A 217,210-nucleotide genomic window follows, 5' to 3' on the forward strand; every position below is an offset into this window, starting at 1 on the left:
TCCTATTTTTATTTTTTATCGTGATTTGAATGCCCATCTCCCACACTGCTACTCTTGGCACCCTTGGTTTCTGTAATATGCTGCCTAATATACAGAACAGTGGAGTTGACGTTAAATGATGTCAACTTGAACTTGGGAAAAGTTAATATCATCAAAATAAATTTATGCTCAGACACATAAAATCACCAGTAGTATTAAGTACTGTGATCATAAGAAGACACAAGTTTGTTTCTAAAGGCTTACATACTCTTTAAATAATTTTTTTTAGATACTGTTATGAGAATTGTTACTAGTTCCATTAGTAACCTGCTAAATGAGGAATATTATCTGGATGCTTTTTTTCCAAATAAGGATGCAAAAACACATGTGGTATTTGACATGTACCAGGCATTATTCTAAAGCACTTTAGAGTATGAACTCATTCTTCATGTAAAAGACTTTTCCTCTAAAGGAACTACTACTCCATTTCATACTTGGCGCACTCCTTGCCAATAAAGACAGTAATTTTTAAATGTGGTTTCTCAGCTTACTTGCCACCAACCTATTTTTGTCATGTATTGGAAATACAGATTTTCTGTTAGTTGATTCAAAGAGAATTGTAGTCATTTAAAAGTCTAGGAGTTCCTGTCCTGCTGCAGTAGAAACAAATCCAACTAGGAACCATGAGGTTTCAGGTTCGATCCCTGGCCTAGCTCAGTGGGTTAAGGATCCGGCATTGCTGTGAACTGTGGTATAAGTCGCAGACGCAGGTCAGATCTGGCATTGCTGTGGCTCTGGCAATGTAGACCAACAGCTCCGATTAGACCCCTAGCCTGGGAACCTCCATATGCTGTGGGTGCGGCCCTCAAAAGACAAAAAAAAATAAAAAAATAAAAAATTAAAATCTAAGCAAGCTGGTTTGCTGCTGAGTGATACACAATAAAGATATATGGATATATATAGTTTGGGTTTTTTTTAAGAACACATGAGAACAATATATGAGAGAAGCTCCTAAAAATAGTTTAGTCTGGTAGAAAGGGCAGACAAACCAATCTAACTGTCGACAGGTGTGCATTCTTTTGTTTTTTGTTTTGTTTTGTTTTCTGTCAGCACTGGCATCACATGGAAGTTCCCAGGCCAGAGATGGAATCCAGGTCTCACTTCAACCTACAGCTCTGGCAACACTGGATCCCTAACCCACTGCGCTGGATAGGGATCAAACCCGAGCCTCAGCAGCTGCTGCAGAGACAATGCTGGATCCAAAACCCACTGTACCACAGTGGGAACTCCCATGTGGTGATATCTTAAATGGCTAAATATTAATTCGTGGTCATTCAGACTCAGAGGAAACAAGATGTGACAGGGCTTTAAGAACACGAGGTTGAGTTCTATCATACTGTGAGAGCCATTCTTTTTTTTTTTTTTTTTTTTGTATTTTGACGGCCGCACCTTCGGCATATGGAGGTTCCCAGGTTAGGGCTCTATTCCGAGCTGTAGCTGCTGGCCTATGCCACAGCCACAGCCACAGCAACACCAGATCCAAGCCATATCTGCAACCTACACCACAGCTCATGGCAACCCTGGATCCTCAACCCACTGAGAGAGGCCAGGGATCGAACCCCCAACCCCATGGTTCCTAGTCGGATTTGTTTCCGCTGCGCCACAACAGGAACTCCATGTGAGAGCCATTCTTAATGGAGAATTTCCTTCCCAAAATATCAATGTTAAAATTTAGTTTTAGGATTTCCCGGTGTGGTGCAGCGGAAATGAATCTGACTAGTACCCATGAGGATGTAGGTTCGACCCCTGGCCCCATTTATTGGGTTAAGGATCCAGCATTGCCCGGAGCTGTGGTGTAGGCCTGCAGCTATAGCTCTGATTTGACCCCTAGCCTGGGAACTTCCATATGCCACAAGTGTAGCCCTAAAAAAAAAAAATTTAGTTTGAAGAGTTCCATTGCCACTGTGGCTCAGCTCACAATTTAGCTTTAAACAATAAACTCAAAGAACTACCATTTGATCCAGCAATCCCACTCCTGGGCATCTATCCAGAGAAAACCACAACTCGCAAAGACACATGTACTCCAATGTTCATTGCAGCACTATTTACAATAGCCAAGACATGGAGACAACCTAAATGTCCATCGACAGAGGAGTGGATCCAGAAGATGTGGTACATATACACAATGGAATATTACTCAGCCATCAAAAAGAATGAAATACCAGCATTTTTAGCAACATGGATGGACCTAGAAACTATCATGCTAAGTGAAGTCAGCCATACAATGAGACACCAACATCAAATGCTTTCACTGACATGTGGAATCTGAAAAAAGGACAGACGGAACTTCTTTGCAGAACAGATGCTGACTCACAGACATTGAAAAACTTAGGGTCTCCGGAGGAGACAGTTTGGGGGGTGGGGGGATATGCTTGGGTTGTGGGATGGAAATCCTGTGAAATCAGATTGTTATGATCATTATACAACTACAGATGTGATAAATTCATTTGAGTAATAAAAAAATGAAAATAAAGTATAGTTGATTTACCAAAAAAAAACAAAAAAAACAATAAACTCAAATGTCTATTAACAGGAGACTGATGAATAGATTATATTTTCATGCAATGTAGAGCAATGCAGATATAAAAAAGGATTAAGAAATATCACTATACACTGCAGGATACATTATTGAGTGGAAAAAGCACAGTAGAAAAAAATGTACAATATGCTCTCTTTTATTGAAGAAAGGGTATATTTATTTATATATATAAATTATTATTTACAAATAGAACAACAATAAAATGATTACCTATGGGGGGAAGGAGAGAATGTAAGGTAGGGGACAAAGAAGATAACTTCTAGAATATGCATTATATAGAGATGACTTTAATATCATAAATATTTTACAATATAAAACAAAATTAATTTTTAAAGAAGTAATCCCTGAAAATTGACAGCAAAATGAAACTAAATGAATCCAGATGCCATCCCAAGTGACTATTTTTGCTTTTTAGGGTGCACCACAGCACATGGAGGTTCCCAGGCTAGGGGTCAAATCGGAGCTGTAACTGCCAGCCTACACCACAGCCACAGCAACGCCAGGTCCAAGCTGAGTCTTCGACCTACACCACAGCTCAGGGCAATGCCAGATTCTTAACCTACTGAGCAAGGCCAGGGATCAAATCTGCATCCTCATGGATGTTAGATTCATTGCTGCTGAGCCACTACGGAAATTCCCCAAGAGACTTTGAAACAGAATTTGTACCTTCAGGACCAAGGGAATTACAATAAATTGTTTTCAGAAGGCAAACTGCTGGTGGCAATGTTGATTGGGATAAACCAAATAAAAGTAATTAAGATGGTATCTTTTAAGCTGAATTTTTTTTTTTTTTTGGTCTTTTTAGGGCCACACTTCCGGCATATGGAAGATCCCATGCTAGGGGTTGAATCAGAGCTGCAGCTGTTGGCCTAGGCCACAGCCACAGCACCACACAATCTGAGCTTCGTTCTGTGGCCTACACACACCACAGTTCACGGCAAAGCCTGATCCTGAACAAGGCCAGGGATTGAACCTGCATCCTCATGGGTATTAGTAAAAATTAATTTTACTCTGAGCCACAATGGGAACTTCTGAAGCTGAAATTTTTGAAATGCAACATAGTCATAAGCCTGATAGTTACCTAAAAATCCACAGTTTCAAACTGGAAATGGAAGTAACAGTGTGAATTAATATATTTTATCTTTAAACACAAATCTGTCCTCCGTTATCCATTGAAGAGGCCTAGAGACAACCAACATTACAGTAGAGGCACCCCTTGTGCCCAGACTGTGATCTCTGCAAGCTTTCCCATTTAAGGAACATGGGCTCCATAGAAAAATAGATAATTTGGGGTGCCCGAAGAAAAATGATCTTAGATAGGGGGCAGGAAATGTACTAGAACCTGAAAGATCTTACATGAGTAAGAAGCAACCAAAGGCTTAGAGGGTCATATCAAAAGGACTCAGGCACCAGTTCGAGATGGTTCCCTCTTGCCAAAGTTAGAATAATTTAAAGCATCAGTAGGATAACTGTAATGAAGGACAAATACATTTAAATATTATATTCGAAAAATCCAACTGATCAACCAAATATACAAGCCAAAACCTCAATGTTCATCTTTGATGACAGAAAGGAGACAACTTTGTGAAAACTGGTAAATAAAGCATGTTTATCCTGTCTTTGCTATATGATTTATGATGCAAATAACCAAATAGCTGATGAGGTAAAATTAATTTTTACAGAAACATTTCAGACTTAAATAATCAAGTCCACATATCTGAAATTGGCTTCAAAACAGTATGAGTTGAGAGGAAGCATAAATTAAGTATAAGCGAAACAAAATGGGCCATAAATTGTTGAACAGTTAGAGAGTAAATGTTAAGAAGTATATGGGGATTCATTATCTATTTTATGTAACTTTGACATTTTGTATAATCATCATTTTTATAATTGCATTACTAGTTTGCTAAGTGTGTGGGAAGTTTGCTGCTCATATACCGGCATTTTATTTTTTTTGTTTGTTTGTTTGTTTGTTTTATACCGGCATTTTAGATAGCTCACAAAGAATGTTAGAAAAATGATGAACTATTAGCAGATTATTGCTTATTGGTTCTCTGATATATTCAACTGCTTAAACCATAATTCAAAGGTATTAAAATTTTAAGCAAACAGATTTTGACTAAATTTGATCTTATGCTACAGTTGTTCTATATATACTAGAAAAACAGTAAGAGAAGCAGCTTTATATAGTTAATAGTTCACAGCATGGGTTCTGGAGCCAAACTGCACAAATTAAATCCCAATTTTGCCACTTATTTGCCCTATGACCTTGAGCAATCATTTAACCTTTCTTCATTTTAAAAACAAAGATAATGGTATTGACTTTAAAAGTATACAATTTGAAGTTCCCATCATGGTGCAACGGAAATGAATCCGAGTAGGAACCATGAGGTTGTGGGTTTGATCCCTGGCCTCACTCAGTGGGTTAAGGATGTGGTGTAGGTCACAGATGCAGCTCAGATCTGGCGTTGCTGTGGCATAGGCCAGTGGCTACAGCTCCGATTTGACACCTAGCCTGGGAACCTCCACATACCGCATGCCTAAAAAGACTAAATAAATAAATAAATAAATAAAAGTATACAATTCATTTTCTGAAAATCCTTGGGACCGTATGTGTTCCTGATTTTTTTTTTTTAAATAGAATAGGGTATGCATACCATTTTACTACCTAACACCCTGATTGTGCTTTGGGTCAGCACCCCGTAATCTCACATAAAGTACAGCAAAATGTATGAATACTCTGAGGTTAAGCCTATTACAATAGCCAAGTACTAAGTTTCCTATTATGAGCTATGATCATAGATTTTAATATGTATCTGTAAAAATTAAAATTATAAATTTCAAGAGACAAATGGGCATGGCATTACATAAAACTGAAAGGAACACCTCCATCTACCATGCCCACTACCTGTAAAAGAAGAAGAGAGTTTTAATGTTAAGCAAACAGAAAAACCTCCCATTAGCCCTTGCCTAGCATTATTTGAGGAATGAAAACAAAATTTAGCTTACTTGAGAGTAAGTCAGGATGAGGAATTCTGGCAGCACTAAGAGTAAATTCTCTTGAGTCACAAGAGAGAGCACTATTGAAGCATGAGTTTTAAGAAAAAGCATTGAAGTATTAAGAAGAAAGATACATTTAATTCTTATTCTATCTTATAAAAGGAACTTGATTTGCTAAAAGTTAAGTGGGTATGTGTAAAGGCAATAACTTAAAAGTACTTTAAAGGTCATTTCTATTGTGGCTCATCTCTGCGAGGCTGTGGATTCGATCCCTGGCCTCCCTCAGTGAGTTAAGGATCCAGCATTCCTGCAAGCTGTGGCATAGGTTGCAGATGCGCTACTGATCTAGTGCTGTCATGGCTGTGATAGAGGCCAGCAGCTGCAGCTCTAACTCAGCCCCTAGCCTGGGAACTTCCATGTGCCGCAGGTGCAGTAGTAAAGAGAAAAAAAAAAAAAGTACTTTAAAGGATAAAGATGCAGAGTTCAATAGTACAAGCAATGTGAACTCAGGATAACTTATTTTATCTGTTATAATTTGAATATAGAAATGCTTTAAGACTTTCATTTTTTATTTATTATTATTTTTTGTCTTTTGAGGGCCGTACTCTCAGCATATATTGGTTCCCAGGCTAGGGGTCTAATCAGAGCTGTAGTCACCAACCTAGGCCACAGCCACAGCAATGCCAGATCCGAGTCACGTCTGTGACCTACACCACAGCTCACGGCAACACCGGATCTTTAACCCACTGAATGAGGCCAGGGATCGAACCAGCAACTCATGGTTCCTAGTCGGATTTATTTCCACTGAGCCACGACGGGAATTCCTGTTTTAAGACTTGTAGAAGAATAGCTTGATTCTGTTTAAGACTTTTTAAAGACACAAACCACCCTTACAGTAATTATACCAGTTAATTATAAGAAGTAAAGTCTTAGAATTATATTTTCCAAAAACCTATCTTCATTAGGAAAACTTTTTTAAGACTAATAAAATTCTTAGTAATATAACTCATAGAAAATCCAGGCCTATCCTCATATTCTTAAGAATTCCAAAGTTATACAAGTCAATATCTTCATAAAACAAAACTATTTTCACTCATTGGTACTGACCACTCTAAATCATGTTAAAATGAAATACATTATTACTATTTTTAAATCTTTATTCAAATTAGATCCATGCTTATTATTTACATTACCTTTTATTTAGAATTAAAATATAATAGCCATTTGTAGTTTAAATATTTTTAGCCCTTTACAAAATATGAAATTAAAGTTGTTATAGTTTAAAACTGAATAGAATTGTGACAATTTGATTTTTAAATGAAAATGAATGATTATGATACATTAGAACATACAGGTATACATTCTAGACAGATAGTGGCAAAACAAGGTAAAATATCTAGTCATTTTCTACTTTTGTGTGGCTAATTTCTAAATATTATAAATCACATGTTTTCTCCCTTTTCTTTTTCAGCTGCACCCACGGCATATGGAAGTTCCCAACAAAGGATCAAATCTGAGCCACAGCTGTGACTTATGCCACAGTTGCAGTAACGCTGGATCCTTAACCTGATGCACCAGAGTGGGAACTCCATAAATCACATACTTTTAATAAGCATTTAAATAAAATGTATAATTAATAAATCTAATGTCAATCAAAGGATTACAAGAAAAGAATTTTCCTAAACTTTTCTTTTCACTTAATCTACATGTTTTCCCAGGTCAGAAATCATCCAAGTTTACAGTCTCTTAAATCACAGTATAGATACATTTGATACATCCCCATACGCTAAACACTGTACAACTGGAAGTTCTTAAAAAAGAGGTAAACAGAAAGAAAGAAATGGTAATCTCAATTTAGCTTCCCAAGAGTTGGAAGGATACCCATAGTCTGTGCTTACTTGGTTTCATATAAAACAACAATGTGCATAACTCTTTTACACCTTTTTAATATTCTTGACATTGCTATGATTTGTATTATCTATTTTCTTTCAAGAACGGAACCATCTCATTGCAAACTATTTCCTTATCTATTAAAATATAAATATTTAATTAGAACATGGATAGATAATCAGTTTTAATGATAAACACCAAAATGCAGCAACCAATATTCGATAGGTATTCTGCCATTTAGTGGAGTTTGTCAAGAAAGCAATTCAGTACACTTTTTCAACTTACAAATGTATTGAGAGATCTGAGCATATACTGAAATAAAATCAGTACAAACATCAGCTATTAATTTGTGGGTAAAGAACAGTATAGAGTAATATACAGCCAAAGACTTAAATATTAAATAACTGCTTCTTGTTGTTAAATAAACTGAAAACACTTTAAAATTTTGAGTTGATTTATTAATGTTAATAAGGATTAAGAAAAGAGAATATTTAATATTATAAAATTGAATGGTAAAGGAGTTTTATTTCAATCTTTTCTCATCAACTGAAGGTTCCCCCCCTTCTAATGGATATATTAAAAGAACAATTTCATAATTCCTAAACTTCTAATTTCAAACACTTGACAGAATATTGTAACTTAAGTTTCCTACATCTTCTAATTCTGTACATTTCTTATTGCTATCAGTCTTGTCATTCTCTGTCAGCCCCTGAATATTAAAAAAAAAAAAATCCAACTGACAAAAAACTATTATACTGCTTTTTTACCATTAAAATATAGAAAATTAGTTATAATGAATTTGGTTCACACCAAAAGACTGTTAATGCTACAAATCAGAATCCAATGACAGAAATACTGTCTTAAATACAAAAAGAACTAAAATGAGGTCACTTGAATTGCCCTGAAAAGCAGTCCAGAATCTTCAACATGGCTTACTTGTAGCCATACTCTAAAGATCTAGTATTTAAAATTTAACTAAATATCAAGTGAGAGTTTTTATTTGCCAGTAAAGGGCAGCTAAATGACTTTCAGTAATAAAATGTATCAAAATATTTCACAAGTCTAAAACACAGCTGGGAAGAAGGCAAAGATATTTTTTGAGCTATTCCACACTATTTTTAAGTTTAAAGGTTCAAGAAAAAAATTAAATGATAAACTATAGAGAATTAAAAAATGCCAAATTTAACTCCTACAATTTCTCTATTTTGTTATGAATATACTGTAATATCAAACATTCATTTTTAATGTGCCAAAAATAAGGCTTTACAAAATGTGAACAATTAAATTATTTTTCTTTTTACAGCTACATCTATGGCCTATGAAAGTTCCCAGGCTAGGGGCTGAATTGGAGCTGCAGCTGCAGCCTACACCACAGCCACAGTAACACTTCCAGCAATGCTGGCTCCTTAACCCACTGAGCAAGGCCAGGGATCAAACACTCACTCTAACAGAGACAACTCAGGTCCTTAACCCACTGAGCCACAACAGGAACTCCCATAAATTTTAAAAATAAAATTGTTGGTAATTTTATTACTTTCACTTCATTTTATAGAGTAGTAAGACAATACTTCAAAACCACTTTAATGTTAATGATACCATCACAAAATCATTCTAAATAGATTTTTCCACTATCCAATCATGTCTAGATAACTTTAAATAGCTACAGTTTTCTCCAAATAGGTACCAAAATTTGTACAGACTTAATCATGAAATCTGGGTGAAATAAAATTTGAGACCACAAAAACTTTTAAGCTTAAATTATTTACCCTTTAAATTTCAAAGTGTCAGTGTGACTTCTACTTTAAAAGAAAAATTACTTCAAAATTTAATAATCACAGGTTTAACAATTTTTTACTTGAACACCTGATGTCCACTTTCATGAGTAGGAATTAGAGACACTGAAGATTTAAATGTGAAAGATTTCAAAGTGTCAATATGTTAATTATCATTCTTTAAATGTTCTCAATATATACAAACACATATAAATTATAGATACAATTAGTTATATATCTACAATATGATATATGAACACCATTCTCCTTCCCTAACCATATTGATATGAAGATAAAGTAATAAATCTCTGCGCTATTCAAGGCCCCCCCCCAAAAAAAAGGCGCTTTAAAAAATAAATCTTTGAAGAAGTTTCAAAAATAAAGTTCAAATATTGCACAAAATAATTTAACTGCAAATATTACTACATACTATAAAACAATTCTTTTTCAATTTTTGAACTCTACAGTAATTTCCACTTTCTAATTCTATAAAAGAATTTATTGGAAGTCTGACTTAAATATTAAATGTTTACATTCAGTTTGATGGGAATGTAATTTTCAGAAGTTAACTGAGCCTTTGTCTTAAAAGTTCATCTATTTGAGTCTTATACATATTTTTTACATCTTCAAGATCTAATCGAAGTTCTTCTGCCTCTTCTGCTTTTTCTCCATACATCTGCAGAATAGTGTTGTATCTTTGATCCAAATCCTATAAAATATATTTGTTTATAATTTTATAAATAACTCTACAGAAAATCTCTAATATTTTATTATCATAGGTTAGCCATCAAAAAACACATTACAATCTAAACAAAAGTGTATAGTCTTCTCTCATAAAAATTAAAACTCATGCTTCAGTCTGTTGGAATAAATAACAAATAAAAGAATTAAAAAAAACCCTTAAGCCAGATGGGAATTAACCTTAACATATCTCTCCACTAAATCTACAATTCTCCCCAAATATAGCTTAATCTGTCTTTTTCTCCCATTAATTTCAGCACATTTGATGAAATTTCAGTCTCTCTTGTTCACTGTGGTTTACATACTACTTGGCATTTACACCATAAGAAAAGTCAAAAGAAAATATATTCTCACATATGGCTTAACAGCAATTCCCAATACCAAATACACTAATTGTGATGATACATATAATATCAATCAACAAAATACTATTAAGATCATGCAAAATTTCAGGATTATTAATGAGCCTTGGCCAAGTGACAAGCAAGATAAGATTCATCTTTAAAGTTTAAATTCCCACTGTGGCACAATGGGATCAGCAGCATCTCTGCAGTCCCAGGATGCAGATCCAATCCCTAAGCCCAGCACAGTGGGTGAAAGGATCTGGTGTTGCCACAGTTGTGGTATAGGTTGCAAGTGCAGCTCAAATCTAATCCCTGGCCCAGGAACTCCATGTGTCAAGGAGCAGCCAAAAAAGGGGAAAAAAAAAACAAAAAACCACCAAACAGTTCTTTACTCAAATATTAATACTCTAATTATCAAACAAAATCACTAACATGCACATAGGCATTTTATGTAAACTAAAAATAAGAGATTTAATGTAACTAAATTGAAGTATCTTAGACTCATCCTTAGGTGAAGAATACTTACTCTCAGCTGAGTTCGAAGTCTGGGTATCTCCTTCACTTTCTCTTCAAGTTCATCATTTTGATTTGTTAATTTAACTAGCTCTTCAGCCATTATTGAGCGTGTTTTTTCTAGATTGCCAATTTCTAGCTGAAAGATTAGCAGAAAGTAATTTAAATCAAACTATACCTTGTTAATATAACCCCACTTTAATAACCCCACTAATATAAACATATTTAATGTGTTATTTTCTAAGAAATAGATATGTTGACATAGAACCATGAGCTAGCTCTCTTTCTTTTTTTTTTTTTTTGTCTTTTTTAGGGCCACACCCACAGCATACGGAGGTTCCCAGATAAGGGCTCAAATCAGAGTTGTAGCCCCTGGCCTACACCACAGCCACAGCAACACCAGATCCGAGCTGCGTCTGCGACCTACACCACAGCTCATGGCAACGTCAGATCCTTAACCTACTGAGCAAGGCCAGGGATCAAACCTGCGTCCTCATGGATATAGTCAGATTAATTTCCACTGAGCCACAATGGGAACTCTGAGCTAGTCTTTTCTTAGAAGAAAACAGTGGCACAAAAAGGGTTTCAAAATTTCTCAGGGGTATATCATTGTTAGGGTTTACTATGAAAGAGAGAAAAAGATTTGAAGAAAATCTAATCATCTATTTGAAACATGCAACTCTGTATTTTTCTCTGAGCTAAGGAAATGGTATACATTTCAGTTATTCTAAATTACGACAAGAACCCACAGAAATAAAAACAAACTTTAATGTAGCACCGACTATGTAGGTCATACTGGTAGAATCTATCATCAACTACCAAAGAAATTCATTTGTGCCTTCAAGTATAACACTAGGCTACACACACTTAACAGGTGTTAAGAATTTTCTGATCTATTTTCTTCCATTTCAAGGACATCTTCTTTAATAGAGAAATGTTTTCAACTAAATAAAATCATAAATAAGAATAAAAAAGGAAAATTCTACTTTTGAGTGTTTCAAGTTTAGCAATGAAAATAGGTAAAATGCTTTGCCATTTCTCACAGCATTAAGTTTTTAAAAAGCAAGAAAAGATGGGAGGATGCTCCCTCCTGCCCACTCATGATGTCTCGTTCACGTGTATGATGTTGGAATTCTAATATCTCTTGTCACCTTTATTCCTTCCTCACAGGAGGAGTTGGAGCAACTTACTTATGTGGTGAATCTGGGAAGAATAAAATACTCAGCTCAGCAACCTCCTTTTTTTCATGTTTGGAAAAAGCTGTCTACAAGGAGCTGTCTGCTCCAAGATGCCTCTAAATCCTAACTGAGCAGGCTATATATAGCATATGGGGAGGCCTATTCCAGCCCAGCACTTCCTGTGACAATCTCCCTAATTCTGGCACTTGTCAGCAGGCCCATTTGGCTTCCATCCTTCCAAATTTCTCCACCTATCCTTTATTGTGAATATACATGATTTATTTGGGGCTTCACATGCCACTATTTCATTTTATTTCTCAACTTGCTCAGAATTAAGGTGAAAATGAAGGGTGCTACCTATAGGGTCTCAAAATTCAATTTAATTTTTATAATACCTGTAAATGAGTAATTTCTCCTTCCCTTAGCTTTAGCTGAGACTGTAGATTTTCAATAATGCTTGATCCTGCTCCCATCCTTACAGCATCATAAAGATTGCTTCCATTTGCTGATACAGACATTGGTCCAAATGAGTGATCATGAGGCTCATCCTATGTTAATTAAAGAAAACACATATAGTTCTTCAGTTACTATAGTTTCATTATAAGGTTCAAACAAAATGGCTTGGTCAATTCTTACTTTAAAATGTCTGTGACTTTCTCAAAGGCAGAAAATCATCTATATTTCCTCAGAGCAATTAGTACTGCCTTAAAAATATGCAGATGAACTGTCTATAGAATGGTAAGGTCACGGTGAGAACTGCTATCTGTATACTCCCTTTAATGTTATTCAGTTTAAGAACTAAATGCATATAAGAAATAAACATCACCTGAGAGAGAAAAGACGTCTGTAGCCCTGCCATATCAACTCCACTTATTGAACTTGAGCGTGACATTGTGGGAGTGCTAGAAACAGAAAATGGCTTCCGTTCCTTAAAGTATTAAAAAAAATTTTTTTCAGGTTAAAAAGTGAAATGATAGAAAAACAAGAAAATTATCTAGGATTAGTCACAACAAAGATTCATTCCAGTTTCCTCCTAAATGTTACAGCTGCAATTTCTGAAGTCTTATCAAAGGCATAATATTTAGTAATTTAAAGGTATAGACAAACTTGTTGGTCAAATCATCACAGGACCCATTATATTACAACAACATAATTTGTTTATTCTTAATGGAATGAGAGTGTTTTCACTGAAATAATTATATGAACTACTTATTTCATATTACATAACATGCCACCAATTAAATCTATTTCTTTAGAATAAGATTATCAATGAAATTTATGAACCATAAAGTTTATGGCTTATTCATTTTATTTTTACTACATATTTCTTAAAGATTTTTATTTCTCACATTATCATCCATCATGTTTCATCACAAGTGACTTGATATAGTTCCCTGTGCTCTACAGCAGGATCTTGCTGCTTACTATATTTTTTAAACTAAATAAATTCAAAAGGTAATTTTAATGTGTACACATAAGGTTTTTTTTTTTTTTGTCTTTTTTGTTGTTGTTGTTGCTATTTCTTGGGCCGCTCCCGCGGCATATGGAGGTTCCCAGGCTAGGGGTTGAATCGGAGCTGTAGCCACCGGCCTACGCCAGAGCCACAGCAACGCGGGATCCGAGCCGCGTCTGCAACCTACACCACAGCTCACGGCAACGCCAGGTCGTTAACCCACTGAGCAAGGGCAACCTCATGGTTCCGCAACCTCATGGTTCCTAGTCGGATTCGTTAACCACTGCGCCACGACGGGAACTCCCCATAAGGTATTTTTTTATATATTATCCTAACTACTGAGTCCACTCCAATCCTTTAAATACAGGAAACACAACTTCAGAAAAATTACCTTCATTAATCAAAAAGAAAGTGAACAAACAGTTCGCTTGTGAGTTTTACTCGCAAGGTGCCTATGGGGCCAAATGAGGTGGATTAGTGTCAATAGGAGACCACAGAATTCATTTAAAAAGGGGCAAGTACTTCCCTAATTCAAATCCTAGAAATCACAGATCTTTTTGGATACACTTATATTGTTCTGCAGCCATTCTGATTTAACAACTAGACTTCATCACTATTGACTTTGGGCATAAGAAAAGTTATTTATAAAGTAGAGCTAAAATTATAATAATGATTAATCACAACAGCTACTAAATGGATACATCAAAAAGAGGGCAAAATGAAATTTAATACCTTTTCTTTTATTGCTTCTTGGGTGAAAATTGCTTTCTTCCTTTCTTGTTCAACTTTCATTTTCTCAATTTCTAACTGGCTATTCAACAGTGTCTAATGGAGAGAGATACAGTTAGATAATTTCTGTGGTACTAAATCATCACCAAAAGTCAATCTCAAAGTTAGGAAGGAACATAAGGTATATACTCCTTTTTGTTTTATTACTAAAGACCAGGTTCCAAAAGCAGAAACGTCACCCATGTCATCTTGTCATCTCATTAGTTTGCTACTAATCCCAGCCTTTCTCTAATGGAAGCCCTAAGAGGCGAGCGAACATTAATAGAAATACCTTTTCTTTCCTTGTCTCTTCAAGTGTTCTTACATATTCATCTTTTAGGTTTTCTAATTCAACCTGGTACCTATTAAGCAGAGGGAATTAAAACAAAAAAGATGATAGTACATACTATTAAAAACTCACTACTTATTAACTCCAGTTATATATTTAGTAGTCATTTTTATTACCAGCTTAATTTTCCAACTGAATTTTCCAGATGACTCGGTTTTTATGTAGAAGCTGCACTACTGCTTTTGTGTATTTCATTTATTGGTGCTCTATGTTGAGATTTCAGTTAAAAAGAGACTTTTTGAAAAGAATTTTGAATACCACCATTCTATAATATGTTCAGATTCTACAAAAGCTTATTAGGGAGTTCTATGAAAATGTCTGCAAAAGTTCATATATTATTTTATAAATCATTTTTGCTGGACTACTTTTTTAAAAGTAAAATTTTCAAGGAAGAACTCAGAGGGTAAAAACACTAATCATAGCCTTAATATAACTTAAGATAGATGGATTCTACAGCTTGTGGTTTCCACAGAGCCCAGACATTTATTTAAAAAGACTGAAACAGGAGTTCCTGTTGTGACGCAGCAGAAACGAATCTGACTAGGAACCATGAGGTTGCGGGTTCGATCCCTGGCCTCACTCAGTGGGTTAAGGATCCGGCGTTGCCATGAGCTGTGGTGTAGGTTGCAGATGTGGCTCGGATCCTGCATTGCTGTGGCTGTGGCGTAGGCCAGCAGCTACAGCTCCAATTGGACCCCTAGCCTGGGAACCTCCATATGCCTCAGATATGGCCCTAAAAAAGACAAAAGACATAAAATAAAATAAAAAGACTGAAACAATGTTTAAATCCTTATAATATTAAAATAACTACAGTGAGAAGTCTTCAACTATTTTGTGGTAATAGACTTCTTTAAAAAAATCTGATTAAAGCAATGAATCCTTTCCCTGGAAAATGCAAATACATTCAGAACATGCCACACAATTTCAAAAGCTTATGCAAGGTTCAATGAATCCCAGTCCTATCTTGCTATAATATCCTATTAGAAATGACTCTGGCTTCAAACACTAAAAGTATGCATTTTTAGTTCTCAGTGCTATGAAGCTAAAAATAAACAATATATTTTTTAAACTGCTTTTAAAATTCCATGAACTATCAAGAATAATATTCAAGAAACACACCCACCTATTATTTTCATCCTCTAGTTTCCTTAGCCTATTTTTCTCTGATTCAAGCTGGGCCTGAAATCTACTGTTTTCTTGTCTTAAGAGAGAATTCTGTGACTCCACAGAAGACATTTGAACTTTGTTGGCAAGAAGTTCTTCTGTAGCTGCACGTTCTCTCTCAACTGCTGCTGCCAACAAGGTCTGGGATTCACCTGATGATAGATAAAAAAGAAAAATCATATATATATATATATTCCAGAGGCCAAGATACCAAGTAGATTCTGACTTCAAACTTTTAATGAGGCAAGTAGCCACATTTAAAACTTTTTAGGTACTCACTGACTAAGGCAGGACTACCTACAGAGACAAAAAATAATAATAATAATTTATACATGCTTTATCATTTTTTTGACCAAAATATTTTAATTTGGAAGTGGAGTCATGTGTCAACAGAGCAGTGAATCAACCAACAGTACTGGATGAAATGGTTATTGAAAGGCAAAAAAAAAGAACCTTAAGCTAAAATTGACACTGCAAAAGAAAATCTACTCAAAATGGACCATACACTTAAATGTAAAACAAAATATACCAAGGGGAGGAGTAAATGGTTGAGGGGGATTAAGAGGTAAAAACTACCAGGTATAAAATAGATAAGTTACAAGAATGTATTTTCTTGGCACAGGAAACACAGCCAATGTTTTATCATAACTGTATATGAAGTATAATCTATAAAATATCAAATTACTATGTTGTATACCTGAAACTAACATAATATTGTAAATCAACTATAGTTCAATTAAAAAAGAAGCCATGAAACTTTCAGGGAAAAAAAAAGAAGAAATCTTCAGGATCTAGGGTTATGCAAAGAGTGCTTAGGCTTAACACAAGAAGCATGAGCCATAAAAAGGAAAATTGATAAACTGGACTTCAAGAAAATTTTAAACTTAAAAGAAAAAAAGAGGAGTTCCTGTCGTGGCGCAGTGGTTAACGAATCTGACTAGGAACCATGAGGTTGCGGGTTCGGTCCCTGCCCTTGCTCAGTGGGTTAACGATCCGGCGTTGCCGTGAGCTGTGGTGAAGGTTGCAGACGCAGCTCGGATCCCGCGTTGCTGTGGCTCTGGCGTAGGCCGGTGGCTACAGCTCTGATTCGACCCCTGGCCTGGGAACCTCCATGTGCTACGGGAGCGGCCCAAGAAATGGCGACAACAACAGCAACAACAATAACAACAACAACAACAAAAAAAGACAAAAAAAAAGAAAAAAAGAAAATTTTAAACTTTTGAGTTATGTGAAAAAGATGAAAAGACAAGCTATAGACTTGGAGAAATAAATGTAAGCCATATTATATACGACTAGTATCCAGGTTATACAAAGAAGTCTCAAAACTCAACTGTGAAAATACAAACAATTCAATTAGAAAATGAGCAAAAGATATCAACAGACATTTCACCAAAAAGGACTTACAAATGGAAAGTAAACACACAAAATGATGTTCACCATCATTCATGAGGAAAATGAAAATCATAATAAGCTATCACTGCACACCTATCTAAATGACTAAAAGAAAAAAAAGGACAACACTAAAAGAAAATGTAGGCAAGGATGTAGAGAAACTGGATTACTCTCATATGTACAGCCACAATGGGAAACAGTTTGGTATCTTCTTCAAAAACTAAACATGCAACTATCCATACAACCCAGTCATTGCACACTTGGGCATTGATCTCAAGAAATGAAAACTTAAATGCACACTAAAACATGTACATGAATGTTCATAGCGGCTTTATCTGTACAGACAAAAATCTAGATCCAGCCCAGACATCCTCTGTCAAGTAGACAGTTAAACAAGAGGTACTACAAACACAGAAAAACACAGCAATAAATATTAAATCGTAGACACACAAGAATGTAAATGAGGAGTTCCCTTTGTGGCTCAGTGGTTAACGAACCCGACTAGGAACCATGAGGATGAGGGTTCAATCCTTGGCTCACTCAGTGGGTCGGGGATCCAGCATTGCTGTGGCTGTGGCGTAGGCTGGCAGCTGTTGCTCTGATTCGACCCCTGGCCTGGGAACTTCCACATGCTGAGGGTGCGCCCCTTAAAAAAAAAAAAAAAAAAAGGGCAACAGAAGCCAATTCCAAAAATGTCATATATTATACAATTCTATTATGTAACGTTTTGAAATTCCAAAATTTTAGAGATGGAGGATAGTGGTTGCCAGGGATTTGGGACAGGAAGGGAGGGCCGTGAGGGTAGTTAAGTGTAGTTATGAAAGGGCAAAATGAGGGATATTTGTGGTGTTGAAACTATTCAATATCTTGACTGTAGTAATGGATAAATGAACCTACATCAGGGGCAAAATTGTACAAAACTCAATACACACATAGACACACACATACATAAAAAAGAGGACCAGTAGAGCTAGGAAAATCAGAATAAAATCAGAATAATATCCATATGATATTCAACTATAATTTTGCAAAATGTTAATATTTGGATATTGCGGAAAGTGTGCAAGGGATCGTTCTGTATTATTTCTTATAACTGCATATGAATCTCAACTGAAAATTTCAATTAAAAAAAAGACAAGTGGATAAGGTTCTGAGATTTAACCAATGCAAGAATTCTATTTTTCCCTCACCAAAGTAGACCTAATAACATCTCTATTTTACATTTTATATTCTGTTCTGTACTGCATCTATGCTCTTATTTACAGCATTCATCACATAGTATGTTTGTCCTGGGGCTTTGCTTATATTCCAGTACAATACCATGTATCCCTGAGGGTATGGTGGCTCCAACTTTATTATTATAAAAATAATAGCATCTAGTTTTCATTTATTGCTTAAATAAATATTCATTTCAGGAGGTGTCACTTTCAGATATCTCCTAACAAATGAGCCTCAAAAAGTTATTTCAGATAAACAATAGACCTTTTTTTTTTTTTCTTTTTCCTGGCCACATTCATGGCATGCAGAGGTTTCTATGGCAGGGATCAAACCTATGCCACAGCAGTGACCTGAGCTACAGCAGGGACAATGTTGGACCCTTAATCTGCTGAGCCACCAAGGAACTCCAGACCTAAAATTTATACTTAGAAATTAAACAATATTTGAAGGTTCCTCTGTTCAGTGATTTTTTTTTTAAGCAGATGAATCTATTTCTAGACGAAGTGTTACACAGACCTACAAAAAAAAAAAAAGTAGACAGGAATTCCCTCATGGCCCATTGGGTTAAAGATCTGGTGTTGTCAAGGATCTGGTGTTATCACTGCTATAGCTCTAGTTACAGCTGTGGCAGAGGTTCAATCCCTGGCCCAGGATGTGGGTGTGGACAAAAAAAAAAAAAAAGATAGACAAAGGAGGCATTACTTTCATTTCTTCAAAGCAGCCTGGAGAGAGCCCAGCACCTTACTTATTGAGCTTTCCTCTCCCCATGAAGCTAGCCCTAAGACATCCAAAGGATCTTCTGAATACTGTTTGAAAGCCACTAATCTAGTTCACCCTTCATGACTGCCAAGGAATAGTCCAGAGAAGATAAGTGGCTTGCTCCATACTGTCTGGCTGGATGATTCAAAACTAAACATTAAAACCCTAGGTCCAAGTCTCCTGACACTAGTTCAGGTCTGCTTTTTATCACCACACCATAATGTCTCTCAAATTAGAGCTAATTTTAAGGAAGAGAATGAACATAGGAATTTTTTCACGATTTGCTAGCTTCTGGGATATCTAATATATACTTATACTACCTGTCTGTGCTTGAATAAGCATATTGAAAGAATAATTTTCTGTTTATTAATAGCACAAAAGGGCAACCTAGGGTGTTCCTGTAAAGGAGAATATGGAATCTTATGGTTCCATAGTACTGTTTGCTAGAATTTGATCTTGATCCAATTTAGAATCTCTGTTCTTGGAATTCCACCACTGTCTAGAATCATATCTGACTCTACTTCCTATGCTACTGCAGACAAGCTAGAAAGAGGTCAGATTTAGGAATGGACGAGAAAACAACTGAATGTAACAATCTGTGAAAATAAACAAAAGAATGACATGGAAGTATTTTGGACAGTTCCTGACACATCATGTAAGGAACGGTTTGAAAGAGTCAATTAAGATATTAGAAAATAACTGTAAAAGAGGAAAAGAGATAAAAATCTACAAGTTAGACACAAGATAAACCATGAGATCAAGTGAATTTCAATTTTTTACCATTACCCTAATTCTACAAAGAAGATGGAAGGGCTTCTGCATTAAGCTTAAGAACTAAAGCAATTACCAAGTCTATCAGAAAGATTCTTCTCTAACTTCTCCCATGACGACGTCTGGGACCCTAGTGTTGCTTGCAAATTTTCTATCTGTCGAAGCAATGGTCTTGTTGTTGATGAAACACTTTGACTCAGTTCTTGGTTTCGATTCTCTGCTTCCTGGAGTCTCTGAATCATGACATTCTTAAGTTATTACTACTGACAACGATAAAAACACTAATAATGCTAGCAAACTTTATAGAGATGTCTACAAAAAAAATATTTCTCCAAGACAGAACTATTTGTTTTTTATTAAATTATTTTCTAACTATCCAATCCTTAAGTTACAGTTAAGCTACATAACAAAGTAACTAAATAAGTGCTTCTTTACAAAGCATTTCTACAATAAAGACAGCCTTCGATTACATTAAAGTAATAAAGAGTATCATTCAAACCTCCCAGTAGTTGCCTCCTCGTCCAAATATTTCAAAGTATTTATAAAAACAGAAAGATCATTCAGAGTTGCACTTTCTCTCCCATCTCCTATATATGTTCATGGAATGAAACTAACAGAGTAGTGGCATGGAAACTGGATATTGCTTATCTGCCCCACTGTAATCAAAGACTGATAATAATAAATTAGCCATTACAAATAAAAGAACGTTACTGAATACATAATATATCTATCATGATAAAATTATTTCCTAGAAAGCCAAATTTGGGCTTTTCTTATACATTTTTAAGCTGCCCATTCTGATTTTATTCACAAAAGCCACAAAAATACAGAAAATAAGTACGGTAGTAATCTTCTCAACTCTAAGAACATTACCCCCACTGAGTCATTTTTTTATTCCTAGAAAAATACATCTCAGACTTGCGTTTAAGAAAACTCTGACAATACCTGCTGGAGTTCACTGATCTCATGGCGCAAATAATCCTCTTTTCTGGCAGCTGCTTGTTCCGCACGTTGCAATGCCAGCCTAAGGTCACCCACCTGTATGAGGAGAACCAACACACTATCAAAAACAAATATCAGGATATTGTCTATAACTTCCTGCTAACTGCCCATTTTGTGTTGACTTAGCATTCATGTATAACACTCTATACCACACAATTAGCTTCTACGTATGATTATCACGCATCTCACTCAGTCAATCCCAAAACCATATGTATTCAATTATGTACTTAGGAAAGTACTATTAGGTACACACACTTACACACAAAAAGCATATAAATTTATCCAAGGCCCAACTTCTGGAACACAATACAGGAGGAAAGACAATGCATCTGTTTGCAGTGTAAGGCAGAATGTGATAGGAGATACATTAGCTATAAAAACTTGCTGCTATATTTACATGCAGCTGCACATGTTGTAAATTGCTATTGCCCTTTGGAAAGCATTATGGCAACATGTTGAAAGAATAATCATCAAACTTTTTACATTCTTTCACCTGATAATCCTAGTCCTGAGAATTTACTCTATGGAAGCAGATCTATAAACATACAAAGATGTTCTCTACACTGTTAGCTAGACTAGCAAAAACAAACAAAACAAGAAATATTGTAAACATCCATGAGCAGTAATAATCTATTTTTGCAAATGTTAATACAACATGGATATACCCAATAAAAATTAAAATACACATACAAATATGTAGAAACGTACAAATGAATCTTAAACGAAAAACTATAAAATTATCTATATGATATCAACTATAAAAAATACGTACATGAAGGAGTTCCCTTGTGGCACAGCTGGTTAAGGATCTAGCATCATCACTGCAGTAGCTCGGGTTGCTGCTGTGGCTAGGGTTCCTGGCCCAGGAACTTTCACATGCCACAGGCACAGCCAAAAAAAAAAAAAAAAATTGTACATGGAGATAAGGACAAGAAGGTGATACATAAAACTGAGAGTATTTGTAAAAGGTGATGCCTTTTTGAATGGTAGTCCCATACACTCCCATTCCCTCAGTTTTTCTTTATTATTATTCTACTGTATTTTTTATTTAAAATATTAATGTTTTATCTATTTATCTAGTATGGGAATGGAAGATACAAGGGGCAAATGGACCATGGTGTGATTTGCAAGAGCAAAGTATTGGAAACAACCAAATATCCATCAATAAGAACCATAAATCCATAAAAAGGATTTTTTTTTTAAAAGAACTTTTTAAAATGCTCTGTTCTACCATACAACGATCACCATATTTTATTAAGCATATAAAACAAGCTGTAAAACAGTATAAATAGTAAACTATATTTTATGTAGGAAGGATGAGAGAGCTACAAATAAATAAGTGTATAAGTGCATGTGTGTATATATACCTGGGAGTATATAAATAAAAGTAGATATGTATATTTTCTTGCATTTCCAAATAGAAACACTGTCAAAATGAACCAAACACTAATAAAGTGGTTGTATATAGGCAAATAAAGGGAATGGAGAGGGCCTAAGTTAGAAGCAAATATTGGCTTAGTATATTTTGTAATATAGCTCTCACTTTGGAATCATGTAAATTTTTATATATTCATGTGAAATTAATACAAAAGTGTATTGAGGTCAATAAAGAATGAATAGTCTTTTCAACAAACAGTGCTGGTACAACTTAATGTTTACATGCAAAAGACCTAAATATGAGAACTAAGACTATAAAACTCTTAGAAAGAAAGAAGACCTGCATGATAGTGAATTAGGTAACCGTTTCTTCTCTTCTCTTTTCTTTTTTTTTTTGCCTTTTGTCTTTTTAGGGCCACACTAGCGGCATATGGAGGTTCCCAGGCTGGGGTGGAATCGGAACTGTAGCCGTTAGCCTACACCACAGCCACAGCAATGCCAGATCCTTAACCCATTGAGCAAGGGCAGGATCCAACCCGCAACCTCATGATTCCTAGTTGGATTCATTTTCAGCTGTGCCACGATGGGAACTCCAGCTAACAGTTTCTTAAATACAATGCCCAAAGGAATAGCAACAAAAGAAAAAAACAGCTAAGTTAGACTTCATTAAAATTAAAAAACTTTAATTTTGTATCAAACAGCACTATGAAGAAAGTGAAAGAGAACCTATAGAGTGGGAGACAATATTTGCAATTCCTACATTTGACAAGGGTCTAATACGCAAAATATATAAAGAACTCCTCCAAATAAACAACAAAAAGATAATCTAAAAATGGGCAAAGGATTTAAATATTTCAATAAATTTCTCCAAAGATACATAAATAGCCAATAAGCAGATAAAAAGATTTCAACATCATTAAACACTAAGGAAATATAAATCAACATCACAATCAGATACCATTTTACATCTCTTAAAGGGCTAAAATGAAAAAAAATATATATTGGCAAGAATGTAGAGAAACTGAAACCCTTATATATTGCTGGTGGGAATGTGAGATGGTGCAGCCACTATGGAAAATTTGGTACTTCCTGAAAAGGTTAAACATAGGATTACCATATGACCCAAAGGTGTATATATAAAAGAATTTACACAGAAACTTGTAAATCAATGTTTAGAGCAGCATTATTCATAATGATCAAAAAGTATAAACACTCTTAGGTATACATCCAAAGGAAATTTGAAAAAAAACACATGCACCCAAATGTTCATAGCTGCATTATTTACAATAACCAAGATATGGAAGAACTTATGTGTCCATCAACAGAGGAATGGATAAAGAAGATGTGATATACATATACACTAGAATGTTACTCAGCCACAGAAAAGAGCTGAATTTTGCCACGTGCAACAACACGGATAAAGGGTACTATGATTAATGAAATAAGTCAGAGAAAGACAAATATTGTATAATATCTGTTATATGGGGAATCTAGAAAAATAAAACACACTAGTGAATATAACAAAAAAGAATAAGACTGACAGATTTAGAGAACAAACTAGTGATTATCACTGGAGAGAGAGAAGGTGGAAGGGGCAAGATGGGGGAGAGGATTAAGAGATACAAACTACCATTTATAAAATAAATAAATAAGCTACAAGTATATGTTGTAGGAGTTCTCACTGTGGCTCAGCAGAAACAAATCTGACTAGTATCCATGAGGACACAGGTTTGATCCCTGGCCTTGTTCAGTGGGGTTAAGGATCTGGCATTGCCATGGGCTGTGGTATAGGTAGCAGATGAGGCTGGATCTGACATTGCTGTGGCTGTGACGTAGGCCAGCAGCTATAGCTCCGATTTGACCCCTAGCCTGGGAACCTCCATATGATGCAAGTATGACCCTAAAAAAGGCAAAAAAAAAAAAAAAGGATATGTTGTACAACACAGGGACTATAGCCAGGCTTTTGTTTGTTTGTTTGTTTGTTTTTTGGCTGAGCCCACAACATGGAGAAGTTCCAGGGATAGGGATCAAACCTGCACCACAGCAGTGACCAGAACCACATAGTGACAATGCCAGGTCCTTAACTCACCAAGCCACCAGAGAACTCCTTGCCAATATTTTCTAATAACTAGAAATGGAGTAGAACCTTTAAAAATTGTGAATCACTGTTGTACACCTAAAGCCTATACAATACTATACATAACTATAACTCAATAAAAATACACAAATAAAATTTAAGTGTAAATAAACTAAATATCTATCAATTGATGATTTTATAAGACAAAGCCTGACAAATGTTGGTTTTCTTCCTTCATTTGAAGGCCATAGATTCCCACAGATGTTATGAATGAGGTCAGGAGTTATAAAGATTCTCCTGAAATCATATATAATGTTTAGCATTTATCTGCATGTGCATTTCTCTGCTAAGAAGGTCTTTAGTTTTCATAATACTCTCAAAAAACCCTGAAATTCACACAAAAAAAACAAGCAATACTGGTATAACGTAAGCATCACTTTAACAACAGTTTTTAAAAAACACAATTGATTAAGTTTGGCACGATCCAGTACTTTTAGAAAAGAACTCAATAGGATCATAAAGGAAATGCAACACATGTGCCAAGTCATAAGTTTAATTCAAACTAACTAATGGATTCTTTACTTTGCAGAAGCACAAACAAAGATTTTAAAGACTAATTTATCATCCATGGCTTACTTGAATTGCTAATGTTTCTTGCTGCTGACGGGCTTCTTCTTGGGCCTTCTCCAGTGCTGCAGAAAGTTCTTCTTTAGCTCTCATTTCACGACTCAGAGCAGCTTCCTGGGCTTCACTATCCTTTGCAGCATTGGCTTTGTGGAGATCAGTAAGTTCCCTTAAAAAAATTAAACAGATAATTTTCTATTTAAAATAATATACAGTTAACTACATGACCAACAACAAAGTTTCCTTCAGATTTACGGAATAAGGAGGAGTTTACCACACAATAAACACTGACTACAGTAAGGACTTTCTGTTGAACTTGCTTTAACTAGTTTTAAGTTCATATATAGGTAAGTTTATAAATGATCAGATAATAGAAACAGTGTTTCTTCAACAACCTGCTCTAATAACTGATGAGTTGCATATTTGTTCATTTTCTTACTTATATGCACTGTCAAGAGCAGCCTGAATACTTCGGTTCTTTTCTTCAAGTTCATTCATGTCTAATTGAAGTCGGCCAAGATCCTTCTCTTGGCGTTCTACCACAGAATTAAGTTTCTTAATATTGTCTCTGTGTTGCTTCTCAACCTCTTCTTTGCCATCAAGGACCTATATTATAAAAACGGAAAAAAAAATCACGGTAGATCATTGTATTCCAGGAATTTCAAGTGCTACAATAATGAAGAAAGATCTTAGCATTCCCTATTAAATTGCTTGAAAAATTCTCCCCAAATGATATACCTTTATAAACAATTTCAAATGTTTTATAAATCATGGTCAATTGTTCAGAGTGAAGGTAATAACAATACATACATGTAGGAAATGGTTAATATTCACCTGTTTTAAATGTTGTAACTCTTCTTCTAGCTCTTTAACTTTTTTGTTCAGCTTTGCAATAATATTTTCATTTTCTTTGTCTTTAGCTCTTAATTTCTTAATGATGTTAGAATTATGCAGCTGCTGTTTTGAAAGCTTTTCTCCTGGCAATGGCAAAAATGGCATAAATTCAAATAATAATGATTCTCTAAGAATGTGAATAGAATGTTTTATCAAACCAATGACATAAAATAATAGAACATTTTTTAAATCACAATGCTGCAGTACTCAATGTTAAACTGATTTGGACAGAAATCATCCATGAATGCTAAAATTACTAGATAGAAGGATGGTGTGGGACAGGATAATTACAGTCTTAAAAAAATCATTCTCACTTATAATGAATTACAAAGAGAAATAAAGTGCTTTCACAACAAAGAAATATGGAAATCATCATTTTAACCAAACGTTTGGTTTTGGCATCTCCGCTTCTTCTAGAGCCTGACATTATATGTCCAGTGATATGATACAGTGGAAGATGCACAATATCATGTATTATAATTCTTACTAGAAATCTCATCTGAATTTAATCTTGAAGAAAGCAACAAATTCCAGAACATGGGGCATTCAATAAGACAAGTGGACTTTACAAAATCTGTTATGTCATGAAAAAGATATTCTAGATTGGTGGAAGACTAAACAAATGAAATGACCAAATGCAATGAACAAACTTTGATTGGATCCTGGGGCATAACAAATAACCAGATAAAAGAATCATTTTTAGGCATTCGTGGCACAGTGGAAACGAATCCAACTAGGAACCATGAGGTTGCAGGTTCCATTCCTGGCCTCACTCAGTGGGTTAAGGATCTGGCATTGCCATGAGCTGTGGTGTAGGCCGCATATGTGGCTCAGATCTGGCGTTCCTGTGGCTCTGGGGTAGGCTGGCAGCTAGCTGTAGCTCTGATTCAATGCCTAGCCTGGGAACCTCCATATTGTGTGGGTGCAGCCCTAAAAAGCAAAAAAAAAAGAGTCATTTTTAGAGACAATTGAGGTAAATGATGAAATATACGCTGGAATACACTTCTGAATTACTGCTGATTTTCTTAGGTGTAATTATGATGTGCTTGTCAAGAAAAATGTAGTTGCCCTTGGGAGATGAAGACTGAAGAACTAAGGAGTGGACTACAGATTCAATGCAATTCCCAACAAAATTCCAGTGGCATTTTTCACAAACATAGAAAAAATTACCCTAAGATTCATATGGAACCACAAAGACCTCAAATAGAAAAAGTAATTCTGAGCAAGAAAAAAGGCACAGGTATTATATTTTCTAATTTCAAAACATATTACAAAGCTATAGTAATCAAAAAAGTATGGTACTAGCATATAGACCAGACACATAGAGTAATGGAACAAAGTAGAGAGCCTAGAAAAAATCCACACTTTTACAAGGATTTTGTGTGCCAAAAATACACACTGGGAAAAGGATAGTCTCATCAATAAATAGTACCCTCTCACAATCCAAATACCATAAACAACTCAAAATAGATTAAAGAATTAAACATAAGACAAGAAACTGTAAAACTACTAGAAGAAAACATAGGGGAAAAGCTTTGGGCATTAGTCTTGGGAATAAGTTTTTGGACATGATCCCAAAACAAGGGCTACAAAAGCAAAAAAAGACATGTGAAATTGCATCAAACTAAAAAACTACCACACAAGCAAAGGAAACAAGACCCTGAAGAGATAATCTGCAGAATGGAAGAAAATATCTGCAAACCATACATCTAATAAGGGATTAATATCTAAAACATATATAACTCACAGAAGTCAACAGAAAAAAACCTAATCAGCCAATTCTGAAAACAGGCTAAAGGCATGAATAGACATTTCTCAAAGAAAGACATACAAATGGTTGCAGGTTTATGAAAAGGTGCTAAACATCACCAGTCATCAGGGAAATGCAAATCAAAACTACAATGAGAGGTCACTTCACACCTGTTGGGACAGCCATTATCAAAATGACAAAAGATAAATACTGGAAAGGATATAAAGAAAAGACAACCCTGTGTACAAGTGGTGGCCATGTAAATCAGTCCAGCCACTACAGAAAACAGTATGAAGATTCCTCAGAAAATTAAAAATATAGCTACCACATGATCCAGAAATCTCACTCCTGAGTATATATCCAAAAGAAATGAAATCAGTATCACTAAGAGATATCTGTACCACCTTTAATTATGATAGCCCAGATATGGAAACAACCCAAGTTTATGTCAACAGATAAATGGATAAAGAAATGTGATACTGATAGATCATTAGAGATATACAAAGAGATATAAATAAAATATTTATTTAGCTTAAAAAAAAAAGTTTTGCCCACTTGTGAAAACATGGATGAACCTAGAGGAAGAAGTAAACCAGACACAGATATAGCATGATCTCACTTATATGTGGAATATTAAACAGTTGCATTTGTAGGAGTTCCTGTTGAAGCTCAGTGGGCTAAGGATCCAGCATTGTCTCTGGCAGTGCAGGTTCGATCCCTGGACTGGCACTGTGGATTAAGGACCCAGCATTGCCGCAGCTGTGGTGTTGCAGCTATGCTTCGACTTGATACCCAGCCTGGGAAATTCTATATGCCATGGGTGTGGCCAAAAAAAAAAAAGTTGCATTTGTAGAAAAAGAAAACAGAAAGGCAGTTCTCAAGGGCTAGAGGGTGAAATGGGGAGATGGTCAACGGGTAGGAAGTTTCAACTATGCAAGATGATTAAGTTCAAGAGATCTAATAGATGGCATGGTGACTAAAATTACTAATACTGAATTATACACTTGTAATTTGCTAAGAAGAGTAGATCTTCAGTGTTTTCATCACACACAAAAAAACAGTAACCACATGAAGTGAGGAATGCATTAATCAACTTGATTATGGTAATCACTTCACAACATATAGTATATAAAAAATCACACTGTACACCTTAAACATACACACCTTTATTCATCAATTATACCTCAATAAAGCTGGGTTAAAAAAAAGAAATTAGGAGTAGAAGTATACAATATGTATTACCTATTTTCAAATGATTTGGCAAATGGGTAATATATGCATGTGCAAAAAGATATGGAGGGGGTATAGCTAGACGTTAACAGTTGATGAATCTAGGTAATGAGGTAATCAGTTACCCATTTTAGTGTACTTTCAGCTTTGAGACTTTCAGCTCTGAGTTTAAAAATAAATTCTGGGGTAAATAGAAACAGTATGTGAATATACCCATATGCAATCATTCTATTTCTTCTATAAAAAAAATTCATTAAGCAAAAGAAATCAGCACACCCTGATTAAATTACTAAATTCCAATATAGAGAAATTTGATATTAATATTCTTAATAATTTTTGAAAATTATGAAACCATGCACATACCCTTCCCCTCGGTCTCTAATGTTGTACACAAGACAGCAACTGACTGTAGGATGTCTTCAATATAATTATGCATTTTATCAATTCTTCCTTCATTCTATGTTGGGGCTTACTTTGTTTTTTCATTATCTATGTACCTATATTTCCCTCTTATCAAACTATAAGATCCTAAAGGACAGGGAGTGTGTCATATTAATTGCTGTATCAGGAGTTCCCGTCGTGGTTCAGTGGTTAACAGATCTGACTAGGAACCATGAGGTTGTGGGTTCGATCCCTGGCCTCAATCAGTAGGTTAAGGATCTGGCATTGCAGTGAGCTGTGGTGTAGGTCGCAGATGCATCTCAGATCTGGCATTGCTGTGGCTGTGGCACAGGCCTACGGCTACAGCTCCAATTAGACCCCTAGCCTGGGAACCTCCATATGCCACAGGGCGGCCCTCAAAAGACAAAAGACAAAAGAAAAAATTGCTGTATCAAACATAATATTTTATACATTAACTGGTAAATGCTAGCTGTATAAATCTTCTTTTTTTTTACTTTTTAGGGTCACTCTTGTGGCACATGGAAGTTCCCAGGCTAGGAGTCAAACCAAAGCTACACCTGCCAGCCTACATCACAGCTACAGCAATGTGGGATCTGAGCCATGTCTACGACCTACACCACAGCTCACAGCAACACCGGATCCTTAACCCACTGAGCAAGGCCAGGGATCCAACCTGCATCCTCATCATTCCTAGTCAGGTTCATTAACCACTGAGCCATGGAGGGAACTCCAAAACTAACTTTTTCAAAAGGGATTTTGTTTCCAATTGTTCTCAAAAATTCTAGAACTTCAATTACATCTTAGAAATAAATGTGTAACATTAGAATAAAACAAATTATAGTTAATCCACATATACTTTAGTACAGCCATTAATAATGGTATCAAAGCATTTAATGGCATAGAGAAATGTAAAGAAGACTACAAATTATATATATAATCTTAATTATGTTTAAAAATGTATTAAGGGACTAGAAAAAATTAACAGTTCCTTATAAAATTGGATTATGATCTATTCTTCCTTTCTTCATATACTTTCTATAAGTTCAACATTTTCCACCAGTAGCAAGCATTATTTACTTTTACTTTTATTTTTATTTTTACAGCGATACCTGCAGCATATGGTTAGAGGCTAGAATTGGAGATGCAGCTGAGACCTACACCACAACACCGGATCTAAGCTGCATCTGCAACCTATGCTGCACCTTGCAGCAACACCTGATCCTTAACTCACAGAGTGAGGCCAGGGATTGAACTTGCATGCTCACAGAGACAACATTGGTTCCTTAACCTTCCAAGCCACAACATGAACTCTGGAAGCATTATTCTTTTAACTAAATAAACTTTAAAATAGAAAAAGAAAAATTCACTTAACTATCTTTTCCAAAATTTCTTTCTTTCCTATGATATTATGGAGAGAAATTAATTCGATGTTCAATTAGAATGTTTTCTCTCATGAAAAACCTTTAATTTCCATAAATCTGCTAATTAAAACCTTTTCATATACAAAGTACCTAACAACTGAAAAATTAAAACATGAATATAAGAAAAAATTCACTAACAAACACCAGAACAATACAATAATATTATACAGTGCCTGAGCTAGAGATTCAGATACTACATAAACTCTGGAATTATAACCTTTAAATACCTTGGTTTAAATGTGGGCTCTAAAACCTGTTACATGCTTTCTTAGGGAAGCACAAAATTCCATTTCTCAGGGAGTTATTTTCTACCCTCTAGAAACAAAAAGCTACACACACACATCTCTACCCCTCTACAACCTTGCTGGGCCCCATTCTTCCATATATTGTCGCCTACGATTTCTGAGGTTTAAGTCCAAGACTTTCTTGTTTTCAAAACTTTTTTTTTATTATGAAGCAGCAGCTAGTCACATGGCAAGTATCTTTCCTATACTCAAAACATTTTTCATAACTAACTAAATACTTTACGCACCTTCTTCCATTAACCCTCGGATCTGCTCATCTTTCTCTTTCAAAAGGTCTGATGTTTCACTACTATTTAATCTAGTAGCAAGTTCTTCTTTCATACTTTTGATTTCCTGATTAAAAAAGAAAGAATTGATTATCATAAAGAATTACTCTCATTCTGGGCATATTTTTCAATTTTTTTTCCATATCCAAATAATCCCATTTTCTACAAGCATCTGTAACTTTTGTTCTATTAACATGACTTTCTATTACATTGGTTAATTAAGAGTAAGTGAACAGCTTTGAAAATGACACAGAAAACTTGAATTCAGATAGAAACAGCTTTTAACATGGAAAATGTAAATGAGAGTAATTTAATTTTCAATGACTTTTCTGAGTATCTCTACACACATTTTCTATAGGTTAAGCATTATTTTTGGAACATTCAAATAGTATGTCTCCATTTTTAACTGTATTTCTTTTTCTCATTGGAAACTCACCACACATAGTAGTATGTTATGAAATAAGAGGAAAAACATAATTTCAAAAGCTTCAATCTACTTTAATAAAGCAGAGATTCAGCAGAAACATGTTAAGACATTTAATCTTTCAAAACTACAATGGTAAGTACAGTGATATGAAAAGTGTTCTATGATTTAAAATTTAGTTTTTACGATGCTCTGAAACTAAACAGTAGCTAAAATCAACTAAAATTTATTAGGTATTTAAACCATGCTTTGTATCCATTATCATTTAATCCTTACAACAATCCTATGAGGGAGGCACCTGTATTATTCAACTACACAAATAACAAAGTTAAGACTAAGAAAGCCTGAGTGAACTTAGAAGGTCAGAGCTATAAAGTGTAGAATAATAATGTGAACTCAGTTCTGTGAATCCCTAAAGCCCATGCTCTAAACCAGCCACAACATTTCTTTCCATTTCCAACTGTCAAAATTCCATCCACCAAGGTCCAGGGAGAATGTCATATCTCCCATGAAACCTTCAATTCCTCTTATCAGAACTCATCCTCTATGATACTATTTCAAAGAGCTTATTCATCTCCATGTATAACTTACTTCATTCTGCCTACTACCATATATTTGTTGGCATTTATCTGTCTTCCAACATCCTAGGCAAACTCTTCACTTAAGGTAATTAAATGCTTTAAATTTCCTATGGACCTAAGCAGGGGTTCATATGTCAGTACACAAAAAAATGTGTTAAAACCTAGGATCCAAGTTTTTTTCCACCTGTAATTAATGGTTTAGATCTACTTTAGATCCACAATTCAAAGTGCATAATAGGAGTTCCCATTGTGGCTCAGCAGAAATGAACCTGATTAGGACCCATGAGAATGCGGGTTTGATCCCTGTCCCTCTTTAGTGGGTTAAGGATCCAAGATTGCCATGAGCTGTGGTGTAGGTCGCAGATGCAGCTCAGATCCCAAGTGGCTGTGGCTATGGCTTTGGCTGTGGTGTAGGCCAGTAGCTGCAGCTCCAATTCAACCCTTAGCCTGTGAATATCCATATGCCTCAGTTGAGGACTTAAAAAGCAAAGTGCATCACAGAAGACAAAATTACTTAATATCTATTTTCTTTATTGTATTCAGATGGAATAGAGCAAGAACAAGAAGTTGGTTAGATAATCTCAGGTTATTTTTAGCATCTGAAATGATACTAATTAAAGCAAGCAGAAAGAAGTATATTATATCTTTTTGATAAGAGTATACACAGAAAAATTATAAATATTAACATTAACATTTGTCAAGAAGGGGGAAAACAACCTCAGAAGGGCAAATACTGAGAAATGATATTATTAATAGTTGGGATATTAGCAATAATTACTAACTATAATTGCTTACCAATTTCTGAAATAGCTAACTCTTCCAAATTATAAGAATTAGAATAATGGTTCCCAATCAGAAGCAATTTTGCTCCCAAGGGGACATTTAGCAATGTCTGACAACATTTTCAATTACCATATCTGAGGAGGGGATTGGGACAGGCAGGAGAGGGTGACACTGGCATTCTTGTACGTAGGGAGCCAAGGATGCTAGTAAATAACCACAATGTCCATGATAGTTCCAAACAACATAAAATTATTCAGCCCAAAATGTCAATAGTGCTGAGATTGAGATTTCCTATATTAGAATAAATCAATATAATTAATATAAGTGATTATATTCAGTATCACTAATCATTAGAAATTTTTATTTTAAAATTACTTTGACTTGAAGGATTGGGACAGGCAGGAAAGGGTGTGTACATACATGTGTATGTGTATGTGTGTATAGATGTGATGGAAGGGAAAATAACAAGTGAGAGTAATGATTAAAAATTATATAGTACAATTAGATTTGTTATTTTGACAGAATTATCATTTACAAAAATTGTTCTAAAGATCCTTGCTATATATCTTGAAAGGATTTAAACACAAATTATACAAATATTTGCTTAGTTTTTTTTTAAGAATCAAAAATCTGTAATTCTAAAGGTACTGAAAAACCTAAAATCTAAGTATTAATATACTATATGGTATCCTTTTAATCTTAATTTTTTCCCCAATACCAAAATATTATTTAATGCATTCCTTAAAAATCTATGTTTCTGTAAAGTTTAATTAACATTATTTTAAACTTCCATTACCTTTTTAGCAGCATCTCTCTCTTTGCAGGCTAGCTGAACTTTCTTTTCTGCTTCTGCAATTCTTTGAGTAAACTCATCTTTCAAGGAAGAAATGCTGCTGCTTTCTTCTTTCACTCTGAACATTTCACTAAATTTAAAATGATACTGAGACTGAAAATACTTATTTATATATTCCAACATTAATGAGTTCAGTTTTCAAAAGGAAAATAACATTCTCTGCAACATACACCTTACTAAAATAAACTAATTTTAAGTCTATTAACTTTTAAGAGAAATATTATCCTGCTTAATTTATTTTAAAATACCTCAAAGAAAATCCATTAGAAATTGAAAATGTCACCAATATTTGATATGTAAAAATAAGAAAAAGGTAAATAAAATTTTTCATTTTTTAATCTATTGTATCACGTTTTACTAATCACTTCCTTAAAGCAAACCAATATTCAGTATTTTTTAAACTGTAATCTCATAGCTTTTTTTAAAAAAAACATACTTTAAATCTCTAATATTAAAAGATTATTAATAGTAAAGGGGGAGAAGATTTTTGGTCTTGCAAAACACCTTTCTTCAGTGCCAAAAGTAACGGAGTAAGATAATTTGAAGAGAAAAGTAATGTCTAAGGGTAGAACTGAAATGTTATTCAATTTTCAATAAACAAATTAAATTATAAAATACTTTAATTATAAAATATCTTAAATGACAACCAAGTGTATGGGCCACCACAAAATGTGTAAAATTACTCACATGTGTACAGTACTTACTCTTTCAGATTATCATAAGCTTCTTCTAGAAGTGCTTTTTCTTTACTAAGAGATAATAACTGAGCTTCCCTTTTATCCAGTTTCTCATTCAGAAATTCAACTGTCTGGATAAGGAGATATACAAAGTCCACATTTAACTTTAAAAGACCATTTTTACATGAAAAGTTATAAAAAGATAACCTAATCACTATAATAAAATAAAACAGCATTATCTCACAAAAAGAATTAAACACAAAACTAAGAACACAGTAGACACAGATCAACAAGAACTCACACAGTGAGTAGGAGAGTATAAATTAGAATTATGGGAGTTCCTATTGTGGTGCAGCAATAATGAACCTAACCAGTACTCATGAGGACACAGGTTTGATCCCTGGCCTCACTCAGTGGGTTAAGGATCTGGCATTGCCATGAGCTGTGGTATACGTTGAAGAAGGGACTTCGATGCCACGTTGTTGCAGCGGTGGTGTAGGCTGGCAGCAGTAGCTGTGATTTGACCCCTAGCTGAGAACTTCCATGTGTCCCGGGCATGGCCCTAAAAAAAAAGACAATTAAGGAGTTCCTGCCATGGCCCAGTGGAAACAAAACTGACTAGGAACCATGAGGCTGCAGGTTTGATCCCTGGCCTCATTCAGTGGGTTAAGGAGCCAGCATTGCCGTGAGCCGTGGTGTAGGTCACAGATGCAGCTCAGATCTGATGTCGCTGCAGCTGTGGTGTAGGCCAGTAGCTGTAGCTCCAATTCAACCCCTAGCCTGGGAACCTCCATATGCGGTGGGCACGGCCCTAAAAAGCAAAAACAAACAAATAAACAAACAAAAAGACAATTTAAAAAGTAAATAAAAGTAAAAATAATTTTTAGGAGTTCCCATCGTGTCACAGTGGAAACGAATCCAATTAGGAACCATGAAGTTGCGGGTTTGATCACTGGCCTTGCTCAGTGGGTTAAGGATCTGGTGTTGCTGTGGCTGTAGTGTAGGTCAAAGACACAGCTCGGATCCCACATTGTTGTGGCTGTGGCATAGGCCAGCAGCTGTAGTTCTGATTCCACCCCTAGCTTGGGAACCTCCATGTACCAGGAATGCGGCCCTAAAAAAAAGAAAAAAGAAGGAAAGAAAAAAAAAAGAGTCCTTTCCAAATAAAAAATTAATAGAATTAATAAATATAACAAAAGAGAATTTTAAGGTGATATGGACTCAACAGAAAGGCCTAAGATGAAAAGTTTTTTATGCTTAGTTAAATAAATGAAGTGAAATATCAACTCGTGCTACCACTGTTGCCCTGGAGAATTTTCAAAATAATTTAGTATCAATAATTCTTCAACTTTAAGGTTCTTAACACCACACTTAAATGGCAAAATGCCCATCTTTATTAACTGGTTCAAATAAATCATTAGGCATCACAGAATATTAAAAATAAACCAGTTATAATAAAAAAAATAAACACTATATTTAAAAATTAAACTAGTGATTTAATGTCTGAAAAAAATATTTAAAAATCTCCTTTCACTTCCTGGAGTTACCTTGCATACATCTTCCTTTTCAGAAAGTGCTTCTGGCTGACTTTCAGGAGCTTCACACAACTCAGCCACCTTGTCTGAGACAGTATGTCCTTCATTTATTGGTGTAGAAGAAACCAAGCTATCTGGCTGTTCACAATTAACAGGAGTTGCACTTCGTCCACTTTCTTCCATTTCTGTTTCCTCAGTGGGCATAATTAATGCTTCCTTTACTTCTTCTTCAGATTTTCCTTCAACAGATTCAACTATTTTAGTCTTTGGAGTTGAAGGATTAAGTATAATAGGTGCTAAAGCATATCCCTTGCCTGACAGTTCATCATCTGAATTGATTTCGCTTACACTACGGCTATCTAATGACTGTACACTAAATGAGTCTATTCTTTCAAAAGCATCAGAAGAGCAGCCACTCTCAGTGAGTTTTTGGAAATCATCTAAACGATTATATTCAGGACAAGCAGATGCTGAGAGAAGCTGAAAGGATGTCTGCATCAAGTGCAGACTTGATTTTGCATCTGTAGTCTCTTGTCTCGAACTTGCTGAGCTCTCACTTATTACACTTTCATGATCTAAAACTTCAATATCACTAGTGGTAGAAGTACCCGATGAGAAGGTACTAACAGGAGGAGAAGGTGTATTGCTCTGTCTGTCTTCATGTTTTTGTTCCTTAGGTTCCAGGGCCAAATCCTTTGTTTCTGCTGTGAGAGGCTGTGTAGATACATTTGAAACATTTTCCCTAGTTGTCTTTACATTAATTACACTTTCAGATACTTTCAAACTCACAGTTGACACCTTTGTATCAGATTCCTTATTAACAGTTTCTTCATGCTTGCCTTCAGCTGTAGGTGGCAGAGTACCTACTGCCAGAGTTTCCTCTTGTACACATGGAGCAGAATCTTTTACTTTTGACTCAGTTGTTTCAGCTGTTCTTGACTGTTCAGTGTCCAAGGACTCCTGTAAGGTGCTTTTCACTTCTTCTTCTGGTCGCTGTGATTTAGCTGGTGGTTTTGATACCACAGGACTCTTCTGAATGGTCTGGACATCGTTGGGAGAAAGAAAGGCACTGAAGAAATTTTCAGACTCATCTACCACAGTTCTCCGAACTGGCTTTGTAATTGCTTTAGGAGAGGCTACAGGTTGACTCTGAGGTTCAGTGTTTGATTTTAACCCCCAGGTTGAAGTATCCCATCCTCCACTGACAGGAGGACTTATTCCTTTGACAAAAAAAAAAAGAAAGAAAAATTATATACATATATATTACATTTATATTACAATCATTATTATAAGTCAACATAAATATGTTTTCAAAAAACCTACAGAAAGAACCTGTAATTTGTACATGTTTAAATTCCTTGCCTACTACATAAGTAATTAGTTCATAGGTTAACTTCAGGCCTTAAAGAGGAAAACTGGTGTGGATCTGCCCAAGAGGAACTAGGAGCAAAAATGAAAAACTAGACAGGAGAGGCCTACCTGAACCAAGTATGCTATTTCTGACTATGACAAATCCATAAAGTAATGGTATATGTTAATAATCCATGTAAGTTCAAAACACATATGATGTACCTCAGAATAATAAGCAATGTCTTCACTTACAGGTCATGTGTTATCATGGCAAACAGAACCTACCTTCTATTCAGTTCGTTCCTTTTTTATTTTATTCTTGTAATATCAATGCTAAAACATAGTGAACGCTAGACAGATGGCAACACTCGAAAAATGAACCCAAAATACTAGTGACAAATGTCCTTTTCCAAAGATCAAAATAAATTGATGGGAACAGTAACTTCTAAGGAGAAATTCATTTTCAGCCACTTAATGACAAGCTCATTCTCCTAGTCCCACTCTCCAAATCCACTCTCTAAGAAAGTTTTGTTCTCTTGCTAAATTCCAAATTATGTTAGCAATCAGTAAAAGGTCATATGAATTTCAGAAATATGTATTTTTTTAGAATTATTGCTTTTTGATAAAGATGATAGTTTACACTAGGATTTAAAAAAAAAACGGGAGAAAAAAATCTTCTGGACAAAAAAAGGTAATTGCATTAATCATACAAATAATATGTTACTGAAAAACTCGATGATAAACAAAAACGGCATATTTGCTAAAATATTTAAAGTATTTCTTTAAAAAATATCTTTCATTTCTGGAGTTCCCGTCATGGCTCAGTGGTTAACGAATCCGACTAAGAACCATGAGGTTGTGGGTTCCATCCCTGGCCTTGCTCAGTGGGTTAAGGATCCGGCATTGCTGTGAGCTGTGGTGTAGGTCACAGACGCGGCTAGGATCCCGCGTTGTTGTGGCTCTGGCGTAGGCAGGTGGCTACAGCTTCCATTGGACCCCTAGCCTGGGAACTTCCATATGCCCCGGGAGCGGCCCAAGAAATGGCAAAAAGACACACACACACACACAAAATTTCTTTCATTTCTAAATTCAAAAGTAGCTGAGCAGAATTATCACAAACCCTGAACAATTAGAAGCTGGTGGGCAGAGCACAAGCACCTAAAACCTCTAAAAACTATCGAGCCCTATATAAAAGTCTATCCTTTACGATGACCTCGGAAGTATGTGCAACACTTTAATTTGAGGACATAGATTTATATATCCATCTGTTCAGTATATTAGAACAGTGAAAAAAGAAAAGCAAAATTAAAGACACAAAAGAAAGGAATCAACAAGATTAAATCTGATTAGTTTATTAGTTTCATCTCAACGAATGACATGAGTGTCAAATTTGCCGCTTAGAGAAAAGTCATCTATAAACTGCAGGGTTATGTGATATCCACTTGAATTACTCCATCCTGAAGACTGGTCAACTTTGAGTAATGGCGATGTAAGTCGTGATCGATAAATACAGCATTTTACTAAAATTTGAATCTATTCTAGATAACCTATTTTTAAAAAATGAACTACAGATCAGGATTCAAAGCACAGGTTTCATAAAAGGTTGTAACCTTATATTTACAACTTATACTCTGTCTCCTTTAAAGTTTAGTAATTCAAAATGTGAAGTAGCCTGGGGAAGGGGGGGAGGGAGGAAGAAGTTGAGCTACTCCAACAAGGTCCAATCCATCTCATAAAAAGTCATAGGATTTACACACATGAGCCAAAATGTCTTAAAATAAGATACCCTAAATTTAGGTACTGAGTTTTCAACGATATGAAATGAAAAACGAACCAGAAAGGAGTAGAAAAACATTCTTCTTCCCAGAGGTCCACACCCCCAAAGTTAGGCCAATCTTTACCCCACACAGCAAAATGCTAAAACACAGCAAAACACAGCAAAGTGTTTCTTAGGCTTGGAGTCCAGAAAGATGAAGCCAAAGGGCTCTTACAAAGAGAGACAGGGCTATAGGAACTACAATGCGGTACAACCCAAAATCGCGGGCCGCGTCCCAACGATCCTCCCTCCAGCGGAGCGGCCTGGAGGAAGGGGCCGCGCCATCTCAGCCTGCTGTCCCTTACTGTCCCACACGGAGGGCAGTCAGCCATAGCAGAACACAGTACGCGCTTTCAAGCGCGCAGTGCTCACGAAGTGTTCGTGACTGTCTTTCCCAGCCCTGTGGACAGATTCCCACGTCGGCTCCAACCGCGTCCCGAGAACGTAGCGGATTTAGTTTCCCGGGGGCCGCGAGGCCAAGACCACCGATGCCGGCCCCTGTCAGTGCCCACAACCGGAATCACAGACAAGGAGGGCCCCGGGGGTTGGGTCTTCCCTGAGGAAAACGGCGAAGATCCACCTGAGAGGCAAAAGCGGTGTTGGGCTGGGGGCAGTGATGTGGTCGGAGGTCCGTCGCTCAACGAGTCAGGAGCCCCCACCCCCGGTTCACCTGTTGGCCTCAGAAAAGACGCCCGCGGGAAGGCAGGAACGCCCTGCTCCCGCTCTTACCCGGCTCTCCGTACGGAATGGTCTCGGCCCAGGCGCTCGGTTCCTCTTCCTGGATGTCCAAGACCCTGTCGATGGACTTCTGGGCCTGAGACAGGGCCTGCTTGGCGAAGCTGGACAGCTGGGAGGCATTGAACCAGCTCATCTCCCCTCTTCAGCCAGCGGCGGCAGCGGCGCCAGCACCGAGCGGGAAGGCAGACGAACGCAGGCTCCGGGCAGAGCGCACGGAGAGCCTCGCCCCCTTCTCCGCTCCGCAAGCCTTGTCACCAGGATGCCATAACCCGGATCGGCCCCCGGGAGCCGGGGATGTTTCCCTTAGTGCTTCCAGCACAGCTGAGACGAAAGGCTCGGACTGCGCAGGCGTCGGCTGCTTCCACGTACACAACTAGTAGGTCCGGGAGCCCAGTGTTCCGTCGATACACGGAAGAACCCGAAAGGGACGTGACGTCACTTCCGGGAGCCTAGGCTTGCCACTAGTTACCGAGGAACAAGGAACGAGGAACGTGGAACGCTTTCTGTTGAAACTAATTACAGGAGTAGAGCAGAAATTCTCAGTCACCGAAGAAATTTGTGGCTACCATCAGGGATAGGTTTCTCCAGGAGAAACATGTGAGTTTTTTGTGGGTTCCTTCCTGGAAAAGAGCTCTAGTATTACGAGATACCGCCTTGCTAAAGTAATTGCAAAGGTTAAGTTTGGGTCCCGCATTTCTCTCAGCGCTTAGTCTCAAATATTTAATAAATTGTCTCAACTTGGCCTTAAGGAGGAACGCTGGGTTTGAGTCTGTGTCAAAATTGTTGGACCTAAGGAGGAACCTTGGGTATGAGTTTGTAGAAAAGACCTGAACCACCGCACCTGATGGAAGCGAGTAAAAAGCCGTCTTCCACAGCGAGTAACAAGTTAGACCAAGCGTACAGAAGGCACAATTTTCCCCTAACGAAACAGGTTCAGTTTTCGCCCCAGTGAAAATAAACCTGGGAAGCATTAAAACTGTTACTCTTAATGTGTATGTACCTATTATTTAAAATACTTGTTATTTGCATGCACTCTTCAAACAAATCAAATTGGTGGCCTTCCTAATCTAGTCAGCAGCTGTTTTGTTTGCGCAGACCACCCCCCAGTGTTAAAGATAAAATTCTACCAACATTTAAAAGCCAGATTCCATTCAAAAATCCAGATTCCCAACTGATTGTACAAATGTGGGTACCGACATGCAACCGCCAGATGGAGCAGTTGATATTTTCACTCCAATATGCCACAGACCCCAATGATTACATCCTTTTATTGCAGCCTCCGTGCAGTGGTTTGTCTATATTATTTTATGCCACAGCAAGGAACTATGCCATAAAGGAATTGTTATTTTTAACCAGATTTAAAGTCTACCCTTGAGAAGTTATGATCTGATAATTTTATCTAACACCTGTAAAAATATGCATATTGACTCTAACAATTTAGTAATGTACACAAGTAGTACTAAATAACTTAGGTCATTTCAGACAGCTTAGCTAATTAGCCTGAGAAGATCAAGTTAGGGTTGGAATCCCTCCCTGTTCTAAGACTTCTAATTGTACAGTCTGAGGTAAATGACCTAAACTTTATAAAACTATTCAACTCTCAGATGGAGACAGTATCACCTTCTCACAAGGCTACTTTGAGAATTATTGTAGCATCATATAAATATATCTCATGATTCTATAATTAAACACAATTTGTCAATATAGAGCTAGAAAGAATAAAAATAAATAAAAATTTAACCCAGTGACATGTAACTTCAAAGCTTTTAAATAGAAAACTGCCATCTAAGTCAAAAACAGAATGAGAACATGTACTATGTGTTCCCACACTAAAATACTAAAACTCATTTTCAGAACTTAGCTTAATTTTAAGCCTTACTCTTTGAGGAGGGGGGGAAAACATTTAAGAGGACTTAATATAAAAATAAGAGCCATTCCATTTCATTATGTTAGAGCAAATTAAATTAAATCAGTAGATATTAATTGTGGCTAAAGTATTAACTCCAGCACCATAAATTTTTTTCCCCCATTTTTTGGCTGCCTCAAAGCATATGGAGCTCCCAGGCCAGGGATCAAATCCAAGCCACTGAAACTGCGGCAAGGACGGATCCTTAACCCACTGTGCTGGATTGGGGATGGAACTCATGTCCCAGCGCTCCCAAGAGGCTGCCAGTCCTGTTGCAGGAGCTCCAGGTACCATAAAATTTTTACATTAGTAAATCTGCCTCACATTTAAAAATTATTTCTACATTACAATGGAACTTACTATCCTTAATATATACTTCAAAAATTACAGTGAGAAAAGTAGACAATATATGATTTTATTAATAAATAGTGTGAAAGCATCAGTGATAACTGTTTAAACATTAAATTCTTTTAAACATCCATGTCTTGGCTTTAATGTTATGCATATTGGCCTTTATGGCACTGCAAGTAAACACACGAAAATATTTCCCATTTCCATGCACAGGTATTTAGCTATAACACCATTTATAAATTATTATGGACAAGGTAACTTTTGCAGTAATTTTCATTTGGACAGCCACAATTAAATGAATATTAAATCAGGCAAAAAGGAGGCTATGTTCAATATGATCTAGATGTCAGGTTGTCATATTTAATGTTATTTAAATTTAATTTTCTTATTTTCTTTAAAGAGACATCTTTTGTATATGTGGGTGCTCAAATGAAAACTGAAGAATCCGTTCTTTGACCAAAACAAAATTCACACATACAACGGTATTTGCTTCCTCCTCTAAAAGAAGCAATAGATTTGCTCAGAGTCTCTCTCTCCAGGCACAATTTTCCATGTTACTAATGAAAACACTGACAAGCACCAACCCCAAAAGTCTGTCTTCAAGGGAAAGTTATAAAGATAAAAAAGAGTGGCTCATTATATATAAAAAAATTCAAATCCCAGCAACACTAATGCTAAAAATGACATCAATTAAATTTCTTAGCATCCATGAAGTACAGTATTTCCATGAGTTTTCTATTATGTACAGATTTATTTCCTTAAGAAGTAAAATGAAGTTTGAATAGTACAGTCTGTGGTGTGGTAACATCAGCAACTGCCAATTCTTGCCCATCAACGAGTCCCAATTCTAAAATGAAAAAAAGTACAATTAACCCAAGCAAAAAATCTCAACAAAATGGATAACAACACACATATACACAAACTAAGGGGTATTATGGTCTAGATAAACAACAAATTCCAATTCTATTTAATCAAGGTAATATTATATTTCCTAGAGATTTGTGTTTCTTAAGGTATAAGTAATTATGATATTACCATTTAAAGGCATTCAGAGTGAATCTAGAGAAAGCATTTTTACCAAAAGAAGAGTAAGAAATTGATTAGTATTAGTAAATATACTCATTTAAAATACTTTCAGGAATTCCCGTCGTGGCGCTGCATAAATGAATCCAACCAGGAACCACAAGGTTGTGGGTTCGATCCCTGGTCTCACTCATCAGGTTAAGGATCCAGCATTGCTGTGAGCTGTGGTACAAGTCACAGACGTGTCTCGGATCTGGTGTTGCTGTGGCTGTGGTGAAGGCCGGCAGCTACAGCTCCAATTAGACCCCTAGCCTAGGAACCTCCATATGCTGCGGGTGAGGCCCTATAAAGACAAAAGACAAAAAAATAGATAAAGAAAATACCTTTCAATGTCTTGGAGAGATTTGGCCTTGTGCGTTCTTCAATAGAGGTTACTGACTAGAAGACAATAATGTAAAGCACGTTAAATGAAATTAAACTTGTAATAGAAATGTGGAAAAAAATAAAAACCGAACACTTGATCACCTGTAAGTAAAGTGTTCTATTTTTTCCCTCTAATGTGGCTGTGATGGCTGGAGATTTCATTTGCCTAAATTATGAGGGGAAAAAAATTCAGGTTCACTTTTTAAAATGCAATTTTAGTTTTTAAAGTTTTAAACTCACAAAATATTTTCTACAACGTAAGTCCAGAACACTTACAGAGAAGCACTATTGGTTAGATAATCCAAAACTTCCTGCAGTTTAGCTGATGGAGAGAATTGAATGTTTTGCGGAAGCTGGCTACAAGCTGGGCAGTTTTCCTAGATACAATATAAAATAGAAATCACATGAACCAATAACAGTCTCTTTATAATGATGAAATTAAAATCAAGTTGTTTTATAATCACACATATTTCTATGAACAAATTTTTATGCCTTATAGACCATTTCTCCTAAATTATTTTATAATGTAGTATTTATTCCAGGCTATACTATAAAGGATATATTGTAAGTAGTATTCTGCAAGTTAGAAAATACTTAGAAAAGGTGTGGGAAACTTCATATACATTTCCAACCAATAATTAATATTTAAAAATCAAAGTATGCATGGTCAAAAAAGTTTTCATTAGTATACTACTACTAACCTTTCTCTCTGCTTCAAATGTGTATGTGTACAGTCCATCTACATCATTGAATACCAAGTAATTATTAAGGGGAATATATGCACTGTAATGAAAAAATATGCATATTTATATAACTGAACCAGATCAAAACAAAGATTTACGAATAAAAAAATGAAACCCATTACCTTGTGGCTATTTTGAAAACCTCAGTGGCACATACAGCTGAAGAGGAGAGAAAATAAAAGCATGTTAACTCAATGAAAATTAAACATTTAAAATTAGAAGTTTTTGGAGTTCCCGTCGTGGCACAGTGGTTAACGAATCCGACTAGGAACCATGAGGTTGCGGGTTCGGTCCCTGGCCTTGCTCAGTGGGTTAATGATCCGGCGTTGCCGTGAGCTGTGGTGTAGGTTGCAGATGTGGCTCGGATCCCATGTTGCTGTGGCTCTGGCGTAGGCCGGTGGCTGCAGCTCCGATTAGACCCCTAGCCTGAGAACCTCCATATGCCGCGGGAGCGGCCCAAGAAATAGCAACAACAACAACAACAACAACAAAAAAAAGATAAAAAAAAAATTAGAAGTTTTTTTAAAGTCAGTTATAAATCAGAACAGATAATTTTACAGGGCTCTTGATTACAAAATAAACATAAATATACATATATACACACTTTTGTTAAAAAACAGAAAATAACAAATTTTATATTTGTTTTGTATAATCCAAGTAATACAGTAAAATTACAAAAGTTTATCTTCCTTTTCTTCAGATTAATGAGCACCCTGTTAAATTGATTAAAAGGAAATGATACTGGAGTTCCCGTCATGGCGTAGCAGAAATGAATCCGACTAGGAACCATGAGGTTGCCGGATCCCTGTCCTTGCTCAGTGGGTTAAGGATCCTGCTTGTGTTGCTGTGGCTGTGGTTTAGGCCGGCAGCTGTAGCTCCAATTCGACCCCTAGCCTGGGAACTTCCATATGCTGCAGATGCGGCCCTAGAAAAGTAAAAAAAAAAAAAAAAAAAAAGAAAGAAAGAAAAGAAATGATATTAAAATGTCCCCTTACCTCAGAGCATTTTATCTATAATATAATGTAAGACAAAATATATACAATGTCCAATAGCTTTTTTGTGGCTTTTTTAAAAGTAGCTTAATTATATCACCCACCCAAGAAGATTATCAAATTCCTAGAATACCAGTTTTCTGAGATTAAGTAGCTGTAGAAATGTCAGTTTAGGTATCAAATCAAATCTAAAAAGAAATCAAAATTAAGTAGTGGCCATTTTTCCTCACCTGCAATGACTGCATTTGTGGAAGCTACTGCAGGAATGATTCGTTTTACCACCCCTGAAAAAATATATTAAAGTATGGTCATTTCTTTTAAAAAGTAGGTATCTTAAATTAGACAATATAATCATTACACATTTTCCATAACTTGATTTTTCAGGTTTTCAGGTCGGAAATTAGACTTAAGTTTTTAACCGTGAAACAATCTTCTTTCACATTCACATCATTCTGCAGCATGTTCAGAATCTTAAGTTATGGGAGGAAAGAAAAGTAAATTCTTCCAAGTTTCACATAAAAATGAGACAATAATATATTGATAACTGCTAATAATCAAGAGTGCTTATTTTGTTTCAGGAATAGTATGAAGTTTAAATATTACTGAATTTTCATTAATGCCATATGTTAGTCTTATTACTCTCATTTTAAAGACAAGGAAAATGAGGTTGAGAGAAACTAACAACATCCACAGCTATACACTTCATAACTAATGGGTGGTTTATGAAGTCAGCTCTGCTCTAAGGTACATAATCTTAACTGATACATTATATCATGCTTTACTCAGCAAGGGTTAAGTATGGAAAATAAGACATTCTATTCACAAAAATGTAAAATGAACAGAAAATCTACCCCTCATCATCTTTGTTCACTCTTCAACTTGGACTACACAAAATGTTACACACAGTTCTCTGTTTCTACCCCAATTTTTTGCTATCAGTATCCACAGATTAGGAATGAAAAAAGCCCCACCTTAAACCATTTCTTGAAGTACAAAATAAATATTCCATAACTATTTGTATTGGTCTCTTTAGAAAACAAAAATTCAGAGAAAAGTAGCCATATTATCTTGAGTATGAGAGAGCACTGAAAAGATGTGTTCCCAGACTTAAGGTATAGACAAGTTTCTAAAACTTCAGAACAAAGGGAAGTATCTGAGACAACACGAAAGGAAGACAAAGAAGTTAGAGAAGCAGTTTTACAAAGTCAATTCTGACCCTTTGATTAGGTACAATTTCAAAGAAGAGAAAATACGGGGGAGCTAACCACATAATGACCACTAGAAGCTCTCTAGTGAACCAAAGAGAACAGGATGGACTGAAAGAAAGAATAGACAGTCACAAACAGTGAGGAGTTAAAGAGATATTGACCAATAAAAACAATGCCAAAAAGAGAAAGACTCGCCCCTGTCCCCATCCCTCAAAAAAACCTGAACTGCACTTCCAATTTGGCTTCTGTACTCCGTGTGAAGGCCTGCAGTCATCAGGCTGAGAAGTAGACACCAAGCCTTGCTAAAAGGCATGGAAGGATAAATGAGACTACACACTGAAATGAGTTTACAATTCCTGATCAGAACAAACTGAATTGATTTGTTAATTCAATCAATTAGCAAATAAATGTGCACTATATGCCAAATACTGTTCTAGGTATTGTACAGAGGAGCAGTAAAACAAAACAAAACAAAACTAAACAAGTCTATTCTTACAGTGATGGAGGAGGCCATTAGACTGGATGGTCAGGAGCTGAAATCTAAACCATGAGAAAGACCCAGCTATGCAATGACCTGGGGAAAGAGCAAGTCTATAAACAGCAAGGGCAAAGGCCTCAGAACAGCGATGAATCAGAGTGTAAATATGAAACATTCTTCATGTAGAAAAACAAGGCTACCATGAGGACAGAGCAATTATAAAAAGGTAAAATAGTGAATGGCTTAGGAATCATTTTTGGCTGAAGGATAAGGAAAACTGGTTGAAACCAGAGGGGCAAGCAGCCACTTTGAAGGGGTCCAAGGAAGAGCATTCCAGGCATAAGGATCAGAAGTATTAAAGCTCTGAGGTGGGACTATGCTTGGTATATCCCAGTGACACAGAGCAGGTCAAAATATGGGAAGTAAAGGGAACAAAAAGGAGTATATAAGAATGAAATTTTCAAAAAACATTACATCAGTTGAAAAAAAAAAAAAATCACAGGAGAGAAATGGCAGATTTTCAAAAAGACAAAGCTCCTTCTGGTGAACTTGATGATCCTGGACAAAATTCTAAGAACAAACTGTGAGTGTCTATATCAGGAAACACTGACCACTAAAATTGAGCATTATGATTGTTCAGAGACAAGTCACAAGACTACTTCATATTTAGTTACTGGGACTAGCTTGGTAACCAGGGAAATGTGGAAAATAGTATATCCAGGCTTCAGCAGAGACTCTAAAAAGGTCTTTCATGACATCCTTGTGAAGAGAGCAAAGAAATATGAAGTACTCAAGAGGTATATATAGATCACTAGAATGAGACAAATCTAAAAGTGCCTGACCAGAGGTATGATTCAGATGTCTATTCTCAGCTAGTTTAGTCTTGTCAAAATGTTTAACTAATTATTTGGAAAAGAGATACAGAATATGATTATTAAAATAATATGTGATATGTAGCTGAAAAGTATATACTAACTTTATGTGGCTTGGGCATAAAAAAATACACATATATAAAGAGAGAACAGTAGGTTGAATTGAAGAATAAAATCATAAGGACCTACACTTGAGATAAAACAAAACTACCACCCCTTAAAACTGCCAAATCTATAATAGAAAGATGTGACTTAGCAATTGCATATATGGAGAAAACCTCCAGATTTTAGAAGACAGTAACCTGAAAGAATTAAAAGCATAGCATCAACGTAAGCTACAAACAATTAGAAAAAAAAAAAAAAAACCCTGCTCCTCCTCTAAGACTGCACTGATGATCAGAAGTGTCTTATCAGACACATCCCAGAACAACACATTCTCACCTAGACAGTTAAGAGAAGTATGGATAACTAAAATATGGTTAGAAAAAACCAACATTATGGAGTATTGAGTCATGAAACACGCCAAAGGGTTAAAGGAACTAGTAAGGTTGGTGGGAATGCTAATGATTTGGAGGGTTCAATACTTTAACAGCTATTACTTTTTTTTTTTTTTAAGGGCTGCACCTGTGGCATATGGATGTTCCCAGATAGGGGTCAGATAAGAGCTGCAGCTACTAGCCTATGCCACAGCCATAGCAATGCTGGATCCTTAACCCACTGAGCAAGGCCAGGGATCAAATACGCAACCTCATAGATATTAGTCAGGTTCTTTACTGCTGAACCACAACAGGAACTCCTAAGGGCTATTATTTAAAAAAGAATTAAATTTATATACGGCATATCTTGGGAAAATATTCAGACCTTATACAATACAGAGATTTCTGTTCAATATATAGAAATGTCTTAATAATGACCAAATGTGAAATAGACTGCCCCAGGAAGGGATGAATTGCTCTTCAGCGGAAGATAAAGTAAATGATTTGACCTAGATGAGTTAGGGCCTCTTCCAATCCTAAGTAAGTAAGATTCAATGATTTTACTAAATTCCTCCTGGTTAAGAAGTAGTATGGATTCTGGTGAACTCAGTTCCCTCCTACCAAATTTGGGACACCTGGAAACTATTATTTCCATGGTAGCTTAACTAAACCTCAAATGGACAGTACTATCCAAAATCACTTATCAGTTATTTCCTCGAAAGCATTCCAATCCCTGAAAAGGGGATCATTCTAAGAACATAATTCACGACTATTCACTAACTTACCTTGAGTGAGTCTATACGTAACACCTCTAATATTATATTGTGATGCTCTCTCTAGTGATTTTTGGAAAATCCACTGAATATGGTCAGGATCATCTCCATCTAATGGAACCCCTTCTGTTAGGGGAAGGAACAAAAGGAAAGGAAGACAGAAACATGTAAACAAAGACCAACTTATTTTTAATGTAATTTTCCAAATAAATAACATAGACAAATATCTTACATAAATCTGGATTGTGAAATTAGGTTTATTACCTCCAAAAGGCTGCTCCTTAGGCCACTGCAATATCCTTACATACTCAATACAGTGCTCTGGTAGCCTGGGCATAGATGCAATGGTGCACATGGGAAAATTAACCTAAAACCACAGTTTTCCTTTTTTAGTGGATTTAAACAATAAATTATTTTAAAATGTAACTTCCGGTTGTGATCTAGTTTGTAACCATTTTCAATAACTCATCTTAGCCCTCTATTTACAGAAACAAAACATTTTATACCATGAAAATGCCATTTAGGAGTTCTTGCTGTGACACAGTGGGTTAAGAATCCGATTGCAATGGCATGGGTTGCTACTGAGTTTGATCCTCAGCCAGGCACTGTGGGTTAAAGCATCCGGAGTTGCCACAGCTGCATCCAGGGATTCAATCCCTGGCCCTGAGAACTTCCACATGCTGCGGGTGTAGCCAATAAATAAATAAATAAATAAATAAAATGAATCTGAAAATAACAGATCTTCTGAGTCACTCCCCTTAGCTTGATCTGCCTAAAAAATAGGTCTGCCCTCCATTTACAAAATACATATAAATTTAAGCTTTGTTAGAGGAAAGGGCTGAATAAATTCTCGAATTGCTATGTTTACCTAATATTTATATCTGAAGGTATAAAATCAACCAAAACAAAAGAAAATTCACAGTGTTAAAATCTGGAGTTCCCGTCGTGGCTCAGCAGAAACAAATCTATTATCCATGAGGACATAGGTTCAATCCCCAGCCTTGCTCAGTGGGTTAAGGATCTAGTGTCACTGTGAGCTGTGGTATAGGTCACAGATGCGGCTTGGATCTGGCATTGCTGTGCCTGTGGCGTAGGCCAACAGCTATAGCTCCGACTGGACCCCTAGCCTGGGAAGCTCCATATGCGGTGGGGGCAGCTCTAAAATAAATAATAAATAAAATCACTTTCAAGTAAATACTAATAACTATAAATCAAAATTTCAAATGTCCTTAAGTGAGTATGTAAAGAGCCCCATCTTTGGAAATCATTCTCATTCCTGGTATCTTTACCTCCTTGAAAAGACAAAAACCAAAGAAAATAGATTACAGCTATACAATATATAACTTTGTAATTGATCCTTTGATCCCTACTCTCCAAATAAAAAAAAAATGAATTATGAAAACAAAACAGTATCAAAATGATGTTATTCTGTCTGTATCTTTCCTCAAACAGAGCAAAATTTCATGCTTTATCATCTTTCTTCTTGGGATGATTTTTTAAATATGGGTACCCCATATCTAGAAATCGTAAATATTGACTAGTCTTTCTTAATAATTCAACCCTCATTCCACCCCGAGATACTATAAAATAGATACAAGTGTTTTTATGATTACCTGCGGTGGGTACAGTTCCAGTGTGCATTCAATACAAGCAGTCATTCCTGGGAGAATTACTCGGGCATTTCCTTTAAAACCTTCTGTCCCCCCATCTATCAAAGGGACAATGGAGCTTGGATCTAATACACCATCTTCATAATTTAGAAGAGATATCTAGAAAAATTATTTGAAGGATTTTAAGGAGAAGGGGATAAGAATTCAAAAATAAAGAAAATGTTATCAAGTAATTCTATGAGTCAATCACACTGTTGAGTACTAATATATCAAATCAAGGGACTATTTTCTTAGCAATTTATGTCCTCACCTGAAAATTAATGACTGGCAATATAATCACTGGACTATGTCTATCATTAAAAATTAAACTGTGATTTCTCAAAAATATGTCATGAAAGTCTCACTTTCAGTCTGTTAAGAGCAGCACCAAGAACCTTAGAGAATCGTAACAACACTAAGTCTTTACCAGCATGCCATTTATCCATCTTCTGGCTATGATAGAGTCCAGTCCACATACAATTATATGAAATTCTACAAGAAAAAAACACAAATTTAGTTTTTTAAAGTATCACAGCACAAAATAATTCACAATTTCTAAGAAACAAACAAACCCATTTTTCACTGTAATACACACACAGCTTCTAATCCTTGAGTAATCTTTACTCAAGACAGAATACAAATATGTGGCTAACAATGCCAACTAGAAATTCAAACAGTGGCATTCCCTTTCCGATCAATTGACAATCTCCTGAAAAGTCAACACCAAGAAATGAAGGCAAAGAAAGAAACAGCCTTCAAAAAGCTACCAATCTTCAGGAGTTCCCATTGTGGCTCAGCAGTAACGAACCCAACTAGTACCCATGAGGATATGGGCTTGATCCCTGGCCTCGCTCAGTGGGTTAAGGATCCAACATTGCCATGAGCTGCCGTGTAGGCTGCAGAAGTGGCTTGGATTTGGCATGGCTGTGGTTTAGGCAGGCAGCTGAAGCTCCAATCTGACCTCTAGCCTGGGAACTTCCATATGCCACGGGTGTGGCCCTAAAAAAGACAAGAAAAGAAAAAAAAAAGCTACCAATCTTCAAATAAACAGCAACTAAAAACAGTAAGAATTTAGGGAGAATTTAACTTCAAGTGGAAAACTTACGTCGATAGAAAGTGTCGTTAAAATCCTGAATCTTGTTGAAATGTCTGAATACAAGTAAAGGAACTTAGGCTGAGTTTTTATCTTATAAAGTGAATCTGACAATGCCATAAGGATCACATTATAAATGTATATTTAAAACAAGACATAAGTCATCAATGTTCAAAGCAATGGAATTCAAGGAATCTGACAAAAAGAACACAACCCTAGCTCTCAGAAAAGCTTTTTCCTAAACACTCTTCCCCTAACTAGTTAGTTTCTCTCATCTCCAAATCCCCATCATTATAATTGTGTCTCTGCTATACTTTCTAATTCTGCTTCAGTTTTTATATAAAACTGTAAGCCCCAGGAAAGCAGAATGCACATCTTCAACCGCCAGGACCAAACTAAGCAGCAATTAACATTTGTTTAGTAAAGGAAACAGACATTGTATTTCCCATTTTAGAAAGGTGATTTTAGGAGTCAATATACTACACAAAATAACAAATTGCACACCTTAAAATTATACAATGTTATATGTCAGATAAGATCAAGTGGAAAAAAAAAAGTTACAAAAAGCTAATTTTAAAAGAACAGAGGAGTTCCTGTTGTGGTGGTAATGAGTGGTAACGAACCTGACTAGAATTCATGAGGACATGTGTGTATTCGATCCCTGGCCCTGCTCAGTGGGTTAAGGATCCAGCATTGCCATGAGCTTCAGTGTAATTTGCAGATGTGGCTCGGATCTGGCATTGCCACGCTGTGGTGTAGGCCAGCAGCTGCAACTCTGATTAGACCCCTAGTCTGAGAACATTCATATGCCACAGGTACAGCCCTTAAAATGAAAATATAAAAATTTTTAAAATAAACATAATTTTTACAAATAGATGTTTTAAAAGCTTTTTCAAGTACTTACTGGTCATTGGGTTTTGTTTTGTTTTGTTTGGGGGTGGTCAATGAATTCTTTCTCCCTCTCTTGTTTAACTCAGTATTCCAAGTCTCTCTCTCCTTACCCAGCCCACACCTTATCAGCAGTCTTCCCCAGCCTGGAGGGTGCCAAGGGAACCCCATCCAAATCGGTGGGGAATGTGAATCACAGTACGTAGCATTTGAACAGCATATCTACAACAAAAATTTTTTTTTTTATTTTTCTGTTAGAAGCAACAAGTACAATATACGTTTGCCCTAGATTTTTTTATTCTGGCCTAAAAATAAAGTTATGAAAATTCTAGCTCTCACCCACTCAGACCTCTATTCCTCTGGAATGCCAGACAAACAAGAGACAAAAACTACAGCTAGAAAAGGGAGGTCAACTATGGAGAACAGTATAGAGGTACCTTAGAAATCTATACATAGAACTACCATATAACCCACTATTATTGCTATCCCACTCTTGGGCATATATCTGGACAAACCTTGCCTTAAAAAAGACACATGCACCCACATGTTCATTGCAGCACTATTCACAATAGCCAAGACATGGAAACAACCCAAATGTCCATCGACAGATGATTGGATTAGGAAATGTGGTATATATACACAATGGAATACTACTCAGCCATAAAAAAGAATGCCATAATGCCATTTGCAGCATCATGGATGGAACTAGAGACTCTCATACTGAGTGAAGTAAGTTCGAAAGATAAAGACAAATACCATATATCACTTATATCTGGAATCTAATACATGGCAAAAATGAACCTTTCTTTCCACAGAAAAGAAAATCATGGACTTGGAAAACGTACTTGTGGTTGCCAAGGGGGAGTGGGAGGGAGTGGGGTGGATGGGGAGCTTGGGGTTAGTAGATGCAAACTATTGCCTTTGGAATGGATTAGCAATGAGATCCTGCTGTGTAGTGCTGAGAACTATGTATAGTCACTTAAGATGGAGCAAGATAATCTGAGAAAATAGAATGTGCACATGTATGTGTAACTGGTTCACCATGCTGTTCAATAGAAAAAAAAAATGTATTGGGGAAATATCAATTAAAACATAAAATAAAATAAAATAAAATGTTAGGTAGGCTAGGAAAAAAAAAAAAGAAAGAAAGAAAAGGCAGGTCAAAAGAGAACCAGAGCAAACAATGAAGGAACAATAGGAGATAGAGGAGCAAGGCCAAGAAATCCCACCTCCTAGAGTTCTACAAAACACCCAAATTTTCACAGATCTAAATAATGGGGATGGACAAAGAATGTGAACACTTGAAAAAAACAAACAAACAAACAAAAAAACCCTGTTTCTCCCTATAGAGATCTGTATTCACATTATTGAACTTTATTTTTATTAAGATAGTACAGAGGGGTCCCACATTTCCTTCACTCAAGTTTCCCCCCAATGGTTACATCATATACCTACAGCACAATATCAAACCCACAAACACGACATGGGTACAATGTGTGTAAAGTTGTCATTCAACCACATGTAAAACTGTGTAACCACAATAAAGATACACAACTATTCATCACCACAAAGATCTCCCTCCAGCTACCCCTTTTACAGTCACACCTATCCCCTCAACCATCCCTGATCCCTGGCAATCACTAATTTGTTCTCTATCTAGATAACTGTCATTTGAAGGTTATATAAATGTAATCATACAATATATGACTTTTAGACACTGGCATTTTCCATTCAGTATCATGTTCTTGATATCCATCCAAGTCGTATTTCATTAATTGTATTTCATTCTTTTTTATTGCTCAGTATTATTACAAGGTGTGGCTGTTATCACAGTTTAACAATTCACCTAGTGATGGATATTTGGGTTGTTTCCAGTTAGAGGGTACTGCAAATAAAGCTGCTGTGAACATTTGAGAATAAGTTTGTACGTGGACATAGTATTCATTTCTCTGGGGTAAATACCCAGGAATGAAATTTAGTCATATGGATGGTACCTGTTCAGATTTTTAAGAAACAGCCAAATTATTTTCCTGATGGCTATATCATTTTACATTTCCCAGCAGCAATGTACGAGTAATCCAGTTTTTCTATACTTTTGCCAAAACTTACTATTTTTTATTTCAGCTATCCTAATAGGTGAGTAGTAATACCTCATTGTGATCATAATTTCAATTTATTATACCTCATGATTCTGAAAATCTTTTCAAGTGATTTTTGCTATCTTCAGTGAAATATCCCTTAATATTTGTTGTCTATTTTCTAACTGCATCGTAATTTTTTACTGTTGAGTTTTCAGAGTTCTTTATATGTTCTTTATTGAGTCCTTTGTCAGAAACCTACTTCGTAAGTATTTTGCAGTCTGCAGCTTAGCTTTTCACCCTCTTTACAAGATCCTTTACAGGGCAGAAGTTTTTACTTTTGATCAAAATCAATTTAACATACTTTTTTCTTTAATGGCATGTTTCTAATGTGGTCTGAAGACTCTTCATCAAGCCCTATGTCTCAAAGATTTTTCTTATATGTTACCTTCCAAAGTGTTATATTTTATGCTTAAACCTATGATGCAATTTGAGTTGTTTTGTTATGTTGAGGTTTGAGATTCACTTTTTTGCCTAGCAACATCTGATGGCTTGACCACAATTTATCAAGAGATAGTCTTCCTCCCTTGAACTGGCTTTGTACCTTTTGTGAATATAAACTGGCCATACCTGCAGGAGCCTACTTCTGGTTTCTCTAGTCTGTTCTGCTAATCTCTCTCTGGCAATACCACACAGTCTTGATTATTGTGGCTATAGAGTAAATCTTAAAATTGGATAGTGACTCCTTCCACTTCAATCTTTCTCAGAATTGTTTTAGGTGTTCTTACCCTTTCAATTTTAGAATAATCTTGTCTGTAGCAACAAAAAAAACTGCAGGCACTTTGATAGAAGTTGTGTTAAACTTATACACAAATTTGGGGAAAAGTAACATCTTTAGTATGTTGAATTATCCAATTTTTGAAAATAGAATATTTTCCCATTATTTAAATCTTCTTTGATTTCTTTCTTCAGCATTGTGCAGTATTCAACATACAAGTCCCATACTTATTTTGTTACATTTTCACCTAAGTGTTGTTCCTCCTTTTCTTTTGAGTGGTTGTGAGTGGCACAGTGTTTTAAGTTTCAGTTTCCATGTGTTCACTGCTAGTATATAGAAATACAAATGATCTTTGTATGTTGATTTTTGAATCCTTCATAGTAAGTCCCATTTCCTGAATTTCCATGATATACTAAAAGTTCCCCAAAGGTATAGGAATTAATAAAGTGTGTATACTCCTTTTTTAAAACATATTTCTTGTAAAAATAAATTTACTCCAACATGTCTTCCACATTTGGCTAATAATAACGCTGACTCTTTGCTGTAGTAAGACACAAAGATTAACAGGATCCAGCCTGTGAATTTAGAGTCTAGTGGAGAAGACATACCATTGAAACTAAAATTAAGGGCAATAACGCAAAACAGTAGATGGCACTGGCTACATAAGCTAGATTTTAAAATTACAGCCAGGAGTTCTCGTCGTGGCTCAGTGGTTAACGAATCCGACTAGGAACCATGAGGTTGTGGGTTTGATCCCTGGCCTCGCTCAGTGGGTTAAGGATCCGGCGTTACCATGAGCTGTGGTGTAGGTCACAGACTGGGCTCAGATCCTGCATTGCTGTGGTTGTGGCGTAGGACGGCAGCTATAGCTTTGACTAGCCCCCTAGCCTGGGAACCTCCATATGCCGTGGGTTTGGCCATAGAAACAGACCAAAAAAAAAAAGTATATAACTTTAAAAAGAAAAGATTGGAAGGACATAAAGCAAAGTGTTACCAGCAGATATCTCAGTAATAATAAGCTCACTGCTGCTGATTTTCCTCTTCTTTTTGCTGATCTATATTCTCTACGCTACAACTCTTTTACAATAATTTTTTTTAAAGCTTCAAAAAATTAAGTATTAAGTAACTTATTTTTCAAAAGGATACGGAACTACATTGCAATTAGGAACTCTGTCATTTAGAAATTCTGCAGCAACTTCAGCCTTAGGTCTTCCAACATCTTTAGGCCTACAGGAAAAATTATATTTCAATTATCATTCATGATACAAATCTACATGATCTACATAACCTACTTTCAAACATAAAAATATCCATGGTGAGTTTATCTGGAGGATATTGAGAAGGAATATTTTTACCTAAGTATTTCTGATGAATAATTAGCCATTCAACACTAAATGTCAACCCCTGGTGCTGTTTTAAACTAAGTATTTACAAGTATTGACAAATCTAAGTATTTAAGTGAAAATATGAACAACAGTGGTTTTTGTTTTTTGTTTTTTTTAAGGTAAAGCATAACAGCATGTTTCCTGGCTACTTCTCACCATTGCATTTCCCAATGCAAGAAATTATCCCAGGAGTTCCCGTCGTGGCTCAGCAGAAACGAATCTGAGTAGTATCCATGGGGATACAAGTTCAATCCCTGGCCTCGATCAGTGGGTTAAGGATCCAGCGTTGCCATGAGCTGTGGTGTAAGTCGCTGATACAGTTTGGATCTGGTGTTGATGTGGCTGTGGTGTAGGCCAGCGGCTACAGCTCTGATTGGACTCCTAGCCTGGGAACCTCCATGTGCCATGGGTGTGGCCCTAAAAAGACAAAAAAAAAAATTATCCCAGATCCAGAGATTTCCAAGTATCTGCCCTGAATCCCAGATCTTTAAGGTGTTACTATGCAAGTCTTGGTTGAAATAAACTTAGGGATATTAGGGATGCAAGAATGTTCACTTATCCCCTTCTTCCTGTGTGTGCTGATTAAGAAGTACATTTTGTGTCCCAGAAGAAGCCATAACCATGTTTTTGAAGGAATAATTCCAGATGCATTATCTGAAATTGCAAATGTTACCAATATTTTCAACAAGGCAAAAATTAAAGACCTCAAAAAGTCACTCCTAGATAAAAACCATAGCTACAGACAGGAAAAGGCATAAATTCTCGCTCTTCTACATCTCAATACAAATGATATTTTCTTTCCTGGTATTTCACTCTCCTCACAGAAATAAACTATCCCCTCATGTATATATAGTTCAGTGCTTCATTAGCACTTTTTCACAACATATTTTTGGTTCATATAGAGGTCTATCAAACTACTAGACTATGAACGACTGGAAGAAAGTTACCATATTCTTATCTCTTTGTATTCCTTCCCATTTAAGTACATTTAATAATAAGTGAAAATAAAAAATCATTTTGCTCAACAGAATTCATATTTTATTTAAAATTGGAATTTAAAAGAAAAATGCTCTACCAAGTCAATTTTCTTCCCTCCACTAGAGCAGTATGCTTTTTTGCCTGAAAACTTCGGACAAGAGTTTTATTCTGCCTTTGTCCTGAGTTGCAATAGAAATGACTCTGGTAAGTCAAGGAACTTGATTTCAGCCCTGCATTCAACTACCCTGGAGAGAGCTCTTTATATATGTAAAGGAGATCAAACAGGATTTCAAGAATCTTTTAGGTTGTGTATTTTATGTGCTTTTACAGTAGAACTCAAATGAAAGAACTCCTAGATAGTTTCTGTGGGGACCGTACTTTATCATTCCCCAATTTGGGAATAAGACTGCTCCATTTAAAACTACACTTGGAACAAAATGGCCTCTCACACACATCATCATTGCAGGACACCTTGGCCTAATTACCTAACCTGAAAAACAAGTACCTACCCTGGGGTTTGCTCTGAGATTAAATGAGGTAATACAGATAAAGAGCTTAGAAAGTACTCACACTTGCTAAGCACTCTACAAACGATCTTTCATGTTAGCTTCAAATTAAAGGACGTGGCCTGGTATCAGTAACCGATTAATTCAATGGATGTCCTTTTTTTAAAGTGGTTATACAGGAGTTCCTGGCCATGACTTAGAAGTAACGAACCCAACTAGTATCCACGAGGATGCAGGTTCAATCCCTGGCCTCCCTCAGTGGGTTAAGAATAGTGTTGCTGTTAGATGGGGTATAGATTGAAGATATGGCTCGGATCTGACGTTGCCTGTGGCTGTGGCTCAGGCTGGCAGCTGTAGCTTCAATTCAACCCCTGGCCTGGAAACCTCCATACGTGCAGCCCTAAAAAGACAAAAAAAATTTAAAAATAAAGTGGTTATACACTAAAACTGTGTCTGACTGGAAAGGGCCCACAAGCTTTTTCTTTTTTTGCTTTTTAGGGCTGCACCCATGGCATATAGAGGTTCCCAGGCTAGGGGTCTAATTGGAGCTACAGCTGCTGGCCTGAGCCACAGCCACAGGCAACGTCAGATCCGAGCCACATCTTCGATCTATACCCCAGCTCACCACAACGTCGGATCCTTAACCCACTGAGCAAGGCCAGGGATTGAACCTGCAACCTCATGGCCTCAAATCAGATTATTTCTGCTGTGCCACAATGCAAACTCCAGCTTTTTCTAAGAGAAGAATAAACAAAAAAATAAACCTTAAAAGAAGGATTCACACTGCAATTACAATACTTCATTAACTTGACTTAGTTAACCCATCCTTTAATCTCTTTTAGATCTTTCAAAGATAAAATAGAGGTTTTATGCCTACCCAATAATTTCATCCTTTCTGCTAACCTTACCTCATCCTGCAAACCTAACACTATCTGAGCACTTTGTCAGTACTCTAATCACCAGAGAGAGGAGAGCAAGAGCCAGAGCAGAGCGCACACGCCCTGATATCTCCATATCTATAATTTTTTGATTTACAAACAGACACTTTCATCTAAGCCATTCAAGACCATAAATACCACATACTAATATCCATTAACAAACTTTTCCTCAGGTCTGCATATATGGCCTACTTTCAGTTTTTAAAGTCATTTCTAACAAGCCACTTTTAGATGATTTCTGTGTTCCCTGTACGTCTAAGGTAATTATCCCTCTTTGTGCCATTTATATTGCTTCTCGCTTTTCTCTCCTTAACTCACCATTTTCTTTCCTTTCTAGAAAAAGCTCTTCACAACTTCACTGCCCCAGAGTTGCCATTCAAATCTTGGCTCACAAGTCTCCACTAATGTATCTCAGCAGGTCCTAACATACAGTTACTATTCTCATGAAATCATCAGGAAGAAAAGAGCTGCACTGAGTGTTTTCAGGGCATAATCACCCCAAAATCACAAACACCTTTTGGAAATTTATTTAAAAACAACAAAAACATGTATTTGCTTGCAAAACTTTTACCAGAGTACTCAAAATTTTCCTGCAAAATTTTACCTGAGCTGGGAGTGGTAGTTATTTTCTTAATCAAATTAGTGTTAGCCTCTCATTAGTTTTTTAAATTAGCAAACAGCAATATACTCAACTTCAAATGATAACCACAATTTTTAAGTAAGATGTTAAAACTTACCTAAATAAAAACTGCCTATTTAGATTGGAAACATCTATAGTGTCCATGTCTATAACATGAATCTGTCTAAAACCAGACAATGCCTGTGGGAATAAAAAGAGTCCAATTAAGCAGAGGTTTTCGCACACTTGAATTTTAAAATTTCTTTCCAATTGCCTTAAATCTACAAATTCTAAATAATAAATTCTACACAATAGTATTCATTAGTTAAAGAGTCCTACAAAGGTACATAAAATTCAAGGTTCTTGTAAAGTTCAAAAAAGTATGACTCAGTTTTAAATCGTCTATAACCAAAAAACAGTAACTCAGAATTTCTATAGTTGCTTTATAAGCCTATCAACACATTTGTGAAGTTTACTGCTTTGCTGCTACAAAATATTTTAATTTTATTAGTTTTACCACTTAACTATATTTGCTATTCTTTCTTGGAATACTGTTCAAAGTAATTTCTATAAGCATTATCTTAGTTTATGTAACATTAAGCATTCCGCCATTCAGAAATAACTCTAAGATTATATTATAAACACATATACACTGTACATGTAAAAGAAATACCTTAAAAGTACTGAGTCAAGAGCAATCAAAAAGCTGTGGCAAAGGAACAAACTCTTTTGTTTCAATGATAATGCCATATATTTTAACAGTAAAACCACTGTTCAAATTTACTAGCAAAAGCAAAAGATTAAAAAAAAAATAGGTCTCAATAATCAATTATGCTTTTCTGGTCTTGGTCAGCTTACTTAAGTAATCAAATTGAATCACAAGGCAATAGTTTCCCCATTTTTCTGCCCTTCTTTACAGTAAGAGATTCTCAAAAAAGTTGTCCATACTTGCTTTCTCAAATTCCTCTCTTGACAAACAAGATTTGCTCACACCAGGCCATCAAAAACTGCACTTGTCAAGGTCACCAGTGACTCCACATTGCTACCTCTGATGACCAACTCTCCAGCCCCATCTGCCTACAAAGTGAGGGGTTTGGACACAGGACTGGGGCCTCAGCTCCTTTCGCAACCATCTCTCCCCACCAGCCCCAGCTCAACTTTACGCAGAGTCTGGCAGGCTTTTATAGTGACAGCTTTCCTGTCACTATAGCGATGGGTGGGGCAAGAAAGCAAAGCCTCGCTATCTCAAGTATTTGACAGAGTGTGGATCAATTCCCCTCCTTAAAACGCATTATTCCCCTGGTCACTCCACTCATGAGAATCTGGATATTTTTAAAAACTGGTTTCCCATTCACCACACTCACAAGTTTTCCTGGCCAGGTTTTAGAATTTCTTTATGTTTACTAGTTCTGGTTAGTTCTAGTGACTTCCGACAATCTCCTACAATAAAGCATCATCTAACATTTATCTCAACAATTTTCAAAACCAAAGCCACTCTTGCTCACCAACACCACTAAATATGTTCTTTTTCCATCCCCTTTCGTTTCAGTCTGAGTGCCAACTCCACCCTTCCAGCGGCTCAGGACAAAAATCTTACTGTCATCTTTGACTCCTCTCCTACTCTCATGGCCCACACCAATCCATCAGGAAATCCAGCTAACTCCATCTTCAAAACATATCCATAAACCAACCATCTCTCACCACCTCCAATACTACCACCCCATTCTGAGTCACCTCTTGCCCAGATGACTTAACAACCTTCTAAACGGCCTCCCAGCTTCCTCCTCTCTTCTTAGTCTTTTCTCAAAACACCAGCCACAGTGATTCAAGTTAAAGTCAGATCAAGGAAACTCATCTGCTTAAATGTCTCCAAGGACTTCCTGACTCAGAGTAAAAGGCAAAGTTCTTACAGAAGCCCGTAAAACCGTTTGGTGACTCTCACTCCTAGCCCCTCCACTTCCCATTATCTCTGATAGCCTCCTAGAAAATGCTCTCCCTTACCCACTTCTGCTTCAGCTATAGTGCCCTTCTTCCACTCCTGGGACATTAACAGTCATGCTCCCACTTCACAGCTTTTTGCACTTAATGTTCCCTTTGCCTAAAATGTCCTTGCTCATCTTTTTGCCCAAATAGCACCTTTTTGTGAACACTTTTCCTGCCAGCCAGGCTATCCTTTCTTTCTCCAGAGCATTTATTACCATCTGACATGCCACATAATTTACTTGTCTTTTTTTCCCCACTGAAACATAAACCCCAGAAATACTGTCTTGTTCAATGCTGTACCTTTAGCATCTAATAAAACAATCCCTGGCCTATGAAGGAAGGGGCTTAATAAACATTTACTCAATAATATTAATGTCATAGCTTTTTTTTTTTTTTTTTTAGAATGAGCCTTTGGGAGTTTACAATCAATTGAAAAAGTATATATGTATATCTCTTAGAACTCATGTCTAAAACAAACAAGATAACAAATCGTAAAGTTGAAAATCCTTAGGTTTCTTTTGTGTAAGAGGTTATTACAATGCAATAAATAAATAACAAGGCCATTCCTAAAGTTGCTTGATGACTACTCCTCAGATCTTATCTCCAATTATTTAACATTTAAAACTGGTACGTGTCACATTTGTAAATACAGCTTCGAAATAGAAAAAGTTAATTATATTTAGAAGAGTGTGTGCACACAATGCCTACCAAAAACACTGCTCATCCTCCATAATGTTTTAGTTCTCACACTGCAAGGATATTTATGTCTGATAAGGTACAGTATTTTGGCACCCTATCACAGAGCATAGCATACATACTGATGTTTATTTTGTGTGAAATCTGTTTTCCCAATATTTCAAATTCATTAAGGACATTGACAATGATGACCTACAGTCCCCGCGGAACCCAGCAGAGCACTAAGTACCATGAATTGTATTAAATTTTTAGTTTCACTAGGAGTGATGTTAGTATTTCCTGGAAAAATTAATGTGGCTGTTTCTATATAAAGTTTAGTCCCAGGACTGACTTTTAAAGTCTTTCATCTGGCTGTTAACATGCTTCATTTTCTAAGGAGCCTACTCTAGCATTTCCAATTTTCTACAGAATAATGAGAAGGCTCTCTTTCATACAACAGCTCTAAATTAATTCTTCTTCTAATCCATTTTTTCTTATAAACAGCTACTTTGTAGTTATCAGACATCAATGAAACTAATTCATTAAGTCACAAATTATGGATATCCAGCCAGAATATGGAAATGACTTCACTAAAGAGTACCCTCTCTTCAGAGGATATTCATTTAAAACAGACTGAAAAAAAAGAAAAAGGTTTAGTTTTCCCAAATTTTATGGGTCTACTACCATGTAGTCATCAAAAATTACTGTCTGATCAGAGAATGTAATGACCTAATGCTTCAGTGAAAAAAATACTTGACTAAGAAATGATGATCAGGATTAGATTCCAGGCACATGACCATAATCCAGAGAAACCTGTCATTTAACATCCCTGACATTTTTATCTCCATCTATATAAAATAAGACATCCTCCTATACACAGAACTAGGTTATTTTGAGGAACAAAATGATAAATTTTTTTAAATTACATGTTAAATATGAATTACCAGTTTTGTTATAACTTCACTGAAATAATGAGCACTTTGCATGAGGAAGCACAAAGATTAGTTTTACAAAAAGCAGAGAAGAAAACAGAAGTAAGAATTTCAATCAATGACTACATAGCTGAGGACTTTAAGGTTTAAAAAGTTACATCATTATTGTAATTTTTCTAATTTGGCTAAACAGCGAACAAAGGCTCAAAAAAAAAGGTTAACAATCATAATAAAATTTCTAAATATGACAAAAGGAAAAAGGTTTAATGACCATAAAGGAGAAAAAATACATATTTATATAGATATTACCAGATTTTTCAGGAGCTCACATCCTAAGCCGCCAGCTCCAATGACTAGAACTTTACATGTTTCTAACAAAAACTGGAGAGACTGTAAAGAATGAAAAGGCATATTAAAATCTGGTTGATAAAAACCTTACGTACCATCAATAAAGCAACAAGCCATAAAATAGTTTCTGATGTTTCCATGAAAAACATAATTGATGATTAAGAGCAAACTTTGTATTTAATAAATTATTTTAACCCTATGAACCAAGTAGAACCAGAAATTGTATACCCCTAATGATTACAGAGTGTTACAATTTCAATATTTTTAAATTGACTTTTATTGTATGAAATTAAAAGGCTTTTTTTTTTTTTTGGAATGGCTGCACTCAAAGCATATGGAAGTTTCAGAGCCGCGGCTCCATAGCCGCGGCTGCAGCAACACAGGATCCTTTGACCCACTGCACTGGGATGGGCATGGAACCCACACCTCCACCAGTACCCACGCTGCTGCAGTCAGATTCTTAACCCACTGTGCAAGGAACTCCTAAAGGCTATTCCTAAAAAAGAAAACTATGCCTATTTAAGAGTTGTCTTTTTTTTTGAAACTTTGAAAGGGATGGAAAGCATTAAATTCAGTTATTTAACTGACGTCCTAAAAACAGAAAAGTGTAAAAATCATAAGAACTGAAGATCAAGCCCTGCACAAGGTGTTTAGAGGTCTTAAAAAAACAGGGGGAGAGGAGTTTTCAAACAATAATAGGTGCTTTTGAATACACTTAGTTAAACTTAGAAGACATGAGATGACAGGAAGAAGAAAACAGAGAAAACTCTTAGAAAACTGCCTATCAGCAGAAATATTATTTGAAACAATCACTTAATAGAAGTATATTAAGTTATTAGGCCAAAATAACAATTTAGAAGTACAATATGATGGATTATCCAAAAAAGGAAATTAACGTCAATTTCTATCCAAGATCAAAGGACAGAATAGTGTAGTTCCCATTGTGGCTCAGCAGTAACAATCCCTGACTAGTATCCATGAGGATATGAGTTCAATCCCTGGCCCTGCTCAGTGGGTTAAGGATCCGGTGTTGCTCTGAGCTGCAGTGTAGGTCACAGACGTGTCTCAGAACCCTCATGGCTATGGCGCAGGCCAACAGCTATAGCTCCAATTCGACCCCTAGCCTGGAAACTTTCATATGCCGTGGTGCAACCCTAAAAAAAAAAAGAAAAAAAGAAAGGAAAGAAAAGTTATTCAGATAATACATTGAATTAAACCCAAGAGTCTGCACCTTAATTTTAAGATCAGCCCAATTCATCTATTTCAAAACATTTCCTCATAAATACAAAAAGACATAAAAATTTACTGTAAAGAAATACTTTCTACTTTGTAATAAAAAATAAGTTGTATTTAATTGAACATTTGCTTTAAGCCTGATACCACCAGCCCCAAATTCTATTCCTCTGTCATACAGCAGTCACATACTTTTTAACATGCAATTAATTATCTCTAATTCCAAGTGAAGATACTCATTTCAATCACATTTCAAAATATAAACAAGAACATCTATATTCCCATGAAAATTAAATTTCTCATAGCAGGACTAAAAAGGTGTGTCTCAAAAGCCATTTTAAACTGGAATTTTAAGTAAAGTATAACTTAGAATTTTGAATGAGGCTATGAAGTTATTTTACTCTTGAAAAATTTCAACCCATTACATGAGAAATGTGAAAGTAACAACTCAAATACTAGTCACTCAAATATAATCAGTTGCAAATATTCCATTTAGTATTTTGATTATAAGAGCAAATTGATAAGCATTTTATACTTTTGAAACAAAACTACTACAGGAGTTATTTAAAAATAAACGTTTCTCACTTCAGTGCTCGGTTCGAAATCAGGGTGTGTGAAGGGTCCAGATCGCTCGAGGAACTTCTTTACATGGTTCCAGCGACCTTCCCAGTCTCCAGTGTCCCCACACCCACCATCAACAGCCATTCTGCACAGAACACAGTAAATTCAGCTGCAAGATGAGTATGAAAAAGGCACACCTACAACTACTCTGGTTTCCCCAAATGAAAAGGTAAACCACACCAGACCTGCTAATAAAAAGGGAAATATTCAATGTGGTTATGCTTATTATACAGTTCATTTAAAGGTAAGCACTGCCCATGTTTGCTGAAATAAATCAGTCAATCCATTTCTGGGTTCCACAAAAACCACTAAGATCAAACTTGGGATACTGGTCAATCAGTGAGAAATGGGCTTTGAAATTTACTAAAGAACACTGCAAACTGCCCCAATCTGTTCTATCAACACACCTGCATCAGGAAATAACAATTGCAAGAAAAAACAGAAACAAAAAAACCCCTACACTTTCAGAATCTTGATTCTTTAAACTGAACACAACTTATGTGTCCTTTCAAGTTTGAAAGGTGTGATTTTAAGGTTATTTTTGATGAGAGGCATTTTCACACATTTTTCTCTGGGAGGTGCTAATTTTCAAAAAAGAATCTCTTAGGACTACGAGGTGGTTTCTATTGCTACTAAACACAAAAGAAGTTATAGGTAATAATTATGCCACATATAAAAATTACTATCTAGAAATCTTTTAGAACATACAACTGAGTAATGAGACTACTCTAACAAAATACATTCCAAGATTCAGGTTTAGTAGTGATTATATTTAATTTTCAAATTTCCTATAATCCCACAATTTCTACTTTCAAATATATTGGTCAATATCCAGTTTTTACACAAGGGACCAAGTATTGCCTAGCACTAAAGATCAAAGGTTTAAGCGTCACAGCTGAGTGTGGCTCCACAATTAATAGATTGTGACCTTGAGCAGATTACTGAACAGCCATAAACCTCATCTGTTGTTTGTTGTTACTTCTTAACATTAGCACGAGGACAAAGCATAATCCACATAGAGGCCTTAATATAACACTTGGTATATCGTAAACACTCAAACGGTAGCTGTCATTTTAAGCAAAAGGGGAAAGATGGGAAAAAATGTGAAATTAAACGTGTTCCAGTCCTCTTGCAAATGAAATTCAACTATTTGAGGGAGATAGCTAAAGACTAAGGCACTGCTGCTGGGAATTGGCACAGAAATTACTAACTCACCACGCCCACTGCAAGAGTACTTTCTTTTCCCTCCCATGTAAGGAGGAAGAAAAATCATGTGGTGCTGCCCAAGTTGGAAAACACTTCGTTTAAACCTGTCTCACCGGAACAAAACTAAGCATCTGATAAGAAAAAAGGTATGTAATAAACGGGGGAAATAAGCTCTAGGAGTCAGCGCTCTCCTTCAGGAGCCAATGATTTTGCAAAAATGACTGAAGTGCTTAGTACAATACCTGACACAGTTCACATAAAAAGTTTGCAATTAATACTATTGTCTCAGTGTTTACACAGGCCAAAACGGCCTACTGTCCGTTTCATGTGTTTCAGTAAGATTCCCTTTTCACCAGGTCACGGCTCTGACAATTTGGATGGGGAGGGGGCGCAAGGGTCCTTCGGCAAGACCTTTAGGTCAAGCACCCCGGCGGACCAGCGCGGGGACCTGTGCGCGGCACCCAGCTCGGCACCCGCCGTAGGTAGAGACCAGGCGGGCCCGCCGGGCCCCTGGGGCTGCGGGCGGGGGTCAGGGGATGAGGCCGCTAGGCCTGCGCTCCGGGTGCCCCCCTCCCAGCCCCCCGGGCCCGCTGCGGCTGGTCCCCTAGGCCTGGGGTTGGGGGAGGCGGGGGTCCCCGGAGAGGGCCCCGGCCTCCCGGCAGCACTAACTTCTCAGCCAGCAGCTCCTCTATTCTCCTTCTTTTCTTCTCCCTAAAAGAAAGAGAGAATAAAAGAAGGGTCAGCATCACGCTACGCACTGGGCGCCGCGAGGGGATGGGGGGCGAGGGGACCGGGCGGGGGGTGGAGGGGCCCCGGTGGAGGCGGCGACCGCCCACCGCCGCGCTCTCTCACAACCCAGCCCGATCCGGGGCGCCTGCAGAGGCAGGGTACTTACGGCTCCTCGCCATCCGCCATATTGTTCTCCGCCTCTTCCCAGGAGCCCCCACGGCGGGCGGAGCGAAGGGTAGGGCGGGGCCATCTGGGAGAGGGCGGGGGGCCGCCGAGGAGGAGATGTGGTCCTCACAGGGGCGGGGCCAGTGACGAGAGGCGGGGTCGGCCGGGAGGAGGCGGGGCTGGTAGGGCTCACTGAGCAAGGCTCCCTTGGGTTCAACGACTTCTTTGTAATTAAAATCTTGATTAAATGCACTTAATTAGGGAAATCTTACCCAGTGTATAATGTCGTTATGCTGTGTGAAAATAAAGATGTAATACATTATTTGTTTATACAATTTATGTATATGCAAACATATCACCTAAAGACGATAAAATTTTGGACTATTTTCTTCCAGAGCCAGAGATAGACAGGAAGATATGTAGACAGATGGGTGTGTGTGTGTGTGTGTGTGTACTTCTGTCTAGATGGCTGAATACAGAAAAACAAGCATATTCCAAATACACACGCTAACACACGACCTTTCTTGGTGTGGGACAAATGAGATTTAGAGTCAGAAAGAACAGTTTAAATCCTTAACATTCCATCTATTGACTATGAGACCTTGGGTATGTCTCTGTCTTCATTTGTAAACTGGGGATAATAATGTGTACTCTCTAAGACTGGAATTAAGTGAAATCCACAGGAGTTCTCAAAATACAGTCCCTGATCAGCTGCCTCAGCATCATTAGGGGCCTTGTTACAAACACAAATGTTCAGGCCCCACCCTCAACCTTCTGCAAAGCCCTGGATGATTCTGTGCAAAATAAAGCTTCAGAACCACTGAAATGGAATACACAAAGCCTAATGGGCACTCAATAAAAGAAGCTGCTATTAATAAATTATGATATTTAATCTCTTCTTTGTCCTTTATTATCCCCCTCAAAAGCACTCATTGAGCTGAAAGTCAGTGCCAGGCAGTAAACGGCAGGATAGAGTTCACAGTCTGTAGCAGGAGACACCAGCCTCTCTCCAGGTCACATGTCTCAATATCAACCCAAAAACTCTTTTTCTTGCCCACACAACTCTGAAGGTGGAAACTACTAAGGTTAAATACTTTTTTTTCAAAATGGGCTCATATGCACTGGGTCCCTAGCAATGCAACTTTTTGGAGACCTTTCCATTAGCAGCAATGAGCATTACAACACCCTTACGTGGTAAAAAACCAGCAGGCACCTTGGAGATCATATAGTCCAAACCCACACATTTATTAAGAAGGAAGCTGAGGCCCAAGAACAGAAAGCTGATGGCCTAGGAAGGATGTCTGCAAAGGCATCTGGCCCTGCAGTTGCCTTGGAACTAACACCCTGACTCACTGTGGTGGCATTTTGATAGATGACACCAGGCACTCCCACTGGTTCAAAATGACTGATAAGAAACAGCCACCTGTCCTTGCCGGTAATGAAAGTAAGTGACATGCAAGCAAAATCTACACAGACTTATTTCATTTCAAATGAAAAACATCAAAAACTATTAGGCTAATCACTATGGTTTACATACAGACAGACAAATATTCTGGGTGTTCCTATCTAGAAGCACAGTTTTGGACAGAAGAGCCCCAGAAAATCCTCTCCATTGCATCTGATCCCATTGAATGAATAGTGACAAAGAGCTGTTACTAAGAGCATTTCAAACATAGTCCAAAGTAAAGTAAGGATTCCACATGAGTTCGTTTTATTTCAGATGATTTTATGATAAAGGTCGAAATGTTTAGTAGAGAAAAAAAGTCATAATCAAACAACAGAGAGAAGCATGGTTCACAATTTAGGAGAGAGGAAGAAAGGAATCATGCTATATACAGCTAAATACAGCTTTTTTCATGTCTTTATTTTTAAACCTCTCGAGAGTTTTCAACAAATTAATTTTAAAAAGACTTGAACAGGAGTTTCCGTTGTGTCTCAGTGGTAACTAACCCGACTAGTAACCATGAGGATGTGGGTTCGATCCCTGGCCTCGCTCGGTGGGCTAAGGATCTAGCATTGCCGTGAGTTGTGGTGTAGGTCAAAGACATAGCTTGGATCCCGAGTTTCTGGGGCTATGGCCTAGGCTGGAAGCTGCAGCTCTGATTTGACCCTTAGCGTGGGAACTTCCATATGGAGTGGGTATGTCCCTAAAAAGCAAAACAAAAACAAAAACAAAAACAAAAAAAAGGAAAAAAGACATGAACAAATGTTTACTGAATATCAATTGCCTATGATCAATGAGTAATCATATTATTATTAAGACACACTTGACAGCTTAGTGTCATGAAGTCAGGAGCAACTGGAAGGTAGAAGTTTGTGGTCACAGCGCCTAATGCTCACTGATCTCTCTAACAGGTGTGGAAGCCTACTGGGGCTCCCATACAGTCTTGATCAAGGTCATTTACTCAGCTTGCCCACAGTGCTACTTCCTGGATTTCTTAAGCCCCAGGGAATTCTTCCACACCCTCTGTTTCTGTAATTGAGCGCCAAGGCCTGGCACACCTCTATCTAGTATTTTGTATTTAAGTTTAGGTTTCTACTGCATTGCAAGATTCTTGAAGGCATAGCAACACTGCCTTCTTTTCACCTTTTTCACCTGGAAAGGATTCAAAATATCTGTTGACATCAACCTTTTTTCTTTTTTTTTTTTTTTTGCTTGAGTACAACCACAGCAATAAAATTACAAAAAGCTAGAGAAAGTTCAATGAATGTTCACTATAGCACCATAGAAAATAACTCAGGTTAAAGCACTACAATACCATAAAGATGAGTCATGTCCTGTATTAATAAAAGTAACAATAATATCTAACTGTAAGCCATTACTATACACCATTCACTGTTTTCTTTGTCTCAGTCTATATGGTAGAAGTTCCTATTTTACCCACTTTTCACATGAAGAAAGTGAGGCTGAAGGAGATTATGCAAATTCTCCAGTCACTCACCAGCAGTGAAGGAGCTAGGACTCTAATTTTGCTCTCTCTGACTTTAAACCTTCTGATTTTTCCGGGATCAAGAAAATATGATGGAGTTCTAATTGTGACTCAGCTGTTAAGAACCCAACATAGCGTCCATGAGGATGCAGGTTTGATCCCTGGCCTCAATCAATGGGTTAAGGATCCTGTGCTGCTGCAAGCTGAAGCTACACGTAGGTCACAGATGCGGCTCCTCTTTGGTGTTGATGCAGTTGTGGCATAGGCTGGGAGCTATAGTTCCAGTTAGACCCCTAGCCTGGGAACTTCCATATGCTGCAGGTGTGGTCCATTGAACGAAGGAACAAAGGAACGAATGAAAGAAGGAAAGAAAGAAAGAAAAGGAAAGAAAGAAGAAAGAAAGAAAGAAGAAAGAAAGAAGAAAGAAAGAAAGAAAGAAAGAAAGAAAGAAAGAAAGAAAAGAAGGATGGAAGGGACAGGAAGAGAGGGAGGGAAGGACAGGAAGAGAGGGAGGGAGGGAGGGAAGGAAGAAGGGAGTTAGGGAAAATATGAGAGCTCAGGAACATTTTCACATTTTAAACTTTGTTCAGAAAGCATCAGCTATCATATGCCTTAGCACTGACTGGATTCAATTACCAAGCTTTCTTAAACACTAGTGGCAAGAGTAATTTCTTAGAATCATTGAAAGTTATTTAACTACCTTCTGAATCATCATCAAGGGAAATCAAACTATGTCTTCCACATGTTGCATTAGGTATTTTTTTTTTGCTTTCCAATTTTTTGAAAACTGGTAATCTGAGGAGAGTGAATTGAGTTTTGTTTGTTTCTTTGTTTTTGGCCACACCTTCTGCATATGGAAGTTCTCAGGCCAGGAATCAAACCCAGACCATGCCAGAGTAGTGACCTGAGCTGCTGCAGTGACAATGCCAGATCCTTAACCCACTGCACCACAAGGAAATTCCAATTTCAATTTTTTAAAAACAGCTCCACTTGCAGGTTTAGAGACTTTGTTATCTTAAAAACTAATATCTTAGAAATCTACCTACCACACAATTAACCTACAATTAACCAAAATACTTATGCATTTTGGTAAAAGGAGGCTTACTGTATCAACCAGCTCCTTATTGGAAAGAAAAGGAAAAGATGACTCTTTGGAACCCCTAGAAGGAAATTTACAAGTAATACACCTCGGTAGTTTTTTGGGCAGGGATTATCTATTACAATACTATCCTCCCTTAGAATTGTCCCCAGATATTAGGATAATACTAAGGTTTTCTGGAGTGGAATCCATGTTTCTGCCCAGAAAACACTGAATGCGGAACAATTAGTTTATTGCAGATCACTGTTTACTTTCAAATATAAACATGCTCAGCTCAGGTCTGAAGTGACCAGAGTGCCCACTTTCTCAAAACAGCACAGTAGTTGTATAATTTTGTCCCAAGAGAACAGAGATGGAGAACAAAGAAGAGAAGTGAAAGAACAAACCAGCCCTATCGTTCTTCAGTCCCTCTTTCCCATTTTGCCGATCTGATTTCACTCATAGTGACTCACGGTGAGAAAGAAAACAGGAGAATTGCATTCGGATGTGCAAGAGTTAGTAACCACTTAATTTTCAAAACCAGGCTCATCCTCCAGTAACACTATAGTTGTTCCACTCCATTTCACTTAGATGGGCATATGAACAGCTGCAAAAATTGTCCCTAAAGTCCAGAACACTTTCCTCGGTTAGACACTCAAAACGGGTATTTTTAAAGGAGGCTGCATTCGAACTGCTAGGGAAGGAGTTGCCACTTCGCTTCAGACAGAGGACTTCCGCTGGTTTCTTTCTGTCCTTTCATCTCTGTTTTGCACTTGGTCTTTCTCTGGGCCTCAGTTTTCCTGTAACCAACCTCTTAGAGCCAATCAAGGAGTAAAGAAGAGAAGAAACGCCCGCCCGCTCTCAATTTTCTTCCTTCCACTGCCTACTAACCACAAAGCCGACTGCGCCAGGGCCGCTGTCATCTTTCACCTAGCTCAGCTGATCGGTTGCCGCCGCCGCCGCCGCCAGATTCCAGAAGCAAAGAACCACAAGCTGGTAAGATAGACATGGACGTGAATATCGCTCCGCTCCGCGCCTGGGACGATTTCTTCCCAGGCTCTGATCGCTTCGCCCGGCCAGACTTTAGGGACATTTCCAAATGGAACAACCGCGTGGTGAGCAACCTGCTCTATTATCAGACCAACTATCTGGTGGTGGCTGCCATGATGATTTCCGTCGTGGGGTAAGTGGGGTCCCCCTCCTGGGCACTGATCGGGGTCAGCACCGAGTGGGCTCTGGGTGGAAGATCCCAGGATATAGAATCGCTCTCCACGCCCAGCGCCTGCCCGGGTAACTGCAAGAGGCCAAACCAGTGGAAACTAGTTCGGAGGGCGAGGCCGCAGCAATCAAGAGGTCCCCTGTTCTTTTCCGCCCTTCGGGCTGAGGTGTGATGGAGGTCCTAGGGGTGAAGAAATGTTGTCAACCTCGGACAAAAAAAAAAAAAAAAAAAAGACTTTCCCCCCGCCTGTGCCTAGATTACGCTCTTGTTGGTGGGTGGTATTTGTAGCCCTCCAGTCTTTTAAAAAGAAGAAAGAGGAAAGTGGTGTAACCTTATCCTGGGGCTGGCTGGGGCGGATGCCGCCCTGGAAGGCTTGAGGTGTCGTGGTGTGGATCCGGATTCTGCCTTCTGGGGTGTTAGTGTAAAAAGGGCATCAGAGAGGCGACCCGCTTGTTAGGTTTCTCTGCCTAGTGGCTGCCACATGGTACAGGAAAGCTGAGCTTGGGAGCAAAAGGGTGGGTGTTGCCTGGTGGCGCATCTCGCAGTGTGGGATGAAGTCGGCCTTGACTCTGGAAACGGCGTCGTTTTGCTCTTTTTTCTTACAGGAGTTGCCAGGTTTGGTCACCTTATCTGCACACTTGATCTTAAAATGAACAGTGCCCTGTGTTATACACGATTTCATGCACACACCTGAGCAGCTAGAAACCACTTTGTCTCCTAGTTTACCCTTTAAGAAATGCTTCACTCACTTTTGCAAGATGGGTGGTGATATTCTAGATCTTGCTGATCCCATGCATCCGTAAAGAAAAAGCCACCTTCAGACTTTATGAAGGAACTCTCTTACCATTAAAAGAAGTATCAGACTTTTCCATTTGAAAGCAAACACAGAGGGAAAGAAAAAGCAAGCTGGCCTGGGAGAAAGGAAAAAAACCTAATCTTGATGGGTATGGGAAAGGGTGAATAGGGTGGTTTCTTAAGTTGCTTTGCTGTTCTCTGGCTTATTTATTGAGTCACTTTTCCGTGCCAAGCTCTGGCACACCAGGATCAATCAGACATGAATCCTGGCCGAAAAGCACATGACAGTTGTTGTTGAGAAGCTGCTATAGGACCAAATATCTAGCACAGAGGAAAGAGAGAAAGAGTTCACAGTTTCTAGGTGTGGTTCAAAGGATTTGCCCCCATGCAGAAGAGGACTCGCATTTGTGGGATTCTGGAGACGATTACACAGATCCTCATGATGTGTTGCTTAAGGAATTTCAAACTCAGAATGGCGTGGTGTGTGGAGGACATGGGTTCTGAATTATACTGCAGCCAAGTTAAAATTAGGTGGAGTAGGAGAGGCCCAAAGCAGCTGCCTTCTGAACTGTCCCCTAGCTTTATGCTTAAGGCTTATTTCCCTGAGCAATAAAACATTTAAGATAAAATCAATTGTAAATAGGATTGCATCTATTGTTTTGCTCTCTTTTTCTTTTTCTTTGTAATGAAGCGAGCAAAAGCATCTTATCTAGTGATCTAGCTATAGGGTCTTTATTTAAAGGGATCCCCCCTCCCAAAAAAACACATAGAAATGGGCAAGATTTGATGCAGATTAATCAAATGAACAGGAATATATATATATTGCTTTTCAAAGACATGTACTGCCCAGACCAAACACAAGCTCAGGCAGCCTTGCCTCCTTGATGGAATTCATTTTTCACTGTGAATGCCAGGGGCCGGCCCCTGTCTAAATATAGCTCTCTCATGGTGTCTTAGCCCACTGAACTCAAGCAGTTTGGGTGTTGGCCCTTCCCATTTTCTTTTTCAAATAGCAGGTGTTGATTGGCAGTGAAATTTTTGAAGGTAAAAGTGAAAAATAACCATTTTATTTTTTATTCATCTTATTTTTAAAAACTTAAAAAAGATTCATACGAGTGAGTTGTTTTGAAAATTCTATGTCAAGTGTAGAATTTCCTTTGTTCGGTAAAATCTGGTGTATGATCTTCAACTGTTTTTTATGTGTCTCCAAACACACAGCCTTTAGTTCTTTCCCAATTGCTCTTTTCTTTCTTTATAATCTAATCATAATAAAAGCTAACACTGATTGAGTGTTTCGTGTGCCAGACACGGATAACTTCACAAATTGCCTCATACAAATTTAGCGAATTAAGTAAATTCCCTCATATAACCCAAGAAATTATTGTTTTATGACTATTGCTATTATTTTTGTCATTATTGTTAAGGCTGAGGCTCAGAGAGATTGCATGACCTGCTCAAAGTCACAGATCCAGGGTTGTGCTTTTAACTATTATACCGTCTTCCTATGAATCATGAGGTTTTAGAGTACTAGTATCTTAAAGCTGGAAGAAACCAAATATCTTCAGGGTCAGGGAGCCTTAGTTGATTATGGGTCCATTCCTCATTCTAAAGAAAACTCTCCTCTTTTGGTGATGTCAGTAGATGAGAGTGTCAGAACAGTGCTGGAGGCTGTTTGTCTGAATCGCCTTCCGGCTTCTGATGGTTTCTCATGGTATCTTGGTAGAGTGTGTGGGAAAATGAGGCCTGGGTGTTTCCTGAAGCAAGGGCTGTTTTTGAAGGGTCTTCTTCAATGGTTCTGTCCCCTTCTGGACAGGAGGGGCCACGAGGTCATTGGTGGAGGGCTCCAGCCTCAACTCTGAAGGCTCCTAGTTGAAAAATGTCTGGAGTGAGGATGGAATCTGCTCTTAGAACAGGAAGGGAGGAAGAAGGGAAGGGAGGGAGAAGACCAAGTGGATATCATCTAGTTCCAAAATACCTGAAAGAGATGCCCAGATGAGATGGAGTTTAAGAGGGATTCAGATAGATTTAATCTGCATGTGAGGACCTGCTCATGCAGGACCTGGAATCCTTGGTTAGAGGTTGGTCTTAATCCTACAAGCATTGTCTCCCAGGCACACAACTTCCACTCATTAGATCTACTCTGCCTTTTAGGTTAACTTTTAAGTCTCTTAGCTAAGAGCCCTTGTTGGGGACAGTTATATCTTCTAACTCTTCACAAGGTATATGATAGTGGTTGTTTAGGTACCAGAGCCCAGTTATATCAATTTTAACTAACCAATTGCTAGCCATGTGACCTTGGGTAGGTCCCTTGAAACACCCTGTGTCTTAGCTTCCTTATTTGTAAAATGAGACTAATTATAGTACCTGTGTTATAGGGCTTCTGTGAGGATTATCTGAGTTAATATTGGCAAGTTGCTTAGAAGACTGTCTGGCTCCTACTTTTGGCATCACAAAATTTATTTCAGAGTTTTCATTATTTTTATCATTGTTGATGCCATCATAGACTCACTGAGAAACATAGATAGCATCTTTATCCCAGAAGCTCCATCTACCCAAACACCAGTTCCCAATTTACTCATCTACTCCTGCTTGTGAGGGCTCAGCTTTGGTACCATCTCTTTGAGGACATAGTCTCCCTTGTCCTTCACTCCCCACATCTGTGTCTATATCCTGCCTGGTACATACCCCATGAGCCTTTAAGTTGTTTGTTCACTTGTCTCCACTCTGTGCTATAGACTCCTTGAGGCCAGAGACCGTGGGTGTTTTTTGTGACTATTATTTTTTTCTTTTTCTTGTTGTTGTGCCTAGCATTATTTTTATTCTCTGTATCCTTGAGGCCTACAATAGAGCAGATGCTTAGCTGGTGAATGCAGAGAGGAAATACATGAATGTAAGGTTCCAACATGATCACAGGGGCATCATTTAACTTCCCGAATGGAATAAATTATCTCGAAGCACATAGCAGCATGCTAGCACAAAAGAGCAACAGGCTCCTGGATACCAGTTAGAATCTGGATTTATTGCTGACTGTGCTTGCTACATATTGCTTAGGAGTACTATGGCATAAATTATAATTTTTTAAAAATTCAGATTCTGCTAATTTCTATTGCCCTTGCCAATTTGGTAAAATATCCTTCTAAAGAGTTTCTTCCCCCTTCCAGGCACTGCTGACATTTTGGATTGTAGATTCTTGGTTGTAGGGGGCTGCTCTGTATACTGGAGAATGTTTAACACTGTCCCTGCTCTCTACTATGTGAAGACTGGTAGATTAATTTTTATTTGTTTTATTCATAAATCATAATTTGGAGAAAGAAGCACCCTCCCTTTCAGTTGTGACAATCAGCAATACCTCTAGACATTGCCAAATGTCCCCTGGGGTTCAAAATCACCCCTGATGTAGAATCACTGCTCTCTTGCCAAGATCGTGATAATTTCTCAATATCATCTTTACTAAATGCACGTTGCTTTATCACGAGTTATAAAAACAGAGTTCTTGGCAATGACAGAGCAAAGCAGTTTGACCTTAGCTCCTGGCTCCTGACTTTTCAAACCTAGAAATGGAGTGGATTTGAAGCTTTGTACAGCTTTGATCATTATCCTTAATTTATTAAATTTGTTATGCTATCATTCTTTTTTTACTCTGCCTAGAAGACAACTGGTTCCGCAGACTCCATCTTTTATTTTTTGATAGACTTCTTGCATTTGCTTTTATTGGCTTTCTGTCCAAAAGTTCATGCTCTGGAGTTATTCTGCTGTAGAATAGGAATTAAAAGACTACATGAATATAAAACACTTTTAGACCTAGTAAATGATAACACTTAAATGTTAGCTGCTGTTATTATATTAAATCATAGGTTATAGGCATATTTAAAATTCTTGCAACTTGTATATTTTCTTGAGCAGAAGTATTAGATGATTATTTTAGTAATTTTAGTTACAATTTAGTAATTTTGTCATAATTTCAACTTGTGTTTCTTATAACACTTGTCTTCCCTGGGAGACTTGAGTTTCCTTTTGAAATGCAGATATCACTTCAGAAGAGATCCAATGAGTTAAAAAAGCATAAATAACAAGCTGAGGATTGTGTTTTTTTTGCTGAACATGACTTTGGGTCCATTAAATCAAGAAAGGAACAATGCCTAAGATAGAAGGGGACATGACTTACCTTCTCTATCCTTGACAAGATATGTGTCAGGACTAGATATTATATCACGTATAGCAACAGACATCTCTGCCTCTATTTTCAAAGTCAAAAGCAAAGGCAACAGCGAATTGCACTTACAATACAATTGCACTTACAATACAGATACCAAGCATATGATACACTCTAGCCTTGCACAGGAATTTCTGTGTGCTTAACGGAACTCCAAAAGATTTGAGCTAGAGAAATCTGTCCAAAGCGTGGGCCATGGAACTGCAGCATCTTTCACCCTGGGAGAGTTTTAGAAAGGCAGAATCTCAGGCTTATTCCCAGACCTGTGGGGTCAGAATATGCATTTTAACAGCACTCCTAGATGAGTCACAGGTGCATAAAAATTTTAAGAAGCCCTGATCTTAAGAAGCACCGATCAAATGTGGTTCAAAGGAAACACTAAGAAAATTGAAATAACTATACCTATAAGCCCAGGTGTTACCTTTGGGGATTCTTCATATGCATTTCTTGGCTGGGTCCAGGCATCTGTATTTTTTTTAACTCCCCAAGTGATTCTGATATACACCCCTAAGTTGAAGATGAGAAGTACTGATTCCATCCAACCCCCCAACTTTCACATATGTAAAGGCCTGAGGTCACATGGCTCGTTGGAACCAAACTTGCTTATTAGAACCCAAAGTCATGTTCAGCAAAGAACACAATCCTCAGCTTGTTATTCATGCTTTTTAAAAGTCATTCAATCTCTTCTGAAGTGATGTCTGCATCTCAAAAGGAAACTCAAGTCTCCTCAGGAAACAATGTATTATAAGAATAGTAGCTTCGGAGTTCCCGGTCGTGGCTCAGTGGTTAACGAATCCGAATCCGACTAGGAACCCTGAGGGTGCGGGTTTGATCCCTGGCCTTGTTCAGTGGGCTAAGGATCCAGCATTGCCGTGAGCTGTGGTGTAGGTCGCAGACTCGGCCCGGATCCCGAGTTGCTGTGGCTCTGGTGTAGGCTAGCAGCTACAGCTCCGATTAGACCCCTAGCCTGGGGACCTCCATATGCCGCAGGAGCAGCCCAAGAAATGGCAAAAAGACAAAAAAAAAAAAAAAAAGAATAGTAGCTTGTTTTATTTTTTGAAGTAAAACACGTTGTCCTTTAAGCCATTACAAATATTCTAACTCACCAAATTCAACACAATACCTGACTCACAACATTTGTATCCTTATTCTTATCTTCCTCTTACAAATTCCTCCCTGCCCTCAGAACTCATAATTTCCCATGTGACAGAAACCACACACAGATTTTGCAAGCATACACATGCCTCTGCTATGGCTCCAGCCAGAAAGACAATTTTATTCTCAATTGTGTCCACTGTGCCTATCGGTGCCTCTCTTTTAAGGCAATATAATGTAGGTGCTGAGTGAATGAACTCATATTTTCTTAGCTGAAGTACCTCATCTCCACATGGTCTGTGGTGGTGTTACCACTGGGCAGAAACTAAAGTTACCACTTTGTGCTTGCAGTTGCTTGAGATAGTAAAGGAATTTCTGAAAGGCTGGTAATCTTACCTGAAAAAAGCATTATTGTAATCTTTTCAAAATGAGTGTGGTTCCATAATATGTTCCAGGCCGGTAGCTTCCAGCATCTGATTTTAAGAAATGGTCAGATGGTTTGCACCTTTTAATGCAACAAGAAAGAAAAACCAAGTTTCCAGATGGTAGAGGAAGAAATGAATCAGAGTGCTCTCAGACGCTCTGGGTGGGAATGTAGTAAAACATCTGCAGGTGGAATTAATTGTGATCTGTTTATACTGAAACCTAGTAAAAAATGTTTCTTAAGTTCAGCAGCTTCCATGCCAATTCTACCATATTATTCTTATTTGTGTTGCTTCATTTGTTCACTCCATAAAAAGTATGAAGCACTTACCAGCTTCTCAGGCACTGTGCTGGTAGATGCGGTAGAGAATAAGTCAGCTGTGGTTCCTGCCTTCATCATGTTGAGAGTCTAGAGAGGCACCAAGAGGTTGCTGAATACATAATGATTTTTATATGAGTACACCAAGTACATGGAAAATGTACCTATAACATACATCATTTTCAACTTGACTTACCTGATCTCCCCTGTATGTTAGATTCCACATCCTCAAACTCTCAGGTGTTGGAAATGGCAGAGGCATTGAGTATGTGAATGGGGACAGGGTTATTAAATTGAATCATCCTCACCTGCAGCTCAGATGGCTTCTATTCCATTGAACAAATGTTTACTGAACACCTGCTGTGTGCCAGATACTGTCGAAACCCTGAGGTCACCAGTGAGAGTACAAGTCCACCCAACCTTCCCAAATCCTCCCATAGTTCATCTCTTCCTGCCCTCCCTGTACTTTTATTTGCCCTGAAGGCAGTGCACATGGCATGCTGGCAAGTCTTTCACTAGCAGGTTGTGTGTTTCTTCTGAGTACAGAACTTTAAGAGGTCTATCAACACTCAATAAGATTTTCGGGAAATTCCTGGGGGTACTGTCACTGCTGTGCCTTGGGTTCGATCCCTGGCCCAAGAAGTTCCACATGCCACTGGTGTGGCCAAAAAAAGGAAAGGAAAAAAAAAACCCACTCAATAGGGTTTTAATCTCAAAATTCTTCACCTAGTAAGAATTGTCTTTTGTTAAATCATTTTCTGACATTGTGTATGTATGTAACCTTGTCCTTCTTGGCTTATCCTCTCACACACACTTAAAAAAATTTCCCTGCCACTGTCAACCTAGGGCTGCTAGTTTCTATCCCCTTCCCCTATGTAAGGATTTACAGTGATTCTGGGGAAATGTGCAAATAAGTAAGCATATTTTGGTTTCTTATTACTCCTTTCTTAGAGGGCAAAAGCTCTCAATCAATTTACTAGGGGGCAGAGACTGTACAGGAAATGTAATTCAAAAAGATGAACTTGACCTGTCCACTTAATACCAAATTGAGCAGTACCCTTGGAAATTTTTGGACAAATGAGTCACTTGAGTTTCAGAATACTTACTTTTAACATCCGCCTCTGTCTCACATAATGAGCTTGGCTTCCTTTTGCAGGGAACCCTTTTATGCATATGATCTTAAGCAAAACCTGCATGCGGGCCGCCTCTCCTTTCTGCAAGCATTTACCATGAATGGATAGGCTTTCCTGGTCTTTTCTCTCACAGAGCATGTGTATGTGGCAACACCTCAATGGCAGAAAGCCCAACTGAGGTGGAAAACTGGGGTTTGATTCCCGCATCTATTAACCTGCTTTGTATCCCATCAGTCAAGTCCTCTTTGTCTCCAGGAAACGAAGGGCATGCAGAAATTAGGTATTAGTGGGAGGGAAACAGACAGGAACTGCTTGTAGGAAGGGAGTTTATGTGTCACCAGGTTCATTAGCATTTGTCCAAACCCCTGTTCTCTTGCCCCAGCGCTGGAAGAAATTGCCATGTGACAACAATTTAATTAACTCCATGAAATGCATTCAGAAAGTGCAGTTTGAAAACAAATATCTTTCCACTTGAGTTCTAAAGCATCGTCTTCATGAGTTCCTAATTGTTGAAGGCAGTGAGGGTTCATTATCTCATCCTGTCTTTACTTTTTTTTTTTTTTTTGCTTTTTAGGGCGACACCTGTGGCATATGGAAGTTCCTAGGCTAGGGGTTGAATTGGAGCTGCAGCTGCCAGCTTATGCCACAGCCACAGCATCTCTGGGATCTAAGCCATAATGGTGACCTACACCATAGCTCAAGGCAACGCCGGATCCTTAACCCAATGAGCAAGGCCAGGGATCGAACCTGAGTCCTCATGGATATTGATTGGATTCATTACCCCTGAGCCACGATGGGAACTCCTCTCTACCTTTAGAAATTTGCCACAATAAAAAGGTTAAAAATTATTTTGTTGTTTGTTTGTTTTTTGGTCTTTTGTCTTTTTAGGGCCATACCCACAGCATATGGATGTTCCCAAGTTAGGGGTTGAATCGGAGCTGTAGCTGCTGGCCTAATGCCATAGCAGTGTGGGATCCGAGCCATGTCTGTGACCTACACTACAGCTCATGGGAATGCTTAACCTACTGAGCGAGGCCAGGGATCGAACACATGTCTTCATGGATTCTAGTCGGGTTTGTTAACCACTGAGCCATAATGGGAACTCCTCTCTACCTTTAGAAATTTGCCACAGTAAAAAGGTTAAAAAGGATTTGTTGCAGTCAAATCGGTCCTCTTGTATGGTGACTCTTTTTAGCTCCATTACTATGGGAGGTTGTGAGACTTATGGCCTCTGAGCCAGGTCCAGCCAGTTGTTTATTAAAACTAAAATCAGTTTTTAGCTTGATAAATACAAAAGAAAACATGGAGGTTCATAAGGTCTGTCTTATGGTGGAACTTTTAATCTGCCCACTGCTGCCAAGATGGTGGATCATTTGGATGTGTTTAGTTTGATGGCACCAATACACAGGGTGCAATAAGCATGCCGTCCACAACAAGTATGCAATCAATACCATGGACCTCCCTGATTCCATTGGTTAGGAACATCTCAAGGTTTGGTGACCCTGACCTTTCTGTGACAGGAGAGACAGGCCCCGGCCCACCTTAACTGCTTGCTATCTTTCAGACCCAGGAGACACTGATCACATTTACTTAAGACTGCTTTGTACATTTATGTGTATACTTTACTGTCAGAAATTGTTCTTGCCAGGAAGGAAACCATGTTGGAAAACCAGAATAACCACAGAAGACTGTTGGGGTTATCTGGGGAATCAGAGAGCAAGAAGGGCCTCTACAGATAGGTCTGCAGAAGCATAAATCTCTCTCTGCCCCACCCACTCTTCCTCCTGGCCCCCACCCAGCCAGCACTAGTGACAAAACTTACAAAGATTTCTCCATCCAGCGAGCTCAGGTGCTCTTTGATCTCATCTGGTCCTCTTATATTTGTACAGTTTTTCCTACTTTGGGTGTTTCATTTGTTCCTTTCATCACAGCCCTGTGAAGGTATAAAAGTGGGAACAAATACTGTTTAGTGTACAATTAGAATAACTGTGATTTTTTCTTTTCTTTTTATGGCTGCACCTGTAGCATATGGAAGTTCCAGGGCTAGGGGTCAAATTAGAGCTGCAGCTAAGGCCTACGTCACAGTCACAGCAACACAGGATCCAAGCTGCATCTGTGACCTATACCACAGCTACAGCAACGCCTGATCCTTTACCCACTAAGCGAGGCCAGGGATCAAACCCACATCCTCATGGACACTCTGTCGGGTTCTTAACCTACTGAGCCACAACATGCATTCCCAATAATTGTTATTTGTCCAAGATAAATCTCATGTCACTTAATTCATAGAAAGTTCCTGAGCTTACTTTTAAATAACATGAAAGCGTGCTAGATTCCTACTTACCTCTTTTCTTTCTTTCAACAAATATTTATTCAATTGCTACTCTGTGCCAAGCATTGTGCCAAATGCTGGCAAGAAAATGTCATGGTCCCTGCCTTCCTGGAGCTTCATGCCTAGTGGGAAACAGAGACATTCATCCCATATTCATTCAAATAAATGTCAAAGTGCCACTGGATTCAGGGCCATCAAGAGGCAGATGGTGCTATGACGTGGTCAGGGAGACTGAGAAAAAGCAGATTAAGCTGAGATTTGAAGGAGATAGGAGTGAATCAGGCAGAAAGAATGACTTGTACACAGGTCTGTGATGGCCAGGGGTAGGGCGAGTTCTAGAGATAGATAGAAATGCCCACGGATGGGGTGCAGAATCGGGAGGAGGTGATGTGAGAAAGCTGGCAGGCACAAATGCTATCGCCCTCTGGGATCCCTCCTTCTGGTAAGAAGCATCCCTTCCTCCTCGCAGATTCAGCTCCAGCAAATTGCAGGCTTGGCGGGTGAAATGTGGCCTGGCTTTCAGGCTCTATTTACCCCCTCAGCCCAGCCCCCTTGTCCCAGGTACAAACAACACAACTATATGCAGTGGCCCTGGCTGCAGAGGCAGGTGAGGCCAGACCCTATGCGGCCTTGCAGAATGTGTAAAGAATTCTGGGTTTTGTTTGCTTTTGTTTTTTGCTTTTCAGGGCCACACCTAAACCTATGGCATATGGAAGTTCCCAGGCTAGGGGTCAAATCAGAGCTGCAATTGCCAGCCTACACCACAGCCACAGCAATGAGGAATTTGAGCCCCATCTGCAACATATACCACAGCTTATGGCAATGTCAGATCCTTAACCCACTGAGTGAGGATTGAACTCATATCCACATGGTTACTAGTCGGGTTCATAACCCACTGAGCCACAACAGGAACTCCCCTAAAGAATTCTGTTTTTATCCTAAGAGCAATGAGAAGCAAGAAAATGGATGGGTGGATTCACATTTGCAGTGATCCCTCTGGTTGTTTAAGGACCACAGAAAAACATCACCAGTTTGGAGAAGTCCACTATGAGTAAATTATTCCCCCCTTTCTTGGTGAGTCAGGCACTTCCTCAGGAACCAAACTACAAAAACAGCTTTTTGGATTAGAAAATTGACAACTCAGTGCAAAGCTGCTTCTACTGCTCAAAAAATGTTTCATTGCGTCTTTGGTTCTTGTTGGCATTACAGCATGGCAGGCTTTACCAAATATGCCCTTGAGTTGATCTGAGGATCTCTGGGGGTTTTCTTTGTTGTTTATTTGTTTGTTTGTTTTTTAAGGCCGAACCTGCTGCATATGGAGGTTCCCAGGCTAGGGGTCTAATCAGAGCTACAGCTGCCAGCCTATACCACAGGTTACAGCAACGCCAGATCTGAGCCACGTCTGCGGCCTACACCACAGCTCATGGCCATGCCAGATCCTTAACCTACAGAGTGAGGCCAGGGATCAAACCTGAAACCTCACAGTTTCCAGTCGAATTTGTTTCCGTTGTGCCATGACGGGAACTTCTGAGGATCTCTGTTTTGATAAAACTTTATCACCAACCCTGCAACTGGTGGTCTTGGAACAAATTTATTAACTTAATTATTCCTTACCTTGCTTATCTGTAGAATGAGGTCTGTTTTCAAATTCTACCCTAGCTCTAAAATTCTGCAGTGGTCCAGGATTTCTTTTTTCTCCTTTTAGCGACCTGTGCTGAAACTGTAGCAGTAGCGAGCTGAGTAACGTTGGCAACTTTAGGACCTGTGTCCACACCCTTCGTAGCCAACTTCCTTCAGAGAAACATGAGGGTGCTGAGGAATTTCCCAGAATGATCCTGAGTTGCTGGAAGAATAGGGTTCAAAAATGACTGGGCGGGGGTGGGGTGGATCCCTGGAGCTGGCTAACAACACAGCATGGGTTTTACTGTGGATTGCTGTCACAGTTACATCAACTGGCACCATGTTTCTCTCTCCTTAGATCCTTTTGAATATGTTTATTCACTTCTCTGGGCCCTTAGTTTATTCGCCTGTGTAATGAGACTGGACTGATTGATCTCTGAAGACCATGCTACTGGATTCTGTGTTGGGATTTTAAATTTTGTTATGATGATTCCACTAGAATTTTTAACTCTTATATTTATCTACTTATTAATTGAACAGAATACATATGTATGCAGGTATATATTTTTAACTCACAGTAGAAAGACATACTTAATGTTTGTGATTTGTAAAACCAGGTCCTTCTTATTTTCACCAAAAGACAGAAAATCACAATCTCTGCTGCTCCTTCCTCTTTTCTCTCCTTCCTCTGCCTCCTTCCGTCTCTCCTCTCATTCCTTCTCACTTCCCTCTATCTTCCTGCCTCCCTTCCTCCCCTTCTCATTCATGGACTACTAAAAATTGAAATGGCACCTGTGGAGCCCAATGGCAGTTGTTCACATGAAAGCTGGGGTGCCATATTTATGGAAGTTTTGTCCTAAAGGTCCTTGGACTTCACTGTGACTGATGTCACTGAGAACCCAACTGCTGAGTAAAAGTTTTACTCATGTCAAGTAAGAACTGGCTCCCAAACTCCTAAACTCACTAGAAAATGAAGTTAACTTCTGGAGGGTGGTCTGTGTATTTTGTTTTGTGCCAAGTGCAGGCAGGTGCCAGGGCAGTAGGGGTGGTGTGCATTTTTACCCTTTCTTAGAGTAGAATTGCTCTTAAGCAGAGTAAGGAAGAAAATCATTTCTGCTCCAAGTAACTTTGTTCATTTTTTCCAGCTTGGAACCTTGGTTGCTTTCTAATTATAGATCGTGGCTGGGCGGGTGGTAGGTTTAGACCAGTTGGTTCTATAGGAGGCTTTGCTCTTTTCTTTTCCCTTGAACATGAGCAACAGGAACAGGTGAAAAGCAGATTTGGAATTGCTTGAGTCAGGCCTGAATTTTTCTTTGTTCTTTGTGCTTGGCTTTATTTAGACTTTCAGCCTAGTTGTCTACTTCACTTGTCCCAAGGGAAATAGAAAAAAAGCTTGGTATGTATTTTATTATATGAATTATTTTTATGTTTTTATCTTTGTTTTGTTTTTAGGACCATGCCTGCAGCCTATAGAAGTTCCCAGGCTAGGGATCCAATAGGTATTGCAGCTGCAGGCCAACACCACAGCCACGGCAAAGCCACATCAGAGCAGCATCTGCAACCTACTCTGCAGTTTGCAGCAATGCTGGATCCCCTTAACCCACTGAGCAAGGCCAGGGATCGAACCCGCATCCTCATGGACACTATATTGGGTTCTTAATACACTGAGCCAAAACAGGAACTCCGTGAATAACTATTTCAATAGGTATTCCAGGAAGAACCAAGTCCAAGACCTTTGACACTTTGCCACCAATCAACCATCTCCTATTTGCAGCTCATGCAAAGGAGTTTTCTTATACTTGAACCCTCTGTTCTAGTTCTTTGAGTTAATGTTGATTTTGTCAGCATCAAGGCTATGTAGAAGGGTTTATTTCATTCAGGCATCTTTCCCCGATTTCTTTTTCTTTCTCTCTCTCTCTCTCTTTCTTTACAGCCATACCTGCAGCATATGGAAATTCCTGGGGCCAGGGATTGAATATAAGCTGCAGCTCACTGTGGCCAGGCCAAAGATTGAATCTGTGCTTCTGCAGTGACCTGAGCCACTACAGTCAGATTCTTAACCCAGTGTGCCATGGAGGAAATGCTCTCTTTTATTTTTAAATATCAATTTCTTTTACTTTTAAGTAACACTCAGCTATTGAAAAAATATGAGAATAAAAACAAGCAAATGGGAATAAACTACCTATGATCCTACTACCCAGTATATTTACTGGAGTCTTTTGGTTTAACTTGTCTCAGAATCTTTTTGGTGTTAGAAATGAAATGTATTCATCTGTGAGAGCTTCTGAGCCTTTCCATCTAGTCTCTCCACCACCTGCTAAAGAGAATTTGTTTTGGCCCTGTCCAATTTTGTCTTTCCCAAGACCTATAAGGAGATTTTTGTCTCTCCCAAACTAAATCCAGGGTTAAATCTGGATATAAAAATTTAAAATTTTTTTTCAATCTGGAGCAGAGTATAACCATGATAAAATTGTAAAAACGGAAAGAAAAAAGAACAAAGAGACTAAGTAGATCCAATTAATAAAAGAACTGAAGGAGAAGGTGGACAGACAGACTAGCACGTGTACTAGATACTGGGAAAGCTTGGAGTATGAGGATGGTGTAGGTTGGTTAGCAGAGCATCTGAAGAATGGGCAATAAACCAAGGTTTGAGTGGAGAAGGAACAGCTTAGCTGTATAATATGAGTTGAAATGTCATGAATGTTATTGGAGAAATAACGCAAGGAAAGACTGGATTGTTGCAGTTGGCCCATTCCAAGCCTGAGCTGTGGGGTGGTGAGAAACTACTTTTTCATTCTTATATATATATTTTTTTAATTAAAAAAAATTTTTTTTGCTTTTTTTTTTTTTATAGCCGCACCCACGGCATGTGGAGGTTCCCAGGCTAGCGGTCTAATCAGAGCTGCAGCTGCTGGCCTACGCCACAGCCACAGCAATGCCAGATCTGAGCCATGTCTGCAACCTACACCACACCTCACGGCAACGCCAGATCCTTAACCCATTGAGCAAGGACAGGGATCAAACCTACAACCTCATTTTTCCTAGTCAGATTCATTTCCGCTGAGTCACGACGGGAACTCCTTATGTATTTTTCTATGTTCATTTTAATTTTGATTACAAAATAATTTACTAATTGTAAAAACTTCCTCTTCTGAGTTATATAAGTGATAAATCCACCTAACAGAATTGTTTTTACCCAATGATATGTTATTAATGTCTTTCCATATTAAGGTAGTTGTATATGCCACCACTTGTAAAACTTGTTCATCATAAATATCACTTATATGAGTACTGTTACAACACAGTCTATGAATTTGTATTCATTTTCTTTTTTAATTACTCAATGAATGTATTACATTTGTAGTTGTACAATGATCATCACAATCCAATTTTATAGGGTTTCCATCCCACAACCCCAGCATATCCCCCCAACCCCGAACTGCCTCCTTTGGAAACCGTACGTTTTTCAAAGTCTGTGAGACAGTATCTGTTCTGCAAAGAAGTTCAGTCTGTCCTGTTTTCAGGTTCCACATGTCAGTGAAAGCATTTGATGTTGATGTCTCATTGTATGGCTGACTTTACTCAGCATGATAATTTCTAGGTCCATCCATGTTGCTAAAAATGTTATTTCGTTCCTTTTTGGCTGAGTAATATTCCATTGTGTATATGTACAACATCTTCTGGATCCACTCCTCTGTTGATGCACATTTAGGTTGTTTCCATGTCTTGGCTATTGAAAAGAGTGCTGCAGTGAACATTGGAGTACATGTGTCTTTGCGAGTCATGGTTTTCTCTGGATAGATGCCCAGGAGTGGGATTGCTGGATCAAATGGTAGTTCTATTTTCTGTTTTCTGAGGAATCTCCATACTGTATTCCACAGTGGTTGCACCAATTTACAATCCCACCAAGAGTGTCATAGGGTTCCTTTTTCTCCACATCCTCTCCAGCACTTATGGTTTGTGGACTTTTTGATGATGGCCATTCTGGCTGGTGTAAGGTGGTACCTCACAGTGGTTTTGATTTGCGTTTCTCTAATAATGAGTGATGTTGAACATTTTTTCATGTGTTTTTGGCCATCCATATGTCTTCTTTGGAGAATTGTCTGTTTAGATCTTCTGCCCATTTGTGGATGGGTTATTTGTTTTTTTGATATTGAGCTATAGGAGGTGTTTATAAATTTTGGAGATGAATCTCTTGTCAGTCGATTCATTTGCAAAGATGTTCTCCCGTTCTGTGGGTTATCTTTTCATTTTGTTTAGGGTTTCCTTTGCTGTGCAGAAACTTTGAAGTTTGATTAGGTCCCATTTGTCTATTTTTGTTTTTACTGTCATTACTCTAAGAGGTGGATCTGAGAAGATGTTGCTGTCATTTATGTTGGAGAATGTTTGGCCTATGTTTTCCTCTAGGAGTTTTATAGTGTCTGGTCTTATATCTAGGTCTTTAATCCATTTTGATTTTATTTTTGTGAATGGTGTTAGGGAGTGTTCTCCTTTCATCCTTTTCCATGTGGCTGTCCAGTTTTCCCAGCACCACTTATTGAACAGGCTGTCTTTTCTCCCTTGTATATTCTTGCCTCCTTTGTCATAGATTAGTTGGCTGTAGGTGTGAGTTTAATTCTGGGCTTTCTATCCTGTTCCATGGATCTATATTTCTGTCTTTGTGCCAGCACCATATGGTTTTGATGATTGTTGCTTTGTAGTATAGTCTGAAGTCCGGGAGCCTGATTCCTCCAGCTCCATTTTTTTCTTTATCAGGATGACTTTGGCTATTCTGGGTCTTCTGCACTTCCAAACAAAATTTACACTATTTTGTTCGAGTTCAGTGAAAAATGTCCTTGGTAATTTGATAGGGATTGCATTGAATCTGTAGATTGCCTTGGGTAATATAGTCATTTTAATAATATTAATTCTTCCAATCCACGAGCATGGTATGTCTTTCCATCTATTTGTGTCATCTTTGATTTTTTTCATGAGTGTCTTATAGTTTTCAGAGTACAGGTCTTTTGTCTCTTTAGGTAGGTTTACTCCCAGGTATTTTATTCTTTTGGATGCGATGGTAAACAGGTTTGTTTCCCTAATTTCTCTTTCTGATCTTTCATTGTTAGTACATAGAAATGCCATCTATTTCTGTGTATTAATTTTGTATCCTGTGACTTTGCCAAATTCTTAGATGAGCTCTAAGAGTTTTATGATAGAGCCTTTAGGATTCTCTAGGTATAGTATCATGTCATCTGCAAATAGTGATAGTTTTACTTCTTCCTTTCCAATTTGGATTCCTTTTATTTCTTTTACTTCTCTGATTGCTGTGGCTAGGACTTCCAAAACTATGTCGACGAGTACTGGCGAGAGCGGACATCCTTGTCTTGTTCCTGATCTCAGCAGGAATTCTTTCAGCTTTTCACAATTGAGAATGATGTTAGCTCTGGGTTTGTCATCTATGGCCTTTATTATGTTGAGGTAGGTTCCCTCTATGCCCACTTTCTGAAGGGTTTTTATCAGAAATGGGTGTTGGATTTTGTCAAAGGCTTTTTCTGTGTCTATTGAGAGGATCATATGGTTTTTATTCTTCAGTTTGTTAATGTGGTGTATCACAGTGATGGATTTGCAGATATTGAAGAACCCTTGCATCCCTGGGATAAATCCCACTTGATCATGATGTACAATCCTTTAAGGTATTGTTGGATGCAGTTTGATAGTATTTTGTTGAGGATTTTTGCATCGATGTTTATCAGCTAAATTGGCCTGTAGTTTTCTTTTTTTTCCTGGTATCTTTGTCTGGTTTAGGTATCAGGGTGATGGTGGCCTCCTAGAATGAGTTTGGGAGTATTCCTTCCTCTGCAATTTTTTGAAATAGTTTCAGAAGGAGAGGTGCTAGCTCTTCTCTAAATGTTTGATAGAATTCACCTGTGAAGCCATCTGGTCCTGGACTTTTGTTTGTTGGAAGTTTTTTAAACACAGTTTCAATTTCAGTTCTTGTGATTGGTCTGCTCATCTTTTCTATTTCATCTTGGTTTAGTCTTGGAAGATTGTACTTTTCTAAGAATTTGTCCATATTTGCTAGGTTTTCTGTTTTATCAGCGTATAGTTGCATAGAGTAGTCTCTTATAATCCTTTGTATTTCTGTGATGTCCATTGCTACTTCTCCTTTTTCTTTTCTAATTTTATTGATTTGAGTCTTCTCTCTTTTTTTCTTGATAAGTCTGGCTAAGGGTTTATCAATTTTGTTAATCTTCTCAAAGAACCAGCTTTTCGTTTCGTTGATCTTTTCTATAGTTTTCTTCATTTCTATTTCATTGATTTCTGCTCTGATCGTTATGATTTCTTTCCTTCTACTAACTTTAGGTCTTTCTGTTCTTCTCCCTCTAGCTGCTTTAGATGTAAAGTTAGCTTGTTTATTTGAGCTTTTTCTTATTTCCTGAGGTGGGCTTGTAATGCCGTAAACTTTCATCTTAGAACGGCTTTTGCTATATCCCATAGGTTTTGGAGTGTTGTATCTTTGTTATCATTTGCTTCTAGGTATTTTTTAATTTCCTCCTTGATTTCTTCAGTGATCCATTGGTTGTTTAGCAGCATGTTGTTTAGTCTCCACGTGTTTGTGGGTTTTTTTGCAGTTTTTTTCTTGTTGTTAGTTTCCAGTCATATAGTGTTGCAGTTGGAAAAGATGCTTGATATGATTTCAGTTTTCTTAAAGTTACCAAGGTTTGATTTGTAGCCCAGGATGTGATCAATCTTAGAGAATGTTCCATGTGCACTTGAGAAGAATGTGTATTCTGATGCTTTTGGATGGAATGTCCTATAAATATCTATTAAGTCCTTCTGGTCTAATGCTTCATTCAGGGCCTGTGTTTCCTTCTTGATTTTCTGTCTGGATGATCTTTCCATTGATGTAAGTGGGGTGTTAAAGTCCTCCACTATGATTGTGTTGTTGTCGATTTGTCCTTTCAAGGTTGTTAGCAGTTGCCTTATATATTGTGGTGAACCTATGTTGGGTGCATAGATATTTAAAATTGTTATATCTTCTTCTTCTTGGATTGATCCTTTGATCATTATTTAGTGACCTTCCTTGTCTCTTAAAATATTCATTTTAAAGTTTATTTTGTCTGAGTATTGCTGCTCCAGCTTTCTTTTGATTCCCGTTTGCATGGAATATTTTCTTCCATCCTCTCACTTTCAATTTGTATGTGTCCCTAGAAGTGAAATGGGTCTCTCGAGGACAGCATATATATGGGTCTTGTTTTTGTATACATTCAGCCAGTCTACGTATTTTGGTTGGGGAGTTTAGTCCATTAACATTTGATGTAATTATTGATATGTATGTTCTTATTACCATTGTATTAACTGCTTTGGATTTGTTTTTGTTGCTCATTTTTCTTCCCTTCTTCTCTTGTTCTCTCCTCTTGTGGTTTGATGACTATCTTTAGTGTTGTATTTGTGTTGATTTTCTTATTTGTTTGTGTATCAATTGTAGGTTTTTGGTTTGCAGTTATTCTGAAGTTTCGATGTAAGAGTCTATATACATATGAGATTGTTTTAAGTTGTTGGTCTCTTAATTGCAAGTGCATCTCCAGTGTCCTGAATTTGTACCCACCTCTTCTCATGATTTCTGATTTTGCTGGCATAATTGTACATGGATTATTTCATATCTTAACTGTATACATACCTTCACTGGTGAGCCTTGTCATTTGTGGAATTTTTGTTTCTGGTTGTGGCCTTTTCTTTTCTGCCTAGAGAAGTTCCTTTAGTATTTGTTGTAAGGCTGGTTTAGTGTTGCTGAATTCTCTTAGCTTTTGCTTATCTGTGAAGCTGTTGATTTCTCCTTCAAATCTGAATGAGAGCCTTGCTGGGTAAAGTAATCTTGGTTGGAGGTTTTTTCCTTTCATCACATTAAGTATATCATGTCACTCCCTTCTGGCCTACAGAGTTTCTGCTGAAAAATCTGCTGATAACCTTATCGGGGTTCCCTTGTATGCCATTTGTTTCTATTCCCTAGCTGCTTTTAATATTTTCTCTTTGTTTTTAATTTTGGTCAGTTTGATTAATATGTGTCTTGGGGTATTCCTCCTTGGGTTTATTTTATGTGGTAGTCATTGTGCTTCCTGGATTCGAGTGAGTGGTTCCTTTCACATGTTAGGGAAGTTTTTGGCTATTATCTGTTTGAGTATTTTTTTCTGTCCCCTTCTCCCTCTTCTCCCTCTTCTCCTTCTGGCACCCCTATAATATGGATGTTGGTGCATTTAACATTGTCCCAGAGCTCTCTGAGACTCTCTTCATTTGTTTTCAATCTTTTTTCTCTTTTCTGTTCCAAATCTGTAATTTCTGCTAATCTGTCCTCCTACTAATCTGTCCTCCACCTTGCTTATTCATTCTTCTGCCTCCTGTATTCTGCTGTTAGCTGCTTCTAGTGAATTTTTTATTTCAGTTATTGTATTTTGCATCTCTTCTTGTTTAAGTTTTATATCTTGTATCTCTTTGCTCAGTGTTTCCTGTAAGTTATCCATCTTTTCCTCCAGTTTATTTCCAATGTCTTGCATCATCTTCAGCATCAACAGTCTAAAGTCTTTTTCCTGGAGGCTGGGAATCTCCTGATCACTTAGCTGATTTTCTGGTTTTTTTTCTTTCTCCCTCATCTGAGTTATAGTTCTCTGTCTTTTCATTTTTTATAGGCTTTTGGTGTGGTGACCTTTTTACAGATAATAGGGTTGTAGCCTTTCTTACTTCTGGTGTCCGCCCCCCTTGTGGCTGAATTTGGTACAGGGGCTTGCTGTAGGCTTCCTGATGGGAGGGTCTGGTGCCTGTCCACTGGTAGGTGGAGCTGATTCCTATCCCTCTGGTAGATGGGGCTTTGTCTCTGGGTGAGATTAGAGGTGGCTGTGTGCCTGGGGGTTCTTTAGGCAGCCTTTTTACTGATGGGTGGGACTGTGATCCCACCTGGATTATTGTTTGCCCTGGGGCTTCTCAGCAGCTGACTGATGGGTGGGGCCAGATTTTCCCAAAATGGCCACCTCCAGAGAAAGGCATGCTGCTGAATATTCCCGAGAGCTTTGTTTCCAATGTCTTTCCCCCACAACAAGCCACATTCTCCCCTTTTTTCTCAGGAGGTCCTCCAAGAACTGCAGTCAGGTTTGACCCAGATTCCTATGGAGACTTTGCTTTGCCCTGGGACCCAGTGCACTCAAAAGTCTGTGCGTGCCCCTTTTTTCTTTCTTTCTTTTCTTTTTTTTTTTTTGTCTTTTTTGCCTTTTCTGGTGCTGCTCCTGCAGCATATGGAGTCTCCCAGGCTAGGGGTCTAATTGGAGCTGTAGCCGCTGGTCTACACCATAGCCACAGCAATGTGGGATCTGAGCCGTGTCTGCAACCTACACCACAGCTCACAGCAACACTGGATCCTTAACCCACTGAGCAAGGCCAGGGGTCGAACCCACAACCTCATGGTTCCTAGTCAGATTCATTAACCACTGAGCCACAAAGGGAACTCCTGTGAGCGCCTTTTAAGAATGGGGTCTCTGTTTCCCCCAGTCTCATAGAACTCCTGTGCACAAGCCCCACTGGCCTTCAATGCCAGATGCTCCAGGGGCTCTTTCTCCCATTGCCAGATCCCCACACGTGGGAGTTTGATGTGGGGCTCAGAACTCTCACTCCTGTAGGTGAGTCTCTGTGAACCAGTTACTTTCCAGTCTGTGGGGCTTCCCACCCTGGACATGTAGAGTTGCTTATATCACATAATCACCCCTCCTACCTCTTGATGTGGCCTCCTCTTTGTCTTCTGGAGTAGGATATCTTTTTGAAAGTTTCCAGTCCATTTGGTTGAAGATTGCTCAGCATTTAGTTGTAAATTTTGTTGTTATTAGAAGAGAAATTGAGCTCCAGTCCTTCTACTCCACCATCTTAATTCAATTCTCTATATTCATTTTCTTAGACTATTCTGAAGAGGAGATTTTTGCCTTTAAAGGTGTTAAGTATTTGCAAGAGTTTTGAATGAAATAAGCAACTTATTAAGGGTTTTACTTTTAAATTCTGTGCTACTTTGTAAATCAACTATAATAAAATTTTTTTTTTAATAAAATAACCAAAAAAAAAAGTCTGTGCTACTTTTACCACTGTTTAACTCTGTTCATTTTGGTAGGAATTTTTAACTTTTTTTTTTTTGTCTTTTTACGGCCACACCCAGGGCATATGGAGATTCCCAGGCTAAGAGTTGAATTAGAGCTGTAGCTGCTGGCCTACACCACAGCCATTGCAACACCAGATCCAAGCTATGTCTGAAAACTACACCACAGCTCATGACAACACCAGATCTTTAATTCACTGAGCAAGGCCAGAGATCAAACCCACGTCCTCATGGATACTAGTCAGGTTCAATAAACAATGAGCCACGATAGGAACCCTGCAAGTTTTAACTTTTTAAAAGAAGTTTGACATACTTATATCCCTGATTTCATCCATTAAGATATGCAGTACTTTCATTCCTAATTGAAAGTATTTAAAATAGGTTTTGTGTTTCAGAAGACCAAATCAGAACTAAAATTTAAAGGGTCTTTTTTTTTAAAAAAAAAAAAGAAAAAAGAATCTTGGCTATCTTAAATATGAATTCCAATATGAGTATGAATCTTTCATCTTTTCTATTTCAGAGAAAGCAAACTCTTGGCATCACTGTTCATTATCAGTCATGTTTATATTCAGAGCGTGATGAAAACACACTGACCCTCTTTGTCCTTCCCAAGCAAAGTGTTCATTAGCCTCTTATGAGGGTAAAAAGTTAGTAATAAATCATACTTGACAGCCACAAGTGCTTGTTAAGGATTTTGTATACACAGTGGGTTGCGGGGGAGTGGGGTGGGGGGGGACTCCAATGCCAAGTCATTCTTACTCATGAAATACTTGATCTAAATTTACTCTTCATCATGCGTTTTTTCCCCATCATCAACAGTAATGTAAACATTGGCTCATGTAACAATGAACCTGGAGGTTCTGTGCTTGGAAATCTGTTGATAACCCATCTTCTAATGACACTCTGAGCCTTTTAAAGAATTATAAAGTCCTCTCTAGGCCAGAAATCATAAACTCAAATGCCTCCATGAGCCAGGCAGCTTATGTAAGAATGAAATGCAGGGCAGCTGCTAGAAAAACAATTATTAATGGCAACTCCCTGGGGGCCTCTGTGTCTGAGATGCCATAGATAGTGGAGGGGGCTGAGGCTAAATGGGGAGCATTTATTCTATCTGAATGAGAAAGCATTCCAGCCAGTGGCTGACATGTGGGAAAGTAGGCCTAGTTTGGTTAGATTTTCTTGTTTCCAGGAAAAGCAAGAAATCCCAAGTTTTATGGATTTTTAAAAACACGTTGGAATTCAAGTAAAAGTGTCTTTAAAATTATTGTACAGTCCAAACACAAATGTGGCTGCAGGCTGGATCCAGTTCATGGAGCACCCTATGTGACCTCTGTTCCACACCCATCTCTCATGGAAGCTCCTAGGAGGATTTAAATAAGCCCTGAGTGCTCAGAAAGTACACTCAATGTGTACTAGGGCCCAGGATATACAAAAGCTAAACACAGTCCATCCAAAAGAGGGGCTAATCTTTTAAATGGTGGCTGTTTCAGAGTTCCCATCATGGTTCAGTGGAAACAAATCTGACTAGTATCCATGAGGACACAGGTTCAATTCCTGGCCTCACTCAGTGGGTTAAGGATCCAGCATTGCCATGAGCTGCGGTGTAGGTCACAGATGAGGCTCTGCTCTGGTATTGCTATGGCTATTGTGTAGGCCAGCAGCTATAGCTCCGATTTGACCCCTAGCCTGGGAACTTCCATATACTGCAGGTGCAGCCCTCAGAAGACAAACAAAAAACAAGCAAACAAAAATCTTTAGATGGCGAGTTTCTAATGAGATGGGCTGTTCAGTGAGAGTTGCGCTGCCTCGGTGGGAATCTTGGCACCAGCATTTTCTAACCTCTTTGCCTAACTATCTTCCTTTGAGAAAGGAAATAATCACATCTACCTCATCAGGTTAGGAGGATTATATGAGACCATGTAGATAAAAGGCTTAGTAGTGCTTTGTTGTTCCTCCTCCTGACATAAGCTCCCTCTTTTCTCACATCCCAGGTTCCTGAGCCCCTTCAACATGATCCTTGGAGGCATTGTGGTGGTACTGGTATTCACGGGCTTTGTGTGGGCAGCCCACAATAAAGACATTCTCCGCCGGCTGAAGAAGCAGTACCCTACGGTGTTTGTCATGGTGGTCATGCTGGCCAGCTACTTCCTCATATCCATGTTTGGGGGAGTCATGGTCTTTGTGTTCGGCATCACTTTCCCTTTGCTGCGTAAGTGAACCAGAGTCTTCCTTTCCTGGTATCATAAAAAAATATAGGGGTGAGGAGTTTCCCCTGTACTAGAACGCAGTGGGTGGTATCTCTGCAGTGCCAGGATACAGGTTCAATCCCTGGCCCAACACAGTGGGTTTAAGGATCTGGCATTTCCATTGCGGTGGTATAGGTCACAGCCGCAGCTTGGATTTGATCCCTGGCCCGGGAACTCCATGTGCCACAGGGTGGCCAAAAATGAAGAAAAAAAAAATGTGGGCACAATTGTTCAGAGGGAGTTACCTATCCTGATTCAGAGGTGTGTTGGCTGGTCTGCAAACTTATCAGAATTTTCTGAAACAGCCAATCAAGGTCTAATAACCCTCAAATTGCACAAAAATGTAGTGGGGCACCTTCTCTGTGCCATTCTTTTGGGGACACAACAGTTAACAAAACAAATACAGATCCAAAGTGCTATAGCAGGAAAGTGGTAGGGCCTGCATTGGACTCCTAGCATACTGAGTCTGGCATAGAAATGAATGTATTTCATTTGGAAGTTAGCTGTTTACTTACTCAGAAGGTCATATTTAGTGTTGAAAGTTTCGGAAGTTGGCCCAGAATATAGATACCAAATACTCCAATTCTAGTGAAGAGGATTAGACATTTTCTAAATTTTACATGCATTCTTTACTGAGATTCCCAAACACGTACGCCTGAAATACAGAACAGATAAAATCCAGTCTCATCAATAGAAATCTGATTAAAATTATAGTATATTAAGTGAGAGGAACATCCCTTTAACTTTTAATAGCATTTCATTTGTACATCTATTCCACTGAATAAAATCAATCACTTGTTTAGAGTTTTGTTAGATTAAGACCAGAATATTTACATATATATCCCACACCTTATTAGATAAAATATGTGAATCTGGGTGTTCCCGTGTGGCTCAGTGGTTAATGAACCCGACTAGCATCCATGAGAATTCGGGTTCAATCCCTGGCCTCACTCAGTGGGTTAAGGATCCAGTGTTGCCGTGAGCTGTCATGTAGGTCGAAGACACAGCTTGGATTGTGTTTGGCTGTGGCTGTGGCGTAGGCCAGCAGTTACAGCTCCAATTGGACCCCTAGCCTGGAAACCTCCATGTGCCGTGGGTGCAGCCCTAAAGAGACAAAAAGACCAAAAAAAAAAAGAATACGCATAAGCTCAAAATGAAGGAATAGAAAAAGATATTCCATGCAAGTGGAAACCAAAATAGAACAGGGACAGCTATACTCACATTAGACAAAAAAAAAAAAAAAAAAGAGAGAGAATCTGCAAATTCAAACTTTTGGACATATTCTTCAGGTTTTCCTTATGTACTAGAGGCTTAGTATTTCATTGATTCTTTAAGCACACATGGAATAAAACACAGGCCAGTATAACAAAATGTATCACAGGTGGAGAGCCAAGGGTTCAAGTTTCCATTCCTAGACCTGCTAGAAACGTGCCATGTTATTTGGACCTGTTATCCTATATGGTCTGTAATTCGCTATCTATAAAGTAAAGAACTTAGATAAGACCAGTGATTCCCACACTTTGGTGCTTGTGAGAATCATCCAGGATGATTTTTTAAAATATAAATTTCCCAGCCACATTCCCTTGGAGATCTCAATTCTTTGGGTCCACAGTGGTGCCCCCAAAACCTGTAATTTTTATTTATTTATTTTTATTTTATTATTATTATTATTATTTTGTCTTTTTGCCTTTTCCAGGGCCACTCCCGTGGCATATGGAGTTTCCAGGGCTAGGGGTCTAATTGGAGCTGCAGCCGCTGGCCTACACCAGAGCCACAGCAACGCGGGATCCGAGCCACATCTGCAACCTATACCACAGCTCATAGCAATGCCTGATCCTTAACAACCGAGCAAGGCCAGGGGTTGAACCCAAATTCTCATGGTTCCTAGTCGAATTCGTTAACCACTGAGCCACAATGGGAACTCCAAGAACCTGTATTTTTAGAAAACTCTTCAAATGATTCTGTCACTTTAGATTGGGAGCCTCCAGAGGACATGCACATGAGTGCCTCTGAAAACAAAGGCTCCAAAATCACCTACGTCAGAATCATCCACAGTGCTTACTGAAATTTTACATTCTGGAGCCCTACGTCAGTCTTCACAGTCTGAATCCAGACTGTGGAGAGTGAGATTTTGTCTATTTAACGGGCCCTCCAGATAATTTGTATATGCACACAAATATGAAAACTGCTGGTATAGATCACCTGGGGTGTCTGTTAAAAATGCAGATGCCCAGGCCTATCCCTTTAAGGTTCAGAAAGTCCAGCAGAGGGGCCAGGGAATCTGTTTCTCAATAAATAAACTCAGGTAATCCTTAATGATCAGACACCTTTGGAGAACACCAGGTTACACAAGGTCCATGAAACCCTTAGCTTTTTACCTAGAAACCTATATCCAACACTGGAAAACTACCCCTTAGGAGGCAGCTTCTAAGAGGATTTCACCAGCATGCCTCTTGCAGGGAGCAATATACAGATAATCCCTGCACTGAGCATGAGTTCTTTTCTGGAAAACTTAGTGTTAAGTCAGTTTTTACGCAGGTTGGAATCCCATGATTTGCTTTGAATTTCAGGGCACTTAAATAGCCTCCGAAAGGTAAGGATGTCAGTGTGTGCAGGAAAGAGCGTGGCTGGCTGATTGTGGTCCTTCTTGCTGAATCCACTTGCCGTCACACACAAGGAAAACCTTATGACTTTTCAAAGAGCTTTCTAGAAAGTCTGAGGATCCATGAAGAGACCTGTATTGATTAGAGAACCCGATTGAACTTCTTAATTGAAGAAGTTTTTACAAAAGGGGTGAAGGGGAGAGAGAGAACTGTAGCTGTGGTGCTAATCACATCTCACTTCCCTGTAGTGATGTTTATCCACGCGTCGCTGAGACTCCGGAACCTCAAGAACAAACTGGAGAATAAAATGGAGGGAATCGGTCTGAAGAGGACACCCATGGGCATTGTCCTGGATGCCCTAGAACAGCAGGAAGAAAACATCAGCAAGTTTGCTGACTATATCAGTAAAGTCAATGAGTAAATGGAGCTGACCTGGCGATAGGGTTGCTGCAGAAATCGATGTGCAGTGTGCCCTTGTCCAGACCTATTTTCCGTTTGTGTTTCTGACGTAGGAGGTTCCCGCACCATCCAACCATCCGTGGCAGCGTGCACGTAGTGGCCATGCTGTTCACATCTCTGCTTTTACAGAGAGCAGGCCTCAGAGACTGAAAAAAACACCCTCCTATTGTGTCTGAAGTTTCAGGTGTGTTTATGGAAGCTGATAGGAAATGGAGCACACCTATTTTTTTAAGGGGAATACAAATAAAAGAATCATGGATTGTATAGCAACAATACAGTGATCTTGTGGGAAAAAATTCAATTGTAAAATATCGAGGCAGTATGAGTAAATGAAAAGACTGTTAAAGTAGATGATGTCATGCACTAGCCTGTTTTAATCTGCCCCCCCATCCTCCTCCTCCAAAAAATTCCCTTGTTAGAATTATGTGTAGGGTATATATTAGTTTTGTTTTTATTATTATGCTTTTAAAATCAAAGATGATCTCCATCACTTTGCCTCCTGTTTGATGTGCAGTGGAAGTTGGATAAATCAGTTTCTAGTTTGTTTACAAAGCTAGCTGTTTGTGAGAATATTTTGTCAACTTTTTGTCCGTTTTTGAAAGGCTAGTAATGTGTTTGCACTAGCAGGCATTTGTTGCAAACTAAATGCCATCTTCTTTAAGGAGGTTACAGTTCTGTAACCTGTATTATTCTCAATGGTCTTGTTTAAAAAAAAAAAAAGAAAAAATCAAAATAAAACTTGAGTTCTGTTTCTGTTGCAGTTTTTCTTGTTCTAAGGAAAAAAAGATGTCCACGGTAAATGTTTCCCTTTTTTCTTTATTGTTTAGTTTTTAACTGGAACATTGAGAAAGAAGGAAACAAACGTGCATTTTACTCATTCCTTAGGGCAGAAAGAGGACATGAAGAGCTGATCTTTTGAAATCTGAAAAGCATCTTTAGATGACTGAGCAAAAAGTCTTTTTAAAAAATGGAAACGAGGAGTTCCTGTCGTGGCACAGTGGTTAACGCCGACTAGGAACCATGAGGTTGCGGGTTCAGTCCCTGCCCTTGCTCAGTGGGTTAAGGATCCGGCGTTGCCATGAGCTGTGGTGTAGGTCGCAGACGCGGCTCAGATCCTGCATTGCTGTGGCTCTGGCGTAGGCCGGCAGCTATAGCTTTGATTAGACCCCTAGCCTGGGAACCTCCATATGCCACGGGAGTGGCCCAAGAAATAGCAAAAAGACCAAAAAAAAAAAAAAAAAAAGGAACGAAAATGAGAGTGATGAGCAACTTCTGCAGTTCATAAAAATTTTAGATAATTCTTGGTATCTATAAAAGCCAAGTTTTTTTTTAAATAAAGCCATTAGAATTAAGATAGCATGAGTTTTTTTTCCTTTACTTTCTTGTACTTACCATGTATTTAGCAATAGGTGATACAAAATGTTTTGCTTGCCAGCTAAGTGATTTCATAGATGAACAGAAAATATTTAGGTTTCCCTTCATTGAATTATGAAGACAGTTGGAGCAGTAGTAATTGAAGAGACTCTGTACCTCCTAGAATAAGTAGCAATGCATATGCCACTCCTGATTTTTCTTGCATTTTAATTCCACAGCCAAACTGCAGCCTTTGTCACTAGCACAGTGACATAACCATGACTTCATACACATGGTCTAGAACTTGTACTCTTAGCAAGCTATCAAGAATAAAATTTATCAAAGGTTTTTTTGGGAGATGAGACTTTATTTACTGTACCTCTGTGTTAAATGTCTGAGAAACTCAGTGACAACCCTATCTATGTACAATGAGGGTGTTCTATACAACAAAATCACTCAGCTTGTGCTTCAAATAGTGTTTAATAAAACTTTAATACTCTATTCATTCCCAGTCAGGGTAAAATCAAATTCTGATGGGATCTTTTTTAAAACCTGACATGGGTTTATACATATTTTAGGCCCATTTTCTACATGGTGAATTCTGCAGACTAAATGTAGCAAATTTAGAGAAAGTGACAATGTGAATGAAAAAATATAGTCATTATAATTACTAATGGTTGGTATTCAATTCTGGAAGGATTATAATATAAAAAGCTAGCATGGTAATTCTATAAATTGTTTCATTTTAAAAACAAGTTAAAATCTTCATTAAGATGTTTAGGGTGGGAGTGGGTGAATAGAAGAGCAGAGTTCTGTCTTTGGACAAAACCTGTAGACTGAGGCAGTAACTTTGAACTGGGATCATCTTTTCATTTTGCACATCTAAGAGTAAAGTCCTCTTTCAGGACTATTAACACTTTTTGAAATTCCTGATTTATTTATTAATACTGGTGCTATATAAGCAAACACAAAGGTTTTCCAGAACTTCAACTCCTCTCATTTACATTAGGCTTTTAAACATTTTCAGAGTGCTTTGTCCCATCAGAGTTTACCCTCCTAAATGCAGAGTATGCTAGACATTTTTAAAGTGTTATTTAGTGCAGCCCTTTTAAAACCATCTGGCTTGGTATGCAAGAAAGTTTATAGAAATAGGAAAGTAGGAGAAAACAAAACTCTCAACCTTTGCCTATTCTAAAATTAGTTACTTGATTGAAAACTCTATTTAAATTTGGATACTTTTGTATCCACTAAATTATCTTTAAAAAATGGGGAGTTCCTTTGTGGCTTGGTGGGTTAAGGATCTGGCACTGTCACTACTGTGGCTCTGGTTACTGCAGTGGCACAGGTTTGATGCCTGGCCTGGGAACTTAGAACGGTATGGCAAAACAAACAAACAAACAAACAAACAAAAAACAAAAAACAAACAAACAAAAAAAAACAGGGCCATATTTCTTTCCCATGGCTTGTCCTTCCAAATAATATATTAATTTTGTCCCCATTAAGTCCATTCTCTCCTAGCCTGTTTTGCCTGTGGTGTTACCACCTATGATTATATAAAAGGAGAAAAGAGCCAGGTACTAATTAGTTGCTCAGGTAAAGAAGAGAGAAAAAGCAACAAAGTCTGATTTCCTGATTTCTAAGGTTCACGCCACTTCTACACAAAATTTCAGATCTCTGCACCTAGTGACTAGAAGGAATAATTAATGGTTCTAAGAACTTTTTTTTTTTTTTTTTTTAAGGTAGAAAGAACACTGGGGTTGGAGTTTTCTGGAAGACTTTTGTGGAGTCTCTCAGGACATTCTATAGAATGGTCAATGGGAGCAGAAGCATGAGATGTTTTATCAAGAATAATACAAAAAATTTGTGGCAAATAAGACTGAATTACTAAATTGAGAAGAGGCAACGGAGGGCCTTGAATGAGAGGATAACAAATTTAAATTTAATCCTATGGCTAGTTTCCTTTAGAAGATTTTTGAGAACAAGATCAAGATCATTCACAGACTAAACTTAAATACACACACACACACACACACACACACACACACTCAGCTAAAACCAAAAGCTTAGCAATAGCCATATTATTCATAAAGTTTTTTCCCCTGAAACCAGCATGCTACCTCCCATTGTCTCTATACGTATGGAACAGGGCAGTTTTACATATATGCATGGTTTATTTTCCCTGTTACTTTTTCTGGAAATACTGTTTTCTCCATGTACCATGGCTTAAGTGTTCTGCTCTTCACAGATACCCCTATCAAAAGTATACCCCAACACACAGGGAAATGGGCAAGAGAGAAAGCTATCAGGATTGGAAAATGGAGCTCACAGATGATTCTCCAAGAAAAGCTAATTAAAAATTCTCCACTTTCAAAGACTTGGAAGGGCCTGGAGTTCAATTTACCCCTCACCTTTCCATAGAGTGAAACAACGTTTTGTTCCCTTTAACAAACATCTGTGTTAAAGGGAATTACAGCAGAGTAGACATAAGGAGAAGAAAATGGAAATATAATACTTAGAACTTTTATAGTATTTATTGTTTTTTACCAGGAGAAAGCAATAGTAAAGCAAACATTTATGGAAAAAAAAATTTTTTAACTTTGGTTGGAGGACTCTACATTTCATGTAAGTCACTCAAACTGACCGCAAAGTAGAAAAGGTGCAAGATAAAGACTGATATTTTATCTCCTTTCCCCTGCCTTTTCAGCCCCTATCTTGTCTTGAGCCAAGCATTCTGCCTTTCACAAAATACTCCTATCAGATGTTAGCATTGTTCCCAGTTCCACCACCTGGATCCAGAAGTACACCGCTGAAATCATCTGCAAGCTCTAATCCAGGAGTCATTACATCAGTTTCTTCTTCTAGATTATTTCATTACTGCTTATGCCAGTTCTTTTGGCAGTTGCACCTGTGATTTAAGCATTTAAAAAAAAAAAAAGGAGAAAAATTAATCTGGATATTCAAGTGTTTTACAGCAAAGATGACAAAATGTACATGTCTCAAAGGGTATAAAATGAATTATAAATCCTAGCCAGAGTCCCCCCACCCAAATCATGATAAAACAACAAAAACCAACCACCATGAACTGGGCATTTACTGATGACAGGGACAGATCCAAGGGCTCTGAGCACTCAGTGAAGCTTATCCTATAAACAAGAGGGCAGCTACTGGAATGTGCCTGGTTCGAATCCTAATACTAGCACTTACTAATTGTGTAGTATTGGGCACCAATTTTCTCAGCTATAAACTGACGGTATCTCATCCACAAGGCAACCATAAGGAGTAAATGATACTAGTTAGTAATCAATATTAACACTTCTAAAAAATATTTTTAATTTTATGGCCACACCAATATATGGAATTTCCTGGGCCAAGGATTAAATTACAGCTGTAGCTGCAACCTACAAGGCAAAACCAGATCCTTTTATCCTACTGCACCAGGCCAGGGATTGAATCCTCACCTCTGAAGTGACCCGAGCCACCATAGTCAGATTCTTAACCAACTACACCACAGCAGCAACTCCAACTCTTATTATTAAAGCATTTTCTCACTTCATCTCACAACCACCTTGTCAAGAGGGAACAGGCTCAGAGAAAAATCAATTTGCTTAAGGTCACAGACAGGGCTAGGAAGTGGAAGAATAGGATTTGAACCCGAGTCTGCCTGATTTCAATATGCATGCCTTAACCACCAAATAAATTCCATTGTAACAATATAAAATATATGTTCTTTTAAATACTGGTCTTTCCTCTTGGAAGCACATTCCTAATGTGAAACACTTACTAAATTTTAAAATACTATTTGGCAACCCCCCCCCAAAAGAAAAATAATTATAAAAGAGTAATGTAAGACTGACTGCAAATCAACTCTGAGATTTGTTTCACAGAAACAATTTAAAGATAAAACAAGTTCTTAAAGGGTGTCAAGTGGTGAAACCTTTTAGGAGGAAGAGTCATCCATTCATCCTGGATGTACCTTTCAGAGAATGCTGACAGAGTTCAAAGGAAGCTAAGAGTTCATATAATAATGAGTAAAAAGGGATTGGTGGTGTCTCCGCATCGCCAGGATGCCGGTTCAATCCCTGGCCTCTGCACAATGGGTTAAAGGATCCCATGTTGCCGCAGCTGCGGCTTAGGTTACAACTGTGGCTCAGATTCAGTCCCTGGCCTGGAAACTCACATACCATGGGGAGGCCAAAAAAAAGAAAATGAAAATGTCTCTCCCATTGCCCATGTCCACCTGCCATTTTGATGAACCATTTTGGCCCCATGCTATGGGCCCTCTTCAGCCACTTCTCTCTGCCCACAACCTTTGGCTAAAAAGGTTTCCCAACATCCTGCCCATGGGAGAACCTTGGATGTGTTGCTACTGTCTACACAGCCTGCAAACCAAAAGGTCCTCCACATGCTTCTGACTCTCTCCCTCCCTAGTGCCAGACTTTTAGGAAGGGAAGGTATGACTATAACTTGGTAGGACTCACCCATGGAGAACACCAATCAACAAAATGGTTGATGCCAGTTGTTTAACCACAAAACTGCAACAGTCAAAACTGTGTCCTTTGTATCGTTGAATGGAAAAATAGTTTTATAGTATGTTCTTCCTTATATATGTATGGAAGTGTTCCAAATTAATAAAAGTGTTTTAAAAATCAAAACATGGCAATGACCCAACATAGTAAACCCAGAGACATATTGACATATTTAAAATATGACCAAGATGGCAGTTGAGATCACTGGGAAAAAGAATGACTCCCTATGGGAATACCCATAGTGGCTCAGCAGAAAGAATCTGATTAGCATCCATGAAGATGCAGGTTTGATCCCTGGCCTTGCTCAGTGTGTTAAGGATCCATTGTTGCCATGAGCTGTGGTATAGTTTGCAGATGGGACTCAGAACCCATGTTGCTGTGCTTGTGGCGTAGGCCCGTGGCTACAGCACCAATTTGAGCCCTCGCCTAGGAACCTCCATATGCCTCAGGTGCAGCCCTAAAAAGACAAAACAAAGAAACAAAAAAACAAAGAACGAGTCCCTAAATGATCAGTGAGTGGTTAGCTATTTGGCAAAGAAATAAAGCTTCTTGCTTCCTACTTACTTCTAAAATTGAATCCTTTAATTTATAATATGGAATACTTTTTAAAAAACCAAAAGCTGGAGTTCCCGTCATGGCTCAGTGGAAATGAAGCTGACTAGCATCCATGAGGACATAGGTTCAATCCCTGGCCTCACTGAGTGGGTTAAGGATCCAGCATTGCCATGAGCTGTGGTGTAGGTCACAGATGCGGCTCGTATCCCGAGTTGCTGCGGCTGTGGCATAGGCCAACAGCTCCAGCTGATTCGACCCCTAGCCTGGAAATCTCCAAATGCTGCGGGTGCGACCCTAAAAAGACAAGAAAAAAAAATCAAGCTAATACTACAAGACTGTTTGATGCCAGTGGAAATGCACATATTCAATAAAATTATTAAAAAATTAAAACCAAAAGCTATAACAGTAGAAAAATAGGCAAATATCTTACTAAGCTTCAGAAAAGCCATTTCTAATAAGCAGAACACAAAAGACAGAAACCAGGAGTTCCCTTGGGGGTCGGTAGATTAAAGATCCAGCATTGTCACTGCTGTGGCATGTATCCAATCCCTGGTGAGGGAGCTTCTATATGCTGCATGCACAGCCAAAACCCAGGAGTTCCTGTTGTGGTGCAGCAGAAACAAATCCGATTATTGTCCATGAAGATGTGGGTTCAATCCCTGGCCTCGCTTAGTGGGTCAGGGATCCGGCATTGCTGTGAGCTGTGGTGTAGGTTGCAGATGCAGCTCAGATCTGGTGTTGCTGTACTATAGTGTAGGCCGGCTGCCACAGCTCTGATTCAACCCCTAGCCTGGGAACTTTTATATGCCAAGAGTGCAGCCCTAAAAACTAAAACAAACAAACAAAAAACAAGAAACCAAACAAAAAGAAAAGCAATAGGAGTTCCCTCGGGGGAGCAGTTGGTTAATGATTCTGCCTGTCTCTGTGGAGATGCTGGTTCAGTTCCTGGCCCAGTACAGTGGTTAAGGATCCAGCACTGATGCAGCTGTGGTGTAGGTCACAGCTCTGGCTCAGATTTGATTGCTGGCCCCGGACATTTCAGATGCCACAGGTGTGACCAAAAAAGAAAAAAAAAGAAAAAAAGAAAAATAATAAAGACAGAAACTGTGAAGATCTGATGTAAAAACAGATAGATCTGATATAAAAACATAAAACTTATAAGAAACAAAAATCAACTTGCAGCATTGTTAGGGAGTTCCCCCTTCTCTTGTTAGTTAAAATTAGTTTTTTAAAATTACTCAATGAATTTTATTACATTTATAGTTGTACAATGATCATCACAACCCAATTTAAAATTAGATTTTTATCTTCTTTTATTTTTGCCTTTTTAGGGCCGCAGCTGTGGCATATGGAGGTTCCCAGGCTAGAGGTCTAGTTGGAGCTACAGTTGCCAGCCTACACCACACCACACCAATGTAGGATCTGAGCCATGTCTGTAACCTATACCTCACCTCATTGCAACACCAGCGAGGCCAAGGATCGAACCCACAACCTCATGGTTCCTAGTCAGATTTGTTTCTGCTGCACCACAATGGGAACTCCTAAAATTGGTTTTTCAAAAAGATGTGTGTGTATATAGCACAAAGGTTGCATATGATGCAGTGGGCCTCGGTGAATTAAATAGTTGCTGCAGATGAGATTTTTATCTCAGTGAAAAGTACAAATACTCATCTGGATGGTAGGTAGTGATCAGACCACAACATTTATGAGGGAGGGATAAGCCTGTACAAGCCTAATGTTTTTGTTTGGGGCTGGCATCATACTGATTCAGTTATGAACTCAAAGAAAAGTAAATTAGTGAATAAATTCAGTTAGACAAGGTTTAAAATAGCTAAAAATAGTAAGAACAACACGACAGACCAAAGAAATTGTACAGGAGTCAAATAAGTCATGTAAATGAGTGATAAAGGCCAGGTATTAGGCAGTAGGGCATGGTAGAACTGAGGGAAAACTGCAGAGTCTATTACCTATCTTTTTTTTTTTTTTCCCACTGTACAGCAAGGGGGTCAGGTTATCCTTACACGTATACATTTCTATTACCTATCTTAAGGGAGAAGCCAATACACTGATCTAGCTGACTTGTGCCATGTACATGTAAGCCCCATGAGGCTGGATCTGATGTTCCCAGTGCTCCCCATATATCTAGATGTTATTTATTTATTTATTGCCCTTTTTTTTTTTTTTTGTCTTTATAGGGCCTCACACATGGCATGTGGAGGTTCCCAGGCAAGGGGTCGAATCAGTGCTACAGCTGCTGGCCTACGCCAGAGCCACAGAAACATGGGATCTGAGCTGCATCTGCAACCTACACCACAGCTCATGGAAATGCCAGATCCTTAACCCACTGAGGGAGGCCAGGGATCGAACCCACAACCTCATGGTTCCTAGTCGGATTTGTTTCCGCTGTGCCACGATGGGAACTCCTAGATGTTATTTATTATGTGTTATTCTATAATTTGTACTACACTCAGGTCAAACAAAACAAGCCTGGAGATTAGGTTTATAGTCCACTAGTTTTCAATACATCTCTCTTAAACTGAATTAAATGGGCAACTTTTTGGAGGAGGCAGAAGTTGAGCCAAGCAATTACACAGTCTTTCCTTTCTGCTAGAAACTTCATTTCAAGGATCCCAAGCCAGAAGCATGAGATGAGGAGAGAATCAACATTAAAAGGAAGAAATACAAATTAAAAATATAACCTTACTAGTTTATGAGCTAGAAAACTCAAAAACATTTCCAAGTCTAGGAAAGAAAAAAAGAACTCATGGTTTTTCCTTTAAGAATAAATAAGTGTTGTGGCATTCCCATTGTGGCTCAGTCGGTTAAGAACCCAACATAGTGGAGTTCCTGTTGTGGCTCAGTGGTAACAAACCCAACTAGTATCCATGAGGACATCAGGTTTGATCCCTGGCCTTGCTCAGCGTGGTGCAGGCTGGCAGCTGCAGCTCCAATTGAACCCCTAGCCTGGGAACTTCCACATGCCAAGGATGTACCCCTAAAAAGAGCAAAAACAACAACAACAAAAACCGACATAGTGTCTGTGAGGATGCCAGTTCAATCTGTGGACTTACTCAGTGGGTTAAGAATCCAGTGTCACCACAAGCTGAAGCATAGGTCACAGATGTGGCTTGGATCCAGTGCTTCTATGGCTCTGCACAGACCTACTGCTTTAGCTCTGGTTCAACCCTAGCCTAAGAACTTCCATCTGCTGCAGGTACAGCCATGAAAAGAAAAATAAAAAGAGTAAGTAATTTCTAAGGATGTGTATGGAAATTAATTTTTTAGTTGAGCATCAGTTAGAAAAATAATTACAAGATTTCCCAGTTGGGTTTTTTTTTTTTTCTTTTGGCTGGCTGGAAAGTTTGGTATGCAGAAGTTCCTGGGCCAGGGACTGAACCTGTGCCACTACAATGATCATAGCCACAGCAATGACAACATCAGATATTTAACCCACTGAGCCACCCTGGGACTCCCCCCAGATGGATTTTAACTTCATATATGAAAATCCAGGGTTTGGAGATCATCTCTGTCCTCCAACACAAATGGAGAGGGAAAACCCTGTAACCTTTAGTTTTATCTCCTTACAGTGAATATTGATGTCTCATTTGACCATCCCAAAATAGCCCTTTCTGCTGGGATTTTGTGACATCACCACTGCTGAAGTTTATAGTATTTTACTGAGTCTAAAATACACATTTTGGAGTTCCCATTATGGGTCAGCAGGTGACCCACAGCCATAGCAACATGGGATCCAAGCTGTGTCTGCAAACCTACACCACAGCTCACGGCAACACCAGATCCCCAACCCAGTGAGCAAATCCAGGGATTAAACCTGCTTCCTCATGGATAATAGTTGGGTTCATTTCCGCTGAGCCACGACAGGAACTCCTCCAGGGGCCACCTTTAATGCAGATTTTTATTTTATTTTATTTTATTTTTAATGCAGATTTTTAAAAGACTACTCTTTATTCTTTTCAGACTAATGTTATTTTCTAACTGTGTAGCCACAAAGGCTACTTGGATTTTGAGGACTGGTTACAGAGTGACAGCGCTGGTTTCTCTCAAAATAACACCCTGATCCACCCTCTACAGAGGTCTGGCAGCCTGGAGAAGAGCAGGTTGATATTGTGCCCAAGGGCAGGCAGAGGACTCTTGCCTGATGTTATGTAACCTTTGATGTTCTCACCCTGGCCCCTTCCCCAGGAAGAATCAGAGTCCCTCTAAATCACAGTTCAAAGTCCTCTTCAATTTTGAGGAATGAAATGTTGTCAATTCTGTATTACTACAAGATGGGAATAAGGACATACATACATGTATATGAGAATAATTAATTATTTTAAAATATAAAGCTCTTTAAAGCAGAAAAAGAACTAGGTTATATGAAAAATTTTTAAAACGTCTTGAAAAAACTCTCCATCTATATGAAGAAATAATACACTATTTTGTCAATGTAATATCTTGGCTAAATTACACATTAGATTTTACTTTATTCTATTCTATTTTGGCCACACCATGGTATATGGAAGTTCCTGGGTCAGGAATCGATTCTGAGCTACAGCTTTGACCTACCTCACAGCTGCAGCAACCTCAGATCCTTAATCCACTGTGCACAGTGGGAACTCTTAAGGCTTTAAAATAATACAGTTAATTACCTATTACCTATGACTTTTGGATACACACCTTTCAGCCTCCATAAATGCCCTCATAGTAATGACCATAAAAAATTATTTCTATGGCTGCAAGGAATAAAACATTTTCACCTATCAGCAGCAGTAATAGTGAGCCATAGTCAATATGGCAACTGAAATAGTAAAATATTTTAAAGCTCCATTCATTTATGGAGACACTAATCTGAAGTTTATTATTGTCTGTCTGCTAAAAAAAAAAAAAAGAATATAATTGCAGTTTTAGGTAGTCTCCATTCATCTACCAAAAAAAGAATCAAACATTCTAAAAGTACTGTGGAAGCACCCATCTACCAAGGACTGGCCTAATTCGGCCTCATTCTTACCTATTCCTGCATGAGGTTCCTGGGATCTCTGCTTGTCAGCTTGATGTGGATAGGGTGAATAAGACTGACAGTTTCCTTTTTTTCTTTTTGGCCTGGATGGTGACATGCAAAAGTTCCTGGGCCAGGGTTGGAACCTGCACACAGCAGTGATCCAAGCTGCTGTAGTGACAACAGCCAGATCCCCAACCTGCTGTGCCACAAGAAAACCCCTCAGCTTCCTCTTTTTACAAGACGGGGAGAATCATACCTACCTTATAGGATTGTTAAGGTGATTTTAAGTATTAATTTATATAATGAATTTGACCCACAATAAGTGCTCAATAAATGTTAGTTAGCTGTTAGTGTCACTGTTACAGAAGTTATAGAGATGTGTGTAATTTAGATCTATGGGTAATGCTGATGGGATTCCCTCAGTCCCAGTTAGTGAGAATCTCTTGGTATTAAAAGAACAGGGAATAGACTGAAGAGATGGTGAACATACACCACAGTAAACATTTCTCCTTCCTCTTACTTACAGGTTTAAGATAGGCGATGTTGCTGTGACGAATGTCATTCAAGAGTTGATCTCTGGGCGTGATTTCCACCAGTGGGGGTGGCCTATTTCTCGGCACCGGTTTGAGCGTTTTGATCACATCTTTGAGGTTGGTTTTCTCAGGTGGTTCTCTGGCTTCCGGCATCCGTGATTTGCGCTGGATCCTCTTGAGCTTCACCACGCGGAAGGAGTCGGGGTCCGTCCTGTATTTCGGGGGCTGCGCTGGTTTTGTCATTACTTCATTTCGTCGACTGAAGGGGGCTGTCTGGGGATGGAGAGATTTAGGAGGAGGAGGTTGGAGGAACTCCTGCATCTGGGAATCGGGCATTGGTCCTCCCAGCATCTCCCACATCCCAGGGGGCAGACCCAACCCGTTCTCCAACATGGCTATCAACTTCTTCTGCTCTTTGAGTTGCTGCTGTTTTTGTTCTTCTTGTCTTTTCTGCCTTTGTTTATCCTGATTCCTGGTGAGCAGATTGGTTACCACCATTCTGGGACCTGGAAGCTCAAAATGGTAGCCCATCTTCAGAAGAGTGGTGTTTGCCTTCAAAAGCCTGGATATTTCCATTTCAGCATGATGGCCCAACATGTGCCTTTGATTGTGAAACCGAAGTTCGGTGAGGGTCTCATTAAACTGGAGACACCTCATGATGGCCACGATTCCCTTGCCTGTGATGAAGTTGGACTCGATGTTGAGGGTGGTAATGCTCCGATTTTCACGCAGCATGTTAGCCAAGGCAAAAGCCACGTTCTCATCCGCACCCACATTGGCTAAACTGAAGGTTTTGATGTGTTTGTTTTTCTTCATCGCGTTGACAAAGTCCAATAACATTTCTTTGGGGATGTTTTCAATGTTGTTCAGGTTGAGTTCCTTCATGTCAGGGTCATTTTGTCTCACTCGCCTCAAGCTCCCATCCAGGTCTGTTTGGTTTCCAGAAGGCCGAGCACTTACTTTCAAAAAACTGGTATCTAGAGCCAGCTTCTTGGGATCTAATTTTGATATCTTTTTCTCAAATTTTTCTTGGGCCTCTGGTCTGTCTTTCTGTTCTTCAAATGCTTTATTAGGGACCTGCTGGCAGTTGCTCTCACCATTTCTGATTGGCTCCTTCACCTCACCTTCCTCTTCTTTTGTTTTTTCATCACTCTCATCACCCTCATCTTCTTCATCTTCTGCATCATCTTCTTCATCGTCTTCATCATCTTCATTATCTTCATCATCATCATTTGTTTCTTGTTCATTGTCACTGCTCTTTGATTCTCGTTTATGTGCAGCAATTTCATTATTGAGCTTTTCTTTTAAATACTGGGACATATTTTTATTACCTTTGTCTATTTCTTTGCGCTGCTCTTGAGCTTTTTCCTAAAAGAGAAGTTACAATACATAGCAGTGAAGAAATATGAAGTAGATATATGAAGCAGAGCAATCTCTCCTGGAGGTAATAAAAAGATTTATTACTAAGTGAAAAAAGTAAGCAAATAAGCTGTATGTACTGTATTCCATTTGTATATGTGTGTATTTATGTGTGTATATTGGTATATGTATACTGATATTACACACAAACCATATGTAAAGGCTTATAAACATTTAGAAAAAAGTCTGTTGTAGTGTTTGCCAGATTAGTCTTAGTATCTTAAGATAACTGAGAAAGGGAAAGATTGGAGAGATTTTCAGATTTTACGTTATGTAACTTTAGAGAGTTTGATTTTTTTTTGTCTTTTGTCTTTTTAGGGTCGCACCCACGGCATATGGAGGTTCCCAGGCTAGGGATCGAATCAGAGCTACAGCTGCCAGCCTACGCCACAGCCACAACAATGCCAGATCCAAGCCTGTCTGTGACCTACACCACAGTTCACAGTAATGCCAGATCCTTAAGCCACTGAGGGAGGCCAGGGATCGAACCCACAACCTCATGGTTCCTAGTTGGATTTGATTCTGCTGCACCACGACCGGAACTCCAAAAGTCTGAATTTTTTAAAAGAAAGTACACATACTAGTTTTGCTAGCAAATACAACCAAAATAAAGATAAATTTTTATAGGCATACACACCCACACATACACACATTTTTGGTTGAGTTTTTCTCATCCCATGTATTAAAATAAAACCTAGTAAATTTTGTTTTCAGACACTCAAAGATGGTGTTCAGTTCCAGAAAGTTAAAAGTTGTTTGTTTTGAAAATCTTATGGAGTCATTTATCCATTCATTGAACACTTTGTTTTGTATAGAACTGAACAGGCATCTTTATGTTCAGTAGTTCTGGGTTCAATATTCTATAGCTCTGCATTACACAATAATTACCTTACTGTCCTAACCAAAATTCACATATCAATTTGTTTGCCAATCTAATATAATGTGCACAACAAAATATGAAGAAACGAGATGTTGTGGAAAAATTAGAGCAGTTTGATATTTTGGGACATACCAAAACCCTTAACTTTGCTCAGCTCTGTAAAAACTGCCCTGGATAGTCCAGGTTCAGATTTCTAGTCCAGTTCCTCCATATGGAAAGTGTCTAGGAGGCAAAGCCAGCTACGAAAGGACACAGGATTTTCAGATACTTAAAAACACAGCTTAGTCTGGGAAGGAAAATAATAGTCTATTATCAATAATGTTTATTACATGTTTGCACATCAATTATACACTTTCCCATAAAGTGTGTGTACTGCATAGGTATCATTTTAAAAGCTGGTGTAGTTTGAGGAGTTCCTGTCATGCCTTAGTGGAAACAAATCTGACTAGGATCCATGAGGACACAAGTTGAATCCCTGGCCTAGCTTCTGGCATTGCCGTGAGCTGTGGTGTAAGTTGCAGATGTGGCTCGGATCTGGTGTTTCTGTGGCTGTGCTGTAGGCCGGCAGCTGTAGCTCCGATTCAGCCCCTAGCCTGGGAACCTCCATATGGCTGCGGGTGAGGCCTAAAAAGACAAAAAAATATATACACACACACACACACACACACACACACACACACGTGTGTGTGTGTGTGTGTGTGTGTGTGTGTGTGTGTGTGTGTGTAGCAGTTTGACGCAAGGGTTTTCTGAGCAGAAACTTGATCTTGGGGAGACAAAATGAGTAAAGGGGATCAAGTGTGTGGTGACAGATGGAAATTAAATTTTTGGTGCTGAGTATGCTATAGGGTTTATAGAAGTATAAATATAATGTTGTACACATAAAACTTATATAATGTTATAAACCAATGTTATCTCAATAAAAAATAAACCTAAAATTAAAAAAATAGCTTGATTTTACAGCTCATAAGATTACAGTACAACTTGAATTAACACCACACCTGAACTACCTAAAGCCTTCATCGCTGCATTTCTCATTTGAGTCAGCAGGGGGAGCCAACTATCAAGCTGTTTATACAAAAATGATGAGCAAGTGGTAAAAGTACCCTTTTCTTTTTAATCTCTAACATTGGTGTTCATACAGAATTGGCTTTTACTCTCATTGTAAAATGTCTGCAGATTGTACCTTACCCTCTAACCTGACCAAGCCAGCAACTTATTTTCTTCAGTGCTATACTTGTTTAAACTCTCCTGACCAGGAAACCTGTTTAGAGCTTTCCTTAAGTTACAGCCAGTGTGACCATAATGTCACAAGATGGATCTCTATCATCAGGCATGACTAAAAGAGACTTTACCTATGGGAATCTCTGTCTTCTTTTTGCTAAGTCCTTTTAAAGTGAGACATTAATGATTATTGCTGATATACAAGTCCACTGATTGAACCAGAGTTCTTGTTTTCATGTCAGAATATATTTAAAGAAAGAACTCTCTTTAAAACAGAGTTCTTAATAGCATCACCATCTAAATTCATCACTGATATCCAAGGCACTATGGTAATACTGGATTTTTCTTGTTATTTGACATAGTTTAATCGCAGGATGTGTGACTGGACTTCAGGATCTGTATCACCCTTGAGATTAAATGTGAACTATCTATGCGTGTGCCAGAAAGAGAGGACACGGAGCTTTCTTTGGCTTATTAAAGGGGACTGTGAGCCAAAAAGCAATAAGGACAAATGTCTCTGGGTTACGAATTAATTCATTAAGTATCATGTCTACAGAATAGAGGCTTTCCTGCGCAAGAAACCCCCTAGTGATTTTTTAAAAAGAAATATTAACAAGAAGTTACTACTTTTTCCTCCCAATTATATCATGTAAGTATTTTACAGAGTTTTGATCCAGTGTAAGATTAAATATTCTGATTTATCTATAAAGGTCGACAAGACGAAACATAGAGTCTTGAGGAATAAGAGTCACAATATGAAAACGTGCCAGCCCAGCAATGAGCAGCCATTTCTCCTTTGTACACAAATCCCCGGTTACCTCAGATGGCACAAAGGTGACAGGAACCCGTTCGTCTTCCAGCATGCGCCTGGACGCCTTTTGCCAATACATATAATCAACGAGAGATTTATGGTCGAAGTTTCCTGTTGGTGGCTTGTCGGTCTGATCCTTCTGAATCATTCCCACAGGAAGCCTGGGGTCAGGGGCCATCACGTCCATTTCCGACTGTAGTTCTTTGAGCTCTTCTGGGGACAAGTTGGCCAAGATTTCATCTTCGTCAATCTCCCTGTCAAAGGGTTCTTCTTGATCTGAATTCCTGCTGTGCTCTGACATGATTCTTTTCTATACTTTTCTATCTTACTAGAAAAGGAAAAATAATCAAAGAAGTTTTTAAAAAAAAAAAATTCTCAAGAAGTCCCCCCAGGTCAATAACACCTTGAGAGATGTTTTCCCCCAAGAACCCCAGTGGTGCTTGCAGAGCTTCTGAGAGTGACTGCAGCTAAGCTCATGCCATAACTATATTAAGCAGGGCTTGGCTGGAGAGGCTCAATTTATGGAACTACTATGCGCCTCTCTTTTCGGCAACTTGAGTCAGCTGTGCAAATCCATCTGACATTTCAGTACAGCTGCTTGGGTTCACCAGTGAGGAATAGGTCTACAGAATCTCTGCAGGAATAAAATTAATTCTCTTCCTATGTCCTCTCACACTGTCCCACACCAAATTCATGCAGCCCATACACACATACCCCAATACTGCAGGGGAGACCACTTTTTTTATTGAAATGATTAAAACAACTTACAATATTTCAGGAGGAAAATCCAAATGGCGACCTGAGTTCCACTGAAGTGAAAAATTCTTATGAAGGCGGAAATCAGGCTCTCAGGGCTTGCCTCTTCACTACAGTGAGACTCTGGAAGCAAATAAACCTGCACAGAGCCAAGCAGAGATCTGGCTATCCTACTCACCTGCTGCGTAAACTGAACCTTTGCAAGATGTCCTTATTTGCATCTAGATCCTGTGATCTAACAGGTAGGGAAAAGCAGCACTTGAATTTCCACTAGGAGTGAGGAGTTTAGTATTTTAAATAATTTGTTTTTCTTATTAAGTATCCATTAAGCCAGGATAAAAATTTAAATGGATCTAAATTCAAATGCAAAAACAAACTAACTCAAACCATTAAAATACGGGAAGAAATTATGAAATTATTTTTTACACTACTTCAGAGAACAATATGGCAATACGTATCCAGATAAGAAACCTACTATTCTTTGACTAAGCATTCCACTTTGAGGAATATATCCTTCAGATATATTCCCATTTAAGTGAAATGATAGGTACACAAGATTATTCAATATAGCAAACTACAAAACTGTGTACTGTATGCTATTATTTGTGTGATAAAGTGTAAAAAGAATGATGAATATACAAATTTCATCAGCACAACAGATTCTTGGAAATATGCACAAGGAACCAGTAACACTGGATGCTACTAGAGAGAGAAATGGGCTATCTGGGAGACAGGGCTAGGAAGACTTTGTTATTCCATATCCTTTCATAGTTGTCAAATTTGGGGACTTAAAATGACAATTCAAAAATGCACATTTATTGTGTAAAACTTGGGATGGCACAGGAAAGCATAAAGAAAATAAAAGTTTCCCCTTATTGTACCACTAATTAACATTTTATCATTCCAGTTAGTCCTTTCTTCTAGGCATATGAATTCAATAATCTTTTGTCATCTGTTTTTTAACTTACAAAATTACATTGTTTCCCCCCCCCCCAGGCTATACAGAGTATATTCTACTACCACATAATTTTCTTTTTTTGGCTGTACCCACAGCATGTCAAAATTCTTGGGCCAGGGAGAGAACCCAAACCACAGCAGCGACCCAAGCTGCTGCAGTGACAAGGCTAGATTTTTAACCCACTGCTCCATAAGACAATTCCTCTCCTATCACATAATTTTTTTCCTCTACTATTACATAATTTTTAATAGCTCCCTCTTAAGATTCTTGATACCTGAAGTACCATAATTTATGTAACCAGTCTCTAATCATTGGATATTTGAACTGTTTTCAATGCTCACAATCTTCTGGAAAAATATCCCTGTAGTGAAATATTTATACACACGCAAAGTTCTTTCTTTGGGATAGATTGAATACCTTCCAAGAAGTTAAATTGCTGGGTCAAAGAATATAAAGAAATTAAAGGCTTTTCCCAGGTATGGCTAAGCAATCCCTCAATATTATCATCATTATTTTTTATTCTTAGCTATTTTTCTTCTTAGTTGTGCAACCATCATTACAACCCAATTTTACAACACCTCAGTATTATTATAAACCATCCCCGACCCATATATATTGAATTACTTACAAATTATATACATTATTACTCTAATATATAAAATATATATCAAATATATCCTTCATTATATTGTATTTATGGTATTTATAAATACAAATGAATTTGAATTTATATATCTACATAACAAAACAGGCAAAAAATTAATTATGAAGTTTTCAATGGACATTTGAATATTTTTTCCTACCCCAGGGGTTTATTTTGAACGCCCCACAATTGGCAGCCTTTTTATATTTTCATATACACGGGTAATTATTTTCCAGAAAAAATATTACCAATTTACTTGAATGGTCATTTTGAAAGAAAACAGATGCATAGTTGGCCTCTCCTTTGTGGGGACTTCCTTTCATCCTGGTCCTATAAAAGAGAAGTAAAACCTTGGACTCAGTGGGCAGGAAGGTAGAGCAACCATTTCACAGACAACCAATTTGCAGACCATCATTTTATAGACTTAGTTTGCAAAACAATGGTCTAAATAGACTAGATCTGGAGTTCCCATTGTGGCTCAGCGATAATTAACCCAACTAGAACCCATGAGGATGTGGGTTCCAACTCTGGCTTCGATCAGTGGATTAAAGATCCAGCATTGCCATGAGCTGTGGTGTAGGTTCCAGAGGCAGCTCGGATCTGGCATTGCTGTGGTTGTGGTGTAGGCTGGGAACTTTCATATGCCACAAGTGTAGCCCTAAAAAGAAAAAACAAAAACAAATTAAAAGCTTGACTAAAAAAGAGTTTTGTGTTCAATGAGGTTTGGAAATGTATTAATTATGCGTAAGTATTTTAGAGATTTGTAAAGCACATGAACACTTAGAAACAGAAATCATACGTGAAAAAAATCCAATTGTTTACCCAATATTCTTTAACCTTAGTTAATTGGTGCTTTTTTTATTTTAGAAATCACTAATATCCTGTGTCATTACTTTCCAAAATTCATACTTTGGGAAATAGTGATATAAATATGAAAGTGGAAGATCTAGAATCAGTCTACTGGATTCAAATCTCAGCTTTACTCCTTGGTAACTGTGTAATATTAGGCAGCTTATCATATAATAGAGATATGAGAGTATTATTTCTTTTTTTGTATTTTTTAGGGCCACATTCATGGAATATCAAAGTTCCCAGGCTAGGGGTCAAATTGGAGCTGCAGCTACTGGCCTACACCACAGCCACAGCAACATGGGATCGAAGCTGCGTCTGTGACCTGCAACACAGCTCATAGCAACACCAGATCCTTAACCCACGAGCGAGGCCAGGGATCTAACCTGCATCCTCATGGATACTAGTTGGGTTTGTGACCACTGAGCCACGACAGGAACTCCTGAGAGTAATATTTCTATATGTAATTATTGAGAGAACTAAATGAGAAAACAGGTATTGATAGAGATAGAGATACATAAATTACTACATTAATACATGTTAAATGTTACTAGTCTCATTTTTCATGGATAACCACAAAAATATTTAAAGAAAAACAAAGGCAATTGTAAAATTCATACATTTTATAAGTCACTTCCATGGTAAAAACAATTATATTAATGACAATAAACAGAAGGTCTAAAAATCTTGTTCTTACAGACATCAACTCAGAGTCTTTTAAATGGAATTTAGTATAAAGAAAATAGCAGACCACCATTTGCATGCAAGTGTGAAGCTGTCCTGAGAAAATGATCTGAATTATGGCTTGTAAGCTTTCAGATTCAAATTCTATTCTGGTGATCCAATGTTTTTGATTATCATGCAGATTTAGAAATTTCTGTGAGGGGCACTGCTTCAGCTCACTTCCATCTTACTGAATGAGTTTAGGAAATGGGCACATCTCTCCCAGCTGCTTCCACTATGCATTTCATCCGTATGCTGACAGGGAGGCTTTTGCTGGTGTAATTAGCCTCATTTGATGCACAGATGATTTAGTCATGCTTTCTACTAATGATGTTCTGCTGCTGCCACCTCAGCAGCTTCTCACATCAGAATCCAGCTACGATGCCAAGAGAAAAAAACAAGCTGTAGGATAATCGATTGACTTTGAGAGCCAGAGGGGGCATCATAGATTAGAATCTCTGGTGTAGGTTTATTAAGAACATGGATGCCCTGAGACCTCCACCTGCACCCCCAGAAGCTACTAAATCAGAATTCTCAGGTTTGGATCCAAGAATCTCTATTTTTTGAAAGCTCTCCAGGAGACTGTGATGTATACATGAGTAAGGGAATCACAGCACTATTGCAAGCCACTCATTTTAAAGATCAGCCTCAGAGACCTTAAGAAACTTTGCATTTGCACCCTCAACTATGGAGTCTTGGCATACTGAGGTTGCTTTTTGTTTTTTTCCTTTTTCAGCTGTACCTGTGGCATATAGAAGTTCGTGGTCCAGGGACTGACTCTGAACTGTAGCTGTGACCTATGTCCCTGCTGCAGCATCTCCAGATCCTTAACCCTCTGTGCCACAGTGGTAACTCCCATATTGAATATTTCAAACTAAAGGAATTTGAAAAAGAGCAGGGGTAAGAAGGATTTTTTGAACTTCTTCATCCCTATTGCAGGTCATAAGACCTTCCTATGATAGGAGCATCCTTATCCTTAAAGACAGAGGGACCAAGATGAATCCTAACATATAGGCCTTGCTCATCTTCTTCTAGTTTACTAATTTGCTCATACACTTCTGTCTTGTCACATTTTCCCATGTCTTTCCATTCTTCCAATCAAACCTAGTATAAAAACAGTCAAGTTTAGGGAGTTCCCTTGTGGTGCAGTGGATTAAGTATCCAGCATTGTCACTGTGAAACCAAGCAGGGCCTTGTGGGCTCCTGGGCACACAAGCCTTTCCATGTCCCCCATTTCTTCTTTTTAGGGAAGAAACTTCAGCCTCCATGACCTTTCCTGAGTTCCAAAGGGCAGATTCAAACAGTTGCTAGTCAGGGAAGTGAAGGGATGCAGAGACCAGAGAGGAGCAGTCAAGAGACAATAGTGCAGCTTTGGGGCAGGGTCCTGGTCCCTCCTCAAGGAATATAGGTAACAATATCTTTGAGTTCTTCTGCAGACCTCCCCCCCCAAAAAAATGGAAGATGTAAATGAAGCATTCTTTATTTCAGAAAGAAGACCACCAGACCACTGAACACCAGCTTTAAAAACAATGCAAACTTGCTTCTACCCTGATCCTTATCTGTAGCACTATTTTTCACTCCCCAAACTGTAAAACCATCTCCCAATCTCTTCTAAGGGAGGACACAGTCTTTAAGGTATTAGCCTGCTGTGACCCTCCTTTGCCTGGCAAAGCAATAAAGCTATTTTTTCCTTCTTCACCCAAAACTCTGCCTCCACATTTCTATTTGGCTCCAGTGAGCAGAAGCCAAGTTATGGCAACAACTGCAGTGGCTTGGGTCAGTGCTGTGGTGTGGGTTCAATCTCTCGCCTGGAAGCTTGCACAGGCCATAGGCACAGCCAAAAAATCAAACCAAACCAAACCAACCAACCAACCAACCAAAAAAAAAAACATTCAAGTTTAAGGAGTTCCCATTGTGGCTCAGCAGTAACGAATCTGACTTGTATCCATGAGGATGCGGGTTCAATTCCTGACCTTGCTCAGTGGATTAAGGATCTGGCATTGCTGTGGCTGTGGTGTAGGCTGGCCGGTACAGCTCCAATTTGACCCCTAGCCTGGGAACTTCCATATGCCGCAGTTGCGGCCCTAAAACAACAACAACGATAAAACCACTCCAGTTTAACCTTTCTTGAGGGGGGGGGGTCTTCATTTTCTTTCGACACACATGCAACACGTGTGTTCAGTAAATGTGTACACTTTTCTCTTGTGACTCAGTCTTCTGTCAGTCCCATTGACAGGGACGCAGCTGGAAAACCCAGAGGGGAGCAGGAAAAAGCATTTTTTCCTCCCCTGTCCTGGGCAAGTCAACATCTGGGCCTCATTACTTCATCTAGATAAAAGTGGGATGGTACATTTATACTTGTGTTATAGGATTTTTGAATAAAAACTAAACGACATAATCCACGTTAAATGCTTATTCAACATTAGGTATATTCTTATCTTTTCACAAAGAAATTAATTGTGTGACTATTTTCTGTCTGGTAACTAGCAAATATTGTTCAAGACAGAAGTACATGGCTTTTCAACTTTATTCTTTCCAAGACAGCATATAAAACACACTTTTTTATTTTTATTTTTTGTCTTTTTAGGGCTGCACCCAGAGTTATATGGAGGTTCCCAGGCTAGGGGTCAAATCGGTGCTGTAGCTGCTAGCCTACACCACAGCTCACAGCAATGCCCGATCCTTAATCCACTGAGGAGGGCCAGGGATCGAACCCATGTTCTCATGGATGCTAGTCAGATTTGTTTCTGCTGAGTCACGACAGGAACTCCTAAAACACATTTTAAAAAAATATTTAGGAGTTCCTGTTGTGGCTCAGTGGTTAAAGAACCTGACTAGTATCCATGAGGATGAAAGTTTGATCCCTAGCCTTGCTCAGTGGATAAAGGATTTGGTGTTGCTGTGAGCTGCAGTGTAAGTTGCTGAATCGGCTCGGATCTGGCGTTGCTGTGGCTGTGGTGTACGCCAGCGGCTACAGCTCCAATTCGACCTCTAGCCTGGGAACTTCCATGTGCCATGGGTATAGCCCCAAAAGGACAGAAAAAAAAAAAAAAAGAAAGAAATGTTCAAAGCTTGATACATTTATGAAAATCCTTAACAGTAAGAGGAAGCACTTTTTCCTTATCTATTCCTTTTTCCATCCCATCTTCATTCAGGAGAGGGAAGATGGTGAATAAGCCATCTCTTTCATCAGCTCCAAACACTAACTATAAATGGACACAACTTCTATAAATGGTTCCCAAATGTTACTAAATAAATCAGTTCTGTCCTGTTTGTGGCATGCTATTCTCTTATGCAATTCCATTTGGGTCACCATGACTCTGCTCACTGGCTGCAGGTTGCCTGAAGACTTTGGGAGTGTGAAATAAATGCCTAGCTCTCTCCTCAAATTTCCCTGACCCATGGCTGCATTACCTCAGAAGGCGCTCTTGCATTTTTGAAGCAATTGCTTCCCTAGACTCAAAACGCCCAGCCTGTCTTTTGCTCTTACTAGACCTGAGTAGAGTGAATTACAAGTAGATGTTTACTACTTTGGCTTTATAAGCTTTCTCACAATTCTTATTCAATTGATTTGATTTTGGCTTAATTTCAAAGGTAAATTTATTCTATTACTTTGGAAGGTGTGAGGATGTTCTTACGCTATTACTACTAATATTACTACTTCACTAAATATAGCTGGTACTAACAATATTGCTATTACCATCACCACCACTACTACTAGTACAGCTACTACCGATATTACTACTGCTGCTACAATTACTAGCACTGTTGCTATTATTACCATTAGTATGACAGTCTACTGCTATAACTACTGCTATTAATTTTAAGGCCACATTGCCAACATTTTTTAATATTACTACGACAGTGTTAAGTGCTTTATCCATAATATGTCAGTTTCATCACACACAATCTTGAATGGTGGATACTTTTATTATTTACCTCCTTTTACATACATTAAAACTGAAACATAGGCCGTTGAGCTAAGGACTGCCTCCAAATTGGGGGCTCTTAATCCCTGTCCTCTATTAACTTTCTCAGTCCAGCATAAATAGCATATCACATATCTAAAAGACTGGAATCACATAGCAGGGGAAGCAGCTGCTTTGTTTGTTGGCGAAAGTAAGAAATGAGGGAGAGTTCCCCTTGTGGCTTAGTGGAAACAAACCAACTTGTACCCATGAGGACACAGGTTCCACCCCTGGCCTCGCTCAGTGGGTTGAGGATCCAGCATTGCCGTGAGCTGTAGGGTGGGTCACAGATGTGGCTCGGATCACATGTTGCAGTGGCTGTGGTGTAGGCCAGCAGCTGCAGCTCTGATTCGACCCCTAGCCTAGGAACATCCATAAGCCACAGGTGCAGCCCTTAAAAAAAAGGAAGGGAGGGAGGGAGAGAGATAGAAAAGAAAGCAAGAAGAAGGAAGGAAGGAATGAAGGAAGGAAGGAAGGAAGGGAGGGAGGGAGGAAGGAAGGAAGGAAGGCAGGCAGGCTGAAAATTGGTAGATTCAAGTAATGTAATCACCAAGAGCTGTGCTATCATTAAACACCTATTGAAAATGTTAAGACATCGTAAAAGGATTCTTGGATCAAATTGGTCTGGAGAATGCTGGCTTCAAGTAATTTAGAGATATTTCTTAACCACAAAGTTTTGAACATGCCGAGAACTGTGAATTTTTAAATTGAGAAATCAGTCAGTCTTCTGAACTGATGACCACAAATAGCTTTTTACCACATGACATGAGTCATGTTCCTCAGAACACATTTTGTGAAATCATGATCTAACAAGGTCAAAGAAAATAATATATCTTAAGAGTTTACATAGAAAAAAGACTGGAAGGAAATACTCTAAAATGTTACAACTCCAAGTGGAGGGATTACAGATGATTTTTATTTTATTTCATTTTATTTTTGGATCCAGCCTTTTTTCTATGTCCAGAAAACCAAATGGATGCTACTTTCTTTTAAAAACAGAAAATAACCCCAGATCACCTTTAAATCAATTTCAGAATAATTGCTTTAATTTCCTTACTAACTTGGACTATGAATATCCTGCTATAACAGAGGAAAAATAAATGCAGGTCTAATCAGATTTGCAGAGCAAATACTGTCACCCTTAAAACTTCACCATCTTTTAAAACAACTCATTCTTAGTTTTCTATGACATTTGGAAACATAGCAGGCAAATGCCAAGTCTTTCTTTTTGGATACCTCATGAATATGATATTTCCCAATTACTTTGACAAAGGTTCTCATTATCAAAGGCAGAGATATCAAACTACTTAAAAACAAAGCAAGCCTAAGATTTCTTTCCTTTTCTTTCTTTTTTTTTTTTTTTTCTTTTTGGGCCACAATGTGGCATATGAAGGTTCCCAGGCTAAGGCGTTGAATCAGAGCTGCAGCTGCTGGCCTATGCCACAGCCACAGCAACGCAAGATCCAAGCCATGTCTGTGACCTACACTGCAGCTCACAGCAATGCCGGATTCTTAACCCACTGAGTGAGGCCAGGAATCGAACCTGCATCCTCATGGATCCTAGCCAGATTCGTTTCTCCTGAGCCATGATGGGATCTCCTCTTTTTATTTCTTGTTCTTTTTACAGTCACATCTGAGGCATGTGGAAGTTCTTGGGCTAGGGGTCAAATTGGAGCTGCATCTGCAGGCCTACACCATAGCCGTGGAAACACCAGATCTGAGCCACATCTGCAACCTACACTGCAGCTTGTGACAACATGAGATCCTTAACTCACAGACATTTTGTTGGGTTCTTAACCTGCTGAGCCACAATGGAAACTCCCAAGACTAGGATTTCTTGAGGGTTGTTTGCAACACATTTCATCACAAAGAGATTTCTTCAATTGAGCTATGAATTCACACTCAGTTGAAAGCAGTGTGAATGTACCTAATGCCACTGAACCATACATTTAAAAAGATTTTCTGATAAATTTTGTTATTACCACAATAATAAAAAACAAGAGTAATGAAACTATTTAGGTAGCATATTTTATTTTGAAAGATTCTCACAACTTCAGATATTTATAAGTGTGTTCAATACACTGTTGATTACAGTGACCTAGAAACAAGCTAAATGCCCCAACATGGGGAACTGAATAAATCAATCTTATTCCTACCCCCTAATATGACAAAATCTGTTTTTAAAAATTGATGTAGCATTGTATTTATTATTTGGTAGCATTATATTTATTATTTGGAGTGCTAACTAGAAAATTCATTAAATAAAAAATGCCTGTTTTTAGGTGGTCTATTTTGTTAAAAATTTTAAAACATTTAAATACAATCCCTCTCCCTCTCTCTCTATATATATATATTATAAAATGTTTCACAGAATGTTTACCAGTATTAAACAATCTCTTTTTTCTGCTTTAAACATTTCCAAGTCGTTTGAATATTTTACAAATGCATATATGATTTTAAAAAATGAGAAAAACCTGACCCCATATTTTAAGTGTGTTAGTATTAGGTAATATCCCTGTGGGGATCATTTTACAGCATTAAAATGTAGGCCACTATGTATTAGCATTATTATGGAGAGGCAAGCATGGACCTCTATTTCACTCGCTTTAAATGAAAACTTAAAAATGAAGACTTTTTTTTTTTGGCTATGCCATGCAATGGCTGGATATGGGATCTCAGTTCCCAGATGAGGGACTGAATCCACACTGCAGCGATGAACACGCTGAGTCCTAACCACTAGGCCACCAGGGAACATCCTAAAGAAAAATTTTTAAAGGAGAAAACAGAAAATAAATGGGACATGAAGTAAAATTATGTGGGGGAAGAAAACATAACCAGCATTTGTCCCCTTCAGATTAAATTAATTTATAAACTTTGATAGACTATCTTTTTTAATTGTTAAAAATTTTTATTTTTTTGGCCCCTCCTGCAGCATGCAGAAGTTCCCAAACCAGTATTAAACTCACACCACAGATACAGCCAGAGCCACAGCAATGACAATGGATTCTTAACCCATTGAGCCACAAGGCAACTCCCTAGACTTTTGACAGACTTTAATATAATCATGCAATCATGCTTAAGATGTTAATGGAAATAAAGCGTAACTTCTATTATATTTATTTATTTGTTTGTTTTTGTTTTATGGCCTCACTTGCAGCATATGGACGTTCCCAGGCTAGGGGACAAATTGGAGCTGTAGCTGCCAGGCTATGCCACAGCAACTTGGGATCTGAGCCGTATCTGTGACCTATATCACAGCTCACTGAAATGCTAGATCCTTAACCCATTAAGCAAGGCCAGGGACCAAACCCATGTCCTCATGGATGCTAGTCAGATTCATTAGCTGCTGAGCCATGATGGGAATTCCCATAGATTGTTAAATAATAAGTATAGAAAAATTAATGTAAAACCTTGGAAATAAACACTATAGTTATTGAAATAAGCCTTGCAATGAATGGGATAAACTCCAGCTGAATAGAGAACATATTTTTTAGCTGCAACATAGAAGTGAAATGTTCAGGGTGTGGTGGGGAGCCAAAAGGGTCAAGAATAATAGAAGTCAGGAGAGCATTTCATAGGCTTCCATATTTGTTTAATGGAAATTCCAGAATAGGAAGGTTGAAAAAACAGTGAAGAAGCAGTATTAGAAGGTAAATTATGGCTAACTTTCCAGAACTGAAGAAAGACCCATGTCCTCAGAGCGAAAGTGTTTTCTGAACAATCCAAAATAAGTTTAAAACATTTCAGACCATCAGCAATTTTAAAACTCTACACCTGGCCATACTTAGACAACCTATAGTAAAATTGCAGAACTTCAGAAGAATCTAGGTGGGGTGGGGAGGGAGAACAAAACATTATCTACAGAATAACAAAAATCAGAGTGACAGATACCTTATGCACAATGATAGAGGTCAACCAAAAGTCAAAAAGGTAATACAAAAACATGCATGGGCAAGAGAAGTACCCAATTCAGCAGAGTGACTCTTTCTGGGAAGAGAAAGAAGGGTGTGAAAGGTAAAGGTAGCCAAGGACCTCGTCTCTACCTACAATATTTGACTCCCTCAAAAAATATTTGAAGGACTATTGATGGGAATGTAGAATGGTGTAGCCACTATGGAAAATATAATGGCCATTTTCCAAAACATTCAAAATAGAACTACCCATACAAAAACTACTAGAGCTGATAAGTGAATTCAGCAAAGTAGCAGGATACTAGATCAACATATAGAAATCGGTGGCATATCTTTATACTAAAAATGAAATATCAGAATGAGAATGTAGGAAAAAATACCTTTTAAAATAATACCCTCAGCCAACTAATCTATGACAAAGAAGGCAAGAATATACAATGGAGAAAAGACAGCCTGTTCAATAAGTGGTGCTGGGAAAACTGGACAGCCACATGGAAAAGGATGAAAGGAGAACACTCCCTAACACCATTCACAAAAATAAAATCAAAATGGATTAAAGACCTAGATATAAGACCAGACACTATAAAACTCCTAGAGGAAAACATAGGCCAAACATTCTCCAACATAAATGACAGCAACATCTTCTCAGATCCACCTCTTAGAGTAATGACAGTAAAAACAAAAATAGACAAATGGGCCCTAATCAAACTTCAAAGTTTCTGCACAGCAAAGGAAACCCTAAACAAAATGAAAAGATAACCCACAGAACGGGAGAACATCTTTGCAAATGAATCGACTGACAAGGGATTCATCTCCAAAATTTATAAACACCTTTAAAGCTCCATACCAAAAAAACAAATAACCCCATCCACAAATGGGCAGAAGATCTAAACAGACAATTCTCCAAAGAAGACATACAGATGGCTGAAAAACACATGAAAAAATATTCAACATCACTTATTATTAGAGAAACGCAAATCAAAACCACTGTGAGGTACCACCTTACACCAGCCAGAATGGCCATCATCAAAAAGTCCACAAACCATAAGTGCTGGAGAGGATGTGGAGAAAAAGGAACCCTATGACACTCTTGGTGGGATTGTAAATTGGTGCAACCACTGTGGAATACAGTATGGAGATTCCTCAGAAAACAGAAAATAGAACTACCATTTGATCCAGCAATCCCACTCCTGGGCATCTATCCAGAGAAAACATGACTCACAAAGACACATGTACTCCAATGTTCATTGCAGCACTCTTTTCAATAGCCAAGACATGGAAACAACCTAAATGTGCATCAACAGAGGAGTGGATCCAGAAGATGTTGTACATATACACAATGGAATATTACTCAGCCATTAAAAGGAATGAAATACCAGCATTTTTGGCAACATGGATGGACTTAGAAATTATCATGCTGAGTGAAGTCAGCCATACAATGAGACATCAACATCAAATGCTTTCACTGATATATGGAACCTGAAAACAGCACAGACTGAACTTCTTTGCAGAACAGATACTGACTCAGACTTTGAAAAACTTATGGTCTCCAAAAGAGACAGTTTGGAGGGTGAGGGGATGAGCTGGGGTTGTTGGATGGAAATCCTATAAAATTGGATTGTGATGATCATTGTACATCTACAAATGTAATAAATTCATTGAGCAATTTTAAAAAATCATACCTTTCACAATAAAATACTTAGGAATAAACTTGACCAAAGAAGTAAAAGACTCATACAATGAGAACAATAAAACAATAAAGGAAACTGAAGATGATTTAAATAAATAGAAAGATATTCTATGCTCTTGGCCTGGAAGAATTAATATTGTTAAAATGGTTGTACTACTCAAAGCAATCTACAGATTTAATATGATCCCTATCAAATTACCCATGACATTTTCCACAGAACTAAATAATCCTAAAAGTTACATGGAAACATAAAAGACTCAGAATTGTGAAAGCAATCCTGAAGAAAAAAAAAATGAAGCAGGCAACATAAACATTCCAGACTTTAGACAATACTACAAAGCTATAGTAATCAAAGCAACATGGTACTGGCATGAAAACAGAATATAGATCAGTGGAAGAGAATGAGAGCCCATAAATAAACTCACACATCTAAGGTCAATTAATCTTTGACAAAAGAATCAAGAATATAAAACAGGAAAAAGACAGTCTCTTCACCAAGTAGCATTGGGAAAATTGCACTGTCACATGTAAATTAATGAAGTTAGAAAACATCCTCTCACCAAATAGAAAAATAAACTCAAAATTGCTTAAAGCTTTAAACAGAAGACATGACATCAGAGTTCCCATTGTGGCTCAGTAGAAACAAATCTTACTATTATCCACAAGGATGCAGGTTCAATTCCTGGCCTTACTCAGTGGGTTAAGGATCCAGCATTGCCATGAACTGTGGTGTACGTCACAGATATGGCTTGGAACTGGTGTTTATGTGGCTGTGGTGTAGCCCAGCAGCTCTAACTCTGATTTGAACCCTACCCTGGGAACTTCCATATGCCATGGGTGCAGCACTTAAAAAAAAAAAACATAAAAGTCCTAGAAGAGATCATAGGAGAAAACATTTTCTGAAATAAATCATAACACTGTTTTCTTAGGTCAGTCTCACAAGACAACAGAAGTAAAAACAAAAATAGGACCTTATCAAGCTTACAGCCAAAAAAAAAAAAAAATAGAGAAAGAAAAAGAAAAGACAACCTACAGAAGGAGAAGGTATTTGCAAATGGAGTGAGCAACAAGGGCTTAATTTCCAAAATACACAAACAGCTTATACAATTTTTTAAAAAAGAAAACCTGATTGAAAAACAAGCAAAAGACTTAAATAGACATTTCTTCAAAGAAGAAGTACAAATGGCCAATAAACATATGAAAAAATGCTCACCATCAGTAATTTCAGATAAATGCAAATCAAAACTACAAAGAGGTACCACCTCACAATAGTCAGAATAGCTATTATTAAAAAGTCTACCCGTATCAGACAAAACAGACTTAAAAATGAAGCCATAAAGACAGACAAAGAAGGACACTATTTAATGACAGAAGGATCAATTCAAGAAGAGGATATTACACTCATCAATATATATGCCCCTAATATAGGAGCACCCAGATTCATACAACAAATACTAACGACATAAAAGGAGAACTTGATGGTGTATATATAGGAGAAAATCAATGTGGTAACAGAGATCCTAAATGACGCAATGGAAAAGTTAGACTTAACTGATACTGTCAGGACATTAAATTCAAAAAAATCATAGTGTACATTTTTTCAAGTGCACATGGAACATTCTCAAGGATTGACCATATACTGGGGCACAAAACTAACCTCAACAAATTTAAGAGTATAAAAATTATTTCAAGTATGTTCTCTGAGCACAACGGCATGAAACTAGAAATAAACCACAGGAAAAGATATGTGAAAAAACTGACTACACAGAGACTCAACAACATACTACCAAAAAACCAATAGGTCAATGAAGAAATCAAAAGAGAAATTAAAAAATACCTTGAGACAAATGATAATGAAAACACAACAATTCAAAATCTATGGGATGGCACAATAGCAATTCTTGGAGGGAAGTTCACAGCAATACAGGCCTTCCTTAAAAAGAAAAAGCTCAAATCGACAACTTAACCTACCACCTAAAAGAATTCGAAAAAGGAACAACAAACAAAACCTAAAGTCAGCAAAAGGAAGGAAATCATAAATATCAGAGAGAAAAATCAGTAAAATAGAGATTTGAAAAACAATAGAAAAAAAATCAATAAAACCAAGAGCTAGATCTTTGAATGGGTAAACAAAATTGACATACTTCTGGTCAGACTCACCATAATGAGAGAAAGAACTCAAACAAAATAAGAAATGAAAAAGGAGAAATCTCAATGGATACTGTAAAAATACAAAAAAACTGGAGTTCCCGTTGTGGCACAGCAGAAACAAATTGGACTAGGAACCATGAGGTTGCAGGTTTGATCCATGGCCTCATGAGCTGTGGTATAGGTTGCAGACGCGGCTCAGATCTGGCATTGCTGGCAGCTGCAGCTCTGATTAGACCCTTAGCCTGGGAACCTCCATATGCCACAGGTGCGGCCCTTCAAGGACAAAAGACAAAAAATAAAATAAAAAATAAGAGAATACCATGAACAATTATATGCTAACAAATTTGACAACCTAGAAGAAATGGACAACCTTCCATCTTCTAGATACATACATCCCACCAAAATGGAACCAAGAAGAAATAGATTAACTGAACAGGTCAATCACTAGAAATGAACTGGAAGTCGATCACTAGAAATGAAATGGAGTATGTAATAAAAACACTCCCTAAAAACAAAAGTCTAGGACCAGATGGCTTCACAGGTGAATTCAACCAAACATACAAAGAACTGATACCCATCCTTCTTATGCTTTTCTAAAAGGTTGAAGAAGAAGGAACACTCCTAAAGCTGTTTTATGAAGCCACCATCACCCTAGTACCAAAACCAAACAAAGATACAACCAAAAAGAAAATTATAAGCTAATATTTCTGATGAATATAGACACAAAAATTCTTAACAAAATTTTAGCAACTGAATCCAACAACATAAAAAATATCATACACCACGACCAAGTGGGATTCATCCCACGTTCACAAGGATGGTTCAACATACACTAATCTATCAGTGTCACACACCACATTAACAAAAGAAAAGTCAAAAACCACACAATCATTTCAATAGATGCAGAAAAAGCATTTGACAAAATCCAACATCCATTCATGATAAAAACTCTTACCAAAGTGGGTATAGAGGGAACATACTTTAACATAACAAAAGCCATTTATCACAAACCCACTGCCAGTAAAATACTCAATGGAAAAAGCTGAAAGCCTTCATGCTAAAATCTGGAACAAGACAAGGATCCCCACTCTCACATTCAACATAGTATTGGAAGTCCTAGCTACAGCAATCAGACAAACCAAAGAAATAAAAGATATCCGAACTGGAAGAGGTGAAATTGTCACTCTATGCAGATGACATGATACTATATACAGCAAACCCTGAGGACTCCACATAATAACTACTCAAACTGCTCAATGAATTCAGCGAAGTATTAGGATACAAGATTTACATTCAGAAATCAGTTGCTTTCTGTATACTAACAATGAAACATTGGAAAAAGATTATAAAAATACAATGCTTTTTAAAAATCACAGCCCCAAAAATTAAATACCTAGGAATAAACCTGACCAAGGAGGTGAAAGACATATGCTGAGAACTAAACATTAACCAAGGAGATTGAGAAGGATTCAAAGAAATGGAAAGGTAGTCCACGCTCCTGGATTGGAAGATTTAATATTGTTAAAATGGCGATAGTACACAAAGCAATCTACAGATTCAAGGCAATCCCTATCAAATTACCCATACATTTTTCACAGAACTAGAACAAATAATCCAAAAATTTTTATGGAACCACCAAAGACCCAGAATTGCCAAAGCAATCCTGAGGAACAAAAACCAAGCAGGAGGCATAACTCTCCCAGACCTCAGGCAATATTACGAAGCTATAGAAATCAAGACAGTGTGGTACTGGTACAAAAATAGACATACAGACCAATGGAACAGAATAGAGAACCCAGAAATAAACCCACACACTTATGGTCAATTAATCTTCAACAAAGGAGGCAAGAATGTAAAACAGGAAAAATTCTCTTCAGCAAGCGTTACTGGGAAAACTGGAGAGCTGCATGTAAATCAGTGAAACTGGGACACACCCTCACACCATGCAAAAAAGTAAACTCAAAATAGCTTAAGACGTAAACATAAGACAATACACCATAAAACTGCTAGAAGAGAACACAGGCAAAACATTTTCTGATATCAACCATACAGGTGTTTTCTTAGGTCAGTCTCCCAAAGCAATAGAAATAAAAACAAAAATAAACCAATGGGACCTAATCAAACTTACAAGCTTTTGCACAGCAAAGGAATCCATAAAAAGAAAAAACAAAAAGACAACTTATAGACTAAGAGAAAATAGCTGTGAATGATGCACTTGACAAGGGCTTTATCTCCAAAATATACAAACAACTCATACAACTCAACAACCAAAATCAAACAACCCAATTGAAAAGTAGGTGCAAGACCTGAATAGACATCTCTCCAAAGAAGACATATGGATGGCCAACAGACACTTGAAGAAATGCTCAACATCACTAATTATCTGAGAAAAGCAAATCAAAACCACAAAGAGGTGGAGTTCGCATTACGGCCCAGCGGTAGTGAACCTGACCAGTATCTATGAGGATGCAGGTTTGATCCCTGGCCTTGCTCAGTGGGTTAAGGATCTGGTGTTGCTGTGAGGTGTGGTATAGGTGGCAGACACGGCTTGGATCCCATATTGCTGTGGCTGTGGTGTAGGCCAGTAGCTATAGCTTCATTTCGGTCCCTAGCCTGGTAACTTCCATATGCTGCAGGTATGGCCCTAAAAATCAAGACAACAACAAAAAACCACAATGAGGTACCACCTCACACTGGTCATAATGGTCATCATTTGTAAGTCTACAAAAAACAAATCCTGGAGAGGGTGTGGAGAAAAAGGAACCTGTTAGTCGGAATGTAAATTGGTACAACCACTGTGGAGAACAGTATGGAAGTACCTTAGAAAACTAAATATAGAACTACCATATGATTCAGCAATCCCACTGCTGGGCATATATCCAGACAAAACTCACTGAAAAAGATACATGTGCCTCGGAGTTCCTGTCATGGCGCAGTGGTTAACGAATCCGACTAGGAACCATGAGGTTGCGGGTTCGATCCCTGCCCTTGCTCAGTGGGTTAACGATCCGGCGTTGCCGTGAGCTGTGGTGTAGGTCACAGACGCGGCTCGGATCCCGCATTGCTGTGGCTCTGGCATAGGCCGGTGGCTACAGCTCCAATTCGACCCCTAGCCTTGGGACCTCCATATGCCACGGCAGTGGCCCAAGAAATGGCAAAAAGACAAAAAAAAAAAAAAAAAAAGATACATGCGCCTCATGTTCATTGCAACACTATTTTCAACAGCCATGATTTGGAAACAACCTACATGCCCAAAGACAGATGAATGGATTAAGAAAAGGTGGTACATATACACAACAGAATACCACTCAGCCATAAGAAGAATGAAATAACACCATTTGCAGCAACATGGATGGAACTAGAGACTCTCATACTAAGTGAAGTAAGTCAGAAAGTGAAAGACTAATACAATATTTATATATGCTGAATCTAATATGTGGTACAATTGAACCTAACTATAGAAAAGAAACAAACTTATGGACCTGGAAAACAGACTTGTAGTTGCCAAGGTGGAACCAGGGATGGAGTGAGAAGACTTGTGGTTGCCAGGGTAGAAGAGGTATGGAGTGAGAAGACTTGTGGTTGCCAGGGTAGAAGAGGGATGGAGTGAGAAGTTGGGGACTAGCAGATGTAAGCTATTATACACAGAGGGAGTAAATGACAAGGTCCTACTATATAGCACAGAAAACTGTATTCAATGTCCTATGATAAACCATAATGGAAAAGAATATTTAAAAAGAAATGTATATATATATATGTGTATAACTAAGTCACTTAACTGTATAGCAGAAATTAACATTGTAAATCAACTATATTTAAAAAATAAATTATTAAAAAACAATTGCCAGAGTTCCCATCATGGTGCAGCAGAAACAAATCTGACTAGGAACCATGAGGTTGTGGGTTCAATCCTTGGCCTTGCTTAGTGGGCTAAGTATCCAGCATTACTGTGACTGTGGTGCAGGGTGGCAGCTGTAGCTCTGATTAGACCCCTAGCCTGGGAATCTCCATATGCCACAGGTGCAGCCCTAAAAAAAAAAAAAAAAAAAAAATCCATTTACATTAAAAGAAACCATTTACAATAGCATAAAAACGTAGAGCTCTTTGGGACATATATATCTTTATTTTATCTTTTTGTCTTTTCTAGGGCTGCTCCCGTGGCATATGGAGGTTCCCAGGCTAGGAGGGGTCTAATCGGAGCTGTGACCACCAGCCTACACCAGAGCAACAGCAACGCAGGATGCAAGCTGCGTCTTCGATATACACCACAGCTCACGGCAACACTGGATCCTTAACCCACTGAGCAAGTCCAGGGATCAAACCCACAACCTCATGATTCCTAGTTGGATTCATTAACCACTGAGCCACAATAGGAACTCTGGGACATATACATCTTTAAATATACATTATTTGTATGCTAAAAGCTACAAAATATTAATTAAATAAATTAAAGAACACATAAACAAAAAGCAATAGAACTACCATATGGTCAAGCATTCCCACTTTGGATATACATATAAAAGAATTGAAAACACGGTCTCAAAGATATAATTTTCTTAAGAAAAAGATGTTTATCTCAGTAATATTCATAATAGCTAAGAAGTAGAAGCAACCCAAATGTCCATCAATGGATGGATGGATAAGTAAAATGTGGTATATACCTTCAATGCAATATTTTTCAGCTTTAACAAAGAAGAAAATCCTATCAAACAGTAGAGCATGGATGGACCTTGAGGACATTGTGCTAAGAGAAATGTTCCATTCACAAAAAGGCAAAAACTGTATGATTCTAATTACATAAGATACCTAGAGTAGTAAAATTCATAGGGTTAGAAAATGCAATGATGGTTGCCAGGAGGTTGCTTTATAAATGGGTATAGAATTTCAGTTTTGCAAGGTGAAAAAGTCCTGAAGATCCACTGTACAATAATACTAATATTCTTAACACTACTGAATTGTACTTAACATGGTTAAGATGATAAACTTTATGTTAAATACTTTCATTCCATAATTTTAAAAATACCTACAGATTGTTGAGTAAAAATATTTGAAGCAAATAATTTGATTATAAACCTGAATGTGTCTACTAATATTTATTTTAAGATTCTATTCATTTTTTTCTTAATTATTTTATAAAATTAAAAGCCACTTTAAAAAAGTTGATGGTATTAATTCCATCAGCAAAAGAATGGGTAGAGAAATTGTCTACCCAACAAAAATATTGGTACAGAAGGAAAAATTACTCAATAAAAGTGAGCTATTGATACACGTGGAAATATGACTGAATTTCAAGAACAGTTGGTTGAGTGAAAGAAGCCAGACACCCAAGAATACATGCAGTAAGATTCCATTTAAATGAAGATCTAGAACAGACAAAGTGAAACCATGGAGATAGACATCAAAAGAGTAGTTGCTTATGAAGGGTAGGAATTGACTGGAAAGTTGGTGCTAGGGAATTTTCTGTGATGACAGCTCTATCTTGATAGGGGTGTTGGTTACACAGGTGAATACATTTGTCACAGTTCATCTATTTGTACACTTAAGATCTAGACATTTCACTCAGTGCACATTTTACCTCAATACATAAATAAAATTAAAACAAAAAACAGGCCATTCACAAGCGGAAAAAGAACCACAACACTGGTGGCACCCCAAACTTGGGAATACAAGGCAAAGGGCATCTCAGTTGACTGAAATGAAAGGAGAAATTTAGGTATCACAATTCTGTTACTCAAGAAGCATTCAGGACACTGGAGAAAAAGCCAGAGCATTAAGAAACTGGAGAAGCATAACCTGAAACCACCTGAAACCACATTCAATGTCTCAAGAATTTTATCAGATCTTACCCAGGTACAAACAAGCCTCTTCCTTGGTCCCTTTTCAAAGAAAGGGCTGGAAAATATTGTCATTTGAAATAAACTAACACATTCTCTGTTTAAAATAACTTGATTTAAATACACACAAATCATATATATTCGTTATACAAAATAATAACTATGGATAGGCGGAAAGAAAACAGCTGAATTCAGCAGTTAACAGAGAATTACTCAACATGCGGTTTGCTTTATTCTGAGCACTCTCATTTTTTTTTCTTATTGTCGTACATTTTACTTTAGATCACAGACATGGAGGGCAGACTTGCGGTTTTCAGGGGGAGTGAGGAAGGAGTAGGATGGATGGGGACTTTGGGGTTGGTGGATACAAACTGTAACACTTGCCATGAATGGGCAATGGGCTCCTACTGTACAGCACAGTACAGTATGGTTGATTTGCAATTTTTTAAATTACAGTATGGTTGATTTGCAATGTTTTCAATTGTGTGATTCTGCAACATCTCATTTTGCAGAAACCTGTGGCTATCTTCGTTGGGGTAGAGCCCACAGTTAGCTTAAGCAGTTAATCATATTTTTCTCCCCTAGACTCACAGTGTGATCCTAAAATCCTTTCCTCACTTACTCTTTATCTAAAGGGGGGAGGAGAGGTGTCTATCGTTGTCTACCACAAAATAAATTATCTTTCAAATGTTAGCATTTATCACTTGGAATGTGTTATGTAATTTTAAAAGAGTACAATTTCTTCATAAATGATTTCTTCCCACAAGTATAAAACGACCATTATCAATGCTTGTGTATGAAACAAGACTACAAATGACTGTAAAACACGATTTTTTTGACGGGGGGGTAGCTGTACCCACAGCATAAGGAAATTCCTGTGCCAGGGATCTGATCCAAGCAGCAACTGTGACCTATACCGCAGTTGTGGCAATTCTGAATCCTTAAATCCACTGAGCCGCAGCAGAAATTCTATAAAACAAGGTGTTTGTTTTTTTTTTTTTTAATGAACAGAGTTTACCAATCCAAATCAGTTCCCTTCTATAGTTTTTTTGTACCACATGCAAAATCCAGGCATTTCAGCCGTTCATCAAAACATCTTTGCAATGTCTCTGAGAGATGCCTATAGCCTGTGTTGGATTCTGTTAAATATTTTGTTTGTTTGTTTGTTTGTTTCATTTTCCCACTGTACAGCAAGGGGATCAAGTTATCCTTACATGTATACATTACATTTACATTTTTTTTTCTCCCCACCCTTTGTTCTGTCTGTTAAATATTCTCAATTTGATTCTTCTTCCTTAGGATACAAGCCATGCAAGATCAGAGATTTTGTTTGTCTCATTTGCTTTATTATCCCCAGTGACTAGAAGAGATAAAGAGGGACCCAAAAATAATATGTTGAATGAACGGTAACAAATTTTCATTTATTGAGGATCCATGGATTGCCAAATAATTTATAGTCTCCAAGATGACTATTCCCTTCCCTTCCTCCCATCTCTCCTCTCTTTCTGGTGTGGCAGGGGGTTAATGAGTGAGGGTGAGCATGACAGGAAGCAGGTCTAGGGGGAGAGGCAGGGGCCAGAGAACACATTCTAAATGCAAATGGAAGCCACTCCAGGAGAACTGCATGGAAATAAATTGATCTATGTCTTTAAAAAAAAAAAATTCCTCTGCCTTAACAAGGAGACCAGATATCATGCGGGCAAAAGTGGAAGCAGGGAGACATTTAGGAAGCAACTGTGGAAACCCAGAAGAGGAAAAATGGGAGCATGAGTTTGAGAGGTCATAATGACCATGGTGAGAAGTGAATTGTTTCTGAAATGTTTTGGTGATAGAACAGACTGGGCTCCAGGAACCTAGTTTGCAGGAACTAGGGGGTTGTCTTCCTCATGCCTTATAGAGACAAATAAATCCCTACCATTTCAATCTTCAAATTTCTCAGGTAAAGATTCAAATTCCAGGAGTTCCCATCCTGGCTCAGCGGAAATGAATCCAACTAGGAACCATAAAGTTGTGGGTTTGAACCCTAGCCTTGCTCAGTGGGTTAAGGATCTGGCATTTCTGTGAGCTGTGGTGTAGGTGGCAGATGTGGCTTGGATCTTGCGTTGCTGCGGCTGTGGCGTATGCTGGCAGCTGTAGCTCTGATTGGACCCCTAGCCTGGAAACCTCCATATGCTGCGGCTGCAGCCCTAAAAAAAAAAAAAAGATTCAAATTCCAGGGAAGGGGCAACTGATTTCATTAACATAGATGCCTGGGGGAAGGTGGGGCACCTTGAGTGGTTGTGCCATAAATATTCCTAACCGATGAGCAAGAGGATAGTTGCCCAATAATTACAGGGGTGCTGTTATTAGGAGAAGAGGAAATGATGGCTGAACTGGCAAAAATAAAACAGATATTTCCTACTAAGATTTATTAATTTTTTTTTTGTTTTTTTTTTAGGCCCACACCTGCGGCATATGGAGGTTCCCAGGCTAGGGGTCAAATCAGAGCTACAGCTGCCAGCCTCAGCAAAGTGGGATCCAAACCATGTCTTCACAGCTCATGGCAAAGCCAGATCCTTAACCCACTGAGTGAGGCCAGGGACAGAACCCAAGTCCTCACAGATACTAGTTGGGTTTGTTACCTCTGAGCCATGATGGGAACTCTGATTTTTTAAGTTTTTTTTCTTTTTTTTTAAGATTTAACTAAGTTTATACTCACATCATTGATTCTTGGTAGGAAAAGAAATCATGCTATATTGTATTATTGAACACATGGATACTAATTTATAAAATATTGGTGCAACACACATGTAAAATATTATAAAAAATTAAGGTATTAATCCCTAATATTTTCACCCATGCATACCTAAGCTACCTCCAAAATCAAGGACAAATTGGGAATGTTTTGCTATGTTAATTTTTAAAATTTTGAGTCACTTCTGTTGGGTTTTTAAATTCTAATAGGCTTTCCAGAACTCAGGTGAATACTCCAGGTTCAATAATAAAATCTTTCTTTTTCTTTAAAATGGACTAGGAGTTGCTTTCTCCATTTTGTTCTCTTTATGTTCACAACTGCCCTAGCCAATATAATACAAGGCATTTTGTATTATACCAGCTAATACAAAGTGGAGGCAACTGTAAAGCAGTAGGGAAACCTGACATTCGGGTATTGGAACCCTGGAACCTGTCTCTTAGGAGCTCTTTCATGTTAGTGAATCGCTTACCCTAAGTGGAGTTTTCCCATCTGTGAAGTGTTACTAAATGTGTATATGTGACAGGTTAGCACTTAGAATGGGTGTGAAAACATTTAGGAAACTGTGGTGAACTATACAAAGGCAAGTTAATGATTATTAACAAACTCCTTCAGAATTGGGAATCCTGATCTCTTTGTATTACCTATCAAGTTCTCAGTCTTACCTTCCCTTATTTGTACATTTGACTTGAAAAATCACCTATGCTTTGTTTTCCTAACTCATCTCCATCTGAGGTTTTTTTTAAAGCTTAAATATTACTTCCTCTAAGAACTCTATTCTATCTTCTCCTGTTTAAGATGCTTCCTCTTTGGACCTTCAGCCACCTGTGCTATCTCTACCAGAACATGTATCACATTGAACTATTTTGTGGATACAAGGCTCTCTCTTATGAACTCTATTTCCTTGTGTGTAATTCTTTCTCTTCTTGATTTTGTTGTCCTTTCATGACATCGGTTTTCTCGTCTTTTTGATGATGGTGATGTGTGTGTGCTCACCTTCGTTAACTTGTCATGAATGCTCATACATGCTACTGCAGCTTGACTGCAGTGATTCTGAAGAAGGGCTGGGCATGCTATTAGGCAGGATATACCACTAGTTAGTTCTCCAAACTGTAATGTTTTCAATTAACAAACTTTTCCCTTTTCTTCGTAGTATGAAAAGGAGGAGAGATGACATTCTAACATACAAGAGATAAAAGCTAAGTATTAGCAAAATGATCAAAAGCCGACTTGGTTATTCCTGGCATTCTTTATAACAAAAGATTTGTCGATGTCTCAAGGATCAGAAAGCTGGGTAAGGACAAGGACTCTAAAATCTGTTTTTTGCCTGGTTCAGTGCATACAATATGGGTTACCAAGTATTTTGGTTGAGTGAATGAATGAGCCACTCATGGTGGTTGGGGAGGATGTGTATGGCACATATCAAAAATATCAAGGTTCTTACCAAAACAAATTTGATACACGAATGAGGTCAACAGGAACATAAAGCCACAACTCATGTGTCCCCATCTCTGCCCTGATGTGGGAACCAGGCCTTGGCATCAGTCTCTGTGCAACAGAGCGTCCAGAGGGGATTTCACCTCCCACTCCATCAGGACACAGATCTCATCATCTTGCAATTGTACGCAGCCTGGAGAGTAACCAGAGTGTCAGCTTACACAGTAAGGTTGTCAGTGGTTCTGTGACAATGTTTAAAACAGCTTGAACCAAAAATAACCAATCATAGTCCAAAAGAGCCAACCCTACAGTAGTTGGTCTTCAGGCCACAAACGAAAGTCATAATCAATTCACCTTGTGAGCTCCTTTTGTTCTAGATAAAACTGTTTAGCATTAGAGGTGAGGAAATGCCACTGATGACCAGCAGAGAGCCAGTGTCATAGTTTCTCCAGTTTTTTAAGGCACAGCCAATATGCATGATTGTTCCAGAGTTTTTCAGCCTCACTGGTGTATATTCCATTTTTCAGTAAACCATTTCAGTGGGTCATGACCAGTTTTTAGCAGTATGGTTCTTACTATCTTTGGAATTTCTTATTTGAAAAAAAAAAAAAATCAGGTCTTTGTCTAGGAGTTCAGAAATTCAACCCTTACAGAAAGGAGAAACAACTACAAAACTATGAAGGGAATTCAAACTGGAGATTGATTCATGGTCACCCTACCACCACCATTTTGTTTTTATTTTTTTAGTTACAGTGAGGTTGTCTCCCTCATCCTGTGACCAATGTCATTCCCTACATACTTGACATATTTCTTGTGTTCTATTTTTAAATAAATGACAGTGTCATATGCTAAATGCTTCAAAACAAATTTCATACTATTGGTTTTAATTTCCACCCCTCCCCCATAAATAGCACCAAGTGATTGATTTAACCATTTCTCCCTGTCTTTACTTGCCAGATCTTGCCTGACTTTGCTCAGCAAATGTTTCCACGTAACACAAGCTAGGACTCCTTTAAAAAATATTTGTAGGTATGATGGAAGCTTCTAAGCTTGAAAAAAAAAAGTATCTGCCTGTCCAACTGCAATCCACTGAAATGCAATATGGGGATTACAGAGGGTCAGATGGTGCCTTTACAATAACAACCACACAGCAACTGGGGGAATACAAGTGCAAACGTCTGGGAAAAAGGCAAGGTTATGAGGACACAGTATCTGAAAGTTTAACAGCTAGGGTAGGCACGAATTGGTGGGGGAGAAACTATTCTGCTGTATTTTACTAAAATAATTAGTTTTTTTTTTAAACACGTCTTGGCATTTAAATTTCTTTTAGAATGACCGTCCCCATTTTTCAAAAGTGTATGTTTTAAGAATGAAGAGAAAAAACATTCCAAAAGTTTCATGGAAAAATTAAAACAAGGTATTTACTAGCAAATTTTGAGCTAAAGTAATATCTTTCATTTATCCTGATAGATTTTTCCATTTTTCTTGGCATCAGAACATAATTTAAAAGTGCAAACACTTCTTAAGAGCTCATATACGTTTGTCTAATATATTTGCCAATCAGTGATTAACATTAAAATACAATTTTAATTAGTGCAAAAATAGTTCCTGTACATTAGACAAGATAAATAAATAGCAAAATTACCCATTCACTACCATGGCATCTGAATAGCCTGCCAAGACCATGTCAGGGTATGACCCAGCAGAAAATTACAACTACTACCACTGGCTGAGGCTTCTATTATAGATCAGGAATGACAAATACATGGCGCTCGTATTGACACTCCCCTAAGTCATGTCCATGGCAGACATTACTAAGTGATCATGGCACTCTCTCTGAGCCCAGGAGCAACCTCGGAATCTTTCACAGAGCCCCACTCCAGGCAGCCACTATCCATCAAATCGGTGTCTGAGATGAAACCTATACTCAGCCTCTAATTAAAACCATTTATCAAATGAGATAGCTAAATAAGATATCCCTCACTTGGATCCTCCCTCAACAATAGGAATTCAGCATCTATCCCCAGACAAAACTGCCTTTGTGAGAGCTTCGGGATCAAGGTACTTTGTGGGAGTTTGGGGGTTGTAAAACCCCCTTCCAGTCAAAGTCTGAGGAGAGATGTTGTGAGAAGGCAGGCTTACACCCAGCTGGCTAACTCACAGACCGTGGTCTTTGTTACAGCCCCAGAAACAACCTCATACCCTGAGAACTTAGCTACAATCCCAACTTAGACAATTGTGTTCTGTCACCAGACCAAATGCCAAGAGTATCCAACAAGAGTAATACACTCTTTTTTTTTCTTTTTACAGCCATGCCTGCAGCATATTGAAGTTTCTGGACCAGCAGTTGAATCGTGGCTGTGGCATAGGGCATTTGTCTTCCTTTTCTTCCTTCCTCCCTTTTTCCCTCCCTCCCTTCTTTCCTTTTTTCGGCACCAGGGGCATATGGAAGTTCCTGGGGTAGGGGTCAATTGGAGCTGCAGCTGAGGGCCTACATTGCAGCCACAGTCACACCAAACTGCAGCTGCATCTGCAACCCACACTGCAACTTGTGGCAACACAGGACCCTTAACCCACTGATTAAGGGCAGGGATTGAAACTGAATCCTCATAGAGACAACATGGTGTCCTCAACCTGCTGAGCCACAATAGGAACTCTGTAATACACACTTGTATGTTGAGTAATAATCATATAGATCTCAGTACCAACTGTAGACCCTGAAGTGAATCACGAACCAGTTCCAGCCCCTCTTAACCATGGTCTGGGAGCCCCTAGAATTAGGTCCAGCAAACCCAGCTTGTAGATTCTGAAAAGGCCCTGAAATGGGTTTCCAGCCTGCCCCAGCCATAGACCATGGGCAGGCCTGCACAGGGACCCAGCAGGATACACTCCTACCTGTACTACTGGAGGTCCTTAGAGACCCCATAATCACCTTCAGCCCTGTCTTGGCTACAGCCTGCCATCAGTGAAAACTGATCACAAGAAATAAAGAAGTGAAAAGAGGGTTATACAGTGATAAAATGTTTTATACAGTGATAAAAGGGTTAACTCATTAAGAGGATGTAACAGTTATAAATGGACTGAATATTGGAGCATCTAAATGTTTAAAGCAAATTTTAAGATACCTGAAGGGAGAAATAGATGCAATACAGTAATAGCAGGGGACTTCAATACCACAATTTTAATACTGAATAAATCATCCACAGAGAAAATTAATAAGGAAACAGTAGACTTGAAGAACAGTAGACCACCTGGGCCTAAGAGACATATAAAACATTCTGTCCAGGAGTTCTTGTTGTGGTGCAGTGGTTAACGAATCCGACTAGGAACCATGAGGTTGCAGGTTCAGTCCCTGCCCTTGCTCAGTGGGTTGACGATCTGGCGTTGCTGTGAGCTGTGGTGTAGGTTGCAGACGAGGCTCGGATCCTGCGTTGCTGTGGCTCTGGCGTAGGCCGGTGGCTACAGCTCCGATTGGACCCCTAGCCTGGGAGCCTCCATATGCCGCAGGAGCGGCCCAGGAAAATGGCAAAAAGACAAAAAAAATAAAATAAAATAAAAATTAAAACATTCTGTCCAACAGCACACAGAATACATATTTTTCTCAAGCAAACATCAAACAGTCTACAGGATAGATGATATATTGGACCAAAAAGTAAGTCTTAACAATTTTAATAAGACTGAATTTTTTTTTTTCTGTCCCCCAGCATATGGAGTTCCCAGGCCAGGGACTGGATCCAAGCCACAGTTGCAAGCTATACCACAGCTGCCACAATACCAGATCCTTAACCCACTGTGTGGGGCTGGGAATTAAACCTGTGTCCTGGTGCTGCAGAGACGCTACAGATCCAGTTATGCCACAGCATAAACTCCAAGATTGAAATTTTATCAAAATCTTTTTTCTGAACACACAGTGTAAAATTAGAAATCAATAACAGGAGTTTGTCTTGAGACAAACTAAAATGAAAACACAATATAGCAAAACTTATGGATGCAGCAAAAGCAGTTCTAAGACAAAAGTTGACAGCAACAACTATCAACTATGTTAAGAAAAAAGAAGAATCTCAAACAGCCTCACTTTATACTTCAAGGAATTAGAAAAATAAAAATAAACTGAGCTCAAAGTTATCAGAAGGGAGGAAATAATAAAGATTAGAGCAGAAATCAATGAAATAAAAACTAGAAAGACAATGTAACAATTCAAAAAAGAAACTGAAGATTGGTATTTTGAGAAAGTAAAAATCTGACAAAGCTTTAGCTAGACTCACAAGAAAAAAAGGACACAAATAAATAAAATTATCAACTAAAGAGGAGACATTACAATTGATACCACAGAAGCAGAAAGGACCACAAGAAATTACTGAGTTCTTACACATCAACACATTGCATAACCTACAAAAAAATGAATACATTCCTTGAAACATACAACCTACCAAGACTGGATCATGAAGAGGTGGAAAATCTAAACATACCAATAGTGACTAAGGAGAATGAAGTAGTAATCAAAAATTTTCTAACAAAGAAAAGTCCAGGATCAGATGACTTCACTGGTGAATTTCACTGTTTTATTTATTTATTTATTTTTATGTCCGCACCCCTGGCATATGGAAGTACCCAGGCTAGGGGTTGAATTGGATCTGGAACTGCCAGCCTACACCACAGCCACAGCAATGCAGGATCTGAGCCACGTCTGCAACCTACTCCACAGCTCACGGCAACACCAGAGTCTGACTAACCGAGCGAGGCCAGTGATCGAACCTGAGTCTTCATAGATCCTAGTCGAATTTATTACCATTGAGCCACTATGGGAACTCCTCACCAAACATTTAAAGCAAGAATAATGACCCTTCTCAAATACCTCAAAAAAAACTGAAGAGGAGGGAACACTCCCAAACTCATTTTATGACACCTGCATAACCCGGAGACCAAAGCCAGATAAGGACACTCTTAGAAAATAAAACTATAGGCCAATATCTCTGTTGAATATAGATGCAAAAATTCTTAACAAAATATTAGGAAACTGATTTTAACAACATATTAAAAGCATCATACACCATGATCAAGTGGGGATTTTAGTATGAAACAAGAGTGGTACGAATATTGAATATGAATGAGCTACAGCTGCCAGAGATGGGTAGAATTGTTCTCATTCTACAGGTTCAGAAGCCAAGGCTTAGAGAAAAGGGGGAAATAAGATTAAATAGCTAATAAATGCTAAAGCTGCACTAGATTCCATTTAGGCTGAAACCAGTATCTTTTACACCATTACATTATGGGATCTCGTGACTTAAGGAGCTTCAGAAAGCGCTAGGAGAGGTCAGGTTAAGAGCTCTTTAGCACAATGACCACCTCACCAGTGAAATGTGGCCCAAAGGAGGTCTGATTGCCACCAATCCGATTAGCTACTCCTCCTTTTGGAGCAGTGGTTATCTACTGGGGCAGGGAGTTTTGCCGCTTGGCCATGTTTAGATACAGTTTTAGTCGGCACAACTGGGGAGAAGGTACTACTGGCATCTAGAAGATAGAGGCCAAGGGTGCTGCTAAACATCCTACACTGCACATAAGACAATGCCCTACAACACAAGGATTCGGCCCAAAATATCTATCATGCAGAGGTTGGAAGATCCTGTCCTAAAGGAAAGAATGAGTGAAGAAAAGAAGAAGAAATCCCACAAGTATAGTATACACTCCCATACACGAAGAGGGAGCTTGTACCAAGAGCCATGCAGGAGATATCCTCTAGCAAATGACTGTGTGTCATTTGTACATTTAACTTTGCCTACAACACAGGAGCCACCATGAAGAATATGGCAGGAGAAGAATTCTATAGCTAAAGGGGCCAGGGCCCTACCAAAGGATTTTTAGAATTTATGATTATGAGAACAAGTTACTAGCACCATGATGAAACTTTTTATTTGAAACAAATTGCAATGTGTTTGGAAGCAAATTGCAACAGGAACCCAGGTAATTTAACATCAATTAGTTATTTATTTATTTTTTTTGGTCTTTTTGACTTTTTTAGGGCTATACTTGGGGCATTTGGAGGTTCCCAGGCTAGGGATCTAATCAGAGCTGTAGCCGCCAGCCTATGCCACAACCACAGCAATGCCAGATCCGAGCCATGTCTGTGACCTACACCATAGCTCACAGCAAGGCCAGATCATTCTTGATGTTAAAGCCAAGCATAAGTAAAAGGAAATACACTATTTAAAATCATATTTATAAAACCAAATTGAGATTCTATTTAGGTTCTTTTGAGTCAGTAACACTACTACTGTCCTCTAAGTTGGGAATTAATTTAGATGATGAGGGAGTCCACAAATTTGATCTTCCCAGATTGGCTTTTTTTTTTTTTTTTGGTCTTTCTGCCTTTTCTAGGGCCTCTCCTGTGGCATATGGAGGTTCCTGGGCTAGGGGTATAATTGGAGCTGTAGCTGCTGGCCTATGCCAGAGCCACGGCAACGCAGGATCCAAGCTGCATCTGCTACCTACACCACAGCTTACCGCAACACCAGATCCTTAACCCACTGAGCATAGCCAGGGATCGAACCTGGAACCTCATGGTTCCTAGTTGGATTCCTTAACCACTGAGCCATAACGGGAACTCCCTGGCTTTGTTTTTAAGAATAGCCTGTGTCAAAGAATAATTATTGATGTGTTGATTCATAAATCAGTTTAAATTGACATAAATTCTCCTTTCACATATCATCTTTCAAGAAGGACTAACAATTGCTTTATTTATGTCACTAAATTGATTGAGAGCAGAGACCTAGATTTCTGCCACTGCTGTACTTGTGAAAAACATGTTGCGGATCAGAATCCAGGGACTCTTAAGTTTGGAACTATTTGCTTTCTCCCGCTGGGTTTATCTGGTTACCTTGCTAGTTATATGGCATGGTAACCTCTGATACTGCCCCAACATAGACAGTGGGCTAAAGATGTCTGTCTGTCTTGAGATTCTTGGTAGATCTCCAACCCAAACCTTCTGCTCTGTTGAGACTGTGCCAGAACTACAGTGTGTGTCAAGCCAACAGCTTTTAAAGAGTATATTGCACCTTCATTCCTAGTCCAGCATTATTTATGCCTCCCTTCCTATATTGCCATTTAATTATTGAGGCACTTGTGTTAACGGAGACCAGAATTTTAAGCTTATTAAAGATGTGAAGGTTATGAGGCTTTTCTAAATGCACCTTTGGCCAAAAGGTGTTGGTTACTTAAGTAACCAAAGGGGGTGGTTAAAGAGAAGGCTCATTTCTAAAGCGGTCCAGTGGCACCAATCCCAGTGGAGGAACCAGAGTGTGGAGATTCCCTCCTGAGTTATATACTGTTTGTGGCTATTTCCCATCCACTTCTTTTTTCTTTTTTGCTTTGTTTTTTTTAGGGCTGCAGCCACGGCATATGGAAGTTCTCAGGCTAGGAATCGAATCGGAGCTGCAGTTGCTGGCCTACACCACAGCCACAGCAACATGGGATCCGAGCTACATCTTCGACTCCACCACAGCTCATGGCAATACTGGATTCTTAACCCACTAAATGAGGCCGGGGATCGAACCCACATCCTCACGGATCCTAGTCAGGTTCCTTAACCACTAAGCCATGAAAGGAACTCCAGTCCCATCCACTTCTTAAAACAATAAAACAGCCTCCTCATTCCCACTTGAGCGGTGAGGAAAATGACCTTGGGCATGTAATCTACTAAAGCATCAGTTTGTTTGTAAAATGGGAGTAAGATAATACTTGCTTCATGGCGATGCTATGAGGATTAAATGGGACCACACAGGCAGAATCTTTCTATGTGACAAGAAGATTAGGTCTTATTATTTCTACTAATAGGACCACTGGGCAAGAGAGTAACCCCAAAGACTCTGTTCTTTCGACTATACCACTTGACATCCAAGAGCAGAAGCCATAGTTTTCTCATTTACATACAATATTTGTGACGGCGCAGATGGCGCAAATACATTGGACTTTTTCTATCTCCTAAATATAACATTATTTTCAGAACCCTTCCCCATAATCCCAAAAAAAGGAGAAGCAGGGGGGAACTGTAGACAGAGCAGCTTACATATGTTGTTCCCTAGTGTTAAAGTAGCCTTTCCTTCAGCTTTTAAGAAAATCATGTCTGTTTTAGTATGGTGTACTTGGATTACAAGGATCCATTACAGTCAGGATGACCCTGTAACTATATGGTTCCTGGACAGGAACCCATTAATTGGCAGGTGCCCTGCAATGTTAACACCATAAATTGCTTGCTGCTGATTCTGCTCTTGAATGGTGACTATCCAATATTGTCTGATGCTTGATAATTATGAAAAAAATCTTTTTAAAAAAATTTAACAAGATAACAGAAAACTTCAACACACACAAATTGGAGGTGACATCCCTCAGGAAGCCTTCCTTGACTGCATCTTGCCCTCAGCTGGGTTGACTGCCCACTGTCAGTTTCCTATGTGTCCCTGATCCTATCACTTTTGTACTACATTCCAATTACCTATGAACTTGACTGATTCCCTGATTAGACCGCAAACTTGTAGGAGGTAGAGCGCACGTATGAGACTGCAGTATTCTCATTGCCTAGCACAGTACAGGTAATAGTTTTATAAGTAATAGTTTATAAATAATTCTAGAGCATGTGAGAAACCAAGGACCTAAAAATACACCCAGAGTGTGTTTGCACACACTTGCATGGTGGCATTTAAGAGCATAAGGAGAGAATGGGGAGAGTGGATGGGGGAATTGCAGCCCTTGGAGATGAGTGAAGCAGTAAGGTGAACTAGAATAAGTATTCAGACTTGTGACATGAAAAAGAACTATTCTCCACTTTTTTTTTGGCCATGCCCATAGCATGTGGAAGTTCCCAGGCCAGAGATTAAATGCACACCACAGCATTGAAAATGCAGGGTTCTTAACCCACTGAGCCACCAGGGAACTCGTTTCCTCACTTTAAACTTTATTTTTTATGGGTATTTTATGCAAATGTGCCTTTGTATCTGCAGGTTTGAGGGAACAAAGATCACATGGATGCCTTCCAAAAAGATCGCAGATTTTCCTCTTGGTGTGTCTCAGGCCCATGTACACCTTGTTTTGTTTGTTTGTTTGTTTAGGACCGCATCCACAGCATGTGGAAATTCCCAGACTAGGGGTTGAATTAGAGCTGTAGCTACCAGCCTACACCTCAGCCACATCAACTTGGGATCCAAACTGAGTCTGCGACCTACACCACAGCTCACGGCAACATGGGATCACTAACCCACTGAGCAAGACCAGGGGTCGAACCCTCATCCTCATGGATACTAGTCAGGTTCATTACCTCTGAGCTGTGACAAGAACTCCCATGTACACCATGTTGAACATCCATCTACATTCAGTAGATCGGAGAGGAGCCTGAGATTGTGTGTCATGTCACAAGCTCCCAGGTGATGTTGATGCCACTGGTCCTCTGACAAATATTTGAGTAGAATATTCAGATGCTGCTAATGTGACAACATTTGGTCTCTGGGGCCTTCACTTTCAAACTCCAAATCAGAGGGGACATGATTGCAATATCCCACCTCAGGATCCAGGTACCTAAGGAGTCAGGTCAGGAAATAGCAACACCACCCCCACCACAAGCATGTGATGAGTGCTCCCTCCGGGCCTGTCTTCATCTATGCATTTGATGCTTATTATCTCCTTTAATCTGTAATTCCTCTAATTTCATTTCCCTTTGAAGTGAGGGGAGAAAATGGAGGCTTAGAGATGCTAAGTGACTTTCCAGGATCAGAGCAGGGCTTTGAACCCAAACCACCTGGCTTTCCAGCCCCTTTGCTTCATTGACTTTAAGATTTGGCCATGGGGAAGGAAGTACCTTGTGAATATGGGGAGTAGTCCTCAGAGAAAGAAGAATCATTCTCACCTGGGCAGTTACGGTCCAGAAGATTCACTGTATAGGCACTACCTTAGGATCTGGGTATCACTGTAAGGGGACCAGTTAGGTTACTAGAGTTTTATGGTTTCTTCAATAAATAATAAACCCAAGTTCAGAAAAAGGACAGAGGCATTACATGAAACCAAAGTACATATACAGCTGACCCTTGAACAGCAGGGGTTTGCTGTTGCTACTGCACACGTCCACTTACCCGTGGATATTTTTCGATAGTAAATAATACCACATTACTACACAATCCATGGTTGGCTGAATCTGTGTAAAAACAGTGGCTATGGGGGAACTACAGAAATGGAGGAAATACATACATAGACAAAGAGCGACTCTAAGCTACTCAAAGATTTCCAAACTCAGAGAGGTTGGCACCCCTCACCCTCAAGGGTCAAATGTTCCATGAATAGCAGAAAAAGCCCAGTCGGAAGAAACAGTTTAGATGCCATAGACAAGAAAATGAAACAAAGGCAGGCCCTGGGAACATGTGAGAAATGCAGGTTCCAGGACTCTAACCCAGACTTCTGGGATCAGAACCTGCATGTCAACAAGGAGCCCAGGGATGGATAGGGTGGGGTTCATCAAAACTACCTGGAATTCCACCAGCAGCTCTGGACCACCACAACACTCTTGGCACTCTTGCTGGAATAAGCAATCATGCTGTCTACCCCATGGCCCAGGAGCTGACCGTACGGCCCCTTTTGGGCAGGCAGGCAGACAGAGAAAGCAGGAAGAGGATGCCGTGCTAAGTGGAAGAAGCAGAGGAGGGGCTAGGTTTCCACGCCCCCCACTGCATATTACAATCACCTGAGGACTATAACAAAAAAATCAGTGCTTGGCTTTAATCTCTGATGCAACAAGGGGTCCGAGCCGTGTCTGTGACCTACACCACAGCTCATAGCAACACGAGATTCTGAACCAACTAAGTGAGGCCAGGGATCAAACTCAAGTCCTCATGGATACTAGTTGGGTTTGCTTCTGCTGAGCCACAATGGGAACTCCCATCAGTGTTTCTTTTAAAGCTCCGTGGGTAGATATAACATACCCAGGTCTAGCTAAGTCCCTTTATGGAAACTTGTTGGGTGAGGAGCGAAAGTTCCTTCTTAACAGTAACCTTACTTTCAGGTGTGAAATTTGGGGAAGTTAAAGGGCAGGGCTCCTTCCCCTGGAATGTGTTTCAGCATCAGCTGAGGAGCTTGTGCAAATGCAGCTTCTGACTCAGGAGATGCAGGCTGATCATTATTCTGTTTTCTCTCCCATCAATATCCCAGTATGATTGAGGTATATTCAGTTCGGTGTCATCATTCAGGGTAGTTGTGGGGGTTTTTTTGGCCACATCCATGTCATATGGAAACTCCCCCAGGGGCACAGGATCAAACCTACACCATAGCAGGGACCTAAGCTGCAGCAGTGATAACACCTAATCCTTAACCATCTATGTCACCAGAGAACTCCCAAGGATCATTTTAAATCAGAATTTACCTCCCCAAATCCTTCCCTCAAGAATCTCTCCTTGAGATTCTTGAGATTTCTCACAAGAAATTCTAGATTTTTAAAATCAACCAGAGCCTGTTAGTCTATAGTTTTATGTAACTTGGACCTTACAAATATATTCTTCAGATACAGGTGAATTTTCGTCTTCGTTTGGTATGTGTTATGGATTGTGTCTCCTTCAAAAACATGCATTGGAGTCCTAGCCCCCAGTAAGTACCTCAGAATGTCACTTTCCTTTGGAAATTGCATCTTCACAGATGCGGATATGGTTAAGTGGGGCCTACTAATAGGACTGGGAACCTTATGAAGAAGGGAAATGTGGACACTGGGATGTGAAAGGGAGAATGTCACGTGAAGATGGAGGCAGAGATGAGGGTGATGGTTCCACAAGCCAAGGCATGCCGGAGATGTCCAGCCAACTTCCAAATGCCAGGTGTGATACGTGGAAGAGATTCCTCCTCACAGACCTCAGAAGACACCAATCCTCCCCACATCTGCTATCAGACTCCAGCATTGGGAGCCAATACCTTTCTGTTAAGTTCCATGGTTTGTGTTTCTTTCTTTACGGCAGCCTTGGCAAATTAACACAGTATGTGTATACTCCACAATTCCACAAGTACTTGCAGAACAAGGGGTTGGTTTTAGATTCTAAATAGAACACATATTTATTTAAAAAAAAATTTTCTGGCCACAGCCTACAGCATGCAGAAGTTCTCAGACCAGGGATTGAACACACCACAGCAGCGACCCAAGCCACAGCATTGACAAGGCACGATCCTTAACCTGCTGCACCACTAGGGAACTCCTCAAATGGAACACATATTAAAATAAAACATGGTCTCTGATTTCTAAAAACTCACCACCTAGTGAGGGAGAAGGGCAAGCATAAATATGCATGTGCGGTACACACACACACACACAGCCAGCAATCCGGAAACTGGTGGGTTGTGTGACATGTTAGGTATTGCCTGCGAAGGACTCATTTACCTGGGAGGGATCTAGAAAATTTTCATTGGGTAGGTAGGGTGTGAATTAGAATTTGAAATGGTTGTTCAATCATGCACTTTCCTAAATGTCTATTGACATGTTTTAATGATTCACTCTTACATAATTAAAAGCCAAATTCCTCCAATGCTAAAGTTCAAGTTAGTCTTGAAATATTTCCCCCTCTCCATCTGCGTACAGCAACATTCCTAGAAGAAATAATCGCTGACAATATGTTCAATTTACTGAGCTCCAAGGAGCCAAATCGGCTAGCTCCAGGTGAGCAACATGATTACTAGTATTTTTAAAGAACGAATTTCACATGTTCTCAATCATTTTCATTGCACTATAAGTAGAAGCAAATCATTGGACTATTGTTCTGCCAAGAAAATAATTTCTGTCATCTGTAGCTGGAGATCTCAAAATAACAAATAACATTTGTAGGACATGCAACACACAACACATAAAGCATTTTCTTTATTTTATTCCAACTCAGGCTTGTAATTTCTTATCCCAAAGCATCTCATTAAAGGCTAAAAAAGGGCTTTGGTAAAGCCAGATGAAGCTCAAACTGCCCCTTTGCCTTTAAAACCTAAGATTTTAAGCCATTTGCCTCTATTTTTATTTTATTTTTGCCCTTATCACTTTTGTAAAGCCATTTACTATTCCTGATCTGTGCTCAGGTTCAGACATGGCAGCTTAATCTAGCAGATCTATTCTAAAATTCTGTTTATTAAAATGACTGGTTGCCTTGGTGATGGGGCAGGGAGGAGGACTGTCAGATAGATAAAGGACGTGTGGGACACACACATACTAAAATTTGTTTTTCTCAACTTCAATTTTTTTTTCTTTTTTTTGCTTTTTAGGGTATACCTGAGGCATATAGAAGTTCCCAGGCTATGGGTAGAATCAGAGCTGCAGTTGCCAGCCTACACCACAGCCACAGCAACACCGGATCTGAGCTGCATCTGCTGGCCTACACCATAGCCCACGGCAACACCAGATCCCTGACCCACTGGTTGAGGCCAGGGATCGAACCTGCATCCTAATGGATACTAGTTGGATTTGTTTTTGCTATGCCACAACAGGAACTCCTCAACTTCAAATTTAACTTTACTTTTTATTTAGTAAATCTGGCCATTCTACATACAGCATGAGTGAAATTATACTCTGGGGTAGAAAACTGGTAGCCTACATCCCTTTATAAATGGGAACATAGAAATGGCAAGACACAGGAGTCCTGTTGTGGCTCAGTCGAAACTAATATCTATGAGGATGTGGGTTTGATCCCTGGCCTCACTCAGTGGCTTAAGGATCCCGCATTGCTTATGGCTCTGTGGCTGGCAGCTGCAGCTCCAATTCTACCCCTAGCCTGGGGACTTCCATATGCCACAGGTGTGACCCCAAAAAGACAAGAAAGAAAGAAAAGAAAGAAAAGAAAGAAAAAAACAAACAAAAGAAAGGAAGGAAGAAAAGAAAGAAAAGGCAAGACATGAGGTTTAGAATTGTCCTGATCCAGCGCAGATTTCTGGCCTTATTCTTGGTTATGTGGCCCTGGGCAGTGTATCTGAGCAGTTCCTCTGGTTTCTCTTTCTCTCATCAAAAAAAAAAAAAAAAAAAGGGTATATTTAATTAAAACTTGCCTCTTCCAGTTGTTAGGATGACATGTGAGCACAGTGCAGTGCAGTGCAGGGTAGGGCTGAGCCTTGATATTTTGGAGTTCCCATTGTGGTTCATGGGGTTAAGGACAAGACATTGTCTCTGTGAGGGTGTGGGTTTGACCCCTGATCTCAACCAGTGAGTTAGAACCTGGCTTTGCCACAAGCTGCGGTATAGGTCATAGGTAAGACTTGGGGCCGGTGTTGCTGTGGCTGTGGCATAGGTCTCAGCTGCAGCTCTGATTAGATCCCTAGCCTGGGAACTTCCATATGCCACAGGTGCAGCCATAAAAAGAAAAAAATTTTTTTTGATATTTTGTTCATATTTTTTGCTGTTTTGAATATTTTAAAAAGATTGCATTAAAATATTATATATCTTGTCAACTAAGTTTTCTAGTGCCCCCTTACATTTTGCACCTGAGCAAGTATTTTACTCACTGGCTCCAATCCTAGCCCTGGAGCTCCTGAATGCTAAATCTTATTAGTATAGGCTACTTTGCTTTTATTAATACAGTTAATTATAACATTAAGTATTATAAATAACATATAAGTAGTATAATAATATTATATAATAATAAGTAATATAATTATATTTCACTTCCTTGCAGTGTCGCATTAGAAACAATAATGACAACAAACATTAATAAGGGTTCTGTCCCAGGCACTATGCTAGTGTGAGTTTGTTGCAGTTATTATTTTTCTTTTATAGAAAAATGATAGTTTAAAAAAAATAACAATTTCCCCAAGAAGACATCACTAATAAATCAAATCGCTGGGCATTCGAAATTGAGTTTTTTCCTGAAGAGCCTCTGAAATTTGTACATCAAGTTTGAATTCAGTGGCATGGGGCGGCCCATCAGAAACCTCCTTCCTGCAATAACCCAAGGAGGCCTCTAGGTGTCCTCATCGACCCATTTTGTAAGCACAGGAATTATAGGCCAGATAAAACCTGTTTAGAAAAGGTTTTTTCCAGGGGTATCTTTCCAGAACTTTCACATGTTCTGTGCATGTATATAGACTAAACTGGGCCTAATCTAGAAGGTTTCTGGACTGAAGAAGGCTCTGGATTGAGCAGGGCCAACCTCTCAGTGTGGGTGTAACCTATCTCCCTAGCTCACCATCTTCAAAAGTTTCTCAAGCATCTGTTACTGTTTCACCTGACCTTGGACAGAAGCCTGGCAAGGAGGGTTGCCAGGTGTCCTGTGTCTTCAGAACAATGGTTTGTTTGATGTTCTTTATTGATTTTTTTCCCAGGATGCCCCATATGTCCCGTATCCAGCTTTTTTCCCCCCTTAGCAAAATTCAACATTAGTACTATTTTACACATGTAATGGGTCATCCTGCATTTTCATTTGCTAAACCTGGCCACCATCCTGCCTAGCTTGTATGCTTTCTTATGCACATGAAAAGGCAGGTACCGGTCTTTGAATCAGCATCAGAGACAAGCCATGGGAGAAGGATCCAGGAGGGCAGGGCACCCAATTGAAGGATCCCTCTTATAAAGTGCACCTTGCTCTAGTTCTGGCCTTGCAGGAAGGCTCTGGCTGAAGGTCAGGAAAACAGCTTAACTGGTTCTACTCCTCGGGTTAAATGTCGGTGAAGCCTTCCTCCACAGTAGACTCCAGAGAGGCACAAATCCATAGTTTAAGGATTTGTAAATTGCAATCCAGGTCTGGATACTTTTTTTTTTGTCTTTTTAGGGCTGCACCTGCAGCATATGGAGGTTCCCAGGCTAGAGGTCGAATTGGAGCTACAGCTGCCAGCCTATACCAGAGCCACAGCAATGCCAAATCCAAGCCATGCGTATGACCCACACCACAGCTCATGGCAATGCTGAATCCTTAACTCACTTAGTGAGTCCAGGGATTGAACCCGCAACCTCATGTTTCCTAGTCAGATTCGTTTCCACTGCGCTGGGATGGAAATTCTTAGATACTTTTCTTGATAAGTAGCTTGGGCAAACTATTCAACTTCTTCAAGCTTTTGTTTGAGATTAATTAAATCTGCATTGCAAATGTGCTGTGAGGATTAAGTAAGAAAATTTTATTCCAAATGCGCACCAGACAGTACCTGAGACATATGATGAGTTGTTCTCAAGAGTGCTGTCATTTCAGGGGCTAAACTAAGGCAGTGCAAATCCTCAGAATCCCAATTTTCTAGACCTCCTTTAATGCTCAATGTCACTTACCATCTTTTTTCAGGGAACTATTTATATTATGAAGCATCTGCTGGGAACCAGATGTTGTGCCCAAGCTGTTTATGTGCATTATCTTGTTCAGCCCACAAAATACCCTTGCATGATGTGTCCTAGAGAGGAAACTGAGGTCCGGGGAGGTTAGGAAATTTACCCTAGTTCATAACAACCAGCGAGCAGTGGGGTTGGGATGGAGCCCAAGCCCGGCAGCCTGTCTCCAGATATGCCTGATCTCAAAGCGCACACATTGAACCACTGCTTTATAAAGATGGTGATGTCTGCTCTGACACCCACTATCAACTCCCAGAAAGGCTTCTTCTGCGGTAATTGAAGGGCTGCTGGAAATGCCCTTCCCAATTTGGGGCTGCCAGCCTCCATGATGAGATCTATCTCACCCTGGCTTCCCAAACTTTGATCTCCTTATGGAACCATTTTCTTCCAAAAATGAGGAGAGGACCACATAAAACATGGTGTTCTGGGAAGAATTGTGTTTGTGTTGGGACAGAGCAGAGGCTGGGAGGCTGCAAAGCTTGTCTCATTCATAGGACTTTCCAGTGCATCCCTCAAATGCCTCTGCTCTTTCCTTCAAACTTTTTGCAAAGGTAATTCCTGCCCAGTTGACTGTTAACTGGCCATTAATTAGGAATATCTTCAAGCTACATCCTGATTGAAAGTGTCTCAATTGTGCCTCTTGGAAACCCATAAACTACAGATTGCCCAGGACACTCTTTTCCTTGGCCATCTGATTTCCATCCCCTTGATGCTCCCTCTTTCTCCTCCCCAGACTGACACCTGTTTGCTCCTTCTCTTACCTTTTCATTTGGCTTAGTTTCCAGTGAAGAGAAGTGCAGGGTGAGCAATTGCTTTTCATAAAGTCATCGTTAGTAGACAGCATGAGATTTGGAGTCAGACAGAGGTAGGTGTGCATTTGAGCTTTACAATTTACATTCTGCGTGGTCATGAAACTAAGGCCATGGTAACCTTCCTGAGCCTCTTTATGTCCTTTTCTGGGATAAGACAACCTCTGTCACACGGCTGGAGGAAGGACTGAATGAGGTAGTGTATGATAACACTTAGCTCATTGTTGGGACTATAGTGAGGGCTTGAAAATGGCAGCTTTTTTATTACCTATATTCCTTTAATCCTAAAATAATCTGTCCTCCTAGTTTCAGTTTTTAGAACTGGTTAAGCTTCTCCTATCTTTTAAGACATATGCCAAAATGCCATTCTCTGAATGCTAGGTGTGCTTCTTTTCCTTTTTGCCTAAATGGATGTTTTCTTACCAATCCCCATCACTGCCACAAAGGTCCCACTGTGTCCCATAACCTAAGGTATCATCTACACCCCCTCTTTTCTCTCACCACTCTTGGCTCCCATAGGACTAAGGAACATTTTAAGTTACTCCCTTTGTTCACTTCCCTTTCTCCCTCCTTGGGCTCTAAGTGTCAGGAAAACATCGTATCTTCATTGCCTAGAACAGTGCCTCACATATAGTTGCTACCTTAATATTTCTTGGATATACTGTTTTTCTTTTCTCTTCTTCTTTATTTATTTATGTATTTATTTTTAGAGCCGCACCCCTGGCATATGGAAGTTCCCAGGCTAGGGATCTAATCAGAGCTGTAGCTGCCAGCCTACACCACAGCCACAGCAACACCAGATCCCAGCCATGTCTTCCACCTACACCATACCTCACGGCAAGCCAGATCCTTAACCCACTGAATGAGGCCAGGGATCGAACAGACATCCTCATGGGTAGTAGTTGGATTGGTTACTGCTGAGCCACAATCAGAACTCCTTGGATATACTTTTTTTCAAATCCCCCACCCTCAGAAAACCATCGTCTCCTTCACTTCCCTTCTTCCTCCCTCCAAAATGAAGAGACCTCTGCTTTAAACACTGGAAAGCAGCATCCAGACACAGAGGTTGATGGTTAATGTTTAATGCCTGTTCCTAAATGAGTCACCGAAGGCTTCTCAATGGGGGTAGTCTGGGCAGTTTAGATAGAGCATCTGTTTGTTGTATCAAATCAATGCAATGCCTCTGCAGTATATTTCATGTCCCTGGTTTCTAAATGCCAGTAGTACTTCCAAATCACTGGGAGATTCCAAAACACAGCAGCAACACATTTCCAAATGCCCCACTTGAAAATCACAGAACTATTTTTTCTTGGCCATGCTTGCAGCATATGTTAGTTCCTGGGCCAGGGACTGAACCTGAGCCACAGCAGTGACCATGCCAAATCCTTAACCTCTAGGCCACCAGGAAACTCCGGATATCACAGAACTTCTAAACCTCAGGCATTTCATAAATGTAAGTATTCAGAAAGAGATAATTTTCTAAAACTCAGGAGTTAGGTCATCCCCCATCCCCTTCCAGGTCCCAGGCCACAGTTCTTGTTGAGGCTACTGGTATTCAGAAGCAAAAGGAAATGGAGAGAATGTGTCTGTGTGTTAATGTTAAGAACAGCACTCAAATGAGCATCACCAAGACAGATCTTGCGTATATTTCTTACTTTCTTTTGCAGGGGAGATAGACTCATTCAATGAATCATGAAAGGTATAAGAGGATGGAACTATTATAAGGACATTCTGGGAGTGGGCTCGGGTTCTAATAGGAGATTCAGATTTACTCTTTCCAAAGAGAATCAAAGAGCACAGGTCACAAGCACGGACATCTCATATAGCTGAATTCTGAGAGCACTCCTCAGGGCATGGATAGAAGAGCATAAAAACTTCATATTATCAGACTGCCTAGAGCAATCATAAATGTGGCAAGATCAATAGATATTTTCAGTGTCCCTGATCAATATTAGTTCATTATGGTTATCTGTAATTATAACAAGTCTTTTCACTGGCATAGAACACTTTATTGACAAGAAAATAATTTAAGAAATATACTTGGTCCACTGATGAGGTCCCAGAGCAATAAATAATGCAGCCTCGTGGGCAGTCACCTAAGACTAGGTAGTATCCTAAATAAGAGTTATCTTAATCTGTGTTTAGACTGAAGCCTGCCTGTTTGCCTTTATGCTGCAGGTAAATGAAAAAAAAAAAAAAATCAGGCCCATTACCTTTAAGAAGTAATGAGCAAGGAAAGCTAAGCTTAACATGTATTCACTCAATTTTTTTATTTTTATTAATGATTTTTATCTTTCCCATTATAGCTGGTTTTTCAGTGTTCTGTCCATTTTCTACTCATTAAAAAAAAATATGTTTGCTACACTTACTGTAGAGAAATTGTTCATGGAACAAGGTTGTAGTAGTTTGGGATGCAGAGTTTAACAGGTCAAATCTATTTCCTGCTTTCCTCCCAATGAGGTAGGAGGTAGCTGGGCCCCAGGCTGAGCAGCTGTGGCCAGCCTTCTGATGACATTTCACGATAAGATACCTGCAGGAGCATTAGGCCTCAGTTAGGTGAAAGACAAGGTGACCACAATTTCCTCCTGCCCAACTTTGCTCGAGAGGTACTTCCAGCCCAGTACATGCACAGAGAAGGTCTTCAGTCTAGGAAGGGGGCCTAAGGGGAGAAGGCCTCCAGCCCATAATATGTCCTGCCAAACCTCCCAGAAACCTTCATGCTGAAATCACCTTGATTAAAAGATGTGTGAGCCCCACAAGGAAGGATCCCAAGTCAGACCAAGTATGGGCACAAGCAAGACTGTTGGCTAGAGACAATGCCTATCCCTGACAAATCCAGCTGCCTCCTCCATAAAAGCAATCTAGGCCACGCCTACTGCGTGTAGCTCATTCTGTGAGCTGGCCCATGTTTTGTGCTCTTTCATGTATACTGTGCTTTTAATAAACTCTGTACCTGCTTCACAGTCTTGGCCTCCTTGCTGAATTCCTTCCCCAAGGAAGACAAGGACCGAGGTCCTCTCACTGCCAAACTCACCAATAGCTGCAGGACTTTTGGCAAATTATTTGAACTTTTTAATTCTCTGAGTCTGTGACATGGACGTAATAGCCTTGTATACTTGATTGGGCTGCTGTGGTGATTACATGAGCTATTACATGGTAAAGTACTTTAGTGCAGTAGCCTGGCACACACTAAAGCAGAATTCAACAAATTCTAGCTCATTTTTGTAGAGGGACATACTTTTCTTTTTGCTACTTCAAGGAGACACAAGGAAAGGGGTGGAGAGGAGTCAGTAGAGTAGAAAAGAGATACAGAAATCCAGGAGAGGGGAGAGGAATGGAGTGAGAAAAAGGGGATAAAAGGCTTAACAAACTTCACACTCAAACATGGGTTAAGTTTTGCATCATCTTTTGGACTCCAGGTAAGTGTTAAAAGAGCTTTCTCTCTGAAAATGGACAGCATCTCCATGCCTTGTGAGATCTTAGGGGACCTGAACAAATTGCTTTTTTTTTCTTTTTTCTTCTTAGGGCTGCACCCACTGCATATGGAAGTTCCTAGGCTGGGGGTTGAATTGGAGCTGCAGCTGCTGGCCTACACCACAGCCACAGCAACAGCAGATCTGAGCTGCGTCTGTGACCTACACAACTCACAGCAATGCTGGACCTTTTAACTTACCAAGTGAGGCCAGGGATCGAACCTGCAACCTCATGGCTCCTAGTAAGATTCATTTCCACTGCACCACGATGGGAACCTCCCCACCCTGAATTGCCTTATTAATAAGCATGGAGGTAGCACCTCCTTTGATGCTCCAGATCAGTGCTACTCAAAGGGTAATCTGGAAACTGTTGCTGGAACTTAGAAAGCTAGGAACAGAAACTGAAAGTGTTTAAAAACTTTAAAACTTGGAAGTTTCCGTCATGGCTCAGGGGTTAATGAACCCAGCTAGTATCCATGAGGATGAGGGTTCAGTCCCTGGCTTTACTCAGTGGGCTAAGGATCCTGCATTGCTGTGAGCTGTGGTGTAGATCACAGATGTGGCTTGGATCCTGAGTTGCTGTAGCTGTAGTGTAGGCCGGCAGCTGCAGCTCCGATTTGACCCCTAGCCTGGGAACCTCCATATACCGAGATTGTGGCCCTAAAAAGACAAAAAGACCAAAGGAAAAAAGAAAAAAGAAAAAAGAAAAGAAGCTTTGAAATTTGACAGAGTAGTTTAATGTCTGGTGAATGTAATAATAAATAAGAACATATTTTTGTATCTCTGTTATTCCACCTATCTAGTAATTCATATTTTTGAATTAACTTTTCTTCCCCTTAGTAATTCACTTTATTTCACTTTACAAAATATAGGCCCACAATGACTGAAAAAAAATACTCTGTTTTTACAGCCCCACCTGTGGCATATGGATGTTTCTGGGCTAGGGGTCAAACTGGAGCTGCAGCTGCCAGCCTACACCATAGCCACAGCAATGCCTGCAGCTACCTACACTTGAGGCTGGTGGCAACACAGGATCCTTAACTCAATGAGTGAGACTAGGGATCCGACCCACATCTCAGAAATAATGACAGGTTCTTAACCCATTGAGGCACATTGGGAACTCTGAAAATTTTAAAAGCAGGATTTTCTCCACTGCTTCTAAGAGTTTAGGAAAAAACCATCAAAACTTTTCTACTGTACCAAAGAAAGTCATCATTCCAATTCTGAAAGCTCTTAAAGACTGATACTTGAACCTCTGTCCCTAAGAAAAGACTTTAAACGAATAGTTTAAACAATTCTAGAATCTTTATTGCTTAACATTAAGCTTTTATGAATACATGGAAGAATTTTGAATGATCTTCTCAGATATAGAAAAAAATTAAACATCCAGGAAGGAGGAAGGTGAGGCAATTTTTTCAATCCACCTTGTAAAACATACATCTTCATGAGGTAGATCAATGTACACTGACAAAAGGTGAGGCCGAAGATACTTTGGTTAAAAAGTAAGTTGTGAAACTGAATTTGTAATATGATGCTTTTTTTTTTTTTGTCTTTTGTCTTTTTAGGGCCACACCCGAGGCATGTGGGGGTTTCCAAGCTAGGGGTCTAATAATCAGAGCTACAGCTGCTGGCCTATGCCACAGCCACAGCCACAGCCACGCCAGATCTGAGCTGTGTCTGTGACGTACACCACAGCTCACGGCAACGCCGGATCCTTAACCCACTGAGTGAGGCCAGGGATTGAACGCGCAACCTCATGGTTCCTAGTCGGATTCGTTTCCCCTGCACCATGACAGGAAATCCTGTTTGATTTTTTTTAATTACTATAGGCATAGAAAAAAAATCTGCTGATATACAATAAATTCACAATTGTATCTGGTAATGTTAGGCTTATAGGGCATGACTATGTTCTTATATATTTGCTTCATGTTTGAAATTAAAATTTTTAACACAAGTACATGATATTTTGTAGTAAAAAACATCAATTTGACATATTGAAAAATTTACCTCTGCCGCTTTTGGATTATTAATAAGCACATCAATAATGTGACTGAGAAATGTTTTTCAAAAAAGATGAGGGGAAAATCATGTAGCAGGCTAACTCTGCTTCCATTTCATTTTTTGTTTGTTTCCTTTTAGAGCCTGTGGCATATGGAAGTTCCCAAGCCAGGGGTTGAATGGGAGCTGCAGCTGCAGGCCTATGCCACAGCCATGCCAACACCAAATGCGAGCTGCATCTGCAGCCTATGCCACAATAGCAATGCTGGATCCTTAAACCACTGAGTTAGGCCAGGGATCAAACCTGCATCCTCATGGACACTATGTCAGGTTCTTAACCCTCTGAGCCACAATGGGAACTCCTCTGCTTCGATTTCCATACCTTCTCTTCCCATTTGGGAGCCAAGTTTTATTTGTTTTTTCAAGGTACACTTGCAATTCTGAGCATACCAGTTCTTGACTAGCAGAAGATTATTTCCATGAAAGGTACTTGCACAGAAATAATAACCTCCTCATATTTCACTTCCCCCTCCCCTCTCCCCATTGTAAGGGATAAAAAGATGTCAGATGAAATATATTCTTGAATTTAAAAGACCTATTTGCCAGTCTTCAAAACTAGAATGAATGACTTGTTACAAATAAACAACATTCATAAAACTGGGAAGCCTAAAAATTCACATCAGTCATCCTCCATGAGGCAATTAACTACCGTATTTCATCAATTCTAAGACAACTAACTTTATTCTAAGGCACAGCAATATTTTATGTATCACCAAGAAAGAAAAAAAAAAAACAAAAACTTCCAACTCAAATAGAACATGCCAGGAATCAAAAGATGCATGCTGATTTTGGAGATATAAATGTGCAAAATGAAAAAAAAAAGGGCATCTTGGAATCAATAAAATATGGTAATACTATAACTAAAAATTTAGTCTTTTCCAGCCTGATTACTTGAAGTAGAGCACTTTTAACTGCTTTATGTGAACCCTGAACATAAATGGAAGGATACATAAACATTTTCAGTAGCACACCTTTAATTTATTGACCTATGTAAAAAAAATAATAATAATAGGTCTTAAAAAGTCAGAACAGTAAAAGAATATGCAAAAGGTATTTCTGTTTCTAGAAGGCTATACAAATATGCAAAAAGAAATAAGTTATTTTTTGCATGTCTTTCGGTTTTCCAATTTTTTCCCCAAACTTCATTTTTAATAATACAAATGACTAAGGACCAGTTTAACAAATCATCTTTATGTATATATTACATGCTTTGGAATATACGTAGAAAATGTTCCCAAAAAGTTGTTCAGAAACTTCTCTATTCACAATATGAACAAGAAACCTGTATAAAAGAGATGGAAGGAGCACCTTTTATGGAATTCTGAAGCAGAGTAAAGATGACAAAAAAGATGTATCTGGAATATGGAAATAGTTGCTTAAAAAAAAAAAACAAAAACAAAACCAAAACACCCTATAATAAACCACAGCGAATTAGTTCTCCCAAGAAAAAGTATGAGGTAGTTTTAGCCTCATAATTAAATCTACTGCAGCTTGGAGGTTTTTTTGCTTTTGTTTTTAATAACTAATTTTGTTTTTGTCACTTGGTGACTTAGAACTACCTGTGGAATCCAGACAATATGCTTCCTTTTCTAATGTCCACAATTTTAAGGCACGCAATTCATCTAAAATGATGTGGTTTTCGTCTGTGTGTTTCTTTTTTCTTTATGCTGTGTTGGGTTCTTTCTGTATCACCCTAAAATACTTTTTCAAACTCTTGATTATAAAAACTCTCCATGTCAAGTTTACCATTTCAATGACAGCCGAGTTGGAGAGTTACCAGCCTGAATAATAATGCCATTGGCGTAGAAAGAAAGAAAGGAACTCAGTGATATTGTACCTCAGAAAATTCTCCAAGCAGAGTTTGTCAGTTATTCAATGGGCTGCTTCATTTTCCCCAATCTGCTACCAGAACGTTATATTACAGGATGCTACAGCAATAAGTCTTTCCAGAACCCATTTTATGGTGCTTATGAAAACCATCAGTCTTGATCATTGACTAGAAACATTTACACTCATCCAGAACTTCATGAAAATCCAGCTTTTCAAGTAATTTTCAAATACTGTCTAAACTGCTCATGTCCAGGTAGACACAGTATGCAATTCTTCTCCTGCTTACCAATTCAAACGTCAGTGACTATAAGGAGCTTCTGGTTTCCCTTCTGCCATCATTCTGAATTGTGCTCTGAAATCTCCCCTGTCCTTCTTTCCTTCCTTATGGAATCCCTGAACGCACTTATCAGCGTTTTGAGGTCTGTCTTCCACAACTTTTATTCCCTTAAAAAGTGCCTGCTACCATAAGGGCTGAGTCCTTCTTGGCCATGGCTCACGTGAGGTCCGGCCTTGCTCTGTGAGGTTAGCGCCTGCACTTGGAAAGGCGGGTGGTCGTGCAGGGGTTTTGTGCGGCTTAGTATGTGATTCACTTCCGGGGCCATGTGAGTCTTCTCTTCCGGCGTGGATGCCTCTAGGTTTCCAAAGCCAGCAGCCCTCTGGGAAGACGAACACGATCTGCAAGGCACGCTAGTGTGAGGACGCAGTGCTGTGTGTGGTCCAGAGGCCCAACTGCCGTTCAGACTAATGTTCCAGGCTTTGAGTCTTCGTGCCAAAAGAGCCTCTGCTCACTACTCTCCAGGCTGTCCTCCAGCCGGCTTCCATCTGTACCGTCCAGTTGACTGGTCTCTGTGTACTGTCTATTAAAGGAAACCAGAAATGTTACGATTTGGGGTCATGTTTTGTTCTCAGAGTACAAAGATGACTACACTCAAAGAGGTTAGTAGGAAGCACTGTTAAGAACATTCTCCAAAACTCTGGAATAAGGCAGGGGATGGTTGTGTGGTTTTACGACGTCACACTGGAACACTGTCAAACAGCCCCATGTGAGGAGTATTGACTTCTCCTGAGTAAGTAGACGTTTGTCTAACTTAGGTTTACTGTGGATGAGGACTCAGATTGTTGTCAAGTTATATGTTAATATGGAGGCTTTGTCTGGAAGAAATACAAATAACTTCTGCCTAATAAAAAGATTATGGTCATAGTTTTATTGCCTGGTTGGACATTAGCTGGTTTTATATCGAATTGCGTAATCTCATCTTAAGACTCTCCCTTTCAGTGTTTGGAATCCAGTCTCTCTTTTTCTCTGTTTTTTTTCATTAACATATAGTTGATTTATAATGTCGTGCCAAATTCTGCTGTACAGAAAAGTGACTCAGATATAAATATATATACATTCTTTTTAAATGTTATTTTACATCAGGGTCTATCCCATATCCAGTCTCTTGAATTCTCTGGGCACCAGCGTTACCATTTTGTTAGTATTCTCATTAATGAGTTAAATGAATCTTTGACACGTGCTCATTTTCTGTTTGTGTGAGAGTCATATTTTGGACTTTTGAAGTATTTTTCATAGCTGTCCTTTAAATATTCTTCAAATTAAGGGAAATACACTAGATGTTTTCCTCAGAAACAAAGGAATATATTTGGAGTCAGGCAAGAGTATCTTGGGACATATTTCACATCCCTAGACTGTATGGGTCAAGTGTAAACCGGAAACAGCATCACACAAAAATCTCAGGTCCATTCAGAAAGCATCATACTGTACAGACTAATCCAATATGCAAAACCTCATTCCTGTAACAGTAGGTTAGAATATGTTAGTTAGTTAGTAGGTTCTTTTTATTTTAAATTCCAATGTCTTTTAGTAAAGGTGAATATAAAGTCCTGGAAAGAAAGCTTGGGAAATAAACACTATGCAAAGCCAGGTATTTAGTGTTTTTTTCCTAGTATAAAAACATAGGCAGCTTTCCAACACTTCACACATCAGTCGGAGCAAGCAAAATACCTGCTATGGAAGAAGCAACACACGGGACTGTACTTACTACAGCTGGCTACACTTAAAAGAGAATTTAAAACTGATCTCATTTCTGGAGATACAACCATTCTCCCAGACAGAAGACTTTGGCTTTGCCTAGTAATAGGTAGAGTTAGATAAGGAAAAGAATTGGAAATGGAAAATAGGAAGTGAAAGAAAAAAATGTTATGTGAAAATACAGTTTGCAGCAGCAGAGCCCAGAATCTGACCATTATTACATACTAGGTAGCATAAGAGACTTCACTATTTCTAATTTTGGAAAGTTTATGCTGCTGACTGTTATACTACATCATACTAGGAAAAAATTTTTTTCTTGGTATAAATTTGTAGCTTTTTATATAATATTAAGACCTGGAAACTCTTGGGAAAGAATCTTAAAATAATATGCATTTCATTAAAAAAAAAAAAAAACATGGATCTATGGCTAAGTATTTCAAATCTTTAAGGATAGATCTAAAGTTTTTATCTTTATATTAAAACCCAATTTTTCTCTTATTTACAATTTTCATTTTCATAAAAAATAACATGTAGTTTTAGAGCAAATTTCTAAAGCTTTATGGATGACTGCTTGTTACTAGGTCAAGTTAAATTGATTAGACTGTATCATCATAATAATAAAAAAAGTCTTGGAGTTCCTGCTGTGGCACAACAGCATGGGTGGTGTCTTGGGAGCCCTGGGGGGCAGGTTCAATCCCTGACCCAGCACAGTGGGTTAAGGATCCCACATTGCTACAACCATGGCTTAGGTTGCAACTGCAGCTCACATCTGATCTCTAGCCCTGGAGCTCCATATGCCATGGGGTGGCCAAAAAAAAAAAAAAGAAAGAAAAAAAAATCCTAAATAGATAATTGGGTAGAATTAAACATTCTCACAATTCCCAGAGCTAGGAAGATAAACTGGCAAATATTTCTAGTAAGCAGGAGTTTCAAAAATATGCTTTTCAATTTAATCCATTAATTCTACATATTAAAATATATCCTAGGGAAATAATATAGAATTCAGACAAATATTTTGCACAAAGATGTTAAAAACAGCATTACTCACAATAAAAAAAGAAAGAAAAATTTAAAACCATTTAAAATCAAACTATGGGGAACTGTTTAATAAAGTATGGCATATTTATTGAGTGGACTATCACACTGATCATATAAAATAAGGTTTAAAATTTTGTAAAAAAAAAAAAAAGGGAGGGGACATGTTGATGCTAGGATATTAAGCAAAAAACTGGGATGTGCAATTCCATGTACAATGAAAGATGTAGAGTTGTATATACAATCATTATGATCATGTTAAAAATGGATAGAGAAAAATGGGAAAAATGTGCCAAAATGTTACTAGCTACTATCTCTACATGGTGGATTTATGGGTAAATTATTTCCTGCTTATTTATTCCTTTATTATTTTCCTAATTTTCTAAAATGAGCTCATGTTATGTGCACACCCACACACACACAATAGGGATCTTTAAATAGTTTCTAATTTCCTGTACATTGTGCCCCTTCTGACACTAGACTCTGCTGTCTTGGGCTGGCTGAAATAGATGGGCAGACTTTGTAAACTAGATTTTTCTCTAAAAATGTTTAACACTTCCTGAGTCTGAGGAGACTGGTGTTAAGGATATCAGAACTGTCTTGGGCACTGCATGGTTTGTTTTATATCATTTCTAATTTAGGCAACGAAAAGGACAGTAAAAGTATACCAACAGGAAAACTATTTTCAAATGTATTATGCAAAATGATTAGAACTGAAGTGAAAAAGTCCAGCTCAAATTTGGGGCCAGAGTCATTTTATTTGCTGCTCCTAACTCATTTCCAAGCATTATTTACAGAAGCCCAAGCTATTGGACATCCTCTGGTGTATATTTTCATTAAAATTCTATTTTGAGCACACCCTTTGTTGAGTTGAGACAATTGGCCTAATATTTCAAGCCAAGAAAAACTTGTGCTGAATATGGAAAAGAAAAACAAAACTCTGGGGGCTGAATATCTTCCATTTGCTTATAATACTTAAGTGCGTTCATAAGAAACTAACCACTCAAAATCACTAGTATAGGCACCTTTAAAAGTTTCAGTCTGTGTTAAGTCTCCTATGCCTGAGGCAATCTGACTTAAAGAAAGCAAAATTCAATTTTCATGAAAAGAAGAAAACAAATAAAAAACAACAGAAAATGCTCTACTTCTTGGCACCAGGGAGTGTGGATTATATTCTGTGAGAAATTAATAAAGAAAAATGACCTCTTCAAACTTAATTCTTCCCTTGTATGCAAAGAACTGAAAAGCACATAATTGAGAGTTGGTAATCTTTTTAAAAACCACATTTTAACAAGTTGGTCTTGTCTGTTTCCTCTAAATGTTTACAAAGAACTGCTATTACAAATGCACAGGACAGCTGGCTGTGTCTGCTGCTTCTTAATGAACACAGTGGTCAGATAAAAAAAGGCAGCAAATGTTTGAAATCAAGCCTAACAACTGTCTATGAGGCATCTTGGTATGAACAGCCTTTTCCAATGTAGCTATTTTTCCCACAAGGCCAGAAGAATCTTAATGAAAATACCAATAATATAGCTTCAAGTAGAACAATTTACAAGAACCCTTCAAACACAGAATGTAATGTACAGAACTCTAAGAACAGGGTAAAATTGGAGTTCCCATCGTGGCACAGTGGTTAACGAATCTGACTAGGAACCATGAGGTTGCGGGTTCGATCCCGGGCCTTACTCAGTGAGTTAAGGATCCGGCATTGCCGTGAGCTGTGGTGTAGGTTGCAGATGCGGCTCAGATCCTGCGTTGTTGTGGCTGTGGCGTAGGCCGGTGGCTACAGCTCCAATTAGACTCCTAGCCTGGGAACCTCCACATGCCTCAGGAAGCGGCCCTAGAAAAGGCAAAAAGACAAAAACAAAAACAGGATAAAATTTAAATGAGCTAGATTAAGCATCAATAAGCTATTTCTTTTCTTTTTTGTTTGGCTGTGGCCATGGCATGTGAAGGTTCCCAGGCCAGGGATCAAACCCTTGCCACAGCAGCTACTGGAGCAACAGCAGTGACAATGCTGGATCCTTAAGCTGCTGGGCCTCCGGCAAATTCCTTAATAAGCTTTTTCTTAAAGGGCCAGATATTTTTGGCTTCAGCCATATGATCTCTCTTGCAACCACTCTGCTCTGCCTCCTAGCACAAAAACAGCCATGGATAACATGTAAATGAATGAGCATGGGTGTTTTCCAATAAAACTTTATTTATAAACATAGGTGGCAGCTGGTTTTGGCCCTCAGACAAAGGTTGGCCTTTGACAAACCTTGAGCTAGATCACTTAGTGTTCATAAAATCAACTTAGATTCCTGAATTCTGACCAGGAACAGGGTAATAGCATTTTTGAGCATTGCTTTCTCACCTGCCTGGAGAGGACAAAGGATTATAGATGTTGCCATAGCAGCTGGTGTACGAAGGATGTGCTGGGGTCTCGTATTCAGATAGCCCTACGGTTATCTGGGTCCTCCAGTTCCCAGAAGCATTTGTAGAAGACACTAAAAATGAAAAGATAAAATTAGTGGGACCATTCAAAGTGAATTATTTAGGCCATTTAGATGTACAATATAATCAGCTGTGTGCAGAGTTGTGCTTAAGAGCCAATGTTTAGAACCAATAGAGCTCCTATTCCAATGTGGTCACTTACTGGCCATGTGACCTTGGGCAAATAACCTCTTTAAGCCTCAGTTTTCTCATCTGTAATGTGGAGCTAAGAGTATAAATATATTTTGTGTAGGGATAATATCAGGATTAAACAAATTAATTTGTGAAAATATTTAGCACTGTGCCTGGAAATAAATGATAACTATGATTACTGTAGATATGAATAAAGTTAATTGAAAGACATGCTATTAAAAAAAAAAAACCCAAGGAGTTCCCTTCGTGGCTCAACAGTTAACAAACCCGACTAGTATCCATGAGGATGCAGGTTTGATCCCTGGCCTTGCTCAGTGGGTTAAGGATCCAGCACTGCCATTAGCTGTGGGGTAGGTCGAAGACTTGGCTCAGATCTGGCATTGCTATGGCTGTGGTGTAGGCCTGAAGCTGTAGCTCTGATTTGACCCCCTAGCCTAGGAACCACCATGTGCCACAAGTGTGGCCCTAAAAAGCAAAAAACCCCAAAAAACCCCAAACCCAGAAGACAAGCCAGAAAAGAAGTCTCATATATGGAAAGAATCTTCCCAGTCAGGCTATGGTGGCTGGATAGCTTCACAGGCTTCCATCATAAAGATAAGGTGACAAGTTTGAATTTCCTGAAGCCCTTTGGAGGAAAAGCATTCTATACGTCGATTTGTTGAGACCTGTCCATTCCTCAGCCAAAGGCAATATTGGCCACTAGCAGGATCAAGTCATTTTTTTTGGGGGGGAAAAAAAAAGTGTGTGTAGGGGGGAGTGGGAGTGGGGGAGGGTAACTAGGACAGGAAAGATTTCAGGAAGAAGAGACTTAGCTCTTCTGAGGGCACTAATCCGAACAAGACAAAGGCATAATTTGGGAGCAAAACTCAGTGAATGCCTCATCTCTGGGTGTTTGCTGTCCTCTCTCTTAAACCGTCCATGAATTCCCTGGTAGCCTAGTAGTTAAGGATCCAGTATTATCACTGCTGTGGCTCAGGTTGCTGCTGTGGCACTAGTTCAACCCCTGGCCAGGGAACTTCCACATGCCACAGGCATGGCCAAAGTAAGTAAATAAATATAACCAGCTCTGCTCTGTGCCTAGGATGCATGATGTCATGCCGGTCACCTAGGACTCAAAAAACCACCATTGCTCCTGGGTCCTTCCTGATCTCCTCTATTTCCTGTTCCTGGCGGTCAACCTTCTCTCTTCTCACCCCCACAAAGCATGTGGAACCAGCATGCAACAAACACATTTCAAAACTCATCTGTGGTCCTGGATGCCCACAAAGATTTGACTTAACGATGTAAGATCCTCACTTTGAGCTTCTAAGAAGGTTTCATATCTCTAAGTCAGGGGTTTTGAGGCATGGTGGTTAGGATGTTGCGCTGTAATAGAATTCCTACTCCACCACTTTCCGGCTTTGGAGATTGGGCAGGGTCATTTAAACCCTGTAAGGCAGAAGTGTCTCAGCTGCAAGATTAGGATAATAATAATAAACATGACAACAGCACTCCCTACATAGAATTGTCGCATACACTAAATGGGAGAGCGCAAATAAAGGGCTGAGCAAACCGGGTGGCACAGGGTAAGCTGCCAATAAAAGTGGCTGCTACTACTCCTAAAACTGAGTCACCAGGAGAGCCTTTAGGTGGCTGGAAGGGATTGCAAAACCCCTGACTAATTCAGCAAATAACTGGAAACTTATCTCTCCATGAGAATGGTGCATGCCTGTTGTAATACATCAACTATAAAATGTAGTAGGAAAGAGGAAAATCCCAAAAAGGAATTCTGGAAGCACTGATTCCATCCCTGTGATGCCTTTTGGCCTGTGGGGTCAATTCCTGCTGGAATCAGCCAGGCTCACGCTGTCACACTGGGTCCAGGAAGCATTATCTCCATTCTCACCTTTGCCCCAGTGCTGAGACAATGGCCGGGAATGTTGAAGTTTCAGAGTTACAGCTGCTTCTCTGTTTAAAGAGGCATTACCCCAGCCCTGTGCCCTGCTGACTATACACAGGTATCTCAGTCCTCCTCCTTTGGTTTCGGAAAGTTTCTCATGCAGCGCCCTGAACTTTGAAGGGGAAGAAAGGCAATCTCTGGATCACAGCCACAAATATGAAATAATTACAGGAGACTTTTCATATGTTAGATGTGGTAATAAATGGGGAAACCCTAGCAGAAGTCTAAAGTCCTGCACAAAGAGGATAGAACTGGAACCCAAACAGAAATCTCCATGGAAACACCTCTTGTCAACAAACTTAGGAAACTTTTAAAGGTACAGTTTTCACAGATGATCACAAAATGATTCAGGAATCCCTGTGCTATGTCTCACTAAGGCGTCATACTTGCAAGAGGGGGCAAGACTCATGACCGTGGTCTTTTGTGCAGTTCGAGAATTCATTTCTTTAAGCTTTAGTGCTGCTTAATTTTCATACATCCCTCTGGCTGCTAACGAGACCGTGAACATATCCAGGCCAGAAACTGGCTCCTCATTATCTTGGATGTGCCCGCTTGTTAGTTGAATAAGTGAAACCAGAGGAAGATTTTTCTCTTAGGCCCTCATATCCCTACTTAAGGTAACTGGCACAGCTCGGGGTATGCAATAGATTTAGGGACCAAAGTCAATGCATGAAGAGAATCTCTCTCATCAAAATTACCTTTGAAAGTCCCTTAAATTAACCAGAAAGTGGAGGATATATGATTACTGAATTGAGTCAAGGCCTGAGGAGTATTTAGAACAGTGCCAACAGTGCTTAGTAAATGCCAGCTCCAGTCAGACTTACTAGAAGACTTACACAGATTCCTAAGCACTGGGAATGAATGGCATTTATGTATGTATGTACGTCTTTTTAGGGCCACATGGGTGGCATATGGAAGTTCCCAGGCTAGGGGTCAAATTGGAGCTACAGTTGCTGGCCTATACCACAGCCAAAGCAACGCGGGATCCGAGCTGCATCTTCGACCTACACCACAGCTCATGGCAATAACAGAACCTTAACCCACTGAGCAAGGCCAGGGATCAAACCCACATCCTCATGGATACTAGTTGGGTTCATTACTGCTGAGCCACAACCGGAATTCCAGGAATAAATGCTTTTAGATGATCCAATTCCTCGTGGTGAACAGGGAAGGATGTAGAATCCTAAAGGCTTTCTTCTTACATAAGTGTTTATCCTATTCTTTTAATATATCAAAACTCAATGCCCTGAAAACTATTTTTATTTATTTATTTATTTGCTTTTTAGGACCTGCACCCATGGCATGTGGACATTCCCTGGCTAGGGGTCAAATGAGAGCCACAGCTGACAGCCTACGCCACAGCCACAGCAACGGAGGATCCAAGCCGTGTCTGCAACCTACACTACAACTCACAGCAACACCAGATCCTTGTGGATACTAGTTGGGCTCATTAACCAATGAGCCACAATGGGAACTTCCGATTTTTATTGAAGTATAGTTCATTTATGATGTTATGTTAGTTTGAGGTGTATGGCACAGGAATTCAGTTTTACATATATATATATATATATATATATATAATTTTTTATTAGTTTTATATAAACTAATATAAACACATATTCTTTTTCAAATTATTTTCCCTTATGGCATATTACAAAATACTGATATATATATAAAATATAATTCTACTGTGCTATACAGCAGGTCCTTGTTGATTATCTATCTTATATATAGTAGTGGGTACATATTAATTGCAAAGCCTGAACACTTTAAAGAGATGTGGCCATCAACACAAGACCTAGAAAAGATAAAATACAAGAAAGCCTCTAACACAGGGCAGCACAGAGAGTAGGTGCTCAGTAAATGTTTGTTGGATTTTAACCTGTGGCTCCACCCAATAGCTACCACCCTTATGATCTTGGGTCCTGGCCTCATGGTCCTTGAGGGGAGTGGTTTGGGGTAGCTGGGGACACAAGGTAAATGAAATCTGAGTACAAAGGCCTCTGTGCTATTTTTTTTTCCTTCCTTTTTGGGCCACACCCAAGGCATGTGGGACTTCCCAGGCCAGGGATGGAATCCCTGCCACAGCAGTAACCCAAGCCACAGCAGTCACTACAACACCTGATCTTAAACTCTTAGGCCACCAGGGAACTCAGCCTCCAGGGTATTCTTACCTGAAGAATAGGAAGATGCTCGGCTGCTTGGAGAACAGGGTACCTGTAGGCCAGCAAAGCCCAGGCTTCTCTGCGAGCCCCGGTCAGAGTCAAAGCTAGTCTGTGTGCTGTGGCTCTGCTCCTTCTGCCCAGAGGCCCGCTGGTACCAGCCACGCAGGTGCTCTGCAACTAAGGCCTTGTGGATGTTTTTGGTGATGTGCTCTGACTTTGCAGCAGCCTTTCTTGGCAGCCGGAGAGTGGCGTATGGGTTGTGGGGTACCCTGTCGACCTCATCTTCACGAAAGGACCTGCTGTAGTCCCTGGGGCGGTCGTACCCATAGTGGGCTGATGACCGGTAGGAAGGATTGACACTGTACTGTCCCTCCATGTCGTTCTCATAGACATAGCCACCACTGTAATAGAGATCACACTCTGCGTACGGCGTGTACCCGGCAATGTAGTAACTAGAAGATGTCTGCTCTTGACTCTTGGAGTAGACACCATTCCTCAAACTATCCTTTTGTGCTAGGTTGGGCATGCTTCCTGAATTTGAAGTCGAAACGTTCTGTTTCTTGGACCTTCTCCGGCCCCTGGAGCGAGTGTCCAGAGTCTGGGTAGTGTAATAGGGCCCGGCCACTGGTGTCACACAGTAATACTCTGTGCTTGACTGGCTGGTGTAGGAAGACCCGTCATCCAGGATTTCTGTGCTGCTGCTTCTTTGGGATTTGGAGAGGGAGAAAAATGGCTTATCGTGGTCCATCTCAGAGAGCAGGTGAGACTGGGACTCCAGGCTCCCACTCCGCTGGCGGCAGTGCTGAGATGACGATTCGGGTCTGCAGGAGAAGAAAGGTAAACTTGTAAAAGACAAAAGGAGAGGAGTTCCTGTCATGGCTCAGAGGTAATGAACCTGACTAGTATTCACGAGGATGGGGCTTCGATCTCTGGGCTCTCTCAGTGGGTTAAGGATCTGGCATTGCCGTGAGCTGTGGTGTAGGTGGCAGGTGGCAGGTGGCTTGGATCCCATGTTGCTGTGGCTGTGGTGTAGGCTGGCAGCTATAGCTCCAATTGGACCCCTAGCCTGGGAAGGGAACCTCCATATGCCGCGGATGTGGCCCTAAAAATACAAAAAAAAAAAAAAAAAAGGAGAGGAGGACCAAGATAAGGAAAAAAGGGACATCACTTCAAATATTTAACAGCTCTTGAACTGCAATAGGATTTTTAAGGTTTCCAAAGCAACCACACAACAGAATCCACTGGGTTTACAAAGTCAAAATGAGAAGAGAAACACGTTCTGTCAATTAGGTAACCTGTATCCTTTCTTGAAAACAGGGAAGATAAACTGATGATGTACAACTTGCATCAAAGCCTAAGAAAAACCCCACGCATCTTTGGAGGGTCTTTTATCCCAACAGGAGAGCAGTAGCTAGACCACAGTGAAGGCAGCCTTTGTGGGGGAGCAGAGGTTGATCTGACATTGGAAACCTGGGTTGAGTCATGGCTCCATCATTTCCCAGCTATATATGAACGTGGGTAAAATATTTAATTAATCTTCCTTCCTCCTCTGTAAAATGAGGACCAAAACAGTATCTAACATCTTCAATTAGGCTTGTTGTGGGGACTAAATAATATAGTGCATACGGATGGCTGTGCTCTTTTCTATGCACAGCCATCAGTAAACATGTCAAAGGGTTACCATTGTCATTATCCACATCCTTAACACTGAATGCCAAATGGTACTGTCTGGTTAGAAAAATCCAGTATCTACGCAAAGCCCATTTTCAAGTACATTTTTTTTTTGACTGACGTATTTGTTTTGTTTGTTTGTTTTTCTTCTTTTTATGGCTGCACCTATGGCTTATGGAAGTTCCTGGGCTAGGAGTTGAATTAGAGCTGCAGCTGCAGGCCTACACCACAGCCACAGCAACACCAGATTCAAGCCACATGTGTGACCTACGCTGCAGCTTGCGGCAATGCCAGATCCTTAACCCACTGAGCGAGGCCAGGGATCAAACCTGCAGCCTCAGGGACTCTATATCAAGTTCTTAGCCCACTGAGCCACAACAGGAACTCCTTGACTGATGTATTTGAATTCTTAAGTGTAGAGGAAACATAGAGTCATAGAATAAGGGACTATGGAAACTCTCTTAACATGATTCAAACACAGCCAGGTAAAGCACAACCTTAAACCTTAAAGTAAAAATCAACAGAGACAAAGCAACCGGACTGAAGTTGAAGTGCTCTTACTCCAAGTGGCTGCTGCTGTAGGCATTTCGGGTCAGAACAGGTGTGGTGGGCATGCTTCGCCCTCCCTGGGGCCGCCTCTCCAGAGTTTTGTATGGACTGCTATGTGTTGACAGCATTTCTCTGTGATGGTAAAAAAGAAGAATTCAGGAAATGACGAACCTCCCAACATCTCTGGAAAACTTGTCCTAAGCTGATCAGAAACTACCTGGAAGCTGAAGGAATGGGAGCATAGAAAGAAAATTGAGAGGAGTTCCTGTCGTGGCTCAGCGGCTAATGAACCCAACTAGCATCCGTGAGGATGCAGGTTTGATCCCTGGCCTCGCTCAGTGGGTGAAGGATCCAACATTGCCGTGAGCTGTGGTGTAGGTCACAGACACAGCTCGGATCCCATGTTGCTGCGGCTGTGGCGTAGGCCAGCAGATGGCTCTAACTGAACCCCTAGCCTGGGAACCTCCTTAAGCCGAGGGTGCGCCCCTAAAAAGACAAAGAAAAGAGAAGAAAATTGAGAAAAAACTGTCTTTGTGGTTTAGTTATCCTGGTGCATCCCAGATGAGTTTTAGGGGAAGCACAGTGATCTGACTCGGAATCATAAATATGAAAGGAAAAAAATTAAAAAGACTTTTAAGAAAGACTGTACTGAATAAAACATTGAAAATAACTAAAGTAGGGGCAGCATTTTTTTTTTTTTTTTTTTTTTTTTTTTTTTTTTTTTTTTTGCCACACTCATGGCAAGTAGAAGTTCCCAGGCCAGGGATCAACTCACACCATAGCAGTGACAATGCTGGATCCACCACAGAAGTTCCAGCAAATCTTTTTTATAGAAAGAGTGTTAAGTATTTTTGGCTTTGTGGGCCTGATGATCTCTATTTCAACTACTCAACTCTGCCCTTGAAGTAAGAGATCTGTGTAGACAATATGTATGTGATTGGAGGTGACAGTGTGCCAATAAAATTTGACCATGGACATGAAGATTCAAATTTCATACTATTTTTATGTCACAAAATACGACTGCTTGTGATTTCCCCTCCAATTATTCAAAAATATAAAAACCATTCTTAGTTCAGGGGCATTGCAAAAATAGGTCACGGGATGAATTTGGCCAGTGGATTGTCATCCATAGCATCCTTAAATCACTTTGTCTACTTCCCAGCACAGTAAGAACACGATTTGAAGTTAATTTTTTCAATTAAAAATGACTTTGGGAGTTCCCGCTGTAGCACAGTGAGTTAAGAATCAGTCTGCAGCAGCTTGTGTCACTGCAGAGGTGCAGGTTCAATCCCCGGCCCGGCACAGTGGGTTAAAGGATCTGGCATTGCCACAGCTGTGACTTGAATTCAATCCCTGGTCCAGGAACTTCCATATGCCATGGGTACGGCCATAAAAGGAAAAAAAGAAAAAAGTTGGTAATCCTATATTGGGCGCTATTTTAAAAAACAAACAAACAAACAAAACTAGTATTGATTCAGGCAGCCAAGTTCTGGCAATCAATGGTCTGTCATCTTTTAAAAAATTATATTGTTCTGTTGTTACTGCCCTGATAATATTTACTGGAGACACCTGAGAAAAAGTCGTATTATCTATTTTACAGATTAAACATGTGCTGAGGTCTCAATTTCATTTGAAAGATTAGAAGTCAATTCTGTGTGCTTGGTTTGGCAGAATGGACTTTCATGACAGTTTCCTGAGACCCATGGGTTATAAAACTAAACTTTTGACACCATACCCAAAACCAGGTGATAATTAATGTCCCTATAATTTAATATAAATCAAATAGATTTTAAAGTCAAGAAAAGAGCCAGGTGCTTTTCATTTTTAAAAATTTTTTTGTCTTTTTAGGGCTGCACTCATGGCATATGGAGGTTCCCAAGCTAGGGCCTGAATTGGAGCTGCAGTCGCTGGCCTACACCACAACCACAGAAATGTCAGATCCAAGCCACATCTGCAATCTACACCACAGATCACGGCAACACTGGATCCTTAACCCACAGAGCGAGGCCAGGGAATGAACCCTCGTCCTCATAGATGCTAGTCAGACTGGTCTCTGCTGAGCCATGACAGGAACTCCCCAAATGCTTTTTCAAAGATCTCTTTAAAAACACTTCCACTTGCTGTCAACAACAAATAACTGGGTGAGCTTCTATGCTTTGGTTTTGCAAGATAACCTCCTCTGAAAGAATAAATAGGATTAACACAGAAATGGGTTGACTAATTTAGAGAAAAGGTCTCCTAGTGAGTGGCAAGGCCTTTGTCTCACAGATGATGTGACCTCTCACCTGGACTGTCTGGTATCCACAAGCTGTTCATTGACAGACGACTTTCTTAAATGGATCCTCTCGATACCGAGAGACTTGGGAGGAAGAATTCTTGGAGAATGAGGTACTGAACTTGACCGCTGCCCAGACAGATTGAAGGTGTCATTGGCTAAAACAAGTAAACAAACAAACGAATGAACGAACGAATGAATAGATAAATAAGTAAACAAATACTCATCAACACCCCCAAAACAGAATGTGGAAGATTTGGCTGGTGCGCAAAATGTTCTTCCACAAAGATGACGTTTTTGAAGGGGTATCTAAGTTTCAGGAAATGTAGCTTTGTATTTTACACAATAGAAAAAAGAAATTAATGAATATTCGTGTGGGGCCTGATCCAACCTTTAGCAGTTCAACTGGTTCACTCGGAGCAGCAAATAAATCTCTCAGGTGGAATGGGTGATACTATTTAGCTTTTCGAGAGTTACATTACAGAAAAAACTCAGTGTGTTAAGGGCCCAGAAGTTGGCCTGTGAGGCAGGCTGGGATCAGTTTTGTTCAGCATTACTTTTAATGTTCTTAAGTCTTCTGGGCTCACCAAAGGCTCATCCTATCATTAAAAGTAATGAAACCGATTTATGGTGAGTCACTAGAGACCTGTTTTGCCTCTTACTGATATTTGTATTTCCAAGGAGGAATGGCAAATGCGACCAAATCTCAGCTCAGAGGAATTGGGAAATGGGAGACTTTCATGAACCATTGAACTTAGGGGAAGATAAAGCAGGGTTAGCAGCTTCCCTGAATTCTTTAAATCATATCAAATAGAGAGGGCCAGCTCCTCTGCTTCAGAACAAGGAAGGGATTACAAGGAAATACTCTTGTAATAACTTGATACGAAATGCATTCCACCATGAAACGTGTTGAACACAGCTCATCACAACAGATACAGCCTACCTCTAGGAAATCGACACAATGACAGGAAGCCCAATTTCTAAAATGTGTATTTCTTCCTAAGGAAACTAAAATAAACTCCCACTTATCCAGAATAAGTAGGCAGGGATAATCAAACTCTATACTATTTCCTGGTGATGTAGCATAGCCTACACAACACAAATTTCCTTGTTTTGCTATTGGACACCAAATATATAAGATGTCACCACTGGAGGAAGCTGGGTGAAGGATTCTGTATTAATTATGCAACTCCCTACGAGTCTGTAGGTACTTCAAAAGTTAAAAACAAACAAACAAACAAACAAACAAAAAAACCCTACAGAGCCTTACAAATCCTTATTGAGATACTTACTTAACTCATATTATGGTTTTCTGATTTTCTGACATCATGTGACCTATGTGGTACTGTATTTAATGTTGAGTTAACCTGCGTAGAAGTTAATCATAATCCTCCTCTCCCAACTGCTCTGGATAAAAGTAACTTAATTGATTCTTCTTTTCCCAACAGAATAATAAATAGGCTTTACTTAACTTAAAAAAAACCTTCCTATTTCAGAATATGTAACATTTTTAACTGAAAATGGGGAGCTACTTACAATCATCATAGGTGGTGGTGTCAGACAAGGAGCTGCTTTCTGATGGGATTATGTCTTCTATGAATAAAATAAAAAACTGCCTTTAGTATCATGGTTGCATTTGTACACCCAAAAGAGTTCAATAAAACCATTTTAAATGGAATGCATCTTATTTTTATTAAAAAAATGCAACTCATTATAGTACATGAGGAATAATTAACCGTTCTAAGAATGGATTCACTGACTACTGAAGATATAAACATCTTACAAATGGTACAAATGAATTCTTTCTTAAAGCAGAACAAACTTGGGCAACCCTCCTTTGAGAATCTACTATACTGTTAACTTTTAGAATAACTTATTTTTTTGAACACTTCCCTGAAGAAAAGGGCTTTTTCTTGATAGAATGTGGACATTTTGGGGTGCTTAAGCTTCTCAACTAGAAGGGTTGATGAGGGTTCTCAACTATACCAGGGTTTTCTCAACCATAGGTGGCACTACTGATGATGTGGACTGGATGGTTCTTCACTGAAGGGAGCTGTCCTTTGCACTGTGGGATCTCTAGCCTCTACTAGTGGATGTCAACACCATGTCCATCCTTAGTTTTGATAATCAAAAATGTCTGCAGACACTGCCACATGTTCCCAGGGGTACAAAAATTGTCCTGGTTGAGAACCCCTGAAACAGACAGACCTGGCTTCAAATCTTGGTTTTGTCATTTATTGGCTATGAGACCTTGGGCAAATTACATAATCTCTCTAAGCATCACTCGACTCAACTCTAAAACAGGGATAAGAATAGTACCTAGCGTTCAGTGACGTAATAGAAGTAAAGCCCTTAGCCCAGCTCCTGGCACAGGACAAATGCTCATTAAACATAACCTATACTAATTACTTTGGTTACCTAAGCCCAGCATTCTGGTGAAAGAACACTAGTAGCTGGAAATACTCATAGTGATCTGATTATTATTGGTGCCCATCACACAGTACAAAATGGATTTAGCAAAAAGTGAGATCTCAGATGTGATGATGTGTTTTGGCAAATCATTCCATATTCAATGTCAAGAATTTGCAAGGTTACAGGCAAACATTAGGCCTCAGGGTAAGCTCCAAAGCCACTAGGAAGTGAATCTCCCCATCCAACCTCAAATGTTCATCTCTGTCAGAGCCAGGAAGACACACAGTGGAGCTTAAAGGCAAGGTGCTAGCATAGTCAGCTGTCAGGCACGCTTTAAAAAAAACTACCCAATATGTGCTCAACCATTGGCACCTGTGCTGCCCAAAAATCAGCTACTGTAAAGGATAACATGTGAATCTTACACAATTGGGATGAATGGGCCACAAGCAGCTATGAAAGTTAAGTGCATTGCTAATCAACCATCTCTGTAAGGCCAGAACATGGTCACTGAAGAGACCAACTGAATTTCATGTCCGGAGTCAAAGCCATCCTAAATTCCCCAGCTGTAGCTAACACTTGCGTGTTGATGTCTGTGCATTCTCTTTCCAAAAGCCTTATCTCTGCTTGATAAGTCATATGCCCTAAAGCCGAGTATACTTTAAGCCACGTTACCATATTTCCTCAAATCTAAGATGTATAGTTAGTGTCCCAGTAAAAAAAAAAAAGTACTGCCAATCATAACTGTAACATACCATCTACTGTAAGAATTATCCCAATTTTATAGATGTTTAAATGTGAAAAAAAAAATTTTAGAATGAAAGAAACAGAATCATATTTCAACCAAGGATCAAGGCTGAAAAATATGTAACAAATACCTAAGGCCAATTGGACTTGAAATCTACCTAAATGAGATTTTTCACTTTTTTTCTGAATATTAAAATTTTAGATACATAACATCAAGAATTTTGAAAATATGGAAGAAAATGAGGAAGCAAATTTATATGATATTCTACAACTATTAATATTTTGAAATATTTCCCAACCTGCCTTTGTGTGTGTATATTTATACAATGTCAGGATCATGTTGTGGCTACAATTCTGTATTCTGCCTTTCTGCATTTCATAATATACCCATGACATATGCCCACGTCTTTAAATAGCCTCACAAAGTGACAGTAATGTTAAGAGTCTTCTCTATCCACATATGTTGGATAGGTCCCTTAAAAAAAAGGAAGGACTGCTGCGCTAAAAACTTTCGAGAAAGTCCTGAGGGGGCCCAGCTCTCTTAATACTCTGTGTTTTCAGATATATTTCTTGCAATGACATCAGGCCAATTAAAGGTGAATCTGTTTTATCAGAGACCAATATTGCTGTGAAAACTCTTTCATCCTAAAAATTAAAGGAATGTAATAGTATAGTATTATAATAGTGAAAAGGTCACCAAAAATCAAGTTAACACACTTGTAAGACTGAAATTTCAAACCATTTTTAATCCTAAAAAACTTAAGATTAACCTCTTTCTTTTATCTCTCACCAGATGTACTGGTTTGGAAATGGTCCAGTCCAGCAAGAGGACTGACACACACACACAAAAAACCTTACTAATTACTAACCTGGTAAAGTAACAGTTGCTTTCTGGCTGGGTTTCTTTCCACATCTAATGCGGTATTCATTTATTGCATTTTCAATCTCCTGAAGCTTTTTCACTGCATCCGTGTAATCTTGCTTTCGTTTTTTCTTCACGGTTTTGCAAAGGTCTGGCTCATTGGCAAGTTTCTTTGCAGCTTCCACCAGCTTTTGGTGTATTAGGAAATTGCTCTCCAGTTCTTGCAAAGCAGGGTCCTGCATTTACATAATGATACTGCTTTATTTTTATGGACACACACAGTCACTCTCACATGTACTGGGTAATAAAATTTCTCTTTCTCACATTCTCAAATTAGATATTCTTTGAGAATTAAATCTTCCTAAGTTTTACTGATTAGGTATTCTCAAACTCTTTCCTAGAGGACAAGACTTCCCTCCTCCATTTACTTTAACTTTTTATTAGACCAAGTCTCTTTCCATTTCAAAGAAGGGAATGGTCTTCCATTCATTCAGGTGGTTGGGTGAAGATCATATTTTTCAAGACAGAGATTCTTCGCCCAAGATTCACAGATATAAAATGTTATATTCACATACATAGCTTCAGAAACAGATACATTTAGGGTTTTTTTAATTTGTTTTTTTGCTTTTTAGGGCTGCACCTGTGGCATATGGAAGTTCCCAGGTTAAGGGTTGAATTGGAGCTGCAGCTCCTGGCCTATGCCACGGCCACAGCAATTCGGGATCCGGGCCACATCTGCAATTTACACCACAGCTCTCAGCAACTCTGGATCCTTAAATGACTGAGTGAGGCCAGGGACTGAACCCGCCTCGCATATACTAGTCGGGTTCTTTACCCGCTGAGCCACAATGGGAATTCCCACGCTTCAATTTTTTTCGTTTGTAAAATGGACATAACATCCACCTTTTAAAAGTAAGGTGAAGATTAGAAGAGATAATATACATGGATTGCTTAGCTCAAAGCTGGGTATATAGCGAACACTCAATAGCTAAGCTCACTTATTTTTAATAGAAACCACTATCATTTTCTAAAATCAAGATGGCTAAACTTCTGCAAGAAACACAAGTGGGGTCATAGCATCTGATGACATGCAAATGACCAAGTACCCTCAAATATTGGCTAACCAATCTTTCAATTTTATTATACCCAAGTGCTGTACATGTGTTATCTCATCGAATACTCCTTGCATACCTCAGTTGGAAAACATTCATTACTCCTATTTTATAGATGAGGAAACTGAAAGTCAAGGAATGAGACTTCAGAGAAGATTAACTATTTGCCAAAAGCTACTTGGCTTTAAGTGGGAGACTCTCGCGCTGGAATTCTTAATTCTTATAATAATGCGTCTCAGTGTATCAACATTTAGGGTTCATTTAATGCTCTGTTTGGGGGCATAAAGATATGAGAAATAACTCAATTTTAATTGGACTGTGCATGAAAGCAAGAATTCAACTTGGTCTCCATGATCCTTTGTAAGGGGTGAGATAAAAATGGTACAGCAGCAACTCAAAAACCAAAGGAACAAGTTGGCCACATCCCACAGCCAGCTTTTCTGTCTTACTGTTGATAGAAATTCTCAGAGCTGGTGCTCATACCTCTTCACTTGGCAGCAAGTTGTCATCTAACTTGAACGCGGTACCCACACGCCTTCTGACCTGAGGAGGTTTCTCACCTACGTTCAGTGGATACTCCTTGGGGATTTTGCCTGTGAGCTCCTGTAAAACAGGACAGATATGAGAGGAGGGGAGGGTGACCCTGGCCAGAATTGTCAAACACAATTTGAAGTGCTCTCCCACCAAAGGAGAAGACACTCACGGCCTCCCGCAAACAGATCTTCTTAAGCTCTTCAACTTTCTTCAGGAGTTTTTCTTGCAATAGCTTTTCCTTCTTCTTGAGTTCAAGGATTTTCTCTCTCTTTTGCTCCTCACTAACTTCTGAGTCTTGAGAACCTGAGGGAGATGAGAGGGAGGGCAGGGAAGGGTTATACAAGGCATGTTTCCTTCCTTTTTAAAGGACAAAGGAGTTTTAAGCCAAACCTGCTATTTAATAATAGTTTATTTCTTTTCTCCTTGTTTCTGAACATAATCAAAGGAAACTGGAGAACATGTTCTCATGCTTCTGGGCATCAAACAGAGTCTGGTAATAATATATGCCGTTTGCACTGGCTCAGTCATTTTAGAAGCAATGATAAAATGCTTATCAATGTTTCAGCCACACCCAAGGAAAAAATTCATTTTTCTGAGCAGGAGAGAAGGTAAGATTTTCTTTGAGATAGTTGTTCCAAATGTTCTTTTAGAAAGCAGGCAAGATGAAGGAATGTTCTGTGCTTTAGAATCACAAGTTGACAATGGGATTTAGATGAGAAATTATTTTTAGTGAAATTACATATCCTTCGTGATAAGAGATCCCAGAATTTCTACAGAGGAAGGGCTTGGAGCAGCAATCACTTTAGGGGTGAGGTGGGGCCCAAAGGTTGTAGTCATGGTTCAATTTATATTAAATGAAGTAGATAAGTTCCTGTATCAAAAGCTATATATTGGAGAAAGAAGCACTTCAGGTGTTACTTATACAATCAAACTTTATCATTTTAACTTTCGTCATGCTCCTTTAAAGGTTAGTTTTTAAATTTTATTCAAACCTGCTGTATCCTGTAGATTTTCATCTGCTTATTTATTCCCAAAATAATGGGTTAAAAGATAAATTTAAACCAGGTTAAAAAAAAAAAGTGAAATAAGATAAAGATCCCTTGCACATTCTCTAATCCAAAAATATTACCTGAGGAGATTAAACTGCCATTGCTTGCCATGATGAACTGACTTTTTGCCTCTAGTGTCACCAGTTTGGAGACCCGTGGTGCTCCTGTCTCCGTCAAATCCATTGCAATGTCGTCTAAACTTCTGGCTGAAGGGATTTTTGCCTAATACAATATTGAAATGGAATTCACTCAATTAAACCTATTTCAAATTAATGAAACAATTCAGTTGCTGTGTATTAAAAATGTCAACACAGGACTACTTAGAAGTTTTACACACTAAAGTAATATATTTTCAGAAAAAAAAAAAGACCTCAACTTTGCAGGTAAAATGTTTTAGTAATGCATGATTCTCTCTCATAGTATATTTCAATCATTAACTTTCAAATGTAATCAATGTACACATACATGCATGCCAAAATGTTGGCAAATCTGACAACTTTCGAATCTGCTTATATGTTGCCCATCTTTTAAATGTAAGAAAAATGAAAACAAATGGTAGTTCAAACATTATAAAGTGACTATACTGTAATTTAAAAAATTGGTATTAAAGTTTAAAAAATATGAGAAAAAAAGTGTATACACATATGTGTGACTGGGCCACTTTGTTGTACAGCAGAAATAGACACAATATTGTAAATCAACTATACTTTAATAAGAAAACAAACAAACAAAAAACCCTCAAAGAACAAAAACCCATGTGCCTGCATCATTTCTAAGAAAACTTATCTTCTGAACAGAAAGCAAATCAGTGACAGGACTTTTTGTCCTTTCAGAAGCGCTTCTGGTTACTTACTTTGCTTTGCTTCCGGTCCAGGTAAAACTGATGCTGACTAATTGCCATTACCCAGATGGACTTGATGAGAGAAGAGTTCGCATACCACGTTTGCACAAAGAGGCCACTTTGCCCAAAAGTTCTTCTAGATACTGAAATCCTGAAGGATTAAGGAAAACACTCAAAGTATTTGTCTCTGGCTCAGCACAACATAAAATGTACCAGAGCATTGGTTGTTACAAAGCCTCTTCTTAACTGATTTTCTGATGCCAGGCTCTTTGGCTGTCAGGGGCCAAACCTCCAATTTTCTCCTTTTCTGAGAACACCAATCACACCTAGGTAATATCTTTCCGTAAAAGCAGCATATTAAAAACCACATACATACACACTCAAAATCGGGTGAGAATTAGCCAAATTAGAGGCTGTACTAAAAACATTCTGTTAAAAACCAGAGGACATGAGATTCTCACAGGACCTCAGTAATAGATGTATTAACTTTCTTGTGGTCTTTTTAGGGAGGCACCCCCAGCACATGGAGGTTCCCAGGCTAGGGGTTGAATCAAATCTACAGCTGCCAGCCTACGCCACAGCCACAGCAACAAGGGATCTAAGCTGCATCTGTAACTACACTACAGCTCACGGCAACGCCAGATCTTTAACCCACTGAGCGAGGCCAGGGATTGAACCTGTGTCCTCATGGGTGCTAGTCAGATTCGTTTCCACTGAGCCATGATGGGAACTCCAGATGTGATAATATTTTAAAGCTGAAGCAACCAGGACCTATATAGCATCGGCAACTTCCTCAAGGTAAAAGAGCATCTCAGATCTAGGTAGAGCTGTCTGGCTCTGGCGTCACCAGAGGGTGAACATGAAAACACTGTCTGAAAATACACAGGTCCACAACTGGAGAGAAAGAGAAAGATGGGGGAAAGCCAGACACGGTGTGGGGGGGCAGAAGAGCGAGAAAGACACCAATGTTCTTTGTAGGAATTTGCCTTATCTCTTCCGGTCATCTTTTTGTCACAGCTGTTTCCTCCATCCTTTTAAGCTCTAAATATCCATAAACTTATCTGAAAAGCAAGCACTGAGGGCTGATAAGGAATTCCTCTGAGGAACTTGAAGAGCCTATACCAATCCTCACTTCAATTCATGTTGATAATTTAGCAACTTTTTTAAGGGACCGAGAATACCAAACTTAAAAATGAGCCAAGGATCTGAACAGACATTTCTCTGAAGATATACAAGCAGCCAATGAGCCCAGGAAAAGATGATCAGCATGCAGATCCCAACCAGAATGAGCTATCACTGTGCGGGCACGCGCGCGCGCACACACACACACACACACAGCTAGAAATAAGTGTTAGGGAGGATGTGGAGAAAACAGAATCATGCATACTGCTAGTGGGAATGAAAAATGGTATAGCCACTTTGGAAAACAGTCTGGCAGCTCCTCAAAAGATTAAAGAAAGAGTTACCATGTGGCCAAGCAATTCCACTCTTAGCTATAAACCTGAGAGAAATGAAAACATCTGCACACGAGTGTTCACAGCAGCTTATTTGTATAATCACCCAACCCACAGACAGAAAAGGCTGTGGTTCTCACCTCCGAGGATCATGAACTTCCACAGCAAACTTCTTCTCACGGAAATATAAGTTCTCCAGCTGTTTCCATTGGAATAACTAAGCGATGACAAAAAGAGAAATGCCACCCAGCTTTAGTTAACTTTTACTAAATCTAGAAATCAGCTTAATACTTTAAAAAAAAATCAAGAATTAAGATTAAGAATTAAGCACTAAAACGAGGCAGGAATACGGAATGCAGTCTTTTTAAGTGAATCAACTACAACCTGAAACTATTTTATTCTTTCTTCTGACAGTCACCTTCACCTCATCAATCTTCCTTGAACAATAAAAGCAGGCAACTGTGGGGACCATGCATATTACTTTTCCTCTGACTCAACTAAATAAAAGAGTAAGGAAATGGTAGATTCCAGTAAGCACATGCCTTCTGATCAAAGATGTTGATTTCATATTTAAATGGAAAGATAACCAAAGAGATGTTTCCATAAGACCACAGATTAAATTTCAAAAGCAAGCAAAGTGAAAGTAAAACGGAACCCCAGAGGGGTGATTCTCTGTTTCCCCGCCTACAAGTGTTCCCCTAAAAGCAACAGAAACCTCCTGCCGGGAATTGGAGGCTGGGGAGGGTGGGAGTGAACGCTGGAGCTGCCTTCCTGGTCCCTGAGCTAGAGCCTCTACTTTTTGTAAGAAGAACCCACTTCTACATTCCCACAGTGACATTCTAACGCTGCCCTGGGTGTTATTTGTCAGTTGGTTGGGAGAAAGATATTACTAGCAATGGGTGCTTGAAACTTAAGTAACTTGTAAAAAAGTAGCTAGCTCATTCACAGAACTGAGCGTGGCCCCACTGTGTTTTCTGGGTTCATTCCCAAGTCTTAGGTGAGCCTGAACCCTAGCTCATCCTTTCAACTGTGACTTCAGAGTTAAATTCTTCTCCATCCCAGTCTTGACTGGGGAAAGACCAGAATAACAATTTCATTCCATTACTGGACTTTGGCTAGATTTTTAAATTACGTTAAAAGAATCTTCAAAGAGCACTTCAGTGGTCTAACAATTTCTCTGCAATGCATGATCAGCAAAACTATTTTCTCAGGTACAAGAACTAAGACTTTTCATCAACATGTAAACTCAAGTAAAGGAACAGCAAGATATCATAAGATATCACGTGTAGAATCTAAGAAAATGATACAAATGAACTAGCTTACAAAAGGAAACAGCCTCACAGACTGACAACAAATTTATGGTTACCAAAGGGGAAAGATGGGGGGAAGGATAAATTAGGAGCCTGGGATGAATATACACACACCACTATACATAACAGAGATAACCAACAAAATCCTACTATATAGCACATGAAACTCTACTCAGTATTCTGTGACAACCTAAATGGGAAAAGAATCTGAAAAAGAACAGATGTATGTATATGTGTAACTGAATCACTTTACTGTATACCTGAAACTAATACAACACTGTAAATGAACTATACTCTAACAGAAAATTTTAAAAATCAAATAAAAAGAAAGGAATAGCATGAGCTGAAGATTCCTATACATAAGCAGATTGGAGACAAAAGTGTTCACACTGGACTCTCACCCCAAACAGAGTAAAATATACCAGCACCCACGAAGCACACAGCCCTTTACAGGCTGAACTACAGAGTCTGTCACTATAATCCTTACTCAGGTAGAAAGAGGAATTAGCAAGAGCTTCAAGCTACATACCGATTTCCTCAGATGTCCATAGGTTTGAGGCTTTCATTTCTTTTAATCCCGAGGATCCAAAAATGGGACAGAAATAGGAAGGAAAACTCCGAGGCCCGTTTCCCCTCCCCCCTCCTGGCTGGCAGCTCCGGTGAGTTCTGAACAGAGTTTCCTAAGACACTTAGGTGTAACTCAGTTTCACAAACCGAGCCTCCCACGGCTGACACGCTACTGACATCAGCAACTCTACTGAGAGACACCTCCCGGGTTCCACTCCTTTCTCGCCATCAGGGAGAGGACATCCGAATTGTCTTTAGCCGATTTTCCCAGGAGATAGACACCGTTTTCAACTGGGGGTACAGACTGGATTTGGATGGTGTTTCCTGGGAAGTAAGCTGCTATGAATCCAGGGACAAATTTCACCAGAGGCTGGGTGAGGGAGACGTGTCTCCGGGTTTACTCACCCTGGCCCACGAACAGGTTCTACAGGAAGAGCCACAATGCAGCTCAGCTGTGTTTTCCTTTGCGTCCATTCCCACACACAGAAAAACCAGGGCTGGACTTGCAACCTGATCTCTGAAAGCCACCACCTCCCCCTCTTATCACTTACAAACGTGAAATACTAGCGCTTTTGCCTCCATTTAGCCTGGCCCTGCACGGAGAGCTGACGACGGGGCTCCCTGTGAGCAAGAACCCTACTTAAAAGATGAAGGGTTTCAGTTCATTTAAAGAGTCTGAAGTAATTAAATGGCAACCGAGTTTGCAAACAAAGTTATGGGAATGAGACTGAGTTTTTGAAGTCTGAAAGGCAAAGCCCTTGCCCCACTCGAAAGCTTAAAAATTTGCAAAATGTGGTATCACATATGTTCCTGTAATAGAATAAAAGTCAACGGTGTTCGCACAAACTTAATTTGTGACAGCGGTTGCCGCTAGGGTGGGGAAGGTAGAATGGATGAGGGGTTAAGTGGCACAGAAAACCTCAACATTACCAGTCATGTTTGATTTAATAAAAATAAGTAAATATAACAACCTACAGTAATTGACAATTTAAGTGGTTATGTGGGTCTTATCAGATTCTTGGTATTCCTGTCTATTTAAAGTAATGGAAGTTTATATAAAATGTACAAAGGTTGGTCTACCATACTAGAGTGAGATTTCCACTTCCTAACCATTTGGGGAGCTTCTATTTTAGAAATCTGTGACTACTGTGATTATTATCAAGGTTTGAAGTTGATAGGAAAACACGATTGTAGTGGCACTGGAACTAGTTGGCAGGTAGTCTTTCTTTTTTTAAATTTCTAAAATCATCCTTCTACTGTGCTTCTCAATGATCTTGGAGTTCTTTTTTTTTTTTTTGCTTTTTAGGGCCACACCCACAGCATATGGAGGTTCCCAGGCTAAGGGTCGAATTGGAGCTACAGCTACCAAGCCTACGCCACAGTCATAGCACACAGGATGTGAGCTGCATCTTTGACCTACACCACAGCTCACGGCAACGTTGGAGCCTTAGCACACTGAGCGAGGCCAGGGATCATACCCACAACCTCATGGTTCCTAGTCGGATTTGTTTCCGCTGCACCATGTCGGGGAACTCCGATATTGGAGTTCTTGTTCTCAGAGAGCCAGGATGAGGCTCTGAAGCTAGGAATGGAGAGGAGATGAAGTGGATTCCTTTCTTCATGCAATCTGCCTAGGACAGCGCCTGGCACACAGCAGGTAACTAACCAGTTTTCATTCGGGTAAATAACACCCCCCCTGCCCCCCACAGCAAAATTGCTTGAGATTTTGGACCAATGGACAGATAAGAGGAAATTGTCAAAGAAATATCCATCAGGCTGGTCTGACTTCTTAGGGGCATCTATTTAGAGAAATGGCCTGACATATATAAGGAATACTCTAAACTACCTGAAAGAAGAACAGCTGCAAGAAACCACTTAAGAGGAAAGATCAAAGTTCAGAGGAAGGTAGAAGGAGAAGAGGAGGCTTTCTATTTTCCATTGTTTGGAGAAAACAGGTGCCCATAATAGAGAGTAGGACTATTATAGGGTACGATGTCTTATAGGACAGAACAAAACTATTATATATATTGTATTATATACATGTGTTTCTATAAACAAGATTTGTAACTTTCATATTAAAACAGAAAAAATTTTTGCCCAGGCCCATTCCCATTGTTGGAGATTTAGTTGGGGGGTGGGGTGGGGTGGAGCTTTGCCTGCAAACAGTTAAGAGTATGAAACTGTGATCCAAAGTGATCATTAAACAAGCATAATAACAATTATTAATTGGTATCTATTGTTGTTTATGTGGCACTCACTAGCAGCAATGAGTTTGAAATTGTGTTTATAATTCACAGTGTTTGTGACAAAAGGAAATACTTGCCTGGTGACAATAAAACTGTGAATTAGGTAGGTCTTCCAGACTTCTTTCTACTCTATGCTCATCTAGAATGATTAATTGTGCCTTTTAGCATCAAAAGAAGGAAGTAGATAGCAACCGATGAAACAACAGCTGGGATTAAGTTTGAGATTGCAAAATAAATAAACAGAGAGATAAAAAAGTCAAAGAGGAGCAATCTGAACAGTGATAGTAACAAAAAGATAATAATAAAAAACTACGACAGGAAGAGAATGTATCCTTAGGTTACAAATCAACTTGTCTTAAGAAAAGTGTGACATTGTAAGTCAACTATATTTCAGGAGTTCCCATTGTGGCCAGCAGAAATGAATCTGACTAATATTCATGAGGATGTGGGTTCCAGAGCTGTCATGAGCTGGGGTGTAAGTGAAGACTGGGCTTGGATCCTTCGATGCTGTGGCTGTGGTGTAGGCTGGCAGTGCAGCTCTGATTCGACCCCTAGCCTGGGAACTTCCATGTGCCTTGGATATAGACCTAAAAAGCAAAAACAACCACCACAACAAAAAACTATACTTCGATCAAAGTTTCTTTTTAGTATCAAAAATTTAAAAACTGACAAAATCAAAGTGGAATCAAAATCTATCTTAAAAGCAAACTTGTATAAAATACCATAATCAGAATCTAGTCCCTTTATCCTTTGATGTAAAGTTAGAATAAGAGCCATGTTATTACACCATTAAATATTACTTTATTTAATGAGATGCATGGCTTGAATAGTTAAGCCACTTTGTTGAAACCTATAATCAATATTTAGACCCCACCCACTATTACAGACTTAAATACAAGAAATCACCTCCTTCTCATGCCTATCCTACAATCACACTGGTTCCTAAAAATCCAAGGCCACTGCCAAACTTTAGAAAAAAGGACTATAAGGAAAAGAAGAGGGACTTTTAGGAAACCAAATGTCACATATTGAAGTAGCTCTTGGAGTCTTTTCATCATTCCTCTTCAGTTAGCAAATACTTCTTGTCCACCTTCTTTGTGAGAGGTCCTGATGTAGTTGGCAAATAATGGACAGGTCCCCTGCCTCATGGTGCTTACCTACTAACTGGACCACATTGGACATTTCCATCCTGATTTCAACACATCTGTTTTATTTGGCAAGCTGCTTAACTTTCCTAGGTCTCAGTTTCCTCATCTGTGAAATGGGACCAACAAAGCCTTTCTCAGAGGGTTGTTGGAAGGGTTTAGTGAGATTATGTTTACAAAGCACTTAGCCCAGTGCCTGGCTCAGAATCTATGCTCAGTAAGTGATAAAGCTAGTCAGATCTGTCATGAAGGACTCTGAGTCCAATTCTCTTATTATCTCTTCTGAAGATGGAGAAGTGCCTATCTTTTCTAAAGATGGAGGAGAGCCACTTAACAGCAGAAAGAGAACTAGAAACGGCTGTCTGGATCCCACATCTGTCTTTCCACTGATGAGAAAGGGCCAAGTTACCCTGATGACACATCAGTGACTCTCAGGTTTCCAATTCTACGAGCTTTGCCCTCTGTAAAAACTGCTCTATCTCTGTTTATTTCATTGGTAGTTTCCTGATAAACCCTCTAGGTAGGAAATCTATTTTCTGCTCTAGTATCACAGAGGTCACAGAGGAGGGGCAGACAGATGGGTCAAAGGCACATCTGCTGGGAAACGCATGGCAGCAAGCTAGCAAGCTCCCACCTGTGTGGAATACTCAGAAAAAAAGAGACTTGCCACAGCATGTACACAAATTCTGAGAAATGTTCACCTGCCACCAGCAAGGGGCATATTTGGGGTAATGAGAGATGAGGAAAAGTCTCAGACAGAACGCATCCAACTGTCTTTTTGAATCTTGTAGACAGCACCCGAAAGTTTCACATGAGGTGAGGACAGGAAAGACGTCATTAAAAACTTGGTTGGTTTTTTTTAAAATAGTACTTATAATACAGGTTAATCATTTAACTGCAAATTCACCTGGAAATGACTAAATTTAGGATAGTCCCAGCTGTAGTATATGACTGTACATCAAATAATGACTCACATAGGGTGATTCCCTGCTATAATGCGAAGCAAAACAAAATCACCATTTTTTTTTTTGTCTTTTTGCCTTTTCTAGGGCCGCTTCCTGTGGCATATGGAGGTTCCCAAGCTAGGGGTCCAATCGGAGCCGCAGCTACCCGCCTATGTCAGAGCCACAGCAACGCGGGATCCGAGCTGCGTCTGCAACCCACACCTCAGCTCACGGCAATGCCAGATCCTTAACCCACTGAGCAAGGGCAAGGATCGAACCCGCAACCTCATGGTTCCTAGTCGGATTCGTTAACCACTGTGCCACGACGGGAACTCCCATAAATCACCATATTTTTGATTCAGTCTTTTTTTTTTTCATTTCAAAAAAGTTACACATGATAAATATACTATCAGTATCCATGATTCAGCTAGCAGCTCTGTTTTGCCCTCTGGAGTACCAGAAAATTAGAATTTTGCAGGATTATGAGCTTTGAGACAGCCAAATTGACTTCCCTTCTATCCAGCCAGCCATCCTTCAACCCATCACATATTTATGTGACTCTGAACAAGTCTTCCAACAACCTTATGGGGAAGTGCTACTTAGCCCCATTTCACAGAAGATAAAGCTAAGGCTCAGAGAGGTTTAAGTAAACTGGCCAAGGTCACAAAGCTAAAGGTGCAGATTTGGGATCCACGCCCGAGCACAATCATGGATCCAAACCCCTCAGTGCCTAAGTATAGCACACTATCCTGCCTTTCTCATCTGGGGAGAATCTTCTACGGAGATTCATGATGTTATCTAATAAAAGGAAAAGGGAGGAGTTCCCGTTGTGGCCCCAGTGGAAACGAATCTGACTAGGAACCACGAGGTTGCAGGATCGATCCCTGGCCTTGCTCAGTGGGTTAAGGATCTGGCGTTGTAGTGCGCTGTGGTGTAGATTGCAGGCTCGGACCCTGCATTGCTGTGGCTGTGGCATAAGCTGTTACTCTGATTAGTCCCCTAGCCTGGGAACCTCCATATGCCACAGGTATGGCCATAAATATAATAATAATAATAATAATAATAAATTAAAAAGGAAAGGGGGAAAAAAAGGAGTAGTTCCCAGCTCTACCTCCTAGGAAAAAACAGCAGCAATTACGGCAGTCTTTTGCAAAAAAAGGACTGTGAGTCTGTCAAATTTTAACTTAGACTACTGGTTCTCAACCACTGATTATTCTGCTTCACTTCTCAACTCATACCCACAACTACCGGAACATGTGGCCATGTCTGGAGCTATTTGTGGTTATCTCACCGGAGGCGAGGAGCTACTAGCATCTTGTGGTTAGAGGCCCGGGATATTGTCGAATATAAGACAATGTCAGGACAGAATGATCTGGCCCAAAACACTGATAGAGTAGAGACTGAGAAATCTGACTCAGAGGATAATTTTTGGTGATGTAACTATGCTATGGTACCTGGAGTGTAATGATGAAGAAGATAAAAATTATCCTATAAAATAATGAATTTTGGAGTTCTCTTTTTCTCAACAAGGTGAGGCCTTCAGGAACAAATGGTTGTTTGGATTGTTTTCCAAATGCAAATACTACCTCCCAGCGGGACTTAGAACAACCCATCAGACAACAAGAGGCCACGTTCAAAGTGCTTGGTGTGCCGAACTAAAATTTCACAATATACCCAATGGTACACACTCAGGGAGTGAAAACTCCTTTTTCAGATATGATGTCATAATCTTCCACACATAGAGTATCAGGTCTCAATGAGTGGAACATTTTTGGAAATGTTTGGACGAAGATGTTCTGGGTGTCAGAAAATGCATACTATGAAAATCTGACCATCTAAGAGGATGTCATCTCATGTAAATTTCCTCTGTGGAAGTCTCTAGCCTCGAAGGGCTGATCTGATGACTTCTGGTTCCTTGCCTTAGAGCCCTCACTGTGTCTGGAACAACGAAGGCTGACCAGGGCTCAGAGACACCTACATGGTTCTTCTGGGTGTTTACAGCTGACATCCCTTCCCACAGGCTAGTACCTCATCTGCTTATTAAGTATTTTCAATAAAAATCTCTAATACTGACTCTAATGTTCTCTTTCCAGATGGATTGTCAGGTCCTTGATGGCAGGGATTTGGCTCTTTCTTTAAATCAGATAAAGAATATAAGTATCGGCTCAGGGCCCTTGTACACACAATGGGCTCAAAAAATTTGTTGGGGGAGATATAAAAAAGGGTACCTTGCATTTTGTTCAAAATTTGTTTTTGAAGGATAAATAAAAGCCAAACCAATCATTGGTCTTAAGTACTGATTAAAGAAAACTTTAGTTTATACCCAATCATAGAAAAAATTTTTACAATGCTTTATGTACTAACTGTTCTCTCTGCATTTGGACTAGTCGATTCTACTAAAGAGTGAGCTTCCATTTTTCTATGTGTACTAGCAACAATGCAGCCATTTGGTAAATGCCTAGAAACACAAAGCAATAGATTAAATAAATCTAACGACTTTGCCTGTCTAGTGGCCATTTCCTTTGCTTCAACCATCTCCTTCAGTTTCTGCAGGGAATAAGCTTACTCTGTGTGTGTGTGTGTGTGTGTGTGTGTGTGTGTGTGTGCACGCGCACCAATGGTATATATGGAAGTTCCTGGGCCAGGGACTAAATCTGAACTGCAGCTTCAACCTATGCCACAGTTGTAGCAACACTGAGTCCTTAACCCACTGTGCCACAACTGAAACTCCAGAGCATGCTTACTCTTTAAGCTCTGGTTGTAATGCTATCTCAGTTTTTGTAACGTGCCCATCTCCTGCCCATAAGTATACACTGTTCTCCATCCAGAACTTGCCAATCCATTCTTTGCAATTCTGGCTCCTTCTCACCCTTCAGGTGTCAGCTTAAATATCACTTTCTCAGAGGTCTTCCTTGATCCCACTGAATGTCCTCAGCTGTCCCATTACTGTCCCTCTAATTTGTTTCCATCAGGGACTATTGACAATTTCTAATTATGTCTTCATTCTTTGCTTACTTATTTGTTCCTCATTAACCATCCCCTTGAAAGGCTTTGAAGGAAACAAACACAGGGTGACAGAAACTACTTATCACGCACAGGATCTATTTTTTCCTTCTTCCTTTAAGTAACAGAACACCTTGAGTGAACAGCTTTCCATAACCACCCATCTTGAGGATATACTTCCCAGCCTCCTTTGCAATTAGACTTGGTGACTTTATGAATAATAAGAATGCTTTGGGAGTTCCCGTCGTGGTGCAGTGGTTAACGAATCCGACTAGGAACCATGAGGTTGTGGGTTCGGTCCCTGCCCTAGCTCAGTGGGTTAACGATCCGGCGTTGCCATGAGCTGTGGTGTAGGTTGCAGACGCAGCTCGGATCTCGCGTTGCTGTGGCTCTCGCGTAGGCCGGGGGCTACAGCTCCGATTGGACTCCCAGCCTGGGAACCTCCATATGCTGCGGGAGTGGCCCAAAGAAATAGCAGAAAGACAAAAAAAAAAAAAAAAGAATGCTTTGCCTTTGCTTCTTTGCATCTGCCTACCAGTGGTGAGATGGAAACAGAGAATCACCAATGCCCAACCAATTCTCTGAGAGTTCCTGGCTTTAGAAGAACTGCTTAAAATTCTAGTTGTGATTAACTACGGAGGAAAGGACAAATACCTATGCTGGCTAGTAAACTTTCTATAAATTAGACCACGGTGTGAAGAGAAAAGTAGGTAGTCAGCGAAAGAAATCACTCACTCACTGGGGCTCCATAATTATCTGTGAGAGAGAGTAGACAGAATTCTTCGAATTTGAGCGCTGAGAAAATAAAGGCCCAAAAGGTTGAGTGACAGCTCCAAGTCAGTCAACCGGTAAGTAGAGGGCAGGACTGGTTCTTATTTAAAATCCAGGCTAAGGGGTTTGAGTTCTCCTCCCACTGACTATGTAGAAGGTTTGAACAATCAAATTGATTACTGGTGTGGCTGGAGCTTAATTATACACTTTGCAAACAGGATGAACTGGTCTCCTGTGGACATTCTGTGATTCATTTTTCCCCCTGCATACCACACTTCATTTTGTATTGATGTAGAAAGTGCAACTGGGATGGCTGTCTCTTCTCCCTCCCAAAATTAACCTCCTCTTGAATGTAAGCAGTACCAGAAGGAGAATCCTGATTGCAGTCCATGGTGGTGCAATAGTGGTGGGGAAAGCAAGGGGGCTTTAGGAAGGTTCAGGATAGCTGTGCTCAGAGAAATAAGCAAGTCACTGAGTTTAAATGAAATGAATCCTGTACTTTTATGACACAGAAACAGGAAGACTTTTGTGCTGGTTACTTAATTCATCTGGCTCTAGGCATTTGGGAATTGCAGTAATTTTTTAAAAATCAGTTAACTGACTGGCTAACAAACTTTTCCCCACCCTGAAATGCCTTGGAGTAATGATGTGTATCACAAGACTTTTTTTAGCAAGTTATAAAGCAGAACGATACTAATCTTGAAAGGTATTTTATCCTACTATGGTCAACCCATAACACCTTGACTAGTATGCCATTTTTATTCCTTCCATCTCTGACAGGTTCTGGTTTTTCCCAGGTGAAATAACTTGCCAGAGGGGTACAAATCAGTCATGACATACACTAATATTTTGCTCAGCTACAGATCCATTGTTGACTTCTTTGTGAAGAACAGATATTTTTCCTTGAAATACTGAGTGGACAATAAAAACCTAGAAGAAATATAAGTTTGCATTTTTTTAAGTAAAGCTTCCTCATTTTCTTAATTTTTTTTATTTTTTGGAGGTCTCACCTGTGGCAGATGGGAGTTCCCAGGCTAGGGGTCGAATCAGAGCTGCAGCTGCTGGACTATGTCACGGCCACAGCAACTCGGTATAGGAGCCACGTCTTCGACCTACAGCAAAGCTCAGGGCAACGGTGGACACTTAACCTACTGAGTGGGGCCAGGGATCGAACCTGCATCCTGGACACTAGTCAGGTTCGTTTCTGCTGAACCACAATGGGAACTCTGCTTCCTCATTTTTTTTTTTGTCTTTTTGTTGTTGTTGTTGTTGCTATTTCTTGGGCTGCTCCCGCGGCATATGGAGGTTCCCAGGCTAGGGGTTGAATCAGAGCTGTAGCCACCGGCCTACGCCAAAGCCACAGCAATGTGGGATCCGAGCCGCGTCTGCAACCTACACCACAGCTCACAGCAACGCCGGATCGTTAACCCACTGAGCAAGGGCAGGGATTGAACCTGCAACCTCATGGTTCCTAGTCAGATTCGTTAACCACTGCGCCACGATGGGAACTCCTGCTTCCTCATTTTTAAGTCTGAAGTCCTACTATTTGAAGTTGAATTCTGTTGTGTTTTCACATTCCATAAGAGTTTGCAATGACACATTTCCCATACAAATGGAGGATTAAAAACTGCTTGTGATTTGAATTTTTACTACCTTGAATTTTTGTGGATTGTAACTCAGAGTTTAAAAATGCTCACTTAATTTGCATCATGACTTAGGGCATTTGGGTTAATGAATTGGGAGGAGCAGAATGCTTACCAGCCTCTGAAAAGAAAAAAGGGGAACGTGGATTTAGGTGGTATACCGGGGCTCCAGTTTGTAGCAATTCGGGGCCATTCCCTAACCAGTAATCTAAGGATACTTCCCATACCCTTCTTTATTGTCTCTCTCCCTCACTACTGATGAGTGACTACCAGTTCTGGAGTGATGACCATGTATCAGGCACAATAGTATAATCTCATTTAATTCTTATAACAACCCTGTGCAGCTGGTGGCATTCCCACTATGCAGATGAGGAAACTGAATTTAAGGAGAGATTAAGCAATATGCCCCTAGGTCACAGAGCAAATGGACATCAGAGATAGGATATGAATTGCTTCCCAAGCCCTTGCCCTGTGTCATCATATTACAGATTGCAAACAAATTAACTCCCCCCAGACTGCCCCCTACCCCCACCCCCAACTGGCAAAAGCCTTACAGGCAATATACATGAAGAGCCTGTGCTGGGTATTCTGAGAGGTAGAACACACACAGTCCCCAACATTCAGTAGCTATAGCTAATAGATATTATGTGGAAAGGACAGAAGGCCTCAGCTTGTAGATCTTGGACCAACCCTTTCTCAAAACAGCCTTTTGACATCTTATTATTGGCAAATCTTCCTCCTTCTGGCCTGTTTTTAATCACCATAATTAGAACACAAGCAGGCATGTGGCTTAAAGAGGCTGAGTATCTACATGGCTTCCCATTCCAGCCTTTGTTTCATTCCAATTTGCCAATATGACCTTCATTACTGCCTGGCCACTGGTAACTTTCTGGAGCAAGGTCCATGCAAACAGCTGAAGCGTGAGCCTCCTTTTATATGTCAGCACTCACAGTTCTTTAAATTATGTATTCCTTCATTTGGGCCAAGTGAACCAAGACAAGGAGTTTAGAACATCCTTCTGCTAATGAAACCCTTAAGTTGTCTGGACATGGAAACAGAGATACAGAAACAAAATTCATTGTCAGGTCTAACAGAAGAAGTCAGGAGGAGTTAAACAATGGTACAGAGTGGACACCTGCTAAAATAATCAAGAAAGAGAAAGTAAAAGAGTGATGACACCAGATGGTCTGTTTATGGCCCTTTTCAAACTGAAGGACACATCTTGGAAATAGGAAAACTCTGCAAAGTGAAAAAAGGAAGTGGCTTCTGACCCTTGTCTAGACTCTGAAATGAACAAGCAAAACTGATTATTATCGGTGTCAGACGGTATTTACCAATTTCTATGAAACTGTGAATGGTAAGCAAAGCCTGTGAGTCATAAGCAACTGAGAGAAATTAACAGCAATATTTACTGTGCAGATTCTGATTCACCAATATTTTGGAAGAAAGCCCAGTTGCTTTTAGTAGATGTATTCAGAGTCTGTGAGAATCTCAATTTTATCAAGCCACATTCACTAAGAAATTACTAGTGAGTCGATTTAAGTTATATGTTACATGCAAGATTCAGAAAAACCAATTTTAAGAAATGTTATTCTTAAAGTAAAATTCAAGGGAAAAATAAATTACCAAAAAAAAAAAAATCACAGAAGTAACATCTACCTGAAGAAAACATGAGAGGCAATAATTTGATTTTATAAAATAGATAAACTAGGGGCTAGTTATTTGCCTTGGCCGAAATTAATCATGCTCTGAGCAATCCTCCTTGTAATGGAAACAGCCCAATTGTCTATCAAGAGAGAAGTGGTTAAAGACATGGAAACAATCTCAATGTCCATCGCAGATGATTGGATTAAGAAGATGTAGTATATATACACAATGGAATACTAATCAGCCATAAAAAGAACAAAATAATGCAATTTGCAACAACATGAATGTACCTAGAGATTCTCATACTAAGTGAAGTAAGCCTGAAAGAGAAAGACAAATAACATATGACATCACTTACGTCTGGAATCTAAAGTGTGGCACAATTGAACCTACCTACAGTACAAAAACAGACTCACAGACATGGAGAACAGACTTGTGGTTGCCAAGGGGGAGGGGGAAAGGGTGGGGTGGACTGGGATCTTGGGCTTAGTAGATGCAAACTATTATTATTATTATTGAGGTTAGTAGGTGCAAACTAGGATGGACAAGCAAACAGGTCCTACTGCATAGCACAGGGAACTATATCCAATTCCTTGTGATAGAACATGATAGAAGATAATATGAGAGAAAAATATGTTATATATTTATATATATGTGACTGGGTCACTCTGCTGTGTAGCAGAAATTGACACAACATTGTAAATCAACTATAATTTAGTTAAAAATTTTTAAAAAGAGAAGTGGTTAAAAATTACGTATTTCTAAATCATGGAGTACTAGACAGCTTTAAAAAGGAAAGAGAGATCTGTCTCATAAGTGACTTGGAAAAATATGACATTATATGGAACAGTATACATAGTAAGATTTCTTTCTCTTTGGAAAAGCTTAGTATATACAGTGACAAAGCCTAAATGAACAAGGATCATTCCCTGGACAGTGATTATCACAGGAGTGGGGTGGGGACTGAAGGACTTCCTGTCTCAATTGACATGTTTCCATAGCATTTGCTTTTTTTAGGGGGTAGGTTCTTTTACAATGAATATTTAAAACTTTTGGTAAAAAATTGAAGATATAACTGGAAATAAAAATGATTTTGAAAAATATTTGAGGGAGTTCCCATTGCAGCACAGCATAAATTAACCCAACTAGTATCCATGAGGAGGCAGTTTTTTTTGTTTTGTTTTGTCTTTTTGAATTTTCTAGGGCCACTACGTGGCATATGGAGGTTCCCAGGCTAGGGGTCTAATTGGAGCTGTCGCCACAGGCCTACGCCAGAGCCACAGCAACTCGGGATCCAAGTCGCATCTGCAACCTACACCACAGCTCATGGCAACTCGGGATCCTTAACCCACTGAGCAAAGCCAGGGATTGAACCTGCAACCTCATGGTTCCTAGTCGGATTCGTTAACCACTGAGCCACGACGGGAACTCCAAGGAGGCAGTTTTGATGCCTGGCCTCACTCAGTGGGTTGGGGATTCGGCATTGCTGTGAGCTGTGGTGTAGGCTACAGACATGCCTTGGATCTGGCATTGCTATGGCCCATAACTTCAGCTCTGATTCGACCCCCAGCCTGGGAACTTCCATATGCTTCATGTGCGGCACTAAAAAAAAGCAAAAGAAAAAATTGCTATGTCCCTCATTTCTGACATTATTAGAAATTTGATCTTAGAAACAAATTTTCAAATACAACCAATATTACTCATATTCTTCCTGGAAGTTAAGTATTCCTTACTTCAAGTGATCTGGGTCACTGTGCTAAAATTACAGAGTCCAGGATAGGCATTCAAAAGGGGCTGTGGTTTGCCCTGGGTGACACTATTTCACGTTTTCTGTGCCAGTTTTACGACCATAAAATGCAGAGAAAAGGGTAGCTTTACTTATTCTCTAAACTCAGAGGAAGGTTGTAAGCGCTGGTTGAAGCTTAAAGGACACTTAGAAGATCAAGAGCGGGTGGGGAGGGAGTGGGATGGACTGGGAGTTTGGGGTTGGTAGATGCAAACTATTTCATTTAGAATGGATAAGCAATGGGGTTCTACTGTAGAGCACAGGGAACTATATCCAATCTCCTGGGAAAGACCATGATGGAAAATAATACAACAAAAGAATACATATATATGTATGACTGGGTTACTTTGCTGTAGAGCAGAAATTGCCACAACACTGTAAGTCAACTACACTTATTTATTTATTTATCGCTTTTTGGGGCCACACCCTTGGCATATGGAAGTTCCCAAACTAGGGGTCGAATCATAGCAACGTAGGATCTGAGCCGCATCTGTGACCTACACCACGTTCAGGGCAACACCGAATACCTGACCCACTGAGCGAGGCCAGGGATCGAGCCTGCGTCCTCATGGATATTAGTCAGATTAATTTCTGCTGCATCGCCACAGGAGCTCCCATACTTTAATAATAATAAATGAAAAAAAGAAGATCAACAACATGTGGTACTGTGACAAGGCCTGACTTTATGAAAGATGGGGCTGTTTTTCTAGTACCCATTAAAGCCAGAGACATACGGGAGTGACAGGAGCTATTTAAGTGATGTCGGGGTGTGATAGGGCAGGCAGCCTGACCACAGTCTGTTATTATAGGCCATTGTTTCACTGCTGTGACTCCCAGGGATGGCAACAGAGTGCAGCAAGGGTGGCAAAACCAACCAAGAGACGTTAAGCTTTTATGTCATTACAGTACTGAGTAGGCCAGGGCAGCTAGATGGTTATCTACATGGACTCATCAATTCTTATAGAGGCAAAAATATATTGTATATTTCTGCTTGGCCCAGAGGAACAACCTCATAATCAAACTGCAAAGAATGTAACTTAGTAGCTCCGGAAAATCCAAACCTGATAGTGTGACCCTTTAATCAACAGCAAATAACTTACTTTCCTTGACAAAAAGTAGAAATGTTGAATGTAGAAAATTGTGAAACAAAGATAAGCAAAAACAGCAGCAGTGGCAGAAAGATTACTTATAACCAAACCATTGAGAGGTAACCAACACCCAAAATTTTGGCTTACGTCTTTATAATCCACCCCTTTGTCTATCCAACCAATGTAAATACGTATATGTACGCATATGTATGTATGTATATATTTTATATATACATATAAAATTTATTAAACACATGGCATCATCATGTTCATACTAACTTAAAATAGAAAACAAATTGTATGTGCTTCTAAACTATGTTATAATCAATATCCTTGTAGTTAAATCTTTGTGCATAATTTTATTTCCTTAGGATAAATAATCAGATGTGGAACTGCTGTGTGCATGGTGCATGAGTAAGTGATAAAAAAATATTTTACAATGTTTCCTCGTGGTGCATTGGGTTAGGGATCTGGTGTTGCCACTACTGTGGCTTGGATTGCTGCTATGGCACAGGTTTGATCCCTAGCCCGGGAACTTCCACATATTGCAAATGCAGCCCCCCCCCCCAAAAGTATTTTACATTTAACTTGAGTCTTCTCTAAACCTATAACTTCACTAATCAGAAGTTCTTTACCCAAGATTGTTTGGTGCTCTTTAAAGTGATGTTTTCAGATCTAGAACAGTTCAATGTTCTCATAAGTGTCTGAAATGACTCATACTTACTTTTCGAGGTTTCACTTTATCTTGTAAATCATACTGGCCAATTCCTTTATAGCTGATTCCAAGCCACCAAGGTAGCCCTTGTTTATCCTGGAAGATGGGAAAGCATGAGAACCAAGACCTAATTGCTAAGTCTTCTAGAGAAGCAGTAGTATCTACCAATTTCATTTTTTAACATGTATCAGCAAGTCAAAATAATTTTGTCTCGGTAAACAATACTATTTAAAATCCTAACTTCTTATTAAAATGCTTTCTTAGAGTTTTTTTCAAAAAAGATCTATAAGAAAACAAACAATACTATTAATACCATCAAAAAGAAAGAAACATTACTGTTCTGATTAAACTGTTTAAGTTGGAGAGAAGAAATAAAATGTAAGCAGTTCAACCAGGAATTAATCCAGAGTACAAAACCGGTTATCCATTTAAAAAAGAAGAAGAAGAAAGAAAAAAGGAATAAAGCTCTTTGTTCTTTTGATTAGTAACTAGCTTTAAAGGTCAGGGAAGTTTCCAAGGAATCACAAAGATGAGGAAAGTGGTTCCAAATCCTACTGTTTATAATATACTTAACAATGTACATGAGAATACAACAAAACTCTTTTGGAGAACTTTATGATTCAAAGACAGGATCTTGGATAATGACTTTGAAGTACACATGGGGAGGGGAGGGTTTTTTTTTTTTTTTTCATAAATTCGTCTTTTAGGTCTTGCCAAAGAAAGGGATCTAGTGACATAGGGGAAGAAAAATGGATTTAAACATGTACCCACGTGCAAACAAACTAAGAACTAGGAGGAATTAAAGTGGAATCAGTACATTTTCTTAGTACAAGGTGTCCTCATTATGCAGGTATTTATTATCCAATTCTCTACCATTTTGAGCTGCAAACATTGTCAGAATTTGGATTTCCCATTGTAGGTCAGTGGTTAATGAATCCAACTAGGAACCACGAGGTTGTATGCCCAATTGTTGGCCTCGCTCAGTGGGTTGAGGATCCAGCGTTGTCGTGAGCTGTGGTGTAGGTTGCAGATGAGGCTTGGATCCCATGTTGCTGTGGCTCTGGTGTAGGCCGGCGGCTACAGCTCTGATTAGACCCCTAGCCTGGGAACCTCCGTATGCCCTGGGTTCGGCCCTAGAAAAGACAAAAAGACAAAACAAAACAAAACATTGTTGGAACTTGAAAAAGTCACTCAAGCTCAATCAAGTATAAAATTCTTCTTCTTCTTCTTCTTTTTTCATCTTTTTGACTTTTTTCTTGGGCCACTCCCACAGCATGTGGAGGTTTCCAGGCTAGGGGGTCTAATCCGAGCTGTAGCCACCAGCCTACACCAGGGCCACAGCAACGCAGGATCCAAGCTGCATCTGCGACCTACACCACAGCTCACAGCAACTTGGGATCCTTAACACATTGAGCAAGGCCAGGGTTCGAACCTGGAACCTCATGGTTCCTAGTCTGATTCGCTAACCACTGAGCCACAATGGGAACTCCTATTGTTCTTTCAAATAAGACTCCCTTCTTAAAAAATTGCTTTATCCTTTACTATCTCAAAATATTTCTTAGTCAATCTCTCCCTATGTATAAACATCTGAAAATACCACACAAATATAAAACATATCAACTGAAAATTAGTATTGCAAGGAGTTCCCTGGTGGCCTAGCAGTTAAGGACCTGGCATTGTCACTGCTGTGGCAAGGATCATTGCTATGGCACGGGTTCAATGCCTGGCCTGGGAACTTCTGCATGCCATGGGCATGGCCAAAAAAAAAAAAAAAAATTGGTATTGCAAGTCCTATAAAAACTTGAGGATCTTATGGAGTTGCTGAAATGATATTGAAGACTGCATGATTCTCATACAAAGGCACTGTCAAATGAATATCTAGCAGCAATAGAGAGATACACAATTGGAAAAAAGAAAAATCAGCAAAAGTAGCTAAAAGAATAGTTGTGCCAAAAGAGAATGACCTGAATATCTTAGGGCTAATAACCACAGCAGTAGTTTGCAAAAATTATATGCTTTATAATTTGCTAAAAATGAAAAGACATAATCTTTATTTTTTTTTTTAAAGAAAATCAATCCTATTCTAAATGCTGAAATTTCTACAGATAGTGTGCATGTATATGCACAACGATACAGGTGATTCTACAAAGTTGGTGTCGTTCACTAACTCTCATAACATAGGCATGATGAAAGCTTCATCACATAAAAGTATTTACCTTTACTGGAGTTCCCTTTGCGGATCAGTGGGTTACGAACCCGACTAGTATCCATGAAGATATGGGTTCGATCCTTGGCATTGTTCAGTGGGTTAAGAATCTTGTGTTGCTGTGAGTTGTGGTGTAGGTCACAGACGTGGCCTGGATCTTACATTGCTGTGGCTGTGGCCAGCAGCCGCAGCTTCAATTCGACCCCTAGCCTGGGAACTTCCACATGCCGTGGGTGTGGCCCTAAAAAGCAAAAAAAAAAAAAGTATTTACCTTTACTGCATAATAATGGACTCCATAAGTTGGTAGAGCTTCTACTATTTTCATATACCTATGGAAAATGAATAAATGTTACAACCTCTTATTAGTTTAACTAGAGGGTTCTTTTGGGAAAAGAGATCTAAAGAAACACAATTTGTATCTACTTTCCTCATTACAACCATGTCTTTGACTGAAGTGGAAATTGAATAAACCACTCTAGGGAGTAATATATTATACCTTATCCAAATGTTAGGAGGTTGCTAACAAAAATTCAATTTCAGAAAGCTACAGGAAATGTTATTTTCTGTATATTAAAATTTCTATGGCTTAGAAACATACTGTACTGCACCATAAACCCAAATTGCAAGTATTTTTCAAACTAGCAGCTAATGATGCAAGCAAGGAGAATCAAATTTTGGGTCACGCTTATAATAAGTAAAAAATAAAGCTATTTCATATATTGATTATGGTAAACTTTTAGAAATTCACACAACTATAAGTCAAACCTCTTAGAAACATATGCATTAAAAGGTTGAATTTTACTATACATAAACCTGAGTTTTAAAAATAAGCACCTCCCCCCAAAATTAAAGTGGTGATGCTACTTCTTGTTGTTTTTAATTCAACAAGTATTTATTGTATACGTAAAAAAAAAAAACCCTTTTATTTATTTATTTATTTATTTATTTATTTATTTACTTATTTTCTTTTTAGGGCCACACCTGCAGCATATGGTAGTTCCCAGGCTAGGGATCGAACTGGAGCTACAGTAGCTACTGGAGCTACACCACAGCCACAGCAACTAGAGATTCGAGCTGCATTTGTGACCCACACCACAGCTCAGGGCAATGCCAGATCCTTAACCTACCCAGCAAGGGCAGGGATTGAACGCACATACTTATGGATATTAGTTGGGCTTGTTACCCCTGAGCCACAACGGGAACTCCCATTGTATACTTTTAAGACTTTTTTTTTCCGGCTGCACCCATGGCATGGGGAATTTCCCAGGCCAGGGATCGAACCTGTCCACAGCAGTGATCTGAGCCGATGCAGTGACAACATCAGGTCCTTAACTGCAGGCCACCAAAGAATGACAAAACTAAATTGTGTAAGATTTCCTCTCTGCTCACAAAAAATTGAGGTTCTTGTATGCTATGAGCGGACTCCATAATAACATTTCAAAGGACAATTGCTCTGGACTTTGTAATCAATAATTTGATAATTTTTTAAAGTAAAAGGTCTACATGTTAAGTGAATATAAAGAGTTAGGTAAATGTGCCAAGGTCAGGAAGCAGTTACTCTGCACAACCAGGATTCTCATAAAGCAAGTTGGCTCTGGCTCTACAGTCCAGAGCCTCAACTATTGAATTAGTATCTTATTTGGAACCACAACGACAACAATCAAAAGTAAGAGGATGCTGCATTTAAGCAAGGATGCTTCATAATATGCTCATTAACCTAACTTAAAATCCTTCAGGGAAGCTGTTATTTCTCCCTACCCTTTTGTTTCCCCCAGTTCAGAAAACAGGCACAAATAAAGGATTAAACTTCAGTACTGCCAACTTCTGATTTCTGCCTTGACAATCACAGAAAGTGCGAGATGATAAAGAGGAGATTAGTGCAAGCGGAGAGATGTGGGGGGAATCTATACAGTGACAGGTGAATAGTGATCGCCAAGTTCTTATTTCACTTTTTTTTTGTCTTTTGTTCTTTTAGGGCTGCACCACGCATATGGAGGTTCCCAGGCTGAGGGTTTAATTGGAGCTATTATTTCACTTCTCAGATGCTCTAAGCAATATTCAGCAGAATTTTTTTTTTTTTTAAACTCCCATGGCCATAAAAGTTATTCTACAATTACGATGGCAATAACACTCCAATTGTTTTTATAATTTAAAAATTACAAAGTTATAAATTTGGTTTTTATCATTTAAAAACTTCATTGTAGCTTGTGAATTGTTCTTAATAAAAGGATGGTAACTATAGAATTCTAAAATGCAGAAATATTGGAGTTCCTGTCGTGGGTCAGTGGTTAATGAATCCAACTAGGAACCATGAGGTTGCGGGTTTGATCCCTGCCCTTGCTCAGTGGGTTAACGATCCGGCGTTGCCATGAACTGTGGTGTAGGTCGCAGACGCGGCTCGGATCCTGCGTTGCTGTGGCTCTGGTGTAGGCTGATGGCGACAGCTCCAATTCGACCCCTAGCCTGGGAACCTCCATATGCCGAAGGAGTGGCCCAAGAAATGGCCAAAAATAAATAAATAAATAAATAAATAAAATGCAGAAATATGTCATTATGCCCTGTAGTTGGTAGTACAAAGAAACATTGTTCACTGCAGTCCCCACCATTCCCTATTGACCTACACTCAGTCTATATTTCTCATTTTTCTTACCTGCCTGAATTGGTGACACCAATGTATGGAATGACCCAAGGCATTTTATAATTCATGGTAAGATACTCCTAACCAGGTGAGGGCTTTATGCACACAAACTATACAACAGAAATCATCTCAGATGACTTCTTCAAAGAGAAGACATTACATCTACATTTAAGGAAAAAAGATACTTACTGAACCACTGCTTGACCGCGAGTCAGACCTTTGATTTTCAAATAATGTTCAATCACCCTGTCTTCACTGTAAAATAAGGAAATAAAAAGTATAGCATGACTACATGAGGGACAGATACTGTCAACATTCTCAGGTGGCTACTTGAAAAACTTGAGAAAGATGGTCTAGACCAACTTGTTTGGGAGATGGAAGCTGACTGACTTTTGTTTTTGTAGGACATGGATTCCTGAACCTCAGACAACTGACTACCTCATCTTGATTTTATATAATTTTATTTATTTATTTATTTATCCTTTTAGGGCCTCACCCACGGCATACGGAGGTTTCCAGGCTAGGGGTCCAATCAGAGCTGCAGCCGCCAGCCTACACCATAGCCACAGCAACGCAGGATCCAAGCTGCATCTGTGACCTATACCACAGCTCATGGCAATGCTGGATGCTTAATCCACTGATCGAGGCCAGGGATTGAACCTGCATCCTCTTGGATGCTAGTAAGGTTCGTTAACCCCTGAGCCATGACAGGAACTCTGATTTTATATAATTTTATATAATATGTAAATCTTAAAATGTAAGTTCCTAGAAAAGGAAAGATATTATCAATTCATCAAATGAGAAGCTAATATTCTTTCCCATCACTGAATGGAATATAATAAATACAAAATAAATTTTTAAAATGCAAGTTAGAGGGTCTTGCTGGGGAAATTAAAAAGGTTTTTAGAGAGAATAGCAAGTGTTAGGTATTACAGACATTTTCCTTAAATTGTTCAGAAAGATCTAGAAAGAATTCAAACCATTTCTGAATGTATGTTCAATCTAAAATACTCTGCTGTCACTACTTGTGGACACACTACTTTGGAGAAAACCCTTCATTACTGTCTTAGGATAAAACTATTTGACTAGAAAGGAGAGAAATAGGCCGAAGTCTGGTCACTTCTAACATCATTCAGGTATTTACCCTTCTTTTTTTTTTTTTTTTTTTTGGTCTTTTTGCCTTTGCTAGGGCTGCTCCCACAGCACATGGAGGTTCCCAGGCTAGGGGTCTAATCGGAGCTGCAGCGGCCAGCCTACGCTGGAGCCACAGCAACTCGGGATCTGAGCCGGGTCTGCAACCTACACCACAGCTCACAGCAACGCCAGATCCTCAATCCGCTGAGCAAGGCCAGGGATCCAACCCGCAACCTCATGGTTCCCAGTCGGATCTGTTAACCACTGAGCTATGACGGGAACTCCTACCCTCCTTTCATACTGGTAGCTTGTCAGTCATATCTCAAGTTTAACTGAGAAGAATAAATATTTTTATCTCTATCTAACCAATAATCAATAGTAATTGGCCTTTGCTTTCTATTCTTAAGAAACTATCACTTAACAATGATTCATTTAGAAGGTTCCAGACTCAGGATGCAACAAAGTCTCAGTACTCACTCGCTCTGTTTATTTGGGAAATCTTCCAATGTTCAAAGTAAAGCTATTCATGTTGAATATTTATTTTGCAACCAGGTTTTTATTGGAAAGGAAAACTGTCTTCAGGATTCACAGCCTTAAACCGAGGAAAATAGATTTAAAATGTATTTAAAGAATGTAAGTAATTCAAGGGGAAAAATGTACTTTCCTAAAAAAAAACACTGCCATGGGACAAGGGTACTATGGATTCATTAAAATACAGACAAGTAAAACAACTCAAAATATACAATGATTTCAGGCTGTGGTGGACACCTCTGAGCATTCAGGTTGTTTCTGTTTGTTAGAAACGCCTCTGCCCAAGGAAACTCATGTTTTATATGCTTTGCTCCCTACTAGATTAAGGCTGCATTACACAGTGACTGCACATACACTGAGCCTGATTCACATAAAAGCACACTCTACAAACTTTTCTTGCACTTGAATGAGAAGGCACATGACCATTCTTCACAAATGATTATAGTCTTGGGACGATAATCTGCAGAGAGCTTTGTCACAACCCTGAAATTGAATTATCAAGGTTTTTTTATGACTAGTCTGACATACATGTTGGGCAATCTGATATTTTTATTCACTTATATTTATTCCTGAAGAACACTCAGTCCCCATAGAGGCTATGGTAATGGGGTCACTGGCCTTCTTAGCCTGGCTTACCAGTAGGCAAGGGATGGGTGCTCCTGCAGGGTTTTGGTTGGAAAGGCGGGTAGTGTCTTCAAATCTTTCCTGGCATTTTCATCACTAAAAAGAAACATAAAGACAGTCGCTGTTACCTAAAAGATTACTCAAGCTGGTCACTAGATGAAATCTGGAAAGTAACAACAGCACTTAGGGCTGTCAAATGTCATTGTCAACATACAAAATGCCATGAACTTTAACTAAAGACAGCCCCCCAAACAACCAAGTTATCTGATGAGATTTTTGAAGTTTTTAAAAAGGCCAAAAAATGAAATAAAATAATACTAAATTGCCATAACCCCATTTTCCTTAAACTCAGGCTGTTTTCATTGCCTATTTCCTATTTGTATCTATTTTACTACATAATTATACTACACATTACATTATTACTAGAATCGTGCACATTTCATATATATATATATTTTTTTTGGTCTTTTTAGGGCTGCACCCATGGCATATGGAAATTCCCTGGTTAGGGGTTGAATTGGAGCTGGAGCTGTCAGCCTATGCCACAGCCACAGCAATGCCAGATCCAAGCTGTGTCTGACCTACACCACAGCTCACGGCAATGCCAAATCCTTAACCTACTGAGCAAGATCAGGGATAGAACCTACGTCCTCATGGATACTAGTGAGCCACAATGGGAGCTCCCTCATATTCTATTTTTACATAGCATTCTTCAAATTTCATTATATACTTTTTCCATGCTCCTACAGCACTCTCATAATTATCTTTAGTGGCTACATAATATTCACTATGTTGGAAGAGTGGTTATCTTAAAACCATTTGCATAGTATCACCAATTTTTTTTTTTTTTTGGTCTTTTGTCCTTTTAGGGCCACACCAGCAGCATATGGAGGTTCCCAGGCTAGGGGTCTAATTGGAGCTGTAGCCACCGGCCTACGCCAGAGCCACAGCAAAGCCACATCTGAGCCTCATCCACGACCTATACCACAGCTCACGGCAACGCTGGATCCTTAACCCACTGAGTGAGGCCAGGGATGGAACCCGCAACCTCATGGTTCCTAGTCGGATTCGTTTCCACTGCGCCATGCCAGGAACTCCACACCAATTTTTTTTTATAATAGACATCAATGCAATAAAAAGACTTATGTCAACCCTTCTATTACATGTCTATTATTTCCTTACCACTCTGAAATAAAATGGATTAAGGTGGCCGTCTGTGGAAAACACTTGGATAAAAGATGACTTGAGAATGCATTGCTAATGAAACCCAAAGTATCGGCTCAATTTGTAATGAGTGAATTAAAATGTACCACATGAAATGTCAGCTAAATATGTCATACACTTAAACTTATATACTATTCTAAATCCACTATACCTCAATTAGAAACAATAATAAAATGAAAACAAAACAAAACAAAGGCAAAATTCTGGTTGTCAAAATAGGAGGGTGTGATTTTTAAGGAACTTTACAGGAGGGAGAACAGGTAATATGACCCAGGCATATTTGGTCCTGTACTACAGGAGAGAAAACACTCTCTAACGGCCCAAGTATCTAAGGAGGCAGTCTCTGAGTAAACAGACACGACTTTCTAGGGTCTGTTAGAACCTAGGATAAGTGCATTAAAGAGCTACTCAAAATCCTCATCACACAGGTGTTCCGTACAGAGTACATTGATACCTCTTTTCTACTTTCTCTCCACTTCTTTGTATCTTTGCCATTAGCTACTCCTTGTTGAGGTTACCAAGACCAGGCACCAAGAAATGAACTTACAGGGCATTATTTCCCTCATATAAGTCCCATCACAACACTTACTATGAGTTGGTACTATAATTACCCAGCCTACTTTACAGATAAGAGTGTGAGGTTTAGAGAGGCTGAGTCCCTTGCTCAGTGTCTCATAGCTACTATGTGGAGGAGCTGGAAGGCTCTGATGGCTTAAGCCCATAACCACTGAATTTTTTTTTTTTTTGCTTTTTTGCTTTTTAGGGCTGCACCCACAGCATATGGAGGTTCCCAGACTAGGGGTCCAATCGGAGCTGTAGCTGCCAGCCTAAGCCACAGCAATGCCAGATCTGAGCGGCACTTCGACCTACACCACAGCTCATGGCAATGCTGGATCCTTAACCCACTGAGTGAGGTCAGGGATGGAACTCAGTCCTCATGGATGATAGTCAGGTTCGTTAACCACTGAGCCACGACGGGAACTCCTCCACTGCATTTTATTACCTGATTCCCCTACAGGCTCCCAGAGCAGTGTCCTAGAGAACCAGCAAGAACATTCTCATCTCTGGCAAAGCAGAGCTTCCCTTCATGCTCACCCCTACTTATAAATATAAACTGATTACTTTCAAAATCCATCACTTAAGCATTTTTACATTAGTTTCCCAAGAGTGTACCCCAGTGTGAATCATGACATTGAAAGAGATGAAGCTCCAACTGTAGGGCCAAACAGTGAGCTCAAGGTCAATCTCCTCCCAGAGTTCATTCAATCCTTTTAGAGCAAATGCTATAGGTCAAACTGTGGAACCAAGCATGGCCTGCAGACAGGTTTTGTTTGGCCCACTTTGTACTGCACTGGGTTAGAAATTGCTCTCTCTTGTCACCCGATTAGGTTGTGTGTAAGTGGTTCTCTGTCAAAGTCTGCAGAACATTTATTATTATTTAGAATACTGCTTCATGATTAACCTTTGGTAATTTATTGTTTTATTTAGTCACCATTTCTAGATATATAAGGTCTTCTACCTGGGGTAGGTTGTAAATGTGCATAGTGAAAATTACTTTTGAGAAATTTTTCTTTTTAGGGCTGAACCTGTAGCATATGAAAGTTCCTGGTCTAGGGGTAGAATTGGAGCTGCATTTGCAGGCCTATGCCATAGC

The 217,210-nt window shown here is 39.1% G+C and overlaps 5 protein-coding genes across 12 annotated transcripts in view; 1 reads left to right on the forward strand and 4 right to left on the reverse strand.

Moving 5' to 3' along the window:
* Window positions 1-8,953: 8,953 nt before the first annotated feature.
* On the reverse strand, window positions 8,954-40,420 carry TMF1 (TATA element modulatory factor 1). 2 transcript variants are annotated; one of them, XM_047779022.1, is made up of 17 exons: window positions 39,987-40,410; window positions 36,104-37,311; window positions 34,584-34,687; window positions 33,823-33,949; window positions 31,200-31,305; window positions 25,805-25,947; window positions 25,410-25,576; window positions 24,983-25,139; window positions 20,836-20,928; window positions 19,967-20,123; window positions 15,710-15,902; window positions 14,530-14,599; window positions 14,202-14,294; window positions 12,843-12,944; window positions 12,412-12,564; window positions 10,852-10,977; window positions 8,954-9,949 (listed from the first exon to the last, which is right to left on the reverse strand). In XM_047779022.1, exons 1-17 carry the CDS (start codon window positions 40,126-40,128, stop codon window positions 9,806-9,808), a joined length of 3,285 nt encoding a protein of 1,094 aa, XP_047634978.1. In that variant the 5' UTR covers window positions 40,129-40,410; the 3' UTR covers window positions 8,954-9,805. The 2 variants fall into 2 exon arrangements, with proteins under 2 accessions (XP_047634978.1, XP_047634986.1); XM_047779030.1 differs by lacking the exons at window positions 8,954-9,949; window positions 10,852-10,977; window positions 14,202-14,294; window positions 14,530-14,599 and having other exon boundaries at window positions 12,427-12,564; window positions 39,987-40,420.
* A 1,880-nt stretch (window positions 40,421-42,300) lies between these two features.
* UBA3 (ubiquitin like modifier activating enzyme 3) lies at window positions 42,301-68,190 on the reverse strand. Of its 3 annotated transcripts, XM_047779034.1 has the most exons (18): window positions 68,046-68,190; window positions 67,820-67,861; window positions 65,909-66,029; window positions 64,052-64,132; window positions 60,271-60,353; window positions 56,873-56,953; window positions 51,995-52,038; window positions 51,317-51,381; window positions 50,854-51,009; window positions 49,505-49,607; window positions 49,253-49,366; window positions 45,664-45,717; window positions 44,564-44,600; window positions 44,400-44,481; window positions 43,975-44,075; window positions 43,801-43,864; window positions 43,659-43,713; window positions 42,301-43,099 (listed from the first exon to the last, which is right to left on the reverse strand). In XM_047779034.1, exons 1-18 carry the CDS (start codon window positions 68,063-68,065, stop codon window positions 43,011-43,013), a joined length of 1,392 nt encoding a protein of 463 aa, XP_047634990.1. In that variant the 5' UTR covers window positions 68,066-68,190; the 3' UTR covers window positions 42,301-43,010. The 3 variants fall into 3 exon arrangements, with proteins under 3 accessions (XP_047634990.1, XP_047634999.1, XP_047635006.1); XM_047779043.1 differs by lacking the exon at window positions 67,820-67,861 and having other exon boundaries at window positions 68,046-68,124; XM_047779050.1 differs by lacking the exons at window positions 67,820-67,861; window positions 68,046-68,190 and adding an exon at window positions 67,160-67,732.
* A 4,612-nt stretch (window positions 68,191-72,802) lies between these two features.
* On the forward strand, window positions 72,803-102,318 carry ARL6IP5 (ADP ribosylation factor like GTPase 6 interacting protein 5). Its single transcript, XM_047779063.1, has 3 exons — window positions 72,803-73,235; window positions 97,301-97,518; window positions 100,407-102,318. The coding sequence occupies exons 1-3, from the start codon at window positions 73,060-73,062 to the stop codon at window positions 100,577-100,579; spliced, it is 567 nt and encodes a 188-aa protein (XP_047635019.1). The 5' UTR covers window positions 72,803-73,059; the 3' UTR covers window positions 100,580-102,318.
* A 2,161-nt stretch (window positions 102,319-104,479) lies between these two features.
* On the reverse strand, window positions 104,480-117,819 carry LMOD3 (leiomodin 3). Its single transcript, XM_047779077.1, has 4 exons — window positions 117,686-117,819; window positions 116,925-117,245; window positions 112,578-113,954; window positions 104,480-104,875 (listed from the first exon to the last, which is right to left on the reverse strand). Exons 2-4 carry the CDS (start codon window positions 117,216-117,218, stop codon window positions 104,849-104,851), a joined length of 1,698 nt encoding a protein of 565 aa, XP_047635033.1. The 5' UTR covers window positions 117,219-117,245; window positions 117,686-117,819; the 3' UTR covers window positions 104,480-104,848.
* Window positions 117,820-166,372: 48,553 nt separating this feature from the next.
* The window catches only part of FRMD4B (FERM domain containing 4B), a 373,580-nt gene continuing 322,742 nt past the window's right edge, over window positions 166,373-217,210 (reverse strand). For 4 of the 5 annotated variants that reach the window (XM_047779092.1, XM_047779088.1, XM_047779091.1 and 1 more), the window contains 16 exons: window positions 214,345-214,428; window positions 212,233-212,298; window positions 209,677-209,734; window positions 207,209-207,295; window positions 190,475-190,551; window positions 188,893-189,031; window positions 188,120-188,261; window positions 187,160-187,293; window positions 186,940-187,059; window positions 185,352-185,580; window positions 182,863-182,919; window positions 181,337-181,484; window positions 179,064-179,183; window positions 176,841-177,652; window positions 172,456-172,588; window positions 166,373-167,889 (listed from right to left, as the gene is read on the reverse strand). In XM_047779092.1, the coding sequence (XP_047635048.1) occupies window positions 167,769-167,889; window positions 172,456-172,588; window positions 176,841-177,652; window positions 179,064-179,183; window positions 181,337-181,484; window positions 182,863-182,919; window positions 185,352-185,580; window positions 186,940-187,059; window positions 187,160-187,293; window positions 188,120-188,261; window positions 188,893-189,031; window positions 190,475-190,551; window positions 207,209-207,295; window positions 209,677-209,734; window positions 212,233-212,298; window positions 214,345-214,428 (2,527 nt within the window). In that variant the 3' untranslated portion in view covers window positions 166,373-167,768. The remainder of the gene's footprint in view (window positions 167,890-172,455; window positions 172,589-176,840; window positions 177,653-179,063; window positions 179,184-181,336; window positions 181,485-182,862; window positions 182,920-185,351; window positions 185,581-186,939; window positions 187,060-187,159; window positions 187,294-188,119; window positions 188,262-188,892; window positions 189,032-190,474; window positions 190,552-207,208; window positions 207,296-209,676; window positions 209,735-212,232; window positions 212,299-214,344; window positions 214,429-217,210) is intronic. The other variant, XM_047779090.1, reaches the window with a different exon arrangement.

This window comes from Phacochoerus africanus, chromosome 1, assembly GCF_016906955.1.
Source record: "Phacochoerus africanus isolate WHEZ1 chromosome 1, ROS_Pafr_v1, whole genome shotgun sequence".
Lineage (NCBI taxonomy): Eukaryota > Metazoa > Chordata > Mammalia > Artiodactyla > Suidae > Phacochoerus > Phacochoerus africanus.

What these genes read in the sequence shown, in the direction of transcription:
- TMF1 (XM_047779022.1), bottom strand. Translation starts at nt 40,128, where the DNA reads ATGAGCTGGTTCAATGCCTCCCAGCTGTCCAGCTTCGCCAAGCAGGCC. An exon ending in AAAAGGAAGATGTATGCAAG is followed by an intron (nt 34,688 to 36,103) that starts GTAACTCCAGGA and finishes CTCCTTATCCAG; the next exon opens with ACAGTTGAATTTCTGAATGA. An exon ending in AAGAGACAAGGAAAGAAAAG is followed by an intron (nt 14,295 to 14,529) that starts GTATTTCTATTA and finishes TCTCTCCATTAG; the next exon opens with ACACTGTTGAATAGCCAGTT.
- UBA3 (XM_047779034.1), bottom strand. Translation starts at nt 68,065, where the DNA reads ATGGCGGATGGCGAGGAGCC. An exon ending in GAGGAGCTGCTGGCTGAGAA is followed by an intron (nt 66,030 to 67,819) that starts GTTAGTGCTGCC and finishes TGTTCTGTGCAG; the next exon opens with AATGGCTGTTGATGGTGGGT. An exon ending in TAAGGAGCAGCCTTTTGGAG is followed by an intron (nt 49,367 to 49,504) that starts GTAATAAACCTA and finishes TTCCCCTAACAG; the next exon opens with AAGGGGTTCCATTAGATGGA.
- ARL6IP5 (XM_047779063.1), top strand. Translation starts at nt 73,060, where the DNA reads ATGGACGTGAATATCGCTCCGCTCCGCGCCTGGGACGATTTCTTCCCA. An exon ending in ATGATGATTTCCGTCGTGGG is followed by an intron (nt 73,236 to 97,300) that starts GTAAGTGGGGTC and finishes CTCACATCCCAG; the next exon opens with GTTCCTGAGCCCCTTCAACA. An exon ending in CATCACTTTCCCTTTGCTGC is followed by an intron (nt 97,519 to 100,406) that starts GTAAGTGAACCA and finishes ACTTCCCTGTAG; the next exon opens with TGATGTTTATCCACGCGTCG.
- LMOD3 (XM_047779077.1), bottom strand. Translation starts at nt 117,218, where the DNA reads ATGTCAGAGCACAGCAGGAATTCAGATCAAGAAGAACCCTTTGACAGG. An exon ending in TCACCTTTGTGCCATCTGAG is followed by an intron (nt 113,955 to 116,924) that starts GTAACCGGGGAT and finishes CTTCTCTTTTAG; the next exon opens with GAAAAAGCTCAAGAGCAGCG. An exon ending in ACATCGCCTATCTTAAACCT is followed by an intron (nt 104,876 to 112,577) that starts GTAAGTAAGAGG and finishes CTTAAATCACAG; the next exon opens with GTGCAACTGCCAAAAGAACT.